Consider the following 288358-nt stretch of genomic DNA (forward strand, 5'->3'; position numbering starts at 1 on the left):
GCGAAGCTGCGGAGGTTCATCGGTAAACCGTGAATCTTCCGTGAATTCTGCCCAGTACATCATCACCGACGTGAGATCGGGCGCGTTTATACTAAAGGCTCGATGAGTTATGACGACTTGCAGCTCACTTTAATTTCACATGTACGCTGTGAATTTTCATTGTTTAGAAAACCATTGCTTTAGAAAACATCTGGCGTCTTTCGTTAAGCAGCTGGCGTCTTTTCGTTTTGCTTTAGAAACATCTGGCGTTCTTTCGTTTTACTTTTAGAAAACATCTGGCGTCTTTCGTTGGTTTATTTCATCCATCAACGGGGTTTTGAACAAAATTTTTATTGTTTAATCACGCACAGGAGAAATCTCACCAGGCACTACCTTGGAGGTAAACAATGGCTGCTAATGGGAATGAGAGACAGAAGAAGTCGGCTTTTAGCTAACACTTACACTTCTACTTCTACTAACGTTTCCTACTGGAACATGCCAATGGCTGCTAATGGGGAATGAGAGACAGAAGAATGCGGCTTTTAGTTAACGCGCACGCTGCGAATTTTTTATTGTTCAACAACGCACAGGAAAAATCTCCCACCGGCACCACCTTGGAGGTCAAGATCTGGTACTAGCGTTACGACTGGTTACGCACTACGACTACGACAACTACGAGGGACGAACGGGTGCCGCCTTAAGGAGCTTCGCCCCTAAAAACGCTGGTGCTACAGGAGGTCAGAAGCGTTCGGCCGTGGCGCTTTTCGTACTTCTGACCTCTTGCCTGGTGACCGAAGTTTCCCAAGTGTTCGGCTGTGTCGGCCGTATGTGCGCGATTTTTGGTGGCAGCTTGACTGTGTTCACGACGCTAGACCTGAACGTCATGTTGCGACGGTTGTGCGACATCCGTACTGCGAGCGCGTTGGTTTTGCGACGGCCTGGCGACTCAAGCGAGCTTGCAGCTGCCTACTACCAAGCAGTATGATGCGCACACTGCGTGTTCGCACAGTCGGGAATACAAACGGTAAGTGGTGCTTCTGTTTTCTTTGTTTGCGCATCCTGTCGTCGTTGAGGGACCTGCATATTTAGTTCTGCAAAATGCGTCACGCGTAAAGTGAAATGAAAAGCAGAAAAGAAACGCAAAAGCATTAAGCGCATTTATGTGTGATGCGTGATGTGCGTTTAAAACGCTTTTGTGAAGGCACCCAAGCTTCGCGAGGCCAGCCTATCGAAGCGCGAATAAGGCACAGTAAAGACAATTTGTGCGACATATAATTTCTTTGATTGCCATAATGCATAAATAGGGAAGCATGCTTTCATAAAAATATACACTTAGCGAAAGCCGCGGCTGTCACGCCGTCATGTGTATGTAGTACATTAATGCCAACTTCGTTTTAATCTGATTCACTTGTCATACTTGTCCGCCTCGCTGCTACTGTGGTTAGCGTACTCGGCTGCTGACTCGAATGTCGTGGCTTCGATCCCGGCCGCGGTGGTTGCATTTAGATGGAGGCGAAATGCCCGAAGCCCGTGTACTCTGCGATGTCAGAGCAAGTTAAAGAACTCCAGATGGGCGACGTTTCCGGAGCCCGCTATTACGGCGTGCCTCATAATCATATCATAGTTTCGCGCGTAATACCCCAGATGTTATTGTTATTATTAGGTATAATACTTTATTTGCTTCTGTGTTTCCTCAGTCACAGTGTCGACTTGTGTGCGTGGTTACCATGTGGCATCACCACGCGCTTTCGTTTTACAGATATTGCGGTAGATACAGCAGTGGACTACCGTGGGCGCCCTTCTTCTGCCGCCTGCATCTGTGGGGATTCATCGAGGCACAGAATATCGGTAAGTGACAACACATTTCTATAACAATTTCTGCATTGCGCACTTTGTCCGTCTCCAGGACAAAAAAAATATGAAACAGCATATCATGGGGCAATAACATCATTAGCTTGTATTTAATAGACTAGAGCAAATAATTTAAGCTGCTGAGCTATAATTATGGCCATATTACATGGCAGTGTTCTTATAAGCGGCAGCATGTTTCGTAAAGCACGTGTATTTTGTGGTTACTTAATTAGGGACATAAGTGAACACTGGAACTTACCAGGATTTCATGTGATTAGTCTTAGCCATGAGAAGATGTGTGAGCTTTGCCAGACTAATTTAGAAGTCGCACCAGTGCAAGTCATTGCAACACCATCCTGACGGCACAGGGGCATTTATAAAAAAAACGTTACTTGCACAAGACATTTATGAAGCCCTGAAGGAGGGTGAAGCAGCCATTAAACATTCTTGAAGTTGAAAAAAAAAACAAAAATATTCAGCGAGAACAGGACATCTTTCATTTGTTATGGTTTGTTTCAGGAAGTCACATGTGAGCTTCATACGTTCATGTAACTTTGTGCATGTAAATATTGGGTTTAGTACCTCATCAGAAGGCATTAGATAATAGCACACAGCTCACGAGATTACTCTATCGCAAATTGGGAAAGGTTGTCCTTCCGTGCACCTACTCCATGCTTTACGGTGCTTTGTTTTGAGCTCTTTCATTAGCATGATACCTGGCAAGCAACTAACTACATAAAAACCTGAAAAGGTGTGTTTTACACAAGATAGTTGGTGTAGAGTGAGCTTGCAACTGCAAGTATTTGTTTTGGACTCACTGGCACAGGCAGTGCACATTTAGTTGGCTGTAGTGTAAAGCTTGTGAATGTTTCTCTAGGTGGCTACTGGTTCACTACTGAACTTGATGTGTATACATCGAAATGCTCCAAGGCTTAAATTGAAGGAAAGAAAGAAAGAAAGAAATGGATGAGAAGACAGGCACGTTAGCCAGTTGTTAAACTGGCTGGCCGGATTGTGCAAAGAAAAGGCATACGATGAATAAAATAGAATAGAAAAGAAACATTACAGAAAAATGAAAAAAAGGAAAGGAGAGTATGACGCCTCTTAAAGTCTGCTTCTAAGGTCACTTTTGCGTGAGAAGTGCAGCAACGCCTTCAATGCTAACATTTAGCGGGAGCAGCAGACAAAAATCTAACAGCTGCGAAAGCTATTTTCCCGTCGTAAAAAATGCGTTATCAAGAATTCCAATTTTTTGTATTATGTACTTAATTAGTTCTCGGTGTTTGAGTGGCTTAGGATAATAAGTGTAAGAGTTTAAAAAATTGGCCATGTATCTGCGTGCTTCGCTGCAAATGTCCTCAAAAGACGATATCTTCTGTCGGCCGTACTACATGAGTCCTCCTCCTCTATGTTGTATGACCGCATCTGGCTGATAGCGTCGCATTTGCGGCGCAGCCCAAAAACACTAGCATATTCAGCGCTGCCTAAGAAACACTAGGGCCTTTAGAATTACGTATCTATGTATTTTCTAGTAAAGGAACACACCTCCTAATACTTTCGTATTGATGTTGCGCCTCAGATATCCGTAATATTTGCTTTTTTATCAATAATGTTCACAAGTATGAACGCCGCTTACCAGTTCAAGATGGCTGGGCGTTCAGCAAACGGGTTAAATTTGGCCGGGTGGCTGAATTGGGTGACAGATAGACAGACAGAAACACCGAAATGTCTGCGTTTAAGTTCCCCAAGAAAGGACATTGTCTTTAAAAGTGGTTTACGCATGGACGTCAAACCGAATTTATGCAAGTTATCTGAATTAGGTACTGATGTGCTTTACAACTGATTAGTGCATCATGAAATACTGAGTCACTACAGAAAAGCACATACAATTTGATTTACCTTGCAGATGCTGCTCAAGATGGCACACGCATCGCTATGGAGCTACGGGCGCAAGCAACTTTCTAATAACTCACGAAGCTCATCTGGGTGCTTCACATAACCTGGATTGGTAGCGACGTTCTCGTTAAGTTAGTATAATCAAATAGAATGCATTTCTGAATTCTGCGATGCATACCAGTTAGTAATGAAGTAAGTCACTGGTACAATGAAAACATTGATAGTACCACTAATTTGAGTCCAGTTTCGTGGTCGCTCTTATCTCAGTCACATTGATACAGTACGCAGAATCTGCACCTGTACTCTATCGCACCTATACCATTTTATTGAATTTACAGTGGAGTGCCTCTATAGCAGACACATCTAGCATTAAATGGATTATATCGTTAAGAATTTACAACGTTCCTCGTTAAATGATCAGTATTGTGATGCGTGACCTTTATAATAAAGTGGCTTGTAGATCGACATAACTTGAAGCTTCCCATCCTATTATTGTTATTATGGCGTTTAAACTTCATTTTTTGCTGCGTAGTTGCAGAACCGTTCACAAATTTGCGACAAAAATGTTAGTCCTGCAGCGACTGCTCGTAATTAGGCTTGAACCCTGGTCTACGAAACTTAGGTGCACGTTTTAATACATGGGGACTAAGACATTCTCGGCTATCGTGCTAATGAAAACCTTGTCCTAAAAAATTAACGTTTTAAACGTAATGCACTGCCTCTATGCTCTCAGTTTTACCTTGAAACTACAACGTTGAACCAGCTTGTGGCAAGTTTCTTACACTTTCAAAAAAGTGTGCTTTACAGAAGTGAACAGTAAAAGGTGGGGCTGCATCCACCTTGTTATTTAAGTTATCTTTGGTAGGAAAATTTTTACATTCGTTTACGCTTGATAGTTACATTAATTGCATGTCTAGTGTGTTTTGGAGAGGGGACATTCAAGTAATATCAAGTAGTAAGCAGCATAGATAATTTTCAGAGCACGTGCATTTCATAGATGGCCAAAGCAGGGCGGTGCAGTGCTTATAAGCCGGTGCTAAATACACCGTTGGTTTAGTCAAGTAGGAGTGCAGTACTAACGACGGTTAAGTAGCGCCTTGGAATTAGCAGAGCTTGAGATTTACTAAACGTACATTAAACAATCAGGGCTCTCCATGTGGCATACCTCTTAAGTATATATCTATATTTTGTCCCATTAAGCCCAATTTTTTAAATAATTTATTTGGCGGAACTTGCAGTAAGTTTTGAGGATGAATGAAATAATTTTCTCGTGCGAATTGCCTCCGCAAAAGTTCCACCAACACGGTACACTAGCCATTGTACCGTGTTCGTTTGATATGTGTATCAAAACATGGTAGAAAGAAATGGGCTAGGAATTGAGCCCTGTATTTCGGTAGCATGTTTTTCTATATATTAGAAAAACAAGTCCGCTGCGCACTCATTGCATATCACACAAGAAAATGCTTGAAGAAGACAAGTCCACTTGTCGAAACGTCGGCTCGAGCACCCACCCCCTGTTTACGGATTTTATCATCGCATGCTTCCATCTTCCACTTCCTGCCGTTTTTAAAAAAATGCTTAGCATGCATCTCAATTTTGTATTTCTGTGTGCGCGTTTTTTTCAAAAAGCCTGCGGTATGATACGTTGAGCTAGCCTTTAGCAAGACATTTATTTGTATCGATGAAGAAAGCCTAATGGACTTCTTTATTCATACTTTTTTAAGGAAAACTGGACACTTCTGGTGAAGCAGCAAGAGCTCCTGCCCATCTCTTTTACTTCAAGGCTGTATATTCTGCGAACATTCTTGTACCGTACAAAACACCATGATGATGATCTTGTACACCTCTCATCATTTCGGATTCTCGGCAATTGGACGGCCGCACTGTTATGCACGATGCTGTGTCCAAACCTTCCCATAACCGTACGCATCTGAAAATTTGTCTATGGCTTAAAAACATTCTAAATGTAAACTTATCTAATTGGCAAGCTTATTTCCCGACTGTTCTTCAGCCTCTGTGCATGCCTGTTCAACTTTTATTCAACCACCAGGCATATCCAACCGTTGCATCTAATGTGCCAAGCCACCACCACTACTGATAGTCAATTTTTAATTCAAAGCATGTTATTGCCTAACTGAAAGGTGACTTTCCAGTTCGGGTAATCGGATTCATTTCCATCTGGTACGTTTGCATGAGCCGTACATTGAGCTATTAAAGATGACGAGGAAGTACTTTTCCGATCGCAAGTGATGAAACTAGCTAGCATGGAAATATTGTAACAATAGGCCTACTACTTATGCATAATAGTACAGGCTAATCATGGTTGTGAAATAATGCCAAGTTCCCAAGCTTAATTTTAGAAATTTTGCATTATTCTATTATTATGTGAACAAAGGCCACCTTGTTAATCGGCAAGAATAGGACTGTTTAACAATTGTAAAGCTACCTTACCTGCGGTGCATTTGCCCAACTAATGGCTGCTAGTCACTTAGGGAAAGCAGTGCGTTCAGTGTAAAACGGCTAATCACTTAGTTGAAAAGCGCAGTTTGATTGCACTATGATGTGTAGACTCAGCTGTCTTTACATACAAAGACGGGAAAACAGCGCTGAATTTTGGACGAACACGAAGACAGACGACGACAGGCGCTGTCTTCCTTTCCAGCGCCTGTCGTAGTCTCTCTTCCTTTGTGTTCGTCCAAAATTCAGCGCCGTTCTCTCTTGAGGAGAGCTATAAGGTGGGCTAGTTGGTTAAATTATATTGTTCGCAGACGATTGTATGCTTTTTTATGAAATTAACTCTGCTGAGGACTACATAACTTTAAGTGATGCTCTGGACTCGGTTTCTAAATAGTGCACTGTGTGGCAAATGACCCTTAACGTTAATAAATCAGCTGCCCTAACAATTATTAGAAAAAGACACGTGTCCGAGTTCCCATATACCGCAAATAACATACGACTAGCTCGAGTTCATGAACACAAATACCTCGGTTTGATTCTTGCACACGCTCTTAGATGGGACTCTCTCATTAACAATATTACCTCAACTGCCTAAAAACATTTCTCCCTTAGAAAACACCTTCTTCTTGCGTCATCCGACATCAAGCTCCTGGCATACAAAACTTTTATCCAAACACTTCTCGAATATACTAACGTTACGTGGTTTCCCTATACTAAACATCACACTGATGAACTAGAAAGGATTCAAAGAAAGGCCATTAGGTCTGCATTTAAGAAATATAAAATTTCAGACTCACCCACCGAATTACTAAGGAGGGTTGGCCTTCTTAGCCTTGAAAATAGAGCCGAAGTAGCGCGATTGAAATTCATGCATCAGCTCCTACACAACGAGCTCAACATTGACACCACTAGACGTATTTCGATAACCACAGCAAGACCTACACGTAACAAACACTCCTTAACGCTCACTGACTATACACGCCAATCTAACTGCTTTAAATACTCTTACTTTCCGACAGCGATGAGAGACTGGAATGAACTTGGCCCATGAACTGCTAACACTAAGTCGCTAGACAAGTTTACTACAATAATCGAGGAAGCTTTACTAACACAGCACGGTTAATTTACGCTGTTACCTTATTTATTTGTTACTATGGCTATTTTATCCACGAGTTTGTTGTGCTTAACTGTTCTGTTTGTATTGAAATATTTTGTATATTGTACAACTTACATTTATATGTATGTGTTTATTGCGGATTGCGGTTCAACCTGCTATAATAGTTTGCTCTTTCTAAGTTGCCCTTCCTGTATAGACCGACACGTCTATTGCAGATGCGTGGCTTCCTCCTAGGGAGTACGAAGTCAGGCTATCCATATAAAGCGGAGGTTGTGCGCGAAAGCTCCGTAGGAGGGCGTGGCTTAGCTACTGCGTATGCGCGGCTTGGCGAGGTTGTGCGATGTCTAGTTGCTAGACGACGCGATGCTTGCTTCCTCTTTCATTCTTTTTTTTACTCTCTTTCGCTGATGTTCTCTATGTCTCTTTTTTTCTGCATTTATTTCTTTTAGTTCACTCTTTCTCATTCTTTGTTTGCTGCGCTTTTCTCTCTCCCCTCCTCCTCACCATCACATCTATCCGCCTCACGCTGAGTCACTTTCCCAACTCCTTGATACACTATACTAAACAAGGCTATGCTATGCCATGCTAGCGTGCCTGGATAACCGATTGGTTAGGACACTCGCCTTCGGGTCGAAGGTACGCTGATTTCAAACCCGCCTCGTGAAGATGTTTTGGGGGCAAGAATTTTTCTCTTTCTCTTTCTTTATATCTTTTTTTCCGTCTCTCTGTTTCTCTTTCTCTCTCTCTATGTCCTCGTTCTCAGGTAGCCACACAGTGGCACATACCCGTTAGATGATGATAGTTTTCTACGATCGACTCACATGAAACAATTTGCTAAACAGCTTTATCACATAATGCTAATTGCACATAATCACATAATGCTAATGTGCTAAATTAGCACATAATGATAATTGCACATAATGACATAATGCTAATTTGCTAAATTAGCACATAATGCTAATTACGAAAAGAGTGTATGGTTTAAAGCTTCCCACCTACAACAATGTGCTTAGTCATAATTCTTCATCGCCATCAGACACATGCAGCATCAAGAATCTGCAAAAATGCCTCACAGTGGGTACCTCGCTTATGTGCAGAAAGACAAAGAGTGACATAGCGAGTGCTACTTCACAAAAATTATGATTTATGGCGCAGCGCAGAGGTCTCAAACACGCGACCCGCCGGTCGCATGCTGCCGCAGCCCGCACATGACTGTCTTCATCTCATGTTTTTTTATCTTGTTTATAAGTGTCATGAACTACACAGACATGACTTGTCTCAAGCATTTTTTGGTGAGGCACCCCATGCTGTCAGTATGTATTGAAACATAACAATGAAACGAAAGCTCTATATTTAAGAATCGGCATCCAGGTTCTTGGCATTCTGGAGGTCGGTGTCGATATTTTGTTAGAATCCTGACGTCAGAGCAGAGCCTCTTCAGAAATCACCCACATATTATTCATTGGGCATGCCGCCTTTCAAATGGCACCGTTGGCTGACATTTTGTACAAACTAAGGCCCCCTCCCCCCCCCTCCCCCCCGCTCTCACCTTCTTCACTGTCCCGGCTCTAGCAGGAACTCTTGTGACTGCGGGGCTACTAGCTGAGGTGAGCTTAAGACCCTTGGCGTAGTGGATACCTTGCATGTGCACTTATATTAGATGCCCAAAGAGAGTTTGTAACGGGCTCTAGAAAGGCCGCACTTCGAGCACTCGTTGTGACCGTGCTGCGCCGTGCGTGCCGGAGCGGCGTTATATATATATATATATATATATATATATATATATATATATATATATATATATATATATATATATATACATATATATATAAGGGCTTGTATATGTTAGACACAATATTAATGAGAAGTAACAGACACTGGACCGAACCTGCGACCTTCGAGTAACGCGTCCGATGCTTTACCACTGATCTACGGAAGCGGTCACCTTCCCGTCCACTTTACGGGGTATATATTGCACTTAAACCTAGGTGTGTTAGCGCCGATCGCAGCCATGGCGGCGAATGTGGAACACTCTTCTTCTGGCTGACGTTCTTCACATTTATATCCTAATTACTAGAAATAGCAACCTCTGTACCTTCAGTGGCATTATTTTCTCTTAGTTTTCCTTAATGTCATATATATATATATATATATATATATATATATATATATATATATATATATATATGTATATATATATATATATATATATATATATATATATATATATATATATATATATATATATATATGTATATATATATATGTGTGTGTGTGTGTGTGTGTGCGCGCGTGCTACACGCTAGTTAACTTACCAACGGGTCCATGGCGTGCGACATGTAGTTCAGCATCGCTTTCACTGCCGTGGCATTCTTAGAGTAGACAAGAAGGTTGCAGTACTGGCCCCGTGACAACACGTTACCGTTGCGATCCCGCACAGCGGTCTCGAGGCACTCGTCGAACGCTCCCATGTCGACGTGGGAGGCCTCCAAGAATCCCGAGGGGTACTTTCCTGTCGCGTCGAGAACTGCGACACACGATTAGCAGAAAGTGATCGCTGAAACATCACATATATGGATTGTCGCGTAACACTGTTGTACGTTATATTCTTCATAAAAATTCCATGTAAACTGCTAACTACGTTGACGATATTCTTGGCTTGTATTCGCACTCAATTCGAACAGAGTTGGCCATTGCGCATAAGCACTCTGAAGTCGCATGTTTAGGGAATAATGCAGCTTCATGAAGGCGCCCTTAACATCTCCCCGAAATAATATTTGTGTCGAATTGTATCGCAAAACACTACGGAGCGTTACCTTTAATTTATGTTGCTGTAATTTAGAACGTTCTTTTGTCTTACCTTCTTACACAGTTGTTTTCCTATTTGTCCAATGTCTCTGTCACACAATCCAGGCCAAATCTAAACCCATTTTACTGCATAAGATTTCCATCTACAGTTTATGTCAGAAATGTCACCTCATGTGTTTCGGAATTTCAAATATAATTCCCGCCAACGGTCTTTTTCGACAAGTCAGGCGTCCGCATCGGCGGTACAGTAGTTCCGGTGCTCGGCTGCGGGCTCGAAGTCGCTTGTTTGATACCGGCCGCCGCGATCACATTCATCATCATCATCATCATCAGCCTGTCTACGCCCACTGCAGGGCAAAGGCCTCTCCCATGTTCCGCCAATCAACCCGGTCCTGTGCTTTCTGTTGCCACGTTATACCTACAAACTTCTTAATCTCATCTACCCACCTAATTTTCTGCCTCCCCCTCACGCGTTTGCCATCTCTTGGAATCCAGTCAGTTACCCTTAATGACCACCGGTTATCCTGCCAACGTGCTACGTGCCCGGCGATCACATTGATGGAGGTCAAATGCTACAGGCCTGACTAACATGCAATGCCAGTGCACGCTATAGAAGCCAGATAGGCTACGTTTCCGCAGCCCTGCTAATAATATCGTCGTTTCGGCACGTAAAAATCCACTATTTATTATGGACGAATAAGCTGACATCGAGGCCCCTGCTGCCTGCATGCTTGCACTTCTATTCGTTTTGTTACTTATTTGTTCAAACAGCTAGAGAATACCAGTGCCTGACGACGCTGTGAACGCTACTAACCCCAGCTAATTCAACGAAACAGTCATCCATCTGTACGGTAATGTTTGTAAATCCACAGATGCAGTCCAGTTCAGCTGCACTGTAAACACAAATTAGCCCATATGGGCGTTTTTAGCTGTCGACATCTCCTTTTAACTCCCAAGCCCAAAGTTAGAACTCCCATGGTTGGGCGCAAAATGGGCTGAAACCGCTATTTTACCCTTATTGTCGAGATGCTCAAAATAAGGGAGTACTAACGTGGCATCACCTGATTTCATTCCGTAGTGAAATGGGCGTATCAAAAGAAGAGACGGCACGCAAGCCACAAAGGGGGTTAAAAATACGCCCTTGCTCGCCTGTGTCATCAAAGAACCCGTATGTTGTCGTTGTCTGTACACATGTGTTGTGCGTATTAGGGGAACCTACTAGGCGAAAAACCGACATAAGGGCTCAGTATCGGACGCTCGTTGCCTGACGTTGTCGGTTTTGTTTCGAATTTGCGGCCGATGCAATAGCGTACCTGAGATGCAGTTATAGGTAGTATAAGTGTTCTGTGGTTATAGCAACAACGCCGAGTGAGAGTGCTCAAGGCTTGAAGTCCACGTTCACGTCGTGTAGTGTTTCCTGTGCTGGCGCCGAATGCGGCCGGTGAATTCGAGCTACAGCCAGCGCATCCCCGAGTCCCCGACCTTGGTCGATCGTCTTTGATTACGCGCCAAGCACGTGCGTTGGAAACACAGCGGCCGTGCCCAAGTTACGACAGTCGCCTCGTCGCTGCTGCCTCGATCGTTCGCCTCGCAACGTTTTTGTTAAAAATATACAAGTTCGTATTGTAGACGTGCCTGTGTTTCTGTTTCCTCGTGAATACGCAAAGTTATCACGCAAACAATGCCCGCGACGTCTACACGGTCAACGCCCGTGAACGCGCGGCCGGCGATCGGTGAGAACTCCGCCTTCAACAAATCAACATGACGGTTCGCCTGCGGAAGTTGAAGAACTTTTTTTTAGCATCGTTGAAGTGTTCAAGCTGATTAGGCCGCCCACTACGAAAATTTTGATGAAGAAGCAAATAGTCCGTGCAGGTGGATCGACAGAAAAGTGCTGGTTATGATGAAATGACCTGACGGCGGATCGCGCAGTGCAGCAGCCTGCTGAGTGAAGTGCATTTACCGTGGCCCAGCAGTGGCCGTGTCAAGCCGCGTGCAAGGATACTTTGTGTGAGTTAAGTGCTCTTCCGTGACAAGTGAACTATTACTGCGAGAGTCGTGGGACTAACTAAACAGCCTGAGTGCGCTATCGTGTCGATACTGGCATTAGCTAATGTGGGCGCGTTTAACCGGGATGTTGTCTGTGACGATGGTTAAAAAAATGACTGGGTGGCATACAATTGAGACCCAGAGACACGTGCGTAACTTTGTTGAACAAATAAACCAACGGCGCGTTGCGAAAATCCGACACAGGCATCTAGGTTATTGCTCTAGTTTGCTTCAGCCAGTGGCGTAGCCAAGAGGGGGGGGGGTGTACACGGGCCCGTGCCCCTCCCCCTGAAACTTTTTTCCCATGGTATACAGAGCTACAGAGCACAAAATGACACCTGACCCCACTTATCCGCCCAGACCCCATGTCGTATCAAGGAGGCGCCCCACCCCCACTCCCCCCCCCAAAAAAAAAAAATTTCTGCCTACGCCACTGGCTTCATCAGTTGCAATCGAAGTACTACATGTATGTAGAGCAAATGCCTGAGAAATGATGGTTTTACTCGGTTATCCTTCGAGACGATATATCTTGCAGCGGCACTTGAGTTTTCGTGCTTGGCCAGTGGTTAAAGCGGTGATCCGCCACGTGATCAGCTGGCCATCAGCGGTGGATGATAATACTCATCGAGCATAGCCCCGAAGCATTGCCACAAAATACTGGCCCAAGTAGGTGCAGACGAGACGCACACAGCCCCCACCCTCACCGCTAAATGACAAGCAATGTAGCGTATACATGTCCTCAATTACATGGAGATCAACTTTTAAAAGCAACTGATATGTTATCATAACATGCATATAAACTATTTGTTTGCTTCACTGAAAGTGGTAAAGGCCCCACATGCTGAAACTAAAAAACAAATATTAGATGATACTTCGAGTGCAAGAAACAAGTACTGAGCATCACTATTCAAGAAATACATTTCCTGCTGTAATTACACATGACCAGAGGTCACAGCTACAAGGGAGGCAAGGGTGTGCTCAAGTAAGCTAATTTAATATAATAATAATTGATGCGGTTTAACGCCTCAAAACCATGATATGATTATGAGAGTAATGGAGGGCTCTGGAAATTTTGTCCACTCCTTAACGTGCACCAATAAGCTAAGGAAGGTGTAAGGGACAGTAATTGTATGTTTAATTGTAGTGTTGTAATTATTACATAAATGGAAAGGAATTAGTGGATAAAAAAGATCAACTTGCTGCAAGCAGGGAGGGTCTCATTTCGGAAGACTTTGTGCCTTAGGTAGTACGCTAGGGTTTGTTGGTCAGCTTCTAGCTTGTAATAAGTTGACATGCTATGTCACGCCAGATGGCAGTGCCTCCAGGATTGCACGAACATAGATACCAAGCACAGGGTATGGGAAAGCGACCACAACTGTAGCTCAATTGATAGAGCATTGAACGCGTTATCCAAAGGCTGTAGGTTCAGTCCTTACCTGTGGCAGGTTGATTTTTCATACACTTTAATTTCTTTCCATTTATGTCATAATTACTATGATATATATATGGTTAAAATATACAGGTAATGTCCTCTATACCTTCCTTAGAGTCAATGTTTATTGATTTCACTAGAATGTGAGACAAAGAGAACAATTAAGGCCAGTGGTGGATCCAGAGGGGGGCGGTAGGGGTGATCCCCCCCCCCCCCCAAGGCCTGTGTAGGCACGCTCCCTGCCCCCTCCTTCACTGCCTGTTGTCGACCTCATCACCAATTACGACAAATGAGCGGGACCACTGTCAGCACAAATTAACAGTATTTATGCTGTGATGGGCTTCTTGTGATGACAGTAACTACTAAAAACAAAAAAGTCAGGACCCCCCCCCTCACCAGTTTTACTTCAAGTGGCCGCCCCCTCTAAAACGAGGGGCTAGATCCACCACTGATTAAGGCTTCACATAAAAATAGTTTTGCATTGCTGCAATGCAACATGCACGGGAGCAGTCACGGGCTGCAGGTAATCACATTTTCACTTTTTTTTTGTAAGTGGGACTGTGTGTAGTAAAAAATGGGCAGCCGTCTTATTTACATGTTCCCTCTTTGTCAGCATTCTTTAACGCTATCCTCCCGAACTTGAAGAATTAGCCAACACCATCCAGCCCAAACCGAAGTTTTTGAAAGTAGATGTTTGTCTGTTATATAGCACTGCGATTTATTCATAATATAAGTTCCTTGCTGGCGAAAAACATGCCTACTAGTTATGAAAAACTTTAACATAATGAATGGTCTCATTTAAATATTACAAACATGCCCTGAAGAATTGCAACTGAAATGATGTGCAATTTTTGTGAAATTCTGTGCAGTTTGTCACACAAGTGACCAATCCACCACTATTTTAAAGGTAACCTAAAGACGTAAATATGATCAACAGTTAGTTGACATTGTCATGCCCATATGCAATGTATGTGTCTTTACAGATAAAGCAACATGTAGTGTCCTTTCGTTTGCTATGTGTGTGTTCCAGATGTTTGTGCAACAGCTGTCAAACAGTTAAAGTTTAAAAAAAAACAGACCCTGTAATTCCTCATCATTGCCTTTTAAAACCAGCTTTTAAGAGCTGACATTTCGCCCCGGCACACAAAGCTGGGAAGCTTTTTATACATCAGTGCAGTTTAGTAGAGAAAAACGTCATCATTTACGACACCTAAATCTGTGTCCAAGAACCCACCAACACGAGCGAGCCTGTAAGTGTTTTGCATGCACTTTAGCGAACAATAAATGCTTTGTTATTCAGTTTTTTGTTTACTCCATGAAGATGACTACCAATATGTTGTCATTTTTTATTTGCATGTCTATTGATTGATTGGATTTAACTCTCCAAAGCAACCCTGGACTATATATATGAGGGATGCTGCAGATGTTTACTGTTGAATTTTAGTTTGGTGTTGCATAGCGTGCCCTTAAATAAAGCGCATGAATGTTTTGCTTTGTGACTCCATAAAAGAAACCTTTGCGTATGCATCATCTAATGCAGCAAGGACGGCAATAAGTAAGCTTTTGCACACTTCAGAAGTACTGGAGAGCTCAAGAAACAAAAATGCACTGTGGTTGTGGCGGCTGCATTTAAGTGCTGTCTGGCTGGCTATTCTTACAGATGACTCCCACGCACTCTGTGGCTCATTCGTGCTATTAAAAGTTTGTAGGCGACTGCTTGTTGCAGAAGTAAAATGTTATTATCCCCCATCACAGTGCTTAAAATATCCCTTGATAGGAGAGAGGGGGGGGACATGCTCTCACAGGCTCATATATACAGTAGTTGTTGCAGGGACAATCGCGGTGTAATCAAGCCAATTGTCTCTAAAAGGGAAGAAATGCTTATGAATTTTGTACAAAGAAATATATTATTCAGAGTGTATTCTGGGCATTTCCAATCAAGCACTAAAAAAATAATGAAGACATTGGCAACAATTTTTGAAAAATAACTTGGGATGTAAAGGGCTAAAGATATGCAAGCTCGAAAGAAATAACTCTAGCTGCAACGCAGAACATTCATTTACTCACTGCACTGACAACCTCAGGTACGACAATGCTATATTTTATTTTTGCATACACTTTCCTATAAAAGACGTGAGAATTGTGCTCCTTCAGTATTACACCAGACTCGCTTTGCACAACTAAAGAAATGAAAATTTACTGGTAACGTAAGGAGACCAAGGTGAGCCTTCATTAATTCACAAGCAGGTAGCCTCACGCTCAGTTGCCTCATAAAACAGTATGCTATGGCATCATAGGCCTGCGCACAGGGGGGGCAGGGGGGGCGGCCGCCCCCCCTAATCACCTAAGAGGGGGGGGCGCAATATCTGCCCCGTACATTGACCCTTCTAGTCGCCCAAGAGGGGGGGGGACACAAAATCTGCCCCATACATTGACTTAGTAGGATGGGGGGGCGCTGCGATGAACCTTTGCCCCCCTTGATGGGGAACCCTCCACACACCTATATATGGCATACAGCTGTTTCAGCACTTCTGCCAAGAAGCTTAGTCGAATAAGGTGGTGACCCATTGTGTGTATCATCTCAAGAAAATGCATGCAGGAGTACAACGATACACGTTTTCCTGTTTTGCTCACACCATACCAACCTAATAATCATAGTTGAATCAATATTCGGAAAACTGATGGTTCAGAATTTCCCTGCACGAGGCTCTACTGCCAAACAAATCAACTCCAACACTTTTCAAATGGGTGCTGTAGTGCTACGGTTGACCTGCCGAGGGCAGGGCGAGACCCCCGTCAAAAATGCAGGGGGAGCCGGCCTCCCAAGCCTACCCTGACTTCAACCCCTTCCATCATAGCTGTGCAAACACCTAGCTGACACCTAATGTGGACTTATTGTAATTCAATACAAGACAAATTAGATTATCATTTTAAAAACTCTGGACATAATTATAATGAAACTAGCATGACGTAATAATACAAAAAAGACAGAAGACACACGAGCACAATCACATTTATTGATCATTACATTTCAAGCATCTACAGTTTATCATGAACAATGATATTTAATACAACAGAAGTTCACTTAGCAGCTCCTCTTTAAATGTAGCTGCCACATGCATGACCATAGCTCAGCAAAAAAGTTGGAGCGCACTCAGACTCACTCAGCAAATATATATTCTGTTCTGAGGGCTCACTCGGACTCAGACTCACCAAAATTTTCCTCAACCGGACTCATTGGACTCAAACTCGTGAGCGTTTTACTCAGCTGGACTCAGACTCAGACTCACGGCTTGACTTTAGCCTGAGTGAGCCTGAGTGAGTCGACTCAGGAGTCCATAAGCGTAAAACTACCTTTTTTTAGATGTTGGTTTCAATGCTATTTAATGCCAATATCTCACATAATCGGTCCTCTACGATACGCCTTTTGATCTTATACCTTCAAATACAAGCTATCATTAATCCAGTAATCCAGTAAGGACATTTTTATGAAATACCCGACTCACATGATATATTTTTATCAAGAACTTTCAGTGAAGAGTTTGCGGGGGGAGGTCATGGCACCCCTCCCAATTCACGTCTCTGACCAATAAATATTGACGTGGCGCATGAACGTGAGTGCGTTGACATATGTTCGAATAGATTTGAGTACAAACGTAAGCCGATATAAGGCTGATAGTAATGCTGAAGATGAGTAGATAGGACCATAGGTCGGCAATAAAAGGTGGAGCTCACTCAGACTCACTCAAGAAATATACTTTGCGCTGAGGGCTCACTCAGACTCAGACTCACCAATATTTTCCTCAACCTGACTCACTCGGACTCAGAATCACCAAAAATTTCCTCAACGGGACCCACACGGACTCAAACTCACCCAAATATTCCTCACCCATACTCACTCAGACTCAGATCACGGGCCGATCTGAGTCTGAGTGAGTCGACTCATGAGTGAGTTTGCCGACCTATGTGCATGACACCAACTGCAATAACACATACCACAGTCAATGGGCACACCTTGGAAAACTCTAGTCATACACAGAGATTAAAATATCATTGGGCTAAGCACTACCACCATGACACGATGTTCTTCCTGTATAAGAAGGAAATATAGTAAACTTCAAACTTCAAGTATTTTTTATACTACTGCCTCAAGTGAACTAGTCATATTTGTACCTACATTTTGTGATTTACCACACAATCAAGGCATTTTAGGTCTGAGACCAAGCTAATTGTTACAATATTCTCATAAAAACATATGAAAGTAAAGGTGGTACAAGCGACTGCTTGTTCAGCTTGAACAAGGAACAGTGAACACTCCTGTTTGCCACATGCTTGTGCTGCCCTTTAGACCATTTATTTTCAAAGTACATGCCTATTTAATTACTCTGTTGTTCTCTTTAGAAGTCACAGCCTGCACTGGTAAAAAAAGCATAGCGAGGAGTGACGTAGTTGTTGCCCCTTACTTTGTACAGGCTTAACAGGTCAAAAACAGATGTCCAAAGTCTTCAACTATGACATTGTGAGTTGTGCTTTCCACAACAAAGGCATGCGGTCATCAAAATAGTTTGTCTCACGGTACGAAGTGAAAACAAAATATTTTTGGTCACAAGCCACAATCAACGTGACCTGGGCAAAGTGTGGAAGGTCATCATCTGCTATAAATACAGGTAGCACACAACCGACACTGATTTTTCTTTCGCACACTGTGATAGATGTCGCCCTGTGCATATTTTTCACAGGCATGTCAAGCTCCTGCAGTCTGTCTTTCCAAAGATCCGGCAATGAGTTTACGTCTATTCTTACTGTGCCTATGGCAGCCACAGATTCTAACGGTTGGGTTAATGAGTATACATAAGCTTCATCTGATGTCGGCGGCTCAGGGTTCCACAAATTCTTAAAGTTACGAGTTTTCCTTGCAATGGACTTGAAAAATTTATGCTTTGCCTCAAAGTGCATACAGGAGAGCCTGCACAAAGGACCGTACAAAAGAAGAAGCCTCGGATAATGAATCATGTAGTGCATTTTTGGTATAACGTTTACATTTGGAAAAGTTTCCCTAAAAGCAGTGTAAAAATAATCGAGTACTTGCAATTGTGCAGCTGCACTACTGCACACATGAGGTGCAAGAACAATGTCAACCAAGGCAGACAGCAAGAGGTACACATTGTATGCATCGTTTCTCTTTGCAACAATATCCCCCACAAATAATGAGAAAAAACGAAAAAAACAATTAATGGCTGATGTGCCAAACACTGATTGATGGGAGGTGGCATTCTTGACTTCCTGTCGCATCCTTGCAAGGGAAATGAACTGAGCCTTTCATTTAGCTGATCGAGAGCAAGTACATGGCTTGATATAATGTGCCGTACAATATGTTTCATGGCAAAAGGAATCACTCCTTCAAACAGGTCATGCATAACATCTGGTGGAAGGCCTTTTTTCACATCAAATGACCTTAGACAGCTTTCACCATTGACCCCATAAACACTGCTGAGGTTTGAATCTGTTTTAATTAGGTTGATATGTTGAGCATGCATTTCCCTTGTTCTGATTATGAAGTCCTCTTCATGCCACTTCTCAACAATATGTTCTGTCTTTGCCAAACAAAAACGGCAGATAGGCCCTGATGAAAAGCATTCACGAAAATCACCTATCTGATGGCTAGACAACTTATCTCCATCACCGATCAAAAAAATCTCCGCACATATAACGAAGGGACCCTTTAACAAACTGTCCATCTATCTCAAGTCCATGAGATTCTAGCTGCTGAAGGTCCTCAAGCAGTGACTGAATAATCTTGTGCAAGGTGAATTTTGCTACAGTGACAGTTTTCACAATAAGAACAAGATATTTGCTGTCAACTTTTGAGCGAAATTGGGGTGGGAATTTAGAGCTGTCAGATAACTAGCCAGGACTTTATGCTTTTCACGTTTGCTTCCAATTGGATTGTAGAGTTCAAACTCACCAAAGTAAAGTTACGATCTAATCGACACATTACGACCTAATCACGTAATCGACCGCTATCGAAGAAAGCCGGCAGCGCGACACCAGTCTTAGAGGCCATGCAAACACTCGCGCGACCGAAATCCAATTTCGATTTCGAAGGCCATGCGTTGTTTTGAATTCCGCATTGGCGTCGTGGTTGCGTGGGGCGCGCATGCGCGTTGTGTGCGTTGTATGGTTTGGCCGTTTGGCGCCTTTTCGTCATATTTTCGTTCCCGCTCTGCCAGCTGTGCCGCTCTGCCTGGCTCAGCGCCTATTTCGAACCCATGCGTGCGCGTTTTGGAAGTTATGGCAGGATGCGTTTGCCTCGTCGTGCTGAAGGATGGCCAGCGGAAAAAAGTTTCACTCCCTAACGGGGCCTACGGCGAACTGATGGATGCTCTCGCTTCCTTAACCAACATACATGACAAGACCTTGGTAAGTTTTAATCAAACTTTCGTTTCTTGCTTAGTTCCGATAAGTCGTGAGATGTACTACATGCATACATAACTGTTCTGGCGCGTACTGCCACTGTGGCGTGCAAAGTGATTCAGGCTCTTTGGTAATCCTTTTTGAACTTTAGAGACTAGCGAAACCGTTATTGTCATTTTATGCTTGGTTCTGTTGAATCACTTGCAACGTGAATATAGCTGAAGGCAAAACGAAGAAAAAGCTCGCTGCTTTATGGAAGGAACGTCACGCCATACATTTTATGACCGTGTTCGTTCTTTAAGAGTGCGTAATTGTACTTTTGAATTAGCTATTTGATTAGGCTCCAACATATTTTCGCTATTTTTCATAGTTAGGCCGTGGTTTAGGCTAATTCAGTGGCAAACTTTTGTATTCGGAATTTTTCGTTTCAAAAAGTCAGAGTAGTGTATGTGTGTGTGCAAATGAGAGCGCGCATGTTCTTTGATCACCCGTACCCCGCATCTTAGATGCGTGATAGCTAGGGCTCTGTGTTTTCGGTGTTTATATTTCTTGAAAGTCGGCGAGTGTTTATTGGAGTTTATATTTTTGGCGGAAATTCGGCGTTTATCGGAGGTTATTTCTCGTAAATCTCCAATTCTCAGAAATTCGGAGTTTTTCATTATTCTCAAAACTCCAAAATTTTAGATCAATTCATATCTAAATACTAAAATATCAAAACTCACGAAGCACATTTTATTTTTTCTAGAAGGTTTGAATGCACAAAAACATATATGCACAAGCGAAATACTTCAACACAAAACACCTGCATTTGTGTGTATAACAACCTTAGCTTAAAGCTTATTGTAAAACACGCAAGCATACTTTGCGAAGTTGCTGTCAGTGATTGAAGCGCGCTCCTTTCGATTGACGACTCTCAGCTTTGAAAGCGCCCTTTCAATGTTAGCGCGAGAAACAGGAAGTGCCAGAAGACGCAGCGCATTGCGAGAAAGCACTGGCCACTGGACATTTGCGAAGTCTCCAAAACGACAGGAATTCAACAATGTTACATATTTCATAGCACTGATAGTTTGCAAAAACACTCAGGAGCTGGCTCATGTCGTCAGTTTCAAGAAGCACCAATTGAAAAATAGGCGCATATGTTTGGAACGCACAGGGCAGCTCATGCTTCACATTTGGATTCACAATTTGAACACAGTACCAAAACGATTCTTTGCTGTACTGGAGTTGATCGCACAGGTTGTTCTTGGATGTCTGTCTCCACTTTTCGGCGACAGCAGCGTAGTATTGCGAATGTTTGCGACAGTCATTAAGCGGTCATTCTCGTCAAGGAGGTTGAACAGACTTGTGACATCTGATGCGAAGACCTCGGTTGGATCACGCCATTGACTGATGAGTGCTTGCAAACGAACCCCCAGTGTGGGATAAACTTGGTGTGCCAGGGTACTCTCAAGTTCCTCTGCCTCCTTCCTCTGCTTCAAGTTCCTTAATGATTGAGAGCACGGCACACGAATTGGTCTTCAGAAACCTCATCTTAACAAGCAAGTCGTGTACAGCTTCAGGCGATGAAATAAGACTCTTGAGCTTCTCACACTTCGTTCCCTTGGCTTTGTCGCTTCCCAATAAAGACAAAATGGCACGCCAGTAGTCCAAAATATCTTCTAGAGCTTCATAAAAAGAGAACCACCTCGACGGACATACGGTTTTAAGCGACTGAAGGACATGCCCATCCATGGCCAAGCACACAAGACCAAACTTAAGGCGCAGCTCCTGCAACGAGTTCAACAGGGCAGGAAAGGGCACAACAAAATCTTGAACTACGTTAAACGAGCTTGTCCTTATTCCATCCTCCAGAGCGCTACTGAGTACGTGGCACAGATCTTTGAAGTGAAGCGCCTTGAATTCAGGGTTGGAGAGTTGCAAGTCCTTGTGAAGCTTCTGCATGTAGGAAGCTGAGTCGGAGCACAATACAGCTACGTTGCCTAATACAAGTATACGCGCGGTAAACTTTAAATTGGTCGAACCAGAATATGTATCAATGAGCGCTTAGAACTCTCCCTATGGATAAAGAACGGACAGTATAATAAAAAGTTGGGCAAGTTGGTGTTGGTCCAGGTCATATTGGCCCTTGAAATCGGAGTTTATCAGATAAATCTGAATTGTCAAAATTTTACCGGCGAATGTTTATCGCATTTATTCGGATACAACCGAAAACACGGAGCCTTAGTGATAGCTTATACATGTTATCAGTATGATATCACGGCGCGGCCCAGTGACACAAACAACAAACCATGTTTGATCTTCCGCTGTGACATGTATTCAACTTATTGAGTTTTTGAAGCTTCAGCCAGTCATTGCATGCTGATTTACGCGTTTTCCTGTAATCTTGCACTGATTTTGCAACGTGGGCTACTGAAGTGCACTCGAAGAAAGTTGCTACATTAACATGTTGATTTAACAGATCCAAATGTATGATGAAGAGCTAGACGACTATGTTGATCTTGAGGAAAGAAGTGACGTCCCAAACAAGGCTAAAATAAAATTGGCGCGGAAACAAGGCCTTCATGTTGATGTGAGTACTGTTGCACGTTGGCAATATCTTATTTGTTTTCTGCAATTCTAAGCAGGGGTTTTATCACAGTGTAATTTACAATGTGGAATGTTACAAAGAATTGGCATACAATATTTAGCGAGAACAGGATCAAACAAGCAAAATAAGATTTAGGAACTGAGTAAATTGTGGCCAGTGTACTTTTACAATATCCAATGCCAAAAAGCAAATGCCATAAATTTAAGGAAAACCAGACACCAACACAGTGGCTTTTGGCATTCGGTAGAATTGTCTGGCTTCATGTGTGTACATGGACTCACAATGTTAAAGCAATCAACAGCTCCTTTGCTGCAGTAGGCATTCACATCTTAACTCTCTTTTTGTCTTCCCAAATGTCTATTAACCTACTTCGCGTTACCTCATGTTTGCTTTTTGAGGAGTTACAACATAAGTTTCCCTTTTGCAGGGTGCCAGCCCTGCGTTGACTTTTGTGCAGAGTGCAGGAGGAGCTGTGGAAATGGCTGAGCAGAGGTATTGTTAGTAGCGAAAGTAAAAATAAAAAAATAAAACTGACAGACATTTAGAGAATCAGTATTTGCTAATTTTAAAGCACTCTGTATGTTATTTTGCAGTGCCGTGACAGAAAACGCACAAAACGTGCAGTCCATCCAGTCGGTGCCACTGGAAAAGGAACGGGATTTTTTACATTTTGTGCTCCCTTCTTTTGGGCACTACGACGAGGTGCTGAGGAGAAAAATACAAATAAATGGCGCTGTGCGCCATGCCATAGTGGACAAGCTCTTTGCCGCATACATCAAGATCGCATGGTAAGCACTCCATGTATGCTTCTTTTCTTTAGCTATAATTTGGTAGTTTAACTATTCAGTGGCTCAACCGTTCATCATGAATGAGCTGTAGGGAACTGAAATTGTATTATAGAAGTTTTAGTGGTTGCCTTTGTTTCTCCTAGTTTGTAACAGCTGTGCACTTGTTGGTTGCAACCCTACTGTTGTCAATTGAGAGCCAAAAAAAAGTCTTGAGCATCGTTTGAGCATAACTTTGAAGTTATGAAATGTTCTTGTCGCTGATCTGGCTGTTAAGCAGCTTTGAGGCTGTATCAAATCTGTGGAAGAACATTCAGAAGTGTGCTTGATTGTCAGCTCGAGCGCGCATGGGACCTTACAAAACTGTGATGCATGCTCTGCACACAGCAACAAGTGCATGGGAATGTCACATCGATTGTTTGGGTATTGCAGCTTGTATATGCTCTTCAGTGACCCCACCATTGTAGTTGTCCAGCAAAAATTGAGGCAATGTAACGAATTGAGACTTCAGACTTTTGATGTTAGTGCTTTGTTACGACTTATTTCAGTGGCCGATGAAGCACCGGGCTTCTGTTATCTGGGGTTAACTGAGTTTAATAAGTATTAGGGTACAGGAATAGGCGAGGCTACATGGAGGTAGGAATGTAGAGAGAAGTGTTCAGAGGCGGAGAAGTGGCCCGCGAGCAAGAGGGCCAGACGAAATTTAATACATCAGCTTGGAGTTCGTAGAGGAGCCCTCAAAGGGGAACTCCAGTGTATTTTCGACCATATTGAGGTGGTGCCGTTTTCAAATAGTAACAGAAGTCCTGTATCAGCTAGGGTGGTTCATTTTGCTGAGAGACTCCTCAATAATTTTAAATAGACAATAAAAGATGAGTCAAAACCGAAACAGGGAGCTGCTCCGTGGTGGGTATGCGATGACGTCACGAAATACGCTGCACGCCACGACTAGCCACGACTGCCACGACTAGCCAGGATGTAAACATAGCACACGTGCTTCTCCTATCGCACGAAAAGCAAGCTGGCAATGTCATCCGACGTGGAATCAAGCTGTGCCAGCCTGTCTGAACTTACCAGTGACAAGTTCAACGATGATCACAGCTACTATCTGAGCATGGAAGCATCGCCTTTTGATTTCGACCCGCCGGCGCATGATGTAGCTGACATCCCCCGCATCGATCTCCTCGTTGCTCAATATTGTGCGTGCTTACTGTAAGACCCGATGTCAGCAACGACTAACATGCTGTGCAGCTGACAAAACCGAACAACTGTGCTCGTGTCGTTGTCGCCACGTAGAAGAAAGCACACACTGCATGTGCTGGACGAGGTGGGGCTGGAAAAGAGTAGGCACGTTACGTTGGCATACACAGGGTAGCCCGCGTTTACAAGTGTGATTCCGGAATTGGCTACCATGTTTTAAAATTTGTTTTCTTGAAAACTAAATTACTCACGGTTGTACAATTTTCCACATATCATCAAGGTACCGAAGAGAACATATTTGAAAGTTTTATTGAAACTGGTAAATATCGAAAAATTGCCGGATTCCTTTTAAGCGTGACTTCTGAGATATGAAGGTGCTGAAGCACATCACAACCAGCATGTTGGCACCTATGTCATAATGACAACCACCATGTGCATGGATTGCCTACTTAAAGGAGTACTGACACAAAATTTTGAAGGCGAGATAACTTGTGGGATAGATGTGTGTCGACACACATGCATCATCTACAAAATATCAATGGATAATACAGCCTAGAACTATTTAAAATCAATTTCAAAGTATGTGTCATGGCACTGCAAGTGAAACGTGCCTCTGGTTTCCTTGTAAACAACCAACCGCCACCTGCGTCACGAGTTTGTGTTGGCTGCTGTTATCCTTGCGAGCGCTGTCTCCTAGCAGACCTTTTCAATGGAAAGAGGGGGCAGGCTTGCACGGGAGTACAAAGGCTGGTGTCCTTGCCTCGGCAGTACATTTTTAGGGGGTCACTTATATTTCGTTGAAGCCTTCGTTGAAAAGAGCTGTCAAGGCGGTGCTCACGTGCACGCGGTTTTTTGTCCTCACGTAGCCAACTTATGTTTACACGAAAACCACTTTAGGTCCCATCTCGCTCCGCACTCCCTGAAACGGAAACTGCGGCTGGGCGGTATAAAACCCTTCCCAATAATTAACCGCGGTGCGCTCGAGCAAACGAGCTTTGCAGCCGTGATAAGTGGATTATTATCTACTTATTGCAACGGAAAAAAGAAGGTGCAAAATTTTTGTGTTGGTGCTCCTTTAAGAACTGTTTTAGGCAGCTAACAAGAAATATACGGTTATCAGCTTTACAGGCTTACCAAGATGGCTTTAGTGGCAAATAATGCTCACTCATAACAAATTTAAAGAAAATGAGATTTTATTGCAGTTGGCCCCTAGTTGCACAGTGCAAGCAAGCTAGACAATCTGGTTGGATCGTTAGAAGACTGCTGCCTTGAGATTTTGCAATGTTGTGGAGAATTTGAACATAAAAGGTTCACAGTAAAGAGTTTCTTACATTCACTAGCAAGCATTTCATAAGATAATGAGAGCATATGGTAGCATGACCTAGGTTTGGCCCATGGTAATTAGTTAATTTTATAAATGGGTACCAAGAATATAGCGAGCCACTCGAGAGCATGCACTAAACCAAGGGAACTTTAGGCTCATGTTCACCAAAGTGGAAAAATTTAACAGCATTGGTTGTCAAGTATTTGAGTATATGTATATATAATACAGTTGAAACTCGACTTATTGAAGTGACGAAGGGGCTCGAATTATTTAATTGAATCAGGAAGTTTATAAAATTGAGGGAGGGATTTTTCAGTCCTTTGAAATCTGAAATTGCAGCGTAGTGTCACCCAAAACCTACTGTGGCATTTTATTTGCCACTAATACACGTTTGCACATGTGAAAAGTCCGCGAGGGCAGTCCGAGCAGAAATTCGTCCGATGTGAGGGCGATACAGCGAGGAAGACGGCCACATGCAGCTACGCAAAGCTGCCGATATTCAAAGACAGGGAGAACAAATGCATTTAATGTGCGAGCAGGCAGAGCAAGAAAGTTTTATAGAGACTATTGGTGCCATCTGCTGCATAAATTATTAAATAACAAACGTAACCACCGTGTTCGTGTGGGAGTATTTCTGAAGACGGCAAACGCTATCTGCCTCGTGCACTTTGATACGTAAAAGCTCTGCTGGCTGCAGCGTGCAGCCTTGTCAAAATAAAACTAGTCTGACTACCATGTTACTGATTTGGTTAATGGTCTAAAGGGGTACTCATACAGTAATTTTCAGTTGTCGTTTTCTTTGTGCCAAATGAAAAGCCAAGCCCTCACGAGCTTAGAAACCCATCCCGAAGAAATAATTATAGTATGTTTTTAAAAGCTAGTTTTGGTTCCTACTGTACCCGTGCGTCAAAACACGGTGTGAGCTTCTCCTCATGCTCTAGCACAAGATATCATGATATTTGCATGACCACTTCACCTCATGTGCTAGCACAAGATATCGTGATATTTTCATAACCACTTCACACCGTGGCTTCGTTGGTGGCGCACGAGTGACAATTTCAGGTGTTTCAGTGACACACAAGTGGCCATTTCGGAAATTTCGGTACCCGACATCATCACAACTAGCCAGACTGCTGCGTGTAGTCACCAAAATTAGTACTGTAGCCTGACGCCAAGCTAATGTCGATGCACCATGGGAAACTTGGAAGACTACCTGAAATTGACTGTTTATCCAAACAGTTGTGTCTTCTGAGGGAATATACGATGCTTTCATCATTTTTCCATATTTTTGTTCAATATCTCCCCTTTAAGCCCCAAACTTAATATTGCTGAAGAAGAAGAAGAACAACTTTATTAATGCGCACAGGTAGTCCTGGTGCAGATGGGTGGAGCCCCTATTCCAGGGCCCCACTGGCTTCTGTGGCTCGCCGGGCCTGGCCGAGGGTTGCCAGCTGGCTTCCCAAGTCCAGATCGGAGAGCCGCGCCTCCCACGACCAGTTTGCTAGTGAGTCTTTCACTAGCGGCGAGACGGCGCCTGCAGGGCGCATCTGGCATTCGCATGTGATGTGGCGGAGTGTTGGTGTGTCTTCACACCAAGGGCATTTATTTTCGTGTCTGTCGGGGTACATCTTGTGTAGTCTTTGCAAGTGAGGAAATGTGTTCGTCTGTAGTCGGCGCCAATCTCTCGCCTGGCCCCTTTTGAGCTTGGGATGGGGAGGAGCCTTGGATCTTCGCCTTGGATGGGGAGGAGCCTTGGAGAAAAGGCATTTTGCCAGTGGTTTAGTATAATGCCATGTCTGTGGGCATTATACTAAATGCGAAAGAGGCAGTGGCCTAGCTTAATAATGCAACATGTATTACACATTGAAGTCTTTACACAAGAAGATCAATCATAAATAATAATATCTGGGGTCAGGCCCGTAGCCAGGAAATTTTTTCGAGAGAGGCCCACTTGCTGAAACCCTTGACTATTTGAGAAAAACGGCTCTTTTCGTGATTTATTTTTGATAAAACACGATGTGTCATCAAAATTTCGGGAGCCCCCCCCCCCCCCCCCCCCTGGCTACGGGCCTGTCTGGGGTCTTACGTTCCAGAACCACAATATGGTTATGAGGGACACTGTAGTGGAGGGCTCCGGAAATTTCGACCACCTGGGGTTCTTTAACGCGCACTGACATCGCTCAGTGCACGGGCCTCTACCATTTCGCCTCCACCGAAAAGCGATTGCCGTGGCCGAGATCAAACCAGCGACCTTCGGGAAGATTGATCATTTAAATGCACACTGAAAATAATTTCTATTGCGTAAAGGCCATATAATGCTTTAATAAAGATACGTACAAGCTGCTCTGACAAACTTGTTTTATAGAAGACTTGTATGAAGCCTTCAATGATTGTTTTTAGCAATAAGCAAAGGGCTTCTGCGCTAATTCTGTTCATCTGAATGTGTCTCTAGTGTTTTTGTTCTTTTACTGTTTTGTTGTCCTTAGTTTGTTAGCATCTGTAATGCTCATTTATAGAGTTGTTTTTCTTCTAAGGCACATTATCTTGGGATTTCTTATGCACAAGAATATAAAGTTTCACATTGATTCAGTTCTCACTGGGGTTATTTCACTGCGTGTACAGGTACCCATCCAGGCAGCTCTATCGGGTAGCTGCTGAGAGATTGGTCACCGCTCATCCACACCTTGCAGATAGGGTCGGTTGCAGCCTGGTAAGAGCATCGGACATCGCACATTTTTTTTTCAATCTTTGCAATGCCACAAAACCTTACCACACTGTGTAGCTGCAGTTACTAGTTGCCATTTTACATTGTGGCTGTAAATTTTTCTGGTCATGTAAGAGCTGAGCATGATGTTGATCTCCGGTTCTTCTAATGAAGCATGTCTATCCCTAGCTGCTATTTTGGTGCAGATCAGTTATAAGGGGCAATCAAAGTTTGCATTAAAGGGACTGTCTACGGTCCTTCATCACTTTTCTGTTTTGTACCGCAATAGAAAGTGTACCATCTGAAGTGTCCGACCTTGCAGCGGTTTCTCTGGAAAGTGAGTAGAAATTTTTAAAACAGAATTTTTCGATCTGCGTTCGGTCTTCTTTCATTGGCGTGAAACATGCCCACAACACTGTTTGGTGGACGCGATGACGATTGTAGTGCCGGTAAAAATTAAAACCGAAAGCACATGTGATTTCTGTAGGATTACTTTATTTTCGCTGAACACTATTGTAATTAATGGTAACAGGCGTTTTCAGTGCGCTAGCGGTAAATGAAGCCTTATTATACGATTACAGAACACTTGTCTTGCTGTAATCACAGTCTATGCGTTTATTTTAGCACAGCTGCTGCAATCCAAGCCAAGTCGATCAATAAATGCGCGCCTTCACAGCGCACCACATGTGAGACCAGAGCACTGCACGGGCCGATTTTTCCTGCCCGGGCCCGGCCCGGCCCGGAAACGCCATGCTCCGGCCCACCCGAGCCCGGCCCGGTGTTCTTAAATGTGGCCCGTACCCGGCCCGGGCCCGAAAGGTTTGGGCCCGGCCCGGCCCGGCCCGGCCCGTTTCAGCTAGTTATGCCTTGAGAATAAAGGAGGCACTGTCCAAGCTTCGGTTATTGTGAAGATACCTGCCGCACACAAGATATTTTTTTCCTAGAGATTGTTTTAGGAATTTCTTTCAGTGCCACGACTTTCACTGGTTAATTACGCCCGTAACACTCTTAAGCAATAATTGGAGGGCAATATAAAATCTAATTGGAGTCATAGCTGGCTGTTTCATGTACGCACGCAGTGCTAACCGCGCAATCTTATTTTTGCATTTCAAAGAACGACTACAAAATATAGTACCTCCATAAAGTGAAAAAAAAAAAACAACATGGCAAACATTTTTAGTTTGAGTCTACATCATTTGCATGCGAGCTAGGGCTGTTGAGTGAAAGTAGCAAGTCTCCTGCAAACTTCATCTATTGCACAATGCAATGAAAAAAAAAAAACGTGCTTGAGCTGCTTCTGGCAGGAATACACCAGGCTGGGCAGCGTTACATAAATTAAAGCTGTCGTGTTGACTCCTCGACAGGCAACTGCACCCAACGTACTCTACGTTTTCATGTTCAAAACAAGAAGGTTCTTTGTCCCACCCTTCTTCCCCGAGTCACCGCCACCGCAGTGCCATAGATCTGTCAAAGTGAGGCACACTCGTTAGCGAGCGAGTACCGGCCTCGCTGTTCCCTGAAGATGGCTGTCTCGTCGTCTTCGTGTGACCGCCTTCGATCTTTGAAAATGTAACGCCTTAAAGCAATACCGGACTAAGGGCTTCCAGAACCACTGTCTATTAGAGCGCCGGAGTGAACCAGCCTGCGGCCTCTTTAGCGCTCCCCGTCGAACGCGACGTGTCGGGTGTCCGCAGCGTGATCCCCCGCAGGGACCGGAATGTTTCCCTAGATACAAACGCGCACATCTTATACACACTAATCTAGGCAGTTTACCGTTGCTTTCCTTGCACGGTACCCAAGAACGTCTTTCACTCACTATAATGATGGAAACTTATATTAGACGTTTCTTGAAATTACGTGTAGCATACAGATGGAGCAAAATTGTAGGCGTCTTGTACTGTGCAATTTCTGTGCACGCCAATGCACTCCCTGCAGGTGGTTTAAGTTACCTGGAGCCCTCAACGACGACGTCTCATATAGCCTGGGTCGCTTCGCGAGGTTGAACCCCACAAAACTGCAAAAACAAAGCCAAACAACGTACACACGCAATTATACAGATGCGTGTGAGACCCGGGCCTAATACGGGCGTGGCTCAGGCCCGAGCCCGAAGATCACGGGCCCGAGCCTGGCCCGGGCCCGATCCAACAACCCCTTACCCGGCCCGGTCCGGCCTGCGGGCCGGGCCGGGCCCGGGCTTTCAGGCCGGCCCGGGCCCGTGCAGTGCTCTATGTGAGACATCCTAACAACAATACAGCAGCACAGTACGATCAGCGCAGAGAGCCGCATGGCCTACCGCATGAGTTTAAGCAGACGAAATCGAAGATGGCGCCGCAAGCAGCGCCACCAGGCGCCTTTTTGGATGCGTGAGAAAAAAAAAAGCAAAAAATTACTCTCTGACGCAACCGAAGGGTGCCTCAAGTGCGTAAAATAGCATTTCAAGTTATACATGTTTGTTTTTAAGCAAAATGAGTCTACCTGCGTGGATTTCTTGTCATACCAGTAGATTGAACCACATTGCCGTTGGGTGACGCTAGCGGTCATTCTTTCACGATTTTCAACATCAAATTAAAAATATAATTCCTCTTTTATGGGGCAAAAGCATCCTCGTGGCTTCCGATGCGACGAATGATATTCTCATTTTCACCACAATCAGAAAATTTTTTCCGAGCGGTAGACAGTCCCTTTAAGAATGAAAAAAAAAAGGCGTGCCTGCTGGGGCAGTTTTGTGGTGAACGTGTACCATTGTTATGAACGAGAATGCAGAACTTGTGTCTTGTCTGTGGTGGGTACATTTCATTAAGGGTTAAAATGCAAAAGCCATGTGCTCAGATTCAACCTTGATAAAGACCAGCAGATAATGAAGCCAAAGAAGGTATAGGGGGTGTTAACTGTACTGCTTTAAGTGCATTGTGGTAACGCAATATAGTAGATGCGAAGAAAGTAAAGTGGACAAAAGGCAACTTGCCGCTGGCAGGGACCGAACCTGTAGCCTTCGTGTAATGCGCCCCGATGCTCTACCAATGTAGACAGACGTTAAAAAACACCAGGGGGTCCAAATTAATCTGGACTCCCCACCATTTGGGTGTGCCACATAATAATATTGTGGTTTGGACGCATCAAACTGCAACATTTAGTTTAATTTTCATAAATTTTAGGTGGGAGTATGCCCTGCATTATGCCAGCCTGCTTTGCTATTTTTGCAACATCTGTCTGCCAGTCTACAAGCAATGAGGCATCCACTCGTGCATAAAGTTTTGCTACGTCATTAAGTGACAGTTGACCAACTAATTCTTTGTCTCAGCTTTTCAAGTACAATGATATAGCCTTCACCATTTCAGGAGTGTCATAAGCTGGAGCGCCACCAGACATTTACCAGTTTGCCACAGACATTCTTGAAACAAGGACCCTTCAAATGGCAGATCAAATTGCTGTTTATGATTTAACCTGTTTTTTTTATAGGTGCTGCCATTTTTTTTGTTTTGATACTTTAGGTGGGATCTACGGTAACATGTAGAGCAAAATTTGTATTTATGTTGATACAGAAGTGACGTGCGCTCTCATTTTGGTGAAAATTGCGTGTGGACATTCCATATTTATGATACGTTTGCCATGAAAATTTCAGAATGCTCGTCATAGCGGTACAGTCATACTCAGTGCAGGAAAATGAAGGACGATAGATGGGCTAGCTAGTTGATATGTGATGAACCCAATGTAGCTCTTAAAGCAATGCTTAACAAAAATAGGTAAAAAATGACAAAATACCACTTGAAAGGCGCTAGTGTTCAGATAAACAGTTTATTTCACATATTTTAAACAGTTGGGTGTAATTTTGGTGGATTAACAGTGCGTGACAGCTGCACGTCAGAGTGAGAGGGGGCACATCGATGGCTGTGAGATTAAATGCCTTCCTGGCGAATGCAGGGTGCATGTTTTCCTGTTCTGCTACCTCCCTTTTTCCGCCTCTCATCTGCATCGCACTCAAGGGCTTTCACAAAGGCACTGAGGTGTGCCACACCCGTTCGGGCCTTTACCCCAACCAAGAGCATTGTTCGCTGTCGGTGCCGATCATACGGGCTCTAGGAACCATAGTGAAAGCAGAGCCAGTTGAGAGATGCAGGCAACGGCTGGCAAAGTTGGCACTCCCATTGCCAGGGGCGTTAAGCATCACCTCCTCTAGTTCACAGCACGGCCGCTGCACAGAGCAGTTTGTGAAAAACTCATTCAATTCATTCTTTTCCATTAGTTTCTGCCTGAAATGAAGGTTGTGGCTACAGAATGCGGCACCCAATCTTTCAGTATGGCTGAAAATCTAGGGGGCAAAAATTTTGTTCAGTGTTTCTTTCAGCAACATAAAACCGTGCATACTGGGCCCTACATGGTGTCTGGTTCATTAGTTCTGTTCAAGTTTGGTGCTATAATGGTGCCGTCAGCTATATCATTTGTGTAGTTAGTTCCGTGTGTACACCTGCAACACTGATGAATTTTTCAATGATTGTCATTAATGTATGTGTTTAAAACATTACAGGAATCATGGGTGATGGCCCTGAGGAACAAGTTCCAACAACACAGGAAGAAAGCTACAAAACTGCTCGGAGGAAATGCTAATTCGAAAGAAATGCTGTCTGCCAAAGCAAATGCAGGCACCATCTGAAGAAGCGGCAAACAACAAATTGTGCAGTCTTTTTGTGAGTTGCTTTGAAAAATATTTCTTACATCTTCTGATGGTATCTTGGTGTAGCAGCTGCCGTACCACTGGTGCTGCGCTATTATTTAGTGCTGTGTGGCAGCAGATTTCTTAAATAACTAAAGTGACAAATGCAGGAAAAATAAATTAGTTACATTGTGCAATAAAAGCTCATCAATTTGGATATCATCAGACCGAAAAAAAATGACCGAATTAACAGAGTGCCATGTTATTGAAAGTATCAAGAAAACAATAAACAAATGCGTTACGTTAATACACTTTCATTTTCTGATAAGTAAGTACATCCTGTATTTCTTTGCATAAGAGCAGTGTAAAAGCCACATTAGTCATCCTGTGACTGCATTCACATTGGCACAAGACTCCAGTGTTTAATTAGCCTGAAGTGTGCTCTACACCCCTCCCTTATAACGTACCGCCGCCACCACCAACACCACCACGTATGTGACGCTACTTTTTTCTCTGATAAAATGTTTGGCAACTGATTGTTTGTTCATCACGACATAGCAATCAAGTTTTATGCCAGCATGAGGACTGCGGCTGAAAGCTCTTGGCATTCAACAGCTTCTGCGTTGTTTGAGTTTTGTGGCTTTGCGCGCGCAATAAAGTCCAAAGCTGCTGAGTGCCGAATTTGCATGCGGAGAATACACTAAAGAATGTTACGTATCATATTCGCAGTGTCACATCGTAGCGTGCGATGTTGTGAATATCACACGTAGCATTCGTAAGGGTATTGCTCCGGGGTCGAGCAATGCGAAATGTGAGTCGCACCGTGGCGTGCGCTTCGTTTCAATAAAACCGAGGTCCTTGCTCTAACATAAGTGCTGACTTTACCTCAGGCCCATTAAACGTCAATGTAGTCAGCCTGCCCAGTAAGAGCACGATTTGCACACAACTACTTTATTTACGAAAACGTGGCAGTCCACCTCGTAATGCTTCACACAAAGCCAAAAAAATGCAGCATAGACAGCTGCTTGCTGTCTGCTTCGCATGAAACAGATTCCCGTGATGCGTGGGACCTGCTGAATTTTTGGATGAGTGATTGTCTGCATTCTTGTAGTTGCACTGCACCATTTCATTTTATTTTTCTTGCATTTCAGGACTGCAGCCATCTTACTACATATGGAGAAACCGTTGAGTCCTTGCAAATTCATAACGAAAGGCTCCAGAATAATGCAGCCTGCCACGATGAAGCAACAGGAAGGCCAAGGTTGCGGGCAATAGCACTGGACAGGCATAAAGAGCTTCGCAGCCTCACCCTGTCGGATGCTCTTTTACTGTTTCCATTTCTTGGAACTGAGGCATTGGTAAGTTCGAGCAAGACCCTTTGCTTTCTTTTTTGTTTGTCTGTTTTAGTGGCTCCTGTGTATCTCAGGCAGTAATTGCAGTGTCATTTTTATCACAGGATAACATGGGTTTAGGCTGCAGTGATGAAATCTGATATGAAGACTGAATGGTACTTCGGGATGAGTACTGGGTCAAACCTTCTCAACAGTGATAAAGGATGTAGACCAGAGCACAACAATCGACTGATACTGCAACGCATTAGTCAAAAACAGAATCATGGTTTAGGAAATAGAGTACCTAGCGTTCATCCAATCACCAAGACGTGCTTCAGTCAGTGCAGCTATGTGGATAAGTCCAAATATTCATACAACTTCATTTGTCTTGTAAATGTGGGATATCTTCAACTCCTTAGAATACTGGCTGATATATTTATTGGCTGTTCATGCAAGGCGAAAACAATGATGCCAAAGAAGCTTTACTGAAATATCCACCGTGTTCAGGTTCTCCAGTTTACTTTATTGCTATCCTCCTGTCAATAATACCAAGGATGAATCCTCATTTGGCATTAATACTGCCAACTTTGAGGATTGAATATATAATAAGCAAGGAGGAGACCAGGAGCTTGAACGTTTATTTGCAACTGTAAAAATGCAGTCAGTGAATCCAAGCGAATCATGGTTACACGATTATGTATGATTGATAGTTAAATACAATAATTAATAGTGAAATGAAAGTATATAAAAAATGCTGATGCATGCGCGACCTGAGCCCAGTTCCTATTATTCACCTGCTTGGCGTGTACTACATGTTTGTGTGGTGGATGCAGCTTCCACTTGCAGCATGTTTTCTTTCTGTGCGCTATTTTAAATGCAACGCATTTCTTCGCGAACCACAGGCACTTTGACTGTTTCATCTGCCTATCTATCTACCTACCCCCCTATGTCGTGGTACTCTTGTGATCATGTCTCCTTGGTAGACACTAAAATTGGCATTGGAAGACATGAGTGTATGAAAAGTACGATTCATCGGTAATGACAAGAATAATGTGAGCTCATGGTTCTATGTAACATTGTCACTCATGTTACAACGTAGATGTCACTTTCATTGCAATGAAGTCCACACCGCGTTGTGATGACTGGCATATTTGAGCAATGCTTGACCGTACCTTGCCGAGTCGCAGGAGTACATATGTAATGGTTACGACGCTGTTTAAAAGTGGATCGCAGGCACTACAACCATAATTAGCATTGCCCTGACATGATGCTTCTGCAGCGTCTTTTTCCAAAAGAGCTTGGAGCACTGGTGTCTCTGGTAGAATACTTAAATGCTGTGCAGAATGCCTGGGTTTGATTCTGGCTCAAGCCTTGAATGCCGGCACATGGTTTCTCTTTAGCACTATCATGTTAACATTTCCAAAGTCTATTCTCACTGTCGCTAGTAAAGACAGTGTATCACCTGTGATACCACAGGCTGTGGTATGCAGGCATGTGCCACATGTTGCTGGTGGGAAGAGTTTAATGAGGTACAGTAAAAGCTCGTTAATTCAAACTTGGTTAATTCGAACTTACTGCTAATTTGAACTGACGCCCTGGTCCCGGCACAGCCCTATGTATTTCTATCGGGGAAAACTCCCGATAATTCGAACGCGTTGGTCTACAACGGTGAATTCAAACTGGGAGCCCTCTGGCTTTCGTTCCTCCTCACAGAAATCGGCCCAAAATGATCAAATTACTCATTACTTTCATCTGTAAAACAAGTCAAGTGTAGTGATTGATTTGCATGTACGATTTTATGGTTGCAAATGTCGTCTGTCTGCTGCTACTGCTGTATGGGTGGCATGGCCCAGTCAGGCAGTGTTTGCCTTTAGCCGTGTCCCCTTGGACAATTTCAATATTGTTCTATAAGTAAACTAAGAAAGGAAGACCTTAAATTTTGATTGTGTTAACTGTGCCATGTAAAGAATGTGTTTTGGAGCACAAATAGCTTCATATATTTTGGCATTAAGGCTCACTGCTCACGTGAATGCAAGTCCCTGCTTGTTTCTGGCATATCACTGACTGATCAATAAATTCTGTTGGTTGTTTGAGCATGAACTTAACTTACGAAATTACCTGCCACAGATGTGTAATATCGCCTAATTTGCGGGAAGGAGTCCAGAGGTGGCTTCTCTGGGTTCTCTCCACACGGTGTGGCACGATATCTGTTCAATCTAGTGCCCGCACGCTAATTCGAACTCCACTTAGTTGGAACAGTTTTATAGTCCCCTTTGAGTTTGAATTAACGTGCTTTTACTGTAGTTGACCAGTCATCACATTATTCGGGACATCAGCTGTGACATCAGAACATTTAACTGGCCAAGTTAGTGCACTTCCATCTTGAACGAATAAACAGTGCGAAAGAACAAGGATGAATGAAAGAAACGACAGACAACGGTGCTAACTCACAACTAAAAGCGTTATTCTGCAATGAACGGAATAAATTAGCAACTGGAGAAGAATTATAAACAATCATCATGCATGCACAAGGTAACAAAAGTAACAAAAGATATCCAAGTGGCTGATTATGCATGAACATGAGGCAAACTATTCCTGAGATATGACACATCTGCCTGTGATAAGGCTAGCAAAGGTTGGCTGATGCACTTGTGACCTTCCAGTGACATGTAAAAGGCTTCCATGATTTCTCGCATGTGCTGATCCCTGTGGCGATGCAAAATTTCTGTCCTATCTAAACATGGATTACAAGCACTTTTGCGACAATGAAGAGCCAAATGAGAACCTGTGCCATTTTTAGCTTCTTTTGTTTGTCCTTGTTCTTTGGTGCTGTTCATTCGCTCAAGACATCAGCTGAGCTGTGAATCGTGTCTGTCATATACTCACGGTTTCATATGCTAATTTCGGTATGTGCCACGGTAAGGAGATGACCACGAGAGCGCCCTGGCATACGCGGCTTAATAGATAGATAAAGAGAAAGAAGCAGTTAAAGTGCATTTGGTTTGCTGAGAAATGCTTTGCATTTAATAGATATTTGCCTGCTTCCTTGGCCCTCACTGGCACAGGATGACATTCCCAGAGTTAATTGAACATATATCCCAAGGAAACTAAAGGATGGCTGCTGCAGTAGATTGTGTGTGTATCTCACCTGTAGCAAGTCCTTTTTTGTGCACATTCATTTTCCTTTCTCTCGCTGCACTGTTTTTGTTCTTATGGTTGTAACAAATAGACCTCAGCCCTTGTTCTGTCTGGCATATCAGCTTCAATAAGTGTCATTAGCTGTGCAATTACTTGGAAATATTTTGGGAACGATCTTTCTTATCTTTTTTGCCAGCTACTTTCAGAGTTTGAACTCTTTTTCCAAAGAAGTGTGGTCCATGAAATGAAGAGTGGCTTCATGATGCTCAGTTACGTTATTCTCAACTTTGGGGAAGCAGATGAAGTGGCAGAAAACTAGAAAGAATTACCCCTCATGCCTCGCTGACCTTATCAGAACAGGCTGTTCTTCTGCATAGTTCTAAGGAATATTTTTTTTGTTTGGTTCAGCATTATCGACACTAAAAGTTACATTACGCTTAACAGCATTCTTTTTTTTTTTCTTCAATCATAGGAACAAGCCCTGCTCACACCTTGCCTTGTGGAGAAAGAAGGACTTACTCTACACATTGACGGGGAGCCCGTTTTGAGTGTGCCATCACTTCTTGCAGGAATGGCGTGCCCGTTTGCATCGTTTTGGGTATTCCACGTGGAATACCCAAAAAAAGGCACACAAAATGCTCGCATTCCTTGAGCACGCGTTCCTACACCTTTCACACATGAAGCCGAGTGTCAAAGCTCTGGAACTTATAAATTTTTTTTAATGAGTAACATTAATTTAGTTTCACAATTGTAGTTTTGTAGTTTTCTTCAAGTACGTTGTGCAAGCTGGCATTTTGGACTTCTGTGCCTTGAGAAGAGGTGAAAAAAGAAAGTATGACAGACAAATGTTAATATTGCATTTTTTTGTGCAAGGTTTTTTTTTTCTTAAACCTTGGCCATGTGTCGCATGTGGAATACGGCGTGCACTTGTACAACCAATGTGTACATTTTTTTATTGCAAACAAGTTCTGTGGTATCCCGCAAGGTGGAGGAAAGATTAAGAAAGGGAAAATAGACAACCACCTCTTTGTAGCATGAAGCCACAAGAAAATTCATGCAGCGTTCTTAGGGAAAAAAATGCTTCTTCGTTGCCGAAAAATTCGTCCTAGTTCAGGGTCCCGGACCAGGACGAATTTTTCGGCAACGAGGAAGCTTTTCTTTCGGCTAAATCCATATGGATTGCCTTGTGGCTTCGTGCTACAAACGGGTGGTTATCTGTTTTCTCTTTCTTAACCTTTCCTCCACCTTGCGGGATTCCACAGAACTCATAGCTTTTTAGTTGCTGAAAAATTTTTCCTGGTCCGGGGTCTGGGACCCCAGAAAAGAACGGATTTTTCGGCAACTAAAAGGCTTTTCTTTCTGAGAAATCCATATGGATTTCCTTGTCGCTTCAGGCTACAAATGGGTGGTTGTCTATTTTCCCTTTCTTAAAATTTTTTTTATTATTAAACCATGCCTGGCAGCATTTATAAAAATAATTTTCATTTTGTGATATCAACAATGTGCCCATGGCCTCGCAGGTTGGCTACTTGCTCTAAAATGTTTTATCCACCATTGCAATTTTTAGATGGGCCACCCAGGTCTTGAGTATTCAGTGAGAAAGCCTAGTCACTTTTGAATGTTGTGACATCATGAGTGATAAAATGGTGACTACAGGTATCTTATTTGCATTTATATTGTTTGTGTATGGTATATGTGGTAGCCATATATTATAGGTTATATTTAAGGTATCCATGTTTACAAGTTTGTCAGTCTTTTTGTCATGAAACAAATGTGATCAGTTGACCTGTCTCAATATATTTTTAAGGTATCCACGATTTAGTATTTCACTGTGCTAAGTCATGGTGAACAGAATAATTGCAGCCGTGAAAATTGCTGTTAAATTTATTTGGCAGCACAGATCTCTAGTCATGTGTGAAAGTGCTTTACACATAGTACTGCGCAATTAGCTGTTTTGAATGTGTGATATCGATATCTGATAGGGCCACCTTCTTTTGCATTTATATAGGCTTATCATTTACTGGCAGTTAAGGCACTGCTATACAATACCTGCATTTTGTATGTTTCTGTCCGCAGAAGTGCTCACTGCCGGAAATTCAACACTAGACTTGTATTATATATGCTATTGGACATTTACCTACAATAAATATTTTTGTCAATGTTTGGTGTGTGTCTTCTCCAACGGCGCAAGCAGGAACCCTTTCGGAAGTTCTGCATCGCCACATCTGCTGAAAAGCCCCCCTCTCCCCATTAATGTCTAAATTGTCGAGATACAGTTTTGCAAGAATGCTAGCATGGCTTCAGTTTTCGCGAGACTGTATTTTGGCAATTTAGAAATGGCATAGAAGCTCTAGAGGGAGTTATGCAGCAAAGGTTATTCCCGTTTACTACCGCAAGCACTCCCCAGAGGAGTAAACTACCCTAAAAGCACCGAATTCACTCCCAAACTTAAGAAAAAACAAAACAAAAACGTGCTCGCTTAATAACAAAAACTCCCATTTCCCCCCCTAGAAACGACTGCATTACGCCTTAAATGCTCCCTAATAAGAACGATAAAACCCCCCATTGTGCCTCGCAAAATATTTTATTGGTGCACAAAGGGAGTAAAACATATGCCCGACGTAAGCCCTATAAATGCCCATCTAAGGGAGTTATATGCCAGCATTATTACACCGAAAAACCTCCCTAATGAGAACGACATAACCCCCTTTGTCTCTCGTGGAAATATTCTATTCAGACACAAAGGGAGTAACATTTATGCCCAACGTACACTCTATACACGCCCTCTTATGGGAGTTATTTTTTTACGCCCTTTCTGAGGGCATAGAAAGATGTACAGATGGGAGTGTTCTAGAGGACAAGCCAAAAACTCCCATCTGGGCGTTTTTCTGTTTAGAGTGTGAGGCACTGGGGCTTAATAACTAACTTAATTAAATAACACAAAACGCTTTATAAATTTTGATTATTGCATCTACAAGTGTGGGGAAAGGAGCTTTCAGACCATCGATGTTTGCCAAGTCAGGAATACCGCATGTTAATTATGCCTATGGCGATGCTTTGGACAGTTTGTCTGGCAATTGAGGCTACGGTTCATCCGCAATCACACCCTCGTGTAGAAAGCGCATTAGCTGAATAGTTTGTACGGCAGAAACAATAATCGCTGTCGCAAATAATACAGGTGGTCGAAATATGAGCATCGAAAACGACCGTGCACTCTTAGTAGGTATAGAAAAGTTAGGCTAGAGAGACCTGTTAATTTTGGACACTAAAACTTGCAATATTCAGTCACCGTGTATATTTTTCTTAGTCTAAGTTTTCATAACGCTCTTTGTGTGATATGACAATTTGCTACGTTGTAGAAACGGTTCTTTGACTTCGGCCTAGTGGTTTTTTTCTCTTTTTTCTCTCTTTTTATTTTGCCGGCACACAGGTACACGAATAGCAGTTGCTGAAACCAAATCGAATTCTGTTGTCATATTGCAATTTAATATGTCTTATAAAACCACAAGTGGAGCACTTCGAGGGAAAACATCTGAGCAGCTCGTTTGCCTTGACACGGCTCGTAAGAGAGTGCCCTGTCCTCGACTGGTGAAATGTCCACCCGGGTGCAATACAGTGCTTAGATGCGTGCCTTCTTACCTAGATAAGCATCTATATTATATATCCTCAGGGTTAAAACTTATTTTGCTTCTGTTCCAGATTTATTTTCGATCGTGTACACTTGACAATTCAAAGTATCTTAGCGAGATAGTACCTAGAAATGTCCGCGCTTACGCTGATTATTCAGAATTCTCTTCGAAGATAGAATCAGATAGTACAATCTATCGAATATTCGGACATGTACAATATTCTAAGAACACAGGCCGGTCACGGTTACATATAAGGACCTTTGCTCGGTCCGTGCTCGCGTAAATTAATCGGCAATGTTACCTGCTCAGGAAAAGAAAAAAATTTAAACCTGTACTCACGTCTTAGTGCCCACGGCTCGAAGTTCTGGAGGGCTCTCATGGTCCGTAACAACGCCGTCCTGCACTCGAGCCGCACCTCGACTGCCAGAAGCTTGCGCACCAAAGGGCGCGGCGCTTTGGAAATGGCTGCAGTCACCATGTCTCGAAGAAATTGCCCATAGTCGATTTCATCTGTTTCTCCAACAGTGTTGTTCGGTCCTGTAGTGGTCGCTGCATCCGACCCACTCTGGCCGGAAGTCATGGACACATTCTGAGCTAGCGAAGCACGAGCTAAGAACGGCAGTAGAATGCACAATGACACAATTGCCCGTAGTGCAACCCTTGACCGGATACCCTCTGTTTCTGTTGACTTTTCTAGAGCCATGATGACATGTATAGCAGCTTTAAGAGCACTACAATGAGTATATAAATTTTATATAGCTTCGGCGCGATCAGCTTATCACACGAAGAGAGAATCCTTGGCTAAATGATAAAAGCACCGGCTCCTTACATAAGAACTAGTGCAAGGACCACCACAAACCTATTTTATGTTTTTCCGTCTCGAAAGCATTTACCTAAAGTACTAGCTATTTCACGTGAAAGCATGCAGAAACTTATCCCGTGCTATCGACGAAGATGTTCTCAAGTTTCTAAATTTAGGTTCGCTGGTAACGGGGTCTCTTATCATCAGCACTGCTGGCAACGGTATACGCCTGCCACTGGTACTAAAGACGAGCATTCACATATGCACTCCATGAACTCTGCTTTAATCCGAATATAAGCAATTGTGGCGCAAATGTCATAGAACCTGAAGCGTTCTGTAATGTCGCGGAAGAATTACGGCAGGAAGCGACATACACTGTTTGAAAAACAAGAACAGCTTAACCTGCGGTATACCACACACTCGCGAATCCGCGTGGCACGGTACCCAATATGCAGCGGAGCTACAACATGCAGTGCGCGTCCACGGGGTGTATGGGCGAAAGCGCCGTGCGTACCGGAGCTTGTGACTCAGATTTATATCCGTGCAACCACCGGGGGCTCCACGCCTAAGTAGAACCGGCCCTGTAACTTATTAATACATGCAACACACGTGTATTGCTATGCGATTACTCTCGCACTGCGGCACTTGAATGACAACAAGTTGCCATTCAAGTGCCGCAATGCGCACTTGAATGACATGAATGACAAGTGCCACAGTACGCACTTGGAAAATAGGTGTGACGCCTATTTTTCTGTATACCTGTTTTGCGTTCCTCGTCTTTGTGAGCAAGCAATGTAGAGATAAACGTAACCAATGCATCTTTTTAAATGTATAAACGGAAGAAGCGGTGTTCAAGCAGTAGAGTAACACGTCATTCAGAGAAGGAGAACGAGTGCGCGAGCGAGATTTGAAACGACCAAGAGGGCGCCTCATAGTCCATGGTAGAATGATGATTGTTTAAGAGATCACCGACGATGGCAGGCACCTTGAAAGCATCTCATACATAAACAGTCCCTCCAAAATTGGGCAGATTATAAATGTATTGCTGCTCGTTTTAAAAGTACGGTCTCCCAAGCTAAAGAAGAGTACGACAGAAGACATTATGAGTTCTTCTCGAAACTTATAAATAAGAAAGCACCGTTTCTGTATATGAGAACTCGGAAAATCCTACCCTCACACTATCGTCGGACGAAATGACAAAAGCTTTAGATTTAATTGGTAAAGGTCCGGAAAGCAGATTTACATCAGCTGTGTCAAACTGGCATATGTCCTCGATAATGACTGAGTTTGGAAAAGTAACACTGTCTGAGGTGTCCAGCGTTATTAAATATATACCCTGTTCAACGCCTGGCTCTGATGGAATCATAGTTCCTATGATTGAAATTTTACTCATGTTATCGCCCTGGGACGTCCTCAATGTTATAAATTATTCTTTAAATAACGCCTGGATACCATATGACTGGAAAATAGCGCAGGTAATTCCCATACTAAAAAAGAAAGGATCCCATTCCTCTAACGTCTAACATGGTCAAACTCGTAGAGAGGGTCCTACATGGCAGAATAAGTAGATGAATGGCCGATAGGTTAATATTAAAACCAAACCAAATTGGTTTTCGTAGTTACTGCTCTATTTGGTGTGCCCATGCTGATTTAGAGGGCCGAACACAGCTTGCTCGGGAAGAAAAAGGCAATATGCTGCGCTAGGATCACTCGACATAGCTAAGGCGCATGATAGTGTCGAACACTCCATTTTACTGAATACTCTAAAAGGCTTAAATTTCCAACGATATATAACTGATTGGGTAGCAGAATTTTTAAAATCAAGGGAATTTTACTGCGTTAAGTATGGTTGTTCCACATCTAAATTCAACGAGAAACGCGGAGTTCCCCAAGGAGCACTCCATCACCTGTATTATTTAGTGTATAATAAGCTCAATTCAAACTGATGAGGCTCCTAATATCTACATTTATGCAGGTGATATCGCATTCTTCACTGCTGGCAGTGACATTCACTCATTACATGAAAAATTGCAAAGATACATTATTATGCTAGAAAAATGGCTGCAGTCGATTTCATTCTTCTTAAACGTAAGTAAAAAGCGCTCTTGGTACTACTGTAGAATATAAACAGAAACCAATTCCACATGTAGATTGTATCAAATATTTGGGCATCATCTACAATGAAAAACTTAACCGGAGTCCACACATAGAGTATACACCAGAGCACGCCTGTCTCGCACCCAGGCTTCTGGCGAGCCGAGCGGATACTCTCGCACCCAGATGCCGGCTGACCGGAGCTGCCAAGGCGCGCGCGGGCTGCACCAAGTAAACAGGGAAGCTGCAGTTCTGAGGCTTTAAAGTGCGAAAAAGTACCCGTTCACGCCGCTTCAGCGTATAAGAGCTCGTCTGGGCACTACTACGTCGTCTTTGGATGCCAAAAGAAGCAGAGCAACAGGAGGATATTAGCGTTGTCTGCGACGATTACGACGCGCAACGGAAATAGTGCCGGTGTGGTGTTTTCAGCTTCGCCACGAGTGGATTACTGCGATTCAAGCAGAAAAACTAGGAGCCGAGTGAAAATGCGCGAGTAAGTACACTAACTGCGTGTATTCTGCAGTGTGATGCCCACCTATTTCATTTTGCGAACCTAACTTGCGTGACACGCAGCTGGGTTGAAAGCAGGCGCGAGCTTTGTGTGGGGGTGCACTTCATACCTTTGAGCGTTTACTTTGACGAAAATCTAGTGCAAGTTAGTGCTTTCAAGCACAAGCAATCAGCTTGCTTTGCCACTTTCAACGTAGTATTAAGCTTTAGTGCTTTTGATGGCATCCACGCCGTAGAGATTTCGTCTTCAAAAGGTAATAAATGGCACGGTGCTCCTCAACAGCTGGCCAGAATTTCGTGCTTTCATTTCACTGTTCGAGGTCCCTAAATTTATTTGGGCACGAGACATCCAGGTGCACATAATACATGTATTGGCACGTAAGTAAACAGTACACGCGCCAGTGTCCTTTACGTCGCAGGCGTAGCTAACCAGCTTAATTAAGAGTAGCACAGTTTCGCTTGTAAAGCACCATCGTTACAAGAATAAAATCGCGCAGGTAGCTTCCAAAAGACATCGCTGAACGATACTGCAGGTTATACTCTCTGATAGACGCATTATTGTAAGAGCGCTCGTGAAACAAATATTACGTTCCGCGAAACTACCCGTAAAGCGTACTCAAATTATTACGCGATGCATGCTGAAATGATGAGCTTTCACAAATCTTTGTGCACAACTTGTAATATGGGGCAACAAAACATCGTTTCACTCTTTCGCGAGCTGCACTGCAATTACGATTCACGCGTACTACAGCGAGAACGTTTTTTTTTTACAAATGTAACAGCGTACGCATCTGACGAGGTTGGTTCCGTAGGCCGCTCAGCACGTACTGTATACCTTGTGGACTTGCATGAGCAAGATGTTCTTGATGTTCCAATAAAATCAGCGAAAATGTCCAGGCTAGAAAAGACGCGAAACACGCTCTCCGACGGGTTGAGTTTCGGGAGTTTCACGTTTGCTCTGTGTAGCGTCTGCTGGCATGGCAGCCCGCGCATGTTGTTTCGTCGCGTGTGCGATAGATGGCGCGACGCGCGATGCAAATATGCGATGCACATGGAATTCGCTGTGTTCTGGTCTATACCTGGTGTTCCAAGTTCATCTTTATGGTTTTGTTACAATTCAGCCATGGGAAGAACGTGAAAACCACCTTTGCAAATAAGTTACGTATCCAGGGGGAAACAAAGTGGGGTAATAATTACCGCTCTCAGCCACCCAATTAACTAAGATTGAATAACTAACTTTTTAATGAGTGCAGCAAGCGGGCATTTTTGTATTGCAAAGTTGGAGGCAGTCGCGTTTCTACACAGTGCGACTTGGAATATTTGTTCTAGCATGTCTGTGCTAGAAGAATTCTTCTAGTACAAACAAAACCAACAAAACCTCTGGTTCTGTTCAAGCGAGAAGCGCTGCGAACGTGTCTGGGAATCCCCAGGTTTGTGGCTATTCATGTAAATTATCAGAAAGCGCGCCCTCCTGCACTACTTTATCGATCCCGCAATCTAACCGCGCAAGCATTTTTAAAATTTTATAGCTTACGGGTAAGACGATCTGAGTACACTTTCACCACTGCCGCAGACTCCTTCTTTCTTGCTCAGTGGCCGCTATTTCATACACCCCAGATACTTTTTGTACAAACAAAACTGGAAAGTACAATTGTGGACATTAGAAAAGTAATTGCAACTAACGGCTTGAACCAAAATATTACGATTGAAAATGTTGATATTCGTCCACCGAAATCTAAATTCAAATCTCTCAGATACGTAAATAACAGGCTACATTAATAATATTTGGGGTTTAACGTCCCAAAACCACGATATGAGGGCTCCGCAAATTTCGACCACCTGGGTTTCTTTAACGTGCACTTAAATCTATGTACACGGGCCTCAAACATTTGGCTCCATCCAAAATACAGCCGCCGCGGCCGGGATTCGATCCCGTGACCTGCGGGAAATTAGTCGAGTGTCATACCCACTAGACCACCGTGGAGGGGCTAACAGGCTACACGATTACCTGGTACATGCAGAAACTAATAACATAACAGCCACAGATGCTTCTGTGAATAATGAAAAAGCAGGCGTAGGAATTGCCTACAATTTGCTTGGCCAGTCATTCTCTGTAAGGCCGCACGATTTTACCCCTGTTTTTGAAGCTGAGCAATCAAAACAGGGTAATCATGATAAGAGACCTTCTTTCGGTGTGTACAGCTCTTACAGCTTCAGAAAACTCATGAAACATAATGACGTTTAGCACACTAGTACCGCCACAGCTAAAGCTAAAATTATTTGGGGTTCCAGGTCAGTGTGGGTTAGAATTAAATGAACTGGCCGATTTCTGAGCACGAGCATCGCTTCATGGCTGAATACTTTCGGTACTTCCAAAAGTAGAATATATAACCGCGACCAGATATAGAAAATTAGCCAGTTTTACAGATACAATGAAAAGAATAACAAAACAAACGGAATATCATCACCTCAAATTTCCACGGAAACATCAATGGAGTTAGTCTAGATAGTTTGAAGTTATGAATTCTAGATATCGATGCCGTGTCCCCCTATTAAATTTATATTTACACAGAGCTGGTCTGGCGATATCGCCCTCTCTCGATTCTGCGAAGAAATAGAAACTATTGAACCTTATTTTTATAATGTCGCAGATATTCTTTACTTTAAAAAAGTCTTTAGTTATTCCGTTGGCGAATGTAGGTTTAGGTTTAACTGCGGAAACTGTGCTAAACTTCGGTGCCTCCGTTTTCGGACGGAGCCCCAGATATGTATTTGATGCGGTTTGTAATTTTATTCAAACCACTAAACGCATACCACATTAAATCTTTACACTAATAAATACTTGTGAAGTACTTTTAAAAATTAGGGGCTCACAAACTGGCTCCTGCCTCTGCCCTTAGGTACTATCTCCAACATCGTCATTACTTCGGAGGTTATTAAATGCGGAGCATTTTTCAGCGAACCTTTGGCACTTTCAGCGTTTCCATCTACGTACCTGTCTATCTAGCTGCCTACGTCTGGATGCTCTCATGATCGCCTCCTTCACTTGGTGTAGACCAAAATCGGCATGGGAGGGTAAGAGGACTTGACGAATATGGCTGTCGGGTCACGACATGAATATGGTGAAAATCCTGTCGCGTACGTCGTCAAGCCCTTTCCTCCTGGCACCTGTGGTACATAAGCGTATACCACGGGCCACGGTATGCGGGTATGCGCCAAAGGTGATTGTCAGTTTATATCAACCCAGGAACGGAGAGGACAGACATTGGTAATATAAATGCGATAGCGTTAAGAAAAACCGACATCGGCAGCGTTGACCCGAAGAATGCAAAGAATAAAAATAAGGATCCCAGCAGGAATCGAACATAAGCATTTTGCGTGACAGAGCCATGCGAGGTCTATAAACTGGTTTAGAAAAACAGCCTGTGGCAGTGTCGGTGCAACGGCAATTGTGATTGGGGTGCTGGCTATCTAATTTTATAAGAAAGCAATAAACACTACATATGCACTCCTACAATACAGGGGTCATGTCAGGTTAACATATGTGCACGCGCACGTGCACGACCTCGAAAAATGCCTTCTGCTCTGAGAAACTGGCGTGTTAGGACTTTATGACACCTGAAGCGATAAACCACTGCGTTGTCCACAGCCCGAAGCTTCATTGCAGGTGCGGAGGCGTGGGCACATATAATAACACGGCGATGCGCAACTTAAACGTAGGCCGCATCCCACTTCGCAGGCCTCCAGACACCGAGCACACACAGACAAGCACCGGAATCGCGAGGTCTGCGTTGTGCACATAAATCAGAATAACAAAGACAATGTTCTCGCCGCCATTTACGTGAAAACCGTCAAGAACCCCTTCATCCCACGTACACGGGTTTGAGATACGTGCGTGCGTTATGCGTCATAACGGACAAGTATAAGCACTACATATCGGCTTACTGCGTCTGGTGTTCGTAATACCTATGTCGCCGTTGGCATCGTTACGCAACTGTAAACAACTGGTTATACAACACACGTGCGACTCTTGAACATATCTGTGTTTATACCAATTGCGCCTATTCTTAGCGACATTTCGTAACGCATTATTCAATGTGAAAAATTACGCCGCAGTCGTCTTCCCGCTACATGCTTCGCATTACATCGATTCCAACGGTGTGTGGGATCTGCCCAATTTTTTAAAGACGATAATCTTTCTTGGGGAACTTAAACGCAGAAATTTTGGTCTGTCTGTCTGTCTGTCTGTCTGTCTGTCTGTCTGTCTGTCTGTCTGTCTGTCTGTCTGTCTGTCTGTCTGTCTGTCTGTCTGTCTGTCTGTCTGTCTGTCTGTCACACGATTCAATTTCAGCCACCCGGCCAAAGTTTAACCATTTGCTGAACGCCCAGCCATCTTGAACTGGTAGCTGCGTTCATACTTGTGAACACTGTCGATCAGAAAGGAAATATTACGCATGTCTGAGGCGCAACATCAATACGTAAGTATGAGGTGGTGTGTTCCCTGACTAGAAAATACATAGACGCACACTTTTATAGACACTGGAGTTTCTTAGGCTGCGCTGAAACGGCGCAGAAGCGGCCGGCAGAAGACTTTTGTCTTTCGACGACGTTTGCAGCGTAGCACGCAGATACGCGGTCAATTTTTTATCTCCTAGAAGACATCCGAAGGTCAGAATACGTGCGCGAAATCTAAGATCAGTTGCATGTACGGACGCTCGAAGGACGCTGCGTCGCAGGGACGCGAGGAAATGCACAAAGCATAAAAAAGGGGCAGCATGATTACAAGTTTCTCGTCCGTGATTAACATGCTGAACGCACATTAAAGCAGTCAGTTTAATATATGGCATACTTGCGCAGATGTCTAACATCCAGTCCTGCTTTTGCTCTCTGCTTGCGACGTAGATTAACTCAAATACTTATGTGTAGGAGTGTGTAGAACGTATGTAGAGTATGTAGGGCGTAATCAAGCACGTACTGCTAGTAAAAAATTAAGAACGGCTGCCTACTATTACCTACAGCCATATTTTAATTCGGACTATTAAATAGTGGCTGAGTACAGACACGTTTCTAGTACTTATGTTCATCCTAAGTAGGTATGACTGTTCTTTAGGTCTAAAGAACGAGGGCAGAAAATCAAAGCTAAGTTTCCTGTGTGTTTATGACGGCGGGGCTGTTTAAGATCGAGGTTGGGCTTCAAAGTGTTGGCGAGAAACTGCGCCCAGCTCTGACGTCACTGCGCGTTGCCCAGGAACCACCTCGCATGTCAGCGCCTGGCTTCGCCCAGCCTCGCCGAGCTGCGCAAACGTAAATAAGAGTAGCGATTGGGGCGAGTTGGTTTACGTCCACGGTGAAGATGAGCAGCGCTAAGCGCAAAAGTGCGGAAGTACTGGCAAGGAAGGACTGAGGAGGTGAAAGAGTGACGAACACGAGTGCCTTTACGCGCCATCAAAAATGGATCATCAAGACCACGATCATCATATCCCTCATATTGTGTACGTGCCAGCAGTAAAAAGGAATAATCAGTATCATCATCAGCATCATGTGCCACGCCCCGGTCGAAGAATCGTATCGCTTTCGTGATGGTATTAAACCACCTCTTACATTTTCGAAGGGCGAAGTTGTCGGCTAGTTGGTTGAACATAATGCAGGGGAGCAGCGATAAAGACGGGGATGGATCAAAGCACACGAACAACGTCACTTAGCGTTGACTTTCAGCTGACCTTTAATGCGGCGAATACCGTAAACAAATACATGGACATACATCAGCACCTCGTCAATAACAACTAGAAAACCGAGGAATGATGTCAAATAAACACCACTACATAAAGCTGTGTGCACAGGATGAAAGCGGTTAGCATGACTGGTCAGCTGAAAGGTAGGCAATTTCGCTGTCCAATAAGAAAGCAGATTGAGTGCTCACGCGTTTATCGCCTAAAAATATGAGATTTTAGCCAATAACAGAAACCCAATGACGCGCGTAATGATGAAGGTCTATAGAATTGATATGTCTAGTGCTTTGTTATGTGATTGCTTTTTTAAGTGAGTTAAGCACTTCTCTCGTCATAAATTTTGTTACGCATGCATCTGATCTAATTGATGCTTCAGTTAAGCAAAGGACCACAATGGCATGGTGCCGCTTGCGTGCTGACATTGGCAGTAATAAAATAACACGCGTATCAAATTGAACAGGAACATTCTTGATTTATTCCATAAAATCTGCGAAGCACACGAGGATGTCCTGATGAGCATATTCTATTTTGTCGTAGGTTGCCTGCTTTTTCTTTCGCTTTCAAATCAGCTCGGATGTAAAAATAGCAAACATGAGGAAAGAAGCGTTCTGTGTCCAAGTTATACAGGCTCCGTGCAAATCGTGTCTGCATGGGACATTGTACTCAACAGGCATTGCAGGAATGCAGCCGACTATATGAACGTTTCCTTTGATTAAAGATTTGATAAGTAATTTTTTTATCTGTCGTGAACCAAATAGCATCCTTTCTTGTTCAGTGGACAGCAATTACTGATTAAAATAAGCTTAAAGCTTAAAAATTATACAGCAAGCTTTCAGCAGTTGACCACTTTGGCAGTGTCTGTAGAAGACATTCACATATTGAGTGCAAGAAGAAGAAGAAGAAATGACCATGCAAGAAGACTGAAACAGAATTTTTAAATTGCACGCCAGATCTGACGCACTAAGACTCTGCCTGCATATATTGACATCATGGAGCCGGAAACACCAAGTGACAGTTCCATGATGCCGGCTTAGCGTAAATCTTCACATGATTGTCGTCCTTTCACGAGGTTCAAAGACAATAGGCTAGGTCTCGTTTTCAAAAATCTTCATACCTTGCGTTGGTACCGACAGTAGTTTGCTTTGTTAGCTGTAGACAAGTTGTTTTGCTGCCATTCAACAATGAGAGTAGTATTTCTGTGCTTTTTAGCCACACTTTCATATTACATGATGTCAGAGCTCACTCCCAATTGTTACTCCAATATGTTTCTTCGGAGCATCAACAGCAGGTCTGATCAGTTTCAACGAATGACCGCAGGCAGAATAAAACATTTCGACATCTTCCTATTCGCTTTGTGAATTTTCTGCTGAATTCGCAGCATGACACCCTGCAAAGCTGTCGGCTGCGTCTTATTGTAAGCAATTAATTTTATGTTGTGAAACTGTACGAAATGAACACGAAAACACACTGAATTTTGTATTTTTAATTGATGCTCGCAAACGACCCTCTATGAAAATGTAAATAGAAATTACTTGACCAAGCTAATTTTACTGTATTCATCACACAGCAGGGCTTGTATGTATTGCAGTAATATTACATTTTCGCCATCGCTTATAGTAAAATAAAAAAAGCGGCCCCTGCTAGAGTCAAAGCCCTATATAACGAAATCCGGTTTTACGAAGTTCCCGATTTAACGACGAAACTTCAGTTCCTCGCCAAATGCTGACACTGTTCACTGTTGTCCTCAACCAGAAATAACGAACTAACTCAGCGACAAACCACGATTTATGAAGTTTTCCCTGAAATAACTGGTTAAAAGACTGGACGATTTCTTCTAGCTTTGACAGATGCGGGATTTCCTTCGAGCGTGTACTTAGGCGCTATCGCGTTAAAAGATCCAGGCGCCATAGTTATGGCCCTAGCTCTAATTTCGCAAGGCTAGAGGCCGCGTCCATCTACGGAACAATTGATTCAGCAGTCGGCAGCGCTGTTACGTACACTGCGAAAACGGTCCTTCAGAAGCACGATTAAAACAGCCGTAAAACGTACAGATGCCGGCCATAATATGGAAATACGGAGTAAAGGGACGTGGATACCACGGACATATTCCTTTCTTTTAAGCGTCAGAGAGAATGACGATTGCCAGGGAAGCACTCTACGGCTATTTACCAGTCTACTTTTTAGATGCGAAGCAGCTTTTGCGCTCGGCTTTGTCCGTAGTTTAATTGGCGACCGTCCGCTTTCTAAAACCTACCATAGCCATCTGTAACATTGAGTGCGCGCTCGCGTAATGAAGTCTTCTCCGTCTTGTTGTTCGACCGCCTTGGTGATGATACGTGCAGAGCGCGCGCTCGCGCCAAGGAGAAGTCTTCTTCGTCTTGTTCTTCGACCGCCTTGATGATGATACGTGCAGAGCTTTTTAGGGGCCCGGGCTGCTGTATGCTGTCTTAGCGTGGCGTAACGCAGACAAAACCAGGTGTGCTGGCATGCGCAAGCGCGTTCGGGCCTGTGTATGGGGCTGGGTAAGACGCTGTGGCCTCTCCCCCTTACACTCTCTCAGCAATCATGTGATGGCTTCGGCGAACGAGATTCTGTAGACGCGCAGTGAACCAACGCGAGGTATCCTAGTCAGAACGCGCTTGCACGCGCTAACGCGTTCAGGCCTGTGTAAGGGGTTGGGTAAGACTAAAGTCCCTGAAACTTCGTAAAGCAGCGACATACGTGCATGAAAGCGCGCCTCCTCTCTTTTCTCCCTCCTATGCCCTCTCCGAGCCTGACGCCGCGTCGGCATTGGCCAACTGCCGTCACGTGGGACCGCACGGAGCGTTCGCTTGTTTACAGTCGCCCGCAACTGCCATCTTTGCTCGCGAAGCGCGGGCAGCGCGGGCTCGCTGTTTCTCAGCGCACGTGTCTTATGGATACGCACTTTCCATTCCGCGTGCGTTGTGCTCTGAGATACCTTGCACACAAAACCGACGCCACGGTTGGTTGCCATGGACTTCTGCTGCGCTTTCGGATGCAGAAACAAATCAAGTGAAGGCAAAAAGCTGTTTATGATACCGTCTGGGAAGCGCAACGAGTTGCGAAGGAAGTAACTTTCGGCCGACGTTTTCGACGCGACTGTGCGATGTAAGTTACTATCCTCTCACTATAAGTACTCGTCGAGGTTCGCGCAAATAGCTGCGTGCTATAACGCCGTAGACAGGTCTCAGTTATTCGTGCAGTATGTCGCTATTGCTCACACGTTTTATTACTGCTTCTGCGGGTCTGTACTAAGTGTTTTTTTTTTTCAAGAATATGTGGTTACGTTTTCTGCTTGACTTGATGCGCCTACTGGTTTGAGTTCGCGGTATTAGTTTGTGCGCCTAGCATGGCACGTCGATTACGGAGGCACGTCGACTGACGATCCGAAAATGGGATTACGAAACTTCAGAGATTCAGCGCAGTTCTTTTCAAGAAACAAAGCTGCAGTGCGAAAGCTCGAATGAGGAGTGGCACTCTCTCTTTGTTTTGTTGCGCGCTCGGTTTTTTTTCCCGGAGCCAATAGCTTTCTCTGGCTCTTTTACGTCGACAGATCCGCCGGTGGACTTGCGATAGAAGGTAGGCAGGCAAAGCGTGCGTGCCCATCCAAGTCGCAGGGTGGGTTCATCGTTTAGAAACCTCACGTGTACGTGTTATTTAGCGCGAAGGTTTACGTGCCATTTCGTGTGGAGGTTTATATCCGCGAGTAGCTTGCCGCCGCGTACCGACCGCGGCGGTCGCATTTCGATGGAGGCGAATAGCTTGAGGCTAGTGTGCCATGCGATGTCAATGCTCGATAAAGAACGTCAGATGGTCAAAATTTCCAGAGCCCTACACTACGGCGTCTCTCATAATTATGTCGTGGTATTCGGACATAAACCCCAGATGATATTATTATCCGCGAGTGGAGCTCTCGCAAAGGAAACGTTTATGGTGACAGGCTAGTTTGCTCGATCGCGTGCTCGTTCATTGAGCAGCGAGTACCGTTCGTATGTCAAGTACGTCTACGAGGCGCACTTGTGCACTATGGTTGGTGAGTCTAATCTCTTAACGAAACAACCAACGCTGTCTAAATGTATCGACTGGAAATTATGTACGCCTTCTGGCGCATTCTTCTTTCAATGAAGCTCCGAGCTGCTGCTTGCACTGACAGTCATTGCTCTCTGCACATATCTTTTTTACATGGCAAATCTTGCCGGGGCTATATCTTGCATTCGCTGTTCGTTCATTCTTAAGTGCTGTTAAGATAAATACTATCATGAGCAGCAATGCATACTGGGTAGTATAACTGAAATTAATCTTTCTAGGACCACTTCTCCGAGGACCAGTTCGAGCCTCTATTTCTGAGCAAGTTCGGAATAAGGAACGGCTACCTCTAGTGCGTACTGGCAGCCTCAGTGCGTCATTGGTATGCGCGGCGAATTCGCCTCGCGAGGACGACGTGTATAGGTTTCGGAAGGCTTCATGTAGAGCGGGACATTAACGTTAAACATCACACGTGTCCTTTACAAACGTGTCCTAACATCTCCTAAACAACATATAATTAAACAAAAAAGCGTACCAAGAGCTAGACGGCTAGTGCGAATGCCTAAAGCGCGCCGCCTGGCAAGCAAGCGCTCACTTTGCGAAGCGTCGTCTGCTACGTGGGAGGAAGGTAGGTGGCGCCGTGCTCGAAAAGAGAGTGCGAAGGAGAGGAGAACGAGGAGGAACGCGAGCGGAGGAGGAAAGTGTCGCTACTTTACGAAGTTTCAGGGACTTTAGGTAAGACGCTGTGGCCTCTCCCCCTTACACTCTCCCAGCAATCATGCGAAGGCGTCGGGGAAGGATATTCCGCAGTCGTGCGATGAACTCGTCCCGAACCAAGAGCTCGGGACGAGTAACAGCAAGAGCAACTACAGTGAATTCATGGTGTGCTCCACATGCAAGGAGTCGTTAACATCGGGCAAGGTGCCCGTGATGAACCGAACTTTAAGTCGACCCATGCGCTGCTTCGCATCCCCACATGGATCCCTTTAGTGGGAGATGGTGAATTTTTTTCTTTAGACGCTATGTGTTGATGAAAAGCCCGGGGAGCGCTGAACTACTATTGCTCTTCATGGTTTATGTTTAATATTTTTATTGCGATAGCAATTATATGGACACTCGATGGGTTTTTTCCGTCGCTGTCATGTTCCGTATAAAGTGCAAATCCATAACGTCCTCCCGCGCATCGTATGTTCCACCCGCGGGTAAAAGTTTGCGAGCGGGGGCGACGAACGCCGCTGAAGCAGAGATGAAACGAGCCATATTAGCTGGAACCGTGATTCATGTGTATTCGGCAATTACTTGTGATGTACACTGCAAACGCAAACTAGCCGAATTGGGCGTTTTAAGGGCTACAATCCTCCTTAATACTACCTTCATCTGGGCAGTACTACCTTAGGGTGTATGAGGTGGGTGTAATAAAGTTCTGCGTCCTCAATTTTACTTCGTTAAGAATTTATGTGGAAGAAAGGAGGTAAATTCACTATCTGACGCCATTCGTCGAATGGAGTTAGAGGAACAAAAAACTCCCATCTCATTTCCTCTGGCATGTTTTCTCTTTTTTTTCCGAAGCTTTCCATAATGCCTTCAGTGCTGCCGGGCATGCATGCAGCTGTGCGGGGGAAATAAGTAAAAGAAAGAGGCGGCATGCTTCAGCGCACTAAAAATCCCTTGCACAGATAGCCCAGAGAAAGAGATACGAGACCCTGCGAACGGACGGAGAGAAAGCGAGGAAGCCCTTTGGCCTTGGCGGCTGCAGCAGCCTACTGCGGCCCGCCCCCGCCAGGTCAGAAGCAAGCCAGGCGAGGCGCTACCGAAGTGAAATGGGATAAAGCTTCGCGCCTCATGCGCGCGCGAAGAAAAAAAACAGAAAAAAAAGAAAGAAACGTGAGGAGGGAGTCGTCCCCGCGGCGGCGCGATCGTCGTAGCCATAGAGTTTCCTCTATGGTCGTAGCTAGGCGGCTAGGCCTTGTGAACGCCACTTCTCAAGTGATCAGCTGTGTCGGTCGTGTGTGCGCGTTTTGTGCCTGCAGCCACTGCAGCCTCACAGTGTTCTCGCCGCTGGATGTGATATGCGTGGTTTGACGACAGTGCGACATGCTGTGCTGCGAGTGCGATAATCGCGACGGCCTGTCGACTCAAGCGAGCGTGCCGCTGTGCATTACCAAGCAGATGATGGGCACCCTGCGTGCTCGGCACAGTCAGGAACAAAAATGGTAAGTAATACTGATGTTCTCTCTCTTTGCGAGCCCTTATCGTCGCTTATGCACCTGTAGATGACCTTCTGCACGTTGCGTCGCTTGAAAAGTGCAATGAAAAGCAAAAAAAAAGAAAAGAAAATCAGCATGTCAAGCTTGCGAAATGCCCGCCAGCGCACCATGAGCGTGGCATGTAACCCATGCCGTACATTACACGCATGTCATTCATTGTTTCCATGTTACCAGCTGTCATTAATGTACGTCATACAGTCACGTCACGCTATGCCAATCTTGGTATGATATCAAGTTAGAGAACCGGACGCGAGTGCACCAGGCTCCATGCCGTAAATGACATACATGTCGTTATTTTCATGTTACTATATGTCATTTATGTTCGTCGCACAATCACGTCACGCTATATCAATTTAGGTGTATGTCAAGCTAGCGAACCGGCCGCGAGCGCACCATGAGCGTGGCGTGTGTACATGACATGCATGTCATTATTTTCATGTTGCCAGCGGTCATTTATGTTGGACGTACAGCCAAACTGCACAATACCAATTTTGGTGTATATGAAGCAGGCGAAACGGCCACTAGCGCCCCCGAGACCATGTTGTCAAAATAACGCCATACATGACAAGCGTGTCATGATTTGCACGTTAGAAACTGTCGTTTATGTGCTTCATACACTCTTGTGACGCCATACCTATTTTGGTAAATATCAAGTTAACGAAACAGTCGCAATAGAACCAAGAGAGTGACGTGTAAATCATGTCGTTAATGAAATGCATATCATGATTTTCAAGTTAAGACCCATCATTCATGTTCTTCATGCAGTCGTGTCATGCCACACGAATTTTGGCATACATCCCATTAACGAAACACCCACACGAGCTATGAGTCGTAGGCGGCTAGATAGATAGGTAGATAGATCCGTTCAAAGTCGTAGAAGTGTTTAACAAATGCTTCGCATTTAAGTCGTTAAACTAAGATAGCAATGATGTGTGATGCATGTTTTGGAACTTCTGTGAATATCACTCATGGTTCATACGACCAGTCAATCGACCCAGGAGTGCGCCCTGATAAAGTTGTTTGCACGATATAATTTTCTTGCCTGCGATAAAGCATGAATGAGGCATGATACTTTCAGGGAATATACATTAGAGCAAAAGGCCACGGTTATCACATTGTCACATGATGGAATGTGCATAAAGGACAACTTTGTTTTCGATTTATTCTTTTCTCCAACTTCATTTGTTTGTTTTAATCCTTCGTCATCGTGTCAATTTGCGCACATTGACATGTGACAAGACCGTGCGCTCTCATTTTGCAGCATCTACCTTGGATGCAGTCAACTACCCTGGACATCTTTCTCCCGCCATGCAACTGTGAGAACCCACCGAAGCACAGATTTTCAGGAAGTCAAAAGACTTTTCGGCAACAATTTTGCATTGCGCACTCTGCCCGTCTCCTGAAATAGTATATTAAGGTACATAAGCACTGTACCTTCATAGATATGCATCAAGGAACAGTGAAATAGCATATCAAGGTACATTAACATCATTAGCTTGGATTCATTTAGCTAGAACGAATAAATCATGTTAAAGCTATACAATGACGGCCATATCATGTGACAGACATCTGCTAAGTGCAGTGTGTATTGTGAAGCACATGCGTTTTATGGTATTGAATGAATGGATAAATGTTTATTCCAGCAAAATACAGGAAATGGGCCTCAAGTGAAAAGCAACAATGGTAGCTTGAGAGGTGCACAAGGCCCAGTAGAGCAAAAAGAGAGACAGAGCAGCAGAAACGTGTGCATGTTCAAAGGCAAAACATATACACATACAAAAAGAAACAGGAAAGACAAAGCAGAATAAACGTGCACATTCAAAGGCAAAACACCTACGCAATCTGCAAAGTGACAAAATCAAAAAGGGTGAACATTTACGCTACTGAAAACAATGAAAATCAGAAAACAGTGAAAACAGAAAAAAAGGAACGGCCATTCAACGGCATAGAAGGAATGCAACTTCATTGGTCACGTATCAACAGTGGAATTTGCCAAGGTTATATGTGCATATTCTTAGCCATTAGGAGATGTGCAAGGCTAATTTAATCGCATTGATATAAGTCAGCTGTTGAGTCTGTTGAACCAGATTGTTGAATCATCTTGTTTATTCCCTCTCGTTAATTTGCTGTTTTGCATTATGTTGCCATAGTTTTCAAGGTCAATACATAGTATCATGACTGTTGACACAATTTGACAAGGTGAAAGCGCTGTTATTGTGCCCAGGCCTTAGTTTATCCTCACTAGAAGTGCGCTGTTTATTTTTGCCATGGTTCAGTGCCAAGTTGCCCAATCTTCACTCCTAAACAGAGTAGGTGCGGTTAATCAAGACCTTGCTAACATTCACAACCCTTTTAAAGTGTACTTATAATGATAACTTTACTGACATCAAAAACTACCCACATAATGGTAAACATGGCAAGAGTACACTTCTGGTGGTGTTTCGCATTTTTTTTACATCCGTTTGTTTTTCGCCCTGTGCACACGAAGTGAAACGCTCACAAGGAAATACTTAGCAGCATCTCAATTTTGTATTTATTTCGTGTTTTGACAAAATGTCTGCAATAAGGATAGTCAAGTGCGAATCTTCGGTAAGACATTCATTTTTATGTATACAGAAATCTTAGTGGACTTCTTTTTTGTGTAATTTTCAGGAATACACTTCTGGCAAAGCAGCAAGTGTTGCTTGCCCACCAGTCTGTGTTCAAGTCAAGTGTATTGTGGGCATGAGTGTCGGCAGGATTTTGTCTTGGGGGTGCAAGGCGGCGTAACGTGTCGGCCTGGTGAGCAGGAGAGCATTGGTGTAGCTTGGGTGGGGTCAAGTGCTGGTGCGTCTTGATGGCGGCAGGTGCCCTTTGTGCAAACCCCTGCCGACACCCATGATTGTGGGAACACCCTGATGTGCCTCACTTTACACTATGTCGAACAGCTCGTACATCTTACCACATTTAGGCCAACACTGGTATTGATGCAGAGTGTTATGCGCGATACTGCGTGCAACCTTTCTGATATCGTGTGCATTTGAAAATGTCGCATTGTTTAAAAAGACGCTGAGTGGGCCCAGTGTTATTCAGCAAACATAACTCTTAACAGGGGCAGTTGGGCGAGTTGGTGTATATTCATAGTTAAAGAGGGTGCAAAAAAAATCACAACACAGAGAAATGAAGGGGACAGGATGACGCGCTACTAGCAACTGAAGTTTAATCGAAACCACAGAAAGATGTAAACACCCAGTACGAAAAAATTACAAGACTAAACAATCACACATCCACAGAGGAATGAAGGGGGCAGACAGGACAATGCGCTACTAGTAACTGAAGTGTAATCAAAACCACAGAAAGATATAAACACACGACTAAAAAAGTCGCACATGTTCAACTTCAGTTGTTAGTAGTGTGTCGTTCCGTCCCCTTTGTTGCTATGTGTTCTGATTTCATTTTCACGTTTTCCTTACCTATGAAATGAACTCCTGGCTGTTTCACAGCCTCTATATATGTGTGGTCAATTTTTATTCATCCTCATGGCATATCAAGTCCTAGGGTCCAATGTGCAAAGCGACCAGTCACTATTTACAAGAATTTTTTTATTTAGTGCCTGTGATTGCCTAATTGCAAGTTGACGTTGCAGCCATGGTGCTTGGATTATTTTCAATGTGGTAATTATGCGTAAGCCATCAAGTGAGGAATTAAGGATGAACTTTTGAGTTACAGATGGCACTAGCTGGCATAAAAACATTGAAGCATGGCTGTACTTGTGATGCATATTAGAAGTATTGGTACATTGCAGTCATGTGATTATGCCGACAAGTTCCCAAGCACACTTCCAGAAATTTACGATGGCTTCCAGGTATCTGTGAGTAAATATGTACAGCAACATATGAAGGCAACCTTGTAATTTTGTGGGCATTGCTGAAATGCTTTTATGCACCTTGGTAAGTGGACGTACAGTCAACACCACAAGTCTATTTTGGGCTTTTCTGTAGGAAACTCAACTCCAAAATCATTTGCGACATGTTTTGATGCCATAGGTTAAACTAATGCAATGAAAAACTGTACAACTGCCTGTCTACACGGTTTCATATTTCCCAAAAGTGATGCTAGCCTTATTGTACTAATTAGTTGCCTTCGTGTGTAGGCTGACACCATGTTCCTTGGGTAGCTTATTTTTTTTTATTATACTTACATACTGGCACGGTGAAGTGCACACGTTAGTGCGCATCATGATGAGATTTTACACCCTACTTTCGTATTGCTTTACCGCTGTGAATTATGTATAGTGCTTAGGCTGTACTGTATATGTTGTTCCACGTGTTCAGTTTTGGGAGTAGGTTCTGTGCACGGCGATGGAAATATATACCTATATCCTTACATTGACACGAGAACTGCTGCTGTTTTGATTCCAATAAAATGTTGCAACCACTGGTTCTTGTATCAATTGAAGTATGACTACTTGTCGTGCATGCAAATTGAAGAAATGAATTTGTGCTTGCCAAAACAAATTGCTGAAACACTGCCTGCTCAATGTAACTGCTTGTGTTTTATTACCAAACACATTGAACAGATGATTCACAGATTATGACACATTGTAGAAGATAGGCAACAGAAAGACAGAAAATCATATCTGTGTTCTAACATAGATTGGGTGATCTTTTATCAATAGTAGCATAATTGAAGGTTGCTGTTGTATAAATAAAGTTTAACGTAGTGTGCAGGTGGACGAGGGAGTGCACATATGATAGTTTTTCCAGTTTTCTGCATATTTGCTACAGTCCTCGTGTTTCTGTGTTACGATTGTGAAATTCTGAATTGCAAACAAGCCAACCTCTCTGCTGCTGTGGTGAAGTAATTCAACAGAACCATATTTTCTCAAGAACAGCTGTTCCATTGAGGAAGAGGGTAATGCTTTTTCTTAATGGGTACTGCATCATCTGTCTGAGGGGAGGGCCAAGTACACATGGACGTTCACAAGAGAGAAGTGCAAGTACATTAACTTTTTTGTTTTGTGGGAGACCTGTCACTGGTAAACTGGGGAGGTTGTCCTTTACCTTGAGGCACGCGTTAGGCATTCGCTTTAACGCGGTGGCGTGATGCTTAACAATAAAAACTAATTAGTAAGAAATGTAGGTAGTATCCGAGTATGAAAGCAAATAAATACTGAATATGAGTTATAGAGAATCACTGAATGCCGTGCTCAAGCGTGCATTGCGAATAAGCGCTAATTGCGGAAATAGATAAGCGTTCAGCTGCTCAGAAGGCGCTGCTCGCGGCTGTACGCGCGCATTCAACGCACTTTATGTAGGCGCGTTACAATGTCCTTGTAACTCTGGAATTTTCTGCGTGTGTAATTTTCATATGCGAACGCAGGCGGTCCGCGCTAAAGGGTGCATTGCGAACAAGCACTAATTGCGGAAACAGAGTTTTGTTCAGCTGCTGAGAGCGCGCTGCTGCCCCTGCGTGCAGCTCCCGGCAGTACGCGCATTAAATGCATTTAATGTAGGCGCGTTACAATGTTCTTCTAAGTCGGGCCTCTGCGTGTGTAACTTTCATATGAGAACGCAGGCGGTCTTCGAACCGCTCATAACACGCTGCCGCATCTGGACGCGCGCAGTTCGCGGCTGCAGAAATAACTAAAATTGCTCCACAGCATACGCTCATGGAATGCACATACGTTCGCTCATCTGAAGATACCTTTGTCACGCTGGTATTCACGAATTTAGCGCGAGCGAAGAGGGCACACGTTTATAATTTTTCTAGCGGCACGACACGGTGTTTACGTCGATCGGCTCGGCCTGCATGACGCCCCACAAATTATGTATTGACCTTCCGCAAGAGCAAACACACGCCGATGGTACAAGAACAGAAGTTCGAAGTTGTGCCGACGGGTTACCAGCCGCTTTGTACATACATTGGTACATATATAAGCCCACGAAAAAAGCAAGCTTGCAAGTGGTGGCGCTGTGGTGTAATGATTATAGTGCTTGCTTTGAGTGCGTGTGGTCGCCAGTTCGATTCCTGTGTCGTGCGTACTTGTATGCAAATGTCATGATTGTGCATAAATACTTTGATGTCCATTTTCTATTATGTCATACTGATGAATAGTAGCGGAAATTGGCCGGTAAACGTGATATAGTGCTTAAAATATGCTTTTCTTTTTTCATTTCGCGACCGCTCTAGGGCCTCGTATAAAAGGAGGCTTTAACAGCTCTCAAAAGAAGCAGAAAAACTCTCAATGCGCTCTGTTCAAGCCCCCAAAATGGCTTACATAAAAACACCAACTTTACCTCCAAAAGGAGGCTTTAAAAGCTCTCAAAAGAACCAGAAAAACTTCCAATGCGCTCCGTTCAAGCCCTCAAAATGAGTTCAATAAAAACACAAATTTACCTCCTTAGTTCCGTCTAATCGCTCCCTTAAAGGATGTAAATAAAACCTCCTTTTGAACCTCCTTTCGAAGGGGGTTTTGCGTAGTACCTTTTGGATGCACGTTATGCGTCGAGCCCGAAACTCCCTAAAAGGCTCAAACCCGTTTGCAGTGTATATATGATACAAATGTGACGTAGCGATCTGCCAGAGATACAGCTTTCTGCTTGAGCATTTAGTGTCATGAACACTCCTGCGCTTGCTAACCGCGTTTAGCCCCGATGGCCCATAAAATGTAACCTCTTATTGCTCTCGAGTATGGCTATACATATCTACAGTGAGGCCACATGTGAGCCAACACGTGAACACACAACCGGTGTTAGTAAAATGTATACCATCTGCAGATGGTATCAATGAATGGCGATAAAAGCATAACTTGTGTTATCTGCGGTGCGAGCGACGTGCACGCTGTCTAACGATTATATCTTGTTTTAATAAATACCAACATCACTCGCTCGCGTAATGTTTAAACCCCAGAGTCTTGCACTTATGCTCGTAAACAGCGTCAGTGGACGTTGGTTCCAAATGAATCCGCGAATAGCAGTGACCACATTGTTTCAGTTATGCCGTAGGCCATACTGCCTCTTCCCCCCACCCGAAAAAATGAAAAAAAGAAAACAACGCTTTAAAAGCCCTCGGCCATGGTCCTACAGTGGTCCACGCGGGAACACTATATGGAAATCGCAAAGACGCCGTCTCAACTATAGGCACAGAAGAAGTTCATGACTGAATTACGCAGTATATGTTACACCTTGTCACATTCACTTGATTTGAGATGTGCTGGCACGGCGCAGACGGAAAGCTAAATCGTGAGGCCCGCGCGCTCGTCGCGGTGACTCCTGCGGCGTCCACACCTTTTCCCGTCCGTGCTTGCGCGCCCTTTGGTGGCACTCGTGTGCTTGAAAAAGGCCTATTCAGCCTTGAGACATTCCCCTTTCCCCTGAAGACGTTAGGCGAATGGAGGGAAACGGGCGCGACTCCCGGGCTTAAGCCGGGGTTGCAAATCGCATCCACAATGCAAGGATTGTAGATGCGAGCCGATGGTGCGGAAGCTGATTGTTCCACCGCAAGCATCAGAACACGAGGGAGATAATGAAAGCTATGCACATTAGGAGAGAAAGGCAGAGGTGCATAAGCCATCCGTCTGTTGCCGTTAGCGAAAAAGAGCTGCAATCTTTAAATTTGATATTGTCATCCTGATTAACGCGGGAAAAAGTTTCTGTGCATCCCTTTTAGGTTTGTTTCTTTGTTTCCTGGACGGACGCGTATAGTCTACGTGTTCTGTCTTTTTGACATCGCTTGGATGACTCTGCTGCACACGTGGAGTCGCTCCGCTGAGGAGTGGTTGACTTTTGTATTGTATTTATTTCTGACGCTCCTTTCAATAAAGTTTAGTTGTGAGTCAGCGCTCGTGTCGTCGCCTTCTTCGTACTTTGCCCTCGTCCTTTTAGCGCTGTGAACTATCAAAAATTGTTAAAAAATGACTTCCGTTGCGTGATTACGGAGCGCGCTCTACACACTCCAACCCTGAGACGGTGCACGAAAGCTCGCGCCTGTTACGGCTTCCGGAAAAATGACGTGCTTCCGACTCCCTCCTCCAATGAAGTGCATTGTCCTCCCCCACTCGTTCCTACCGCGGAAGCAACATAACAATCGACATGTAACACTTTCGTGCCCCCTAAAGAACTCGGCGGAAATCGCCGTTAAGCTAAGCTCCGAAGGCGTTGCACTCGAGGCGTTGCATTCGAGCATATTCCTTTGGAGTTCGGAGCGCGCTAACTTAACGTGTGCCGAAGGCTCAACGCGAAGCGGCAGACATATGCTATTTTACCCATGCATTTACAGAGGACACATTTTTTCCGAAGTTACTGCCGGCAGCCGTGTCACAATGTAGGCATGACATTCTTTTTTTTTTTTTGCTTTCTCCATGCCAACGCATTTAGTAAGTCTTCAAAGAACCTTGTTGCCGGTGCTTTCTACGTAGGTAGCAGGGATAAAAAGAGGTGGGTCCCTTTCTAAGAAGCAACAATGTTACAGGCAGCTTTAAAGTAGCATAAAGGGTGCGGCATTGAATTTGCTGTGTACATTTGACTGCACATTTTTATCACTAACGTTAAGCGACAGGCTTGAGTGATGTGTGGGATTCTTGTCAATGAATTTTATTGATTACATCTTGAGAAGCTTTTTAGCGCAAAAAAAGACAGGGACACAGAGGGAGGGAACAACACCAGCGCTAACTATCAACTGAAGGCTTTATTAGGCCAGAAGAAAACATATATACTCGGACTACGTCACCCTCGGCACATGCGCACGGTCAACGGTGCAAACCAAGGCACTACCTATCGTTAACCCCTTTCCTTTAGGAGCGAAACTTCTTTGTTAGAAATTGTTACTGACGGGTGACTGATGCAAGATGATCCCCTGATGTGTATGTGATAAGCCTCTGCCAGTTCTCGCGTGGTGCGATCACGGTGCTTAAATAAGGTGACCGTGTCAGAGAAGCGTGCTTCGCATCCACACTGCGCAGAATACATTGCTAAGTGCGTGAGCGGCTTTACTTTTAAAGACGATAGGTGCTCCCTTAAACGTATGTTAAGGCAGCGACCCGTCTGCCCCACATACATCCGTCCACAACTTAATGGAATGCAGTATACAAGGTTTGAGGCACATGTAACAAAGCTAACTTTGTGCTTGACGTTGCAAGCACGAGAGGCCCCTCTGTCTCCAGCGTCCAGCTTATTTCCAATCATGGAGCACATCTTGCCTAGTTTATTCTTGGCTGAGAAGACCACATTCAGTCCATACCTATGGGCGGTCTTTTTTATACGGTGCGAAAGAGCATGCGCTAAAAAGCTTCTCAAGATGAATATGTACCAACTAGCTCGACTTTCGGTCTTACTTCAGTTTATTGATTACCTCGGACGAACTATTCTGCTTCCCACAATAATTGGGCACTTTGTGTGCACGTGCTATGCATGCAAGAAATGAAATCAGTGAATGCAGCTGGCAGCATCAAGGAGTAAAATGTCCATAGGCTAGTATGAGGTGCGAAATGTTGCCACTGGTAGAATTTACATCATGTGTGCAGGGTACAGTTGATTGTGTAATTTAGCACTTTCCAGCGGCTCACGCAGTTGGAGCAGATCTCGATCACGTTTGCTGTGGTATGGCACAGCCACCAAGTTCGTGCATGTGCATTCTGCATTCTGCCTGCCAGGAAACCTCACCTGAAGCAACATTTTACTTTGATGGCAGCTAAGTGAGAACAAATGGGTTTGTCTTGTCTGTCCATCTGTCGATGTCATTACACAGGCTTGTTAAGTGCATTCAAGCAGCTTTAGCAACGCGCTTGCAGCTACAGAGCCAGTAGAGGCCGCCAGTTTCAGCATGCATATCCCACTTTCCAAAAGGGCATTGTTTTTTGATACCTCAACGTCAAAACTTGCTCAATAACACATTTCTTGGTGTCTGACATTATAGGAATTATGATAATTCTTATATCTCATGTGAAATTATGCCATTCTTTTTTTTCATATTGTTACTTTGCATACATGCTTTACGACAGCACCCTCCCCAACCAAAGCTTTACTAGTGCTACATTCTTTTATGGGTAAAAACGATTACGTAACTAAGAACCAGGCCAGGGGAAAGCAGTATGATGCCCTGTAATGTAGGAGAATGCTGCTGTCTCAGTGTTATTATAAAGCTGAATTTAATCAGAAAGGCCGGCAATGTAGGTCATCTGTGGATGTTTGCAGACCATAACTGTGTTGTTCTGATTTTGTTATCGCAAGAAGCATCCTCAAAGAGCAGTCCTACAAGGATGTGAGCCGCAGTTTCCCTTCAACGAACGGATCTAATTCATGGAAGCCATGTGACTGCTGCTTCTAGCCTACACAAACATGCAGCCACCATAGTAAATTTCTTGCAAATGTGTGAGACATCCGTATGCTGCATGGATTGAGCATGTTAATTGCTAGTTTTCGTAGCTTGATACACTATGATATATATAGCACACAAGTACACTTGTAGACATAGTGATATGTCTACAAGTGTACTTCCTAGCAATGTATGTTTACACTCTCTTAAGGCGCCAGTCAGCAGGCTCTGACCTTTATTTACACCTCCCAAACAAGATCGGTAATTCGTACAGAGGGCCGCAGCTATCACATTGTGCGAATATTACAGACACTCCACTTCTCAAAACAATAGCCGCGCCTCCTCTTCAGCGCTTGACCAGTCCTCTTTGCTAGCAATGTGGTGTAATGGTGCCTATGAGCAACGTTAAGCAACGCGGACTGCCGAATAGTCCTCTGCAATATGAAACGGCATTTTGGCTCTGCGATGATGCAGCATAGGTTCTGTGGTTGTCAGAAGTGTTGCGAATTTGTTTTTCTCGCCAGTGCTTTGAACTGCGCTTCCTCACCGCACCGCTCTGGCACAGTGGTACATCGAGGACGCCCCTCTTCACGATGGTGAGGCTGAGCGAGAAACTGAAACCAGCTGGAATGTTTCCTTTATCCCCTGTGGCTTCATTTTCACAGCACTTAATAAAAAAATTCTTGTGGCAACATGTTCACCTTGTACAAGACTGCACTTGTCACAAATTTTAGACTGCGGGGTTGTTTAGTGGCCGTTTAGCTTTAAATTATCAATGATAAATTCACACGCAGCGTGGCTTTCTTGCTTTATTTTTTGCAATGGTCATTTGTAAAATCGCATGTCAGCTTCTGTGAGTGGTAATTTATACATTTATCATACAAAGCTTCCTCGTACATTCAATAAGTGCTATTATGGATTTTTCATGGCACCACAGCCACCTTTTTGCCCTGTGGCAGCTACATGGAAATTCGGTGCTATGGTGTTTTGTTTAACTGATATCATTTAAATCCATGCGTTTGACAGTCCAGGTTGTTTGGTGTATTTTCATCTTGGGGTGTTTAATATTATAGAAGTAATTGATTTTTTCTGTCTTCTAGTGTTTGCTTCTCAGCTATTTAGCTGTGGTTTCAGAGCAATATGTAGACAGGAACATCGATTCTGCTAAGCTTTGGTTCGAAAAGAGACACTGAACCGGAGTCCCTTAGGTACATGTCCTGAGCGCCTGCCCTTTGGATTGCAGAAATATTTAAACTGCATAATGTCTGTAGTTCCTTGCTTCATTGCATGTCTTTCTTCAACATACGGCTCTTTCCATAATCTTGAACTTTAACCTACATTACGTAGTGAACATCCCCGCAGTAATCCAGTGGTTATAATGGTCAGTTGCTGATCTGAACGCTGCTGGTTCGGTCCTTGGTGCAGTGGTTGCACTTTCGATAGAGGTGAAAATCCTAGAGGCTCTTGTGCTTTCAAACTGACGCTCACATTAGAACCGCCATGTAATTATTACTTCAGCAAGTGAACAGAGTGGTAATTATAGATTGTATACATATTTAGTATAACAGACAGCTGAGCTAGTTGGTATGTATTCATGATAAAAAGGCAGGGCATGCATACATGGACACACGAGAGAAGTCAAGTTGGACATTGGCACAAAATAAAGTAGACACAAAAACGTATCTGCGCATGCCCAGGCAAGAGGCTATACCTATCAATCTGGCACGCGTCATAGTCTACGTGAGAAATAACTGCTCAAGCATTTGATTTCTTCTTTATGCTAGATAATCGACGGTTGGCTCCCGCATGCACTGCCGTTATCGATATGCCAGGCCTCGACCACTGGACGCGTTTCTTCATTCATGTTCTTGTACAAAATTGTGCATTCATTGAATTTCGGCGTGCATTTACGCTCTCGAGAATGTGAAGGTCGATTAGGTGATGAGCCTCCGGTTAGCGATCTCGGCGTTTTAGGCGTCTTGACTCTCTCTTGTGTCCATGTTTACATGCCCCATCTATTTAACATGTATTCATATAGTGCGTAAAGGAAATAGGTTATCTAGTGAGTTATTTGGAATGTGAGTTTAGGGCGAACACCAAAATAGCAGTGTAAATTAAATTTAAGTGATGAATGCATCGGGCTGGATTAGAAAACGACACAATGGCGAAATATAGCCGCTTGCTGTTTGCTTATGCTCATCTTAGTTTTTTGTCTCATATGCTTTGACAATGACCAGGTGTCATGCTGGATGCTACTAATTGGTTATGAGCTATACATAGACAAAGCAGCGGCTGTTTGGACACTCTCTAAACAGCTATCTCATGGTGCGAGAAAAGTTAGTTTGGGTTACATGAGGCCTGCTAGAAAAAGTGAACTTGTTCCTGATGTTTTTGTTCTGGCAGAGATTCTACACAAACTTGCCCAAAGGCGGAAGGAAGGCACGCACAGATGGACGCACAGAAATCATCGGGCTGCCATAGAAGCTGTGAATGAGCATTCCTGTGGGTATGTGTCTCAAACTTTTTGCTGAAGCCTTTCATTTTGGCTGAACATTGTTATCGATGCTTTGTATTCCCTGATTTGTAGTGCAATATTGTTACACCCTAATGTTACAAACTGTTGTTTTCACAGCTGCATTGCACAGCAGAGCACTTTAAGCACTTTAGTCTGTTACAAGGCCGAAAAAGTTCCACCTAGATAACCAAATCGCGGCAGCCATTGCTTCCGCAATCAATGCATTAGTGTAAAAACCGCAATAGACGGAGCACAAGAAAAAGGAAGACACAAACAGCGCTGTGCTCGTGTGTTCAGTCTTCTGCACTTCTTTGTTTTCGCTATGTCGTACCAATACACCCAAGCATCCACTTTAGCTTATGTAGTAGCTCAGCTTATACACCTCGTAGTGTTCTCCAACGGCAGGATTACTGGATATCTGGCTTGTGAAGCCAATCTAAAGTGCATGCCTATTGGTGTAGACTTGTGTGCATCCACCACTGAGATGGAAATGCAGCTGTGTTTTAATATTTCAGCCAGTATAGCTCGCGAATAGAATTTGGAGGTGAGACAGCAACAATTTTAGAGGGGCGAGTCACTAAATTATTGTCTATTTCTCTCTGTTTTCTTGTTATAAAAACATAACTGGTTAAAATTAGTCCAGACTTTACGCTCTCTCTTAACATATGACCTTCCGTGCTGTTTGAAGGCATCAAACCATATGAAATGCATTGTGCCTTTGTGTGTGTGCCGAACGTTAGAAGTCAAGATACTAGAGATAGATAAATATAGGTCAGAGGTTAAACTAATTTTTTCACAATCAACTTCTTGTGGGCAGTAATTCAGAGCAGGGTTTTCAAGTAATGCAGCAATACAAGCAGATTAGTGCCTCGTTCTAGTGTATCACGGTGCACACTGTTTTAATTTAATACCTATCTTGGTCACTTCATGCCAGTGTACCAGGTCGTTTCTTGACCATTTTCAATATTTTAAAAAACTGGTGCTGTTACGTTTCAATGTGGGAAGTAGTCGTTCAAGCGTTATTTTCGGGGAAATCTTTTCGTGATGCAGCAAAGACCTTTCAAACTTGGCACGCCGAAATGAAGCTGTGTCAGGAGAATTAATTGGCATGATTATTGCTTCGAGCTATTACTACAAAACATTTATTTCTTTAACATAGTCACGAATCTTTCATGATTATGATAGTCGAATTTATTTTCGTTTCAATTATTGCTATTTCCATCGTGAAGAAAAACTGCAAAATGCAGCATTTTTAAGTATATTGTAAAACAGACATTGTTTCATGTGAAATATATTCACAGTATGAGGTATGTGAATTTACTAAGGATTGAAAATGCTGCTGGCAAAAAGAAGCAGAAATGTCTTCAAAATTTATACTTGGAAGAAACAGTGTTTTAACGCATATTGCGGGTTCTCTTTGACAGTGTAGCATTCTAAGCAAAAATATCGCCCACACATCATATTGTGGTTTCCTTTTGGGATAATTTAGACTAAGTTTTTAAGATGTAATATTATATTGAAGCGAAAAATAAATTTTTGAAATTAAAAATAACGGTTGTGTGAAGTTTCTTGGAGCTTGGCCTTCACTGCAGAGCACATGACTGTTCTTGCGGGGTATTTCAGACAGAAGTGTTGCTTAAATCTGCAACCTTTGGACATGCACTATATGAGCACAGGTGCACCCGCGTGAATCCTGTGCCAATGTGCTGTGCAGGAGAGGTCAAGGAACGAGACTCTTCCTGCAGGCTAGGGATTTTTCACTTGAGTAAATATTTTCTTGTTTACAACCAAGCAGTATATTTTTTAATGGAATATAAATTGCCAGCAAAGTATAACACAATAATGTCTCGGCGACTTTTCTGCTTTCAATGCTACATAGCAAAAGTTAAGCTGCATTATGGGTAAAATGCTATTTTTTCTGTCTCTGTTACAGTTTGGGTTCAACGTTTCTGTTTATTTTGTTTTCACAGTAGATTTATGACAAACTGGATATCTATTTACTTATTTATTTATTACTTGAAAATACTGCTGACACCAGTAAGCATACATTCCAAAGTGGGCTACAATGATAAGTTATACATAAAATGATCGCGTTAAGCAAAAGCAGGAGCATAACATATACAAAACACAAGATAAAGCAAGAAGATCTATACAACCGTCTTAAGGAAAATGATAAGGGAACAGCACAAAATACAAAGGCAATGAACTTTAGACAATCAACTGTGCGTATTCCATACGAAAGTATTGGTATTTCTCCTGATAATTGTTAACATTAGAACTTCAGCATTTTGCAATGTTTCCTTATGGCCAAAAAATGTAACTTGAAGTGCAAGTTAGTAAACTATTTTGGCCATGAAACACTGCCACCTTCAGATTAGAGAACCATATACTTTGCATTAAAACGGAAACAAGCAGCGCTGGACACGGGACGAAGAAAGAACAATAGACGAGGGTGCTGTCGCCCTCGTCTAGTTTTTACAGCGAAAGCTGTTATGAGATCATTTCACCGGCCGTTTTTGGTGCCGTAGTTGTCCGCCGCCGCCGCCGCCGCCGCTGCCGCCGCCGCCGCCGGTGTCCGTAACCAGTATCGCTCGAAATAAGAAAAAAACTAAATAAGAAAAAATTCCAGGATGGAACGAGGTTCGAACCTGGGCCCTCTGCGTGGGAGCCCAGTATTCAACCTCTGAGCCATTCCGGTGCTTGAAACTGCTTTGCAAAAAGGTCCTATACAGGCTTCGTGTCGGGAAGGAACCACATTAGCATATGCAATATAGCGTGGTAGAAGAGTAAAATAAGCACCAAGCGTCGCACAACGCGAATTATGTAACCAGGTGTCATACAATGCGAATTGCGCAACGAGTAGGTTGTTGAATGCTTCCAACCCATTACAAAGAGCTCTGCCATAATTCTTCATCGTCATCACGCACATCATCAACGAAGTACGCATAATGCCTTACATGCGTTTAGCAGGTACCACGGCTGTCTGTAAAATGACGAAAAATGGCACAGTGCCTACTGCCCTACTTCTCAAAAATTACAATGATTTATAGCGTAGTGGGTTCCTCGCAAGTGCACTTCTGTTGGTTGCCAAGGAAGCCCATAAAGCTCCCATGATCCATTTCCTCAGGGTCTCAATAAAGTCAATTCTCTCTCTCTCTCGCTCTACGTTTCTCCGGTTAAAGTGTGTTATAAAGCGTGGTGGGACAGTTAAATAACGACCGGGCGTCACACAACATGCGTTACGTAACTAGTGGGTCGTTTAAAGCTTTCAACCCATTACAAAGGGCGCAACCATAATTATTCATCGTCATCAACCGCCGCATCAACAAACTGCACATAATCGCTTACATATGGTACCTCGCTTCTTCGCAGAACAACGAATAATGTCGCACTGGGTGCTTCCAAACTTCCCAAAAATTACGCTTTGTGGCGTAGTGGGTACGTTGCTAATATACCTGTATTAGTAGCCACAGGAGAGTTTATAACGCGCTCTAGAAAAGCCTCTCTTCCAGCTTTCGCTGTGACTGTGCTGCGCTTTCCGCGCAGGCCTGGCGTTTTAGAGCGTTTTTTTTCGTCCCGTGCCCAGTGCTCTTTGTTCCCTTCCTAATCATGTACTAACCAGCCCAGTTAGGTGTTCTCCTGAAATATTTTGCACTAATTGCTCAAAGCAATAACTTTGTATACGTTACCTTGCATGACACTGTTTCACATCTGTAGATGAATGGATTCTATGGGTGTTCCCTTTACAGCGAAGCAGTGACATGCAAGTGGCCAAGCTGAGTTTTTGAATGGGCTTAATGCTTTTCCTACCTGAATTAAATTTCTTTCCTTAAAAAAAGCCTATAAATTGGTAGCTTATCTTTCGGCATTGTACATAAGGACCCTTGTTTTTGTGCAAGTTTGTTTTTGGCTGTTTTCCCTGCTTTTCCACTACCAATCCACCATCTGTCTTTTACTGATTTCTCTTGCGGAGATGTTCATCTTTATGAAGCTTTCTCTAAACCTAGGGCTTCATGAAAGCTAGTGCTAAACACGCACATGGGTGAACATTCTTACATTTAACAAAAGGTGCTCCCTCATTTCCATATCTCTCCCACAAACAGTGCACGTAACGCCTATTTACTGGATCTCACTTTATGACTGCATTTTCTAAGGCAAGATGACCTCAGTTCAAACATAGCACTAGCTTATCATAATATGCTTCCCTCCTTACTTTGTCCTTATCCTTCCGATAGTTACTCAGAGCTATTCTTTTTTGGTATTTGCTATCCATTAAATCTTCTCCACCTCTCTGACATTGCGCTTAATGCTTATCCTGCACGATGTTTAGTGCACGCTCTCAGCACCACGAAATTTCGTCCTGGAAAATATCACTTCACTACAGGTGTGATCGTTTTAGCAGCATAATCTTTTTCAACAGCAAATGAATTAGTTGAAAAACCACCTTTTACACTTAAAATGGGTATGAGGAATTCATACCTTGTTTATTAAAGTTAACCTCTTTCAATTTTCTTATGCTTGTTCTTTGTGTTGTGCTTGCCTCAAGGTTTGTAGTCTTTATAGATCTAGTATGTTATAAGGGTTGAATAGCCGGTGACCTGCTTATCCCACTGCAGCTTAAGTATTGCACCCACTATCATTGCTATACTAGCATTTGGTAGAGCTGAGTTTTGTAATGAATGTAACGAGATGTGCAGCTCATGAAAAAATAGTTGAATAACGAATGTTGTTGGAGCTAATGATTCGACAAGAGGACTCATCTTTGTAGGATCGCATCAACGTTGCTGCCACAATTTAGACAGATCATTTTATTGAAACATTGGTTCCGGCAACACGCTTTGTTCAAAGGTTTGACATTTGACAGCCGCCATCTTCAGCTCAACTTTTGCTGCGTTAAGATGTACAGGATACACAAATGTCATGTTGTGTTTTGACATAATTCAAGAGCTATTGACAGCAAGCCTTGCTTCTCAATTTAATGCTCATCCTTTACGTTTACGCTTGCATCTTTGTCATCTTCAGCCTTATTATATGTCCACTGCAGCAGTAGCCCTTCGCAGTGGTCTACAAATTGCCTCGTCTTGTTCGAGCTGATTCCATTTTATAGATGCGCAATTCTTCATTTCTTCACCCAAGTAACTCTCGGCCTTTTTGGCAGGATTAAGTAGTTACAAAAACTGTAACTGTTAAGACTTTTAACACGAAAGTGTTTTATGCCGGGGTCCACCAAGACTTTCATGACGTATTTCCGTCACGGAAGTACGTCAGCAAAATGAAAGCCATCAGATGGCAAAGAAAAAAGCTGAAGAAAATACCGTTAACGGAAGTCGAACCCATGACCTCTCGGTCCACGACGATGTCTGGCAGGCATTTAGCACACTGAGCTACCGCCACACTTTCTTTTTCTTTCATGGTATTTATTACAAATGTGCATAGTTAACATACATAGGAAACAAAATACTCAAGGTGGCCTCTACCAGCGTGCAAGCGTTACGCAGAAGTCCTAAAAGGGTATTAAAGCTATACATTTCATGAAGAGTGGATACCGGTCCGGCTGAAACTCTAATTGTTGAAATTCGCATAGCATACGTTATCTCGTGCCACCCAAAAGCCATTCTATGCCTGTTGACATGTTATTATTTATGGGTATGCACAGTTTATGGAAAACTCGCATGTTAGACAGGTATGCGAAACCCACGGTCGCGTTTTATTCAAATGGCTCTTCAGCTAAAAGACTTATGAGCTACCGCCACACACATTGCGGAGGCCACATTGCGGAGGTCACACTTTCCTCTCACAGTGCTCTTGGATTGATGGATGGATGCTATGAGCGTCCCCTTTATAACGGGGCGGTGACATCTGTGCCACCAGGCTAAAAACAAAACAAAAAAACGAGCCGTTGCCACGAACGTCCCATTCGGCGCGTTTCCAATACAAGTTTAATTTCGTCAACGCTTCAACACACCGTGAGGTGGCCCAAGCCTCGCTCATAGCATCCATCCATATAGAAAAATTGCTCTCCGACGCTCGCCTTGTTGTGGCACCGCGTTCACCGCTTGCCCTGCGGTATTGTTCTGGCTAGGCTAGAGGGAAGACACGACGCGCGTAGCGTTTCTCTTCGCATTTCACGAGGTTTTGAAGGAGTGCATATCGAATATCAGTGTTTATTATGTGCTTGTTGATGGCATCTTTGCGCGGGATTCATCATATGCAGTGTCCACGTATATGTTAAGAACTTCAGCTACCGTAAGGGTTAAATCATGACCATGAGCATTAGTCGTCGGTATGGAGATGTGCCACTAGGCGTCAATGTGAGTGAGGTGCGTCCACATCACGTGGCGCTATATTTGCCAAACAGTAGGCATTGTACGAGCTCTCGTATACTGATGCACTGTAAACATTAAACTACTGCTGTGATGACACGTTTCACTTTCGTGTTATACCGATTCCTATGACCCAGGGATCAGCCATCATTTTTTTCTGTAACATCATGGCAATATATGAATAGAATTGGTTATGCACGTACATAAATACTCTTGCAGTTAGAATGTAGAGTGTTTAATTCAATTATTGTGTACTCTAGCAATAAGACTTCGTGAAATCATGCTGCTTGTTGTACATAGGATCACAACGAGTCCAGAAATATCTTCAAAGTACCATCTCTTCTTTTTTTTATTTCTGAAGCAATGATGCTAAGTGAAGCCATGTACACAAGCACTATGGCGATGTTTGAATAGGCATAAATTCTGAAAATTGCTGTTGCTTTAGGTGTTTTTTTTTCACTTCCTTTTCAGACGCACAGAAAGGAGCGAAGTGAAGCTGTCCATGGGCCGTGCACACAGTTTCATAAGCGGGCTTGGAACACCTCTGACAATTATGTAACTGAACACATCTGCCAAAGTGGCACTTAAAGAAGCATGTAGTAGCGTTCTTCGTTGTTTATTTCACACAGTGCAGTGCATATACACATGGCATACTACCCCCACGCTATAAGCTCGGGATGTGTAGCTTGATTGTAAAATGTTTACTTTGGCTTAACACAATAATTATTAACAAAATGACATGAAAGTTCTCCCACCTATGCAGTCGACAGTCTAAGTATAGGCTGGCAAAAAATAAGCGCCGTTTGACCGGTCCACTAGTCTCACATTTCCTTGTAAACATCTGGTCGGGAGCCGCTGTTGTTGCAAGCCAATGCGCCGCTACGAATGAACCATGATCCCAGGATTTTTCTTTTGCTCCCACATTTGTACACGAAGCAGCGTCGTCGAATTGATTAGGTCGAAGTTATGCCTTGTCATTCAGCAGCGTTCAATAAGCTCCGTCTTAAAATACGTTGCATGGGTCGTTTTCGCAACATCCTCTTTGTGTTCTTTAACCTTTGATGACCTTCTTCCACCCGTTTCGCCTATGCAAGTCGTGTCGCAATCCCCACATTGTACTTTGTAAGCGACCCCGCTCTAATCTTCGGCGGTTTTTGGGTATACCTTGGGACATGTGTTCACAAAGCTCAAAACCGCACACCTGCGGATGATTAGAGCAGGGTCATCTACAGAGTACGATGCGGGGATCACGACACCACTTACACCGGCGAAACGGGCTGGAAAAGGCCAAAGACGTTCAAAGACCACAAAGGGGGGATGTTGCTATAGCCACCCATGCAGCGCATTTTAATACAGCTTGTTGAATACTGTTAGACGACAGGTTATAGCTTCGACCTAAACAATGCGACGATGCTGGCTCAGGAACGAAGGGGACAGGAAAGAAAACTATTGGAATTATGGTTCATACGTCACGAAGCATCTGCTTGAAAGAACAACCAAAGACCCATCCAGAACGTGCACGAGGGCGTATGTGGCTAGTGGACTGGTCGACCTCCGCTCACTTGTTGTCAGTGTATACTGAGACTGCCACCTGCATAGGTGGAAAAGCTTCTATGGGATTTTGTTCATAAAAACAAAACATTTTCATATTTTGCAAATAGATTTTATGGTGCAGCTGTGGTACAAAACCATTATAATGCAATAAGGGAAATTTGCTGTATTATATTCAACAATACGAGCCGACCGTTCTCCAGTATCTTAACGCAGGAAGTACGTAAGAAGATTTTCTTTCAAGGAAAATGTTTTATTCTGGTCGCTATACCTCCAGCTTTGGCTGTGAACAGGGGCCAAATTTTTTGCAGTGTAGGGAAGCAGCCACTATGCCATTTTTCGTCATTATGCGTACAATCGCGGTACCCGCTTAACACCTCTAAGTCATCTGTCGATGCTGTGCCTGATGACCATGAATAATTATGGCAGAGCCCTTTGTAATGGGTTGGGAGCCAAGCGCACTCATTGCGCAATTCGAATTGTGTGACGCCTGGTTACGGAATTCGCATCCTGTGACGCCTGGTTGTTAGTTCACTCTTCTACCACGCTTTATTACGTATTATAATGTGATTCCTTACCCACGTGAAGCTTGTATAGAGTCTTTTGGCAAAGGAGTTTCAAACACCAGCATGACTCTGTGGAAGATCACTGGGATGCCACGCAGAGTGCCCAAGTTCGAACCCCTTTCTGGATAGTGCTTATCAATTTTTTTATTTCGTGCGATAGCGACCACGGACACCGGCGCCGACGGCGGCTGCGGCGGCGGACAACTATAGACGCCAAAAGCAGCCGCTGTGATCTAATAACAGCTCTGGCTGTAAAACACCAAGCCGGCGGGAAACACGCAGCACAGTCACTGCGAAAGCTGGAAGAGTGGTCTCTGAAGGGACTGTTGTAAACTCTCTTGGGACAGCTAATAAAAATGTTGTTGCAAGGTCCCCACCACCGTAGAGTTTTCCACAATATTTGCTTGAGGGAACTGTGGCGCAGCGATCGTTCAGCCATCATGTGAACGATGGGCAGTACATGGATTAGCCTAGTCTTTGCGCTTGTGGGTTCGAACGCAGTTGTGGCTTTGTTTGTTGTTGTGTTTTTATTTTTCTTTCGTACAAAAGAAGGTCTCGTTGCGAACCCGTTAGCTGATTTGAATTGATAATCCTAGGAAGGCCGAGGGCGTGAAGTGAGACAGCTGAACTTCTGACGAACTTCGTCTTGCGACAAATCGGCTGCGGACAAGGCGGAGCCACACAGAGCCGTGAGAACTACGTCTAGGCAAATCCAAATTCTACCCATCATTCCCATGCTGGCTGAAGTGCCGTGCATAGCAGCGCCCATAGACACTAGCGCCTGTTTTCCCTCTAGCGTACTATGAAGTAACTCTATGCCCACTACGCCATAAATCATTTTAATTTTTGCGAAGCTAGGGAAGCACCCACTATGCCATTATTCTTCATTTTCCGGGGAAGCGAGGTACCCCAATATGTCTGTAAGGCTTCTGCCCTTTGTTGATGCTGTGGCTCATGGCGGTGAAGAATTATGGCTGAGCCCTTTGTAATGGGTTCTCATGAAAACTGCGCAGAAAGCGTGGACGAAGGGAGACAAGAAGCATTAATATAATAGAAAAAACTTTTTATATTATTTTTATTATTATGGTGCTTCTCCTTATTATTATTTTTATGCTAATTCCTATACGGCACAATGATTAAAGTGTCTGATCTGAATGTTTGAAAAACTATTATTGCATAATTTCGTTGATTCGTACGTTTTTTGTATATTTATTATTATTATTATTTATTTAATTATTCTTTTTATTGGCATGAACATTCAATACTTAAAATAATTTTTAAAAAATTTTTGTCATAAGACGACTTCTTGGCCAATCCCCCAGAGTGGGTATGAGCCATGCAGTAGAGCACAATACTACTACTACAGCACACGCGCACACTAAAAACTGAAACTTTTATTGAAAACAAGAAGAATATGAAGGAAGAAAAACACAAGAACCACACGCGCGTGCTGAACACCCGAAAAGTCCTACATTCGCGCTCAAGATAAGCAATCTCTGCTTGGTATAATGCCAATGAGGATTTGGCGACACAACTATCTCCGGCTTTTAAAATAAAATGAGCTTCAACAAGCTCACGAGTCGTACGTTCTTTGTGCCGCGCAATGACTCTGGTTTCTCGGAAATCCGGGCTGCAATACACTCCCGACAATGCAATGAGAAGTTAGTTGACAGTTGTCCTTTCAGAGATAATCGGTGATCATTCAACCTTTCGTTGAGACAACGGCCGGTCTGACCGATAAAGTTGCTCCCACAAGAAAGAGCGACAGAGTATACCACTTCCTTACCACAGTCTGGTAGGACGTTTCTGTGTTTGACTTTACACTCAAAAATGTTCGGCTCGTGTTGCGAGGGATCCCGATAAGAAGGCGCTCGTCAGCATTCCCTACCTGCATGGTGTGTCACACCACCTGTAAAGGTGGGCACGAAGTACGGTATTCACGTGGTATTTTCCGCGAGCAATAAGTTAGGCAGAATATGTGGGGCTGTTGAAAGAAAGATGGAGGGCACTGCACAGTAGTCCTTTGAGTGTTTGAGTCGTTTGAACGGCAAAGCGCTTCTTCGGAAGAAAATTAACTACTCTTTGTCACGTTACGTCATCGGAAATTCCTGTGTCGTACCGCTATTGCAGCACCACATCGCGAACGACCTCGCGTGACCAATCAAATCAGGCAACAAGGCGGAATATTTGACAATGTCCCCATGCCTGTATAACTGAGTGTTGCGCTGCTAAAAGCGTGGATGAAGGCCAGATTCCCGGCATGGAGTAAGGAAAAAATTTGGAGGGACATTGCGATAAATTGAAAGAAAAATAATAGGTCAAGCCAGCGCCTCCTTTATCTTTTTCTGTGCATGGGGAAACGAGAGGAAAGCAATGGGAACCGGCCGTTGACGTTTGTACGGCCTTTAGTCGCCTCGCGCCGTCTCCTCGTCGCTCATGAACACGCAGGCGGTGGCTGCAATCGAAGCCGTTATATGGTTAACTTTTTGGCTTATTCACGCTGTTTGAAATACAGGTTGTCCCACATAACTTGAGCCAAGATTTTGAAAATTAAAGGCACTTCAGAGGCAAATTGAACCAAACGTATACTACTCGCACTAGCCTATAGATACTCAGGCAATTTTTTATTCTCCCCTAAATTAATTAGTTAATTATTTTTAATTGCTTAACATTTAATTATTGGCTGAAAACTAGGGGTGCGCGAATATTCGAAAGTTTCGAATATTCGTCGAATATTACATTCGAAATATTCGTACTCGATTCGAAAATCGTGTATTCGAAAAGTTTCGAATATTCGATAACTTGGAATATTCGAAAAATTCGTATATGCGATTCGTTTATCATGCATAAAATACCTTGTCTTCCACATTTCTGCTGCGTTCGTATAGCTAAAAACGTTGCCGAGAGGAGCGATAAACATCGTAAGTACACGGAGGCACGATATCTGCCTGCGACGAGCGCCCCAATACGTATGATTTATTGCTAGTGCATCTCCGACGTGCAGCGCTGTTGGCTATCATGTAACCTTACATTTTCGATATTATGCGGCCGTAACGTGCTGCACTATCACTCGTTCACTATGCGGGACCACTTCTGAAGAAAGGCAGTGACCCACGGGACTGGTGGCGGACTGTAGGCACCTTCAGATACTCCAGTCTGGCAAAGCTTTGCCCCATGTACCCCCTTATACCAGCCACTTCCGTTCCAAGCCAGCGTGCCTTTTCAGTGGCAGGGGGGGGGGGGGGGGTTGTCTCTGTTAGAAGGGAGCGCCTGCTGCCTGATCATGTGGAGCAACTCATATTTCTTCATGATAACACCTAGCCATTACTTTCATTGTGCAGTGATATTTGCTTGTGTTGTGATCTGCATTGTGCTAGCCTGGACATTGTGTTCTGGAGATAGCAGTGTATGTTCTGTTGCCGGTCAGGCTGTTAATGTTCTTTTTTTTCAAATAGCTATATGTTAAATAAAATATTGTTACTGTGGAAGCATTTTTCCTTTGATATTCGACATTCAATTCGATATTCGAAGGTGGATATTCGTATTCGATTCGTATTCGAAAAATTTGATATTCGCACACTCCTACTGAAAACCCAAAATATAAACACTGAGCTGTAGAGCACTATTAGAAACCACGGACTGAATTGTTTCCTGTACGATACGACTCGCGGTGTTATTTTTTCCGCGCTGTAAAGAAAGCCCGCGAAATTTGAAAAGAGGCCACGTGACGGGCCGCGATCGCACTGCTATAGTGCTGCTCTCAACGTGCAACCGGTGAACGTGGTCGCCCGCGGCTGCCACGGGGAAGCGACAGGGTGCCTTGAAGGTGGCCGATGTTTGGGCGCCAGTCTTTCGTTCAACGACGGTGCAAATGCACACTGCTGGCCGAGCGCTGCCGAGATAAGCGTCCGAGACGGATGAATAAAACATGAAAATAGCTTTATTGTCTCTTTTGAACTTGAGATGCCTAAAAGAAGGCGACGACGTGACGCTAGTCACGGGTGGCGTTGGTAGGCGAACGGCATGAGGAGACTTTTTTTTGTTTTCTGTGATCGGTGCTCGTAAAATTAAGCCGCGATTACAGAACATGTTCAAAGAGGTCGCCATCTGCTGCAATACAACTCTGGCGTCTCTTTATCAGATTTTCCGTGACGTTCTTGACCATGGTTTCGGGAATGGAGTTGCAAAGTTGTCTTATTTTTTCTTTTAGATTACCTGATGTTGTGGTTGGTGCCTGGTATACCTGACTCTTGACGTACCCCCAAAGAAAAAAATCAAGGGGGTTTAAATCTGGAGACCTTGCTGGCCAAGCAATGGGCCCGTGCCGCCCTATCCACTGCTGCGGGAAAACTTCATCCAGCCAATTGCACGCTTTGCTGATTCCGTGCGCAGGAGCTCCATCATGCTGATACCAGATATCTTTAATCCTAGCCAGTGGAACTTCGCACAGAAAATTTTCAAGTGGTCCATCCAAGATATCCTTGACATATCGTTCCCCTGTAAGTGTGCTGTCGAAGAAGACAGGTCGGATTATAGTACCGCCGTAAATGCCACAGCATACATTGAATGACCACTGATATTGGTGACGCGCCTGCCAAACCCAGTGAGGGTTCTTGTCACTCCAATAGTGAACGTTGTGGAGGTTCACTTGAGCACTGCGCGAGAAGTTAGCTTCGTCGGTCCAAAGTACCTTGTTCACGAAGCCTGGGTCTTCTTCGGTCTTGATGAGGATCCAGTTTGCAAAGTCTGTGCGATTCTGGAAGTCGCGAGGCTCCAATGCTTCGTGCAGCTGCACGTGGTAGGGATGAATTTGTCTCTTCTTTAGTATTCTCCACACCGAAGATTTCGAGACCCCAGCTTCGGCACCCACACTATGGACACTTGCCTGGGGGTCTGTAGAAAACTTGGACAGGATATTCCTCTCCACTTCCTTGCCCAAAACTGAAGATTTGTGCCGTTTCGTGGTAAATGTCCCAGTCTCTTTCAGCGTTTCATAAGTACGCACAATGGTCATTGAGCTCGGCCGCGTTCCTGGATGCCAGCGTTGAAACAGCTTGACTGCCTGCCTCCTGTTTCCGCCTGATGCACCTGGGGTCAGAACCATATCCGCTCGTTGCTCATTCGAGTACGGCATGTCAGCTGCTTTGTCACAAACGACAAACGAACGCGTCAACAAAGCGCGCGCGCGGCCACTTTCAAACGGCAGCGCGATAGCACGGCCCCAGCCGCTCACCCAAGAAGCGCGAACGACGAAAAAAACAAGTATTAAAAGACTTCTCTTCACCCACTCGAAGCCGCCGCAGAGCCGCAGACAACCAGATCAAACGCCCGGTAAAGCCTGCGAGCGTTCTATGAGTTGCACCGGATTGGTCGAGGCTCGATTCAAATTAAAATTCAATATGCATTGTTTAACGGTCCAAGACGTGAGAATAGCCTGTAAAAGCCATAGACAGGTCACGTGATAGCCACCTCCTCTCCCATGACGCGACGCCGAGCGACGCCGCGCGAGTAGAACCGGGCAGAGAAATCTCGAATTGCAGCAGCCGTTGAGGCATTTCATCGTTCTGTCGGGTTTCGCCCTTTCTACATCAATCAGAATCAAACTGCTCTTTTTTTTCCCTCGCAGTCGTGACCACTTTATCACAGCGGCAGCGCTCAGCCAGCAGCGTGCATTTGCACCGTCATTCAACGAAAGACGGACGCCCAAACATCGGCCACTTTCAAGGCACCCTATCGCTTCCCCGTAGCAGCCGCGGGCGACCTCGTTCACCGATTGCACGTTTGAGAGCAGCACTATAGCAGTGCGCTCGCGGTCCATCACATGGCCTCTTTTCAAATTTCGCGGGCTTTCTTTACAACGCGGAAAAAATAACACCGCGACTCGTATCGTGCAGGAAACAATGCAGTCCGTGGTTTCTAAAAGTGCCCTACAGCTCAGTGTTCATAGTATGGGTTTTCAGCCAATAATTAAAAAGATAGGGAATTATAAAAATAAATAACTAATTAGTTTAGGGGAAAATAAAAAATAGCCTGAGTATCTATAGGCTAGTGCGAGTGTATACGTTTGGTTCAATTTGCCTCTGAAGTGCCTTTCAATTACAAAGTCTTGGCTCATGTTATGTGGGACAACCTGTATATTGAATACTGTTGTAAACAGGAATCCTGAAGAACTTGTCTCTCTGGGCAAGCAGGCCATTTTAAGGGCACTTGTCATTCGCGGCTATTTGATCGAGGCGCTCGCACGTCGTCTGCTAGGCCGATATGAGAGCGCGTGACAGTGATGCGCGGAAAGTTGTTCTGTCGCCGTCAGGTTCCCTTGCATGAGTCTGTTTCTGACTGTCTGACAGTTCATTTTTGAAAGCAGCGTTTGCCGGTAGCTAGTATACTGAAAGGTCGCGCGCTTAAAGGGACACTAAAGGCAAATAACAATTTATGTCAGAGTGAAAGCTCAATGTATGACAACGTCTAAAACGGCAATATTATCAACAGCAGTGCCCTTCTTACCGAGAAATTAAGCTGAATATATCACACGATGGGCGCCACGAGCGGCGCATTTTGGAAATAATACCGATGACGTGAGAGAGTTCGACTACAATTGATCACTCGTAATCAAACTAGCTGCAATGAAAAAAAGAACCTTCCTTGCATCGAGGGACGTAATAAAATGCTGCTTGTTCGTTTCTGTTTGATTCATGGATTAAAGAACCTCTTTGGCGTTGCCATGAGGAACGGCGCGCGTGGTTCAAAGGTTCCGTTTTCGCCGAACTGCGCTTCGCCCGGCACCTTGCTTCGCTCACGCGGTCGCGTCTCAGTGGTAGTTTCGGTATCGCGTACTGCCGCGTGTGTTTTGCGCGCTCGTGAAAGTCGCTCAGACAGAAAGTTTGACAAGATGCCGCATGCATGTGATGTTGCCGGATGTTCGAATGGCGCACGCCGCCACTGCACGCCGCCGCGCAGTAAAGGCGGGCAACGTTGACCACGGCAGCAGTGACGTGAGAAACACCGCTTTCAGGTGGGTGATTTGAAGTGCGCTAACGCGATGCGGACCATTAAACGTGATTTTATTCAAAATAAGCACTTCCTTGGCACAAAAGTAGCACTACGAGGTTTCTGGACCGTTATTTCAACAATGAACGTCGACTTCATATTTGCCTGTAGCGTCCCTTTGAGTGCCCCGATGCATCCTAACAGGTGCAGCATACTGCACGCAAGACTGGAGTGCATGCGCATAAATAGCGCGAAATGTCACTACACGCTTCACATATACGTGATTACCCGTTTCCTTTTGACAATTGAATTTGTTGCCACCGAGAGGAAGCAGCAGCTGGCGCCAGAATAGGAAGAACTATGCCATGTGACTGTCATTTCAGCGCTTAAAGCCCTTAAGTCATGATGCTACGAAAAACAAAAAAACAGCTGCTTCTGCCGGGCGCTTCTTGTAACACTGGTCGATGTGTGAGAACAGACGATGTTGTTGAAATTTAAAGCCGTAGTGTTGACTCTTAACTTAAGTGAATGTGGTTGGTTGGTTGGTTGAAAAACTTTATTTGGGTCCTGCAAGGCGCGCGTCAGCGCGCAGCGGGCGACTCCCACGTCGGGACCGTCAGACCAAGCCTGCCGGCCGCTCCGCGGGCCTGCTGGACGGCCCAGAGCTGGTCAGCCAGGAGGGAGCTGCGGAGGGCCGCCTCCCACCTGGCCGAAGCAGTATCGGGGTTAGTGTGCGTTGCCTTGCACTCCCAGAGCATATCCGTGAAAAATGCGCCCTGCTGTTAATTTCTTGAGCTCCTGTTTGTATTTGTCTATGGTCTGCTGTAGCCTCAGTACCTGGCTCCTCAGGTCTGTTTCTTTTCTCTTCCATTTGGCCTTTTTGGTAGCGAGCAAAGTAGAGGCCGAATGGCTGTCGACATGGACACTTTTGTCGAATGGGGCAGCCTGCTCAACATTGTGCACGCATTCATTGTGAAACTGTACAGGATGATTCTCGATCGTTTCGCTGGTAGCGCTTGTGATGTCCTTAGGCTCCGATTCTTCAGCTTCAAGACCTAATGTTAGCGCTGCACATTGCGGTGGGTGCGAGGCAGCGTTGCTACTGGTACATGCATTCGTTGACTTCGTTGCATTCGTTTACGTTTAGGGATGCTTGCCATACTTCGTTCAGTTCTTAGCTTGGGCTGCAAACGGGAAGGGTAGCTCATAACGAAGCAGAAAACTGGGCGAGTTGGTATGTATTCATCGTCACAGGATAGCGCGCACTTACAACGGGGACAAAGGGAGAAGATCACGACAACACAAGCGCTAACTTTCAACTAAAGTTTATTCAAGGAAAAACGGAAGAGAATAGAAGAAGTTCACAGGCACCACAGTTTTATTCGGTCACAATGACAAGACTACAAGGGAGATCTGTGAGGCCTTCCAAATCAAAAAAGAAGGACATAGATGTGTAAGCCAGACGTCATTGGCACTAACAAACAAAGAACTGTCTTTTCTTGGCCACACTGATTAGCGCCTTGCAACGGTGAACAGATTGGTTATCAACTACCATGTTGTTAGGCTTTGATATTATGTGTGGCTTATAATTTAGTTATGTTTTTCTGCGCAGTGACGCATGCGCGGTATTTTGTGTTATTTTCTTCTCTTCCGTTTTTCCTTGAATAAACTTTAGTTGAAAGTTAGCGCTTGTGTTGTCGTGATCTTCTCCCTTTGTCCCCGTTGTAAGTGCGCGCTATCCTGTGACGACGAAGGGTAGTATGCAAACACTGACAGTACTGCATCCTTCTTGAGCCGCCACTTCTTTCCTTCTATGACGTCTTCTGGTACTAAACGGCGGGTGTATACTCTAGTGTAACTTGAAGATGTATTACGTGACCAATTATCAGACCTAATTACTGCAAGTCACTTCTGCCGTGCATCAGCGGCAGCAGGAATTTCACGGAACGACAGCCCAACAACAGTGCTTTTTTTTCCGTTCGATTTGAACAGTGGTACACAACAGAACGACATACTGAGGCATGCGGGGCACGTGGCTGCAAAAGCCAGAAATAGAAAATAAAACGCGAATAGCATCAAATTCCAATGCAAGCTTCGTACTAGCAGCGCGCCCAAACAGGCCGCATGCGGAATATGTACCTGTGGAAGCATGCGAAAAGCACGAATGCATTTAAAACACCCATGCAAACAAGAATATGCGAGTTTGTACTGCGCGCGGGCGGTCAGCGCCAGCTTCCCGAGTTCTACTCACACAGCGCCGCCACGCGACAGCTGCGAGCGGCGGCGGGGCAGGCGCTCGAAGGCCTGGGGAGAGCATTCGCTCCGGCACTGGAAAAGTAGAGGCCTGTTCATGAATGCACACGCCAACCTTCGCTTTCCCCTTATTCCCTATAGGTGAAGAACTTCTAATATATATTTTTTCATGCTCCTGTGCTGCTGTCGGAAAGGAAGGGAAGGAAAGGCAGGGAGGTCAACGAGACACGCGTACCGTTTACTATGACACTCTCTGAAAAGGGTATTAAGTGATGAAAGGAAAGTGAGGAAGGACCAATATGGGTGGAACATCAACAATGCATATTGCTGGGCGAGTCGGTCGTACATCATTTAATTAAGTGTGGAACATGTGTGTCTGTTCGTTTTCTTATCACGGGAGAGCAACGACACGGGAATGCTCTTTTTATCAGGTTACACAGTTCATGCTCGGCATCGCTCAACATAAACGCTATTGGAAATTTGGCAAGAAAGAAATACGGTGGTTTAGCAATTCAACAGACCAGGGAGTTATGAGGCCGCTTTAGTGGAAGTTTTCAATGTTCTCATTCAACGTTCTTATGGTAAGAACTGTCACTTAAATAAATAAATAAATAAATAAATAAATAAATAAATAAATAAATAAATAAATAAATAAATAAATAAATGTGTGTGCACCGAAAGGGGCCATAGCGTAACTGAAAACCGAAAAATAGTTATCTGATTTGTAATTATATGTTGCGAATAAAATCTAAATTCTGGTACGTTTGTTTATTGTTAAAAAAACATAGATTGCTTATTATGCCGATAACCAGCCAATGCCAATTTGCATACGCACTGAACAGAGTTTATTGCAACAAAACGTTCGGTATCATTGCTTTTATTTCTTTATAGTTCACTCGACAAGCACATAGCAGCGTCTTACAAGTGCAGTAAATCTAGGCACCAAACGACCATCCTCAAACCGCATCGCTACAAATCATCAAGTTGCACAACTCTGCAGCGTAAGGGAGCTATTTTAAAGCAAGTATGATGTCGATAGTTTGACTTTCTGATCGTTAACTCAAGCAGAAGGTTGTAATATCCTTGCACCATAGAAAACGTAGAAGTCAAATGACAATATTAAAGAATCCATCGGTTCCATTCATAGAGGAGCACCATATTGACGTTCGATATTGCTTGTTTTTATGGATTTCTCTGACTACCCTCAATTTATCACTAGCCCCTGAGTCAGACGAGTGCCGGCGATGAATCTTAAGACATGAACACTAATAGCTCAAAAGAGTTTCGCTAACTGTGGGTTTTACTAATCGTTTTCAAGTAGCATCCGTTTCGTGAGGTGGACGAGTGAGTTTGTGGGAGAAGTCATCTTGACTGGTTCGGATTCATTGATATTAGCATTCTAACGACTCCTGCTTAGCAATCTCAGTGTCGCTTAGCTTGCTAATGAGGTAGAAAGAGCCCAAACATTTCACAGGTGAAAAAGGTAGGCACAGTAAAACCACTTCGCCTGTGTCTGCTTTCTTGCCATCTGAAAAGTAAGCGCTGTTTCAACGCGAAATTGCTAGATTGGCGAAAGGTGCACTCGGCGGGCGTCCGCAATATCCATGTCCGGAAAGAACGTGACCTATCCCACGGACACTGAGGTACGCCCACCTGGCGTCACCGCAGCGACTCTTGGCACTGGCTCCACTGTGCCACCAATACATCCGCTCTCCTCTACTCCCACCTCATACGCCACCGCCTACACCGCCGCCACTGCTCGGAAAGAACTTTCTACTAGCTCCCACTTTGCAGCACTCCTTTGTAACAACTTTGTAAAGTTGTGCCCGAATTTACCACAGTCGGACCCAACTTTAGAAAGCAGTGGCAGTCTCACCTCAAAGGTGAATGCCCACAAGCGTGCACCAATCAACACGTAAAAAATTTTCGCAAAGAAATTTCAGTTAGCGTAAAGACATTTCGTTGTTCTCTCCCCCACGACTCTCATTCTTCAAGTTGCTGTCTTCGAGCAGCTCTTGATGTTCGTGCTTCAGGGAGCTGCCACCTCTGATCAGCCTGCCGAAAACCAGCTTGTCGAGTGCTGCAGTCGGTGCCTCGCACGTGATGAATGCGAAGTACGACAGCACGTAGCACCACAGGAGCACCCCGAAGAAAACTGTGGCCTGCAGAGAATTCCGCGGGGGTGTGATCGCACATATTAGGAGAACGAAAGTGCAAATTGTGGATTACCTGTCTCAGAACGCATGACTTATAAGTAATATAAAGGAAATAGAATGTTACGTTACGGGGTTTACGTGCCAAACCATAACACAATTGTGAGGCACGCCTTAAGGGGGGACTAAGGAGTGATTAAGGCCACCCGCGGTTGTTAAACGTGCACCTTAACCTAAGCAAACAGGTGTTCTTGCGTGTCACCCCCATCGAAATGCGGCAACCGCGGCCGAGAATCGAGCCCGCGTCCTCGAGCTCAGCAGCGCGACACCGTAGCAGCTGAGCTATTACAGTGGCTCAAGGACTCGTACATAGACTACAAGAGGATGCTGGTAATTAGGAAATCTTACCGAGGCAAGAAAAAATGAATTGGGCAGCTCCTAATCCCAGGGTATGTATTGGTCGATTTGTAGGCATTTAATGGGGCGTGCAAAAACTTAGGAAATTAACTTAAGTGTCATAGCGTGTGAAACATTTACTTTTCGGAGGCAGGGGTATATTACACAGCTATTATTTTATTACGCTGTTATAAGAGCAGATAGCTGGAAATAGCTAAATGCAGCGACACACTAGTAATTTAACTATGGCTAACAGTTCGGCATTAATAACCAACGCTAGTATTGTCCAAATAAACATGATAGCCTTCGAACTGGAGATGTTTACAGAAATACTGACGTTCTAGTTTATATTTCGTCTTGATTATAGTTCAGTTTATTTGATGCGGTGGTCTATGGCATGATCTACGATGCCTTTCTCTTCATACTGTCTTGTCAAAGTATTTCTTAAAGGGATACTAAAGAGCAAAACGATTTTTCTCGCATTTGTAAAGTAGTCTGCCACGATACCAAAAACACCACGCTTTCTGCGCTAAGACGCTAAATAAGCGCAAAAACGCGCAAAAACGCGCAAAAAGAAAATACAGGTGACGACGCCACCTTGGAATTCCCGCACCATTTGCCGTGACGTCACATACTTTTGACGGCGTCTGCTTGGGCCTACGTAGTTCCTAATCGGTTAAATCGAAGTACATTGTCCTCTGAGGGGGCCAGAGACTTGACATAACGAGTTTGTGGAAATTTCGTCGAGCCAGTGGCGCCATAACACGTTATATGCTCTTTGACATCTTTTACGTCACGAATTACAAAGTTCGGCGCGAAATTTAAAAATGAAACTTTGAACTTGGTTTTCTCCTCTAATAATAAACCTATGGTGGTGAAATAAAGTACACAAGAGTTCTCCGAGCACACTTTATCAATCTAAATTAATTCATTGTTTCTCTTTAGTGTCCCTTTAAGCTGGTTCTGAAACTTGGTTATTGCTCCTGAAACCTTAGTGTACATTTTGTATAGTGCTTTGCATTATAATTAACATACCTTAACCTAAAATTTCGTTTTTTTTTACCGATCCTAACCTAAACTCACAGAGCGTCCCGAAAAAAATCTATTTGAAATGCCATGATTATTAAAACTGAAAGATCGTTTTTTAAACAGAACATTTTAAAGATTTTTTAAGGTTGTTTATGACCACGTAGTTACTAATTTTCATTAAATAATCTCCCTCTCATGGAGGCTTACTTTACGGTGGTTCACGTACATTATAGTCACGCATTGCAGAATTGAACGCAAAATGACAGCCGTAACATTAAGACATCGGTGACGGAAGAATGGGTCCGACAACAAACAGTGGTAGCTCATTTTATAGTTGGTATTAAGTGGAAAAAACAGACCTCAACAGGCCACGTAATGCGTAGGACAGACAAATAGCGGTCGGGTAGAGCAACAAAATAGCTAGCAAAGCAGCTAAAAAGAAGCCGAGGACTGCAGCGAATTAGACGGAGTGGCCAAATGAGCTTAATGAGATAATTAACTCCATTCAACTGGCTACTCAGCTTGAACGGCAACAGTTTTGATTATGAATAGCCCCACCATCATTCACAATCGCATGCAGTGATTCTCTTTATGAGTAGTCAGATGACTGAGTTCCTTTTCAGAGTCGTGCAAACATTTTTCACGGCACTTCTGTCTTATCTTGAGCGTGGTTGTTATGTTTTGCAGTTGATTACAGTGCGTTATAGTCCGTGTTGAATTATATACATAGCCCTTTTTGTATATTGTCTTTTCTTGAATCCGTAAGAACGTACCTTGGATGTCAGGGGGCCTGGGTCCCACTCAAGCTGCTACTTGCAGCTTTTTTTGCCTCGGCATCTTAGCAACCTTGTTTTTGGTACACAGTAAGTTGCATTAATTTCAATGATACAGTCTCCCGCTATGTCTCGCACGTTCATTTAGAAAAGAATGCCAGTACTGTTCTCATGTTCGAAATTGTCAAACTAAGCCCCACTAATTTAAACCGTAGCTACAACTGAACGCTTCAGGATGTCAAGCAAGAAAGCATCTAAATATTGCTTACTTTTATATGGAACTGCATACAAGAAATCTAATAAAATGATATTCCATCTGCTGAACAGCAACAACGCGGAAGCATCTCGCAGCTAGTATTGTGGCACAACACAGCAGGAATTTCTAAGCAATAGAACTTACCCGGTTAAACTCGGAAAAGTCAACTCGTTCTCTTGATGAGTACAACATCAATTTGAACAATGGCAGGTGGATCTAATACACACCGTACGTGAGCTTGCTTAACGGCACAAATGCATTCCAAGAGAGCAACTTGCTCACAGGACCTATAAAATAAATGCAGTTTGTCTTAGGTACGTTAATTCGTCAAGACGACAAAGAAGAAGAACTTATAACTGTGAACAGGTACTCATCGCACAAGGGCTTTAAGAGAGCTCCCGTTTCCATATTTATTCTGACTCACGTTCGGCGGTTACAGCCTTTGCCTATGGCGGGCCTCCCCGCTTGTTGCTATTACTCTTAAAGGTAGAACCATCACTTCAAACGAGATCATTTGGTTCCCGGCCGATATGGGCTTCATGATCGGCGGCATCACCAACTCCAACAAACAGGCGCGCGCCCGGACATGAGAACTTGCCTTACGCTCGAGGCGGCCTGGCCCTGGGTCGTTGGACCACTCCGCACCGCGGGGGCCAATCCTCTGGATGGGGATGCGGCTGATCTATGGTCGCGGGACGTTTTAGCTATATTCAACGAATTCAATTCGCATTATCGTTTGGGTCGTAGGGTCTTTTATTCACCTCATTCGCATCTTACCAGAGAACAAGAAATTACGCTCAGACTGCTTACCCTTATTCAGCTAACGTTTCGGTTTAATGGATATATCTTCTGACTGCCCGGTCTGTGGGTGTCTGTTTACGTTTGAGCACATGATGTGGGACTTCCCCCACATATCCTAAGAACTCAAGGCGAAAATCATCTGAGCACAAGGCTTTTATCCCGCCATCAGAGGTACGGATCGTCACCGTCAGCTTCGGGAAATCTAAGGGGCCCATGATGCTGCGTCCAGCTGCACCCTGCCTGTTCCAACATGTGAGCGGCTGCAGCGGGCTCTGGGTAAAACCCGGCTCTCCTCTCTCGTCCTTCAATAAAATTATTTATCTATTTATCTACACGCCAGCTTCATAAGAAAAATAACTTGGTTGGAGTACAGTTAAGCTACGCGTGTAATAGTGGAACGTGAAAGCGTTTTGGCTTCCGTTCGCATCGCCTTCTGTTTCGCATGCTAGGTTCGCTTCTCAGTGTATACCTCAAGCGTGCCGTGAAAAGGGGAACGTCTCTACGTGTGGCATTTGGCGTTGTTTACGCTCCTAGGGCGTCTATGGCAAGTGCATTTGCGGATTACCAACTACGCCGTAATCCTTTATTTTGCGAAGCAGCGAAATACCTCGTCTGTAAGGCAATATGTGCGCCTACATTGATGTCGTGGCACGTGATGTTGAAAGTAACTGACTATGAATGAAGGAAAGCAGATGATTTTTCAAGGGCTCGTTTATCTTTGTTAGACACAATATTAATCAGAACAGACAATAACGCCAAAGAAAGTACAGGGGGTGTTATCTGTAGTATTTAGAATATAAATGTGAAGAAAGTAAAGTGGACGAAAAGATGACTTGCCGCCGGCAGGGACCGAACCTGCGACCTTCGAATAACGCGTCCGATGCTCTACCACTGAGCTACGGCGGCGGTCATCCTCCCGTCCACTTTCTGGGGTATATATGTTGATTTAAACCTAGGAGTGTTAGTCAGCGCCAATCGCAGCCATGGCGGCGAGTGTGGAACACTCTTTTTTTGCCTGTTGGCGTCACGTAGCACGTGATCTTTATACGAGTTGGCAGCTGACCAATAATCCCTCGCATACTACCTGAAGGCATTAAGTCTGCCAGGACGAGACCCTAGCTATGAATGAAGGAAAGCAGATGATTTTTCAAGGGCTCGTTTATCTTTGTTAGACACAATATTAATCAGAACAGACAATAACGCCAAAGAAAGTACAGGGGGTGTTATCTGTAGTATTTAGAATATAAATGTGAAGAAAGTAAAGTGGACGAAAAGATGACTTGCCGCCGGCAGGGACCGAACCTGCGACCTTCGAATAACGCGTCCGATGCTCTACCACTGAGCTACGGCGGCGGTCATCCTCCCGTCCACTTTCTGGGGTATATATGTTGATTTAAACCTAGGAGTGTTAGTCAGCGCCAATCGCAGCCATGGCGGCGAGTGTGGAACACTCTTTTTTTGCCTGTTGGCGTCACGTAGCACGTGATCTTTATACGAGTTGGCAGCTGACCAATAATCCCTCGCATACTACCTGAAGGCATTAAGTCTGCCAGGACGAGACCCTAGCTATGAATGAAGGAAAGCAGATGATTTTTCAAGGGCTCGTTTATCTTTGTTAGACACAATATTAATCAGAACAGACAATAACGCCAAAGAAAGTACAGGGGGTGTTATCTGTAGTATTTAGAATATAAATGTGAAGAAAGTAAAGTGGACGAAAAGATGACTTGCCGCCGGCAGGGACCGAACCTGCGACCTTCGAATAACGCGTCCGATGCTCTACCACTGAGCTACGGCGGCGGTCATCCTCCCGTTCACTTTCTGGGGTATATATGTTGATTTAAACCTAGGAGTGTTAGTCAGCGCCAATCGCAGCCATGGCGGCGAGTGTGGAACACTCTTTTTTTGCCTGTTGGCGTCACGTAGCACGTGATCTTTATACGAGTTGGCAGCTGACCAATAATCCCTCGCATACTACCTGAAGGCATTAAGTCTGCCAGGACGAGACCCTAGCTATGAATGAAGGAAAGCAGATGATTTTTCAAGGGCTCGTTTATCTTTGTTAGACACAATATTAATCAGAACAGACAATAACGCCAAAGAAAGTACAGGGGGTGTTATGTGTAGTATTTAGAATATAAATGTGAAGAAAGTAAAGTGGACGAAAAGATGACTTGCCGCCGGCAGGGACCGAACCTGCGACCTTCGAATAACGCGTCCGATGCTCTACCACTGAGCTACGGCGGCGGTCATCCTCCCGTCCACTTTCTGGGGTATATATGTTGATTTAAACCTAGGAGTGTTAGTCAGCGCCAATCGCAGCCATGGCGGCGAGTGCGGAACACTCTTTTTTTGCCTGTTGGCGTCACGTAGCACGTGATCTTTATACGAGTTGGCAGCTGACCAATAATCCCTCGCATACTACCTGAAGGCATTAAGTCTGCCAGGACGAGACCCTAGCTATGAATGAAGGAAAGCAGATGATTTTTCAAGGGCTCGTTTATCTTTGTTAGACACAATATTAATCAGAACAGACAATAACGCCAAAGAAAGTACAGGGGGTGTTATCTGTAGTATTTAGAATATAAATGTGAAGAAGGTAAAGTGGACGAAAAGATGACTTGCCGCCGGCAGGGACCGAACCTGCGACCTTCGAATAACGCGTCCGATGCTCTACCACTGAGCTACGGCGGCGGTCATCCTCCCGTCCACTTTCTGGGGTATATATGTTGATTTAAACCTAGGAGTGTTAGTCAGCGCCAATCGCAGCCATGGCGGCGAGTGTGGAACACTCTTTTTTTGCCTGTTGGCGTCACGTAGCACGTGATCTTTATACGAGTTGGCAGCTGACCAATAATCCCTCGCATACTACCTGAAGGCATTAAGTCTGCCAGGACGAGACCCTAGCTATGAATGAAGGAAAGCAGATGATTTTTCAAGGGCTCGTTTATCCTTGTTAGACACAATATTAATCAGAACAGACAATAACGCCAAAGAAAGTACAGGGGGTGTTATCTGTAGTATTTAGAATATAAATGTGAAGAAAGTAAAGTGGACGAAAAGATGACTTGCCGCCGGCAGGGACCGAACCTGCGACCTTCGAATAACGCGTCCGATGCTCTACCACTGAGCTACGGCGGCGGTCATCTTCCCGTCCACTTTCTGGGGTATATATGTTGATTTAAACCTAGGAGTGTTAGTCAGCGCCAATCGCAGCCATGGCGGCGAGTGTGGAACACTCTTTTTTTGCCTGTTGGCGTCACGTAGCACGTGATCTTTATACGAGTTGGCAGCTGACCAATAATCCCTCGCATACTACCTGAAGGCATTAAGTCTGCCAAGACGAGACCCTAGCTATGAATGAAGGAAAGCAGATGATTTTTCAAGGGCTCGTTTATCTTTGTTAGACACAATATTAATCAGAACAGACAATAACGCCAAAGAAAGTACAGGGGGTGTTATCTGTAGTATTTAGAATATAAATGTGAAGAAAGTAAAGTGGACGAAAAGATGACTTGCCGCCGGCAGGGACCGAACCTGCGACCTTCGAATAACGCGTCCAATGCTCTACCACTGAGCTACGGCGGCGGTCATCCTCCCGTCCACTTTCTGGGGTATATATGTTGATTTAAACCTAGGAGTGTTAGTCAGCGCCAATCGCAGCCATGGCGGCGAGTGTGGAACACTCTTTTTTTGCCTGTTGGCGTCACGTAGCACGTGATCTTTATACAGTTGGCAGCTGACCAATAATCCCTCGCATACTACCTGAAGGCATTAAGTCTGCCAGGACGAGACCCTAGCTATGAATGAAGGAAAGCAGATGATTTTTCAAGGGCTCGTTTATCTTTGTTAGACACAATATTAATCAGAACAGACAATAACGCCAAAGAAAGTACAGGGGGTGTTATCTGTAGTATTTAGAATATAAATGTGAAGAAAGTAAAGTGGACGAAAAGATGACTTGCCGCCGGCAGGGACCGAACCTGCGACCTTCGAATAACGCGTCCGATGCTCTACCACTGAGCTACGGCGGCGGTCATCCTCCCGTCCACTTTCTGGGGTATATATGTTGATTTAAACCTAGGAGTGTTAGTCAGCGCCAATCGCAGCCATGGCGGCGAGTGTGGAACACTCTTTTTTTGCCTGTTGGCGTCACGTAGCACGTGATCTTTATACGAGTTGGCAGCTGACCAATAATCCCTCGCATACTACCTGAAGGCATTAAGTCTGCCAGGACGAGACCCTAGCTATGAATGAAGGAAAGCAGATGATTTTTCAAGGGCTCGTTTATCTTTGTTAGACACAATATTAATCAGAACAGACAATAACGCCAAAGAAAGTACAGGGGGTGTTATCTGTAGTATTTAGAATATAAATGTGAAGAAAGTAAAGTGGACGAAAAGATGACTTGCCGCCGGCAGGGACCGAACCTGCGACCTTCGAATAACGCGTCCGATGCTCTACCACTGAGCTACGGCGGCGGTCATCCTCCCGTCCACTTTCTGGGGTATATATGTTGATTTAAACCTAGGAGTGTTAGTCAGCGCCAATCGCAGCCATGGCGGCGAGTGTGGAACACTCTAGGTTTAAATCAACATATATACCCCAGAAAGTGGACGGGAGGATGACCGCCGCCGTAGCTCAGTGGTAGAGCATCGGACGTGTTATTCGAAGGTCGCAGGTTCGGTCCCTGCCGGCGGCAAGTCATCTTTTCGTCCACTTTACTTTCTTCACATTTATATTCTAAATACTACAGATAACACCCCCTGTACTTTCTTTGGCGTTATTGTCTGTTCTGATTAATATTGTGTCTGACTATGAATGAGCGTTTTATAACGGGTGGGTTATTTTGGACCACTCACTCTTTACACAATTCACATGGTGGGACTACTGCTGCGATGCTATGACTCTGTCACGCAATATTACGTCTTTTGACGCCTCGTTCGACATGACGCCGGTATACGAAGTAAACCAGTTTACACCCTTAATCCAAAAAAACGGCAGGAAGTGGTAGATGGAGGCTTGTCATGAAAAAATCCGTAAACAGGGGGTGGGTGCTCGAGCGGACGTCTCGACAAGTGGATTTGTCTTCTTCAAGGCTGGAACTGTGCGGGTTCTAGCCTTGAAGAAACCAAGTCCACTTGTCGAAACGTCGGCTCACGCGCGCACCCCTGTTTACGGATTTTTACACCCTTAAAGGAGTTATATCGTATATATAACTAACCCCCTTACAGCCAAAACTCCTGTATGATCTGGTATATATAGCTATGGTATCTTGAGCCGCCGTTCATTGCCGGTGGGTATATTCCTGTCCTGCATGATGAAACAATAAACCTTCACAGAATGTTTTCACAGAAATTCCTCCCAATTTATTTGGCACAAAAAAGATATGGTGTGGAAGTTCTTTTTTTCGGTGCCAAATAAATTGGAAGGAATTTCAGACGCGTAAACCGAAAAGCAGAGACGAAAAAGCAAAAAAGAAGGTAGGCTGCGGCGTGAAGCACAGATACCAAGCAATTCACTGTGCCACGCTTGTTGTCTACTGAATTCCTCTGTCATGCGACGCTGCATACATAGGCTTATAGGAAGGTGTGTTAATGTTAGAATAAGAGAACATGATGCAGGTTTACGTAGCGATGGCCTATCGCATATTGTTGCGCATTGCGAGCAGTATGGCTGTGAACCTCATTTCAGCAAAACTAGCATCGCTTCCAGGCATCATAACCAGACAACTCGAGAGATAATCGAGGCTTGCAATGTACATAATCAAAAAGAGCCATGCATCAGCTTGCCATCTATCGCCTTGCGGCACACAGAAATCTTGTACCTGAATGAGTAGAGTTTTCTTTTGTTTCTTGTTGTTATCTGTTTGTAGCCACGTGCGGGTATATATTTCTGTTCCACACATGTGAATAAAAGTTCAGTTGAGAGTTCGGCGCTTGTGTTTTGAGTGCTCCTTCGAGTTTTGTCTTACTTCGTGGCGCCGCATAGTAATCACCAAATCCACCGAAGCTGTTCCGCTCACGTTTGGGTATCCTCTTAAACAGTAGCCTCTAATCCTGTAATAAAGAGCAAATAAAGAAAGCAGGGCATTCTCACCACCTCGACCCGTGCAACATGTCAGCGTGATCCAAGCAAGAAAGATCGACCACAGTATTCTGTCGAAGAAGGCCACGACTATCTCCACGTCGTTTGAGGTGGGATGCTCCTTTAAGTACCATGGAAGCTTCACGAATACAGAGAAGAGGGCGCAACTGACAGATACGCACCAGCCTGCGAGCTGAAGGGTCTGCAATGAACACAAAAAGAGACCTTCTGCTGTACTTTGGAAACGCTTTATAATTGGCAGGGTACAACATGATAAAATATTATCAGACAATATTTCTTCTTGGTAGTCCGGCGCCGTATACTATAAGAGCAAATCTTTATTGCCTGTGAGGGTTGATGTCTGCGGATTGTGTGAAGTGGTATTGCAGCGGATCATCTTGATTTGTGGAAAAGAAAACACGAGACACACTGCTGAGGGCTATTGATACAATTTTCTAGAATCATTTTGGCAGCGTTGTAGCCACAAATTATAAAGCATGCTGATACTATCCTAAATTCTGTGAAACAAATTGCAGACAGAGCGACTGTTAAAACGGAGTGGGAAGAAAATAGGCAGTGCTTTGTCATGTGAAGGAGTCATAGCCCTACAAGACACCTGTCTCTACCTCTTTCCGTTAAGTAACTGCTATTTTTTGGGCAATAATCTGCGCGTTCTCTGATTGGCGTTTGCAGATTTGTTCGCTGAGCGCTTCCACATTGCTTTTTTTTTTCAATGCATGTGCACCATTATCATGTACCTGCTTTTACCATGCGCTTTTTCCAGTATCGTGTGCTCTGCTTTCCAAAAATGCGTTTTTTGTTACAAATAAACCTATGTGGAAATGTGACTCCCGTCCTCTTGTTTTTCTTCGTTGAACTTCCGTTATTTTCGTCGCACATTCCGCCGAAGGGAACGATGTGATCAGCGAAGTGAACTGTTCAGCCCTTAGCTAATCTGTACAAGTTTAAAACATTAATGCAATGATTAACGAACGCTTATTTGGTGCACTTCATTTAAGTCCTGGCCTCCCTCTTCATCTGCTAAGAAACCCGAGTACATGCATTCAAACTGAAATTCAATTCATTGGGGTTCTGTTTATTTTGAGCTACCTCCTCTTTAAAGCATCTCTAACCGACTACGGCATGTGAATGTACGACTAGAATATTCCACGTGGTGTAGCTGCTGCCCGCAGCATCTTATTACCCCACAATTTCCAATGCTGCAGGTTTTCTGCACTCACGAGTCACCCCACACAGATCGGTCTCTGTTGTCCTCCATTTTAGGCAGCCAAGTATGGTCATGTGAAATGAAAACCAGTCCCTGAATTTAGTTACACTTTTCACTGGCGCATTTAGTTACTCAGGTGGTGATTATGCTTTAAGACACACTACTTTCACGCCACATTCGACTCTGTTTGAGGAGGGCAAATATAAACACAGAAGTATGCTTAATAAGAACTTGTTGTGGGGCGAGTTGGTGAATACTTGACGACCACTTGTTTTTAGCGTTAAATCAAGATGGCGTTAGGCACAGTACGTCAACAGTTACATAACGAGATGCCTTGCAGTTTTGTGAACATAAAATTTGCAAACCACGGGGTAATATTTAAATTCAAAAGCGCACCTTGGAAAGCTTGCGCTTTCTGAACTCAGCCACGATGAGGCACGTCATGCAGCCGCTGAAGTAGCACACAGCGTGATAGAAAGGCTTGATGTAATAAGCGTTTACCGTTCTCATCATTCGCCTGTAAGAAAAGAAAGAATGGAAACGTCAAACGGAAGAACAGAACAGTGACAGGTAAATTATTAACGAAATTCGAAGTGTGCAAATCCTCGGGAACAGAGAGAGAACCCAACTTTATTTCCTAGACCAGGCTGTTTACGCTTGGGGAAGTGAGGAAATGTTATGCCTGCGAAAAAAAAGGTCGTCTATGCAAATCTAAATGAGCATCCACTCACAGAAGAAAAAAAAATGTAACTACCGCAGCAGTCAAGATTTTCAAAAAGAACTAACGAGACGACAAGGGCTACCCGGCACCAACTTTGTATGGACCCCTGGCTACGAACACTTGGCAAGAAACAAAGCCGCAGATGCTGTCGCCCGAGAGAATACCATCTAGGATTTCCTGCCGCAACGGCTCCACAAAGCAACGGCGGTGAAGGATATTTTAATCAACTACGCAGCAGTATTGCAGCACTACCCGCTGGAAAGGAGACAATAACCAGTTCCACATCCAAAACTAAGCTAGGAAGGAGCCACAGCCCAGCGGAGACTACAAAAGAACACACATATCCACAGAATTATTATGCACTGAATGAACCACGTAACATTTCGATACCTATGCGAACTTTATGGTGCACCCGACACTCTACAAACCTGGTGTTGGGATGCACAAACCACGAGAAAAAAAAATAAAGACGAAGCTTCAAGACCCCGACAGGCCACCAAAGAAATGTGGAAGCCAATGTTTGCGGTACAGAGCTTGGAAGACCAGATAAGTCTGGTCGACTAGGCACAGGATGCGACATGAGCCAGCCACTTTCTGTACTGAGAAAGCTGCCCAACCAGGAAGAAAGGAGAACATTTTTTTGCTGTTTCTATAAATAAACGTTTGCATCTCCTCCTGGTACACTTGCGTAACATACACAGCGGTATGCTCTTCATACGCAGCGCTGTGCTTTTGTAAATAGGTGGTAGTGCAACTTCGCCGCAACGGTGTTGGTCCCCTGTTCGATTCCCTAAGCAAGCCATATCTTCACAGCAATAACGACTATCCTCAAGGCCCCCGCCGATCGATTTCCATTTAGCACAAACTATTTCATCGTATGAAGTGGCTAAACACCGCACTGTACACGTATAATGAAGCAGTGCATCCTATATAAGGCTCACATGTGCCAGTCACTGCCTTTTTTAGCCATGAAAGGTTGAGCAACAAAACCACTGATACCTAATCCAGCATGCGCTCAGTCCAACGCACATCCTTCTTCGAGAGTTTTTGGCTGGCACGTATCACGCACGCCGATCTCGACGGTGACCGTGCTCATGTCCGAGTATGCGGCGTCACGGCGTGACGTGAGCTCGAAAACATTTTTTCGACCATCGACATGGTGGGTCACGACGAAAGAACAACGCCACTTGCGTTCGTAGGCAGGCCATCTAAGGTGTGCGAGGAGACAAATCTCGATAGGCCACCGACGCTTCTGCTCGGATACAGCGGGCGTATATGAAGACCATGGGCGCTATACGACCGGCGTGAACAAGGCGTCGCCTGTGGAAAGGTGAGGCCGATGCTGCGGCCGTCGCGGAGTCGATGTCCGCCGGGAGCGGAGAGAATTTGGAAGGCCAGTCCCCAGCAGATAACGAAACTGACTGAAGAACAATGACCCTCGTTTGTAGCTTCCTCAAGGGACTTGAGCGTGTTTATCTCCTATAGGGTCACGAAGCTCGAGGAGTATACCAGGTACATCGTTCACTGCGCAACGTTCAGAGGCGCTTCTTGCCACGTGGTGCCAACACGTGCCGGCGCTGCGCTCCATACTCTGCTATCAATACACAGTGAGCCACCCTCACGCAGAGGAACCACAACGTGAGAGCAGCGATCGTGTTTCATCACGCACGCTGAAGGTCATTATGGGGCTGACGTAACGTCTTTCCCACGTGCCATCTCTCACGTTTAGCTTCCAGCGCGCTCGTCGGGACGAGAGAAAAGAGAAATTTTAAGAGTGTGGCGTAAAATGGGACAAAGGCGAATACAACAAGAAGAGACGTAAACAGAGATGTTCTTGTATTCGTTCTTGTCCCGTTTTTCGCCACCGTCTTATATTTTCATTATGCCCCAACTAGCCCAGCAACAAAGTTTATTAGAAAAGAGAAAACGCTTAAGGTCAAGAAAAATCCGTAACTCCGATCGTCCTTGATGGATTCGAGAAATGTTTCCGAAATCGATTCCTGAAGCAATAAAGTGCGTTATTGAGGTCATTGGATGGTTATTTAGAAAAGACGTTCAGAGCCTCTTTAAAGGTACATAAATGGATCAATAAATTTGCCTATAGTTGTTTTTCGTCTTCAGAAAATAAATATCTTTACAAATATACTGCACGGGATCAAGACACCGCAGTCGGGAGCTTATTGCTAAGATAAGAACATAATTTAGGATAGTGCGTTAGTTCTGCATTAGTTCACTTCAGAAAACAAAACTTCCTGATTTAGCCTGCTAAGTGGTTTTAACACTGTACGGAAATGTACTTACGAGATGTCCGCGTATGGCATAATGAGAAATGGGGGTAGATGCAATCTCGCCATGGTCCATGTTGCAATGGCGCAGCCTAGCAGAGAAAGCATGGCTAAAACTGCCAAGGCCATACGCTTTCGTCTGCGCAAAGAGAACGCTTTCGTGACCCTTTAGACACAACACATCGTTAGCGGAATGATTTTATTGCTAGCACTACCGTGGATACCTATGGCGTCATGACGTTTAGCCTAGTGTCAGTGCACACTTCACCGTTTTCGCAGCGTGCACAAGGTTTCACTTCAAATAAGACTTATGCTTAATAAAAAAAACTTGCACCTAAAATTCCACGAATTGCAATCAAAGTGATTCCAACCAGCGGTTGTTTAATAAAAGCGTTTCTACGTCCCTCATCCCCTCTGTCAATTCAAACCAAATCTGCTATGTACTGCAATTGCCTCAATACAATGGGGATATACGCATGAGATGGGCCCATATAGACGAGTATACGCAGCGTCTCCCATCAATTACTATAAATCAGCTGTCATAATAAATATTATTCGAACGAGCACAAGCACGCTGCGCAACTGTTGCTTCAATATCTGAACGTAAGAAAGAAAAAAAATGGGCGGAGGTTTAACCCTTGCACACATAGTTATTACGAGCGAAATTCCTTTCGCTTGGTTTTACAAAAGTTATGCACGCAGGTGGCGACTGCAGTAGCTTTGATTTCGGCACGCTTCTGCGCTTGGTAAGCTTCGCTACAACGTGCAAATCTGGTTCCTTTGCTGCAACGTTTCAGCAGGCAACTTTGCCTTCGCTTTACATTTTGCAGCCCGCCGTCTGTGTACTGCATGACTGGATTCAGCTTTTCGCTTGCGCTGAAGCACACACGCAGACGACTCTGCCGGCGCGCCGTCCATGGCGAGACTGAGTAAACAAGCGCCGGCGAAGCAGCTGTTAACCTTCGCCTACTCAGCTGTCACAGCAGCGGCGAGGCTCTGAGCAAGAGCAAAAGCAGCTACGACCCATCGCCGTAGCGAATAACGTGGCGTGATTTCGAGCCACAGAGACATTGGGAAAAAAGAGCAGCAGCTGCGGCTGTATCGTCTAAGCTGGCCGAGAGCCAAGGGCGTTCTTGTATTCCTGTGACTCACGCCTCGCCACCATGCGGCTCTTCTCTCTTTAAGACCAGCTGGACGCACCTTGCGTTGCGCTCTCGCTCCGGCGACTCAAAGTCATTGAGACGCGATGGATGACCTTGCGATGAGTCCAGTCGGGTTAAAAAACTTTATTGCAAGAGTATTCAGGACCTCCCAGGCCCCCTGGGTTCCCGTGCGACCCCACCACACGCAAACGTTCATGTCAAAGATGTAGAGTGGTAGAGCTGTCGCTCTAAGATGCGAATATGTGAGCTCACCTTTTAAATGTCAGCAACGTCAGAATCGCGAACACGAAGAGCTGGAAGTCCGTGGACAAGAACCAGGGATGGATAAATATGTCCTAAAAAAATAAAAAGTATGAAACGTCCATACTTCTACAATGTCATTTAGTACACTTACATCTGACCGAAGCGATACAGCCTGACGAACACATCTGCAGTAAATGTCGACAATGCCTGTTCTACATATGGTCGTATACGTCAGATAACGTACGCGCATTGTTAATACGGGCCATTTGGACGCTAAGGATAAACGAGCCAACAAGACAGCATGGCCTCAATTAAAATGCACAGTCATTTGTAAGCGACTCTGCCATTGGGTGCAAGGAAACAGGAAGGCCGAATGCAGGGAGGTTAACCAGAAATTTCTCCGGTTGGCTACTCTACGCTGGGAGAATGAGAAAGGAGACTCGAAAAGTAAGAAAAGGAGCAGGGAAAGGAACAACGAAATCGGTCGTTACACGACCACTTTCGGTCGCTCAGCGCAATTTAATTGTGACAAGTATATGGACACTCGAGGCGCATTTCCCGCCATCGTCACCGTCAGCGTTGACGTGGCCGTCATGTTCCGTATGAAGACGCATCGATAACATAGCTCCGCCTTTCGTATGTTCTATATGGGAGTTAAAGCGCACGAGTGCTTCCGAGAAGCACAAATAAAACGCACAGATAAAACGAACCGTCAATCACAATGCGCCGTTTAGATAAAACGAGCCGTCCGTCTCCGTCGCGCAAAAGGCCCAGGGAGGAGTGCCAATGGGGAAGCTGAGTGGCTCCGACATGAAATGCGTACTTTCACCAGCCGGGCATGATCGCCTGTGGTCGCGCCCTGTATCTTTAATGGGGATCAGCCGACAGCTCATACCCTCATACGGGCTCTGTTCTCTTACAAAGATTTTGTTGAAGCCACAGACAGCAACAAAGCAGCCTCGCTCGCTACAGCGGCCACGTTGACTTACTTCAGGTGTTTTGTTTGTGTTACGCAAGATCTCGCGCTAACAAGTGAGCTGCCAGCCTTACTTGGTATACCATTCCAATTTGTTTCTGTCGCGTTCATTACTTCGCCCTTGCGGCGAAACTGTACCTTTTGTTATGAAGAATAATTATAGCATAAGACGTTTAGTGAATGTGCACCCATGTTTGTACGCACTTGCCGAATAACATGCTCTTCTTAAACCAAAGCAATTTCCGTACCCCAGATGAGAGAGAGAATAAACGTTTATTAGCTATTCCTATTAGCAACTAAAGAGGGTGGGACCCTTCGTCCAGTGCTCCACTGGCTATTGCAGCTCACCCGGCCTGGTCCAGGGTTGCGAGTTGGCTTCCCAAGGCCTGATCCGAGAGTCGCGCCTCCCACTACCAGTGTGGTAATGTGTGTGTTTTTATGAGCGCGGAGTTTGCCGCAACAGGACGCGAGGTACAGCTGTATGTAATGTGTGTCAGTGTTGGTATCCCTCCGCACCAGGGGCACTCATCTCAATATTCGGAGGGGTGTATCTTAGAAAGTGTGTGTAGGTTGGGGTATGTGTTCGTCTGCAGTCGGCGCCAGTCTCTCGATTGCTCTCTGATGAGGTAATAACATCAGGTTTCTGTAATTAAATCGCCCTCTTGAAAACTGTAGTTGCTCTATAATAAAGTGTTTGTAATGTACACAGCACATACGCTTGCGAGTGAGGAATTGTTGAAGGCCTTCTCACCAAACACGTACATTCATACATGTTTATCTTTGCGGTACCTCGGCCAGGACATCCCCTTAACCCATACAATTATTTTCACAATATATTACTAAAGCGTTTAGAAATCTTTCTAAATAAAGGCTACCCCTTGGGTGCTTGTCATGAAAGGATATGTAATATATCGATATATTTCCACGTTGAACGTTATTCCTGTGATTGCTAAGCGCATATCGGTCGGAAAGCACACATATAGGAACGCAATTTGTTAAACGCAAAACATTTATGCCTGTATGTTGACTGGTCATCTTCAGCGTCCACAATATTCTCCAGTACGCAGTTAAGAGTTCCGATAAGAGGCTCGGCACTTAGGCACAAAAGAAAGTTGTCGTGCTGTCGCACTCACAAATTACCTTCGAGGCATGTGCGCTCTGGTAATTCCCTATTATGCGAATTTGCACTCGGATGGACCCTGCTCAAGTCTCACCTGTAGAGTGTCATCGAAAAAGTTGTTGATCGGGATCAGGAACATCCACCAGTGTGCGGATATATCGACGTAAAATCTCTGGAAAAAGGTCTCGGTGTCCGGTCCGTTGACGAAACGAGGGAGCAAGTAGAACCACATGATGACGAAGTAAAGGGGAACGTAGAGCCTGCAGTGTATTGCAACAGTCATACCAAGAGACGTTATGTTTCTTAAGCGCACCGGGTTACCAAAGACAAGGCCAACCTTGTGTTATACGTCACGAATTATTGCGCTTCCAATTATTTGTTGTCTGATCAGTGCAGTCTGTTTTTTATGCCCTGCACTGTCATGTAGCACAAGAGGGACATGGGAGATTTGTCAAGCTGCTTTCTAGCAGTTTTTACTTCCATATGCTTCAAACATGTATGTAACCGTGCTTGTTCAAAAAAAATGATTACTACTACTACTACTACTACTACTACTACTACTACTACTACTACTACTACTACTACTACTACTACTACTATATAAGCGGGAGGTATTTGCTATTTTTTCCCGTATTAAATGAAACTAATAGGTTCCTTATCCTATTGAAGTGCATCGTAACACAATGTTTCCCAGAGCAACCACACTACCAGATTTGATTATATTTCTTACAAATAAGAGGAAATGCTAGTTTACGGGGAGTGCAGCAACCGGATAATTTTCTATCCAGGCCTTCGATAAAAAGAACACTGTTGAATGAAAGAATCTTTTCGAGCACCGTCACTATGAAATGATGAAAAAGATATCGCAATATAACGTAAATGCAGCTCAAGAGACACAAGAACGCAGTAATAAAGAACAAACACGGCAAAACGGATGGCAAATATATGATATAACAAGTACCAAATGGGCCATGAACAACCTCTGCAGAACGATATCACAATTATGCAAGGTGCAACTCACAATAAATCTAAATCGGACTAGAATGGTGTGCTATGTACGGAGTCTTCAAATGTTCCATGTGAATAGGCCATTCAGAAAACAGCTGTAAATGTTGTAACACTGAAGCTGCATAGTTGAACATCTACATTATCCGATTTAGAGGATCTTACAGATTCACACTACCGGAATAGTGACAGTTGTTCTTGGAGGGAAGGACAATGCAGGCCCGAAGGTAAATACACTTAGAGCTTCATGACATCGCATGAGTGGGACCTCCTCTCCTGAATGCGAAAGATTCGTTAATACCAGGCGGACGTTATGCAAGTAATCATGCCTACGTTTTACATACATTTGAATAGGAAGTATTGGAGCTGGTACCAACGTAAGCCTCCCTCTAAATGAAGCATTGGCTTAAGGAACTCCTAGTTCAACTGCCAACTACGAAAGTTTGAACTCTTATTTTCGTTGCTGAATAAAGACTTGAGGGTTTTTTTTTTTTGTTGGGCATGGTTCTTTGAATCTACGTCTTGTAAGGAGAGAAAAAATATGTATGTCTTTAGTACTGCTATAACATTCGCTAAACTTACAATTTTGTGTGGAAAATAAGCCGACGTGCTCATTCCGGAAATGTCTTGCGCCTACCACTGGGTGGTTGAACTTCAGTGGAGTTCTAACAGACGCATGATGTGAACGGGCGACTGTTGCCGAACCTTCTGTGGCATTCGGGCTCTCACCATAATGTTCAACGACGTTGTACAACACCCACAGTGTTCTCTGCTCAAGAAAGCTGGGCAAAAACCAACAACGGCTGTATGCACCGACCAACGTTAACTCTATGGACAGCGAATGTCGTCCCCTACCCATCGGGATCTCTTTCCGCGGAGGGGCAGTCTGTTAGGGTTATCCTTGCGCGGCGACGGCAAAACATTGCCGCACATCCCACGCATTCTGGCAATCGAATAATTACGAAGCAGTCAGCGAATAGCTGCCAATGCCGCTTTCTCTTTTTGCTTACAGCCAAGAGTGTCGAGGTGGAGCGACGTCCTTGGGTAGATTGAGTAGTTGTCTAGAAATAGTGCGTTTAATTACCAAGTACGTCCATAACACTGGCATCATTTAAATGCGAAGCATTTCTTAGTGAACCTCAGGCACTTTGGCCATATCTATCTATCTATCTATCTATCTATCTATCTATCTATCTATCTATCTATCTATCTATCTATCTATCTATCTATCTATCTATCTATCTATCTATCTATCTATCTATCTATCTATCTATCTATCTATCTAGCGTCCTACGTCTGGGCGCTCTCCTGGTCGTCTTCACAACTTGTAATATACCAAAAGTGGCGTAGCAGAGAATGACTGTGTGACGAATATCATGACATGAATAACTCAAAACGCCTGTCACGTACGTCATGAACTCCTTTACCTCAGTCACGTGTGGCACGTGAATGAGGTAAAGATGATTCAGTCTCAAACAACACAGTAACCGCGAACATACACATTGAAAGCAAAGCAAGTGAATGAGCTCAAGACAGAACACCCCTGGAAGACTCTCGACTGCCATCCACCCGTCCACGTGCTCTCTGCATTTCTTATGAGAATGGGCGATGGCCTCATGCTGACCGAGGATGGCTTCATATTGATTGAGAGCCGCTTTGACGAAGCACATCACTACCACACACCCTTCAATAGAATTGAAATGGGTGCCCGTGGGACTGCGAACCACCACAACCACTATATACGCCAGAAAAATATGTCGTGTAAGAGGACACAGTTTGCCCTTGATTAAGCAAATGCCATAACTATATATAAGTCAGAAAGGGCCACATACACCCAGGTAGTCTACGGATACGATAATCGCCATCCACCGAAGTTGGACTACGTAGCACTTTCCAGGGCAACAAGCCTCGATGGCCTATACCTTACCAACGCAAAAGGTGACTTTTGCGTTGGTGACTGAAAGGTGACTGAAATGAAGAAAATAAAAAAAAACGGGTGGCAAACACCAATTAAGATTTCTAGACAGGCAAGTAATTGAGAAAGGCTTTAATAAACAGTCCGGATTAACCCAGTGCGAATCACTGTGGCCGCATGTTTCAGTTTTCTGAAGCATCTGTGCAGATTGATTCAGCATTACGTACAACGAGAGAATACTAGGAAATCGGAAAGGCAGCGGCAGCTGCGAGAAGACCCCGAAGCAATGGAATCCTTACGCCAGGGGTTCAAACTAACCTCAGCCAGCCGGCCGTAGTCGCACAATTCAGTCCAGCAAAGGGCCGTGGCAGCGGAGAAGGTAGAAGCGTGGGGGGGGGGGGGAGGTAGCAGAACTTGTCAGATTCCAACTGCATGTCATTACCGATCTCCAAAATGACTGAAATCTGAGACGCTGATTCCGGCATATAGATTTTGTTTCACGGTTGTGTTTCAGCATTTTGTTACCGCAAGGGGTGCCTAACGAAAAGAATGCCTTGGAGCAATCATGCCTGCGTAGCTCGCGAACGTACTTACTAAGAAAATAAAAAAATGCGCGGCGAAGACAGTCACGTGCGGGCCGCGGGCCACAAGCGAGATGCTCGCGGGCCGCGTGTTTGAGACCCCTGCCCTACGCGAACGACGGTGTTCCCATAGATCTTTTGGTGGTGCGAACGCTCGGTTTCAGCGCGAGTTTCTGTATCTGGGGTTTGCTCATCTGAGTCGTGCCTGTGACTGCCTGTGGTTTAACTCGAACCTCTTCGTTCTGAGAAACAAGCTAGAAACAACGTAGCAACACCTAGCTAAAGCCTAGCAACCACCTAGAAGCAACCAGATTAGACTTCAGAACCGTCCCGCTTCGCTATTTCAAGCCTTGCACCACTAATTGCAAGATTCGCCACTTTTTTTCGTAGCGTTAGGATGCAGTTTCACGTGAAATAAAATACGTTGGAGGTTCGGACAATTTTCCATCGCATTCAGTCGTATCATGTACCGAGGATTTGTGCAGAACGCCAATGTACCTGAAGCAAGCAGCCGCAGCAGCAGCGCGAAGGGTACTACAACTAAGATGGCAGCAGTGCCGTTGTCGGAAGCTCACGGATGCGCAGATCATCTGGTTAGATCTGTCTATTGCGGCAGCGGTTAAAATATGACAGCCAACCGACTGCCAGAATCCGCCTCTACAGCTGACCAGACGTTGCCACTCGTGGAACCCATTCGATGCGTATCGTTGTGCTGATATTTCTTTCCAGCTGATTGATGGCACCTGATAACGCCGTCGATCGGGCTACACGACGGATATCGGATATTGCTTCCGTGGAGTCAGGGCGAAGAAGGAGCTTAGAGAAGCGCTCCGCTTCAACAAAACGCATAAATGCGATATGGGCACAGGGTAAGCTCTATACTTCCCATCCATTTCTGACCATGTTAAGGAACCGTTTTCTCAGTAAGGAAGAAGGGTATCCACTTATTACATATATGGTTTTCTTTGAAATCTTTCTGACTTTTAACTGCACCAGAATCCTTAAAATCTGATTTATATTGCCATTTGGGTGAATTTTTACCACTAGGACCTAAATTTTGTGTTAATTTTCTTCTGTACAAACCCCGTAAGGCCAATCGGGTCGGCCGAAGGGATGACGTCGTAAAATAATTCCATGTCCCAAAACACGAACAGTTGAAAACTCGGTATGGCGGCGTTGGTGCGATCAGATAAGAGCGGTGGCCAGTTTTAAAACGTTGATGCACTACACAGCTTGCGCAGAGCGCCTAATGCAAACAATCAATGATCCGAACGACCTGAAATACCGGCGTATCAGGTTTGTAAAAAGCACTCAAGTTTGTTTAACTGCTGCGTTTGAATACAAGTCAATTCACGAATACAAGAGATAAGTATGAAATGCGGGGCTCTCTTTAACACGTCTGCATGCCGTTTTTACCGCTTTTTTTGTGGTCTTACCTATCACTTTTGATACGCCTATTCAAAATCAAACATGGGTCAGCATTCTCACCTGATCATCCTTCTAATGACGGCGACGATGAACACGACAGCCCAATGCCCCTTCTGCTTGCTTATAATGTGACACAGAAAAAATCCACTGGAAAAAAATTGGAAATGCAAGTTGAGGGTGACAAGTTACTTGAGCTTGAGTGTACTAGAACAGGAGAGTGCTCGGAACGGCCACAGCACCCATGCACAGAAAGTAAAGCCCATACAGGGTCAATCCGCTTGTGGAGCTGCGATCGGTAGTCTGCAATGTATCGTCGTTGAAATCGCAGCTGTTGATAGTGGGTTTTTATTCTTAGTGTCACATATAATAGCTGAATGGGTTTTCCTTTGTTTCTTAAAACTAGCTGCAGTTGCTACGTGTTCCCTCAAAATTCGAACCCGGGCCTTTTGAATGGGAAGCGGGCATTCTACCCATGCACCACTTCGGCGGAGCTGCACGCAACTCTTAAACGACGACACATTGCAGACTACCGATCGCAGCGCCACAAGCGGATTGACCATATTTGGGCTTCACTTTCCGAAGTTCGTTACGAGCACTCCCCTGTTCTAGTACACTCTACTAGAGCTCATCACTTCACGTGCCACAGAACTCCAAGCACTCAGTCAATTTTTAGCTTTACCCTTTCACCCCTGGCGGTGTCAGTTGACACCTTCAGACAATATTTCACCTAGCCACTCGTAAACGAAACCAAAACTGCTAATTATTTGGGGAGTATTTCTTGAATGATCCCCGTTGCGGTCTACACCACCACTGTGGCATTTTTGCGGAGCTGGAAGCCATAGAGAAGACGCCTTACGGAAGTCATGGGTGACGCCGAGGCGGATAAGCTGATGCGGGTAAACGCCGTTTTTGTGACGAAGTCCTGAAGTTGTTTCAAGGACTTTCACACTGCTGAATAAAACATTGGTTCAGATTTTGTGTACTCTAGTGAGTAGCAGAATTAAAGATCCCATTTTTATGGTGATAGCAATTATGTGGACAGTCTTGGCTTGTTTTTGCCTGGATGTTACTTCTGTTTGAAAACTGCCTCTAGACGCGCCCTAAAATGTGGCCCATGTCTGTACCCACACGTGATGTGGAACGCCTGGTAAACAATGGGTCGAACGCCACCGCGCGGCAGGAGACGTGGAGGGGCTACTCCACGCGCCGCGCTTTTCAGGAAGACCAAAATATCTAAGACCGTTGAGTTGGAGCGCGCCGCTCAAACACGAAGAGACAGTTGGTAATTCGCTCTCGTCCTGTCTATACCTGTGCGTTCTTTTCGAGCGCCCTTCGTTGTGTTTGAGCAGCGCAGCTAGCTGCAAGTGTCGAGTTGTCTGGTGCTCTTCTTGTGACTTTGTAATTCGTTGCTATCACACTCATTGCTTCGCTTCTGCGGCGAAACTGCGAATTTTCTCATTTCAAAACCACTGAGTCTTGATGACCTAATTTGACACCATGCATGTAGGTCCATAAATAATTACACCACTGGCTCAATTTTTCGTTCGTAGTCTTCTGAGGTCCTACCCATTAAGAAAACGCGCACAAAAATATCATCTGAACAAAATAAAAATTCAGGGTCAAATGGTTTAATATCAAATGTGCTTTTTATGCCGGCGACTACGCACAGCCATTCCGCCACACCGCCGATTGAGTAGCGCCTGTTCCTCTACAACCAATAATAAATAGAGCTTTGAACAAGCAAATGACAGCTCTCTACAACAATTCTCTAGCGGAACTCCCACAAACAAGTTCTGCCGACAGTCATTAGCATCGCTGAAAGCAGCTACCAAAAAGAACGAATCAAGATAACGTTCCAGCAGATACGGTCGCATGTTGATATCAGCGGCAACGAACGAGAAGATGCCCTAGCCAATGAAGCACAGTCGAGACAACCGACAGTCAAAACTCCTTTGACTCGGGAACTACCAAAAGAGGCAATTCGATGCCATTTTCGCTCTTTCTGGAATTCGCCACATCATCGCTGCCTCACAAGAGGACTTAATCGCGCCGAGTCATCCCCTACTTCACGATCAGGCTGCACTCTTGCATGGTTGTTTAAAGTAAGGGGCACTCCCTCGCCATTGTGTACTGAGCATAGGTCGGCAACTTACTGATGAGTCGACTCACTCAGACTCATATCGAGCCGTGAGTCTGATTCAGAGTGAGCCCGAGCGAGCAATATTTTGGTGACTTAGGGTCCGAGTGAGCCCGGATGCGAACAATTTTGGTGAGTCTGAGTCCGAGTGAGTCCTAAAGGCAACACATATTTCATGAGCGAGTCTCAGTGAGTTCCGCATTTTTTCGCCACATATGGTACTGAGTGGAGTGAAATTGGAGGTAGAAACCACTACATCTGGTCCTGTAAGTGCTTTTGACCCGAGAGGGACAGTATGAAGAAAAGAGGGTTTCACCACGGATATGCTGTGAAGAGATTCCTTTCGGAATGGTGTGCGGATGATTCGCAAGGATGTGGCTGGTATTACTTTGCGCTTTTTGTGAGAGGCCGGCTTAAGTGATGCATCGTGAGACATACTTCATGGAAAGAGTCGCTTAGGTGGAGCAACTGCCGGCCCGGTGATGTCGCCTGTGGCAACATCACCACCACCAGGAGCTTCGAACGAAAGAATGTTGAACTATAGTTAACAGGGATTCATTGTGCAAGAACGCAACGCATGCAGGTAGGGAAGCCCACACAAAACAAACGCCTCGGTTTTTTTTCTTCCGAATCCCTTCTGCTGTCTTCGATCTGTGTCTGCACACCTGCACATCTTTCATCATGTACCAATAAAACACTAATATTATATAACATTTCGAACAGATATCGAAATGCAGGGTTAAACTTGTACCGATGTCTGGTATAAGGAAGTGATTCTGAAAAAAACTTTTGGAAAATGCCGGTAGCCTGTAGATGATTTCATAGCAAATATATGTACAGTGCCGGACAGGTACCACTACGACTGTTTATTACTCCGTCCTTCTTGCTTACTGTGACGACACAAATGTCTTCCTGTTGTTTCATGAAATACCAAAGCCGCACTCACATATCCAAACGGGACGCCGAGGATAAAGAAATCATAATTTAAAGCTGTTCGGTGGTTATCTGGCAAAGAACATGTCAGCGTGTCGTCATTTCTGACTTGGGAAAAATGAGGCTTCAGTTCGCGCTCTGAAGGTAGTTTGTCAGCGAACATGTCGTACCAGCTGGTCCTACCAACCAGAATTTTAATCGTTCGCGGCGGGGCAGCCATCATTAGTTCGGGGAGGGGGGGGGGAGACTGGGGCTGAGGTGGAATGGACGACCTAATAGCATCCCGCCTGTGCGCTTATCGCAAGCTGGCAGTCACTTTTCGCTCGCCATATCATTTGTTACGTTGACTGCGTCGACATATGATGGCTGGGGTCAAGATTATGTGTGCCTGCTATAAACGTGGGCACGAGAGTAAAAATCACCTAGTCTATTGGCCAATCTGGCCGATTGGACGATAATATAATGCACGACCTGGATTGATTGACAACAAAACAGTTAAATGGAATGTAGTAAAACGATGCGCTGCGGGAATGCTAAGTATGCGTGGCCTTCCCATAGTATATAACACCTGAAATAAAATCAGTTGCTAGGCGTTATCTTCTCTTACATATGAATGTTTAGTGACGTCACCCTCTGTTTAGTATGCTACAGCTGCCGTTTTCCGGCAAGTGCAGCGTACGCAATCGCAATATTTACCTGCAAACGCATGCGGTGTTCGCGACACAAATCGCATCATGCGACCACGCTTTTTCACCTGTAAATGCGTTTCGACATGTTTCCTGCTTTTCTTCACTGAAAGAAGTACATGGGTGCGTCTTGCATGCGTAATTTCAATACAGATAGGCGCTCTTAACTTGAATTCGTGCAATTTTTTTCTGTCGACAAGTTTGTTGACGGAGGCGGAGGCATCTCGGGATCTGAGTATATAAAGCTGCACTGTAAAACGCATCGCGCACTGTGCTTTCTAGAAGGGTAAACAAAAACTTGAGGAGCATAAATGTAAATCACCCAATATAGAACACGGAAAGTTTTGTATACAACCATGAAATGACACGACGCCTCAACTGCGGTTTCTCCATTGGCTAAGTTCAAGATCACGCAACCGTATTGGCGTTGTTGTGTGCTAGAAACCCGGATCAGTTTTAGGGGCGAAGCTCCTTAAAGGGGCACCCGTTCGTCCCTCGTAGTGCGTAACCAGTCGTAACGCTAGTACCAGATCTTGACCTCCAAGGTGGTGCCGGTGGGAGATGTTTCCTGTGCGTTGTTGAACAATAAAAAATTCGCAGCGTGCGCGTTAACTAAAAGCCGGATTCTTCTGTCTCTCATTCCCCATTAGCAGCCATTGGCATGTTCCAGTAGGAAACGTTAGTAGGAGTAGAAGTGTAAGTGTTAGCTAAAAGCCGACTTCTTCTGTCTCTCATTCCCATTAGCAGCCATTGTTTACCTCCAAGGTAGTGCCTGGTGAGATTTCTCCTGTGCGTGATTAAACAATAAAAATTTTGTTCAGAAAGCCGTTGATTGATTAAATAAACCAACGAAAGACGCCAGATGTTTTCTAAAAGCAAAACGAAAGAACGCCAGATGTTTCTAAAGCAAAACGAAAAGACGTCAGATGTTTTCTAAAGCAATGGCTTTCTAAACAATGAAAATTCACAGCGTACATGTAAAATTAAAGTGAGCTGCAAGTCGTCATAACTCTCATCGAACCTTTAGTATAAACGCGCCCGATCTCACGTCGGTGATGATGTACTGGGCAGAATTCACGGAAGATTCACGGTTTACCGATGAACCTCCGCAGCTTCGCCCACTCATCATCATTCACTCCGTGGATATGCTGTGATTTTTTTCAATCTAGTCTACACATATCAACTGGGGTAGTAAAAAGCTGTCAGAACAATTTTGCAGGCTATTACCTCATACGCAAGCATTTATTTCTGCAGTCTTAATGATTTTCTTAAGGCCATTTCACGAGCTATCAGAAGGTATTCATTTGCTGAAGGTAGGACATCTGTTCAATGCAGGCTAGGATGTTGAATAATTTATGAAGCTACTGGACGCCATCAGCTCTTATTGCATGCTACCAATAAACACAGCAAATTCACGCAGAGGCATAAAAAACTATGCAATACCACCTGTGCCGCATTAGGGAAATTAGCGAGTTGAAAACTGCTGCTTACCTGAGAAAGAAGAAAGTGTCAATGCTGTTGAATGCGGCGGTCATGAGCATGTTCTGCCACTTTGTTGTACTCTCGAGCAAGCTGAGCAATCGCGCTGGAAAAAAATTATTGCGGCTTAATTATAAAGATCAGAGTTAGGGCTTCATTCACATTTTTTTTTCGTGCATTCATGAATTCTAAGAATAAGAGCTGCTGAATAAATGTCATTTTTTTAAACAGTGGGGCTGCTTAAGCCGACCGTTCGTCCATGCAGAGCGAGCAGACGTTATCATCATCCAACCGGCACGCGCTTTCTTCGTCCTCTTCTTTATCGTCGTCGTCTTCATCTTCTGCTTCGCTCCCACAAAACGTGGGCCGATTTCTCGGGCGCGGGATGCAATAACTTTGATTGGCGAGAGAACGAGTATGGAGAGCGAGAAAGAATGAACGAGAAAGAGAGAGAAAAAAGAGAAAGAGGGAAAAAGAGAAAGATAGACAGAGAAAGGGAGAAATTTTTTGGCGAGGCGAGATCCGATTCCGCGGTTCCGCGATCCGAGCACGAGTGGTTTAACAACTCGGCTATCCATGCACGCTAGCAGAGCATAGCATGGCCTTGTACAATATAGTATAGCAAGAGGGTAGAAAAGAGAAGTGAGCGTGAGGACGAGGGAAAGGAGGAGGGCACAACGAGTACGAGAGAGAGAGGTAGAAAGGAAGTCATAGAAAGAGAAAAATATGGAGCAACAAAGGGAATAGAGAGAGAAAAGAATAGACAGACAAAGAAAGAAAGAGAAAAAAAGAAATACAAAGAATGTGAAGAAGGAAGGAAAAAAGATAGAAGGCGGGAGAACGACTACGGAGAGAAAGAGAAAAAAAATAAAGAAAGACGTATAAAGAAAGGGAAAAGGAAAAACAGACAGAACGAAAGGAAAGCAAGAGGGAAAAAGGTAGAAAGAGAGAGAAAGAAATAGACAGACAGAAGTGATAAAAAGAAATACATTTAAAAAAGAGAAGAAAAAAGGGAGCAGGCATAGCTATGTGTAGTATAGAGTAGCAAGGGGTGAGAAAGAGAGAGGTGAGAGGGTAAAGCCCTAGCCAAGCAAGGATCAACTAGGTGCCCCCCAGCACTGCTGAGACCCAGCCTTGCGTGACAGTACAAGCTGCGCTAGGTTTTTTAAAAAGGAACCCCCCCATACTTCATTTCTGAACGACACTCTTAACACTGCCGCTACTTTTGCGTCTGTAACACTTAGAATACACAAAATTCAACCCAATTCGCAGAGGAAACGGTGACGCACTTATATGAAATACTCACTGCAAGTATCTGTTGTCATTACATTGACGTGTCCGACCACAACGTGCATAGCGCTTAAGCATCGAATGCCATGGACGAATTGCAGAGAGTGCAGCTCAACCTGGTCTTTGCTAGCTACACGGAGAAGCAACCGTGTGTTGGATTTCGCCGAGAAGGCCTTGGCAACTTGAAACGCGAGACCTGCGAAAGGAATCGCACGTTTCTGTTATGGTATAAGATATATTAACGCCCCTAATACATACATACATACATACATACATACATACATACATACATACATACATACATACATACATACATACATACATACATACATACATACATACATACATACATACATACATACATACATACATACATGTGTGGGTGCGTGCGTGCGTGCCTGTGTGCCTGCATGCTCACATCGCTGCAAACCTTCTCATATTTGCCTACTCATTCTCCTCCGAAGGAGGCGATAGATCTGCCCAACAATACCTAGGCATCTGTAGTACTTGCATAGTGTAAAAGCTGGCTGACTTATATCGGTAGAAGAAGCGGTAGCTCCAAGGCGATTTTTTTAGTCTTGAGTAAGCTTATTTGTGTCATTTTGTGAAGAGTCAGTGTGCAATTAGCATTTCGAGTAAACAGTGTGTCATTAATGTGGTATGGATTACTGTCAAACTCTAGCGTAGCCAAATTTGCTCGGGGTGGGGGGGGGGGGGGAGGGCTCAACCATACTTTATGTATATTCGTGCGTGCATTTCTGTGTGTCAATGTATACATACACATGGAAAATTCAAATACTTCTTGGGGGAGGGGGTGACCCCCCCCCCCCGGGGGGCTACGCCAGTGCAGTCGAAGAAGGCACAAGAGCACCAGAACGCGTATCGATGTGGGGAAACATGGAGGAAATCGGACCAGCGCCACCACGCGCAATTTCTTACTGTGTATCAAGCAAATTAGGTCTACGTCGAACGTTTCGCGCTATCAAATGTAATTGTGGTGGCATCATCATCCCTCACAATCATCATCATTGTTTTACCACATACGCGCCGCGACTCTCGCGCAGCTCATGCTGGACTCTCGAGGCGCGAGCAGTTAAGAACGAACTGTCGCTCCTGGCGGTCAGGACGCTTGCAGCCACCGTCGCTAGGGTAGTTCGCCTCCCGAATAAAGTGGTGAGATCTCGGCACGGCCACGTCGGCCGCCGTCACGTCTTTACGTCTCTCTCACTCTCGCTACAGTAATAAAGATTTAGACAAGAGATATTCCGGTTTAAACCAGCTTCTTCAAAACACCTTCAGCATAACTGGTAAATTTGTCATATCAGCTGAACTACTAGAATAGGTGTACATTACATGCTTAACTAATCATATCACGCGTGTTGCCAGTCATCACAAAGCCGTAACTCCGTGGTTGCCATAACACTTGTCAATTTTGGGCGCATAATGAATTTGCGGAATCGGGCTATATAAACATATCGGTCATTCCATTCAAGTTTAAAAATTATGTCTGTACAACTTCGTTAAGTAACTCACATCGCACTGTGATTTGTAGAAATTCCGCCGCTTCAGACAACCTGGTTATTTTTCCTGTTATATTTAATTTATATTTCTGTTGGTATATTTAATTTATATTTCCCTTTCTTTCAAGTAATATAGGATCCATGACGAAACAGTATTGTCTTTCATTGACAATACTGATACAAACAACAACTTCCTATAGCAACGGCATCTTGCTTATCAAACCATTCCTCACTAATACGCATTTCGCCACAACTGCTTTCTAACCAGTTCAAGTTACATTAGTAAACTGTATATAATGAGACAGTTCAGTCTATGCATACAGTATTTTCCTTTCTGCTACTCAGTGGCAAAATTTCAAGGATGTCACTGACTAAAATGACTTCACTTGCCATTTCACAGGCGATATCTTGCATTCTTATTAATAAATGTCAAATGAATAATCACTGAAGACACCTACCATGCTTCTTTCTCCACTCGGACTGTTGTCCCACGAAATGGTCCGCCAACGTACTGATAATAATGACAGCCATTAGAACTACTGCAAATATTCTGTAAATTGAAAAGCACGTAGTCTTAGAGCTGGACGCTTCTCATTTCATTAATGTTGAGGGAACCAGTGCACATAATATTTCATTTTTAATAGGTAGCTTTGCAGTATTCACGTAATATCACCCCACTAAGCACTCTATAACATACGTCAAATACCGGTTTTGCGAAATGCTTACCAATCTTTCAAATTTATTTTTCTCATCCGATTGTTTCTTGCATCCTCCACATTGCTAACTGCGGAAAAATTAAATGCTCAATGTTCTTCTGGACTTAATATACTCTGGCACGCTAGGCTGTCCTGTAATTCTTGAGAATTTGGTACGAACTTCTTAGTACAGCGTTTCCAGCTGCTGGTTGATTTTTATTTGAATAATTTACGGACAATTAGTAGGAATGTTGATCACCCAGTCCCAGAGATGCTAGAACGGAAAACAATGATCAACCGTTCAGTTCTGCGCAGGAGAAATATCTCCACACACTTTTCTAGCAAGCGACGGAATAGTGTCGCCTATCGGAAAATAAAACATTCGGTGTCAGTGTATTTAATATTAAGTGTTCTGAGGTAGGCATAGTTTATTACCTTGGTTCAACGTGTGCCCAATAAAAAATGTCGTATGTTATTGTTGCAATTTTCAGGTTTAGGTTCATACAAGCAAAAAAAAACATTTCTTTTGACATTGACTTTATACGTAGACGATCTGCTGTTTGCCTAAATGTCTGCATCTATCTTCAGATTCTAGAAAGTACTTCTTTTAAGAAATCACGAAATATCGGAGTTTCTGTAATGTAACTTGTAGCATTCATGTGCCTGCTTCTGAATTTGCTAAGTTGTTGCGCCATTTTTCTAATAAACTTCTGTCCACTTAATAAACGCGCCATATACTTGGAACTTCAATACGAATTTAAGCGGTACGCTTTCTGAATAACTTACACGATAGCTATTTGTGACTTGCTCCATGGTTTGGGTTCTGCCGTCACGCAGTTTGATACTTCAAGCCTGACGAAGGGAGGGCTGACTGCAAGGAAACAAACACAACGAGAATAATAATTCCAGTACATACGAGTACGTTTACTTTTTTAGTGACACCAATAACCGGCATGAGAGTGATAGAGTAGGGGGGCGTGGAAAGCACTAAATGTACAAAATGAAAAGCACTAATGTTTTGTCGCGGTATATATCTTCAGGTTTAATGTATTTTGAGAACCGACCATTCACACTGTAACTGCACAGTATAAAAACAGCATAAAGTATGGGTAATGACTCATGAATGCCCGAAAACCCATTCGCGTGAAAAATTTCACAACGTTGTTTCTAAACTACAGTAGGAACAGGGCTGCCTTCGCATTTGTGTCATTGTTATTAAACAAAACAAACAGTTGGAACGCAAGAGTATGGAAGCACACTTGTCAAGATGATTGAGAAAACAACGCTCTTGAGATGCTGGCAAGACTTTTCCTTCGCTTTGAAATACCTCCTCAGAGTCAGTAATATTTAGTACATATCGATGACATGAAGCGCAATCAGAAGTTGAATCAAAGGACGTACCTGCGTTAACAATAACTTGCAAGTCGTGTTGGTTGCAATCATCAATATAGCATAATGCCAGACGAGCGAGCGGGTACTCTGGAGTAGCAGCATGTTGGCTGAAAGAGAGTAGCTGGAAGAAAAGGCAATGATGAAAGTTAGGAACCGTCCTTATAATTTGAACGATTCCTGTGTGAGAAAACCCGAAAACATCGAGTATAGGGAAGGAACGAAACAAAGGGGAAATTACAAGCGTTCGCTTTCCTTTGAAAAGCATCCTTCATGAAACCCAACTGACCATGAAGCCAAGGAAGGTATAGGGTACGTTATTTGTAGTCTTTAACTGTATTGTATAGGTATATATAAATGCGAAGGAAAAAATTTCTGCACGTTTATATACAATCACTACAATACTGTTAAAGGACTACAAGTAACCTCCCATATAGGTCCGAATCCCGCTTCGCGAAGAATTTTTTTCCGCAAGAATTTTTCTCTTTCTCTTCGATCTTAAAATTAGAACTCCAGCAGTAAGAGTTAAACAGATTAGCTACTCCTGCAGATCTCATTCTTCTTCTCTACAGACGGGGAAGAGTGAAAGGGCCTGTGCACAACTCCCGCGAAAGAAAATAAAAGAGCAATGCGCCTGTTCCACTCCAGCATCCCGCCGTCAGGGCTTAATTGTTTTACTTTTTTACCACATGAGACCTTGTTTCAAAGGCTGTTTTAGTCTTCCGCCTCTCCGAATTCGAGGATGTGCCCGGCCAGTCTTGTATCTCTGGCTGTCGCCCAGTCGATGAAGTGACGGCGAAACATGCTTCGTGAACTTCTCGAGCTAAAAAAACACCTGACATTCACTAAAAATCCGCGATCGTAGATGCACGTGATTATGTTCACACGCACTCTGTCATTCAGGTATTGGATATAAACGGCCTAGATGAGGCGCGCCGCAACGTACTGAATAAAATCCTGTTTACAGAAAAAATCCGTAAACAGGGGGTGGGTTTTCGAGCCGACTTTTCGACAAGTGGGCTTGTCTTCTTCAAAGCAGGAACTGATTTCCTTAGCTATCATGTGTATATGCTTCTTGCCCTCTCCACCACAAGGGAGAAGGGGAAGGCAACTGCCTGAGAAGGGGGTGGGGGTGGGAGAGGCCGCCTTGACGAACTCGGTGAGTCATGAGGAAGGCGAAAAAAAAAACGAGAACAAAAAGCGGTGGGGGGTTGAGGGGAGGGTATACATTTCGCTGAATGATTGTCAGAGGAAGCACGTGGCATTTTAACAATAGTAGGTTCGAAATTCCTAGAAGAAGGGCGTAACTCTCATTGGTTTTCGTTGTGTACGTACCATACAGAACAGATTCAAGAGCCCCCTTAGAAACGTTAATACCTGCTGGCTGGAGTGTATTGAACTTGTGAATAAGGTATGACTGTATATTTTCTGTCTCTTGGGGACCGGAAGTTTGACTGAAGTACGTAAAATTTGAGATCTTCGAAGTTGTGACCTGCTACATTAAAACGCTGTGCCACTGCTTTGGGTGACTTCTTCGCCGTGTCCACGCGATGCCCGTTTAATCTAACATTAATAGGTTGTCCCGTTTCGCCAATGTACCGTTTTTGACAATATGAACATTGGATCATGTAGATAACGTTTGAACTAGTTCAAACATTATCTTTTGGGGGCAGGAATTTTTCCCTTTCTATTTCTTTATATCTTTCTTCACGTCTCTCTGTTTGTTTCTCTTTCTCTCTCTCTTTCTATCGCCTTGTTCTGAGGTAGCCACACAGTGGCACATACCCGTTAAGATGATGATAGTTTTCTACGACCAACTCACATGAAACGAGTTGCGAAACAGCTTCGCTGCTAAAACCGGGCATCACATAATGCTAATTGCGCAACGAGTGTGTGGTTTAAAGGTTCCCACTCACAACAATGTGCTTAGCCATAATTCTTCATTTTCATCAGCCACATGCGACATCAACAATGTGCACAAATGTCTCACAGATGTATAGCGGGTACCTCGCTCATCCGCAGAAAGACGAAGAGTGACATCGTGAGTGCCTCTCTACTTGACAAAATGTGTGATTTATGGCGTAGTGCAGGTGTCTCAAGCACGCGACCCGCAGCCTGCGCATGACTGTCTTTATCTCATATTTTTAATCTTCTTAATAAGTGTATTCATGAGATACACAGACATGACTTGTCTCAGGAATTTTTTGGTGAGACATCCCATGCGGTCAGTATGTATTGAAACACAACCGTGACACATTAAGATCTCTATATTGAAGAACCGGCGTTCGGGTTTTAGGCATTCTGGAGATCGCTATCGATGTGTTGTTGGAATCCTGACGTCAGAGCCTCTTCAGAAATCACCCACATAATATACAATGAGAATGCCACTCTTTAAATGGCACTTTTCTCACTTTTGTTTAAATGGCATTTTTTAAACGGCACTTTAAATGGCACATTTGTCACAAACTAACCCCCCTCCCGCTCTCACCTTCTTCACTGTCCCGGTCCTAGCAGGACTAACTTTTGTGACTGCGGGCCGCTAGCTGTGGTGAGCTTGAGGCTAGGGGTGCGCGAATATTCTAGTTTCGAATTCTAATTGAATAGTTCCTAATCGATTAATTCGATTCGACTTTCGGATAGCTAGTATTCAAAGCTTCGAATAATTCGACAGGACGAATATCTGAAACGCGACAAAGGCAAATGGTGCGACTTGGTTAGGGCGAGGTGGCTACAACTAACGCTAACGTCGCCGTTCGTTACGTTCGTTAAACTTTCACCGACATCATGGTTCAAAAGCGAGGGCATGTTGATCTTAAAGGATATTATGTCATTTTCGCACGCAGAAAAACACATGAAAAAAACGGCCAGTAGAGCCTAAAGTCGTAGGCGGCTAGATAGATAGATAGATAGATAGATAGATAGATAGATAGATAGATAGATAGATAGATAGATAGATAGATAGATAGATAGATAGATAGATAGATAGATAGATAGATAGATAGATAGATAGATAGATAGATAGATAGATAGATAGATAGATAGATAGATAGATAGATAGATAGATAGATAGATAGATAGATAGATAGATAGATAGATAGATAGATAGATAGATAGATAGATAGATAGATAGATAGATAGATAGATACGCTCAAACTGGACATGACAGGACATGACAGGACATGACAGTTTTAAATGCTTCGCATTTAAATCTGTCATGTCCTTTACAACATCGCTCCAAAAACGAAGGCACGGACTTCTTGCGTAGATCGGTCGCATATGCCTGCAAGCGCCGTAAAACGACCTGACTTTGGCCTGCGAAATCCTCGGCGATTGGCTTCCCATTTAAAAATTTATTCACGCTGGGCAGTCGCCACTGCCGCAACGCACCACTAATTCAGAAAATGTCATCGTTCCGGCGCGCAGTTAGAACGCTGATGTGAACGGGCGCCCGAAGGCTTTTGGGCCCGGACCACACATGGCGATGAAGCGCAACATTACCGTTGTCAGATGAGCCGTATTGCGCGACCATAGGGAAAGAAAACTAGCTACCGTACCCCCCTCTGTTAGGAGGTTTGGAGTGGCGCTGCTGACTGGAATGGCGACTCTTCTATAATCGACATTCCACCTCCCATTTACTGTCAATTAGGTTGATTACTCCTCCTCCTATCAACATGACTACGCGCCCATAAAAGCTGAAACAAAAACCACTCCCAAACAAGTGCGTAATGAAGCTGTCAGCACGCCGTAGCGTCCCTGATTTTTCCTTTGTCTTGCCGTAACTGGCGCTACACATTTCGTGTAAATATACCATTCGATATTCGATATTTTGACCTCTATGCAGCACTATTCGATTAGAATCCAATTCGAGATGAAATTTCACTATTCGCACATCCCTACTTGAGACCCTTGGCGTAGTGTATACCATGGATGTCTACTTGTATTAGATGCCCAAAGAGAGTTTGGAGGCTGCTCTTCGAGTAGCCTTTCTAGAGCCTTTCTAGGATATATATATATCTATATATATATATATATATATATATGTGTGTGTGTGTGTGTGTGTGTGTGTGTGTGTGTGTGTGTGTGTGTGTGTGTGTGTGTGTGTGTGTGTGTGTGTGTGTGCGTGCTTGCGTGCGCGCGCGCACTAGTTAACTTACCATAGGGTCCATGGCGTCCGACATGTAGTTCAGCATCGCTTTCACTGCCGTGACATTCTTAGCGTAGACAAGAAGGTTGCAGTACTGGCCCCGTGACAACACGTTACCGTTGCGATCCCGCACAGCGGTCCCGAGGCACTCGTCGAACGCTCCCATGTCGACGTGGGAGGCCTCCAAGAATCCCGAGGGGTACTTTCCTGTTGCGTCGAGAACTGCGGCACACAGTTAGCAGAAAGTGATCGCTGAAATAAAACATATGAATTGCCGCGTAACACTGTTGTACGTATATTCTTCATCAAAATTCAATGTAAACTCCTAACGGCGTTGACGAAATTCTTGGCTTGCATTCGCACTCAATTCGAACAGAATTGGCCATTGCGCATAAGCACTCTGATGTCACATGTTTAAGGAATAATGCAGCTTCACGAAGGCGCCCTTAACATCTCCCCGAAATAATATTTGTGTCGAATTGTATCGCAAAACACTATGGAGCGTTACCTTTAATTTATGTTGCTGTAATTTAGAACGTTCTTTTGTCTTACATTCTTACAGAATTTTTTCTTATTTGCCCAATGTCTCTGCCACACAATCCTAGCCAAATATAAACCTATTTTACTGCATAAGATTTTCGTGCACTCTTTATGTTAAAAATGTCATCTCACGTCTTTCTAAATTTCAAATATAATTCCCACGAACGGTCTTTTTCAACAATAGACCTTTTTCAAGCAATCCCAGAAACCCCGGGGGTGCGCGAAGCACTATGGGAAAAGTGTGTACGGCGAGCCCGCCGGCTGTTCCGTCGCTCGCTGCTCGTTGGCGCCGTGGAAGCACCAAACGAAAAAAACGCGTCGCCGCTGGTTGACTATTATTAAATCCTAAATACTACACATGTCTGAACGCACTTGCATGTAACTGTACGCATGAAATGCGAAAGGAATGATGCAGTCAGTTTAGGTATTACCGAGCGGATGTATACCGGAAGTAGCAGTTAAGCGGCATGCGAGTTATCACGTGCCGATACATACAGTCAAAATGTGCTATCGTGAGCAATGTGAGCTGGAACACCGAATTCGTATTTATTCAATGATTACTTGTTCACAAGCCGCTATGGCATTTAATGCCATAGCGGCTCGTGATCAGGTTTAACCAAACTGTAGAGAAGTGTTACAGCGTTCAGGTATACAGATGATTGTTTGATTTTAATTGACAAGTAACGCGCTGTACAAAAAAGTGAGCACATTCTAAACGTGTTTAAAGAAAAACGGATGGGACTAGAATTCACTTGCGAGATGTCTTGCTCTGAAGTTTCACTGCGGAGCATGTTTGCGGGCAGTATATCCCGCGTTCAGCGAAATCGGCGCTTAATTTCGCGTCGGCGCATTTGAATATTGTTAAACCAGGAATTGTGATGTCATGATTACGCACGGCGTTGGAAAAAAAAAACTTGCGCACATAAGATGAGCAGTAGTTTCCAGCTGCAATGGGATCAAAGAGGCGGGATATCCTGCGTATTGTTGTATCGGTTTGCGAAGATCTGTTCGCATGGCAAAGAAATGTTACCACGGACGTCCGCCATTCATAAATAATGAAGAAACTAGAAATATTGCAGTTATTCCACATAAGTATAAGAAGTTGCATAGCCTGAAGAACGTAGGGAAGCGACGTGGGGGGGAAGGTTGTGTTTGCCGCCCCAAATAAGCTTATTCGCATTAAGGTCGCAGGGGTTCACGGTGGGCAAAGAAAAATGCGGTCAGAGGCATGCCAATTGTTTTGTAAATTGTGTAGGAGTTAACCGCAAATTTCTATTTCTTGTGTCCACATGTACATCGGCCAGACTCCTCGAAGTATTAACACGCGCCTCAGCAAGCATCGAAATTCATTGAATGGAGCCGTTTCATCTGGCATCGCTATGTCAGTCGTACAAATGTAATCCCATCTTCGAAAGCTTAGTAATGTTGTACCATCAACCTAATCAAACAACGCGAGAAATTTCGGAGGCATATCATGTCACAAATAACTCTACACTTTGTGTCAGTCAACCTTCTCAGTCGTTACAAGACAAGGAATTGAACTTTATTAATCGACTGTAGGCACGCGCCTTCGTTGTTTCACTTTTTGTCAAACACGCGCGACGCACTCCCTTTTTTGTATACATAGCTTTTTTTCGCGCGCGCAATAAACTTGCAGTTGTGTTTGAGCGCCGGTTTGTGATTGCCTTCCTTGTATACTGCTTTCTCCTGTTTTTTTGCTCTAAGTATTATTCCAACCTGTAGTTATAGCACCAACGAAGGTTAGTAGGCACTTATCTTTCGTTGCATATATTTCCCCAAATGCCGACTGCCCTTTCTGGTGTACTCTTTAAATATCAGAACCACACACTGCACTCGTCGACAGTGTCGATGGAAACTGATTCCAAATGCATCCGCGAATCATAGACCGGTCCTGCACTTCATAGGCAACCGAGTTGTAATTTTTTATGCCGTAAGGTGCATTGGCGCCAACAAAATAAATAAATTAAAGGTGACGCTTCTGAGCCGCTCAACTGGTCCAACAGTGGGACATATAAAAATCATCGAGAGGCCGTCGCAGCTAAACACTGAAGTTCGTGACTGAATTGCGCAGTAACAGGTTGCACCTTGCCGAATTCACTGTGTGTAAGAAGTCCTGGCACGGCGCAAGCGGAAAGCTACAGCGCGAGGCCCGCCCGCTCGTCGCGGCGGCTGGTGGGGCGTACACACATTTCCCATGAGCGCTTGCGCACCCGTTGGTGGCGCTTGTGTGCTTGAAAAACGTCTATGAAGCCGTCCGCATCGGCGGTACAGTTGTTAGGGTGCTCGGCTGCCGACTCGAAGTCGTTTCTTTGATACCGGCCACCGCGACCACATTGATGGAGGCGAAATGATAGAGACCCGTGTAACATGCAATATCAGTGCACGTTAAAGAACACCAGATTGGCTACGTTTCCGCAGACCTCTACTAAGGCCTCCGTCCTAATCATGTCGTGGTTTCGGCACGTAAAAAGCCACATACTATTTATAATAGACGAGCAAGCTGACATCGAGGCACCTACTGCCTGCGAGCTTGCACGTCTATTCGTTTTGTTACTTATTTGTTCAAACAGCTAGAGAATGTCAGTGCCTGCCGATGCTGTGAACGCTACGAACCCCAGCCAATACAATGAAACAGTCATCCATCTACGCAGTAGTATTTGTAAATCCACAGATGCAATCCGTTTCAGTGATACACTGGGGAAGAATAACTAACCTAATTACGTAACACACGGCTTTTTATAAATTTTGATTATTGCATCTAGAAGTGTGGGGAATGAACTTTCAGACTCATCGAATGTATGCCAAGTCAGGAATACCGCATGTTAAATATGCCTATGGCAATGCTTTGGAAAGTTTGTCTGGCAATCGAGGCTACGATGCATCCGCAATCGCAACCTCGTGCAGAAAGCATATTAGTTTAACAGTTTGTACGCCAGAAACAATAATCGCTCTCGCAGGTAATAACGGTGGTCAAAATATGAGCATCGAAAACGACCGTGCACTGTTAGTGGGTATAGAAACTTAGGCTAGCCGAGACGTGTTAATTTTGGACACTAAAACTTGCAATAGTCAGTCACCGCGTATATTTTTCTTAGTCTAAGTTTTCATAACGCTTTTTGTGTGATATGATAATTTGCTACATTGGAAGAACGGTTCCGGGAGTTCGGCCTGGTGTTTTCTTTTTCTCTTTTTTCTCTCTTTTTATTTTGCTGGCACACAGGTACACGATTAGCAATTGCTGAAACCAAATCGGATTATGTCGTTATATTGCAAGTTATTGTGTCTTATAAAATTGGGGGACGCTTAGGATTTGCCTTTAAGAGTTGAGCGCGATAGAGATATCCTGCCCCTAGTGCGCACTTCGAACACTACGAGTGTTTAGCAGAAGGCGCGCACTAACGTGTGTGCCTTATGTAACGGGTAGCATGCTTTAATCCAGGAGCAATTATGCGCGAGACATTTTTCGAAGTTGCGATGCACCCACTACGTGGGTTTAAGGGAATACGGGCAGTAATGTGTGTGCCTCTTGTAATGGGTGGCTGTCTTTAAACCACCAAGTCGTTATGATATTGACATGGTGTGACGCCCGATGGCAATCTACGCTTGTACCACGCAATATTACTGCGATATTATATCTCGTACTGTGACACCTGTATACAGTACGCGTATTTTTGGTAAGCATGAATGTTACTTTCAGTGCAGCTCCAAGTAGAGGCGTGGCTGTGTTGTAGAACACCTGCTTGCCGCGCAGACGGCCTGGGTTCGGATCTCACTCCGACCCAACATTTTTATTATTTATTTTATTTGCAGCTTTTTCGATTTTTCGGTCACGGACAAGATGGTGATTTTTCGCTCACAACCAACGGCGCCGACGCCGACACCGACGCCGACGGCGGAATTTCTGCGATACGAGCTCTTTAAAGCTATCACGTTAAAACCACGAGTGGAGCACTTCGAGGGGAAACATCTGAGCAGCTCGTTTGCCTTGACACGGCTCGTAAGGGAGTGCCCTGTCCTCAACTGGTGAAATGTCCACCCGGGTGCAATAGACTGCTTAACCGCGTACCTTTTTACCTAGCTAAACATCTATATTGTATATCATCAGGGATAAAACTTATTTTGCTTCTGTTCCAGTTTTGTTTTCGATCGTGCACACTTCACTATTTAAAGTATCTGAGCGAGACAGTACCTAAAAATATCCGCGCTTACGGTGATTATTCAGAATTCTCTTCGAAGATAGAATCAAATAGTACGATATATCGAATATTCGGACATGTCCAATATTCTAAGAACACAAGCCGGTCACGGTTACATATAAGGACGTTTGCTCGGTCAGTGCTCGCGTAAACTAATCGGCAATGTTACCTACTCAGAACTCAGAAAAAGAAACAAAGCGTGTACTCACGCCTTAGTGCCCACGGCTCGAAGTTCTGGAGGGCTCTCATGGTCCGTAACAACGCCGTTCTGCACTCGAGCCGCACCTCGGCTGCCAGAAGTTTGCGCACCAAAGGGCGCGGCGCTTTGGAAATGGCTGCGGCCACCATGTCTCGGAGAAATTGCCCGTAGTCGATTTCATCTGTTTCTCCGACAGTGTTGTTCGGCCCTGTAGTGGTGATTGCATCCAACCCACTCTGGCCGGAAGTCATGGACACATTCTGAGCTAGCGAAGCACGAGCTAAGAACGGCAGTAGAATGCACAATGAGACAAATGCCCGTATTGCAAACCTTGACCGGAGAGCCTCTGTTTCTGTTGACTTTTCTAGAGCCATAATGACACGTATAGCAGCTTTAAGAGCACAGCAATGAGTATATGAATTATATATAGCTTCGCCGCGATCAGCTTAACACAAAAAGAGAGAATCCTAGGCTAAATGATAAACGCACCGGCTTCTTAAATAAGAACTAGTGCAAGGACCACCACAAACCTATTTTATGCTTTTCCGTCGCGAAAGCATTTACCTAAAGTACTAGTTATTTCACGTGAAAGCATGCAGGAACTTATCCCGTGCTATCGACGAGGATGTCCTATATGTTTCTAAATTTACGTTCGCTCATAACGGGGTTTCTTATCATTGGCATTACTGGCAACGGTGTATGCCTGCCACTGGTGCTAAAGACCAGCACTCCTTGAACTCTGCTTTAATCCGAATACAAGCAATTATTGCGCAAATGTCAAAGAACCAAAGCGTTCTGTAATGTTGCGGAACGATTCCGGCAGGAAGCGAAATATGCTGCTTGAGAAAGAAAATCAGCTTAAACTGCTGTATACCACGCACTCGAGAATTCGCATGGCACGAGACTCAATATGCAGTGGAGCTACTATATACAGTGCGCGCCCACGGGGTGCACACGAGCGCTTGTGACTGAGCTTTATATCCGTGAGAGCAGGACAAGCACCAAGGACTCCACGCTTAAAGTAGAGCCGGCACTGCGACTTATTATTACATGCAACGCACGTGTGTTGCTCTGCGATTACACTCTCGCACCGTGGGATTTGAATGGCAACTTGTTGTCGAAAACAAAGGTTGCCGCCTGTGTTGCATGGCGCCTATTTTTCCTGCATATCTGTTTTGAGTTTACTCTCTTCGTGAAGAGCAATGTAGAGATAAACGTAACCAACGCATCTCTCTAAACGAATAAACGAAAGAAGCGGTATTCAAGCAGTAGAGGAACACGTAATTCAAAGAAGGAGACCGAGTGCGCGAGCGAGATCTGAATCGACTAAGAGAGCGTCCAATAGTCCATGGTTGAATGATGATTGTTCAAGATATCACCGACGATGGCAGGCAGCTTGGAAGCAGCTCATACATAAACAGTCCCCCCAGAATTGGGCAGACTATAATTTTATTGCTGCTGGTTTTAAATGTACGGTCGCCCAAGCCAAAGAAGAGTACGACAGAAGACATTCGTTCCTTTCGAAAACTAAAAATAAGAAACACTGTTTCTATACATGAGAACTCGGAAAATCCTGCCCTCACCAGTAAATGTAAATTATGAAGCACTATCAGTCGGAAGAAACGACAAAAGCTTTAAAGTTAATTGGTAAAGGTCTGGAAAACATTTACATCGTCTGTGTCAAACTGGCACAAGTCTACGATAACGGCTGACTTTGAAAAGTGACACTGTCTGAAGTGTCCAGCGTGATTAATTATGCACCCTCTTCAGCTTCTGGCCCTGATGGAATCACAGTTCCTATGAATAAAATTATATTCAAGTTATAGCCCTGTGACCTCCTCAGCGTTATAAATTATACTTTAAACAACGCACGCCTGGATATCATAAGACGGCAAAATGGCGAAGATAGTTACCATATTAAAAAAGCAAGGATGAGGTTTTAAAATAGAAAATAACAGGCCCATCGCTCTAACGTCTAACATGGTCAAACTCGTAGAGAGGGTCCTACATGGCAGATTAAGTAGATGGATGGCAGATAAGTTAATACTAGAAACAAACCAAATTGGTTTTCGTAGTTATTGCTCTTTTTGGTGTGCCCATGCCGATTTAGAGAGCTGAATACAGCTTTTCGGAAAAGATGATAATTTGCTGCGTTAGTATCACTTTACATAGCTAAGGTGCATGATACTGTCGTGCCCCCATTTTACTGAATACTGTACAGAGCTAGAAATTTTCACAATATATTATTGAGTGGGTAGCGGAATTTTTAAAATGAAGAGATTGTTATTGCGTTAAGGATGGTTGTTTCTCATCTAAATTCAACCAGAAACGGGCAGTTGCCCAAGGAGCACTCCATCTCCAGTATTATTTAACGTATTATTGAGCTCAATTCCAATTCTTTGAAGAGGATGTTAATGTCTACATTTGCGCAGATGATATCGCATTCTTCGCTGCTGACAGTGACATTTACTCATCAAATCAAAAATTGCAAGGGTACGTTATGATGCTAGAAATATGGCTGCAGTTGACTTCATTGTCGTTAAACGTAAGTAAAATAGCGCTCTTGGTATTTCAGCAGACTTGATTTCAATTTCTGTAGTAGGCTATATAAACAGAAACCCATTGCACAAGTAGATTCTATCAAATATTTGGGCATTATCTACAACGAAAAACTTAACTGGAGTCCCCACATACAGTATATAGTGGCAAAGGCACAGAGGGCTTCAGGCTTATTGTGCAGGTTGTGTAACCGAAAATATGGGTTTCGCAGAGACACCATGCTAATGTTGTACAAAATGTACGTGTGCCAAATATTGGAATTTGGGTGCACATTATTCTCAGGCGGCCCTGTTTATAAAAGAAAACGTCTGGTTCTGTTCGAGCGAGAAGCGCGGCGAACGTGTCTGGGACTCCCCAGGTTGGTGGCTATTCATGGACTTCATTGGAAAGCGCGCCAGCCTCCACTACTTTGTCGATCCCGCAGTCTAACCGCGCAAGCATTTTTAAACATTTATAGCTTACCGGTAAGAAGGTCTGAGTATGGCTTTACCAGTGACCCAGACTCCTTCTTTCTTCCTCATCGGCCGCGGTTTCATACACACGAGAAAAGCTTTGTACAAAAGAAACTGGAAAGTATAAATGTGGACATAGAAAGGTAATTGCAGCTAATGGCTTGAACCAAAATATTACGATAGAATATGATGATATTTCCCACATAAATCTAAATTGCAATCTCTCAGATTCTTAAATAACAGGCAACAAGATTACCTGGCACATGCAGCAACTAATAACATAACACCCACGGATGCTTCTGTGAGTAATGAAAAAGCAGGCGTAGAAATTGCCTCCAATTTGCTTGGCTGGCCATTCTCTGTAAGGCCGCCAGATTTTACACCCGCTTTTGAAGCTGAGCTCGTGGCTATTATTTTGGCGCTTCGAAAACTCCCTTCGAATGAAAACAGCGCAATCATTATAAACGATTTTCTTTCGGTGTGTACAGCTCTTACAGCTTCAGTCCTAATGACTTTTAGCACACTAGATTCGCCACAGCTAAAGCTAAAATTATTTTGGGTTCCAGGTCACTCTAGCTTACAGTTAAATGAACTGGCCGATTCCTAAGCACGAGCATCGCTTGATGGCCCAATAATTTCGGTACTTCCAGAAATAGAATATATAACCGCGATCAGATATAGAAAATTAGCTATTTGTACAGATACGATGGAAACAATTACAAAATAAATGGAATATCACTACCTCAAATTTCCATGGAAACCTCAATGGAGTCACTCTAGACAGTTTGAAGTTATGATTACGTGATATCGATGCCCCCCCCCCCCCCATTAAAATTATATTTACACAGAGCTGGTCTCGCGATATCGCCCTCTGACCATTCTGCGAAGAAATAGAAACTATAGAACCCTATTTTTTATCATGTCGCAGATATTCATTGCTTAAAAAAAGAATTTAGTTATTACGTTTTCGAATGTAGGTTTAGGTTAAACTGGGGAAACTGTGCTAAACTTCGGTGCCTCTGTTTCGGACGTAGCCACAGAGTATTTGATGCGGTTTGGAATTTTATTCAAACCGCTAAACGTATCCCACTTTAAATCTCTACACTAATAAGTAATTGTGAAGTACTTTTAAAAATGCGTTAATTAGCGGCTCACAAACTGGCTCGTACCTCTGCCCCCTTAGATACTATCTCCACCATCGTCATTACGTCGGAGGTTTTAAATGCGAAGCATTTCTTAGCGAACCTTTGGCACTTTGAGCGTATCTATCTATCTATCTATCTATCTATCTATCTATCTATCTATCTATCTATCTATCTATCTATCTATCTATCTATCTATCTATCTATCTATCTATCTATCTATCTATCTATCTATCTATCTATCTATCTAGCCGCCTACGTTTCGGTGCTCACATGATCACCTCCTTAACTTGGTGTAGACCAAATGGGCATGGGAGGGCAAGAGGATTCGACGAACAAGTATAAGCACTACATATCGGCTTACCGCGTCTGGGGTTCGTAATACCTATGCTGATGTTTCCATCGTTACGCAACTTTAAACAACTGGTTACACAACACATGTGCGACTCTTCAACATAACTAGGTGTGTATACCACTTGCGCCTAATCTTAGCGCCATTTCGTAACATCTGAGTCAATGTAAAAAAATTACACCACAGTCGCCTTCCCGCCGCATGCTTCTCATTGCATCGATTCCCACGGTACGTGGGATCTGCCCAATTTTTTTTCTTTCCTAGACGACATTAGAAGGTCAGAATACCTGCGCGAAATCAGTTGCTTGTACGGACGCTCGAAGGACGCTGCGTCGCAGGCACTGCAGGAAATACACAAGACATAAAAGAAACAAGCAGTATCATTACAAGTTTCTCGTATGTTATTACCGTGCCGAACGCACATTAAAGCAGCAAGTTTAATATATGGTATATTTGCGCAGACGTCTAAGGTCCAGTCCTGCCTTTGCTCTCTGCTACGTAGATTAACTCAAGTACTTAAGTCTGGCAGTGTGTAGAACGTATGTAGAGTATGCAGAGCGTAACCAAGCACGTACTGTTAGTAAATAATTAAGGAAGGCTGCCTACTATTAACTACAGCCATATTTTAATTCGGACTCTTAAAGAGTTGCTGAGTAGAGACAAGTTTTCAGTAGATATTTTCATCCTAAGTAGGTATGACTGTTGTTTAGGTCTAAAGAACGAGGGCAAAAAATCAAAGCTAAGATTCGTTTGTGTTTCTAACAGCGGAGCTGTTTAAGCTCGAGGTTGGGCTTCAAAGTGCTTCCAAGAAACTGCGCCGAGTTCTGACGTCACTGCGCGTTGCCTAGCAACCACCTCGCTTGTCTGCGCCTGGCTTCACCGAACCTCGCCGAGCTGCGCAAACGTAAGTATGAAGAGCCATCGGGGCGAGTGGGTTTATATCCATGGTGAACATGAGCAGCGCTAAGCGCAGAAGTATGGAAATACTGGCAAGGAAGGACTGAGGAGGCGAAAGAGTGACGAACACGAGCGCCATTACGCGCCATCGTAAATGGATCAGCACGACCATCATCATCATATCCCTCATAGTGGGTGCGTGCCAGCAGTAAAAAGGAATAATCAGTATCAGCATCAGCATCATCTGCCACGCCCCGGCCGGAACATCATATCGCTTCGGCTCTTGTATGAAACCACCTCTTACATTTTTAAAGACGATAGTCTTTCTTGGGATACTTAAACGGAGAACTTTTGGTCTGTCTCTCTCTCTGTCTGTCTTTTTGAAGGGTGAACTTGTCGGCTAGTTGGTTGCACATATTGCAGGGGAGCAGCATGAAAGAAGGGGATGGAAAAAGGCACACGAACAACGACACTAGCGCTGACTGTCAACTGACCTCTAGTGCGGCGAAGAACGTAAACAAATACATACATATGCCTCAGCACCTCGTCAATAACAACAAGAAAACAGAGAAATGATATCAAATGAACACCACTGCATAAAGCTGTGTGCACATGATGAAAGGGGGCTAACATGACTGGTCAGCTGAAAGGTGGGTGACTTCGCTGTCCAATAAGAAAGCAGATGGAGTGCTCACACGTTTATCACTTAAAAATGTGACATACTAGCCAATAACAGAAACCCATTGAAGGGCGTAATCATGGAGGTCTGTAGAATTGCTGTTAAGTGCTTTGTTATGTGATTGCTTTTTATTGCGATAGCAATTATATATGGACAGTCTCGGCTGATTTTTTCCGTCCCCGTCGCCACCGTCATGCACCGTATATGTGTATATATATATATATATATATATATATATATATATATAAGCCACAAAGAAAAATAATTCAGAAAAATTTTCCGACTCGCAGAATCGAACGGGCGACCTCTAGCTTCGCAGCGCGTGGCGTTAGACGGTTAGGCCACAAACAGCACAGTCTTGCAGCCTTCTAAGGGTGAACTATTTATATACACCATTTACTTCTGCATGCTTTCTTAGTCACCACATAGATGGCGCGAAGTGCGCGAGTGGCGCGCTTTAAAGATCGTCGCGCCGCTCCTGCGAACGCCGTTGCTCTTCGCCCTACTGGGCGTGGGTCGCCTTCGTGCGCTTATCTCGAGGAAAAAAGGGGTGGCCGGGGGGAGGGGGGAGGGGGGTGGAGCGGGGGGTTTTATGTCTTGTGCTTTCCCCGCGATGTCCGCGCTGAAGTAACAGAGCGTACGAAGGTCACTTCGCTCGCTGCAGCGGCCGCGTTTGCGAAAGGAGTGCGCTGTTCAAACAGAAATAAGTAACAACTGTGAGAGTTAGTTCGCGCTCCTCCTGTGTGTACCTGTTCGTTCGTTTCGTGCGTCCTGCTTTATGTTTGAATAGTGTGCTTCAAGTGTCGAGCTTTGACACATGATAGTTCGCGCTAGGTTATTTCCTTTCCCTGCTGTCCTCTGCTAGCTTCACTACTAGCTAAGGAGGGAAGGTGTTTGAGGTTCGAATCGGCGCCCTTCGATGACTCGAGTGCACGATGGCAGCGCGAATCAAGAGCCGTCGTCCGGTGAAGAGACGTTTTACTGCCACGTTCAGGCGTCTGCCCGGGTGCAAGACCGAACCACCGCTCCTTCTCACATCCAAAACAGCCTCTTTTCAACCTTCAATTAGACAAAGAGTCCCCCAACAAGCCAATCTCACTTGGGAGTTGGCATCACCACAATCAATGGCACACTTTCATGACAGACACGGCATTGGTCTAACGTACGACACAATCTACAACACGCGGGGGAAAGGTTCACTGCGCAACACGTGTCATCTCACTCTCCCCTACGTTATAGCCTGAGCATGCCCCTGACATCCGCCAGCGCCGAAAGCTCGGCTCGGGCTCAACCTGCCCGCGTACCAACGTCTCTTTCAAGAAGCCGCCACACAAGCAGCCAGAATATTCCCACGCTCGAGCTCAACCCGCCCACGCATCAGCGTATCTTTCAAGAAGCCGCGACAAAGCAGCGCGAGTCTTCCCAGGCCCTGGCCACTGGCGAAATGTGTACGCGATAGTGCGTTGCTCTGCCAGTCTAATGACGCTCGGTCATTACATGTAGCTGGGGGCCGGTTCACCTGAACGCTCCGAGTGCCGTAATTACGACCAGACGGCGATTGTACACAAAAACATCCTTCGGTCGCATCCGGCCAAGCGGTCGCAAAACCAATTCCTCGCGTACCCCTTTGCGGCGCCGACACGTGTTCCTTGTTGGCGGTAAGTTCTCCGAACGGCAGCGCGGGTAAACGCTCAAAAGGGCGCGTGCGGATGCCGAACAATAACTGAAACCAGGCGGCCCTGTGTCGCGTCGTCCCATCGGCGCGACGCTCTTCCCGTTCAGCTATTATCTCCTCCCTTTTGTTGCAGGCAAGGAGGCGGCTTTGGCGGCCCTGCGCTTCAACGGCGTCACCACAGAGTCGCCTTTCTTTCCCAGAGCGGGGCCTTCCGTGTCTCCTCTTTGCGGCGCCGACACGTGTTCCGACGGCAGCGCGGCAACGTGGGAATCGCTCTGCGCTTCGCAGAATTCCTTCACTGAACCACACAACAACACGCCGACTCTGCATGCCTCAGACTCACTGCGCTCGTCCTGTGTGCTGCGTTCTTTTTATGCGTCCTTTGGGCTCGAGCGACACGTTGGAAATTTCGAGCTGCTCTGCGTTCTTCGCGTTACATTCCAATTTATTGCTACCGCATTCATTGCTTCTCTGTTGCGGCGAAACTGCGATTTTTTCAGTGAGTTAAGTACTTGTATCGTGATAAATTTTGTTACGCATGCATCTCATCTAATTGATGTCTCAGTTAAACAAAGGACCACAATGACATCGTGTCGCTTATGGTCCATCGTGTAGCACGCCTTGAAGACGACGGCAGCCGGATAAAAGCAGACGTAACCCGTAACAATGAAGCCCAAACGAAGTGGCATCATCTCTGTCACTATGCTGGAACGTTTAGAGACGTGCCGCATAAAATCTGACACGAGAGACTCTTGTGCTTCAAGAGAAAAAAATGAAGAAAAGGTGGTTACCGTGGGTGACGCCGGAAAGAGTTAAAACTTCGAGTGACCATTACCACTTGCAAAGGTCATTTGATGGGTTTTGCGATTGGTGCAACACCTAGCAAATGAACATTACCTTTAGGAAACCGTGCTCATTTCTCTTTGTAATAGACATTCTTCTGTTTTTCTTTTACTGTTTCAATAACCGCGCTGTCAATAGGTTTTTGAGTACAAGTATCTCGGTGTCATTTTACACACATTATGTCACGGTCTAAGCCCATTGACTATACATGTACAAAGCACTAAAAAACTGCGCTATCTACGTCGCACTCTATCTAACAATTCCAAGGAAGCTAAACTTCTGTTACATAAACCACTAATCCGTCCAGTTGTGCACTCGGCATCCGTCGTTGGGAACCCGCATAAGCAGCACGAGATTAAGAGGCTAGAATCAATCCAGAAGAAAAAACGGTAAGATTCATATGTCGTCATTATGATTACGACTTCTCACCCTCTTCTAATCTTCCTTCATTGAACTTCGCTCTATTTGCGTCTCAGAATTGCATCATTAAAACTACACAGCGTCGTGACGTATTCAGATAAACTGTCAAATGACAGGGGCTACAAAAGACGCTATCGCAGCTTAAATTTGACGCCTTACCTTGCTCGCATTCAAATGTTCAAATTAAGATTTTTCCCCCGTTCCATTGAAGACTGCGATTCGTTGCCTGGCTCTGTTCGTTCACTCCCATCGCCCAGGTTTGTAGCCGACATCCGTGACATGCATTTTAAACACACGCTCGTCTATAAGTCAGTGGTATGAGCTTTTGAGTTTCCTTGTTTGTTTGTTCAGTTTTTATTGAGGGCCACCATATGTTTGTGTACCTTTACCCTTGTATAACCGCACATCTGTATTACTTTTCCTGTTTCGTAATTTTCATTGTTGTTAATTACAATTTTCTTGTATCCTTGCATACCCGCTCCTGCTATAGCGCACATTGCGCTGCAATGTGCATAATTAAATACATAAATCAAGTTACCTCTGCCTGGGAAGGCCCCAAAATTCGGGCCTCTGGCGGCCATCTGATAACGCCGTCTGGAGTCTGGACAGCAAGATTTACCATAAATAATCGCAGTTATCCTGCGAGCTTCGTAATTCTGCAACATTGTTCGAGGCATGTCATACTTGGCATGGACTTCATCACGGCGCCGTCATCGACTTAAGAAACAAGTCGATAACTCTAGTGTCGGACGAAGCGACACTGACGGATGCAAAGCTGTGTCACCGTGCCTTCAAAGTCCTCGAGTGTCAAGCCACCATTCCGCCTCGCTCCAGCGTCATAATTTCCGTCGGCACTAAAAAATCTGAAGACATCTAAGGCGTAATCGAGAGCGATCAGCGTTTCCTGCTGGATCGTGTCCTTTGCGTTGCAAGACGCATTGCTCGGTTGCATGAAGGAAAAGGAAGCGTGATGCTAACGAACTTCTGCCAAGAATACAGACACCTGAGCAGGGGCACGGCGATTGCATACATGGAGGAAATCGTGGCCGTCAGCGGTGCGTTTGCCTTTTCAGATTCTGACGAAGCTATGACGACGACCCCAATACCTCAACCATCCTTCGACGTCAAACCAAGTCTTTACGCTTGCCAACAGCAACAACTTCGATGCCTTCTGCAGCCCAAAAGGACTGTTTCACGTCGTCATCAAGGATTCGACAAACGCCCCTTGCTAAGCACCGTGTCATATTGGAAGAAAATGCTCGACCACTCCGTCAGAGTCTCTACCGGGTTTCGACGCGAGAACGTGAAGCTATAAAGTGTCAAGTCGACTAAGTGCTGAAGGCTACATCATAAATTCATTGAAGATTCCGAGGGCATCGCCGGTAACCTTGATGAAGAAGAAGGATAGAACTTTCGTTTCTGTGTCGAATACCGTCGCCTGAACAGGACCACGAAGAAGTGTGTATATCCACTCCCAGGTATAGACGACGCCTTGGATACACTCTGTGACGCAAAGTACTTTTCATCGATATACCTCAAGACGGCCCTTGGCAAATTGTAGTCGATGAGAGAGACCACCAGAAGGCTGCCTTTATAACACCGGATGGCCGTTTGAGTTCAAGGTCATGTCATTCGGTCTCTGCTCGGCGCCTGCGACGTTCCAGCGCATTATGTACACAGTGCTGGCTGGATTAAAATGGCAGACTTGCCTTGTTTACCTGGATGACGTCGTCGTCTTCGCTCCCAGCTTTGACGAATACCTACGATGTCTTGGAACAGTGCTTCAGGCCCTCAGGTCATCTGGCCTAACACTCAAACCACAAAATACCGATTTGCGTACGAAGAGCTCCTCTTCCTAAGACACGTCATTAGTAACTCTGGTTTCCGCCATGACGTGCAGAAAACGGCCGCATTCGCTACCTTGCCGCCACCCGCCGACAAGAAGGCTGTGCCTCGATTTCTCGGCTTTTGTGCCTATTACAGGCGCTTTGTCGAAAAGTTTGCCCGCATCGCCGAGCCACTTACTCAACTGACCGAGAGCGACGTCGAGTTTAAGTGGGAAACGCCACAGGAAGAAGCGTTCCGAGAACTGAAACGACGCTTGCAGTCGCCAGCAATTCTGGCACACTTCAACGAAAACGCGCATACATAGATATACAACGACGCAAGCTGTGTAGGACTTGGCGCTGTAGTTGTACAACGGACAGAAGGTCGAGAAGGGTCATCGCTTACGTTAGCTGGTCCCTGTCAAAGGCCGAATCAAATTATTCCACGACAGAAAAAGAATGCCTTGCCATATTTTGGGTTACATAAAATTTTCGCCCCTACATATCTGGAAGGCTTTTCAAGATCGTGAGCGGCGACCACACCTTGTGTTGGTTACCAAGCTTGAAGGATTCTTGAGGGCGGCTTGTATGGCGGAGTCTGAGACTTCAATAATTCGAGATTACCGTCGTTTGCAAGTCCTGACGTAAGCACTCTGACGTCTGCTGCTTGTACCGCCCACCAACCGATCCGCCGCCGTCGTATGACTATATGGCGGTGGCTGCCGACGACTTCGCCGAATGGCAGATCCGGAACTGAGAAGACTGACAGTGTACTTGGAAGGCAACACTACCTCTGTACCCCAGTAATTCAGGTGAGTATTGGCCTCATTTTTCTTGTAAGATCGTAAAGATCTCGCTGACTCGAGGCAACTGGCTTGTCGTTGCACCTTCGGTACTGCGACGAGAAGTTCTGCAAGCCCTGCACGACGAGCCAACGGGACGCCATCTCGGTTTTTCTCGCACACTCACGAAGATACAAGAAAGTACCCCTGGGCACGCATTACCCCCGACGTCGCTCGCTAAGTGATGTCATGCCGGGACTGTCAGCTGCGCAAGACACCACCCACAAGGCCAGCGGGATTTCTTCAGTCACTCGATGAGGCAATTTCCGACGTCGACGCCCGGCAACAAGTTGATCGTCGTAGCCACTCACTACCTCAGTCGCTACGCTGACACCAAGGCTCTACCTAAAGTAAGTGCCGCCGAGATGGCGAACTTCTTCGTCGAAAACATCCTACTGCGCCCCAGCGCCCCAGAAGTCCTTATCACCGACAGGGTAAGGCTTTTACGGCAGACCTAACGCAAGCAGTTTGGAAATACAGCCAGAAAAGCCACCACCGGAACACAAACTGCCACCCACAGACCGATGGCCTCACCGAGCATCTAGATAAGACCATCGCCGACATGCTGGCCATGTACGTTGACGTCGAACACAAGACGTGGGATGCCATCTTGCCATACGTGACATTCGCATATGACACGGCCGTACAAGAAACGTCGCAGATGACGCCGCACAAGTTGGTCTACGGAAGGAGATCGGCAGTGACGCTCAACTCCATGCTACCCAACATCACCGATGAAGAAAACCTCGACGTCGATGTCTACCTTGAACGCGATGAAGAAGCCAGACATTTCGCCCGTCTGCGCATCCAGAGCCCGCAAAAGATCGACAAACCTCGTGACAACCTTCGGCGACGCCACGTAGAATACCAAACAGGCGACCGTGTGTGGGTCTACACGCCAATACGCCAACGAGGACTTAACGAGAAGCTCCTTCGATGATACTGCGGACCGTACACGGTGCCACGACGTCTCGGCACTCTTGACTACGAGGTTGTTCCCGACGGCATCAAGGACTCTCAGCGGCGAAGGGCACGCCCCGAGGTCGTGCATGTGGTGCGCCTTGAACCGATCTATGCTCGTTAAAGAACCTGAGGACTTTTATTTTGCTTACGTTATTTTTGTCCTGTCGTAGTGAATGCATTCTTTTTTTGTCTTCCATGTTCTGTTTTAAGCATCGTGGATGCTTTTTCAGAGGGGAGCATTGACACGCGTGTTTAGTGCTTTATTTTGATGTGTTCGAGTAACACCCACAAACACTGTTAACAATGCGCGGCGCAGACCACGCGGCAATGCTTAAGAAGCTTCGCGTTTGTTCAAGGTCATTCCGTTAAGATTGTGTGCAGGACACAAATAGACAAGTTCATTCGAAAGCTTACGCGAACACCAACGATGAGGCTCGAATGTTCGGTGCCGCAGGTATAAATGCCGGCGCACCTCAACGCAGATCAGATTATTCGACAGCCGACGACAGTTCACGCCGCTATCAGTTTACAGTGTGAGTCGCTTGCACCTTGTATTTTCATTTTCCGGGCACAAGCTCGCCCAGATAAAAAGTTTAGTCTTGAACACGCCGACTGCTGCCTTCTCAGCGTGACATCATGTGACAATATGGCAGAATTTGGCAGCGCTCAGAATATCACCCTTGATCCCACTATCACTGCATTCGTAGTCGCATATCGGTAGCCTATCATAGCTTCACGTGACCGTCTGCCTGGCCTGTATCCCCAAGACACGATGGCCCTAGTTTCCGGGTCATACGGGAGGTTCCATGTGCGCTCCAACCTGGGGCCGCCCTTACGGACTTTTTAAACGCGGAGGCGTGGGTTGGCGGCAAAAATAATGGCGTGGTAGCTTTTGTGTACAAATTTACATATCGAAGGACCGCAATATTTTTCTCAGTTTCACAAACTTCCCGATCGAACGAAATAATTTGAGCGTGGTCATGACTTCTTTAAATTCAGTGTCAACTGTATTTGTTACAAGAAAGGCGTGGCAGACAAATATTACGGGCAAATTCCGTTAAAAGCAACAGTTCTTTTCTTAGAGTGTTGATACAGCTCTCCGCTAGTAGGGAGAGAGACAGAGAATAAACTTTTATTATTATTGAATTTACAGAAAATCATCGTTGGGTGGGGCACTCAGTCCAGGGCTCCATTGCCTTGCGCGACCCTGCGAGCCCATTGGACCAGCTGCTGCTGTTCCTGTCGGCGTCAGCTGAGCAGTGCAGGCTCCCGAGAGGAAGGGGTGGGATTGGGGATGGAAGCAATGGGTGGAGCCCTCAGTCCAGGGCTCCACTGCCTTGCGCGACCCTGCGAGCCCGCTGGACCAGCTGCTGCTATTCCTGTCGGGGTCAGCTGAGCAGTCCAGGCTCCCAAGAGGAAGGGGTGGGATTGGGGATGGAAGGAACGCCCAGTGGGCCAGGGCATTCCCACGTGGAGTGGTACACTGTTGATACGAATCCACAGAAGGGGCAGTAGGAGGGATATAGGGTTGGATGAAAGAGATTTAGCATGTAGAGGCAAGGAAATGAGTTAGTCTGCAGTTACCACCAAGCGACCGCATCTGCTCTGTTAGGTGAGGGAAGAGGTGGATATGTGTAACGGCTCTGTTGGTAGTACTCCAGTGTCGCGTTGTAGTTTAGTGGTTCTGTCTGTGCGTCGTCTGCGTTGGACAGCTCTTCCGATGATGCCCGGCCGGTCAGACCTCTGGCAACCGCATGAACGCGTTCGTTACGATGGAGAGAGGCGTGTCCAGGGGTCCAGGCGATGCGCAACAACGAGTGTGTTTCTTATGTTGAAAACAAATTAGTTCCACCTTTCTTACGCACTGATTGCGAACCGCATACATTTTCGACAGAACATTACGCAAGCAGCCTCATTACCTTTGCGGTAATAACTCCAGCGATTATCCTGAAAAATGTCTCTTGGTTTCAGTTATCAATACGCATCACATCTCAGTGCATGGCTCTCCTTTCATAACGCCTTTTTTTCCCTGACTACCTCCATTTTATAGCTATCCCATCTGTAAGATAGGGGTGCTTCCTATGGCTCCTCAAAGACAAACGCTACTCGCGCAATAACTTTCACAAATTATATATTTTCCGAATAACGTAAAGTGGCATCAATTTGAATGAAGGGGTAAGGGTGGATATATGATAAGCGTCAGCTTGGCCTACTTCGGCTTTACTGCTGCTCATAATCTAATGACACGTACGGAGCTAGCTCAGTGATGCTTAGCTTTGTAATAAATCTAAAAACAACGCAAACGTTTCACGGGCCAACACGGTTGATACAGAAGAAGCGCTTGGCTATGTCTATCTTCTTGCCCTTTGAAAATATTGAGCTGTTTTAACCGTACGAGACTGAAGCAACCACCCCAGCAACACATTTATTGAAGCTGCTTAGCCTTGGCGGTCTTACTAGTATATTAGTACATGTCTATATATGCAAGTCCGAGGGCCTCCTATCTGGGTTCGCGTAGTGAATCTGGGTTGCCCTCTTCACCGCAGGTCTTTGTCTTCAAGTCGCCAACATCGATCTCTTCTTGTTGTTGCTGCCTCCGGGAAGTGCCACCTCTCATCAGCCTGCCTATAATGAGTTTGTCGAGCGCTGCTGTCGGCGCCTCGCACGCGATGAAGGCCAAGTACGACAGCACGAAGCTCCACACGAGCACAGCGAACCAAACCGTGACCTGCAGAGAATCATGTGTGCGTGTGATCCCACACATTAGGAGAACGAAACTGCGGATTACCTCTCTCAGAACACACTGTCTAAAGACAATCTATGGAAATTAGAGACCTGAATTCCGGGCTTTTACGCATCAAAACCGCGACACTATTATGCGGCCCACCGTGGCGTGGGACTCCGGGATATTTCATGGCACCTGAGGTTGTTTAATGCGCACTTAACTCTAAGCACATGCATTTTCTTGCGTCTTCGCAGTCATTGAAATTCGGCCACTGTGAACGGTAATCTAACCCGCATTTTTGCACTCAGCAACACGGCACCGAAGCCGCTGAGCGGTCACATTGGTTTAAGCAGTCCCCAAAGTCTACAAAAGCCTGCTGAGAGCTTTACCGAGAAGTAATATTTAGCCGGGTGGCTGCAAAACTGCACGGTACATGTTAGATTGTTTGTAGGTATCCACTTGTGTGAGCTACAAGTTAGCGAGGAATTATTAGCCGTCATCGTACGCGATAGATTTAACTTACGGAGGCAGAGGCAGTAAACAGGTGTTGTTTTATTACATTGTTAAAACAAGATCGCGAATATAACGTTAGTCACAAAACAGTAATTTAGTTATAGCCAAAAGTTCGGCAGATTTTACCAATGTTTGCTTTATGCAAGTAAATTACGTAGGCTTTGCGCACTGTTCTCGTTTTCAACATTAGCAAAGTTGAAGTGTGCATTATGAATGCGAAGCATTTCTTAGCGACACCAAGGTACTCTGATAATTTCTATCTATCTATCTATCTATCTATCTATCTATCTATCTATCTATCTATCTATCTATCTATCTATCTATCTATCTATCTATCTATCTATCTATCTATCTATCTATCTATCTATCTATCTATCTATCTATCTATCTATCTATCTATCTATCTATCTATCTTGTCGCTACGTCTTGGTGCTCTCGTGATCGCCTCCTTAACTTAGTGTAGACCAAAACTGGCATCGGAGAGTAAGTGGGTTTGAAGAATATGACTGTCTGGTCATGGCACGAATTACATGAAAATGCAGTCGTGTACGTCGTCAAATCCTATCCTCTAGGCACTTGTGGCAAATACCCGTATACCACCGGCCGTGGTATACGGGTATGCATCACAGGTCATTTGCTGTTTATATCGACCATGTAACGGCGAGAACAGACATTTGTAACTTGAATGCGACAGCGTTAACAAATAAGACACCGGCAGCGTTGACCCGACGAATGAAAAGAATAAAAAAAGTCACAGTTTCACCTCAAGGGCGAAGCAATGAATGCGATAAAAAGAAATTTACATGCCACAGGAAGCACGGCAAGCAGCTACAAGCTTGCTGCGCGTTGCTCAAGCACAAAGGGCTCAGGAAAAGAAAACAGACGAGGGAAGAGCGAACTAACAATAGTCCCAACTCCACACTTGTAGCACGCTGCTCGAACACAAAGAAGGAGGCATGAAAGGAACGCACAGGTATACATAGGACGAGCGCGAACTGTCAAACTTACTTTGGCTCTTCTAGGTAGCAGATCACTCCTTTCGCAAACGCGGCCGCTGCAGCGAGCAATGTGATATTCGTGTAGTCTATAGCTTCAACGCAAACTTTGCGGTGAAAGCACAAGACGTACAAAACTCCCCCACAAGAGATAATCGCGTGAGCACGGTCAATAACGCCCTGTATATCAACGTACAATTCGAAGGCGCACATCCCAACTCCGGCGAAGGACTAGACAGTTTGAGAATTAGGGACCAAGAAAATTGCTAGCTGCCAGGACGCATGCGCAGAACACAAGCCACTCTCGCACTCTTGCGATCGCGTTGTCCCAAGACCCTGCAGCGTCTTACCTTGGGCGGCGAACAAAACTTGAAAGCACACAACCTAAACAGAACAAAATCAAGACGGTGCTTGGTAGTGGTACGTGAAGCCACGGCTCGCGTTCCCTGCGGGCGTAGATTCTGGTCACTAAGATAAATCTTCATTTGGCTCTAGTTGGTACATATTCCTGAGGCTAAAAGTACAGTGCAAAGGCACTTCTTCGTCCTTCTTACTTCTTCTTTACTTCTTTGTTCCTGCACCCTTCCGAATATAATTTCATGCCTTCGCGTATCTAATGCACTATAATACTCGTTACACGTTTTGGTTTAGAACTATTGTTGTGTGAGCATTTACGGTATGTTTGCCTTGGGCTTATATATGCATTGGCGTATAAAAGAATAAAGCAGTTGCTAGTCGGCGCTTGTGTCGAAGGTTTTTTTTTTTTTTTGTCTTCGTGGGTGTCTTGTGCGTTTGCGCTGTAGTTTTAGCCTAAGGATTCTGGTCGCGGTGTAAGATGTATCTACCAGAGCCAAAGTGTTCCCACTAGCTCGCGCCACCACTAGCCACGGGACGCACTTCTTTTTTTCTGGCCGACTGGCCACGAGTGGCGTGGCGCTACAACCCCAAAATGAAAAACTAGCGTGGGTCAATGCGACGCAAACGCAGCACGGGTAACGATGCAGGATGGCCCGCGTCTCACATAATTTTAATTTTGCCACATGTGGCTTCCCGTGCTTTTGACCCAATGCCGCGTGCGTATGTATTCGCCGTTAGTATCCCGAAGAACGAATCAGGATACCACTCCGGTTGAGATTGTTATTGTTGATAAAATCTTTTAGCTGAAGAGCCATTTGAATGTAATGCAACCGCGATGACACCATGGGTTCCACATGCCTGTCTAACGTGCGAGTTTTCTATAAACTGATAGTTATTTTATACTTCTTTCTGTGTTACGCTTGTCGTACGTTTGTAGAAGCCGCCTTGCATATTTTGTTCGCTATGTATGTTAATGACGCACATTTGTCATAAACACCATGAACTACAAAAAAAGATGAGGCATGACATAATTGTCTAAGGCAGCGACCTGCGGAGTGAAGGGTCGCAGGTTCGAAACCCCGGTCGAGCGTTTCCGAATTTTTTTCCTCTGAATTACTTTAAGTTCTGGCTTTGATTTATATATGCATACATATGCATATCCGGAACATGACGGTGACGGCTACGGCAGAAATCCGCCGAGAGTGTCCATATAATTGCTATCGCAATAATTAGGATCCCAGCAGGAATCGGACCCAAGGATTTTGCGTGGCAGTCAGGTTTTCTATCACAGATCCACGCCACGTCTAGAAAGTGCTTTGAGATAAGACCCTGTGCCCGCGTAATGTCAGTTCAACGTCATTCGTGGTTGTAGTGCTGCCTAGCTAATTTGATAACGCCGCAATAATCACTGCATATGTACACTCCTATGAGAGAAGCATCATGTCGAGTTAACGCCAATTGTGCTTCCGGAGTTCGCTCCGCTTTTATAGCAGTATAATAAACATTACGTTTGTATTCCTATGATTCAACAAGCTATATTCAAGCGCTTCTCGACCCCAGAAGAATACGCTCAAGAAAGTTAAGTATGATATTCACATCATAGCATCGTAACGCGCACTTCGTTTCGATAACTCTTTCGACCTGTGGTACATAATTACATAAATGTACAACACATAAATCTTACCTGATTAAACTCAGAAAAGTATATGCGTTCTCTTGATGAGTACATCATCAGTTGGTAGACAGGCATGTGGATCAAGTAGACGCCATACGAAAGCTTGCTCAAAGGAACGAATGCATTCCAGGACAGGAACTTGTTCACGGAGCCTAAAGGAAAACAAGGGTTGTTTCAGCTTTGGTTAGATCTCTAAATGACGAAGACACAAATCACGGCGCCCCTTTTCATAACGAGAAAAAAAAAGAACATGATGTTCTGCAAGCTGCAATCTTTCGTTAGCACTACCATTATTTCGGGCCAGCGGCAATATACACGCGCCGCGACATGGGTTAAAGGTACGGGTGGCTCCTATGAACTTGATCATAAATCTAATGCAATGTGTAAACAAAGATTCATTGTGCCATAGTTCGGTTTTCTTTGTTTTTCTTTGTATATTTTATATCTGACAGCGCCAATTTCTCACGGTGGAATCAAAACCGTGACGGAGGAACATACGGTTTCATCGCACGTGGCAGAGCCAGAAAAAGCATTTCATCAAAACTCATTTTTGTGAACATTCATACTACCACGTTTGGTACGCGGTTTTTGTAAACAAGTGTTGTATGTTTCAGAATATTTTTATTTATTCGTTTTTACGATATCAGCGTAATATTCAAATATTAGCGTTTTTATCCAAATAATAATGATCATATTTTGTTTCAAAATCTTGAATAGAGGAGGTTGGCACTTTTAGGCTGGCACTGGCTCCCTTTTACCCCTAACAACCCAAGCAAAACGGAACAGAAAAAGCAAGATAATATCATAAAAGATGCTAGAAAGTATGAATCCACGTGCATAACACAATATAAGCAGCTGCAAATGAACACAACATTTTACAAATGAGTTCAGAGGAGCAAAGCGAGCACTTAGATTAATATATAAAACAAATATTTTGAGTGCCGAATACCGCGCAAAGCACAGCACACAGCAAATGTACAGAACATTTTCCAAGGGTATACTTGCAAATAGCATATTTGTTCGTCTTTCCATAATATGCAACATGACCATATAAAACGGCATTATCAATTATATGTTACACGAATGCTCACTAAAATCTTTAAATAGCGGTAAATTCTCTCTACAACAGATCGGAGGGGGCCAGCGTAACCTTGCGCCCCACCCCTCCCCCTTCTTTCAACAACTCACATCTGTGCAGCCGACCATCGAGATGCACTTGTGAAACAGAAACCACGCGTGACTGCGATAGCGAGCCTCTTATGTCTACAGTCGTTTCCGGTGCTTGCCTTGCTCATAACCATGCCCTTCGAAATCGGGTTTTACCCAAGAAAGCAAATTGACAGATAAACGGAGAGGCGTGATTCATCTTTTCGTTGCTCACTGTTGGCGGACTGCTTTAATATCAACTGAGATATTTAAAAAATGTGGTGATTTAATACCATAATAAACGCCCTCAAAGTGTGACAGCTTTCCTTGGCATTTGTTAGATTTAGTGCAAAAAGCACAGTTCCAGCTCCAACATGCCGGCTCCGCTTCCCTCTTAAGCGCTCTCGGCAAGCTAGAATTTCCTCTAAGAAACAGCAAATGAAGACCCGACGGCTTTCTCACCACCTCGGCCGGTAGAACACGCCAGCGTAATCCAAGCAAGAGAAACAGACCACAGTATTCTGTCGAAGAAGGCTACGGTTATCTCTACGTCATTTGTGGTGGGATTCTCCATTAAGTACCATGGTAACTTTACGAATACACAGAAGAGACCGCAACTGACAGATGTGCACCAGCCTGCCAGCTGAAGAGTCTGCAAGGAATAAAAAAAACTATTACGCTGCACTTCGGTAGTTTCCACAAAGAACTGTCGCTATAGACATGCTTCATAATTTACAGGAAATTCTGCTATAAAATTCAGCGACATTCAGGGATAAAATGTAACAACATTCTTAGACAATATTTGCTCTGGGTCGTGCGACGCCGTTCACAAGAGCAAACCTGTGTCACATGTGTGGTTGAAGATCTACCGATTGTTGGCAGTGTTATCACATCCATCGTATGCGCCCGAATTGCAGATATTGGGCTAGTCAGCCTCGACTTAATGACAACGATAGTGCTGGCAGCCATGTAGCCAATTGTTGCAAATAGTTCGGATTATCTGAAGTTTCCTGAAGCACAATTTATAGCCAGCGCGACAGATCAAACGGAGAAGGAAGAAAAATAGTGCAGTGTTATATGAAGTGATCAGGCCTTCTCAATAATGAACGGCTGCTCGTTTCATTCCTTTTATTTATGCGTCGCGCTAATTTCTACTTGGGTTATGAAACGCCAACTCACCCGAGCAGCGGCCCTTCTGAAGCGATCTCTTTACTTTTGGGAAGCCTTGTGCGTTTTCTCTTAGTGACATGCACTGTAGTTCGTGGAACGCTGGCACGTTGTCTTATTTTATTCTTCTTGATGCAAGTCGAGCATTATCACGTGTCTTGACGTTACTTCAGAGAATTTGTTTGCTCGTTAGTAATGAAATTATTCGATAATTTGGATACCGTCCTGTAATATTGATGCATTGTGCTCCTGTGATTTGCGCAGCTAATTTCTTCCATGAAAAGAAAGAGCCATGCAAAATGCGTGCCTTTAGAGGTTCTAAGATGCCAGGTTTCTTTTGCTCTTTTCTCAGTTGAAATGACTCGTCATAAACGCCTCTGGTCAAACTATTAACTCCGAGGAAGTGATTACCTAACACTTGCTTTTTACCCTTAATTGCATTCGCCACCTACATCCTGACCTCTCGAGAAAATGGAATTGAGTTCAATTCAAATTATTCTTCGGCATGAATGCTGCGAGGATGATGAGGCGAAGGAGCTGCAAGTCGCTCCTGGAAGAAAACCTAGCCACCTCATACACAAAGCAGCTTCGTGGTGTTTCAATGTGATATACAAAACATACTGTCGATATAATCCGACGTGAACTATAACGTAATGTACTGTGCTGCAGCACTCAACAATCATAGTCAAAATAATCAACAGGATTACCATGAACAAATATCGCACAGCTTTGAAAAAGACATAGACAAGCATATAAAGCAGGGGCGTAGCCAGAAATTTTTTTCGGGGGGGGTTCAACCATGCTTTATGTATGTTCGTGCGTGCGTTTGTATGTGTACGTCTATATATACGCAAGCAAAATTTAAAAATTTCGGGGGGGGGGGTTTGAACCCCCCCAACCCCCCCCCTTGGCTACGCCCCTGATATAAAGCTAACATGAAGATGTTACGGCCGTAACGATCATCATATAATTATATTACGTACACATTTTTAAAGGCAGAATAGACATCTCAAGGCTATTTGTGCATTATCTGCGTAGTGTAGGCAAGTAAAGCAGTAGCACTTGTTCGCTAACGTTTCAATAATAAATACTAATACTACATCTTTCAATTCTAAATTGTATACAATTTCTTTTTGGTCGTGTTTACACCGTGCTACTTCTTAGAGTTATGTGTATTACACCAGCTCATAAAAAGGCTTTTGCAGAGCGTTTCAAGTGTTGTAGATCCTAGAAGAACCACTTGCTCTAGAGCAAATTGCAGCACAGCACTTTTCATCTGCAGCAAGTGAAGTACAACGTGCACTGCAGTGTAAGCCAGTGGCTGAGTATAGTTACAGTTTTCATTGGCGCGCCAAGATATTCCGATGCCTATCGTGTACCTAGAAAAAGGATATCTATGCATCAATCATGACCGTTTTAAGAGAGCCAATATGAGTACATCGCGTTCTCTGTTGGACGTCGGCATGCCTAGCAGTTTGCCCATGTAACACTCGCTAAACACGAGGTAAATCTGCGTGTTCATTAAATGCAGCAGCACACCTTGGAAATCTTGCGCTCTCTGGAGTGAGCTACGATGAGGGACGTCATGCAGCCACTGAAGTAGCACACGGCATGGTAAAATGGTTTGATATAATAATCGTTCGCCGTGCTGGTCACTCGCCTGGAAGAAAAGAGAATGAAAACACTACAGAGATGAAGCGAAGGAACACTTCTGCAATTTAAACGCTATGATAAACCGACATCTACAGAGTAAATGTCTCAACTTGAAATTTACATGAAAGAAACGCTGTTACATGCACCTGCCAATGAGGGTGAACCCTTATAGGAAAAAATTAGTAACTTTCTGCACTCGCATAACTCACACAATGCTACTCTCTTCGCACGCATCTTCTTGCAGTTGCGTATCGCAGGTAGAGAATCTTCGTCGTAACGGTGTTGTTCTCGTATTACATAGACTAACCCAGCGCAATCTCCACCGAAACAACAGCTCAAGTCAGGATATTTGGCCGATGGGCAAGCGCTTCACGGAAACTGCATCATCGTATGGCGTTGCCCAACACATAACTGCGCACGCATAATGAGTCGGAGTATACGCATAAATATTTCTATGATATACGGCTCAAAGGTTCCTGTCACTGGTTTTGTTGGCTACAAAAGTTTAAGCAGCTAAGCATCAAACACTCCCTAATCCAGAATACCCTAGTGAAACCGATGTCCTTCTTCGAACACTTAGCAGAACTTGTTGCCGGGCTAGTTGGCAGTAGTCAGCCCTTTTCTAGTACCTCTTCTTTCTGCGGGTGGTGCTTAGGAGTCTAGGTGTTTTTTTTTCGAACACGGTGTTCATTGATTAAACCGAAGTGCATTCTAAGACACTGTCCTGCTAGACGCAGCCACACTTTTTGAACATTGTCAGAAAATGATTGCCGATCTCCAGTCAAGGCTCCTGGAGACATGTGTGCCAAATACCTTTTGACTGCATGCAGCAGGGAAATTACAATTACATGTCTAAAAGAGCCAGAAATCGACCGCTCTCCATCGCAATGTTGTTACGGCGTACGCAGAAAGTTGTCCTTATATCATGATCGCGAATCACTCAGTAACATTGTTATTCCTGATATTTAGGTTATAAACGAAACGTTTATATATCTGCAATATGAAAAAGACAGAGAAAGACTGCATGCTTGCTTTTGCATCAGACAGACATGACTACTCTGATGTACTCGTAGTTGCGCTGAGCAGTCGCGAACGACTAACAAAGGTGACGAGACGGGTACGTATGCAAACTGCTAATTGAAATTGTTTCAAAATGCGAAATCTCGATCTGGTTACTATCCGTCACTCAAGATGGCGCCGAACACAGACAGTCCGCGCCATGTATTTACAAAGCTCACTAAGATCGCAGCATTTGAGATCGCGCTTCGATCCTTCCACTGTGTTGTCCTGGTATCGAGCCCGCCGCGGGGGCCGCCACAGGCCAGCGCGACGTAGAGTGACCGTGGCGCCATGCGCGCCTGAACAAGCAGCGGCCACTAAGCTCAAAGCGAAAAAAAAACAAGAGAAAAAAACAAGCATGGAGGTCATGACACGGAATGACGTAACACTTCGCCTTTCGTTGGGAGGAAGGCATTTTGCTTTGTTACAACTGCCGCTGTGGAGTTTCCGGCGTGCTCGTGCCAGTGAAAGAAGACATGAAACGCTCGTCTCATGCAACAGCTACTTGTAGCTCACAGGTTTATTAAGCGGCAGAGGATTCGTGAGGTAGTAAAAATGGTCTGCTGCGAACCTCAAACGAAGTGCGGGTCTGATTGTTCAGCGTGCTTGTTGACACAGCACGTTTAGCCGAGTGGGAAAATCATTTAAACGGCCCCTAAACCACTCTGAGTTAAAAGACGAGAGAGTGATTTCCTCCTCGCCTTCAATATCCCTCCTACCGTCCCTGTCTTGTCAGTGTCACTTATGTCGTCATCCAATACGTAGATAATGTCTATGCTATACAGTACGGCTATCAGGATCTCGCGCTTTTCGGCTACGCACTGTTATATGCACTTCCGCGGTTGAAAACGCAGAGAACGAAAGGAAATCAGCTGACCGCACACGATAGCCACGCGAGACAAGGCAGAACTGGCGTATGTCTGCAACGCACAGCAGAGTAGGAGACAGCTCCCAACTGATCATCGAGAGCTTCTTTCCTCGTGACGTCACATGAACAGACTGCTGGATTCACGAATTGTGCGGGAAAGACGGGTAACGCCAGAAGAGAATAACGCGCTCATTCTGCGTATCTTGATAGGTGGTTGGGGCCCTTTAAATAAAGAAGATGCAAAACTAACTACGGCGGCTGGCGGTTGTGAGAAAGACCAATAATTTGAACACTGACCGTCGTCCGGTGAATGAACAGATCATTAGTAAAATAGGTGTCGCTATGCGAATTAAAAGATCGTCAGTAAATTTACAGTAATTAGCCGCAAATTGGTGTCACTTTCGCATTTGTACACATGTACCGCACATAATAGCTTACCTTGAAAAAAAGCTATACTTCTTTCTCGGGAACCACGTATTTATTTATTGGCAATTTTCGAAGAAGCACCCTGTATCGTGAAGCGTATTAGGCTAATGATATATCTGTGCGTACGATCGTTTGTAAGTGCAACGAAATCATATTCTTTTGATTACGCTTTGCACCTCAACTCAACGCTCCTTAGATTATATTTGAGGGACTATGATTATATCCAAGAGCGTTGCCTCAGCCAACGTTCCGCAGCGCGAAGGGGGCTAGGACGGCCCATCGGCGTCTCTCGCACGCGCGCCCGTGAGTTGGCTAGGGACGCCGCTCGGTATAGCCAATGATGGCGCTGGTGTATAGTACGGTCCCTCCGGCTATCGCCGTCTAGTGGCCGCCGGTGGAAGGCATCATTCTCTGACGCCCGCGGTCGGCACACTTGTAAGTATATTCTAGGCGCTATAGTAGACACGACGCGAGTTGTGTTTTTCTCTGGCCCGGCCGTGCTGTTCAATAACATGCTGCGAGACGGCGACCTTAGCCCAAGTTCTGCGTCCAATCAGCGACGCTCTTCTGCCCTGTCACACCGCTGTCACTGATTACGCCCTCTCCGCTAAGTACTACAGCTACCACAAAGATTTGTTTTATAATAAAAACACTGGGCCGGGAGCGTCCGAACAGGGACAGCAAGAGCTGTACAGGCGCAGGCGTTTCAGCGAACACAGGCTGGGCAGCTCCAGCTTGTGCCTCGTGCAGAGCTGGCGATGTAGCTGCAGCGCTAGGCATCCTCTTCGCTAAGATCGTCCCCCGTCGAAATATGAGTCATCCTGGCGACTCACGGTGAACACAGTACAAGCGGATCGTTGTAGGGCTTTAGTCGTTGTGCGTGGACGGTTTCACGACCACGAAAGCGTTGGTCTGTAGGCGGTGTAACTGGTTCGACGACGTAGTTTACAGGTGACGTCCGCGCAACGACACGGTATGGTCCCTGATGTTTCGAAGCAAGCTTGGAGGAGAGGCCAGTAAGGAGAGCTGGAACCCAAAGCCACACAAGGGATTCTGGAAGAAAGTGAGGATGAGGTTCATCGGCACGACGAGATTTTTGTTTCCATTGGTCTACGGTTGTAAACGAGCGGGCGAGCTGACGGCACTCCTCGGCGCGGCGGGCAACTTGAGAGATGGGCGTAGGTTCGGATGAATCGGGTCGGTATGGCAGAATGGTGTCAAGGGTGGTCGAAGGTTCTCGGCCATATAAGAGGAAAAATGGGGAAAAACCTGTAGTCGCCTGTGGAGCCGTGTTGTAAGCGTATGTCACGAAGGGCAAAATTAGGTCCCAGTCAGAGTGATCGGAGGCAACGTACTTGGAGTTCATGTCGCCTAGGGTGCGGTTGAATCTTTCTGTCAAGCCATTGGTTTGAGGATGGTAGGCGGTAGTAGTGCGATGAACGATATGACATACGGCAAGGATTACGTTTACAACCTCGGAAAGGAACACACGTCGTCTATCGCTCAGAAGTTTGCGGGGTGCGCCGTGATGGAGAATGAAGTTCCACAGGAGTAAAGATGCTATGCGCATGACGGGCTGTGGCAGCAGTCAGAGCGGCTGTTTCTGCGTATCACGTCAAGTGGTCGACGGTGACGACTACCCAGCGGTTTCCGCAAGCCGTGAATGGAAGAGGTCCATACAAGTCAATGCCAATGCGGTCGAAGGGCCTGGCCGGGCATGGTATTGGCTGGAGCACCAGAGACGTGCTGAGTAGGAGCTTTGCGTCGTTGGCACTGTGGGCATGACCGAATGTACTTGCGCACAAAGGTATACATGTCTCGCCAGTAGAACCTCAAGAAAAGTCGGGTGTATGTTTTGAAGACGCCCGCATGTGCATACTGTGGGTCAGCGTGAAAGGCTGAATTTTGGTGATCTTGTTTAAATGCCGATAATCCACGCAGAAACGCCAGGTGTTGTCTTTCTTTTTAACTAAGACTACAGGGGAAGCCCACGGACTCGAAGAAGGCTCAATAATGCCTTTTGTGAGCATCTTATCGACCTCCTGTTGAATAACTTGGCGCCCTGATGGTGAAACTCGGTAAGGACGCCTGTGAATTGGAGCTGCATCACCGGTATCTATGCGGTGCTTGACTTGCGAGGTTTGACCTAAGGGCCTACCGTCAAAGTCAAATATGTCAGAGTAGGTCGTAAGGAGATCACTGAGGTCTCTAACTTGAGAGGGCAAAAGGTCTAAGGCAATCATCTTGGTTATGTTGTTGTGCAGTGTAGAAGAGGGGACTGCGTCGACTCTGTGCGGGTTTGGAGAGACGACAGCGGGCAGTTCGGGTGACACCGATGAGATCTGGCACTCGTAGGACGGTGACAGAGTAGCGAGAGCAATGCCATGTGGTAGGACTTGAGGGCTCAATCCGAAGTTCAGAAGAGGAAGGCACGTCTTGTTCGCTGTAATAGTTACAACTGTGTACGGAGAGGAGACGTTGCGGGCCAGTAGAACACTGGGAGAGGGAGAGACCACGTAATCCCCATCCGGTACACTGGGATATGGTTCAACAGCGACGCAAGTTAGGGCTTGTGGTGGCAGACGAACAGCCTCAGCACACGAAAGTTTCATCTGAACCACCTCCGACACGTCGGCGGACGCAGGCAAATCAAGTTGTACAACACCGGCCGAGCAGTCAATGACAGCAGAGTGGTCAGACAAGAAATCGAGTCCGAGGATGACATCATGAGGACAATGAGCGAGAACATGAAACATAACGGACGTCTGGCGGTCGGAGAATCTCACACGTGCCGTGCACATTCCGAGTACAGCCGGAGTTCCTCCACTAGCGACACGCACAAATAGGGACTCGGGCGGCGTAAGGACCTTATTTAATCGTGCACGGAGGTGAGAGCTCATAATAGAAATATGTGCGCAGGTATCAATGAGGGCAGTCACAGGCACGCTATCCACTTCCACAGCAAGCAGGTTCTGGTCCGTAGTGAGGGTCAGCAGAGGATTTTCAGGTCGGGGGTCGAATGCAGCAATATTTTAGCCCGAAGATGTCGAGGTATCACCAGCAACCACTTGCGGCCGTCGGACATGTAGTTCCTCCGATAGAGGAGGCCATCACAGGTCTCAAAGTGAGTAGCTTGACGACGCAAGGCTCTAGAAGTTGGAGAAAAAGTCTACGGGTTGGAAAGGAATCGGAGGAGAGCGCTGATCCAGGCATCCTTGCGTTGCTCCGACGCCATGTCGCAGTCAGCTGGGAACGAAAGTACTTCGTCCACGGCAGTCAAAAATCTCTGTATTTCTAATAAAGAGCATCTCTCTCTCTCTCTCTCTCTCTCTCTCTCTCTCCACGGCAGATAGGCAGGCAGTGCTGTCGGTTGACACAGGCGAGCGTCATAGGGCGTCGGCATCGGTGTGGCGGCGGCCCAACCTGTACACAACGCGCATGTCAAAATCCCGCAACCGCAAAGCCCAGCTAGCTAATCGGCCGGAGGGGTCCTTCAACGTGGATAGCCAACAAAGCGCATCGTGGTGTGTGACTACGTCGAAGGGGAGGCCATACAGATAAGGTCGAAATTTACCAAGAGCCCAAATTATGGCCAAACATTTCTTCTCTGTAACAGAATAATTGGTCTCTACTATAGTGAGGGTGCGGCTTGCGTATTCGACGACGTACTCTTGGAATCCATATTTGCGCTGTGCAAGCACGGCGCCGAGTCCAACACCGCTGGCGTCGGTGTGGACCTCAGTCGGAGCAGTAGGGTCGAAGTGACGCAGGATTGGCGGTGAGGTGAGCAGATGGCGCAACTCTTGAAGGCATCGTCACAAGTGGGCGTCCAAGCGTAACTTTTCGAATCGTTCCGTAGGAGCTGATTCAAGGGAGCGGTGATGGTCGCAAAATTCCGGATGAAGCGGCGAAAATAGGAACACAGGCCAAGGAAGCTGCGAAGCTCTTTGAGAGATGCAGGTTTAGGAAAGTCAGCAACTGCCCGAAGCTTGGCGGTGTCGGGAAGAATACCGTCTTTGGATACAACATGGCCAAGGATGGTGAGCTGCCTTGCGCCAAAGCGGCATTTCTTCAGGTTGAGCTGAAGGCCAGCGTTAGTTAGGCACTGAAGCACTTCCTCTAGCCTACGGAGGTGCGTAGGAAAATCTGATGAAAATACAACCACGTCATCTAGGTAGTATAGGCATGTTTTCCACTTATGACCTCGCAAAATGTTGTTCATCATGCGCTCGAATGTTGCGGGCGCGTTGCAAAGACCGAACGGCATGACACGGAATTCATAAAGGACATGGGGTGTGATCAAGGCCGTTTTAGGTTGGTCGTCCGGCGCCACGGAAACTTGCCAATAGCCGCTCCGTAAGTCAATAGAAGAGAATAAATCCGCGGCCTGAAGGCAGTCAAGGGCATCGTCAATTCTCGGTAAGGGATAAATGTCTTTTCGAGTGATTTTGTTGAGACGGCGTAATCAACGCAAAAGCCAATCGACCCATCCTTCTTAACGAGGACAACTGGAGATGCCCATAGGCTATTCGAAGGCTGGATGACGCCACGCTTCAGCATGTCAGCTACATGGTCGTCGATTACCTGGCGCTCTGTCGTAGACACATGATACTGTCACGTGGCCGTGACGTCGACGAAGGCAGCAGTCAGCACGTCAGAGATGAAACTCTTTATTTGGCCGAACTTGTGCCGGGAAACTGAAAGTCAAACTACCGCAATACACCAATAGCGGCAAACAGCGTCGACCGTCGATCCACTGATAAGCGGTGAAGCGCGTCGGCATTTATACATGTGCCGTCGAATATTCGAGCGTTATTGCTGGTTGTCGCGTAAGTTCTAGAATAAGCTCGAGTGTTCGCGTCTTCCGCGCATTCTTAACAAAACGATCTACAATAATCGCGAAACATCTCGAACAATGAGGTGCGGTTTGCGCCGAGCGTTGCTGACAGTCTTTGTGGGCGAAAATCGAATACAGCAAAAGTGACAATAAGAAACACACGTGGCAATGCCCCTCTCTGAAAAAGCATCGTCCCCATGCTTAAAACAGAACACGGGAGTGGGGGGGGGGGGTGTAGCCAATGCATGCAACAATACAACAGTAAATAACAAGAATAAAGCAAGAAAGTACAATAAACAATAAGCACAAGCAAGATAGTACAACAAACAATAAGCACAAGCACGAAAGTACAATAATAAAGCAAAATTAGAGTCCTCAGATTCCCTAACGCGCGTAATATGACTTGAGGCGCACGACATGAACGACTTCAGGTCGCGCACGGCGCTGCTGAGAGTCCGTAATGCCGTCACGGACAACCTCGTAGTCAAGTGCGCCGAGGCGCCGAAGTACCCTGTACGGCCCGAAGTATAGTCGAAGAAGCTTCTCACTAAGTCCCCGTCGGCGTATTGGCGTCCATACCCATACACGATCACCGGGTTGGTATTCCATGTGGCGTCGTCGAAGGTTGTAGCGGCGTCTGTCAGTCTGCTGGTTCTTGATCCGTAGGCAGGCGAGCTGTCGTGCTTCTTCGGCTCGCTGTAGGTAGATGGTCACGTCGATGTTTTCCTCGTCGGTCACGTTTGGTAACATGGCATCGAGCGTCGTTGCCGGGCTCCGTCCGTAAACCAACTGGTACGGCATCATCTGCGTCGTTTCTTGTACGGTTGTGTTGTACGCGAAGGTCACGTACGGAAGGATGGCGTCCCACGTCTTGTGTTCGACGTCGACGTACATGGCCAGTATGTCGGCGATGGTCTTGTTTAGACGCTCGGTCAGGCCGTTGGTCTGTAGGTGGTACGTGGTGGTCCGGTGGTGGCTTGTGTGGCTGTATTCTAAGATCGCCTGAGTTAGGTCAGCAGTAAAGGCCGTACATCTATCGGTGATAAGTACATCTGAGGCGCCATGACGAAGGACGATGTCCTCCACGAAAAATTTTGCTACCTCGGCGGCGCTGCCTTTGGGCAGGGCCCTTGTTTCGGCATAGCGTGTGAGGTAGTCAGTAGCTACGATGATCCATTTATTTCCGAAATTCAACGTTGGGAACGGCCCCAGTAGGTCCATCCCGATTTGCTCGAACGGTCGGCGAGGAGGTTCGATTGGCTGATGAAAGCCTGCTGGTCTTGTCGGCAGTGTCTTGCGTCGCTGACAGTCTCGGCATGGCCTTACGTAGAGAGCGACGTCGGCGGCAAGGCCCGGCCAATAATACCTTTCTTGTATTCTTGGGAGCGTGCGGGAAACACCGAGGTGTCCAGCCGTCGGATCGTCGTGTAGGGCCTGGAGGACTTCTGGTCGTAATGCTGAGGGCACCACGAGAAGGTAGTTGGCTCGAAGTGGCGAGAAGTTCTTCTTCAGAAGAACGCCATCTCGCAATAGAAATGACGCCAGTCCTCGCTTGAATACTTTCGGAACAACTGCAGTCCTGCCCTGCAGGTATTCCACAAGACCCCTGAGTTCTGGGTCCGCTCGCTGTCGTTCGGCAAAGTCGTCGGCACTTATGGTTCCCAAAAAACTGTCATCCTCCAGGTCGTCCTGCTGTGGTGGGTCGACGGGGGCGCGACACAGGCAATCTCAGTCGGAGTGTTTTCTTCCGGACTTGTATACGACGGTTATGTCGAAATCTTGAAGTCTTAGGTTCCATCGTGCGAGGTGACCTGAAGGGTCCTTCAAGTTAGCTAGCCAACACAAGGCATAGTGGTCGCTCACAACTCTGAAGGGTCTGCCGTAGATGTAGGGGCGAAACGTGGATGCAGCCCAGATGATGGCAAGGCACTCCTTTTCTGTTGTGTAATAGTTGGCTTCCGCCTTGGACAGCGATCGGCTAGCATAGCGGATAACCCTTTCCAGTCCGTCAGTCCTCTGCACAAGGACGGCGCCGAGTCCTACGCTACTTGCGTCGGTGTGGATTTCCATATCGGCGTATTCGTCGAAATGCGCGAGTATTGGAGGCTTCTGCAGGCGTCGTTTCACTTCTTGAAATGCCTTGACTTGCGCCCTTCCCCACTTGAATTCAACGTCGGTCTTCGTCAGGTGAGTTAGTGGCTCGGCGATCCGTGAAAATTCCTTTACGAAGCGCCTATAATAGGCGCACAAGCCGAGAAATCGGCGTACGGCCTTCTTGTCGATGGGCGGCGGGAAGGCAGTGATGGCAGCTGTTTTCAGCGGGTCTGGGCGAACACTATCCCTGGACGAACACCATCCGTGTCTCGTGCAGAGCTGGCGATGTGGCTGCAGCACTGGGCATTCCTCTTCGCTAGTTTAATCATTGATCGTGTACGTTAGTGGTCGGGATGGAGGTGTGCAAGCTCTCTTATATCAATGCGCAATGAACATTGAATTACTTGCTCAAAGACACGTTTTACTTTCGTGTTATACCGATTCCTATGACGAAGGGATCAGAAACATTTTTTGTTATTTTTTATGAGCAGACACATGAGTGGCGGCCTAAGAATGGTTACGAAATAAAGCAGTTTTCACGTGATAACGTTTGTAGCGTCTGAAGATTTAGATACTGTAGTATGTGGTGGCGCGGCGCGAGATTTCTGCTTAGGAGGCTTCATGCACATATACCTTTGGGGCTAGATGTGTCGGCGTGTGCAGGCTCCCTTCTTATACCAGGGCGGGCGCTTTCAGCAGCTCACGCAATGTAGACTGCTTGTTCATGGGTGAGTTGGCTATTAAGATGAGTATACTGTTATTTTTAGTGGTTCACTCTTGCCTTTGTCGTCGAAACACGCGATCATGAAAAAATGAGATTATGCAGTTTTCTTCCCGTAATTATCGTTTTCCTTTTTTTTGAGAAATGAAATGTTTAGCACTCCTCGATGTTCGATATATCAAGTGTGCCGGCAGTTTTTTTTTTTTTTCAATGTAGCAGTAGATTTTTCTATGCATTGACGTTAAAGGATTCCCGTGTTTTAAGATAGAGCGATATAAAGGATAATTCAATGCACTCGAGTTCGATATAATTGGGTGCGACTGCGTTTTGTCAAAATACTGAACCAGAAGCAAGGTACTGCAGTAACGACTTCTGTGAAGAAAATGTACGATAGCACGTTAGTTTTTCATTTGTTGATTTCAGAAAACAAAACTTAATCATTGCCTTTGTTTGCCGAGTTGTCTTGAAATGTTCTTTATCGAAATCTGCTTACGCTAATTGCGGAGTAGGAATAATGAGGAATGGTAGCAGATGCAATCTGGCCATGGTCCATGTTGCAATGGCGCAGCCTAGTAGGGAAAGCGTGGTCAATGCTGCCAGGGCCAGAGACTTTCGCCTGCGCAAAGAAAACGCGTGGCTGTTTAGACACCGCACAAGAATGATTTTATCACCAGCACTAGCATGCATACCTATGACGTCAATACGTAACCCAATGACAATGCACGCTTCATTGCGTCTCCCACGCTTCTACTTGAGGTTGATCTGTATACTTCATGAAGTAATTAAAAGCTCAAATGCCACAAACGTCTGTCAGATTGAGCTAGCAGTTGTCTGTCAAAGACGTTTCTGCATCTATTTTCCATGCTGTCAATTCTGTTATATACTACACAGTAACTCCAATATAACAAGAACATTTACGCAAGAGGGACCCACATAGAAAACGGCATAGAGTGTCTCAACGGTGATTACATTAATGTCTGCAGGAACTAAATGTTTTTTACAAGAAAACATAGGTACATTACGTCACACTAAATCGAAGCCTTCAACATTAGAATCAACATATAAATATGTGAGCTCACCTTCCAAACGTCAGTAACGTCAGAAGCGAGACCACAAAGAGTTGGAAGTCCGCTGATAGGTACCACGTATGCGATAATATCTACCAAAGAAATGGAAAGACACGCAACGTTTATTTTTGTACAATGTTGTTTAATTACAGTAACAGGTGACGGAAAAGGTCTAGTGTAACCGAAACAAGCCGATAAGCTGCGTTGATTCCAGCTCCGCATGTATACTCATATTCTACGTACATCAGGTTCTTGGAGGCTCACAAGAACCAGAGCAACAAGGGCGCAGGGGCTGAATTCACATACATTTTTAACACGAAAGTATTTTATGTCGGGGTCCACCACGGCTCCAGTGACGTATTTTTATCAGGAATATGACGTTGTAAAATATACAATAACCGATGGCAAAGAAAAAAAGTCACAGTTTCGCCGCAAGGGCGAAGCAATGAATGCGATAGCAGGAAACTAATGCTATACGAAGTGAGGCTCGCCAATGGATACTCTCAGTTTGTACAGCGCTCCTGTTGCAAAGGCGGCCAAAGCAGCGAAGGAAACTAGAGTGCTTCAAGTGTCGAGCTGTGACACTTGATAGTTCGCGCTCATCGTCTGTTTGTTCGTTTAGCGGCGTCCCTTGAGATCGAGTGACTTCCGCACGCTCCGTAACATGAGCGCGGATACCACGGTGAAAGCTTGAAACAACTCTCTTCCCCTCACCACCAGAAAACCACGCGAGCAGACAGCGGAAGGGCAAGGTTCTCCCTGCGGAATAAGAAGAAGCGAGCGAGCTCGCCGACGACTTTTAAATGCGCCCGTCGTTCTCCTAACGCCATCTCGCTGGTAATGAAGAAACGCTTATAAGCGCAGCCGTCTCTGAGTCCTCCAGCAGTAAATGGTGTGTATATAACGCTCGCCGTTACCTACGTGGAGGATCTGCGTTTCGTGGCGTAGTGGCTAGCGCCACTCGCTGCGGCGCAAGAGGTCTTCGGTTCGATTCCGCGCTTCGGGAGCATTTTTCTTAATTATTTTTCTTTGGGGCTTTTATATATATATATACATACTTATACATATACGGTGCATGACGGCGACGGCGACGGCAAAATTCAGCCGAGACTGTCCATATAGTTGCTATCGCAATAAAAAGTTGAAGAAGAAGTTCCGTTGCCGGGAGTCGAACCAACGACCCCTCGCTCCGCAGCGCGCGGCGCGAAACCACTCGGTCACAGAGCGTACGTTCTTCAGCTTACCGTAGGTAGTACTCCGAGCTCGGTGGCTTCAGCGTGTTTTTGTTATCACTAGCGAGATGGCGTGACCCGCGCGTTGCGATGCGAGCGCACATATACAGGGGGTGTCTCTCGTGGGCGCGCGCTTGTCTCGTGATGGCGGTGGTTTGTAGGTCTTGTGCTTTCACCGCAAGATCCCGCTGACGTTACAGAAGGCGCGAAGGTCACTTCGCTCGCTGAAGCGGCAGCGTTTGCGAAAGCACCGCGCTGCTCACACACAAAGAAGTAACTATTGTGAAGGCTGTTAGTTCGCGCTCGTCCTGTGTATGTCCTCTTCGTGCGCCCTTTCTGCTTTAGAACGTGCTGCGAGTTTCGAGCTGCTTGCCATTCTTCGCGTGATATTACCATTTGTTGCTTTAGTGTTCATTACTTCGCCCTTGTGGCAAAAAAATGCACGTAAACGCTTAACTACTCCTGTGAAGACACGTTTCACTTTCGTGTTATACCGATTGGTATGAAAAGGGGATCAGCCATGCTTTTTTTTGTAGGTGACTCCGCCAATGTACGACTGATTTCGTTAATGTATGCCCAGTATTAAGACCGCCTGCAATCGTGTTGCAACGAACAGCTGTCGCGTAAGGAGCTTTCGTGAATACGGAAGCATATTGATACACCCTTGCCGAATAAAAGCACGAGCTTATGTCTCAGCTACTTGCCTTATTCTCTGGTATAATAATAATAGTATTAATAATAATAATAATAATAATAATAATAATATTATTATTATTATTATTATTATTATTATTATTATTATTATTATTATTATTATTATTATTATTATTATTATTAACTGGGGTTTAACGCCCCAAAACCACGGTATGATTATGAGGGACGCTGTAGTGGAGGGCTTCGGAAATTTCGACCACCTGGAGTTCATTAAGGTGCACCTAAATCTAAATACACAGGCGTCAAACGTTTTCGCCCCCATCGAAAATGCAGCCGCCGTGGTGGGGAATTATTCTGGGTTATGTGAATAAACCACCATCTTTAGTATTTTACTTGCACTGCAGTATCTTTCGGGTGCCGGGTTCTGTGTAGAGCGTCGGCGCGCCTCGTCCACCGTCACCGAGAGAGCGAACACAGCAAAATATTAAAGTGAACGAGGGCTACAAAGAGGATCGCGAAATGATGAGGAGGAAAGCAAAGGGCCTCATTAGACTACAAAATGCCACCAGAGTAACGCGAGTTGTCGTGAGGTTTCCCGTGAGTCACGCCCATGCGGCGGCTCCCACGATCTCCATATTAGCGAGGTGGCCTCGCGGCGCATCGCTCCGTTTCTAACGTGCCTCACGAGACAGATTTTCCGCGCCAGCCAAGATACCGCTAGATGAAAACGTTTATAAAGCCGGCACTTATGTTTCGCATTCTGGAGTATCGTACTCGTCGGTAAACTTTTATTTTTCAATGTTCACAGTACATAACGCTTTTTGGTGAAACAATTCTTCCAGACATCCTTACCCAATGCCGTACTTCACTTGCCCATATTTATGTTAGCGGACCATCAGCCAGAATATCACCCTCCCCTTTCCATTTATGTTTACCGAAGTTCATTTATGAAGTTTTCATAATTCTTCGTAAACAAATACTGCCTCAAGGCTACTTGCCATAAAAGATGTATCGATATAACTACGAGATGAACTTTATCTCAAGGGCTGGCCAGAAATGAGCGGTTAAACTTATTTAATTGTATGCAATATGTGAAACGCGAAGCGTTTTTTTCTACATTGTGACTGAATATTAACAGCATCCACAGCATTCTCCTGGACAGAGTTCTGGCTCGGCGCCAGAAATGTTATCTGCGTACTGCTTCTGCCGAACTCGCAAATCATCTTGGAACATGCATACTCCCGTGAGTGTGTTAAGAAAGACTTCACTGCGATCTCGATCGCGTCTAGTGCTCACCGTCTGCTTCACTTCGCAAAAGTTCCTGATCTGGACCAGCATGTGCCACCAGTGTTCGGACACGTCAGCATAAAACCTCTGGAAGCAGGTCTCGGTGTCCGGTCCGTTGACGAAACGAGGGAGCAGGTAGATCCACATGATGACGAAGAAAAGCGGAACGCATATCCTGCAATGCAATGCAGCAGTGATAGTGAGAGACGGTATGCCTCTTACCCCATCGGTATAGTGGCGATTGAACTAAGCTTGTAGTTACGTGACGTGTTAGGAAAGAAGTGACCTTGCACGCTTCATATGTTCACATATATGTTCTACTAAATAAGCGCAGGGTATCAGCAAAGGTTTTAGCATATCAAATGCAACCATTGCACCTAATCCTACGTGGTGACGGGTAAACTGTGTTTGCCGGCGACCACACTATCGAATTTGATTAGGTTTATTAGAGTTACAAGAAAATATTAGTCTACAGTGACTACAAAAAGCAGATTTTTCTGTGAGGCCGTCGACTAAAAAATGTTTCTGAAGTTCACAATCTTTAAAATTGGGCACGTCTGCGATGTTTACACCTCTGTCATTCAGCATTAGAAAAGGTATTGCGATTTTTTGAATTTCACCTGATAATACATCTCAAGCGGACTAGAGTAATATAATATACAGTACTGAAATGCTACCCGCGAGCTGGTTATACGCAAAATACCTGTAAATGTAGAAATGATTTCAGTTAAGCTACGAAGTTGCACACCAATATTGCGCGCTTAGATGATCTTTCAGATTCTGATCACGGAGCTGTGAGGGTTATTCTTGGCAATAGGATGGGGGTACTGGTGCAGGTACTGCGCTATTAGACTTTTCAATATTACCAACTTTCCGCAATGCTAAAAAATTTGTGATAGTAACTGAAAATTTGCAGTTGGGAAGACACTAGAATTGAACCTTCCATCTCAACTGCCAAGTAGCTATCGAAATCATGCAGGGTTGGCTCGCAATAATAGTTACGTGTTGTGCATGCATTTGAATAGGCGTATCGAAGTTATCTACTGATACAAGGCTTGCAGCATTTGTTCTTCTTTCGCTCAGATTCTTGCCACTTGCTAGAATATTAGCACCATGTCCATTGCGCTACATAAATTACTATGATTAAGTGGGCCATAATATCTTTTCGCAATGTTTCAATCAAGTATGAGCTGTATATGTTTTGAAGAACTTCGCACTTGCCTAGGCAAACTTATATTGAGCAAGACTAACACTGTACACAGCTTACGGGTAACAGAGAGTATTGTTCAAATATTCAAAATAAAGCGTAGCCTTCTCACCTGATCAACCTTCTAATCACGGCGATGATAAACACGGCAGCCCTATTCCCCTTTTGCTTGATTATAATGTGGCACAGAAAGAATCCACTGAAAAAATTTTAAGCCTTGTACACTAACACTGAAGAAAAGGTTACTAAAAATACACCATTTCATGTCTCACAATACACCATATCCAGCTTTTGTGGACACATCACAGCCAGCGCCCCTGGCGGCCCCGGCGCGAAGCTAGCGCGTTTTCAATGGAACTGGCGAGTTTTTCCCGAATAATTAAGTGTAGAGGGTGAATGTTGAAAAACGCAGACTACAGAGCGCTTCTGGGAACCTAAACGCACGGGAGGACTGCAGCGATCACGTTGCAGTAAGCTTCAATTTTGTTCCCAGAGCAGTTAAAGATTGTACAATGGGAGTCTATGGAAACGGCGAAAAATGTGGCCTGTTTTTCGAGACAAAAACGGTCACTGTCGTAAAACTAAGCAAGTTATGTTAATGGTCAGGAAATCACATGTAGTCCTGACACTCAGCTTTCGTTTGAAGCCAATCTCAACTTGCCGCAATTGGCATAACATTGTTCCCTAACACGTTTTTTGAAGCGCGGTCGTTCAAATGTTTGTGGTAAATTGATAAACCCTTGCTTACCACAGGCGACAAGGCGCCCACCGTGGCCGAGCGAGCTAATCGCTCAAGTTCAGAGCCCGGCATAACCGCGCCGTCATCGGTTCGATTCCAGGCGACGGATCAGCATTTTTTTTTTTCAGCCCGTGACTTAGTTCCACAGCTTCGCACAGGATGTCGCCGCCGAAACAAAAAAGAGCTTTCGTTTCGGTTTCGGTTCTTGACTGTAATCTAGAGCTGCCGTTTCTTTTTCTCTTTATTATATGATTTCTTTAGTGTATGTTTAAACACTCCACGCGTATCACATCGTTCAGACCTACATTTGTAATTCTCACTTTATTCTTTTATAAACGTCCTAAGGAACAGAACGCCCGATCAAGTTACGGTGAACAAAGCTCTTTCGAACTTTTGTACGCGTATTGTGGTGGAAACTTGTTTCTCCCTTCTCATGATGTCGTTACGATCTTCTCAGGTACCTACAATTCAGCAACGTAAAGGAAGCGAACTAAGCTTAGACAAGCGAGGCATAGTAATTAAATGACAAAGTTAGACGTTTTTGCAGTTGCTTTTTACTTTAGGGCTTACGCAAGTGTCCGTAGTAATCTTAACGAACGAAGGGGAATTTTTCGAGGGGTTCTTTTTTCTTGTTAGACACTACTAATGAAACGAATAGATAATTAAGCCAATGAAAGAATAGGAAAAATTATTTGTTCTTTTTCAAACAGTAGTGCAATGATTTAGCCCTAACTTAAATGAAATCAAAATCGCTATCTCGACAAGCATCAGCGGACGGCTCATATACCCTTCTACATGCTGCGCTCTCAACTCGAAGAGACTGTGCGAAATCCCCTTTCCTACCTGGAGTGGCTGTGTTCTCTTACAGCAGCATTTTGTAGATTTACGCGAGACTGGATCTAGAAGAGTTAGCTGCCAGCTTTACTTCATTTGTTGCTATCGCACTCATTGCATCGTCCTTGCGGTGAAACTGGGATTTTAAATGCGAAGCATTTCTTAGCGAACTTCTGCGACTTTGAGCGTATCTATCTATCTATCTATCTATCTATCTATCTAGCCGCCTACGACTTTGTGCTCTCCTGGCCGTTCCGTTAATCGGATGTGTACCAAAATTGGTGTATCATAACATGGCCTTATCGCGAACATAAATGACAGGTCATATCATGAAAATCATGACACGCATGTCATGAACAGCATGATTTACATTCAACGGCCTTTGGGCTCTTGCGGCCGTCCCGTTAATTTCAGATATACCAAAATTGGTACGGCGTGACAAGAGTTCATGACGAACATAATGACAGGTCCTAACATGCAAATCATGACGCGCATGTCATGTGCAGCTTGATTTACATGACATGGTCTCGGGGCACTCGCGGCCGTTTAAATGAAGGGATACATACGAAAACTGGTATGACGAGACATTTCTGTACGACGAACATAACTGACACGTGGTAACATGAAAATCATGATATGCATGTCATGTATGACATGATTTACATGCCAGGCTCATGGCGCACTCGCGGCCGTTTCGCTAGATTGATATACACCAAAATTGGTACTGTGCGATGTGACTTTATGAACAACATGAATAACAGGTGGTAGCGTGAAAACCATGACATCCATGACATGTATGTCATGATTTACATGCCACGCTCATGGTGCATTCGCGTCCGTTTCGCTTGCGTGATATACACCAAAATTGGTGTTACGCGACACGACAGTATGACGAACGTAAGTGCGAGGTGGTAGCATGAAAATCATGACATGCAAGTCATGTACGACCTGATTTACATGCCACGCTCATGATGCGCTAGCGGCAGTTTCAGTAGATTGATATACACCAAAATTGGTATTGCGCGATGTGACTGTATGAAGAACATGAATGCCAGTTGGTAAGATGAAAACCATGACATGCATGTCATGTATGTCATGATTTAATTGCCACGCTCATGATGCATTCGCGGCCGCTTCGCTAGCTTGATGTACACCAAAATTGGTATTGCGCGAAGCGACTGTATGACGAAGGTAAATGAGACGTGGTAACATGAAAATCATGACATGCACGACATGATTTACATGTCATGCTCATGACGCACTCGTGCCGTTTCGCTTGCTTGACATACACCAAAATTGGTATTGCGCAACGCGGCTGCATGACGAGCGTAAGTGAAAGGTGGTAACATGAAAATCATGACATGCATGAAATGTACGAGATGATTTACATGCCATGCTCATGGCGCAGTCGTGGCCGTTTCGCTAGATTGATATGCACCAAAATTGGTAATGCGCGATGTGACTGTATGAAAAACGTGAATAACAGGTGGTAACATGAAAACTATGACATGCATGCCATGTATGTCATGACTTACATGCCACGCTCATGGTGCATTCGCGGACGTTTCGATAGCTTGATATACACCAAAACTGATATAGCGCGATGAGACTGTATGATGAACATTAGTGACAGGTGGTAACAGGAAAACCATAATATTCACGTCATGTATGGCATGATTTACATACTCTACTCATGGTGAACTCGCGGCCATTTCGCTCCTTTGATATACACCAAAATTGGTATTGCGCGATGTGACTGTATGACGAACATAAATGAGAGGTCTTAACATGCGAATCATGTTATGCATGTCATGTACGGTATGATTTACATGCCACTGTCATGGTGCGCTTCCGGCCGTTTTCTTAACGTGATATATACCAAAATAGGCATGACACGAGTGCGTGATGAACATAAACGACAGGTCATGCATTTATATACCAGAATATGCGTTTCATTGGCATGGTGTACACTAGATTGTGCATGCATGCGTGCATAGCAAACATGTGATATATGGTGGACTAGATTCCATGGCATGAATGATTTCATTTGGCTCAAAGACAAACAAGGCGATGTATGCAGCTCTTTGCTGGCTGCTTCGCATCACATCGATTCCCACAGTGCGTGGGATCTGCCGAATTTTTTATTCATCTCTTGTCATATCTATCGCCCTACGTGAACAGAAAAAACCCAGCATGCCTTCTCTTTTTACATCACAAAGCATTGTGCGCTGCATCGGATAGGTCCGTGTGATATGACGTCATGGGCGTCGGCAGGGGGGTGCAAAAGGGGCGCTTGCCCCCCTCAAGTCACACCAGCACTTTCCCCCACCCAAGCTGCACCAGTACTCTCCCCCTCTCCCCGCCGCCATGCAACACTGCTTTGCACCCCCCAAGACAAAACCCTGCCGACGCTCCTGTATGACGTGTGTAGATGAAAGCTTTCGGGAAGTCCAGGGACTGGTGCTCCCAGTTACAAAACGAAAATCATGTGATTCAGCAGCTTTTCGCACGCACTCGCAGCCCACCTCAACGTACCGCAATAAGATGCCATTTTAAACATCTGTAAATGAAAATGTGCGCAGCATGTACTGGTTGCGCAAGGCTGGAACCGAAAGCGGAGCTAGCGTTCGACCTAGCTTCTTCTAAGGTTTTGCTAATACCAAGCTATTGCTAGAGGTGCAAAGTGTTTGCTAGTATAGTATTATTGGACATGGCTAGGCTTGGATAATCTATTCTTCTCAGGTTTCGGTCGGTTCCCCAGACTACGCACTTGTTGCGTGGTTCTGAAGGGGAAATGTCGCGTCACTAGTAGTTACGTGATGGAATTTTAGTGACGTGAGAGAGAAAGTACATCTTTATTAGTCCAGTGCAGACGCTGAGGTTGCCCCACGCCACCCTGTTGTTCCGAAGTTTTTGGCGCCAACACGTCACGTCAATAGTTACGTGACGTTACGGGATTTTAGTAGCGAGACTAATTACTTGATTTTACGTGAATTTTAGTCACGTGGCTAGTTGTTACGTGATTGTAGTCACAAAGTAGATGTGCGATGTTACGTGATTTTGGTCACGCGACAATTGCAGGCCTGGTGTACAAAAAATTGTAGTCGCAGGAAACAACAACCCATCATCGATATCACATATATTTTACGATCACGAGAAATTCACTTTCGTTGCTCGAAAGAGCAAGCGAAGCTGCACTCGTGCACTTTTTATCACATTTCAAAATTGTTTGGGCTTCTACAATTTTTTCTGGAATTTTTTGTATGCTTCATTTGCTCTATTCTTTTTTCTTTCCTGGTGAAGAGCGCATATATATTGCTGTAAGTTTGAAAATATAGTCAGTTGTAAGTTCAGCTCTGTGTGTGTTTTCCAATGTCGTCCTCGTTCCTTGCGCTGTGAAACATCGAATTATGGTCTACAGCGCATTTTTGCAAACAGAAAGCAGCTGTTTTCACTTTTACATTCCGTTCCTGCTCTTTGGCAGGTGGGGACACTTGCAAGGAGCGTTGCAAGGAGAGTTTGACCGTAGTATCTTTATGATAGCTATCGTATCACAGGCTAGCCGCCGCGCGCTGTGGCTGAATGGGTTGATCATCCGTCCTGGCTGTTTGCGCGCAATCGCTGGGGCCTTGGTTCGAATCCCAATGCGGTTTTTTTCTTCTTTTTTTTTGTCTCTCTCAGAATTGCTTATGTTTGCCGCGGTGGTACAACGGTTACGGTGTTCGGCTGCAGACCCAAAGGGCACAGGTTTGACGGCGGCTCCAGCATTTTTGAACAAGGCGAAAATGCTAGAGGCTCGTGTACTTGGTTTTAGATGCACGTTACGAACTTGAAGTGGTCGAAATTTCCTCAGCCCTCCTCTACGGCATGCCTCGTAAACATATTATGGTTTGGGCACGTAGAACTCCAGCAATTATTATTACTAGTACAACGCTGCTGAAGATTTAGTTGCTTGTTTTTTCGCTGGAGCATTGCAACCAAGATATTTGCTGCAGTTTCGGTTTCGCTTTCGGAAATCGAGCAAGTAAACTTCTGTTTCATTTTTTATTACCACGCAACCCATTACTTAATAACGAAGAAAAGGAACCCAGATTTTAGTTAACCTCAACCATAAGAAGGCAATACAAAACGAAACCAAGGCAAGCATGAGGGCAGCCATTTGTAATATAATGAAGCGTTTTAAAGAAGTACTCTACTATTAGAGACGACGCAGAAACGCAACCAGTAATACTAGAACCAACGCAAAGCTTGTATTGTTTAATCGTCGCCTTTTTTCTGCGGGAGCAGCGTTCTCTGCTTCTGCAAGTAGTGCTGCTCTTTTGCATTACATTTACTTCCCCTCCGAAAAAGAGGTGTCCCTGGCTAATTACGGACAGCTGCACAGTGACAGTGAGGCTTTAGCAAGCCATATGCACAATCTCATGCCCGGACATTGATTACAATAAGTCTCAAGCGACTTGACGGCGTATATGAAGTACGAGGCTTGCTAGACAACACGGTACGGGCCGTGGTACTTCGGAAGAAGTTTCGTAGACCGACCGGGGCCACCTAGGAGTCCAGAGGCCAGGCCCGTAGCTAGGGGGTATGCCCCAAGGGCCCGCCTCCCCTCCCAAAAGTTTGACGGAGGCGGTGTTTTACCGACAAGAATAATGAGAATAGGTGTTTCTCTCAAACTGCCAAGGCCTTCAGCAAGTGCCCCCTCCCTTTACCCAAGCCCTCCCCCCCACCCCCTCACTGACTGGCGGCGGAGACCGGTGTGCACGGAACAGACGGCGAAACGGTAGGCAAGCAGACTCGCAAGCGAGCGCGGCCGCGCGCGCCGTTGCCATAGCAACGACGGAGAGATCTTCAACCGGCTGCTTTGCTGCTGGCTTGCGTTTCCTTTCTTTAATTCTCGGCACTCGCCACTTTGCTATGAAGAATGCTGTCTCACGTGCATGCCATTCGTGACCTGGAAGTGGCGGGCGCGCGGCGATAATGCAGTCGAGAGGCATGCACGATATCAGGACTGTTTTTGTGAGGCGAAACGACACCCTTTCAACACGTTCTTTAGTGTACGCTGCTTTCTTGAAAAGCATAGGTAATTTCATAGGGAATATTAGCCGATTACACACTGCCTTTGTTGCCGCAACGCCACTTCACGCCGTTGAAAGAGTAATAAGAGGGAGTAACTAAGAGGGAAGTCCAGGCATGGACACATGCATGTTGTCTTTACTGATGACTTTCCCTTAACATGTACCCATGTTAGCAGCAATGTACAACAGAGTGAATGAAAACAGCGAGGAAGAAGACTTCAAAACTAACAAGCGCGCTTTTCGCTTTACAGTTCTGCTTACCGATTCAATGAGCCAAGTATTCGACGCTTACTAGATTGCCCTCCGCACTGTGTTCCCGAGCCAAGCCTAATTACGGTCGCCTCAGGTTTATGACTACCGTGTCGGTAATGCACTATATATATATATATATATATATATATATATATATATATATATATATATATATATATATATATATATATATATATATATATATATATATATATACACACACACACATATATATATATATATATATATATGTGTGTGTGTGTATATATATATATATATATATATATATATATATATATATATATATATATATATATGTTTATTTATTTATTTATTTAGTTATTTATACGCAGTAAAACAGACACGCGTACGAAGCGATTTATTGACGTTTCGGCCGCGGGTCCGGCCTTCATCAGAAGACTCATCAGAAATTACCAACGCGCGCATACGCCGTTTCTGATGAAGGCCAGACCCGCGGCCGAAACGTCAATAAATCGCTTCGTACGCGTGTCTGTTTTACTGCGTTCATTTACCTGGACCCAGAAACATCTTTTCTCGATATATATATATATATATATATATATATATATATATGTGTGTGTGTGTGTGTGTGTGTGTGTGTGTGTGTGTGTGTGTGTGTGTGGAGAATGCCTTGCGGGTAGCACTCACTAAAAAAAGAAAAGATGCCTTTACTAACGTTCAGCCGTGACACCGCCTACGTAGTTCAGTGTCTTGCGAAGCCCATGCCACAGCCCAAACGTTATGGAATGCATTTTTTTCCGGTTTTTGATGTGTGCTACCTGGAAGTTCATTCAATGTAGAAAGCGCCGCGCGCATACACCGTTGCTCGGCATGCGTTCACTAGTAGTCGCGAAGGCAGCGCCACCTCTCAACGTCAACTCCTTTTACTCTTTTATAAGCACAGAATAAATCGAGAATGCCTAATAACGCGCGGATTATTTTAAACGCATTTTTTTAGTAAATAGCAGCGGACTGCTTACAGCATTCTGCACATCTCATTCGTGCACTATGAAGGCTTGCCCGTCAGGCAACGCGACATGCCCTTGTGACTTTCAAAGCGCAATTCAACAATACAAATCCTAATCATATGGTGAAAAAAGAAGCTCGTTCATGTCACTGCAATTCACAGCCAGGGTCTTGTGACACATTTCGGTCGGTTGTCAGTCCCTTTAAGAAAGCACATCGCGAATATATATAGTGATAGAGTAAGTATTTACTCTAAAAAGGCGTGACCTCACTCATGCTCACCTCATGTTCCACGATCCCAAATATTTGTCCATAAGTAAATATAGAGAAGGTTATTGTGTATACATATTTGAACTTTCTCACTATCAAGGAGGTAATTTCCGCGTCACTACAAAATCTGCCCTAAATGGTGGATCTGTGCTGTACAGCACACGTGTGCGCTGTACAGCGCAGAGCCACCATTTAGGGCAGATTTAGGGCCTAATCTAAGAAAAAAAAATAACATGTTATCAGATTGACAGGAATTCAATTCTTTGACCTATTTCCACTCAGACAAAGCTGAGAGGGAATACCATGTCCAGAGGATGTTTTCTAATTCACGATAAACGGCAGCGCACACGGGGTTAAGACAGATACACAAAACACGAAAAAAAGGACGTCAGCGCTTGTGTCGCCCTTTCTTTGTGTTTTGTGTATCTGTCTTAACCCGGTGTGCGCTGCCGTTTATCGTGAATATGACCAACCAACTAGCCCACAAGTACGTTTTAAGCATGTTTTCTAAAACGCGTGCATCTATGATAGCACTGTGTTATCGATGCGCATTAACCAGACTTCACACCTGTGTGCAGATATCCCTATTATTAAAGTCGAGGCTACATGCCAGTTATCGTGTCTTCTGAAATATTATTAATTTTTCTTAGTCGCTTTCGCGCCTATTTCTATTGCAACCTTTATGTTGCAGTAAAATTTAATATTGAATTATATATTTCTTACTATCTATTTTACTATGATTTCCTTATCTACAATAGAGACAAAACTACCCGATACAGTAGAAGGGACTTTCAAGGTGGGCCTACACGTTTGAGCCAAAAAAGAATCCCAACCAGGAATGTCTTCGCAGCTTTGACATTCCTATCAAGCCAGAAGATTCCAGGATTCAATACGCGGCTGATGTTTTGCATCATGAAGTACAAAAAAATTACACCATCTCCCGCTAAAGGGGACCATGAGCCGATGCGAAGCCGGAGCACTTGCACGATCGCGTTCCGTTGGCTTTCGTTGGGCATGCTACGACCTCGCGTCGTGGAACGCGAAGAGGGACGCTACGCGCGTCGTATCTTCCATCTAGCCTGGCCGTTAATTCTCACAGGGCGAGCGGGGAACGCGGTTGACAGGCGGGCGAGAGGGGGGCAGCGTAGGAGAGGAGAGAGAAGGGGAGGGGACGCGCATGCGCTCGAGCTCATCGCGGCGTTGCGCAGGAGAGAATTTCGGCATGTCTAGCCCGCGTTTCAGAGGAAGAGTGGAAAGGGAGAGGGGAAGGGGAGAGGGGAAGGCGAGAGGGAAGGGGAGAGGGTGAGTGGAGAGGGTGAGTGGAGAGAGGAAAGGGGAGAGGGGTAGAGGACAGGGGGAGTGGAGAGGAGGTGTGTGGGGAGGGTATGCGCATGCGCAGTAAGGGTGGTCACGCCGCACACCACCACCACCACCGGATTGAGCTCCGCCTTAAGATACTTCGCATCTAAAGAAAGCTCCGGTTTTGAAGACCCTCGAGCGGAGCTGTAATCATTCTATTCGACATGGGTCATTTTCCGTTGGGCTTTCAGAGGAAGAAGACTACTGCTTGAAAAGCAGTAGATATTAAAGGGGTACTGACACAAAATTTCGCGGCCGAGATAGCCTGCTGGATCGATTCCCGTGTACGTGCGTGTACCATCTGCAAAATATCGACAGCGAATAAAGCTTGGACGGTATTTTATGTGAATTTCGAAGTTCGCGAGCGCGACCCAGCATTAGAGGCCGCACCTGGTGCATTTACACCCTTTGAGGTGACCCGAAGTGACCCACCCCTACTTCCCCTACGTAACCGTTGCAGCCGGTACAAGTTATGATGACGTCTAGCCGCCATTTCTGTTTTGAAGCGCTTCCCGACGAATCACTCCTCGCCAGCGGGTCAAACCTGAAGTGATTCGCCACGTCGAAAATTCCTTCCATCCCCGCCGCAAGAAAATCGTCGCCATCAGACGACTATGAGCCCGACGACGACAGACCACGCGGAAATGCGTCACTGTTCGTTGTGCTCACGTGACCGCGCGTTTCACTCGCTAGGTGGTGATAGTTGCACCCGGCGGCTTGTCGTTTTTGGAGCTCTGTCAAACCGAAACTGAGGCTGTGTCGGTAATGAGGAGCTTGTAATTAATTATCTGCCACGCGCTGCAGCAAACGATGTGCCGTGTTATGACTGACAGGCCCCCAGCAACACATTGCAGCAAAAAAACGCGGGGCGAAAATTTTTGTGTCAGGACTCCTTTAAGGGAAAAAGCAGATTTCGCTAGGCTTTATCTGGTTGAAGTCTGGTATTTTTCAGTCATAGCTACGAGCGAAAAACTACTTATCAAAATTCCTGTGCGCATAAACACCATCGTTCTCTTAAGGGAACCTCCTGGAAAGAAAGGTTTAAGATTTCCTTTGGAATGCCTGCACATCTTCGTGGCAACAGAAGGAGCTCCACTCACAACTGAAGAAATTTCCACATGCTGGGTGAACGAAAGGAGGGGGAATTAACGGGTTCGCTTTTCTCTGATATGTGTCTTGTGACCCGTTGTTGAGCAAGTCAAATGCATTTTGTATTCTACATCAGGAGTGATAGAGAATAAAGAAGTGATTTTGAGAGATTGTAGGAATAGTTACTATGTTATGATGCATTAACAATCGTTGTTGTCAGCGCAAAAACGCCAAAATTCGCTCTTCTGAATTTCTTTGCGCTGATCAAAGTGGACGATTGGGCCAGTAGGTGATTCATGATCGACTTTGTGCTTGCTGTAGTGCAAAGTTGAACGAGACTACGCCTACAGAACATGAAAATAGATCTTCAGGAGAACTTCCAGCTCATTAGAGTAACCTATTGGTGTATCTGCGCCAACAGGATTCAAGACAATCACATCCAGCATATGAGTCAGTCGACCGTGAGAAAAAAAGGGAAAAAAAGAAAAAGAAGAAATGCAATTAGGATAGATAAGTGCCTTTTTTAGCTCGATAGACGGCAGATCTAGAGATTATTACACAACACGTCAGTCGTATATGTTCTACTATACCTTCATACCCAACAAAAAAACTAACCAATTTCACATTTTCCGGTGTACAAGATCATCTTTCAACGACTGTATCATTTCTGCACACCCGCTTAGACGGCGCCAAGCTTGCGGTGGCAGCCACATTTCAATAATAACTAAATGAAAACAAATAAAAACAATCTTTAACTTCCTTTTTTTTACTCTCATTCCTAGCGTTCTCAAACTTATCCAGTTCTAATTTGAGGTAACGCAAGGAGCAAACGAGCATCACCCAAGTGGTACACGAAAGGAAATTCGGTTTATTATGCAACCACATTATCCTGTTCGCACCCAAACATAATGGTACCCGCTAGCTGAAAAAAGAAACTCGGAAAGCAGCATGCTGCTCCAATATCCCACCGGTACGGCAGCGCAAGAAACTAAACAAACAAACAAACAAATAAAAACACGATTCTCTTTATGCATCGTGGGCGCGTCTATAACGGCCAGACATTTGGCATGGCACGTCTAGAAAAACTGCCAATTCATTGCCAGTCGTCGCCGTCGAGATAACGCCGACAAACAGCGCTCTCTTTTCTGCGCACCGAGGTGAAGCGAGTCTCGGGGCGTGTGTACTGTTTCTTTTGATTCTATTTTATTTAGTGCCGCGTCACTGCATACGTCCTGGCGGGACTTTTGAATTCTTTAAGGTCGATACGCCACGTGGTGTCGTTCACGCGAACTAGGCCGCTGGTGTCCAGAAAAGCTGCATATGTTGGCACTCAGTAAACTATCAACTCCTAATCAAATGTATTCTCGGTAATCGCGATAACGCACAGCGATTCCGCCACACCAAGGATACAGTAGCGCCTCGTCCTATAAAACTAAGCAGCAATCCTAATATTATATAATATATTGAAAAGATATTGAAGCCCGCTGTTTAACATGCATTTGCAATAACAACGTTTGCATGCGTTTGCAATAACAAGGAAATTATTGAGAATGGCCTGTGAAAAATTATCGCAGCCTGTATAACACATTTCAGTATATATATGTACAATTTTAGTCATATGCGCCACCAGAACTATCTATAATACTAAGTCTATCTTGGTTTCTGTTGCGGCACCAATTTCCTACTGTTATTACGATTTCACGAAATCGCGAACCTGTAATTGGCAATTCAAAGAGGACGCTCAGGAGAGAGAAATATTAATTTGTACGCTTTGTGTGAACATCTAGCGAAACCACATCACCTTGTTGTCAGCTAAGACTGAGGGAAAAAAAGACTTTGGCTCCAATCTACACGCTGGTTGTGTTTGGCCAGCGTATCTACAGTAACACCTTATCCGACATACCAAAGGGACGTAGCCTGAACAATAGAGCAATGTACTATATGAGAGGATCGAAAACAAGAGAATTAAGCGGCGTATACCCTAACGTCGCGCTTGGGTTGTCCTAACAATGCGTGGCCTTTCCACAGCGCAGCCACTACACAAATTCAATCATTTCCTAGGTGCGTTCTTTTTTTAACAGCAGAGCTCTTTAACTGGAGCACCCCGACCATTCAAAGTCATGCCCCGTATGTGGCCATCACTCGTTTTCGTTCAATCACATGCTCTGGCTGTGCCCAGCCTTTAATGCCTCTCCACCCATTACGAAGGAGCAATGGAAGGAACCCCTGAAGAGCAGCAGCCTTTATACTCAACTCCAGGCCATCCAGAGGGCCCACGACATCACGACGGAACTTCGACTTCCGGTCCCATCGTGGGTGGAGTCACCGACTTTATATGGGGGGCCTCCGGCTCCCCTAGATATCAGTTCCTCAGTACTCCAAGGAAGTTCTTCTCAAGCCTTGGTCCCTGTGGTATTGGCTAAAACTTGGCCTAGCTCTGAAGCTAGTGCGCGTTGCCTAGCGACCGCCTGGCACAGGTCCGCCGAGCGTTCAATAGCTTCACGCAGCTGGAAGTGGTGAGGGAAGAGAAGTGAGGTTGTGGAGGAGTGATGTCAGAGTGAAGAGAAAGGAAAGGGGGAGGGGAGATGATAAGGAATTGCGTAGCCTTGTAGGGAAGAGGTTCTTGATGGAAAATGGAAAATAGAAAGGCGGGGGAGTGGTACAGTAACTGTCTCTCAGTCGAGGACACCACAACCGCGTCACTTTAGGGGAAGGAGGGTAAAAGGTAAGGAGGAGATAGATGGTGGGAGGGAAGGGAAGGTCACAACAGGTAGAGGGCTGGGGGCAGAGGAAGGGGGAGATCCGTCGTTGTCGTTGCTGGTCAGGCGCTAAGCACGGCCTAGAGGCGGTCTGCGAGTTGCGCGGCATCAATGTACTCGAGCACCGCGCGTAGGGCACCGCGAACACGGTCCATGGCTCCGGCCGGGTGCAGCACATCGTTCATGATCGCGCAGGGTAACCCTTGTAGAGCATGGTTAAGCAATGGATAGGAAGGGAAAGTAGGGGTGGGGAGGACTGATGACAGGGTACGGAGGAAGAAAATGAGCAGGTGAGAGGGTATACCTTAGCTTATCTGTGTACAGTAAAGCTGGGGCTCCATGTTTTCGGTGTTTATATTTCTTGAAAATCGGTGGGTGTTTATCGGAATTGATATTCTTGGCGGAAATTCGGCGTTTATTTCCGTAAATACCCAGTTCTCCGAAACACGGAGTTTGGAGTATTCTCAAAACCCCAAATTTTTTGGTCAACTCATATCTCATTACTAAAACATCAAAACACATGAAGCACATTTTATTTTTTCTAGAAGGTTTCAACTACTCAACCATGGATCCTATCATCATTTCGCCCTCTGGTATCTCTAAGCTGATTGATTCACTGAAGACATCATCAAGCCCGGGCTCCGACACAGCTACTCCTAAGTTTTTAAAAAGCACCAGTGCCATTTCTTCATTGTTTCTTGCAAAGATTTCTCAGCAATCTATCGATGACGGCGCTTTCCCGCATGACTGGCAGGTCGGGAAGGTGGTTCCGGTACACAAGTCAGGTAGTAAAAGTTCACCCCTAAACTATCGCCCGATATCATTAACCAGTATTCCTTGCAAAATATTAGAGCACATTATTTACACTAACATCGCCTCATTTTTAGAAACACATTCTTTCTTTTCAGTCGCGCAACATGGTTTCCTCAAAAATCTATCTTGCGAAACACAACTGGCATCATTCATTCATCAGCTTCACGTCAATTTAGATCGTCGATCACTAACTGATTGTATTTTTTTCGACTTTTCGAAGGCTTTCGATAAAGTAGGTCATAAATTACTGCTCATAAAGCTCAAAAAACTAAACCTTGATAATAACATCATTAGGTGGATTGAACTTTTCTTACTTAACCGTACGCAGTTTGTAACCGTCAATGGCTGTTATTCATCTCGCGCCGTTCACTCTGGAGTACCGCAGGGTACCGTCTTAGGTCCCCTTTTGTTTCTAATTTACGTTAATGATTTACCTCTTTGTGTTTCTTCTAACATAAAACTGTTTGCGGATGATTTTGTTGTTTTCCGCGAAATTAACAGCCTAAACGACGTCACTACCCTTCAAAATGACATTGACTCCATCTTTAACTGGTGCACGACTTGGCAAATGGAACTAAATACTTCCAAATGTAAGGTATTGCGTGTTTCCCGAATATCATCTTCTGCTACTACTTACTCAATAACATACCACCAGTCACCTCTTACCGTTATCTAGGCGTACACATCACCACTTCTTTAAGGTGGTCACACCACATCCGCACCATTATTAATAATGCAGATCGCATGCTTGGGTACGTTCGCCGCAACTTCTGCTCCGCACCTGTCTCACTTAAACTACTAATGTACAATACGCTAATTCGTAGCAAGCTAGAATACGCCGCTGCGGTATGGGATCCGAGTTCAGCTAATCTAATAAATGCTCTTGAATTAATCCAAAATAATTCTGCTCGTTTCATTCTTCACAACTACAGCCGTCACGCTAGCATTACTGCCTTGAAAAACTCGCTCGAACTGCCGTCCCTTTCCTCTCGTCGAATGCTTTCCCGCCTTTGTCTATTTCGCAAAATTTATCATTATATTCCAACTCTTCGCGACTCACTTATTTTTCCGCCTTCTTACGTATCAACTAGAATTGATCATCCTGATAAAGTTGGTGTTATGTCATGCCTAACCAAAACATGCAGTGATTCATTTATCCCCAGAACATCTGTAGACTGGAACCGCCTTCCCGGATCTGTGGCCATCATGACCGATCATCACTTGTTTCGTTCTGCACTAGCTATCATTGTATAACGGACACACCAACTTACCTGTTCTCTATGTACACAACGTTTATATATTTTAGCTAACAGTGTATGAGTAAATAAAATCATGTTTCACCCCCCTCCATAATGCCTTTGGCCCGGAGGGTATTACGATATAAATAAATAAATAAAATGCACAAAAACATATATGCACCCAAGCGAAATAGCCGAACACAAAACACCTGTATTTGTGCGTATAACAACATTCGCGTTAAGCTTATTGTAAAACACGCAAGCATACTTTGCGAGGTTGCTCTCAGTGATCGAAGCGCGCTCCTTTCGATTGACAATTCTCAGCTTTGAAAATGCCCTTTCAACGTTAGCGCTAGAAACAGGAAGCGCCAGAAGGCGCAGCCCGCAACGAGAAAGCACTGGCCACTGGGCATTGCGAAGTCTACAAAACGACAGGGGTTCAACCATGTTACATATTTCATAGCACTGATAGTTCGCAAAAGAACTCAGGAGCTGGCTAATGTCGTCACTTTCAAGAAGCCCTAATTGAAAAATAGGCGCAAAGGTTTGGAACGCGCAAGGCAGCACATGCTTCACATTTGGATTCACAATTTGAACACAGTACCAAATCGATTATTTTACGTACTGGAGTTGATAGCACAGGTTCCTCTCAGATGTCTGTCTCCACTTTTTGGCGACAGCAGCGTAGTATCTGTGAATGTCTGCGACAGTCGTTAAGTGGTCACTCTCGTCAAGGAGGTCCAACAGACTTGTGACATCTGATGCGAATACCTCAGTTCGATCACGCCATTGACTGATCAGTGCGTGCAAACGAAGCCCCAGTATGGAATAAACTTGGTGTACCAGGGTACTCTCTGACACAAGTTCCTTAATGAGTGAGAGCACGGCACACGAATTGGTATTCGGAAACCTCGTCTTAGCGAGCAAGTCGTGCACAGCTTCAGGCGATGAAATATGACTCTTGAGCTTCTCACACTTCGTTTCCTTCGCTTCGTCGCTTCTGCAGAAAAACAAAATGGCGCGGAAGTAGTCTCAAATATCTTCTGGAGTTTCATAAAAAGAGAACCACCTCGATGGACATACGGTTTTCAGCGACCTCATGCACATGCCCATGGCCAAGCACACGAGACCAAACTTACGGCGCAGCTCCCGCGACGACTTCAACAGGGCAGGAAAGTGCACAACGAAATTGCGAACTACGTTAAACGAGCCCGTCCTGATTCTATCCTCCAGAGCGTTGTTGAGTAGGTGGCACGGATCTTTCAAGTGAAGCGCCTTGAATTCGCGGTTGAACAGTTGCAAGTCCTCGTGAAGATTCTGCATGTAGGAAGCTTAGTCGGAGCACAATACAGCTACGTCGCCTAAAGCAGCTACGCGCGGTAAACTTTCGATCGGTAAAACCAGAAGATGCATCAATGAACGCTTAGAACTCGCCCTTTCGATAAAGGATGGAACCAGATCATATTAGCCCATAAAATCGGAGTTCATCGGATAAACCCGAACTGTCAAAAATTTTACCGGCGAATGCTTATCGAATTTTTTCGGATAAAACCGAAAACACGGAGCCCTAAGTGTGGCGATAGTATTCCAAGGGGTAAAGGGGAGGGGGGTGAAGAGCAGGGAAATGAGGAGGGAGGAGGGTAAAGCGTAGGATGGCCTTGTATGGTATAGTATAGCAATTCGGTGGGAAAGGAAAATGAGGAGAGAAGTGATATGAGGATGAGGAGGAGCGAAAGGAGGAGGGGAAGGCGACCAACTCCGCTGTTTCCTCAGTCTTCACGCCACTAGTGCGCAGCTGCTGCAGTTCTTTTTTACGTGTGAAATGTGAAAGTGTAGTGGAGTCTCTCCGTGTTTTATATGATACAGTTGCTTCTTCATGGCCAACTGCGTCTTATGCAGCCGTGATCACTGCCGGTGTGAGGTGAGGTGGAGGGGAAGTAGGAGGGGATAAAATAAAGAATAACATACACATAAAGGCAACGAGCGAAATAGAGAGAAAGAAATGGCAAGAAAACAGGAATGAAAAAGAAAAAAAATAGAGAAAGAAACGAAAAAGGAAGCGAGAAATAGAGAGACGAAGGTAGAAAGAGCGATAAAGATACAGAAATAGAGAAAGAAATAAAAGTTATGAGAGGCAAGAAAGGGAAAGAAAAAACAGAGTAGTTGGAAAAAGAAAGACAGGTAGAGACAAGGAGAAAAATAAAGAGAAACAGAGAAGGCCGCCCAGCTCCGCACCTCCTTTAGGCTTGGCACCATAAGGGCGAAGCTGCCTTAATCTTCTTTTTTTGTGCTGTCGCCGTCGCCGTGATGCTTTGTGCGAAGTCCCAACTAATTAAATCGCCCCGCTCGTCGTATGTTCTATGTGCTAGCGAAAGCGTGCGAGTGCTGCTGTCGAGTGCGGCTTAAGCAGATAGCAAACGCGCCAGCCGTCTCCGTCACGTGAAAGGCGCAATAAGATACGCCGTAGGGGAAAGGAGAGGACTGCTTGGCGGTGACAGGAACGGGCGAGCTCGCCCGCGGTCACGCGCGCGTACTTTAGAGGAGATCAACACGCGGCTCATACCCTTGTACATGTTGTGGTCTTCTCGCACAGCTTGCATGGAAGCCGTTGCCTTGTACGAAGGTCGCTTTGCTCTCTACAGCGGCCGCGCTTCCTTACGCCAGCGCTTCGCTGAGTTACGCGAGGTATACATGCTAAAGGTGTGAAAAGCTTGACTTACTTCATATAATATTCCAAATTCTTGCTGTGGCATTCATTGCTTCGGCCTGGCGGTGAAACTGACTTTTTTACAGACTTCTACATTTGAGACGCCGGTTCGCATACAGCTTATGAAGTTGAAGAACATACAGACGTGCAGAGAATTTATTGAGCTAAGAACCCCGCGTGAGTGTTTTTGATCTGATTTATAAACATCAACTGGCACAGTTAAATGGCTTCAGGAAAGTTACGAATGTTCTTAGGTCGAACAGATTCTACTGCCTTTCGTGGCAGTAGAATCTGTGCTGCGTCACTACGAGGGAACCATGGTACTCGACCTGCATGCAACGCCACCACGGATAACCGTGACTACAAAAGCACACGCACCGAGCAACGCAGGCTGTGGGCACAGCAGCATTCAAGCGATGCGGACGCTTAATCCTTTCGTCTTCATCGTGAGTTGAGGAGGGAATATGGAATTTGCGTTCGATCGGACAACCGTTTCTTGCTCGTGCTGCCGTGCCCGCAGCAGTTTTGTGGGATTATGTCAACCTGTGTAGACATAGTGAAGAAATTATTGCTCCTTGTGGGTGACATTGATACGAATCCTGGGCCTGAGCTAACCCAAATCGCAAAACAGATAACAGAAATCGCTGCCGACATTAAAGAGGTAAAAGAGAGGCGTTTGACTGACATTGATAAGAAGCTTGACGCAATATCGGAACTCGAAAATAAACTCGAAACCTATCAAGATGAAATACTAGGCATGAAACAGGTAATTGAAACTATGCAAAAGAGAATAGATGACCTTGAAAATCGAAGCCGCCGGTCGAACCTTATCGTGTACTGCTTAGCAGAACAGGAGGGAGAAACAAGTGAACGCCTGGAACAAGCAGTGAACAAAGGTATTATTGAAGGAAAGCTGGAGCTTGAACGAGTTACAGTCGAACGCATACACCGATTGGAAAGGCTCAGCCAAATAAAATCAGGCCAGTTATTTTGAAACTACTCGACTCCAGGCAAAAACCTGCAATACTAAAAAGCGGGTACAAATTGAAAAACTCTGGCTTGTCGATTGGTGAAGACTTCTCGCGTGAAATACGGGAAGTTAGAAAAAGGCTTTGGGAAAGTGCAAAAGAAAACCGACAGAAACACGAGAAGGTGTCACTAGCTTTTGACAAACTCTATAATAATGGTCAAGCCTTCATTTGGAATGATGAAAAAAATAAGAAAGTTATCCTCTATTAAAAAAAGGACGACACGAAGGGGCGGCCTTACACTCGCCAAAACGCGAAGTCAAAGAAATAACTGTACTGAATATAAATGCTAGAAGTATTCTAAACAAAATCGAAGCTCTCGAAAATCTGTTGCTTGAATATGATCCTAATGTCGTGGCTATCACTGAAACATGGCTCGCCCCCGACGTCCACGACTTTGAAATCGCGCCACCAAGTTATTCTGTAATCCGCAACGACCGTCCGACGCGAGGGGGTGGCGTTGCTCTGCTGATAAAGAATTGCTTTTCTTTCCAAGTTCTGCCACACAGTTTGGAAGCTGAAGCTGTCTTTTGTAAACTCGCGTGTAATTCAGGGGCTGTTTTCATTGGGTGTGTTTATCGAAGCCCGTCATCAGGTCATGAAAACATATCCGCTATTCAAGAATTCATGCAATAGAACGTGCGAAATTCGAGAATATTGCTGGTGGGTGATTGCAATCTTGCTGACATAGATCGGGATATTTTGCACCACTCGTCATCAGCTTCTGAACCTCTGTTAGATATTATGCTTGCATTTAACCTTGAGCAAATCGTGAATGAGCCTACACGCACACAAGGTGCCGTAAAAAACATTCTGGATCTTATCCTCCTCAGCCAGCACTTCCCGATCAGTGCTATTAAATCGAGTGTTGTTAAAGGCATTTCAGACCACGATATACTATTATGCACTTTACCAGTTAGCAACACCCTAATAAATCGTAGCGAAGTATCAGTGATAACTGACTTTCAAAAGGCGGATGACAACAGCATATTAACACACCTAGACTACGAGTTTGGCAATTTTTCACAACTCGCGTGTGACGCATCATGTGACATAGATGCTCTCTGGATTACGTTCAAATCAATTGTATGTTCTTGTATCGACAAGTATGTTCCCTGAAAAATTAGGAAACAACAGAGGTCAAACCCATGGATCACGCGAGAAGTTATTCACTCAAAACGTCGCGTGAATCGGCTTCGTAAAACAGCAAAACATAGCCCAAGCCAGTCGATAACATTAAAACTGCAGTACGCTAAATCTGATCTCCGAGATAAGGCTAAAGCGGCAAAGTATCATTACTATAACGTAACTCTACCGAATTTCCTTGCAAATAACCCTTGTTAGTTCTGGAAACATTTCAGTGGAAGAGTGGCAGTGGCACAACTATCTGCAGAAGAAAAACAACAGAAAGCTGATTCCTTTAACGATTTTTTTTTTCAATCAGTATTCACAATTGAAAACAAAAATGTACCCTCGGTCAGTTCGCGCATTACCACAAGCATCGATGACCTAATCATTACAGATGCCGGTATCATGAACCTGCTGTTAAAAATTGATCCCAAGAAATCTGGTGGGCCCGATAACATTCCGAACGAATTTCTTAAAAGGTACGCGGAATGGAGTAGTAAATATCTCGGACTAATTTTTAGGAAGTCTTTCCAGCTCGCTAAATTACCGTCAGACTGGAAATTAGCTAAAATCATACCAATACATAAATCAGGAGATAAAGGTATGGTATCCAATTATAGGCCTATATCTCTCACAAGTACATCGTGTAAACTGCTAGAACACATTATTTTTAAACACATCACACTTTTCCTTGAAGGAGTACACTTTCTTTCTCCCAACCAGCATGGATTTCGAAACGGTTTATCAACTATTACACAACTGACCGAAGCTGTACATGATCTTGCATATAGCCTCAGCAACCGCAGTCAAACAGACATTGTCCTGTTAGATTTTTCAAAAGCATTAGACAGTGTATGTCATAACAAATTAATCGCAAAATTAGAAGCCGTCTTAGGTAACAGTCCATTTACCTGTTGGATTAAGGACTTCTTGCTTAATCGAAAACAGTTTGTAGTCTTTGAACACGCTACATCAAAAACTGTTTCTGTCTCATCAGGCGTACCACAAGGGTCAGTTCTTGGACCGTTGCTATTTTTAATCTATATTAACGACATTGCAATGGATATCAATTCTAACATTAAACTTTTTGCCGACGACTGTGTTATATACCAGGAAATTAATAGTTATACAGACGACCTTGCTCTGAGTGCTTCCCTTAACACAATATCCGAGTGGTGTAAGGTATGGTAGATGTCAATTAACGTAACAAAAATCCGCCGTGATAACGACAACTAAAAGATCCTTCCCACTTCGCTTATGCAGTCGACGGCACCGTACTGACTAGAGTATACGACCATAAATACTTAGGTGTGACGCTTACTGCAGACCTTAATTGGACCCAGCACGTCGATAACATTACCGTAGCAGCACTATTCAAGTTATTTTTTCTTAAAAGATGCCTAAAACTAGCTCCTACCCCGATTAAGCTGCTCGCCTGTAAGATATTTATAAGACCGGTTTTAGAGTACGCCAATGTGGTTTGGTTCCTACATACGAAGACTAACTTAAGAAAACTGGAAGCAGTGCAAAGAAAAGCCATAAGATTTATCCACAACAGGTACAGGCGCACAGACTCGCCAACTAACCTTCGAAACGCATCCAATCTAAAAACGGTGTCAGAAAGAGCGAAAGAAGCCCGCCTAAAGTTTTTGTTTCAGATTCTTAACAACAACTTCAGGATAAACGCGTCCAAATACATTTCGTTTTCCCAATCTCGACTTACGCTTCAAAGGCACGCATATAAACTAACAGAATATTCATATAGTAATGAAACTTTTAAACATTCATTTTTTTTTCACTTGCCATTAGGGAATGGAATCAACTACACCCATCTATCACAAACACCAAATCGTTCTCGGAATTCGCCAACAAAATTGAAGGTACACACAATTAGTATTGTCCCAATCAGATGTCGTACTGCCTACTCCTATCCCCCATGAGCAGTTGTCGGTTGCCTCCCCTTGGCGCAGCTAGGAAAACATGCAGGCTAGTTCCCTCTTTTCATTGTCTAAAAATACTTTTCATGGGATGTGATATTACTGCTTCATTGTACAAATGGTGTTCAGCCTTAACACAGTGTCACTTGAGTGATTTGATAAATGTATGCAAGTTGACCGTATGTATTTATGTAACCACTGTTTGTTGTTGTAATATATTATTGTAACCTCTTTTTTTTTTCCTACGCTCGTTTGCATAGTTTATTATTCTGTGAACATTTCGTATATTGTACTGACTTTCTGCATTGCCCTCTGCTACGCTCTCAGCTGAGAGCAGCAGTATTGAAAATAAAAAAATAAAAAACAGAGGCATTTCTAACTGCAATCTCAACCATTTCTTTAGGGGAAAAAGCAGGCTACAAGAATATATTTACTGAGTATGGGAGAATCCTTTGGTCGAAATAGGGACGTTGAAACATTCATGAGGCAACAGGAAGCCGTCGGTTCCTATTCCATACGTACCCATAAGCACAGTTAAGTAGAGAAAGGCCGCACAAACGAGATCTTCAACATCTTCGCAGAAATGCGGTTATGAGGAAGTAGAAAATGGTTGCTCACCTCAGAAAGAAGAACGTGTCAACGCCGTTGAAAGCAGCGGCTACGATCATGTTCTGCCATTTTGTGGCGCATTTGAGCAAGCCCAGCCCTCGTGCTGCAACAAGACATTATTGCCGCTTCATTTCAACAAGTCGACATTACAGTTATATATGCACATCAAGTGCCAAAGCGAGTATCTGTTCTTGCGACATAATTATTTATTTAGGTTTGCGTTGTTCCCTAACAACCATCAGCACTAGGCGTTCATTTACTATTCCCTCACGTACTGAGGAACGGACTCCGTGTACTATGATTTCTAAGAGTGACAAACTCCGGAGAAAGGATCAGAATTCATTTAGAGGAACCTCGTTCTACATCGTGTCTGAACAATAATTGATCGACGTGGTTACTGTTGTAGTTATAGCAATTAAGATAGACCACATGCAACACGATTTGCAGAGAGAACAGTCAGACAAATTTGTGAGACACTCACTCATGCTATCTGTGGGCGTCACATGAATGTGTCCGCACACAATGTGCATAATGGTTAAGCATCGCATGCCGTGGAGGAATTGCAGAGTGCGCTGGTCAACCTGGTCTTTGCCAGCGACACTGAGTAGCATTTCGGTATTGGATTTCGCAGAGAAGGCCAAGGCAACTTGAAACAAGAGACCTGCGAAGCAATACCAATTTTTTGTTAGACCACTAAGGCATTTGCTTTCTGTGTGAGCTTACCAGAACAATGACGTCAAAAAATGATAGATAGATAGATAGATAGATAGATAGATAGATAGATAGATAGATAGATAGATAGATAGATAGATAGATAGATAGATAGATAGATAGATAGATAGATAGATAGATAGATAGATAGATAGATAGATAGATAGATAGATAGATAGATAGATAGATCTTTGATGAAATTCTCGGAGACGATAGCCTGCTCTATCGCACGGCTTGCTGCTCCAGGTGTCGGGGGTTGAATGATATGTACAGTGATCACATATACACAAAAATATTACGTACGATCTCAAACAGAGATATATATACAAAATAATCGTTCATAAAGTTTCTTTAAGTCCAGTGGTCCTCAAAAACACCAATAGCGCTGCACCAATACCAATATCAAAAACACCAATAGCACATACATACATATATACATACATACATACATACATACATACATACATACATACATACATACGTACATACATACATACATACATACGTACGTACATACATACATACATACATACGTACATACATGCATACATACATACATACATACATACGTACATACATACATACATACATACATACGTACATACATGCATACATACATACATACATACGTACGTACGTACGTACATACATACATACATACATGCATACATACATACATACAAAACATACATACATACATACATACATACATACATACATACATACATACATACATACATACATACATACATACATACATACATACATACGTACGTACGTACGTACGTACGTACGTACACACATACATACATACGTACGTACGTACGTACCTACATACATACGTACGTACGTGCATACATACATACATACATACATACATACATACATACATACATACATACATACATACATACATACATACATACATACATACATACATACATACATACATACATACATACGTGAGTGAGCGCGCGTGTGCGTCTGCATGCTCACAAAACCCAAATATTTTACATACTTCCTGCTCTTTCCACTGACAATGAGTCGGTACATCGATTCATGAAGTGGAGCTGGAACTGGCGGAATAATCCACGTCCATGGTTTGCTTTTTTACATTCAAGCAAACGAAAACAAGTCCACTCGTCGTAACGTTGGCTGCAGCGATGTTTCCGGATGAACAATTTCTCGACACTGATTTTTACCTGTTGTTTTATTTAAAAGACAGCATAATGTTTCCGCAGTGTAATGCAGCTCTTCTGAGCTATGCTTTGTCGCTAAGTATCCACACAATATGACGAGACGCAACAGATTCATTGTAGCGTGAACACTTTTGAATTTTTGATGCGTACCTTTTTTTTTCGTTTGCGAAAAACGCTTGCACTCTGTTCCTGTCCCAACGAAAACTTGCTATCAAAGCACAACGAAAAATTTTGCGCGGTCGTTGCCATATCATGTTTAAGCGTTAGTGTGTATACTTTCCTGATTTTTCGAAAATTCTGTTCGTTTTTGCACTTTTGCAAAGCCCTTCTGTTCATTTTAACAGTAAAACTGTTAAAGCTTGCAGTAAGACGTCCATTAAGAAAAAAATTGGCCGCGTATCTGCGTGCTCCGCTGCCAATGACGTCTAAAAATGATAGAGGAGGCGCTGCGTTATTAGGGACGCCATCTGGCAATACGTCGGGAAACATGAGCTTGTGCAGAGGGTTTCCTTCCTCCGTGGCAGAAGGCATTCGTCGGCGCGCATAGCATGGCATTTTCAGCGCAGCTTAAGAACCTAGCGTCTTTAGAATTACGTATCTATGTATTTTCTATTAAAGGAACACACCATCTAATACTTACCTAGTGATGTTGCGCCTCAGATATGCGTAATATTTACTTTTTGATCGACAGTGTTCACAAGTATGAACAGCCGTACCAGTTCAAGATGGGTGGGCGGTAAGCAAGTGGTTCAACATTGGCCGGGTGGCTGAACCGGGTGACAGACAGTCAAACAGAAAGGCAAGCAGACAGACCAAACTTTCTGCGTTTAAGTTCCCCAAGAAAGACTATCGTCTTTAAAAATCTTGGTTGCGCCAATGCCATAGCAGCTGCCACAGCTGCGGGCCACATGTGCTAAAAATAGCCAAGCCGCAGGGGCGTAGCCAAGGGGGGTGTTTGGAGGGACTGAACCCCCCCCCCCCCCGAAATTTTTCAGTTTTGCTTGCGTATATATACACGCACACATACAAACGCACGCACGAACGTACATAAAGTATGGTTGAGCCCCCCCCCCCCCCCCCCCCCGAAAATTTTCTGGCTACGCCGCTGCCAAGCCGCCGCCGCGCCGTCACCGTAAGAACCACGACAGTTTTTACACTGTGGCTCAGGGACAGCGATTTCAACACATTGAGTGTGAAGCTTTGGGCGTATTCCGGATCCGCCCATCGCCGTCTCTTGGCTGCTGCTTCTTCGGCCAAGCACGCTGGATCCAATCGCCGCCGGCGTTGTGATTCCGCTACTGCAGCACGACAACCTGAGGATCAACCAGCTTCGCTGGGTCATGCTTTGAGCAACTTAGTGCAGACTTCCCGCATTTTTTTCCTCTTCATTCTCTCCGCGATGTAAGCACTTCTACCAGCGTAAAGCTATCTTGTTCAGGGGCGTACCAACTCGTGCGCGAGTGGAGTGGCAACCGTCGCTCACTCTGTCCGCCATATCGTTGCCCCCGTTCTATATCTATGAGAGAGAGAGAGCGAACTACGTTTGCTCTCAGTGTGATGTGAATTTTTTAAATTCATAGAGATGATTTGCTTTACAAAACTATTGTATGATATCAAGGAAGAAGATCCACAAAGAGATTGTGTAGGCTGGTCCACCTATGCCGCGACAACACAGCAGTGTTTAATAACATTACGAAAAAAATTGGCGTCAACTTTAATATGGAAAGTCACATTTAACCTGTTCTTCATCTGAGCGCTCCATCTGCAACCTTCAGTCTCAGTTTGGCGTTCTAAGTTGTCGTTTTTTTTAATTTCGAAAGTTTGCCCAACGGCGTACATATTTAAATATACAGGTAGAGGCCGGCTTCCGCTATATACATCAACAATGCTCTATGGTGGGGCACATAAAGCCACAAATCATAATCCGGTGGTCTTGTCGGATGAAGGCCCACTGTTCTCAGGTAGCGCCGCCGTATCTGATTCAGGACAGGGCATGTCCACAACAGGTGCTTGATTGTAACCGCGGACGCTTCAGTGGTACACAATGGGCAAGTATCCCCAAATGGTCCATGCAGATGTTGTGGCCAGGCATATGTGACCGACGGAGTAAGCGTCGCCCCCACACGAAGTCTCCACAACACCACCTCGTCCTGGCGGGTAAGCCCACTTGGGAGGTTTGAACCACACGGTGAAAATAAATCTCGTGTGGTGCGGCGGAGAATCTCCTTGCTGTGGAGGAACTCACCCCGGGGATCACTCGGGAAAGGCACTTCTAGAGTACGTGGCAGTGGCGTTCTAAGTACGACGAGTATGAAGAACCTGCTATGAATGTAGTACCTTAATTTCTCACTTATTAGACAACAGTCCGCCGCGGTGGTGTAGCGCTTACGGTGCTCGGCTGCTCACCCGAAGGTCGCGGGTTCGATCCCGGTCGTTAATTTCTCACTTATTAGACAACAGTCCGCCGCGGTGGTGTAGCGCTTACTGTGCTCGGCTGCTCACCCGAAGGTCGCGGATTCGATCCCGGTCGCAGCGGTCGCATTTCAAAGGAGGCGAAATGGCAGAGGCCCGTGTTATGTGCGATTTCGGTGCACTTAAAGAACACCAGACGGTCAAAATTACGGGACCATCCTTACGGCGTGCCTCATAATGATATCATGGTTTTAGCACGTAAAACCCCATATATTATTAATAAACAAAATATGTGGCTGGAAAAGCAAGGTACTTCGCAGAAGCCTTAAAAATAAGCCTAGTGAGAATTTTCTTTACCCACTAGCCCTAATATAAAGCCTTTCTAAAGAAGAAAACCAAGTGCACTCGAATATTTTTATGGAAACCACATTGAGCTGGTTGTATATGTAAGATTATGAATGACTACGAATTTATATACCAGTTGTCGTTCGTTGCCCGTCCACTCTTCGCAGCTTGGGCGGGGTGTGGGGTGTGGAGAGAAAAGAGGTCAAGTGGCCCTTTACTCCTTCCCTCCGACTCCTCCAAGTAAACACGCCTACGTAAGCTTAAAATATTTTAGTGTGAGCTATTATAACAGTGAACTACACCGCATTCTTTCATTCCGTCCGTATACGCCGTTAGCTGTTAATGATTGGTTGAAACTTTCTGGGTCATGCTCACAGCACCTGCTCGTAACACGACGCCAAAAATTACGTGTATTTGATCCATCGCGTAATGACCATTTACGCACGACTACAAACAGATAGATAATGAACTTTAATGTGGTCCCGAGGGGCGACTCGGAACGACCCCTTACGGGACAACACATGCTCTGGCGGTGTCCCTCGTTACGGCTGCATGACTACGTGAAAAAAAAAAAAAAACAGAATGAACAATTTTCAATACGCCATATTGCTGGTCATTGGTTCTCCGCTATTTATCAAAAATTTCCGGTGTGCCATAAAATTGCCTCCTTCAAGAATCGAGAAAGTTCATTCCCAACATAATAGATGGGGTCACTTCATGCGAAAAGCAGCGAAATGCAGCTTGAAGGTGCCTGGGGACCCGTACACACGGCGCTGCACACATACATTTCTATGCAACATAAGCGTACATGATGCATAAGGCATATTTAAAATAGTAAAAAAAGGTAAGGACATATTATATTCGTAAACATAAGACGTACAGTCGCGCTCAATATCACTTGCAACACGGGAGTGCGTGGCCTCACGAGTTCAAAGACTGTCCATGGCTTCCACTAGCCCTTATCTACATAACTAAACGCTGTTCTCGCACTCGGGAATGATTTTAAATAAGAAAATATTTAGTTGCTGAAATGAAAACAAGTTGAAGCCATGCGCAATCTTTGAACTCGTGAGGCCACGCGCTCTCGTGTTGCAAGTCATATTGAGCGCGACTGTACATATATGCACTGTATACACGTACATATATAAACGAAAAGATAAGTATACTAAAACGTAATAATGTCGGATCATGATACGTACATTTAAAGAATTAAACTTGCTTTAAACAGGTTGCTATTGATACATTGTTACAGCACAAATATTTAAAAAAATTATTACATTGAACAATGAATGAGTCGTGTAGTGGTAAAAACATATAGCACTGTTTAGTTCAGTTCAGACATAAAAAATACTCGCGCAACTCTTTTCTACAAACATTGTTAAAATGCTTCTGATATTTCTTTAAAAGACACGGTACATTGAAAGCTGTAATTGTTCCCCGTAAGTTGTGCGCCATCGTGGTACTAACCATTTCTCGTGGCCTCTGGTTCTAGGATCGCCTATTTGCTTTTTTTAACGTGCAGTTACTACTTACTTAAAATGTTTTTAGTACTTTTACGTGACGTCAAAAGTCTGCGAAAACTCGTGGCTTTAAATGAAGTGTGCACAATAAACAGCGCAATATTATGCTGAACAGTAACTATCTTTTTTTTTTTTGGAATAGCCAGACAGTGTTTCATTCTGAGCGGAATTCAAGAAGGCTGCCTGCCAATCACATAGACAGCGGTTACTTATCGCAGCTGGCGAAACGGATTCATATGCGTATAATAGATACTAAACTAACAGAGAATAAGGCCAAAAAAGGGGTGTTATTTGTAGCAATTAGCATATAAATTAGAAGAAAGTAAAGTGGACGAAAAGATAACTTGCCGCCGGCAGGGACCGAACCTGCGACCTTCGAATAACGCGTCCGATGCTCTACCACTGAGCTACGGCAGCGGTCATCCTCTCGTTCACGTTATGTGGTATATATGCGCATTTAAACATAGGAGTGTTAGTGTTAAATGTAGGAGTGTTAGTGTGGAACATTTTTTTTTTGCCTGTTGGTGTCACGTAGCAAGTGATCTTTTTACGAGCCGGCAGCTGACCAATAATACCTCGCATACTACCTGAAGGCATCAAGTCTGCGAGAACGAGACCCTCGCTCTGAATGAAGGAAAAAAGATAACTTTTAAGGGCTCGTTTTTTTATGTTAGACACGATATTAATAAGAAATAACCGAGAATAATGCCAAGGAAAGTATAGGGGGTGTTATTTGTAGCAGTTAGGATATAACTGAGAAGAAAGTAAAGTTGGTATTATTGCCTGTTAGTTCTCGTTAATATTTTGTCTAACAAAGAAAAACGAGCCCTTAAAGTCATCGTCTTTTTTTCATAATACATACTGTCAGACGTAGCATAACGATGCTGAGGCTGTTTTTGCGCGTACACAACTCTCTGTGAACTCGTCCTCGCTGAGAGAGAAGTAGAGAGAGAAATAAACATAATTCAGAACAGACGCAATCTTTTGCGGGTGGGCAGTCTTCTTAGTCCAGAAGAAGAAGAAGAAGATGCTTTTAATGAGAAGAAGGAGGAGAGGTCGGCCTGGAAAGCGGGTTCTAGCCTGCTACTCCTCACGGGGGTAAGGGGAAAGGGGAAAGAAAGAGAAAGAGGGAGGTGTGATGATAGGCGACGATGGTATGGCAAATGAGTCACTGTACACACTGTTTTGCACGGGGACAGGGCACGCGCAAAAGTCTTTAGGCCGCACATGCTCTAAAGACGAGCATCTAAACCTGTATCACTTAGAAATCTCAATAGGCACTTTAAACTTCGTTGGGCCTGGTCTGCATGCTCCCAAGCACCCAAAAGCTTCTCCTCCGAAAAACGTCGGGAGTCCAGACGGTCTACGACGCACTGAAGTGATTGTCTTTCGGTTGCGTACTGAGGGCACACGCACAGGATGTGGTGAATAGTCTCAGACGTGTGACACACACTGCAGTTAGGGTTTCGCTCCTGCCCAATCTTGAAAAGGTATCTTCGTGTATACGCAACACCCAGCCGCAATCTATGTAGTAATGTTTCCTGGTCTCTTCTTAACCGGAATGGAATCAGAAAAGCACGACCAGAGTCAAGTCTGTAAAGACGTTCTTGGGGATAATTAGGGTCATTCCATAAGCGTGTCATAGATGTTTTCATAGATTCAGACAGCAAGCCATTGATGTCATATCGGGAAAATTGAATTGATATGACTTCGCCGTTAGTGTGCGCCATTTTTGCTTCTGCGTCAGCTTGCTCGTTCCCAGCTATGCCACAGTGACTGGGAATCCATTGCAATGCAACGGTATGCCCGGATTGAGACGCCTCAAATAACATATTCATTATGTCACACACCAGAGCACTGTATGTGGTTCCTTGCTTCATGTAATTGCTGATAAGTTGAAGTGCCGGCTTGGAGTCACAAAATAATGTCCATTTCGCGGGACTCTGTTGTACAATGTAGCGGGCAGCTTGTCGGACGCCGGTCAGCTCAGCAGCAGTAGATGATGTCCGATGCGCTATCTTGAAGCGTTTCGTGATGCCCATGTGAGGAACCGTGAAAGCTGCTGCTGAGGACGTCTGCGTGACAGACCCATCAGCAAAAATATGCACCGTATATCCGTACATATGGGCCATGTACGATAAAGCAAAATGCTTAAGTCCAGCGGTTGGTATTTTTGACTTCTTTGTTATCCCCGGAATCGAGAGTCGCACGATCGGTTTAGGCATCGTCCGGAGAGGTACTCCGGGAGTCGCTTGTGGTGCATAATTCGAGGGCAGCAGATCTTGCTGCGACATCACAGCTTCCGAGTATGCAGCATTGGGTCGTGTGTTAATAATGTCTCTCAGTGGATGGTCTCTGTGCCTTGTCAATAACCTCAGATGTACTCGCAGTGGCTCGTGTTTAAGATAAACGCGAGCTGGACAAGCGTGTGCTTCTTTAATAGTACCCCATGTAGATGTACATCGAGGTACTCCTGGGCAAATTCTGAGGGCGCGGGCCTGAGCACTCTCGAGTGTACGGACAGCAGATGTGCAAACACGAGAAAGAACAGGAGCACTGTAGCGGAGGTATCCAACAAAAAGTGCCTGGTATAGCTGTAGTAGAGATGACTTCGATGGCCCCCACGATTTTCCAGACATATGGCGAATGACATGGACAAAGCTGTCTAGTTTTTTTCTTAGTGCAGAGATGTGCTTCGACCAAGATAAATCCCGGTCGATGATAACTCCGAGAAACTTGTGGTGAGTTACAGAAGGTGTGACGTTCCCATCTATCACTACAGGGTAGCAAGCCATTGACTTTCTCGAGAATGCCAGGATTGCACTTTTTGTCGGGGAGAGTTGCAGTCCGCGGCTATTAAGATATGTGGACGTTATCGATACCGCAAGTTGTAGCTTCGTCTGTACTTGCAAACGCGTTAGACTCGTGGTCCAAATGCAGATGTCATCTGCGTACACAGATACTGAGATTTTGCCTCCTAACTTTTTAGCGAGGCCAACAAGTACAATATTAAATAATGTTGGGCTCAGGACTCCTCCCTGAGGCACGCCGCGATAGACGGGATGGCTGTTTGTATCACCGTCTACAGTTGTCATAAATACTGCTCTTTGTTCTTAGTCCAGAAAACCGTGGACGATGATCATCTCCCGGGTCAGGCAGATCAAGTTACGCGGCAACCTTGAAAGCGGGGCTACTCAATGTGCTCGAGAAAACTGCCTTATCTATCGCCTTGGTATAAGCCGTCGCGATCGCTGTAGGCTGTCATGTGATAAGCCAAGTGAAGCAGGTTAATCGGAGACTAAAGCAGGAACCTTTTTTAGCTCTTCTGGCTCGGGACAACTAAAACGCTCGACGCTTCTGCACGCTCATCAACTCACAGCAGCTTGCACATGCAGCAGTGTCGATGGTGTTCGTTTGGGACAGGAAGAGCGTTTGATCGGGCTATAAAACGTTTACTGGTTCCCGCCCGTATTTTCGTCACCGATTACGTAAATTTCAGGCCGGGAAGAACAAAATAAAATCATGTCAGGCTGCTCTAATCATATAGAGCCCCGGTTGTGCGGTAGCCTCCTTTGCAATGCTCGAGCTCAAGGCGTTTTGAAAGCGTCGCATAGGCAGCCCGCGCCGCAGAGAGCCTACAGTGCGTAGTCATGAGTCACGGAGGGCAGTCGTCACAGCAGAATCATAGGACAAATTTTATTACATAATACGTCGTTGCTGCGTTCAAGTGAAGCTTTGCCTCCGTTGTTAGTTTCCCAGTCCGCAGCCGAACATGAGCACTGTCGAAAGTGGGGGGCTCTGCCCCTTTAACTTTTCTCACTTGGGGGGCGGGGGGGTGCTACGCCCCCCTTGCCTCTCCGGTAGATACGCCTATAATCTAGTTATAGACTTTTCACAGCAATTTATATTGTTTCTTGTTTTTGATGTTTCTTGGCGTATTTGCCTGGTTAAAGACGTCAACATTGTCAGTGAATGTCCCCTGTCTCGCATGTGACGAAGGCGAACAACCAATACCCACGCATATTTTTTAAAAAAATATACTTTCCAACGAAGGCATCAAGTTCCACAGTATCAAGTGTTGCGTGCGCATACACTCCGCGGTGCCACACTAGTTATAAATTTGTTCTGCCGTTCACAAGGTCTAGGATTCGATTCTAGGCCTTCGCTACTGGAATGTTCTTGGGCCACGGAATGCAGAAATGCTCCTCTTTCGTGTTTCGTGCTTGTGTGTCAAAGATTGCCGAGAGCCAAAGCGCACCCGGAGCCCTGAATAAGGATGCTTGTTTACAGTGCTTGTTTTACAGTGAGGATTGCTCTAGTCAAATGTCGCAGTACAGCCAGTTGTTAATTGCCATTTCCGTAAATGTTTTTTGCGAAGCAGCTCATGCATCGTACGCCTAGAGAAAATATAAAGTGAAGCGGAAACACGGTGCGATCAGCTATCGGCCGATGCATCTGCTTTACCGAAAAGCGCTTTGGCGGTATTCCGCAAGTGCTGACAACGTTAACCTTATCCCTACTTGACCAAACACGCTCGCGCATCCCTATCGCAGCAAAAGCTGGTTGCCGAACGCGGATGTTGTGCCAATCAAGCGGATCAAACGGAATTACGTCTATGCGATAAAACATACCTTTGCGAAACAATGAGTAATTAGCGCTCCGGAATCTAGCAGTTTGCACATACATTTTACTGGCGGTCACCCCTTCGCTCCAGAAAATTAACGTGGCTCGTGCGAACGATTGCATTTACCAAACAGCAAGTCTTTGACGGAAGACTCAAACGGAAATGCGGCTGCTGGGGAAGTGTCAAAGTGCTAGTCGTTGCAGAATTTCTTTTCTAGAAGATTGAACAGAAAAGTGTGGAATATATACAATGCTCTCCTAGCCCACACTTAGCGAGCTTTATGAAAATTGCTTATGTTGCTGAAACAGTATTGACTATATGTGGGCGCGTGTAATGACCGCATTTTTTATTTCGCAAGCTCGACAAGGTGCGGCTTTTGACAATGTTGAGATTATGCGTACCACGCCAGCTGTAGCGCCTGCCATCGGGCTAGCTGATGCACAGCTACAGGAAAGGAATTCTTAGGTGTTCAACATGAAGAAGTATGAAAAGGACACGGCGACTGACCGTGTCTTCCGTGTTCTTGTTTTGTGCTTAAGAATTCCACTCGTAGTGGGCCATTTGGTTTAATATGTCCTACTGCGAACGGAAGCTGCCCATAACTCCACTTGATTTCCAACAACTCCAAAGGCGAACGCCATCCCTCTCATAAAGAATGCATTGATCCATTCATGCAGGTTCGCTGCTCGTCTTCGCTATCGCTTGGTTCGCGAGCACATTCATGCGGGGACCCATCTTCTGTGCCATTTATTGAACTAGATCTGTCTTCCATACTTAAGTTCGAAAGAGATACTTGCAATTAGGCGATTGGAATACGCCGCTACTTCCAGTGCGTCGGATGAAATTGTTCCAGGTTTGAATTATTTTAACAGCAGAGCTATTAAGATGGCCGTAAAAACTTTGCCGTCCGCAGAAAACCACAAGTGGGCACCCGCCACAGACATTGGGCAAGCCCGATTACCGAGTACAGCAGGCGCGAGCATTAAACGAAAACTCTGCTCGGCGAAGTGAAGCGCGCGAAACATGTGAAAAAGAGAGAGATAGAAAGAGAGAGAGAAAGAGAATAAAGATATAAAAAGATAGAAAGACTGACAAAGACACGGAAACACAGAGCAAGAGAAAGAAAGACACACATACGAAAAGGAGATAGAAAAAACAGAGTGCAAGACCGAAAGAGAAAGAAAGAGAGAACTAAAAAGAAACAAAGAAAGAGGAAGAAAAGAAATAGAAATAGAGATAGAAAGAGCGAGAAACAGAAAGAAATAGAGAAATAAAGCAATAGAAAAAAAACACAAATGAACAGATGCAATACACGTACAAGAAACAGGAAGGAAGAGAAAAAAAAGAAGACGGAAAAAAATAAAGGTGAACAAGGAAGGCCAACCAGTTCTGCTCTCCCCTCAGGCTCGGCACCACTAGCGCAAAGCTGCCATAATTTTTTTCCAGAATTTTTAGACTAGTGTATATGGCACATAGAGTTCGCATTTGAGTTGAGAAGGCACCATTAGCTTTTACATTTGTTTAGTAATCACATAGCCACTTCACTAATAGTAAATGTCCTCATGAAACTATGTGGATTAGAAAAACGTAAACAGCCATAAAAAAAGTTCCTGTATATTCATAGCGCAACGAATCGATGGCACACAAGAAAGATACATACAGAAGAAAGCGTTCTGCACTCTAAGACAAAAAAAAGAGTCATTCGACTCCTTTCGGGAAGTCCTGACATGACACCTATATGTCTCTATATAAAGAGGCTCGTCAACTCTCTCTGGAAATTATTATACTCTCTTCAGAGAGTCGTGTGATCCGCAAGTGAGTTAACGAGCCTCTTTAAAGAGAGTCATATACGTGACAATTCAGGACTCTCCGAAAGGAGTCGCACATACTCTTTTTTTTTTTCTTAGAGTGTGTTATGTGTTTATCTTTCTTGTCTCCCAACGATTCCTGACGGCGTAGAATCTGTCGTGATGATATACCAACACGCCCAGTCTTAAACTTTAGCAAACATCTGATTTAGTTTCCATCAAGATAGCATGCTTAGTATTGGTTCCCAGCAGAGAAGCAAACCTCGACAAAGCGCAACCACTCCTAGCGCCCGCTGTAGCGGAAGATGCTGCAGATGTTTTTCAGCACAACAGATTATTTCCATAGACTTTCCGAAACGCGTCAATAGCTATCTGCGCTCTTTCTAGGCAGATTTTGATTGACCCAACGGTCCATTTCGGAAGACGTACAACAAAAGAAACGGGGGTTCCTAGACCACGATAACATCGTAAGCTCTAAATCAGACATTTTATTCTATGTGTTCACGACATCGCTGTCGGCTACTTCGTGGCAGAATTTCACGAATGTCACCGACCTAAGTCAGCGACGTATCTAGTCATTTAATGAAATGGCTTCACTTGTTATCAATGTTCGCTTCTTCAATCACTTGTTCAAAGAAAAATCATTGAAGGCACCTACCATGATTTTTTCTCCACTTAGATTGCTGCCCCACGAAATGGTCGACCAACGTACACATGCTAATGACGAAGAGTAGAGTCGCCGCAAATGTTCTGCAAAGTCAAAAGCGCATGGACTAAGAGGTGAACACAGGTTGATTTCGCCGAGGCTGAGAAAAAGAAGGGTGCTTCATTCCTCTTTTTTTTTAACAGGTAGCGTTGTGGTATTTACATGATGTTGTCATAATGCGCAGTCTTCTTCTATAGTACACGGTTAATACCTGTTTTACAATTACACTATGCTATATTTCAAAACAAATCATTTTTCCTGTCTTATTGGTACTTGTATCCACAACGCTGCTAGTTTTTGGAATATGTGCCTATTTGGTCGTAATATTTCCAGGTGCATATAAATAGGCATGTTATAATGGGAGGAAAATATTACCATTGCTAACTGTTTGTTTGGTCTTGACATATCTAGGTGCATTTAAAAAGCCCCGTTATTCTGGGACAGAAATACTACCATATTCTGAGCGTACTGTTTCCAGGGGCCCGTTGTTTTTTTTTTTTCTTTTTTGTTGTATTAGGCTTAGGCAATTAAGAAAGATCACCACGCACCTGCAGAGTTCATAGAACGAGAGAATTTATCAAACTAGCATTTAAGTATTGTGCAAGCAAGGAATCCCCAAGGACGCTTAAAGAAGCGACCGGATATTTTATCCATAGGATGACGAAAAGTTTACTGTCGGTGCACTCACTAGTGTGCTTAAGTAGACCAAGTTTATAATCTTGGTTCAGCGTATAGCGAGGAATAAGAGTTCCAATTTATCGTCGAAATTCCCAGTTATAAATTCCCCTAGCAAGGAAAACTTTGGACTCAACGTAATATGTAGTCGGAACACTCTTTCCCTATAATGTTCCGATTTCGCTAACATTCTGCAGTGTTGGTAAAATACAACAAACAATAGTTGCGGGTTCGTGAAACGTAAATTGTAGCAGTGGTCTCTCCGCTTGTTATATTTCCTGACTTATTCCCAGTTTGTTGAATAACAAACGTGGTAAAAACCTGGCTGTGATATTACTCGTTACTTTATGCCAATCCTCACTGGAGAATTTTCTTGCTTGCGAAACATCCCCGCTGGGAGTCCTGGAAAGAGTGATGAACATAGAGAGTCGGAAAATTTGCATCAATGTATTACGGCACAATACTAACTCCGCTTTACAGTAATCAGGTCACACTCATTTTAGACAGCGACACCTGGGTGAAACAGCCCTACCAGAAACATCAAAGCAATATTTAGGAGGAGCTGTAAGCTTTTTCGGCAACTTACACGATCGCTATTTGAGCGTTGCTCCACGGTGTGGGTTCTGCCGTCACGCAGTTTGATACTTCAAGCCTGACGAGAGGATTGTTTACTGTAAGAAAACAAGTACAACGGTAATAATATTAACAATGCATATGAGCATGCTTTTAGTGAAATCGATGAATGGTATATCGATGTATAGAGGAGTAGGTTGCTGGAAAGCAAGAAGCGCGCAAAATGAAAGCTGAATTTATATTTTGTGGCAATGAATACCTTCAAGTTCAATTTAATGGGAAAGAACGACCCCAATCACCCGATAATATGGCATTGTAAATGCAGCAGAAGAGGGCCACAGTAGCAGCGAATACGGGTGTACAAAGTACTACTTAATTGTGAACGGAAACGGGCTTGAAAATGTTCCGTTAAGCTTCAATTTCTGGAGCTCCCCCCAAAAATTAGGGGACGCTTATGCTTCTCCTTTAAGAGTTCAACGCAATAGCGAAATCCGGCGCCTAGAGCGCACTTCAACCACTAAGTGCATACTTATTAATTAGTGTTGTTACACACACACGCACGCGCACACAGACATACACGGGCGCGCATGCGCGCTCCACGTGGTCAGGGCAGGAAAGTGGAGGTCAAACGCCAACAACGCCATGAATGCCTTGCTGAGAGCCAGGTAGGCTGTAATGAAGCGTCGTCGCCGTGATATGCCTGGATCCCCAACTACGAGCGCGGGAAGCCGATCACAGGCGTCAACGACGCCAAAATGACGCAGAACTTCGAGCTCGACAAGCGAAGATCAAGCGTCAGCGTCGCCTAGACAACACTGACATGAGAGTGACTACTTAACATGATTGTCCCGCCGGCACTCATAGATGTGCAAACTGTGCAGTGTCGCCACTTCCCTGTGCTTGAACTGCGGAACCATACAGGCTCTGCTGTGGTCGCATAGCCTCCGAGATAACGGGCGCGCGGCTCGGAGGCCATGATAGTCGAGACGTGTTTTTTGTAATGTCTCACAGATGGCAGCACATTTTCTAATGTTTGCTGCTTGTTTCATATGATTTCCGCTAGATGAATATAGTTGTCCATTTTTGGAGCTGCTTGCAAATTGTGTTTTTAGCGGCAATGGGTACATTATACCGGCTTTTTCGAAGCATGGCGTTGCGCAAGAAAACGTAGTTTGATGGCCTCGCCAATGCGCCTACAAATCGCCAGATGGGCTCAGTTTCGTCGGAAACCTGCCGAACAAAATAAAGAATCCTTTAAGGCTGTGCTTAGTTTGCAAGGCGCATGGCAAGAAGTTCGAGAGCCGATGGGAGGGCAGGCGAAGCGGCTCGTAACCCACGAGCCGCTTCGCCCTTCTCAGTATTTTGCCAGCGTCCGTGGTGTGCCCGTGTCACTGGGGCGCACGTAATCCACGAGCCACTTCGCGCTTCTCTGTCTTACAGATACAGATACTGCGTATCTATATCTGCTACAGATGCAGATATAGATACACGGTATCCAAGTCTACGAACGTATATGAATACCCTCTAAACGTGGTCGGGAGGCATTAATTTATTGCTTAGTATCGAAAAAAGCGTGATCGTAGTTTTCCCTATAAGTGTTCTTGGGGAAATTTCGCTGCTTTATCGTCAAGACGTTATACCGCGGGTGGAATCGGCTACGTATTTAGGGTTCATTCATATTGAAAAACTTACTTGGAGTCCGCATATAGAAAATATGGCTACTAAAGGAGCACGTAAGGTAGGGACGCTTCGTAGAGTCGGCAACAAGCGTTCAGGTTTACGTCGTGATGTGCTCATTATGATTTTTTTGTATGTATATTCGCCCGATAATAAAGTTCACCTGCGTCTTGTCTTCTGATGCACCTGCTTACAGACTTCGGCCACTGGCGCTTCTAGACTGTGAATAATAAATTTTATGTCTTGGACTTCCTAATTTTGCTGCAAGTAATATTTTATATAAAGAATTGTACCTGCATTTTCTTCTTACTCGGTTCCACATCCTATCAGTACGAACTTTCCTAAAAATATATGCACAACGACTGAGGAGGTCGCAGCATATTTTTTTTTATTAATCAACCGACGTCATTTTTTAAACATCAGTCATGGTATCCACAACTAATTTAGCACAGAAACTCTTGGAAACATTACAAGAGCACCCCCACGAAGTACTTATACTAAATAGATCTGTACAAACAAATATAAAAGAATTACGCGACATATTCCCCACGAATTGCAAACAGTTCCTAATAGATAGTTAAATGGCAATTTGGAAGACCATTTCTCAAATTTAGAAAGAACCACCCTGATAGCGACTGATGCTTCAGTTTGCGAAGAAAAGGCACAAGTGGTAGGTAATTGCAGCATTTTCTCTTAACTAGGTCTTTTTCAATTCATTTACCCTACTTTAGGTCTATTTTTCAAGCGGTATTACCAGCAATTTTCCTAGCTTTACGCAAATTACCCCTATCTACGTACATCAGAAGTCGTCATCCTGACAGTCTCTTTGTCTGTTCTTCATTAACTGCAGCAAATTTTTCAAATACATTAGAAATATTTTATTATCTTGTCCCAAGATATTTACGCTTTATTCGCTTGTTTTGGGCTCCAGGTCACACAGGTTTAACCCTCAATGAATATGCGGATGCACTCGCAGTAGCATCACGCGATGGTCCCACAATTTCTATATGGCCGACTTTGTCATTTGTCTCTGCGGCGCGATTTGAAAAATTTGCCACGTCGGCTAGCTTCGCTAACTCTCCTTTATCACCATCTTAATTTACTCATTCCAATTATCCTTGGGAAAATCGATGGTGCTCCACTAGAAGGGCTGAAATTTTACCACTGAATTTTTACTTAGACAGGTCTGGTGTGGCGCTGTCAACGTTACGCCTCCTTTGCGATTAGAGTGAATCTCTGTATCATTTCTTTTCAACGGGCTAAATATTTATCATTTAAAGAAAAAGATTTCTAGATGAGCCCTTCCTAAGGATGGGCTTATATTTATCACTTCCGGTGGTTCTTTTCTTTGGTGCTACCGTACTGGATTTTAGCCACAGAAACGTTTCCGATGCCGTATGTGATTTCCTACGCGAAACAAAATGAATTAAACGTTAAGGTTATCTAACTTCAGCCTATTTCTCAACCATATTAGTTTGTTATTATTTCTTGCCTAATTATACCAATCAGTTGATTCGGAAGCTATCAATTTCTGAACATATTTTAGATACATACAATTTCATTCCTAAAACGGGTTACCGTCCGTTTCATGTCTGATTCCCCGCGGTGGGCTGCGCCAGATTACTAAAGAACAACCAGCCAACCAACCTTCTACCTGCCGTTAACAGATCCGCAGAGTTAGTATTAGAGATATTTAGCAAGTTATGGAAATACGGTACGCAAATACGGTACGGTACTACGGTAGCGCTCCTTCTCTCGAGCTCGCTGTGCTTAAAGTGCGTCCCGCGATCGACAGGTGCATTGTTAACAATGCGTAGGCTGACCGGCAACAATAAGGTGTGACACCCCACAGTAATTTTTGAAAAGGCCTTTGTGGTGTTAGGGTGCCTTTACTGGAATTAGGAGCGGCAAGAGCACAACGAGCTAGAAAGGAGCAGCGCTACCGTAGTCCCGCACCGTATTTGCGTTCCGTATTTCCGTAACTTACTAAAAATCTCTATTATCTGAAAATTATACGATAATACGACAAGCAATTGCAACTCGAATCGACTGCCGTACCTGCGTTTACCATGGCTTGTAATTCGTGTTGGTTACAGTCATCAATGTAGCATAATGCCAGTCGAGCAATTGGGTATCCTTGAACAACGCCATGTTTGCTGAAATGTACAAGCTGGAAGAAAAGGAAATTGTGAAGGCTAGCAACATGCATTTTAAAGAACGCTGCGCGTCTACAAAGCGGAAAGCACTAAGTAGAAAGGCCGGATACATGTCAGGTTCACTGGCAGGTGTTGCGGGTGCCCTTGAATTTGAATTTTCATTCACACTTGCCTGAAAATTTGATGACGCTGACGTTAACTACTAAAACGCCCGCTGTGAAGCTGCTCCTATGCGATCTGAACAAGAAATGAAAAGCGACTGTCAGTCTCAATGTTGAAGTGGATTTTCGAAGAAGAAGGCAGTCGACCCATGCGTTTCCTCGAACGTTGCCACGTTGCCGTAGCTATCAGAAAATGAAGCAATGCGACTCGAAAAAAGCCAACTACTTCGGACACGCCAAAAATTAGGAGCCTTCAAAGTGTGGTGAACACTTCCTGTGAATGTCGTTTACATCTGTACTGGGAAAGAATATCTTGGTAATCATGGTCATTGGGTGCTCATTGAATGTGTCAGCGTCGCACATCAGCTTCACCGACAAGTAGGTGTGCGCAGCCCTTCGTGTGTGGCTTCTGGGCGCTACAGTAAAGAGCTTGCGAAGATGCTGGATGAATACCCAACTTTCCGCAGTTGCTGTACGCTGCTGCTTAAGTTCCTGGAACAGCGCGCTTGGTGTCTCTTTACAAAAACGTCACATACGCGAACTCCATAAGAGGCACATTAAACGTCAATATAGACTAGTGCATCTGGTCTTCCAGTTGCTTTTGCCCTGAACGGAGGGCGATCATAGACAACATGAAAAAAGGGGTTAGGGGGGTTTCGCAAGACTGCAGTGAATACGTTGTGCTTCCGAAGGAGTGCGGATAAATAGCAAGGATGTGTGGCAAATCGCTTCTGCGGAATCCCGCAAGGTGGCCGAAGGGTTAAGAAAGGGAAAATAGACAACCACCCGTTTGTCTATTTTCCTTTTCTAAACCCTTCCGCCACCTTGCGGGATTCCGCAGAACTGATTTGCATTGTGTGTCCAGTTGCTTGGAGTAGTCGATGAATTCGCGCTCGCGCTGCTAATTGCTAGTTTCCTGGTTAGCTCAATTGGTAGAGCGACTGCCCCGGAAAGGCGTTGGTCCCGGGTTCGATCCCCGGACCAGGACGAATTTTTCGGCAAAAGAGGCTTTATTTCTGAGAAATCCGTACGGATTTCCTCGTGGCTTCGTGCTACAAACGGGTGGTTGTCTATTTTTCCTTTCTTAGCAAGGATGTGTCTGGCATTCTTATATTTTTTGCGAGAAGCTGGTCTAACACATTGTGACACATACTACACGGAAGGAGTAGCTGAGGCGCAGCAATAGCCGTCGTGTCTACCAGGCTAACCCCGTCTGCAGAAAGGTCGGCATCCCCGCCTCCACCATCCTATAAGCGTTATCAACTCCTTGACTCTCCAACACTCGTACTCTGCGTGTTATGAGCTGTGTTGCAGCCTGCCTTTGTCTGTTTTCGTGGACAAAGCATCGCAAATGAAGAACTATAGGCGATGACGAGCAAGAACGATAATCAGTTATGCCGTTACGCAAGTTTATTTTTAAAGAAGGACAAAACAGCACAGATACGGGACGAAGCGAAGGAAACACACGAGGACGTGCGCTGACTGCCACCTGACGTTTTATTGAAAAGAACCACAGCTTATACATGAAAAAACGAAAAAAGGGCGCCAACAACGATTAGCTACCAACTAGCCCGCCTGTAAAACCCGCTTGTTCAGCAAGATTCTTAGATGCATTGCTGCTTATGCATGCCTACTAAGGGAACCACTCCATAGGCTTGTAAATTCTTGATATGACTAACTTGATATGACTAACTAACAAGCAGCTGTGTCCCACCACAACAGATCGCATACAAGCACTCTTGGATGCAGCCCTCAATACGCCGCCTTCGGGAAGCCTGCTTATTTACCTGCGGACGGCCATACTTGACATATCACAGAAGCTTCACTTGAAGGAAACGAAGATAGATGCAGAACAGCAAAAGAAGTACAGAGGTGCGATGAAGAGAGCTTTTGACAAACGTCATAACACAAATATTGCTGCAATAACCCCAGATGATATGGTTGTGGTGCGAAAAGGTTATGGCGGTCCGAACAAAGAACTTTTGGGGCTGTTTAAAATTGTAAAATTGGCCACAAAAGAAGGAGTACTGAAAACCATCGGCTACACGACGGAAAACGGTGCGATGGAGATAGCAGCCACTGCCAACGTCATCCCCCTTGTTTGGAGCGGAGGGATGAAACAAAGCCCAGGAGAGTGTAGTGGGTCGATGTGAGGATGGACAGATTTGGTGGAAACAGAGAGAGAGAAGAAGAATGAAAAAATCGTGCTTTGTGTCTGTGCACATATATATATATATATATATATATATATATATATATATATATATATATATATATATATATATATATATATATATATATATATATATATATATATACCCACGAAGCATACTACAGAAAGATGCAAATCTCATATTTTTACTTGGACCGCTATATTGTGAAAATGCAGCCGCAATATGGGTGAAAACGCTATGTTTTCCAAATTTGTCATAATATTGTGGCAACGTTTCTTCTTCTTTCGCTCCTGCAGTATTTTTATCACTTAATATAGGAACCTACAAAGCCCTCAATGTGAATATATTACTCGCGAAAAAATCACTGCTCTTTCTAAGAAATGCTACGCATGAAACATCTTGCGACTTTTCGTCAAGGCTTAAAATAATGAAAGTGGAAACAAATATAAATTAACTATCATCGTCATGAGAGAGCAGCGCCTTCAAAGGAGGAAAAAAATTGTTTCATAAGATTGGCTCAAACCAGTGATTTTATATAAATTGTTATGTATGACAGTTTCACTTCCGTGCCCCATGGTCGAAGCGCCCTCTAGGCAACACAAATTTTTTCAAGAAATATAACGCCTCAATAACTACATCTGGCATACACACGTACCGGCCCAATTAATTTCAGCACGATCGGAGATGGTCGAAAATTTACACGGTGCACTTGGTATGGGATGACCCATATATATATATATATATATATATATATATATATATATATATATATATATATATATATATATATATATATATATATGTGTGTGTGTGTGTGTGTGTATATGTGATATGTGCAAATAATGTACCCTCGGGTGCATGGCGTCCGCGATGGTGCTGATCATTGCTTGCATGGCCGTGGCATTGTTAACGTAGACAAGCAGGTTGCAGTACTGGCCTCGGGACAACATGTTCCCGTTCCGGTCCCGCACAACGGTCTCTAGGCACTCGTCGAACGCTCCCATGTTGACGCGGGAGGACTCCAAGAATCCCGTAGGGTACTTTCCCGTAGCGTCGATAACTGCGACATACAATTATCAGAAATTGATCCCTGAAGTGTAGGACATGGATTGTCGAGTGACGCTGTGCAATGTTCTATTGCGTATCACATGTTATCATCTGTTAACTGATAACGAAAATTAATGTCACAGCTGACCGACCTAAGGCGTGTTACAATACCAGGTTACAAAGTGTTTTCCTACACACGTCAAGCGAAAAGGAGTGGGGGAGTAGCAGTTTTTTGATAAAGATAACTTGTTCGTAACAGAGGAAAGTGCTAGCTTCTACTAGGTTGAAGTTATTGCCCTACGACTAAATACGCCCACCTTGTCAATGGCTTTGTTTGCTATTTATCGACCGCCTCATTTCAATGGACGATTGTTCCTAGCCTATATAGATCAAGGCGCTCTCAGCTCAGTCACATGAAGATTGCGTTTGCTTGATAGGCGACTTCAACACAGCTTGTTACCGCGCTTCTCTTGTTTATCTGGCAATCACCCTGTGACTTAAACGCATTTTAGGGGCGAAGCTCCTTAAGGCGGCACCCGTTCGACCCTCGTAGTCGTAGTAGTCGTAGTGCGTAACCAGTCTTACGCTTTGACCTCCAAGGTGGTGCCGGTGGGATATTTTTCCTGTGCGTTGTTGAACAATAAAAAATTCGCAGCGTGCGCGTTAACTAAAAGACGAATTCTTCTGTCTCTCATTCCCCATTAGCAGCCATTGGCATGTTCCAGTAGGAAACGTTAGTAGAAGTAGAAGTGTAAGTGTTAGCTAAAAGCCGACTTCTTCTGTCTCTCATTCCCATTAGCAGCCATTGTTTACCTCCAAGGTAGTGCCTGGTGAGATTTCTCCTGTGCGTGATTAAACAATAAAAATTTTGTTCAAAACGCCGTTGATTGATGAAATAAACCAACGAAAGACGCCAGATGTTTTGTAAAAGCAAAACGAAAGAACGCCAGATGTTTCTAAAGCAAAACGAAAAGACGCCAGCTCCTTAACGCAAGACGCCAGATGTTTTCTAAAGCAATGGTTTTCTAAACAATGAAAATTCACAGCGTGCATGTAAAATTAAAAAGTGAGCTGCAAGTCGTCATAACTCATCGAACCTTTAGTATAAACGCGCCCGATCTCACGTCGGTGATGATGTACTGGGCAGAATTCATGGAAGTTTCACGGTTTACCGATGAACCTCCGCAGCTTCGCCCACTCATCATCATTCACTGCGTGGATATGCTGCGATTTTTTTCTTTGTGCACGAAAAATATTTTTCATTTGAGAGTCAGCGCTCGTGTCGTCCGTTTCTCGTCCTTTGTGCCGCGCTGCACGTTTACCCGAAGATGTTTTACAGCGAAAGATGTTATGAGATCATTTCACCGGCCGTAGTTGTCCGCCGCCGCCGCCGCCGCCGGTGTCCGTAACCAGTATCGCTCGAAATGAGAAAAAAAAACGAAATAAGAAAAAAATTCCAGGATGCAACGAGGTTCGAACCTGGGCCCTCTGCGTGGGAGCCCAGTATTCAACCTCTGAGCCATGCCGGTGCTTGAGACTGCTTTGCAAAAAGGCCCTATACAGGATTCATGTCGGGAAGGAACTACATTAGCATATGCAATATAGCGTGGTAGAAGAGTAAAATAAGGACCAAGCGTCGCACAACGCGAATTCTGTAATCAGGCGTCACACAACGCGAATTGCGCAACGAGTAGGTTGTTGAATGCTTCCAACCCATTACGAAGGGCTATGCCATAATTCTTCATCGTCATCAGGCAGAGCATTAACAAAGTGCGCATAATGCCTTACATGCGTTAAGCAGGTACCAACGCTCTCGAATGACAAAAAATGGCACAGTGACTGCTGCCCTACTTCTAAAAAATTACAATGATTTATAGCGTAGTGGGTTCCTCGCAAGTGCATTTGTATTTGTTGCCAAGGAAGCCCATAAGCGCATGATCCACTTCCTCGGAATCTCAGTAAAATTACAATGATTTATAGCGCAGTGGCTTCCTCGCAGGTGCACTTGTATTGGTTGCGAAGGAAGGCCATAAGCGCATGATCCATTTCCTCGGGGTCTCAGTAAAGTTCTTCGCCCCCCCCCCGTCTCTCTCCCACGTCAACATATGGTATACAGCATGACGGTAGAGGGGAATAGCGACCGGGCGTCACCCAATGCAAATTGCATAACTGGTGGGCCGTTTAAAGATTCCAACCCATTACAAAGGGCTGAGCCATAATTCTTCATCGTCATCAGTCGTCGCGTCAACAAAGTTCACATAATGCCTTACAGGCGTGTAGCTGGTGCCTCGCTTCTCCGCAGAGTGACGAATAATGAATGGCTTAGTAGCTGCTTCCCAACTTCACAAAAATTGTGATTTATGGCGTAGTGGGTACCTTTCTAGTGTACTTGTATTGTAGCCCCAAGAGAGCTTAACGGCCTCTGAAACGCCGCTCTTCCAGCTTTCGCTGTGACTGTGCTGCGGTTTCAGCGCAGGCCTGGCGTCTTTTTCTTCTTAGTCGACGTATTGATTCTCTCATGCCCTCTTCGGAAAGTTTTCTGTACCTAACGTGGTTTCACACTAAATCCAGAATCGGAGGCGTTGCGCGCTTTCTACACCTGACCTGGTTATGCACTGCCTCCATAATGGTTTTGCACTGCCTCCGTGAAGCTTTCTGCACTTAACGTGGTGTTGCACTGAATCCAGGATTGGAAGCGTTGGGCGCTTTCTGCACCTCACATGGTTTTGAACCGCCTCCGTGATCGACCTGCCTGCGACCAGGCGGCGATGCCATGGGATGACGTCACCATGTGGACTCTCGTCATGTGATGTCATAGTGACGTCATGATGGCGTCACATGCTTTGGCGATTTGTGGCGTCGTGATGACATCACATTGCGACGTAATAACGTCACGATTTTTTGTACCATTCGTACTGACACCGGCTCCGCCAACGCCGATGGTCAACTTTCCCGTTTGATGACGCATCTAGGCTTTTTTCTTAAACTGATTTAAATAACATAAACGTTCACTAAATTTGGATAATTTCAACTAGGTGCGTGAAGAAGGGAACGTTGAGCCGGAAATTAGGTGTACTGAGTCTATTACACCGCAAGCTAAAAATGTCTTTGGTCACGCTTTTCAAAGTTAGTGAAGCCACGGCCGCTGGATGAAAAAAACGCATGGTACGGCCTGCCGCGTCGGGTAGCTTTCTATGGGAGAGTGCGTGTCGGCCGTAGTTGCAGTTGCGGGCGCTGCGGCGCGACAGAGCTGGGACGCGTAAAGTCACTGTAACGGGAAAAGTACCGCATTTGTTCTTTCTCGCCACATAAATGGGCCAGCTCGCTCGCCCCGCGTGTCTCCTGGCTGCCGACGCACGGCGCTTTGGAAAGCAATTGTTTCTATAGCCTCACAAAAGCGTGCAAGCACATTACGACATCCCGTATCATTTTGACACTTCATCGCAAGTCTCTAGCGGCATCGAAGAATATCTGGGTGTTGCGCTTTTGGGTGCAGCGACCGGCGAGACCTGGGCAAAGCCCTCTTTACTATTGCCAGCGGGAAAAAAGGATGCCAAGCGACGGGCTGTGTGGCAGCACAGAATACGGCGGGAAAAATTTGTCCCCACGACGGATACCCGCCTTTCTGAGGTAAGCGTTTCATTGAGAATCCGCGAATGTTGTTTCGGGGAATGTTTCCGTCTCTCCTGCACTGGTACAGCTTGTTTCGCGTGGTTGGCACAAAAGGTTCTTGCACAATAACGTTGCCGGGCAGCTCTTATTATGTCTGGCGTAAAATTGACGCCTTTGGGCTCACATATAACGGTCAGCGCGCCATGAAACCTAACTGCTACAGATTGGTATTGCGCGACGTGACTGTATAACGAACATACATAACAGGTGGTAACATGAATATAATGGCACGCACATCACGTAAGGCATGATTTACATGCCATGCTCATGTGCACTCGCGTCCTGTTCGCTGGCTTGATATGCACCAAAATCGGTATTGCATGACGTGACTGTATGACGAACATAAATAACAGGCGGTAACATGAAAATAATAGCACGCACATTATGTAAGGCATGATTCACATGCCATGCTCATGGAGCACTCGCGGCCGGTTCGCTGGCTTGATATGCACCAAAATCGGTATTGGGGGACGTGACTGTATGATGAACATGAATAACAGGTGGTAACGTGAAAATAATGGCACGCATATCATGTAAGGCATGATTTACATGTCATGCTCATGGTGCACTCGCGGCCGGCTCGCTGGCTTCATATGCACCAAAATTGGTATTGCGTGACGTGACTGTATGACAAATATAAATAACAGGTGGCAACATGGATATAATGCCACATGTCAGGCATGATTCAAATGTTACCACCTGTCACTAACATTCATCATACAGAAATATGTACTCATATCAAATTTCGTATATATGCATTTCATTAAACGACCGCGAGCGCTACGGCACCACGTCATGTAAATCATGTTTTACATGGCATGCCTCTCATGATTTGCACGTTATAGCCAGTAACCTATGTTCTTCATACATTCTTGTCACGCCATACCAATTTTGGGGTGTATCAAGCTAGCGAAGCAGCCGCGAGCGCACCATGAGCGTGGCATGTAAATCATGCCGTACATGGCATGCATATCATTATTTTTATGTTATCACCTGTAATTTATATTTGTCATACAGTCATGTTAGGCCATACCAAATTTAGTGCACATTCCATTAACGAAACGGACAGGAGAGCACAAAGTCCTGGTCAGATAGATAGATAGATAGATAGATAGATAGATAGATAGATAGATAGATAGATAGATAGATAGATAGATAGATAGATAGATAGATAGATAGATAGATAGATAGATAGATAGATAGATAGATAGGTTTAATGTCGCAGAAGTTCGCTAAGAAATGCTTCGCGTTTAATAAATGCCGAGAGCGTTAATGTCGCGCAGTTCGCATTTCTTTATCGCGTTCTTACGCGTGCGTGCGCGTGTAGGCAAGTGATAGCTGCTGCTATTTCTTTCCTAATCAGTTAGAGGACAACGGTATGCTTCATTCGGGGCTGCAAAAGCGCACGCATTGCGTAAAACATGCGTTACTCGGCGTGAAATCAACACCGTGCCGCCGCAGCTTCGGCCGCGCTGGACCAAATATGGCGGCGGGCAGGACGGACTTTTCCCGTTCCAGTGACTTTAGGGACGCGGAAACGGGTGCCGGCGGTTCCGTGGGGGCAGCAGCCGCGCACGTTAGTTGGTCGTTGTCCCAACAGTTCCCGTTCAGTTGTTCTCATCGTTTTTTAGATGCGAAGCATCTTATTGGACGCGAGATCGAGCGGAGTCGCCGCCTGGCGGCTACTGGCTGAAGCGCGCCTAGTGTGGATTGCTCCATGCGTCGTCTGCTAGCCGCGTTGTGTTTGCATGTGCGCGTACGTCATGCAGGCCCTCAAAAGGCGGTTTGTTCCGTTGCGTTGGTGCAACTTTAACCGCTAGTACGTATGCCTAACACGATGTAATGAAGCATTTGGCCTTGATCGGCTCTATATGTACTGTAATAATATCAGTGAGTGCACTTGTCGAGAGTGCTGTGCGTGGTCGTCGTACCGTCCGTTCACGAGTCATATCAGTGTAGGTGCCGCTCTGTGGTTCAAGCGCATTAAAAAGTGCACTTGGCGTTGTCCTAAAGATGAGAAGTATTAAATCTCATGTGAATATAGCCTTTTAGCGGCTCGGTGGTTAAAAAAAAAAGGCTCTCATGCACTTGCGCGTTGTGGTCTGACACTTCGGTACTTAAATTGTCCCCTAAACAGAACAGAAAATGGAATGACACGGAAATCGCAATACTGAGTTGCCTTGCGCAATTATAACTTGTGGCGAAATGTATACAAAGACGCCCGTGTACTTGCGAGGTAGCTTATGCCTGTCAAATTTGCGCTTTGGCAAGTTCAGTGTCGGAAGTGCGTCAGGCCTCAATCTCTTCCGCGAAAACCCTTAAAAAAAGAGAGCGAGCGAGAAAAATATGTTCGTCAGGATCAGCAGTGGCGATGAACTCGCTCGCGCATTTTCATCGCTTACGTGGCGAGTGAGGGCTCATAAAACGATACCCTTTACTATGCACCAGATCATGCATACACACTTGCCACGTTTCGGTGCACGTACTTTCCCTGCGGAACACTGAGAACTGTTCTCGCGGCCGTGTAAACACAATGGAACATGCGCGAACTGCAAAAGGGCTCGGGGACTCTCGTTTAAAGAGACTCATAGCCAAGCGCGAACAAACTTTGCATTCACAGCGCAGACGGTACATGAATGACACAGAATAAATTCCATCAATTAATTTTCTTCTTTCTCGATCGATTCTCGCTTAATTTTCCTGCGGAAGTGTAGGAAAATCAAAGCACATGGAAGCTTCCCCGAGCGTTCGCTTAGTACAACCGTCTTAACGCTCGTAGTGCACAGCAGCAACAAGCATATAAATGCACACATTAGCGAAGTTATCGCTGACTACTCACCATCTGTACTCGTTCGCGAACGCTAGAATGCACCGTCATCGAAGTGCTTGCTGCACACCATCGCGTATTTGGAAGGCGTCTTGCCGTTACGAAGCCTAACGAGCCACAGTCGGCGACGTTCCGCGTCGGTGGGATAGAAATGGAAGCTTATCCCTCGCTCTGTGTAGTATGTGCGGCATTGTGGCACCGAACAAAACCTCACCATCGATAACGAAGAGTTTTCTGCGGGTACGGAACACAAAATCACGATGTGAAAAGAGAAGCCCCGTGCACTTCTACACACACCACACGAAACCAGTATCCACACTAGTGGGGTGACGGTGCTGCCACCTATAGGTCGATCTTGCCGCGAATAGCAGCGGCATGTCCCGCGGCGTCGTCGGCGTCCGCATTCACACTGTGCATGCGCAACTCTTCTCCTTTCCTCTCTCCAACCGCTGCGCGTCGCTCTCTCCACTTCTTTCCTACCACCTGATTGCACTTCTCCTGCGTTCTCGCTTCTGCTGTCGCGGCACATGCGCTACTCTCCACCTCTAGTCTCCTCTCCTTCAAGTGTGAATATAAAGTGAGTAGAGCACTACGCGAGTTCAGCGCTTGCTTTTTTCCGGAGCCCTCCACTACGGCGTCTCTCATATTCATATCGTGGTTTTGGGACGTTAAACCTCAGATATTATTATATCAGCGCTTGCTTTGGTTCACTCCGCTTGACTCCGTTGATGCTTCCGATGAAATGTGATGGTCCGATGAAGTGTGATGCGGGCTAGACATGCCGAAATTCTCTCCTGCGCAACGCCGGGATGAGAAATAGCGCATGTGCATCCCCTTCCCCTTTCTCTCCTTTCCTACGCTGCCCCCCTCTCGCGCGCCTGTCGACCGCGTTCCCCGTTCTCCCTGTGAGAATTAACGGCCAGGCTAGAGGGAAGACAAGACGCGCGTAGCGTTCCCCTTCGCGTTCCACGACGCAAGGTCGGTAGCACGCCCAACGAACGTCAACGGAACGCGATCGTGCAAGTGCTCCGGCTTCGCATCGCCTCATCATCCCCTTTAGTGGGATATGGCGCAGTTTTATTGCGATAACAATTATATTTCGTACACCGTCACATACTAAATCCCGAAATTGACTTCCCTCTCAGCTTCAAAACGATTCTTGACAGTGGTTTTACAGCGAAAGCTGTTATGAGATCATTTCACCGGCCGTATTTTGGCGCCGTAGTTGTCCGCCGCCGCCGGTGTCCGTAACCAGTATCGCTCGAAATAAGAAAAAAAACGAAATAGGAAAAAAATTCCAGGATGCAAAGGTTCGAACCTGGGCCCTCTGCGTGGGAGCCCAGTATTCAACCGCTGAGCCATGCCGGTGCTTGAAACTGCTTTGCAAAAAGGCCCTATACAGGCTTCATGTCGGGAAGTAACCACATTAGCATACGCAATATAGCGTGGTAGAAGAGTAAAATAAGCACCAAGCGTCGAACAAAGCGAATTCTGTAACCAGGCGTCACACAATGCGAATTGCGCAACGAGTAGGTTGTTGAATGCTTCCAACCCATTACAAAGGACTCTGCCATAATTCTTCATCGTCATCAGGCACAGCATCAACAAAGTGCGCATAATGCCTTACATGGGTTTAGCAGGTACCAACGCTCTCCGTAGAATGACGAAAAATGGCACAGTGCCTGCTGCCCTACTTCACAAAAATTACAATGATTTATAGCGTAGTGGGTTCCTCGCAAGTGCATTTGTATTTGTTGCCAAGGAAGCTCATAAGCGCATGATCCACTTCCTCGGAATCTCAGTAAAATTACAATGATTTATAGCGCAGTGGCTTCCTCGCAGGTGCACTTGTATTGGTTGCCAAGGAAGGCCATAAGCGCATGATCCATTTCCTCGGGGTCTCAGTAAAGTTCTTCGCCCCCCCCCCCCCCCCGTCTCTCTCCCACGTCAACATATGGTATACAGCATGACGGGAGAGGGGAATAGCGACCGGGCGTCACCCAATGCAAATTACATAACTGGTGGGCCGTTTAAAGATTCCAACCCATTACAAAGGGCTGAGCCATAATTCTTCATCGTCATCAGTTGTCGCGTCAACAAAGTGCACATAATGCCTTACAGACGTGTAGCTGGTGCCTCGCTTCTCCGCAGAATGATGAATAATGGCTTAGTAGGTGCTTCCCAATTTCATAAAAATTGGGATTTATGGGGTAGTGGGTACCTTTCTAGTGTACTTGTATTGTAGCCCCAAGAGAGCTTAACGGGCTCTAGAAACGCCGCTCTTCCAGCTTTCGCTGTGACTGTGCTGCGGTTTCAGCGCAGGCCTGGCGTTTTTTCTTATTTCGTTTTTTTTTTATTTCGAGCGATAGTGGTTACGGACACCAGCGGCGGCGGCGACGGACAACTACGGCGCCAAAAACGGCTGGTGAAATGATCTCATAACAGCTTTCGCTGTAATAAATAATATAAGTTGGCGCATTTCGTCCAGATTTAATGTTCACTGTTGAAGTAAGGGTTGAATTCGTTACACTGTCATGATAACGGCGTGACGGAAAGAGACGAAAATACTGAAAAAACGCAAGAACGCAAGTAGCTGTGTTCGTGCGTTTACAGAGAATTCGAACCAAACTGTCAAAATTGTACTCAAAATGCACTAGCTACCCAAGATCACATCTTGTGGGGATGCGGAGGTTTTCCCCCTCCAAAATCGCTCCTACCAGCTCCCTCAAAATTAACATGGGATGAACTTATCAGAACTCCCGACCGGGAGAAACAGCTGGCCATCGTTTCCTGGGCCGAAAGAGTCGCTTCCCGCGTGGAGCCACCCTGAGGCGTCAGTTGACTCTTAGTCAAATAAAGTTGATACCACCACCACAGCCTTTTCATCATTCTTTCCGTGTCTGCATTTTCATAATAATGAAACCGTAACAGCCCGCCCAAAAGTCACTGAAATTTCAAAGCCGCTGGAATGGACTTCTATAAGATGGTCGCACACTCGCTAAGCATTATTTCATGGCCGCGACATGCGACACTGTAACGTATGTGCACTATAAGCATGTTTGCCAATTTTTAGGTCGCTTTTTTCTAAATGAAATGATTATGTCTGAAGCGATATACTCAGAACCAAAATAAAGCATTTCGATTCATTAGGAAACGTGTAGCGCGTCGATATCGATTAGTTGTGATCTTCTAGGATACCAGCAAAACAAAATTGGGGGACCCTCAAGCTTTGCCTTTAATAGTTGAACGCGATAGCGAAATCCGGCCCTTAGTGCACACTTCAACCACTAAGTGCATACTTATGAATGTGCGGTGTTACACACACACGCACACAGACACACGCACACGCTGCGTGCTATGTATCTATAGTAATGGTACAGGTTTTCGATCTAAAGCACTTCCCTGTGCTAGAGCCGAGACACATTTCTCACAATGCCTCACAGACTGGCAGCACATAATCTAATGTTTGCTGTTTGCTTGATCAACGCCTTCCTCTAGAAAAGAGGCGTTGGCTTAATGTGTTTTTCCTCTAGATGGGCATGGTTGTCCATTTTTGGAGCTCTTTGAAAGTTCGTGTGTATTTCTAGCGGCGATGGCTGCACTATCCCGGCTATTTTCGAAGCATGGCGTCACGCAAAAAACGTAGTTTGATGGCCTCGCCAACGCGCCTACAAATCGCCGAATGGAATCATTTTCGTCGTGACAACTGTCGAACACAATGCGTTAAGGAGATCTCCTTCCGCTACATGGCATTTGTGTAGTGTTTTTTCCCGAGAAAGTTGAAAGTAACATCGTGGCTTTGTGGTAGGACACCGGCTTGCCACTCAAACGGCCTGGTTTCGATCCTCAATGGGACCGAAGATTTTTATTGTTTATTTTATTTGCATCTTTCTCGATTTATCGGTCGCGGACGATTTTTCGCTCACAAGCGACATAGCGACGCCGAAACGACGGCGGCATTTCTGCGAAACGAGCTCTCTAACGCTATCGCGTTAATATGCCCACGATTACTTCCGCGAAAAGCGTTCGCTTCGCGAAGTTGCACCTCGGGCAAGGCAAGACCGAAAATTCCTAAGAGCTGCAGGTATGTACTACAAGGCAAATCGTAATGAACCTATATGTACACGCTATGTGGATTTTAAAAGAACATTTCGGGAATTACGTGAACAGTCACGCGCTCAGACATAGCTGCCGCAAGCGCGCCGCGCATGTGGTCCCGCGGGCGCTCACGGGATCAGATGACCTCTGTTAAGGTTGCGCGCTCTCCTGCTTGCTTGCCGCCCAAACGAGTGCGCTACATCCTCTCTCTTCTCTCTCTCTTCTTTATTGCTATTAATTTTTGCTGCCGAAGGAGGGCACAACTAGTACTTTCTCAGGCAAAATGAAATAGCCTTCGAGTAATAGCTCTACAACGAAGAAACCTTATTTGCTATAACATAAAGAAATGTTCCCGCCATACAGTTCTTGGCCTGGGTATATATAGGAGGTCTGTGTCATTAGATTGCACGTTACGATGTGCTGTTATTTAGGATCGTGCGCGTGTCAGAAGAAGAAAAAAATCTAAGCAGCTTCTTCGCACACCTGGCTCCTAAGAAAAATGTGCATTAATTCCGTGGCTTAACAGCAAATACGCATCTAGGTGCCATAACTGCTCCCTTGCATACCTTGTCGCGTTAAACATCTATATTTATCAGTATAAATAATGTTCATTCCACTTGTGTTCCCAGTATTATGTTCAATCGCGTACATAATCGCTCTGATAAAGAATACTCAAAATTTGACTCGAAAACGGAATAAAACAAGGTCCGTGTATAGAATATTCAAATATAGTCGAGCATTCTACAGCTGTGACATCTTGTCACCTTGCTCACGGATGCGTTTATGGTGGTCTCTCTCCTAATTGTCGCGCGTATACTAGGTAGTCTTTTCAACACTAAACGAAGCAAGGTATGCATGTACTCACGTCTTAGCGCCCACGGCTCAAAGTTCTGGAAGGCTCTCATGGTCCGTAACAGCGCCGTGCTGCATTCAAGCCGCACGTCGGCTGCCAGAAATTTGCGCACCAAAGAGCGCGGCACTTTGGAAAGACCAGCGGCCACCACATCTCGAAGAACCTGCCCGTAGTTGATTTCCTCCGTTTCGCCGATAGTTTGGTTCGGACTTGGAGACATCGCTGTCTCCGATACATTCTGTTACCGAAGTGAGTGACACATTCTGAGCTAGCGAAGCTTGGACTAAGGATGACATTAGAACGCACAGTGACACGAATGCCCGTAGCATGACCCAAGGCTGGGCACCGCCGCTTCTTGTGGGCTTTTCTAGCATCATAATGCTAACTGGTAAGCTTAAGAGCACCATTACACGAAATTGTAATTCATACACCTTTGTCGCGATTAACTTGTCGAAAGAAGAAATACCCTACACTAAAAGACAACAGAACCGGATTCCTGAACGAGAAATAATGCTAAAGGCACACAAACCTTTTTTACGCTTTGTTGTCGCCAGAAGGATACACCTACAGCGCTAACTATTTCTGCCCGTGAACGCCTGCAACGGCCAATTCCTTGTTCTCGTACAGCATGTTTTCCGAGCTTGGCAGTTCACTTTTGCCGGCAATGGGGTTCCTTATAATTGGTACTACCGGCAACGGGTAAGCCGGTCAGTAGTACAAAAGACCGTCACTCACGAATACACTGTATGATTCCTTTCTTTTCTTCTAGAGCCGAATGCAATGGTTGGGCAAAAATGATGGAACCTAAAGATATCTGCAACGTTGCGCAAGAATTTCGGGAGGAACCAGAAGATACCGTTTGATGAAGATCCCTTTAACCTACGATATGCTGTGCTCTCGAGCGAATCAGCACCGTGCGAGGCCCACTATGCAACGGAGCTACTTCATGCAGTATGCACCCGCTTGCCGGGTGTATAGACGAAGCCGTAGCTATGCTTGTGATGCATCTGGATATGCATCAAAGCAGGATAAATACCGATGTCGGGCCGCCTAAGGCAGAACCGGCATTGCAACTTATCGATCCATGCATAATGAAGGGGACTAGAGCTGGGCGAGTACACTCTCACTCGACGCCTATTTTCCGCGGCAACATGTTGACACAAGCATATGTCATTCGCTCGCGTGTGTTTTTGCAACACATGTCGGGTTTACCCCCTCGAAGAGCAAGCAAATCTCAGAGGACATTCGCCTAGCCCGACTCGAAGGCGAAAGCCATGTTCTTTTCCTTCTCAGTCGATGTATTGGCCCTGCTACGAACCCCTCTCAAAGCTTTCTGCACCTAACGTGGTTTTGCAGTGCCTCCAGGATCGGAGGCAATGCAAGCTTTCTGCATTGCACCTGGTTTCGGACTACCTCCGTGACCGGCCCACCTTTGACCAAGCGACGATGTCATATGATGACGTCATTACGTGACGACATGATGGCGTGAAAAATTCTGGCGATATGTGACGTCCTATGATGACGTCATCACGTGACAATGATTTTTGCATCAATCGCGTTGGCACCGACCTCGCGGGACACCGACGGTCAATTTTCGCTTTTGATGAGGCATGTGAGGCTCCTGCCTTAACAAGGACAAAACTCTTATAATCAGTGCGTCTGCGTAGGCGTATAAACAAAACTTAAGGTAATGAGGTCCGAGGAATGCATTATTGAGATAACAGAGTGGTAACAATACAACACGAATAACACAACATCGATAAGACGCGCACTGGACTAGAGAGAACCGGCACCGTGGCGCTGAAGGAAACTGTCCTCTGTTGTTTACGCTGTGCAACTTCGACACGCCGTGTAAACCACGTCCAGTTCGTTCTTCTCCATCTCCGCACAAATGTGAGTGCATCACGATGGATAAGAAGATATAAAACACGCGCCCGACAGACCACGGCTGCGCGAGCGAGATTTCATTCCAGCCACCAAATCAATCACGGAACACACGGAAGTGCCGACATCGGTTGTCCTTCTGGACACTCTCAAGTTTCGCAATAGTTCTCGCATTCGCCCTCTTAGCTCTCATTGTTTTACAGTGCGGCTACGGCTTCTGTGATGGGCTTTTTTAAAAGGCCGCCATTACGAAATCTGACAATATACTAGCTAAAAGCAGTGTCAGACTGGTGTACCGTTTGGCAGATGACTCTAAATACTAAACAATCTGCTGTCCTATCAATAACTCGGAAAAACATTAAGTCGAGCTTTTCGTACGCCGTCAACGGCATCCCGCTAGAGCGCGTTCAAGAACACAAATACCTTGGACTAACAATAACACATGACTTGAGATGGAACTCCGATATCAACAACACAACATCTACTGCATTGAAGCGGCTTTTCTTTCTTGGGAGGCACCTCCGACTAGTTCCATCGATATAAAAATGCTGGCCTATAAAACCTCTGTTACGTCAGTCCTGGAGTATGCAAATGTTATTTGGTCTCCATAGACAAAGGAACTAATTAAGTAGAAGGCGTCCAAAGGAAAGCGCTGAGGAATATATATAATAAGTATAAGCCAACAGACTCCCCCTCCGAACTACTCAAGAGTGCCGGGATTCTAACATTACAAAACCGATCAGTACTAGCCCGCTCTAAGCTTTTGTATCACCTTCTGCATAAGCAATTTAACATTTATGTCTCCAGATACATTTCCACAAGTGAAACACGGCCATCGCGACATAAACACACACACGCACTCAAGGAATATCCATTTCGTACCGACTGTTTTAAAAATTCATTCTTTCCTTTAGCGATAAGAGAGTGAAACGATATCAGCGAGGCCATCACTAGCAGCTGCTCCCTGGATGTATTCACTTGTTCGATGGAAAATAGCCTACTAGCGTTGCAGACTTGACTCTCCTGTACTAAATTGAAGATAATCTTGCTTTTCACTAACATTTTATTTTCACCGCGTCCTTCTGGTGTTCGTTGTTATCGTGTGGATGTGTAACTTATTATTACCGATGTGCACTTGTTACCCTGAAACCTTGTATAACTATACGCATGCATTCCAAGGTCAAGAAGGGTGCCGACAGATGGATACACGGAGTGGGATAGGTTTCAAACAGGAGGAAGTGCCTCAGAGCAGGCTGGCCGACGTTTCGATAGGTGGACCTATCTTTGTCAAAGGCGCCGTATCATCCTTGGCGGGTTAGTTTCAAAGGGTTAGTGTTGACGTCATGTCCAGCGGTGGCGCTTGTCCCTGTTGGTGACTCCAGTCTGGAAAGAGAAAACTCGAGAGAGGAGTGTAGCCCTTGCCACATCATTTCAAGAAAGTTTGCAACGGCACTCAGGGGTCAGGGGAGCTGCAAAGAGGAAAAAGAAAAAAAAGGAAAGAAAAGGGAGAGAGGAAAAAAAGGAGAAAGAAAAAAAAACGAAAAAAAAGGGGGGGGGGGCGGTCTACCAAAGGGAGAGCCGTCAAAAGGCACTACAAAAAAAAAGAGCGGAGAATGAAAGCGACCTGGGAAGGCCGCAGGGCGGTGCGTCTAGGAAAGTAACTTAGGAGGGTGGATGATTGGGCAAGTAGTGGTTCCTTGTGGTTATTTTTGCACTATACCGTCTTATGTCTAGGAAAGAGCGGAATTATGCAAGCTACTGAAATACTGTTTAAACACATCTGCGTACTCTATCTTCAAGCGATTTGTTTCACGTTCTAAACAAGTTATTTGTAACTAGTGACCATATTTTGAACGTCATGCGATGTACAAACTTTTGTAGTTATAGTTTCACCAACACTAATGATATCATATATGAATATATGTGTGTCTGTAATTTGTTTACTCGCTACTTTCATCATTGTTTTTGCCCTTCCTGTTTTAATCCCTCAAGGGATTGACAGTATTTGTAAATAAATAATAATAAATTTATGGTGGATGTCGAGAGTGCCTGGAATAGCGTCCCTTGTCACATTATCTAACCTGTGCGTCACAAGTCACTTGATTAGCGCATCACAATCATCTAATCTCATAGATTGGATACCCTCGATACTCCGTGCGTCTTCGTTCTGTCGGCGGTACACCAAACGCATCAGACAGCTAGCATACCAGTACGAGATATACAAATAATTGCACGTTATGGACGATTGGAGAGCCGCACGCACGCGCAGGAGTGCGCGAAGTGGGAAGCAATAAAACGGTATAATGGCAATTTTTCCTCGATGATTAGCATGCCGAACGCACGTTGAGGCTCTCAGTTTTACATCGACTGTGTTTGCGCCGACTTTCAAGGTCATGCAATGCTTTTGCTGTTAACACGTACGATACCGCAAATGTAAGAGTGGACACCATTCAGGAATTAACTGTTTAAAACTTAACAAAGTACGTACCGTTAGTAAAATAAACACGTCTGCTAAGAGTTGCGTATTGCAGTAGTCAAATTTTAGTTCGGTGCGCGGTAGCATAGAATAGGCCATAAGTCATCGCATCGTGACAGCCCCTTTGTATATGCTCCCGCAGGTAGCAGAAGTTTCTCCGAACTTTTGTGGCGCCTCTTGCACCACTATAACGTGGCACAGAATTACGTCAAATGTTCAACTGCGTCACTGCTAACACAGCAAACTTTACGGGTGCTACGCCTATTCGTCGTTTCCGTCACTGCCACAAACAATGCAATCATCACACCATCCAGAGTGCGTTTCAACTTTTCAACTACTGACACTTCTTTTTCAGTATTACGAAGTGCAGAGTGCCAAGCTGTACAACAAACCACACGGAAGGTGGGAAAACCCTTTCAGCGGTTATGTACGTGCGCCAGCAACTGAAATGGCTCCTCCGTATGGGCCGAGATCAACCGGCCGGCTCTGAAAGCGACCAAGAAATGCGAGGACTTCGACTTGTTTACCCCGAAAACAACATTCACCTGGAGTTACACCCCAGTAAACGCTGAGATGCGTGTGCCTGGCATGAGGGGGGGGCTGTTGGTGGGTATTGTTTTGGCGAATATGCGCGGCGCGGCACAGAAAAGGGACAAATTAAGAACGCACCGCGCGGGACATACACGCCAACAGTGTGAACTTATCAATTCGCCCAATTTGCTACCTTGTGCCACTGTTCTGACTACACGCGTGTGTTCAAAACAGAGTGAGCAGAAGATTGCTGTCCCGAAGGGAATATTGCAATAAAAATGACGTGTTGTTACTCTCACTGGCGGGTTGTCCGAATTAAAATGCGCATCACATTAGGGGCCCGGGCTGTCGTGTCATGTCGCATGTCATCTGCTGTCGCCTCACGTCGCGTCGCTTGGCCATGTATAGCATAGCCATGTATGGTATAGTATAGCAAGGACGCGCGAAAAGGAAGTGAGGGTGAGGAGGAGAAAAGTAGGATGGGAGAGGGTAAAACATAGCATAGGAGTGTATTCGGTATCAAGCAGGCAAAACCATGCAAAGCCATGAAAAGCATAGCCATGTATGGTGCAGTATAGCAAGGGCGCGGGAAAAGAAATTGAGGGTGAGGTGTGTTGGGAGGCTGATGAGTCGGGAATGATAATAGGAGACGGTGAAACATAGTATTGCCATGTAATGTATATCATACTTATGTGTGGTATAGTACAGCGACAGGAGGAAAAGGAGCATGAGTATGAGGAGAAAGAAAAGGAGGATGGTGAGGGCATAGCATATACCATGTATAGTATACTATAGCAAGCAGCGGGAAATGGATGTGAGGGTGTGGTGTAGGAAGCGGAGGAATGGGAGAGTGAATCATAGCATAGCCATGCATACGGTAGTATAACAAAGGGGTGGAAAAAAGAAGTGAGGGCGGGAGGAGTGATGTGAGGGTGAGTATGAGGGAAAGGGGAAGGGGAGAGGGCACCACTCCATCACCAATCAAGGTTTCCCTTCCCACCACGGACGCTGAGCAGCCTGCACGCTTGGAAAGGCAGCGCGAGCAAGCCCATGAACGTGTTTCTGAAGGGCAGGCGAATCACTGCTCCATACTTTCTACATCTTCCACGTTGAGTGCAACGCATACATATTTTCAATTGCTTTGTATCCTGCTCCAGAAGGCTCCAAGAATCATCGCTGTTGACCAGCAGCCGGCAGCTATTGGTCATTCATTTCTTTGCACGATACAAATTTCATACAGAAGCTGCTACGCCTTGAATGTTTTCTTATTTTGAGATTTCCTGCTACAGAGCACATGTATAGTTTCCTTTATGAGTGATTCGCAAAAGCAAGCATTGCAGAAAATGTGCACACTCGGACACTTCAAATGCATTTAAACCTACTTGTCTGTCTGCATCACATATATCAGAGTGGGAAGCTGCTGGGAACGAGTTACTGATAAGTGACACTCCGTTAACGGTCACTTGCGTAACTGTAGGTACAATGCTTGTCTTGGCGACGTTCCTTGATTTCTGTTCGTTTGATAATCCAAAATGCGCTCACCTATTTGTCTATCTCACATAGGTGAAGTTTTACCTAAAAAGAAAATTACACCATCTCCCGCTAAAGGGGACCATGAGCCGATGCGAAGCCGGAGCACTTGCACGATCGCGTTCCGTTGGCGTTCGTTGGGCATGCTACCGGCCTCGCGTCGTGGAAAGCGAAGAGGGACGCTACGCGCGTCGTATCTTCCATCTAGCCTGGCCGTTAATTCTCACAGGGCGAGCGGGGAACGCGGTCGACAGGCGGGCGAGAGGGGGGCAGCGTAGGAGAGGAGAGAGAAGGAGAGGGGACGCGCATGCGCTCGAGCTCATCGCGGCTTTGCGCAGGAGAGAATTTCGGCATGTGTAGCCCGCGTTTCAAAGGAAGAGCGGAAAGGGGAGAGAGGAAGTGGAGAGGGAAATGGGAGAGGGGAAAGGAAGAGGATAAAGGGGAGAGGTTGAGTGGAGAGAGGGAAGGGGAGAATGGTGAGGGGGAGTGGAGAGGAGTGTGAGGGGAGGTATATGCGCCTACGCAGTAAGGGTGGTCACGCCGCACACCACCACCACCACCACCACCACCGGATTGAGCTCCGCCTTAAGATACTTTGCATCTAAAACGCTTTAAAACATTTCTATAAACTTACGGCTCCGGCTAGAAAACTTCGTATGCAATGCATGCTGAAAAAGTCACAGCTTCGTCTCAAGAGCGAAGCAATGAATGCGATAGCAAGAAATTGGAATGTCACAGGAAGAACGGCAAGCAGCTACACACTTGCTGCGCGCTGCTCAAGCACGAAGAACGCAGGAAAAGAAAACGCACAAGGCAAGTGCGATCTAACCACAGTCGCAGCTCGACACTTGTAGCGCGCTGCTCGAACACAAACAAGGATGCACGAAAAGAACGCACAGGTACACATAGGGTGAGCGCGAGCTGTCACAGTTGTTACTTCAACTAAACCGTACTTTGGCTGCTCTAGCTAGCAGATCACTCGTTTCGCAAACGCGGCCGCTGCGGCGAGCAATGTGAAATTCGTGTAGTCTATAGCTTCAACGCAAATTTTGCGGCGAACCCACAAGATGTACAGAACTCCCCCTCAAGAGATAATCACGCGAGCGCGGTCGACTACGCCCTGTATGTCAAAGTACAAGTCGAAGGCGCACATCCTAACTCCGGCGAAACACTAGACAGTTTTAGAATTGGTGACCTAAGAAATGTGCGAGCCGCCAGTCAGTCTCTTGCACTCGCGTTGTCCGAAGACCCTGCAGTGTCTTTGTTTGGGCGGCAAACAAAACCGCAGAGCGCACGATGTCAACAGAAGAAAAAGACTATCCTCTTTAAAAGACGGCGCTTGGCAGTGGCACGTGACGCCACGGCTTGCGTTCCCTGCAGGCGTCGATTGTGGTTGCTAAGATAAATATTCATTTGGCTCTAGTTGGTCCATATTCCTAAGGCTAAAATTACAGCGAAACTCACTTGTTTCTCCTTCTTACTTCTTCTTTACTTCTTGGTCCCTGCACCCATCTGAATATAATTTCATCTCTTCGCGTATCTAATACACTATCATCCTTGTTACACGTTTTGGTTTAGAGCTATTGTTGTGTGCGCAAGTGTGATAAGTTTGCCTTGGTCTTATACAGGGTGTTTAAAATTAGGCTTTATAGTTTTTTTAAATTCAGTACTGGGAAGAACGCGAAAACCACATTTGCAGATAAGTTATGTATCAGGGGGACACGAAGTGAGGCAATAATTATCAATGTCAGCCGCCGAATTAACTAAGATTGAATAATGAACTTTTGTATGAGTGCAGCAAGCGGGCATGTTTCCATTGAAAAGCTGGAGGCAGTCGCGTTTCTACACAGTTCCACTTGGAAGAATTTTTCTAGCATGTCTGTGCCCCGAGATATCCCACTGCGAGGTTGAATTGCGGTGCGATATGGCGTATTTGTGAGCGCAGCAAATCAGCCACCTTTCTTTGTCATCTCGACATATCATCATCATTCGTGCAACTTCCACATCTGTATATATCATCATCATTTTGAACAGCTCGAGCTAGACTCCAATAAAGCGGTTCGTCATAATATATATATATATATATATATATATATATATATATATATATATATATATATATATATATATATATATATATATATATATATATATATATATATATATATATATATACTATGCGTGTCCAAGTTCAGTATTATTGGACCCGATGCTTAATAAGTGATAAGTGCAGGCACCCGCACAAAAACAACAAAAATACATTTATTCGACGTTTCGACCGGTCGACACCGTGCGAATGAGCAAATCTAAGCGGCCCTAAATTATGGCCCCCGGTTATGCGTACGTAAGCAAGATACATCCAAAAAAACTTGCTCCAGTTATTATTCTTCCTGTTCGTCAGCTAGACATCTTCATTCACGGTGATTTCTTCACGAAAACATAGAGAGGCACACTGCAGCGCGACACGCAGCAGAGTGCGGGCAATAGAAACTTACGTGGCTGTCATGAGTTTTGTCATAGTATCTCATAGTATCATGAGCATATCATAGAGTTCATGCATGAGCCGCTTGTGTAGCAAAAGCATGCTAAGTGCCCGTTCGAGGAAGGCTATATTGTCACTACTTACTGAGCAACAGGGTATACAGCGACAACTGTGGAAAGATTCATAAAGCAACTTAAGCTCTTCACTGTAGCGCCCACAAGACACGCAATATGGCCGGGTCCATGTACTCGTCGACGAAGGCGACGTGCAGCGTTAAAATCTCCAATGGGTAACTAACCGTCATGAGTACCCACATATTCTTTCCCAGTGCAAATATAGACAAGAGTCGCAAAAAAAGATTCACTGCATGGTGAAGTCTCCTCATTTTTATAACTGTCCGAAGTAGACAGCTGAATCTTATCGGATCAGATTACTTCGCTTGCTAATCGCTATGGCAATGTGGTAACTTTCAATCAAACACACAGGCCAAATACCTGTCTCTTTCAAAACCCACTTCGACGTTTAAATTGAAATCGCTCTTCATTTGATGTGATATCGCGTAAGAGCAGCTTCAGAGGGTACATTTCAGAGGTTAACGTTAGCCCCATCGATTTAGCAAACCTGTATGAGTGAGAATTCTGGTTGAGAGGCACCCGCATCACCTGCTCGTGAAGGTTACTTTTGTAGGTCCGGCTCTCTACTCAATGCACTCCGCTTGCCTTACGGGTATCATTCTTTACAATGCCAGTTCATAACCGCCACCATTGCCTTTTCTTCCAGCTCGTCTATTTGGCCAAACACGGCGGCCCTCCAGGAGACCCAATGGCTCGAATGACATTATGCTATATTGTCGCGAGAGGAAACGACACACAAGGAACTCGAAGCGACCAGCTGTTTACTTTCGGCCACAACAGCCACCAACTTCCCCGCTCTCTTCTTCTGCCACCACTAGCGCGTGGCATTACCCTCTCCCCAGAAAAAAAAGACATGAAAACACACAAAAAAAGAGACAATAACAGTGAAAGCGTTGCCAAAAAAAGAATGTGTCTGTTGCACAGCACAAGGGCGAGATAAAAGAAATGGGACATAACTGCACAATGGTCCTGAAGGCAGGCTCCGCACCACAAAGTGCGTGACTTGCAGTCAACGGGAATGGTACGGCTTCATCCTGGAGACATGAACAACATCCGAGGAGCGTAATCTACGGGAATGGTGCGATGTGTCTGCTGGGACAACTTCGTAGTTGACTTCACCAAGGCGATGAAGAACTCGGTAGGGTCCAAAGTATCGGCATAACAATTTCTCGGAGCGCCCTCGTTGACGTATGGGGATCCCAACCCAGACTAGGTCGCCAGGTTCGTACGTTACAGTTCTATGATGGGTGTTGTAACGGTGAGCGTCTTGATTTTGCCGCGACAAAATGCGTAAGCGTGCTAGCTTCCGGGCTTCTTCGGTGCGCTGAGCAAATACATCTGTATCCGGGGTAATCGCGTCCGGCGGAGTTGGTTGTAGCATGATGTCAAGCATCGTAGTGACGTCGCGGCCGTAAACCAGACTAAAAGGAGCAAAGCCGGTGGTTTCCTGAAGCGCAGTGTTGTAGGCAATTGTGACATATGGGAGGATTTCGTCCCAGTTCTTGTGATCCTTGGCGACATACATCGAAAGCATATCTGCAATTGTTTTGTTAAGGCGTTCGGTTAACCCGTTGGTCTGCGGGTGGTACGCGGTTGCTGTTCGGTGTGTCGTACCACTCAGCCGCAGGATATCTCGGAGCAATTGTGCCGTAAATGCCGTACCACGATCTGTGATGATAACAGCGGGGGCACCGTGGCGGAGAACGATGTTTTTGACAAAAAAATTAGCCACACCGGAAGCAGTTGCTCGCTGAACGGCTTGGGTTTCGCAATACCTAGTCAAGTAGTCGGTGGCGACGACAATCCAGCGGTTATCAGCTGAAGATTTTGGAGACAGGCCGAGTAGATCCATCCCGACCTGTGCAAAAGGTGCGTGAGGGGTCGTACCGGTTGAAGCAGACCAGCTGGTTTCATCGGTGGATTTTTGCGACGTTGGCGAGCTGTGCAAGTCTTGACGTACTGCCTGACGGTTTTTGTAAGTTTCCGCCAGTAGTATTTCTGCTTGATCCTCGCCAGAGTACGCGCGAAGCCAAGATGTCCGGACGATGGTTCGTCGTGGCATGCTCGCAAAATGTCGTCGTGGAGAACAGCAGGAACGACTAGGAGGTAAACAGTTTTCGTAGGATGAAAGTTGCGCTTGTAGAGGACGTCGTTGCGTAGACAGAAAGATGACATCATCATCATCATCATCAGCCTGTCTACGCCCACTGCAGGGCAAAGGCCTCTCCAAAGTCACGCGCAAACTGACGTGGGGGTTGTGGGCGTCGTCGCTCAAGGTATTCGATGAGTGGTTGCAGTTCTAAGTCGTCGCGTTGCTGCTGAGCCACGTTCAGGGATGTTAGAATACAAAAGCAACTGATATCTTCGTCATTGTCTTCCGCAGCGGCCTCGATGGGTGCGCGGGAAAGACAGTCGGCGTCGGTGTGTTTCTGGCCAGACTTGCAAACTATTGTTATATCGAATTCCCGTAACCGAAGGCTCCATCTTGCGAGACGGCCCGAAGGATCTTTCAGATTCGCCAGCCAGCAGAGAGAGTGGTGGTCACTGACGATTCGGAAGGGGCGTCCGTACAGGTATGGCCTGAATTTCGCAATAGCCCATACGACCGCCAGACATTCTTTTTCAGTCGTTGAGTAGTTTTTCTCAGCAGATGACAACGTGCGGCTAGCGTAGGCAATAACGCGCTCCACGCCATCTTGATATTGCACGAGAATGGCTCCGAGACCAAGGTTGCTAGCATCAGTGCGTACTTCTGTGTCTGCTTCGGTGTCAAAGTGACCAAGGATCGGCGGCATTTGGAGGCGTTGTTGAAGGTCGCGGAAAGCGTCTGATTGTTCGGGACCCCAAACGAACGCGACGTCGTCCTTGGCGAGTTGCTGCAGAGGTTCGGCGATTTTCGAAAAATTTGGCACAAAACGGCGGTAACACGCATAAAGACCCAGAAAGCGGCGTACATCATGCTTTGTCTTCGGGATGGGGAACAAAGCAACTGCTACGGCCTTTTCAGGGTCGGGTCGAACACCGTTACTGCTGACAATGTGGCCAAGGAACTTAAGCTCCTCGTATCCAAAGTGACACTTTTCCGGCTTCAGAGACAGGCCGGCGGTGCGAATGGCCAGGAGAACCGCCTCAAGCCGCTCAATGTGCTGTTCAAACGTCGTGGAAAAAACGACTACGTCGTCTAAATACACTAAACACGAGTGCCACTTGAGGTCACACAAAACTGTGTCAATCATTCGTTGGAATGTGGCTGGAGCGCAGCACAGTCCAAAAGGGAGGACTTTAAATTCGGAGAGACCATCAGGTGTTATAAACGTAGTTTTTTCTCGGTCCCTTTCGTCTACTTGAATCTGACAATACCCACTACGAAGATCCATCGACGAGAAGTAACGGGCGTGACGCAGGCGATCCAAGGAGTCATCGATGCCAGGAAGAGGGTATACGTCTTTTTTCGTGATCTTGTTCAATTTGCGGTAGTCTACACAGAATCGTAGGGAACCATCTTTCTTCTTAACCAACACGACAGGTGACGCCCAAGGACTTGTCGATGGTTGAATTACGTCGTCATCGAGCATTTGTTTGACTTGATGACGAATGGCATCCTGTTCTTTCTGCGACACGCGGTAAGCATGTTGGCGCACAGGTTGGATGTTGGGCTCAGTGATGATTCTGTGCTTCGTTAGAGGTGTCTGCCGGACCTTCGATGCAGTAGCGAAACAGTCACTAAAGGATTACAGTAGACTGAGGAGCCTTGCCCGCTGAGGTTTTTCTAACTGGCGATTGACGTTGAGGTGACTAGTCACGTCGGCATCGCAGCTTTCCTCTGTCGAGATTGTCGTAACCAAAGGGAAGGCGTCCGACTCATCCAATGCCTCTAAGTAAGCTATGGTGGTGCGCTTCGCAAAGTGTTTGTATTCGCCACTGAAGTTCGTCACTAAAAGCGTAGTCTGGCCATTTCGGAGCCGAACGAGACTTCGAGCGATGGCGACTTCCCGATCAAGGAATAACGTGAGGTTACCTTTGGCGATGCCCGTACCTTCAGTGATGCCCGTATTTGGCTTTTCCGGCGGGCACTCAACAAGGACGAAGATACTACTGCGAGGCGGCAACGTGACGCAGTCATCAACCACGCGTAACGCCACGCTACGATGTTCGTTCTCGACATCCGAATCTGGAGAGACACAGTTAGCGAAAGTGACGAACAAATCACGCAGATTAATTATCGCTCCGTATTCTTGAAGAAAATCCATGCCCAAAATAACCGGCCGAGAACATTTGGGCAGTACAAGAAATGACGCTACGAAAGCCGATGCACAAATTTCCAGCCTTGCGGTGCACCTTCCTATGGGTGACATGAGGTGTCCTCCAGCGGTGGTCAGTTGTGGGCCGTCCCGCGTTGTCAGCACCTTGCGTAGATGGGTAGCCAGCGAAGCACACATGACCGAGTAATCAGCGCCCGTATCGACAAGTGCAGTCACTGGATAACAGGCGACGGAAACGGTAATGGCAGCGGAAGCTCTCTTAGCGGTTTCAGAAGAAGGCGCTAGCGGTACGTCGTGAGGGGGTGGCATCGGAGGAGGATATTTGTCGGTTCGCGTGGCAGCGGCCTCACCCCCGGAGGTCGCTGTTCTCAGTTTCCCCGGCGTGGACTTGAGCCACTGACACCAGGGGACTCAAAGGATGGTCGGATGCGGTTTGACGATACGGGCCGACGGGGTGATGGCGACCGTGACTGTCGTCGCTGCGGGGCGGGAGACACATTACTGCTTTCTAAGTATTCCTCAATTTCTTGCGGCCGCTCACCATAGCGTGGACAACGGGCATCCGCGTGAAATCCGCGTAGGCCGATTCGCCGGTAGTAGCAGTCGCGGTAAATGTGTCCTGCTTCGCCACAGTGGTAGCACAAAGGACGATTGTCAGGAGCACGCCAGACGGTGGACTTCCGCGGGCCAGGACGGAGTCGGCCTGCAAAGCCGGGCGGCGGGTTGGACTTGGAAAACGTCGAGGGGCCCCAGCAGGTGGATGAAAAAAACGCGTCGTCGGTGGCCTAGAGACCCGCAAGGCATCCGCGTAGCAGAGCGTGGGAGGTTCGGGTCGCGATGGTGGTGAAGAAGGAACAAACTGCCTGATTTCGTTCCGAATGATGTCGGTAAGAGCGGTGACACTCGGAGTTGCCGCGGCATGAGACTTCTGGAGTTCTTCGCGGACAACCTGCCGGATGAGTTCTGTAAGGGACTCCCTGCCATCACACCCTGGCACAAGCGAGCACGCTGCGGACATGGCGGTCTGGCGCTCATACAGCGACAACCGCTGCTGAAGCATGCGCTCCATAATTGTTGCCTCACGGATGAACTCCGACACCGTTGTTGGAGGGTTGCGCACGAGGCCCGCAAAAAGCTGTTCTTACGCCTCGCATTAACAGGCGTACTTTCTTTGCCTCCGACATGAGGGGGTCAGCCCGTCGAAACAATCGCGACATGTCTTCTACAAACATGGCGACGCTCTCGTTCGGCATTTGAAACCGCGAAGAAAGTGCCTGCTCAGCTCTTTCTTTCCGTTCGGGGTTGCTGAAGGCCTTACGAAGCTGCCGGTGGAACTCCTGCCAACTGGTGAATGAAACTTCGTGGTTCTCGTACCTACACTCTCGCCGCGTCTACGAGGGAGATGTAAACGTTCTTCAACTTACGGCGATTGTCCTAGTTATTGATGGCAGCGACCCGATCGAAATGGTCCAACCAGTCTTCCACATCCTCACTGGCATCGCCGTGGAATGGATTGGGCGTGCGAGGCGTGTTGACGACACAGGGTACGGCAGCGATTCGGTCTTGCTCGGTTTGGGTTGCGGTCGTGGCAGACATTTTTCTCGAGGAACTTGCCAGGGGACCGTACTGTGGTGGTAGACCTTGAAGGCGGCGGCTGCTTCGATGGATATCAGCAGACCCTGGTGCACCGGCGTTGGTTGCTTCTGGTTCAGGACCAGCAGGCATAGGACGTCGCAGTACCCAGCACCTCCACCAGTCTGTCGCGAGAGGAAACGACACACAGGGAACTCGAAGCGACCAGCTATTTACTTTCGGCCACAACAGCCACCAACTTTCTCGCTCTCTTCTTCTGCCATCACTAGCGCGTGGCAATATCGATGATTGTAACCAACACGACTTACAAGCTCTAGTTAACGCAGGTACATCATTCACCTTCAGTTGGGATCGCGTGCCGTGTTATTGTGAACGCGCGAGGTAATGCTGACTCTGCGGATCTGTTAATAGCAAAGGAAAGTTTTGCCACTATCCCAAGAGCTTCGCTCTCTCCCTTGTCCTCAAGAGTTTCCTACATTGCTGTGCTGATTCTCGTCGAGTATCCAGGTTGATGTTAATTTTATAAATTTCTCAAAGGCATTTGATACAGTACTGCATTCTAAACTCCTTGCTAAACTCGGTGTTATATTAAACAATCCTCAATTCGTTGACTGGGTATTGAGCTTTTTGTCATTTCGATCTCAGTTGGTTTCTTACAGGTCAACCAACTCTGCTGCTCTTAATGTAACATCAGCAGTGCACCAAGGGTCCCTTCTTGGATCTCCACTTTTAGATGCGAAGTATCTTATGGCGGAGTTCAATCCGGTGGCGGTGATGGTGGTGGTGTGCGGCGTGACCACCCTTACTGCGCATGCGCATGCCCTCTCCCCTCCCCCTCCCCTACCTCTATCCACTTCCTCTCTCCCCTTCCCCCTCTCCACTTTCCCTTCTCATCTCCCCCTCTCCACTTCCCCTCTCCCCACCCCCTTTCCACTCTTCCTCTGAAACGCGGGCTAGACATGCCGCAATTCTCTCCTGCGCAACGACGCGATGAGCACTAGCGCATGCGCGTCCCCTCCCCCTCTCTCTCCTGTCCTACGCTACCCCCCTCTCGCACGCCTGCCGACTGCGTTCCCCGCTCGCCCTGTGAGAATTAACGGCCAGGCTAGAGGGAAAACGAGACGCGCGTAGCGTTCCTCTTCGCGTTCCACGACGCGAGGACGGCAGCATGCCCACAGAACGCCAACGGAACGCGATCGTGCAAGTGCTCCGGCTTCGCATCGCCTCATGGTCCCCTTTAGCGGGAAATGGTGTAATTTTTTTTATTTACACAAATGAATTGCCTGCTTACGCCTTCTCTCCCATTGGCTTTTATGCCGATGATTGCGTTTTGTATGAAGTGAATAAAACTTCCAGAGACCACTACCACTTGCAGGGGTCATTTGATGGGTTTTGCGATTGATGCAACACCTGGTAAGCGAAGATTAGGTTTAAGAAAACCGTGCCCATGTCTTTTTGTAATAGATCTTCTTCTGTTTTTTTACTGTTCCGATAACTGTGCTGTCAATAGGTTTTCGAGTAGAAGTATCTCAGTGTCATTTTACACACATTATGTCACGGTCCAAGCACATTGACTACGCATGTACAAAGCACTAAAAACTGGCTTGTCTACGTCGCACTCTATCTAACAATCCCAAGGAAGCTAAACTTCTCTTGCATAAATCGCTAATCCATCCAGTTGCGCACTGCGCATCAGTCGTTTGGAACCCGCATAAGCAGTACGAGATTAACAGGCTAGAATCAATCCAGAAGAAAAAAAAACGGTAAGATTCATGTGTCGTCATTATGACTACGACTTCTCACTCTCTTCTAATCTTCCTTCATTGAACTTCGCTCTATTTGCGTCTCTGAATTGAATCATTAGAGCTCGACAGCGTCGTGATATATTTAGTTAAACTGTCGAATGACAAGGACCACATAAGCTTTTAAATAAGCCTTGCACTTCAGTCAATGACGAAACGCCATCGCAGCTTAAACTTCGCGCATTACCATGCTCGCATTAACATGTTCAAATTAACTTTTTTGTCCGTTCCATTAAGGACTGGAATTCGTTGCCTGGCTCTGTTCGTTCACTTCCATCGCCAGGTTTTGAGGCGACATGCATAACATGCATTTCAAGCACACGCTCGTCTATAAGCCAGTTGTATGAGCTTTTGAGTTTCCTTGTTTGTTTGTTCATTTTTTATTGATGGCCATCACATGTTTGTGTACGTTCACCCTTGTATAACCACACGTCTGTATTACTTTACCTGTTTGCGAAATTCTCATTGTTTTTAATTAAACTTTTCTTGTATCCTTGCATACCCATTCGTGCTATAGCGCACATTGCCCTGCAGTGCGCATATAAAATAAATACATAAATAAAGTTACGTCCGCCAGGAAAGGCCCCGAGATTCGGACCAAGAAAAGTGGATGAATTAGAGAACCGTAGTCGACGCCATAACCTGGTCTTTTATGGTGTGACAGATACTGAAGCTAACGAAACAAGTAAAGAATCGGAGAAGCACATTACTCACATATGTAGCTCCAAGTTGGGTATCCATTCTTTAACTATAGAGCGTGCGCACCGACTCGGAAAATTCCAAGTTGGCAGAAATAGACCGTTAATAGGCAAGTTTCGGCATTTTAAGGGAAAGCAGGACGTTCTTCATAACGCTAGTAAACTGAAAAGTTCGACTATTACTGTATCTGAAGGTTTTTCTCAGCAGGTGCGTCAGAAAAGAAAAATACACAGAGAAACAGCAAGTTCTAGCACTGCAATGACCTTGTCAATCCAGAAGTGTGAACCTTTCCTTCTTAGTAATCAACTGCAGAAGCATTGAAAACAAAGTGGATAAATTTTGCGCATTTCTTCAGATGTCCAGGCCATCTGTGGTACTTGGAATTGAATCTTGGGGAAACGATGAAATACGTGATGAAGAGGTGTTTCCTGTAGGCTACACGTGCTACCGTAAAGATAGGAATGGTCATGGTGGTGGTGTATTTATTTTAGTGAAAAGTGACATAGTGTCTTCCAAACATGACGTTGTCGTCGGAACATGTGAAGCTGTCTGGTGTCAACTCGAGCTGGCAAGTAAGAAACTATTAACTGTGTGTAGTTGTTATCGTGCACCTGATTCCTCCACAGACGTGACGTCACAGCTTGAAAGTGCCATGGATGAGATGCATTAGGACTTCATGATTATCGGGGGGGATTTTAACTTGCCAAACGTTCATTGGCATGAGCACTCAACCACGATATGGCCAGCTGGGCCATCTGCTCAAGAGATGAATAATATCGCCAGTGTGCATGCACTACACCAAATGGTACTACAGCACACACGTGGAAATAATATTCTAGATTTAATTTTTACAGACCAACCTAGTTTCGTAACTGCTACTTACGTCCTGCCCGGGATTAGCGATCACGATGCCGTGGTATGTGAAATGAATGTACATTACGTTAAAACATCAGTGTGCGACCAAAGGCGCGTATACAATTATTCTAAAGCTAATGTTGAAAAAATAAACGAATCTCTGTATAATTACTTTGTTCTGTTTGAGACCTTTGCGGAACAGCTGCGCGTCAATGAATTGTGGATTCTTTTGAAAAACAAAATGATTGACTTACAAGATGCGTTCGTTCCATGGTGGCAATTAACGGCTAGGCAAGTGAAAAGTAAGCCGTGGTTCATGAAAGAACTGCGCAGACTTTTGCGAAAACGGTTGAGATGCTACCCGTACGTTTTATGATACCCCGACCCGATCTCAATAAGGCACGACTGAAAAATGTAATACTTGAAGTTAAGACACGCACCTTTAAAGCAAAAAATGATTACACTGAATCTTCGCAATCCCTTCCCAAAGATAAACCAAAAGAGTTCTGGGAACACGTGAAAAGAAACGGTAACGACAATGTGTCGATACCAACGCTTATTTCTGGTGATGACATCTTCCATGGCGACATTGATAAAGCTGAATGCCTCAATCATTATTTCAGTTCTGTTTTTACGCCGCTGCTAGCACACCCGGAGATGGTGATCACCACTTAAAACAAATACGATCCTATAATATGGAGGATATTAACATCAGCACTCACGGCATTCAAGTGTTTTTGCGAAGCTTAGATAGCTCAAAAGGATGCGGTCCAGATGGCCTCACAAACGCGTTTCCTAAGCTTTGTGCGCCAACACTAGCACAGTTCTTAAAGGTACTATTTGATAAATCACTTCTAGATACAAGCCTTCCTTTAGACTGGAAAAATGCAATGATTGTCCCAATACATAAGTCTGGTCCACGGAGTGACGTCTCTAATTACCGACCAATATTGCTGACTAGTGTGGCATGTAAAATTCTTGAACACCTAATATATACCTCCATTGTTGAACACATGGATAAGTATTCGCTATTTACGCCACAGCAACACGGATTTCGAAGGGTGTTTTCTTGTACTACCCAAATGACCGAATTTGCGCACGACATAGCATATGCGTTAGACAAAAGAAAAACAATTGATTGTATTTTCTTAGACTTCAAGAAGGCCTTTGATACTGTCCCACACCGTTTATTTCTTGAGAAAATGAATATGTATGACATTATTTCACAGGTCATTGCATGCGTCTCTGATTATTTGACATTACGCCAGCAGATTGTAATCGTTAATGGTGCCAGTTCGTGCGCATCGCAGGTAACATCAGGCGTCCCCCAAGAGTCGGTATTGGGACCACTTTTATTTCTGATAAATGTCAATGACATAACTGAAGCCATAGAATCCCATATACGGTTATTCGCGGACGACTGTGTTTTGTATAGGGAAATTACGGATTCGCGGGACAAAGTGTTCATTCACACAGACTTGGCCAAAATCAGTGATTGGTGAACACGATGACACATGCAGTAGAACTTGAATAAGACAGATTTACATGAACTTTACTCGTGAGAAATTGCAGTCTCAAACACCGTACACAATTAATAATGTCATTATAAGTAAGTTTAATGAATACAAACACTTAGGAGTGTACTTATCGTCTAACTTAAATTGGCAACGACATGTTGATTATGTAACAGGCAAGGCCGGGAAAGCGCTCGGGTTCCTTCGCCGTAACGCGAAAAACTTTAATATGTCAACTAAACAATTGCTTTATAAAACGTATGTGTGTTCCATTCTTGACTATGCGTGTGTAGTTTGGGACCCCTCAACAATATGCGACACAGAAAAACTTGAAAGGGTGCAGAACTTGGCCACTCGATTTGTTTGCGGACGTTATGACAGAAAGTTCAGTCTACGCGCGCGAAAGAATTATTGCAGTGGGATACACTAGATTGTCGAAGACGCACACTTCTCTTGAAGTTTTTTCACAACATCTTTCATTCAAAAGTTGGCATTGACAGGTGTCGTTACATAAAGGCACCTAACTATTATTCCCATAGGGTTGACCACGAGAATAAGGTTTTGGAATTTCCCTGCAAAACACATTCCTTTCTCAAGTTTTTTTTTTCCTAGTACAATACAGCACTGGAATCAATTAGACAAGTCTGTCGCAACGATATTGTCCAATGACATATTTTTTGCACTGCTAAAATGATTCTTCTTGTATTAGAGTTGCTGTTCACTCATCTTATTGCTAGTGATGACTGCTGTATTCTTGTACTTTTAATTTCCTGTATTCAGCATTCTTGTTCATATAATTATGTTTTTATCACTATAATACACTTCATTGTTAAATTAGTTATATGTATGCCTGGGTACTTGTAATCTTCTTTCTTTATTTTTGTTTGCACAATGATACACTATGGTGCACTTAAGTGTACACTATTGACCTTCCTGTATGTGTATTTACTTATGTTCCCTTGATGCTACTAGGAATTGCACCAACTGTTTACTTTGAATTTTTCTTTGCTTTCCACCCCCCCCCCCCAGTGTAATGTCATGTGGCGCTGTGGGTATGGCACAAATAAATAAATAAAATAAATCTGATAACGCCGTCTGGAGTCTGCATAGCAAGCTTGACCATAAATAATCGGATTTATCCTGCGAGCTTGAAGTTGATGATGCTTATGCCATAATTGACATAAACTTCATCACGGCGCCGTCATCGACTTAACAAAAAAAAGTGGATAACTCTATCGTCGGTCGAAGCGACACTGCCGGACACAAAGGCGTCTCACCGTGCCTTGAAAAACCTCGAGTGTCAAGGCACCATTGCGCCTCGCTCCAGCGTCATAATTTCCGTCGGCACTAAAAAATCTGAAAACATCGAAGGCGTAATCGAGAGCGATCAGCGTTTGCTGCTGGATCGTGACATTTGCGTTGCAAGACACATTGCTCGGTTGCATGAAGGAAAAGGAAGCGTGATGCTAACGAGCTTCAGTCAAGAATACAGACACCTGAGCAAGGGCACGACGATTGCATACATCGAGGAAATCGTGGCCGTCAGCGGTGCGTTCGCTTTTCCAGGTTCTGGCGAAACTATGACGACGACCCCAATACCTGAACAAACCTTGGACGTCAACTCAAGTCTTCACGCTTGCCAACAGCAACAGCTCCAATGCCTTCTGCAGCCAAAGAGGACTGTTTCTCGTCGTCATCAAGGGTTGGACAAACGCCCCTTGCTAAGCATCGTGTCATAACGGAAGAAAATGCGCGACCACTCCATCAGAGTCTCTACCGGGCTTCGACGCAAGAACGTCAAGTTATAAAGTGACAAGTCGACTAAATGCTGAAGGCTGACATCATAAGTTCATTGAAGAGTCCGGGGGCACCACCAGTAATCTTGTTGAAGAAGAAGGATGAAGCTATTTCTGTGTCGATTACCGTCGCCTGAAAAGGACCACGAAGAAAGCCGTACATCCACTCCCAGGTATAGACGATGCCTTGGATCCACTCTGTGACGCAAAGTACTTTTAATCGGTGGACCTCAAGACGGGCCCTTAGCAAATTGAAGTCGATGAGAGAGACCACGAGAAGAATGCCTTTATAACACCGGATGGCCGTTTGAGTTCAAGGTCATGCCATTCGGCCTTTGTTTGGCGCCTGCGACGTTCCAACATATTGCGTAATCAGTGCTGGCTGGATTAAAATGGCAGACTTGCCTTGTCTACATGGATGACGTCGTCGTGTTCGCTCCCAGCTTTCACCAATACCTCCGATGCCTTGTAACTGTGCCTCAGGCACTCAGGTCATCTGGCCTAACACTCTTACACAAAATACCGATTTGCATACGAAGAGCTCCTTTTCCTAAGACACGTCATCAGTAACTCTGGTTTCCGCCATGACGCGCGGAAGACGGCAGACATCGCTACATTCCCGCCACCGGCCGACAAGAAGGCTGTGCGTCGATTTCTCCGGCCTGTGTGCCTATTACAGCGCTTTGTCAAAAACATTGCCCGCATCACCGAGCCACCTACTAAAGTGACCAAGGCCGATGTCGAGTTTAAGTGGGAAACGCCGCAGGAAGAAGCATTCCGAGAACTAAAACGACGCGTGCAGTCGCCATCGGTTCTTGCACTCTTCAACGAAAACGTGCATACAGAAATGCACAACGACGCAAGCTGTGTAGGACTTGGCACCGTACCTGCACTACGGACGGAAGGTCGAGAAAGAGTCGTCGCTTACGTTAGCCGGTCCCTGTCAAACGCCGAATCAAATTATTCCAAGGTAGAAAAAGAATGCCTTGCCGTATTTTGGGTTACATCAATATTTCGCCCCTACATATAGGGCAGGCTGTTAAAGATCGTGAGCGACCGCCACATCTTGTGTTGGTTAGCAAGCTTGAAGGATTCTTCAAGGCGCCTTGTATGGTTGAGTCTGACACTTGAAGAATTCGAGATTACAGCCCTTTGCAAGTGCAGGACGTGAGCACTCTGACGCCTGCTGCTTGTCCCGCCCACCTATCGATCCGCCGCTGTCGTATTACGATATGACGGCGGCTGCCGACGACTTCGTGAAACGGTAGCTCCGGAGCTCAGAAGCCTGACAGAGTACTGGGAAGGCAAGACCACCTATGTACCCAAGTATTGGCTTCATTTTTCTTGCAGAACGACGTCCTCGTAAAGATCTCGCTGGTTCAAGGCAACTGCCTTGTCGTTTTACCTTCGGTACTGCGACCAGAATTCTGCAAGCCCTGCACAACGAGCCAACGGTGCGCCATCTCGGTTTTAGGGTCGAAGGTCCTTAGTGTGTAGGTCGTTCCCTCCTCTGTAGTAGTACCTATGTAGCCAGCTCTAGTTTAATGAATTGCTCACTAGATGGCGTTTCATGTATTTCTTAGAGCTCTAGTTTAATGAATTGCTCACTAGATGGCGTTTCATGTATTTCTTAGAGTTTCTGTTTAAACATGAGAGATGGCACTTCCATAATGCGAATGGCGCATGTCATTGGATGCCTGCGATTGTAAAAGGCGTTCGCTCTTGGCGCGTTTTCTCTTTCGCTCGGAGTCACCGGATGGAGGCAGACAAGGCGCTCGCTCTTGGCGCGCTTTCTCTTTCGCTCGGGAGCGGACACTTTCCCTGCATTTCACCGATCACAAAGCGGTGATCATGAAGGGACCACGTAAACCAACAGTAGAATAAACGTTTGATGTTAAATATATAAACGGTGTTTCACACACTTTATATGATGTACTGGGCGAATTTCACGGAGGAGTTTCACGGTTTAACCGATGATTCCCTCCGGAGCTTCGCCCTACTCATCATCATTCACCCCGTGGATATGCTGTGATTTTTTTTCTCGCACACTCGAGAGGATACAAGAAAAGTACCCCTGGCCACGCCTAACCGCCGACGTCGCTCGCTAAGCGATAACATGCCGGGACTGTCAGCGGCGCAAGACACCGCCGACAAGGTCAGCGGGATTTCTTCAGTCACTTGCTCCACGTCGCAGATTCTTCCAGCAGAGAGGGATGTACTTTCTGAGGCCATTTCCGACGTCGACGTCCGGCAACAAGTGGATAGTCGTAGCCACGGACTACCTCACGCGCTACGCTAAAACCAAGGCTCTACCTAAAGTAAGTGCCGCCGAGGTAGCGAACTTCTTCGTCGAGAGCATCCTACTGCGCCACAGCGCCCCAGAGTTCTTTATCACCGACATGGGTAAGGCTTTTACGGCAGACTTAATGCAAGCAATTTGGAAATAGAGCCACACAAGCCACCGCCGGACCACAAACTACCACCCACAGACCAATGGCCTCAACAAGCATCTAGATAAGACTTTCGTCGACATGCTGGCCATGTGCGTTGACGTCGAACACAAGGCGTTGGATGCCATCCTTCCATACGAGATATTCGCATACGACACGGCCGTACAAGAAACGTCACAGATTACGCCGTACAAGTTGGTCTACGGAAGGAGCCCGGCAACGACACTCAACTCCATGCTACCCAACATCACCGACAAAAAAAACCCTCGACGTCTATGTCTACCTTCAGCGCGATGAAGAAGCCAGACATTTCGCCCGTCTGCGCATCCAGAGCCGGCAAAAGATCGACAACCCTCGTGACAACCTTCGACGACGCCACGTAGAATACCAACCAGGCGACCGTGTGTGGGTCTAGACGGCAATACGCCGACGAGGACTTAGCGAGACGCTCCTTCGATGATACTTCGTACCGTACAGGGTGCTACGACGTCTCGGCACTCTCGACTACGAGGTTGTTGCCGACGGCATCAAGAACTATCAGCAGTGCCGGGCACACCCCGAGGTTGTGAATGTGGTGTGCCTTAAACCGATCAATGCTCGTTAGAGAACCTGAGGACTTTTATTCTGCTTACGTTATTGTTGCCCTTTCGTAGTGAATGCATTCTTTTTTTCTCTTCCATGTCCTGTTTTAAGCATCGTGAATACTTTTTCAGAGGAGGCATTGCCACGTGTGTTTAGTGTTTTATTTTGATGGGTTCGGGTTAGACCCACAAACACTGTTAGCAATGTTCGGCGCAGACCGCGCGGCAATGCCTAAGAAGCTTCGTGTTTGTTCAAGGTCATTCCCTTAAGATTACGTGCAGGGCGCGAATAGACAAGTTCATTCGAGAGCTTACGCGAGCACCAGCGATGAGGCTCGAATGTTCGGTGCCGCAGGTGTAAATGCCGACGCACCTCAACGCAGATTACATTAGTCGACAGCCAACGACTGTTCAGGCCGCTATCAGTTTAGAGTGTGAATCGCTTGCACCTTCTCTTTTCATTTTCCGGGCACAAGTTCGCCCAGATAAAAAGTTCAGTCTTGAACACGCCGTCTGCTGTCTTCGTCAGCGTCACATCACGTGACAATATGGCAGAATTTGGCAGCGCTCAGAATATCACCTTTGATCCCACAATCACTGCATTCGTCTTCGCATGTCGGTAGCCTGTCATAGCTTCACGTGACCGTCTACCTGGCCTGCACCACCAAGACAAGGTGCCCCTAGTGTCCGGGTCACATGGGAGGTTCCATGTGCGCTCCAACCTCGGGCCGCCCTTACAGACTTTTTAAACGTGCAGGCGTGGGTTGGCGGCAAGAACAATGACGTGGTATTAGGAGTGTGGTTTGCTGGGCCAGTTGGTACATGATGAGTAGTGAAGGGTTCCAGCAATATCAAATACGAGCACAAGAAAGGAAACGCGCAGGACAAGGCTGGACTTACAACTGAAGTTTATTAAAATGCGTGGTGGTGTCCTAGGGAATTCCGTTTTAATAAACTTCAGTTGTAAGTCCAGCCTTGTCCATTGCGTTTACTTTCTTGTGCTCGTGATTGAAATTGCTGGAACCTTTCACTACTCATAATGACGAGGTACCTTTGTGTACAAATTTACATATCGAAGGACCGCAATATGTTTCTCAATTTCATGAACTTCCCGATTGAACGGAATAATTTGAGCGTCGTCATGACTTCGTTAAATTCAGTGTCAACTGTATCTGTTACTAGAAAAGCGTGGCAGACAAATATTACGGGTAAAATCCATTAAAAACAATAGTCATTATCTTACAGTGTTGATACAGCCCTCCGCTATAGGGGGAGAGACAGAGAATAAACTTTTATTATTATTGAATTTAGAGAAAACCGTCTTTGGGTGGGGCCCTCAGTCCAGGGCTCCATGCCTTGCGCGACGCTGCGAGCCGCTGGACCAGCTGCTGCTGTTCCTGTCGGCGTAAGCTGAGCAGTCCGGGCTCCCAAGAGGAAAGGGTGGTATTGGGGTTGGAAGGAACGCCCAGTGGGCCAGAACATACACACGTCGAGTGGTACACTGTTGATACGAATCCACAGAAGGGGCGGTAGGAGGCGTATAGAGTTGGATGAAAGATATTTAGCATGTAGAGGCAAGGAAATGAGTTAGTCTGCAGTTGCCACAAAAGCGACAGCATCTGCTCTGTTAAGTGAGAGATGAGGTGGATATGTGTAACGGCTCTCTTGGTAGTACTCCAGCGCCGCGTTGTAGTTTAGTGGTTCTGTCTGTGCATCGTCTGCGTTGGACAGCTCTTCCGATGGTGCCCGGCCGGTCAGACCTCTGGCAGCCGCATGAACGCGTTCATTACCATAAAAGAGGCGTGTCCAGGGGTCCAGGCGGTGCACAACAACGAGAGTTTTTCGTTTGTTGAAAACAAATTAGTTCCACCTTGCTTACGCACTTATTGTGAACCGCATGCATTTTCGACAGAACATTAGGAAAGCAGCTCATCAAGCGCTTATCCTGAAAATGTCTCTTGGTTTCAATTATCAAGGCGCATCACATCTCAGTGCTTAGCTCTCCTTCCATAACGCCTTTTTTTTCTCTGACTACCTCCATTTTATAGCTATCCCATCTGTAAGATAGGGGTGCTTCCTATGGCTCCTCAAAGACAAACGCTACTCGCGCAATAACTTTCACAAATTATATATTTTCCGAATAACGTAAAGTGGCATCAATTTGAATGAAGGGGTAAGTGTGGATATATGATAGGCGTCAGCTTGGCCTACTTCGGCTTTACTGCTGCTCGTAATCTAATGACACGTACGGAGCTAGCTCAATGATGCCTAGCTTTGTAATAAATCTAAAAACAACGCCAACGTTTCACAGGCCAACAAGGTTGACACGGTAGAAGCGCTTGGCTATGTCTATCTCCTTGCCCTCTGGAAATATTGAGCTGTTTTAACCGTACTAGGCTGAAACAACCACCACAGCAACACATTTATTTAAGCTGCTTAGCCTTGGCGGTCTTGCAAGAATATTAGTACATGTCTATATATGCAAGTCCGAGGGCCTCCTAGCTGGGTTCGCGTAGTGAAACCGGGTTGCCGTCTTCACCGCAGGTCTTTGTCTTCAAGTCGCCACCATCGAGCTCTTCTTGTTGTTGCTGCCTCCGGGAACTGCCATCTCTCATGAGCCTGCCTATAATGAGTTTGTCAAGCACTCCTGTCGGCGCCTCGCACGCGATGAAGGCCAAGTACGACAGCACGAAGCTCCACACGAGCACAGCGAACCAAAGCGTGACCTGCAGGGAATCATGTGTGCGTGTGATCCCACACATTAGGAGAACGAAAGTGCTGATTACCTCTCTCAGTACACACTGTCTAAAGACAATCTAGGGAAATTAGAGAGCTGAATTCCGGGATTTTACGTGCCAAAACCCCGACACTATTATGAGGCACGCCGTGGTGTGCGACTCCGGGATATTTCATGGCACCTGAGGTTGTTTAATGCGCACATAACTCTAAGCACATGCATTTTCTTGCGTCTTCGCACTCATTGAAATTCGGCCACTGTGAACGGTATTCTAACTCGCTTACTTGTACTCAGAAACGCGGCACCGAAGGCGCTAAGCGGTCGGATTGGTTTAAGCAGTCCCCAAGGTCTACAAAAGCCTGCTGATAACTATAGTGTTTTACCGAGAAGTAATATTTAGCTGTGTGGCTGCGAAACTGCACGGTACATGTTAGATTGCTTGTCGATATTCACTTGTGTGAGCTAAAAGTTAGGGAGGAATTATTAGGCACGCGATAGATTTAACTGGCGGAGGCAGAGGCAGTGCACAGGTGTTGTTTTATTACATTGTTAAAAGAGCAGATAGCGAATATAACATTAGTCAGAAAACCATAATTTAGTTTTAGCCAAAACTTCGGCAGCATTTACCACTGTTTGCATTATGCAGGTAAATGACGTAGGCTTCACGCAAACTATTCTCGTTTTCAACAATAGCAAAGTTGAAGTGCGCATTTTGAATGCGCAACATTTCTTAGCGAAATCAAGGTACTCTGATTATTTCTATCTATCTATCTATCTATCTATCTATCTATCTATCTATCTATCTATCTATCTATCTATCTATCTATCTATCTATCTATCTATCTATCTATCTATCTATCTATCTATCTATCTATCTATCTATCTATCTTGTCGCTACGTCTGGGTGCTTTCGTGATCGCCTCCTTAACTTAGTGTAGACCAAAACTGGCATCGTAGAGTAAGTCGGTTTCAAGAATATGACTGTCTGGTCATGTTACGAATGACATGAAAATGCTGTCGTATACGTCGTCAAACCCGCTGCTCTAGACACTTGTGGTACATACCCGTATACCACGGGCCGCGGTATACGGGTATGCATCACAGTTGATTGGCTGTTTATATCTACCTAGTAACGGCGAGACCAGACATTTGTAATTTAAATGCGACAGCGTTAAGAAATAAAGACACCGGCAGCGTTGACCCGACGAACGAAAAGAATAAAAAAATTCACAGTTTCGCCTCAAGGGCGAAGCAATGAACGCGATAACAAGAAATTGAAATGTCACAGGAAGAACCGAAAGCAGCTACAAACTTGCTGCGCCTTCCTCAAGCACAAATGACTCCGGAAAAGAAAACACACGAGGCAAGAGCGAACTAACAATAGTCCCAACTCCACACTTGTAGCACGCTGCTCGAACAAAAAGAAGGAGGCACGAAAGGAACGCACAGGTATACATTGTACGAGCGTGAACTGTCAAACTTGTTACTTCAACTAAACCCTACTTCGGCTCTTCTAGGTAGCAGATCACTCCTTTGGCAAACGCGGCCGCTGCAGCGAGCAATGCGACATTCGTGTAGTCTTTAGCTTCAACGCAAACTTTGCGGTGAAAGCACAAGACGTACAAAACTCCCCCTCAAGAGATAACCGCGTGAGCACGGTCGATAACGCCCTGTATGTCTACGTACAAGTCGAAGGCGCACATCCCAACTCCGGCGAAACACTGGACAGTTTCAGAATTAGGGGACAAGAAATTTGCGAGCCGCCAGCACGCATGCGCAGAACGCAAGCCACTCTCGGAATCTTGCGCTCGCGTTCTCCCAAGACCCTGGAGCGCCTTCCCTTGGGCGGCAAACAAAACTGCAAAGCACACGACCTAAAGAGAAGAAAATAAAGACGGCGCTTGGCAGTGGTACTTGAAGCCACGGCTCGCGTTCCCTGCGGGCGTAGATTCTGACCACTAAGATAAATCTTCATTTGGCTCTAGTTGGTACATATTCCTGAGGCGAAAAGTACAGCGCAAAGGCACTTCTTTGTCCTTCTTACTTCTTCTTTCCTTCTTCGTCCCTGCACCCTTCCGAACATAGTTTCATGTCATCGCGTATCTAATGCACTATAATACTTGCTACACGTTTTGGTTTAGAGCTATTGTAGTGTGAGCATTTACGGTGTGTTTACCTTGGGCTTATATATGCATTGGCGTATGTAAGAATAAAGCAGTTGCTAGTCAGCGCTTGTGTCGCAAGTTTTTTTTTTTTTTTTCTTGGTGGGTGCCTTGTGCGTTTGCGCTGTAGTTTTAGCCTAAGGATTCTGGTCGCGGTGTAAGATATATACTGTGATTCTGGATCAGCCATCTCGTTTCTTCCCTCCTGTGGCATAGGTTTACAAGAGCCAAAGCGTTCCCACTAGCTCGCGCCACCATATGCCACGGGACGCACATCTTTTTCCCTGGCCGACTGGCCACGAGTGTTCCACTCGTGGCCAGAACACACGAGTGGAACCCCAAAATGGAACACTAGCATGGGTCGCGAGCAATACGACGCAAACGCAGCGCGGGCAGCGATGCAGGATGGCCCGCGTCTCACATAATTTTAATTTGGCACGTGTAGCGTCTCGTGCGTTTGACCCAATGCCGCGTGCGTTTCTATTCACTGTTAGTATCCCAAAGAACGAATGAGGATACCACTCCGGTTGAAACTGTTACTGTTGATAAAAGTCTTTTAGCTGAAGAGCCATTTGAATGTAATGCAACCGCGATGACACCATGGGTTCCGCATGCCTGTCTAACATGCGAGTTTTCTATAAACTGATAGTTATTTTATACTTCTTTCTGTGTTACGCTTGTTCTACGCTTGTAGAAGCCGCCTTGCGTATTTTGTTCTCTGTATATGTTAATTACGCACATCTGGCATAAATACATGAAAGAGGAAAGAAAGATGAGGCATAGCATAAATGTCTAAGGCAGCGACCTGCGGAGCGAGGGGTCGGAGGATAGAAACCCCGGTCGAGCGTTTCCGAATTTTTTTCTTTTGAATTAACTTATTTCTGGCTTTTATTTATATTGCATAGATATGCATATCCGGGACATGACGGTGACGGCGACAGAAAAAATCCGCCGAGAGTGTCCATATAATTGCTATCGCAATAATTAGGATCCCAGCAGGAATCGGACCCGAGCATTCTGCGTGGCAGTCAGGTTTTCTACGAGAGAGACACGCCAGGTCTAGAAAGTGCTTTGAAATAAGACCCTGTGCCCGCGTAATATCAGTTCAACGTCATTTGTGGCTGTAAAGCTGCCTATCTAATTTTATAACAAAGCAATAAACACTGCATATGTACACTCCTATGATACAGGCGTCATGTCGGGTTAACGTCAATTGTGCTTCCGGAGTTCGCTCCGCTTTTTTAGCAGACTAATAAACATTACGTTTGTATTCCTATGATTCAGCAAGCTATATTCGAGCGTTGCTCGACCCCGGAGGAATACGTTCAAGAAAGTTAAGTATGATATTCACATCATAGCATCGTAACGTGCATTTCATTTCGGTGACTCTTTCGAACCGTGGTACATAATTACATCAATTTACAATACATAAATTTTACCTGATTAAACTCAGAAAAGTATATGCGTTCTCTTGATGAGTACATCATCAGTTGGTAGACAGGCAGATGGATCAAGTAGACGACGTACGAAAGCTTGCTCAAAGGAACGAATGCGTTCCAGGACAGGAACTTGTTCACGGAGCCTAAAGGAAAACAAGGGTTGTTTCAGCTTTGGTTAGATCTATAAATGACGAAGACAAAAAATAGGGCGCCCCTTTTCATATTGAGAAAAAAAAAAGAACATGATGATAAATCTAATGCAAGGTTTAAACAACGATTCATTGTTCCATAGTTCGGATTTCTTTGTTTTTCGTTGTATATATTCTATCTGACAGCGCCAATTTCTCACGGTGGAATCAAGACCGTGACGGAAGAACATACGGTTTCATCGCACGTGGCAAAGCCAAGAAAAAGCATTTCATCAAAACTCATTTTTGTGAACATTCATACTACCACGTTTGGTACGCGGTTGTTGTAAACAAGTGTTGTATGTTTCAGAATATTTTTATTTATTCTTTTTTTACGACGTCAGCGTAATATCCAAATATTAGCGTTTATACCCAAATAATAATGATTATATATTTTTTAGAAATCTTGAATAGAAGAGGTTGGCGCTTTTAGGCTGGCACTGGCTACTTTTACCCCTAGCCACCCAAGCAAAACGGAACAGAAAAAGCAAGATAATATCATAAAAGATGTTAGAAAGTATGAATCTACATGCATAACACAATATAAGGAGCTGCAAATTAACACAACATTTTACGCATGAGTTCAGAGGAGAAAAGCGAGCACCCAGGTTCATATATAAAACAAATATTTTGAGTGCCGAATACCGCGCAAAGCACAGCACACAGCAAATGTACAAAACATTTTCCAAGGGTATACTTGCAAAGAGCATATCTGTTTCGCTTTCCATAATATGCAACATGACCATATAAACACGGCATTATCAATTATATGTTACACGAATGCTCACTAAAATCTTTAAATAGCGGTCAATTCTCTCTACACCAGATCGGAGGGGGCCAGCGTAACCTTGCGGCCCACCCCTCCCTCTTCTTTCAACAACTCACATCTGTGCAGCCGACCACCGAGACGCACATGTGAAACAGAAACCACGCATGACGGCGATGGTCAGCCTCTTATGTCTACAATCGTTTCCAGCGCTTGCCTTGCTGATAACCATGCCCTTCTAAATCGAGTTTTACCCAAGAAAGCAAATTGACAGGTAAACAAAGAGCGTGATTCATGTTTTAATTGCTCACTGTTGGCAGACTGCTTTAATATCAACTAAGATATCTAAAAAATTAATAGAATTTTATTGGCATAATAAACGCCCTGAAAGTGTGACAGCTTTCCTTGGCATTTGTAAGGTTTAGTGCGAAAAGCAGAGTTCCAGCTCCAACATGCCGGCTCCACTTCCCTTTCGAGCGCTCTCGGCATGCTAGAATTTCTTCTAATAAACAGCAAATGAATACCGGACGGCTTTCTCACCACCTCGGCCGGTAGAACAAGCCAGCGTAATCCAAGCAAGAGAGATCGACCATAGTATTCTGTCGAAGAAGGCCACGGTTATCTCTACGTCATTTGTGGTGGGATTTTCCATTAAGTACCATGGAAGTTTTACGAATACACAGAAGAGACCGCAACTGACAGATGCGCACCAGCCTACCAGCTGAAGAGTCTGTAAAGAATAAAGAGATACGTTTACGCTATAGTTGGGTAGTTTCCACACAGAACTGCAACAATAGACACGCATCATATTTTACAGGAAATTCTGCGATATAATTCTGTGACGTTCGGGGATAAAATGTGACAACATTCTTAGACAATATTTGCTCCAGGTGGTGCGACGCCTTTCATGAGAGCAAACCTGTATCGCAGGTGCTGACGAAGGTCTACGGATTGTTGGCAGTGTTATTGCATCCATCGTATCCTCCAGAGCTGTAAATATTGGGCGAGTCAGCCTTGACTTAATGCCAACGATAGTGTTGGCAGCCTTGTAGCCAGTTGTTGCAAAGAGTTCGAATGTTATCTGAAGTTTCCTGAAGCACAAGGTATAGGCAGCGCGACAGATCGAACGGAGAAGGAAGGAACTAGCGCAGTGTTATATGAAGTGATCAGGCCTTCTCCATAATGGACAGCTGCTCGTTTCATTCCTTTTTTAGCACGAAAGTGTTTTATGTTGGGGTCCACCATGACTTCAGTGACGCATTTCCGTCACGGAAATGACGATCAAAAAAAGTTACACGATGCGATGGCAAAGAAGAAAAAGTTCCGTCAACGGCGATCGAACCCACCACCGCTCGGTCCGCAATAACAGATGCCGGGCACGCTATCCACTGCGCCACGCTCTTTTTTTCCCCTTATTGTCCACCGCGCCACGGTCACGGGCTCTAGAGGCGTTACAAACGCGCCTTTTATATCTACCACTCTCCCGGTCGGCGGGGTGGTGTTGCCCTCTGGGAACGGTAAAGTAATTCGTCATTACTGCGGCCTCCGCGATTAACACCTGCAACGCGTTACACGTCCTTCCGATTCGGAGCGTTTTCAATAAAAGTTCAATTTTGTCCATGCCTTAACACACCGCGACGTGGCGATCTTAGCCCAAGCGTCGTAAAAGTCTCGGCCTCGCTCATAGCATCACACTAATCCAAACCAAAAATAGCTCTGCGACGCGCGCCTGCCTCGCCTGGCTGTAACAGTGCGTTCCCCGCTCACGCGCTCGCCCCGAGAAAAATCACGGCCGGGGGGGGGGGGGGGGCGGCACGATGCACTTTGCGTTTCCCTCCTCCTTGGTTTCCCTCTAGTCCGGCCGTAGTGTTCAATCACATTTTAACATGCAACTATATGGCCACGAAGTTCTGCGTCCAATATCCGACGCTCTTCTGGCTATCACACCTCGTTCTCTGATTATGCTTTCACCGTTAACTACTACAGCTACCACAAGGTTTTGTGTAATCATTTAGCATGGACGTTAGTCGTCAGGATGATGTACCAACAGTCATCAAAGTGGGCACATCCACGTTAAACGTGCTGAATTTTGCTGTCGCCGCCGTCATGCACCGTATATGTATACGTATGTATATATATGTAAACGCGCCAAAGAAAAATAATTCAGAAAAATGTTTCCGAAGCGCGGAATCGAACCAGGGACCTCTTGCTCCGCAGCGAGTGGCGCTAACCACTACGCCACGAAAGGCAGATTCTCCACGTAGCTAACGGCGAGCGTTATATACACATCCTTTACCGCTGAACGGACTCAGAGACGGCAGCCGCTTATAAGCGTTTCTTCATTACCAGCGAGATGGCGCTAGGAGCGCGACGGAAGCATTTAAAAGTCGTCGGCGAGCTCGCTCGCTTCTTCTTATATTTACCCAGGGAGAACCTTGCCTTTCCGCTGTCTGCTCGCGCGGTTTGCTCCTGGTGAGGGGAAGACGTATGTTTCAAGCTTTCACCGTGATGTCCGCGCACATGTTACGGAGTGTACAGAAGATGAGCGCGAACTATCAAGTGTCACAGCTCGACACTTGAAGCACGCTAGTTTCCTTCGCTGCTTCGGCCGCCTTCGCAACGGGAGCGCTGTTCGAACTGAGAGTATACGTTCGCGAGCCTCACTTCGTATAGCATTAGTTTCTTGCTATCGCATTCATTGCTTCGCCCTTGCGGCGAAACTGTGACTTTTTTTAATGTGTCGCGCTAACTTCTGCTGTAATTAAGAAACGCCAACTCAGCCGAGCAGCGGCCCTTCTGATCTCTTCAGTTTTGTTCAACCTTCTGCGTTTTGTCTTAGTCACATGCACAGTTGTTCGTGGAACGCTGGCACGTTGTCTTATTTTATTCTTCTTGATGCATGTTGAGCATTATCATGTGTCTTGACGTTACTTCAGGGAATTTGTTTCCGCGTTATAAATGAAATTAGTCCGTAATTTGGAACCCGTCCTGTATTTTGGATTCGTTGTACTCCTGTGATTTGCGCCGCTAATTTCTTCCATGGAAAGAAATAGCCATGCAAGATGCGTGTCTTTGGAAGTTCCAAGTTTGCCAGGTTTCTTTTGTTTTCAAAAATAAGTACTAATATTGAATATTATTCAATTTAAATCATTATACAATTTCTCTTCGGTCGTGTTTACACAGTGCAACTTCTTAGAGTTATGTGTGTTACACTAGCTCAAAAAAAGGCTTTAGTAGAGCGTTTCAAATGTTGTAGATCCTAGAAGAACCACTTGCTCTAAAGCAAATTGCAAAACAGCACTTTTCATCTGCAGCAAGTGAAGTACAACGTGCACTGCAGTGTAAGCCAGTTGGCTGAGTATAGTTACAGTTGTCATTGGCGCGCCAAGATATTCCGATGCCTATCGTGTATCTAGAAAAAAAAGATATCTATGCATCACTCACGACTGTTTTAAGAGAGCAAATATAAGTACATCACGTTCTCTGTTCGACGGCGGCATGCCTAGCAGTTTGTCAATATAACAGTCTCTAAACACGGGGTAAATTTGCGTGCTCTTGAAATGCAACAGCACACCTTGGAAATCTTGCGCTCTCTGGAGTGAGCTACGACGAGGGACGTCATGCAGCCACTGAAGTAGCACACGGCATGGTAAAAAGGTCTGATATAATAATCGTTCGCCGTGCTGGTCACTCGCCTGCAAGAAAAAATAATGAAAACGCTACAGAGATGAAGCGAAAGAACACTTTTGCAATTTAAACGCTATGATAAACCGGCATCTACGGAGTAATTGTCTCGACTTGAAATCTACATGAAAGAAACGCTGTTACATGCACCTGCAAATGAGGGGGAACCCTTATAGGAAAAAATTGGTAACTTTCTGCACTCGCATAACTTACACAATGCTACTCTCTTCGCACGCATCTTCTTGCAGTTGCGTATCGCAGGTAGAGAATCTTCGTCGTAACGGTGTTGTTCTCGTATTACATAGACTAACCCAGCGCAATCTCCGCAGAAACAACAGCTCAAGTCAGGATCTGTGGCCCATCGGCAACCATTTCACGGAAACTACATCACCGTATGGCGTTGCCCAACACATAACTGCGCACGCATAATGAGTAGGCGTATAGGCATAATTATTTCTATGATATACGGCTTAAAGCTTCCTGTCGCTGGCTTTGTTGGCTACAAACGTTTAAGCAGCTAAGCATCAAACACTCCCTAATCCAGAATACCCTTAGTGAATGCGAAATCCTTCTTCGAACACTTAGCAGAACTTGTTGCCGAACTACAGTTGGCATTGGGGGATGGGGGGGGGGGGGGGTGGTTCGGCCCTTTTCTAGCACGTCTTCTTTCTGCGGGTGGTGCTTAGGCGTCTAGGTTTTTCTTCGAACACGGTGTTCATTGATTAAACCGGAGTGCATTCTAAGACACTGTCTTGTTAGGCGCAGTCACACTTTTTGAACATTGTCGGAAAATGATTGCCGATCTGCAGTCAAGGCTCCTGGAGACACGTGTGCCACATAGCTTCTGACTGCATGCAGCAGGGAAATTACAATTTCGTGTCAAAAAGAGCCAGAAATCGACCGCTCTCCATCGCAATGTTGTTACGGCGTACGCAGCAAATGGTCCTTAAATCATTATCGCGAATCACTCCGTAACATTGTTATTCCTGATATTTAGTTTATAAACGAAAAGTAAAGATGTCTGCGATTTCAAAAATACCGAGAAAGATTGCATGCTTGCTTTTGCATCAGACAGACATGACTACTCTGGTGTAGTTGCGCTGAGAAAATGTCGCGAACGACTAACAAAGGGAACGAGACGGGTTGAAATTGCTTCAATTTGAAATTTGCTTTAATTAAAATTGCTTCAAAATGCGAAATCTCCATCTGATTATTATCCGTCACTCAAGCTAGCGCCGAACACAAACAGTCCGCGCCATGTATTTACACAGCTCAGTCAGATCGCAGCATTTGAGATTGCGCTCACGCGCTGCTGTCGCGCTTCGATCCTTCCGCTGTGTTGTCTTAGTATCGAGCCAGCCGCGAGGGCCGCCACATTCCAGCGCGACGTAGAGTGACCGTAGCGCCACGCGCGCCAGGAGAAGTAGTGACCATAAAGCTCAAAGCGAAACAAAAACAAGAGAAAAGCCTGAAGGACATGGCACGGGCCGACGTAACCTTTAGCCTTTCGTTGGGAGAAGGGCGTTTTCCTTTGTTACAACTGCCGCTGTCGAGTTTCCGTCGTGCTCGTGCCAATAAGAGAAGGGATGAAACGCTCGTCTCATGCGACATCTACTTGTAGCTCCGCTTATAGCTCACTGGTTCTAGAGATTTACTATGCGGCAGACGATTCGTGAGGTAGTAAAAATGGTCTGCTGGGAACCATCATTAAAGCGAACGCAAACTGTGAAAGGTTTTGAAGCAGCAACTGCCTACTAGGGAATTGTCACATGCGCAATAATTAAACTGTATCACTCAACAAATATTTGACAACACTATGGGACATACCGTTATTTAACCTGTACTAGCCCGCATGAGCCACCATTACCCAACAACAGCCATCATTTATTCGTCGACAGCGAGCACTAACCAAGCAGCAGCCCTAGCAAACATAATACATTGTCTACTGATAATTAAATAATACTAGCCGTCACCGACGATCACCTGCCAGTGCTAATCACTGATGAAAGTACACGAGTAAATACAATAGACCAGGAATACCATCCCCGTTCACCGCTGTCGACCTTTTTCAGCACCGCGCACTTAGTGGCACGAGCACTGAGCGACACTTGTGTTTCTCTTTCAAGCACTTCCGGTCCAGCGCCTATTTCCGGTTTTTAGAATATTCAGAAATAGTCTTTTAAGTATAATAAAGAGCTGAGACGCAGCCTTGACAAGAGAAACTGTAATATAAGACACTATTTAATAATAGGCCTAACCTGCGATTATATACTTACATTAAATTTGTGTAAGCCATCCGGTGTCATGCATGTAGTTTTTGGCCTATCACCTGTATCCGTAGGTACTTGCCAAGAACCAGAGCGTACATCGAGGAGCCCAGAGCGTCGTCGATCCGCGGCATAGGATAAACATCCTTTCGTGTTATCTTATCTTGGATAGACAACGATAATCTACGCAAAAGCGAATCATGCCTTCCTTTATTTTAACTAAAACAACTGGTGATGACCACGGATTGTATGACGGTTGAACGACGCCGCGCTTTAGCACGCCACGTACTTGTTCATCAGTGACGAGGTGTTGAGTTGACGATACACGGTATAGTCGCTGCGGTAGTGGTGGGTGATTTCCTGTGTCGATCCGGTGGCATACAGTGGATGTTTGGCCTAGAAATGTGCTGTGGATGTCGGAAACTGGGCGAAATTTGTCAAGGAGGCATAAAAGGTCACGGCGTTGCTGCGGGTTTACGCCCTCGTCGATGACATAGTTGAAAATGTCGCCAGCCGATGTACCAGTCAGGGCACCACAGAAGACGGCGTTCATTTCTAATGAACCATCAGCAACGTCCAACGCAGTAGTGATGGTTTCGCAAGGTTTCATGGTGCCGATACATTCACCTCAAAGCAACATAATCGGGAATGGGAATCGATCGCCCACAGATATGTCGGTCGCACCACTTTGAAGGGTTGGGAGCGGTGAGAGGTGGCGATGGACGAAAGCAGCGGAAGGCGTAAAGAGTGTGGTAGCGTCGGAGGCAGCGGGACACGATACAGGTGCCAAGACAAATAGCGTGCGGTGGCATCTGGGTGTCGTCAGTGACAACCATAGGTCGGCAAACTCACTCATGAGTCGACTCACTCAGACTCACTCAGACTCATATCGAGACGTGAGTCTGAGTCTGAGTGAGTCCGGGTGAGTAAAGTTTTTGTGAGTCTGAGTCCGAGTGAGTTCAATTGGGAAAAAATTTGGTGAGTCTGAGCCCGGGTGAGTCCGGTTGAGGAAAATTTTGGTGAGTCTGAGTCCGAGTGAGCCCTAAGGGCAAAATATATTGCATGAGTGAGCCTGAGTGAGCTCCACATTTTTTGCCGACCTATGGTCCTGTCTACTCAACTTCAGCATTACTATCAGCCTTATGTCGGCTCACATTTATACTCACGTGTAGTCCCGCATACGTCAACGCGCTACCGTTCATACGTCAGCTCAATATTTATTGATCAGAGGCGTGAGATGAGGAGGGAGAGGGGGGAGGTGCCTTGACCACCCCCCGCAAACTTCTTTATGGGAAGTTACTGATAAAAATATCTCGTGTGAGTCATCTCTTTCAATAAAACGGTCCTTATTGAACTACAAAGTCAGATAACTCGTATTTGAAGGTACGAGATCAAAAGGTGCTAAGTAGCGCACCGATTATGCGAGATATTGGCGTTAAAGAGCATTGACATTATGGTAGAAAAAGGCTAATTATAGGCTAGCGGACTCATGAGTCGACTCACTCAGACTCACTCAGACTCAGATCGAGCCGTGAGTCTGAGTCTGAGTGAGTTCGAGTGAATTATATTTTGGTGAGTCTGAGTCCGAGTGAGTCCGGTTGAGAAAAATTATAGTGAGTCTGAGTCCGAGTGAGTCCGGATGAGGAAAAGTTTGGTGAGTCTGAGTCCGAGTGAGCTCTAAGGGTAAGATATGTTTCATGAGTGAGTCTGAGTGAGCTCCACATTTTTTGCCGAGCTATGGTGACAACAACCTTCGCGCAGGAAAGGGTACCGTCGGCAGATAAAGCATTGCCAAGTGATGAGAGGACGACTTCTGCAGGGGGGCAATCAATGACGGCTTGGTGACGGGACATGAAATCCCAACCTAAAACAATCTCGTGACAACAGTGCGGAAGTACGACGAACTCGACTGTGTAGGGCACTCCTTGAAATAGTAGCCTGCAGTACATGCCACCGCATGCTGAACGATCTTTGCAGTGCCAGTGTGAAGAAATGGACCAAAGAAGGGGTCGTCACTTTCCATACTGAGCGGCACAGTTTTTCGGCGCTGACTGATATTGCGGTACCAGTATCGATAAAAGCAAGAACAGATACAGCTTCAAGAATGGCGTTAACATATAGCAGCGAAAGACGATGACGCAGTTCTTGCCTTGGGAACTGCGATAGTTAGTTTTCCGTGCCGGTTGCATACGGACGTCGACGCATCGGGGAGAGATTTACGTGTACGTTAAAGAACCCCAGGTGGTCAAAATTTCCGGAGCCCTCCACTGCGGCGTCCCTCATAATCACATCGTGGTTTTGGGACGTTAAATCCCAGAAAAAGAAATCGGGGAGAGTGAACGACGACGGGGAGAAGGAGAACGGCGGTCAGGAGTTGGTCGAAGGCTTGGTCACGGAAGTTGCAACTCGTGGTTTGAAGCGTAGGGGACCGTGTGGCCGTACTCAGATGCGCGTGGTTCGTCACGTAAATGAAGTGGTCGGCGGCGGCACAGGCGTGCTACGTGTCTGCGTAGGCCACACGAAAAACAGATTGACCGGTTGTCGCCTGTGCGTCAGGCATTGGCGACTCAATGGACTGGAGGTCGTGGCGGCGGAGTGACGTAAGCAGGAGTCGACAACAGAGGTAGCGCGCGGAACGTCTTTGGTCGTGGTCGTTCGGGTGCTTCGGCGTACGTCAATTGCGCGGTAACTGGTGGCACCAGCTCTGGTACAACGACGTAAGACATTTGGTCTTGTGTGATGGGTTGTAGTGCGGGACTGAGCGGCGTACTTCGCTCCGGCAGGCTGTGAATGAGCGAGAGCTAGCGAGAAACTTCTTCGCGCACAAAGCTTTGATATGCCAAATAAGGATGGGATCTTGCGAGTGAGTTAAGTCGGACAACGATTCTTTATGTGGAACAGGGCGGCAGGTGACGATTCGTTGTCGGTGGAGCTCGTCATAGCTTTGGTGAAGCGCAATAACTTGGGCGAAGGTACCCGGTGGGCCTGGGTATTGTCGGCAGTACCCGGCAGTACCCGGCTTCTTCGAAGTCAGCGTCTGGAATGCGTCCTCGTCTATGCCCTTCAAAATATGCTTGATTCTGTCCGCATCGGCCATGATCACATCGACGCATTCGCACAGGTCGATGACGTCCTTAATATGACTGGTAAAGTTCTCGCCAGGTTGTTGAGATCACGACTGCAAGCGCTGTTCCGCGCTAAGCTTTTGAACACCAGGACGGTCGAAGACTTTGTTGAATTTTGTCTTGAACGCTGTCCAGGTTGGAACGTCGGTTTTATGGTTCCGAAGCCACAAGTGAGCAATGCCGGTTAGGTAAATACCAACGGTGGCCAGTTTCATGGCGTCGTTCCATTTGTTGAGGACACTCACGAGTTCATAGGTAGAGCGCTAGTCGTCGACGTCGTGGTCATCAGTGCCGCTGAATATTGAAGGGTCCCTCTGGCGGACCGCGCCAAAGCATGAGGCGGCCTGGGGAGCAGGAAGCGGCGGGCTTGTGTTAGATTCGGTGGTCATGGCGGTACGCGGAGTCCAGCTGCGCAACTGCAGGATATTTAGGACACCTAGCGACCTCCACCAAATATAATAAAGAGCTGAGACACGGCCTCTACAAGAGAAACCGTAATAAGAGGCAGTATATAATTGTATCCTAGCCAGCGCGAACAGCAACAACGTTCAGCACTAGTTTATTTTGTTTTTTTTTTGCGTAGCGCTGACGATCCGACTGCGTAGCTCTTCAGGGTGCACTTCTTCATTACATAAAAAAAAGAAAATTGGTACGAAATCAATTGTTCTGACTTAGGGACCGTGCTAACCGAGAGGCGCATCAAGCGCGTGCGTTACACGCGCATCGCTTGCGCTTCGGATGCGCGTTCGTAAGCGCAACGGGTTGCGGTATAGTTGCGGGGCGTTGTTGCTTTCGAGAAAGAAGAGTATGGTGCCTCCGCATGTCATTGCCGGGTTTCTTTCCTGTGCGCGCGGTTCGCACTTGTTTCTGTTCGCGGAACCGCGATGTCGTCGCAGAAACTGCGGTGCAAAGACAGCATCTGTTTTGGCCCATATCGTACGAGACAACCAGTGGATACCGCTCAAACGACGCGCGGGCCTAATTATTCAGCGTGCCTGCTGACACATCAAGTTTAGCAGAGTGGGAAAATCGTTTAAACAGCGCCTAAACCAGTCTGAGTTAAAAGACGAGAGGGTGGTTTCTTCCCCGCCTTCAATATCCCTCCTACAGTCGCTATCTTGTCAGAGTCACTTATTTCGTCATGAAATACGCAGATAATGTCTGTGCTAAGCAGTGAGACTATCAGGATTTCGCGCTTTTCGGCTCCACACTGTTATCTGCACTTGAGCGGTCGAAAACGCAGAGAACGAAGGGAAATCAGCTGATCGCACACGATAGCCACGCGAGACAAGGCAGAACTGGCGTGTGACTGCAACGCACAGCAGAGTAGGAGACAGCTTACAACTGACCATTGAGAGCTTGTTTCCTCGTGACGTCACGTGAACATACTGCTGGATTCACGAATTGTGCCGAAAAGACGGGCAACGCCAGAAGAGAATAACGCGCCCATTCTTTGTTTTTTGAGAGGTTGTTTAGGGGCCCTTTAAAAAAGGGCAGATTGGAAACTAACTCCGGCGGCTGTCAGTTGTGAGAAACACTTCAATAACTTCAACACTGGCCGTCGTCAGGTGATTAAACAGATCATTAGTAAAATAGGTGTCTCTATGTGAATAAACAGATCATTAGTAAATTTATCGTAACCAGCCACAAGATAGTGTCACTTTCGCATTTGTAGACATGTACCGCATATAATAGCTTACTTTGAAAAAAGTTATATTTCTTTCTCGGGAACCACGTATTTATTAATTGTATTTTTTCGAAGAAGCCCCCTGTATCGTGAAGCGTATTAAGGATATATCTGTGCGTACGATCGTTTCTTAGTGCAACAAAATCATATTCTTTTGATTACGCTTTGCACCTCAACTCTACGCTCGTTATATTATATCCAAGAGCGTTGCCCCAACCAATTTTCCGCAGAGCGAAGCGGGCTGGCACTGCCCATCGGCGTCTTTCGCACGCGCGCCTTTGAGTTGGCTAGGGACGCCACTCGGTATAGCCAATGAGGGCGCTGGTGTACAGCACGCCGTCTGGTGGCCGCCGGTGGAAGGCATCATTCTCCGTGCCACCGTGACCCCCGCGGTCGGCACACTAGCAAGTGTATTCTAGGCACTATAGTAGACGTCACGCGAGTCCGGCCGTGCTGTTCAATAACTCTCTGACATGCTGCGGGACGGCGACCTTAGCCCAAGGTCTGCATCCAGTCAGCGACGCTCTTCTGCCTGTCACACCGCTTTCACTGATTACGCTCTCGCCGTTAACTACTACAGCTGCCACAAAGATTTGTTTAATCATTGATCGTGGACGTCAGTCGTCGAGAAGGAGATGTGCAAGCTCTCTTATATCAATGCACAATGGACATTCAACTACTTGTGCAAAGACACGCTTTACTTTCGTGGTATACCGATTCCTATGATGGAGGGATCAGTCACGTTCTTTTTTGTTCAAATACCCGCCAGTTGCATTGCAAACGGCCGGGGGGATGATCAGACACATGAGTGGCAGCCTAAGAATGCGTACGAAATAAAGCAGCTTTCACGGGATAACTTTTGTAGCGTTTGTAGACTTAGATACTGTAGTAGGTGGCGGTGCGGCGTGAGATTTCTGCTTAGGAGGCTTGATACATATATACCTTTAGGTCCTAGATGTGTCGGCGTGTGCAAGCTCGCTTCTTATGCCAGGGCGGGCGCTTTCAGCAGCTCAGGCAAAGTAGACTGTTTGCTCATGGGTGAGTCGGCTATTAAGGTGTGCCCACTGTTATTTTTAGTGGTTCACTCATGCCTTTCTCGTGGCAACACGCGATCATGAAAAAAAGAGATTATGCACTTTCCTTTCCGTTATTATATTTATTCTTCTTTTCAAAAATGGGGCGTTAAGCACTGCCCGATGTTCGATGTATGAAATGTGCCGGCTGTTCTTTTTTTCGATGTAGCATTAGATTTTCCTATGCATTGACGTTAAAGGATTCCCGTGTTTTAAGATAGAGCGATGTAAAGGATAATTCAATTCGCTCGAGTACGATATAGCGGGGTGCGACTGCGTTTTTTTTTAATACAGAACCAGAAACAAAGTACCGCACTAACCACTTTAAAGCTATTCTCTGAAGAAATTGTACGACAGCACGTTATTTTTTCATTGGTTGAATTCAGAAAACAAAACTTAATCATTGGTTTTGTTTCCCGAGTTGTCTTGAAATGTTGTTTATCGAAATCTGCTCACTCGAATTGCGGGGTAGGAATGATGGGGAATGGTAGCAGATGCAATCTGGCCATGGTCCATGTTGCAATGGCGCAGCCTAGCAGGGAAAGAGTGGTTAATGCTGCCAGGGCCAGAGACTTTCGCCTGCGCAAAGAAAACGCGTGGATTCTTAGACATCGCACAAGAATGATTTTATCGCCAGCACTACCATGCATACCTATGACGTCCATGCGTAACCCAATGACAATGCACGCTTCATTGCGTCTTCCACGCTTCTACTTGAGGTTGATCTGTATACTTCATGAAGTAATTAAAAGCTGAAATGCCACAAACTTCTGTCAGATTCAGCTAGCAGTTGTCTGTCAAAGACGTTTCTGCATCTATTTTCCATGCTGTCAATTCTGTTATGTACTACAGTAACTCCAATATAACAGGAACATTTACGCAAGAGGGACCCACATAGAAAACGGCATAGAGTGTCTCAACGGTGATTACATTAAGGTCTGCAGGAACTAAATGTTTTTTACAAGAAAACATAGGTGCATTACGTCACACTAAATCGAAACCTTCAACATTAGAATCAACATATAAATATGTGAGCTCACCTTCCAAACGTCAGCAACGTCAGAAGCGAGACCACAAAGAGTTGGAAGTCCGCTGATAGGTACCACGTATGCGCTAATATCTACCAAAGAAATAAAAATACACACAACGTTTATCTTTGTACAATGTTGTTTAATTACAGTAACAGGTGACGGAAAAGATCCAGTCTAACCGAAACAAACCGAAAGCTGCATTGATACCAGTTCCGCATGTACCCAATTCTACATGTGTCGCGCTTTTGGAGGCTGACAAGCACCAGAGCAACAAGAGAGCGGGGGCTGAATTCACATACATTTTTTTGTAGGTGACCTTGCCAATGTACGACCGATTTCGCTAATCTTTGCCCAGTGTTAACATTGCCTGCAATCGTGTTGTAACGAACAGTTGTCGCGCAAGGACCTTTAGTGAATACGGAAGCATATTGATACACCCTTGCCGAATAAAAGCATGAGCTTATGTCACAGCTCTTTCTTTGGAGCAGTTGCCTTATTCTATGTTATAATATAATAATAATCAATCAATCAATCAATCAATCAATGATTTATTTAACGTGCCCAGGAACAACCGTAAGGTCTTTGTGCTGGCGCACGCAAAAAAAAACAATAAAAATAAACAATACAATACAGACAGTTTTCAGAAATAAAAAGAGCAAAAACACGTAGACAGAGAAATGAACACAAAAGGGGAGGAGTAAAATAAGACAACACGAGAAATATTGACGGGGCATAAAAATTAGATTGCATATATACAACTATGTGGAAAGACTGAGAAGGGAAGACTTTGTACATTGTGCCACACTATGTCAAAACAGTGCAAAGCTCGGATAAAAACAATGATTGTGGGCTATGAAAAACGTCAAGATCAAGAAAATTAACATTATAGAGACTTTGTATTCTGTGAACGGTAGAGTGTTGGAAGAAGCAGGCGGGTACATGAAACGGTCTGTTCTCTCTGGTTAACTTACGCGGAATTCGAAAATTTACACAATTGAGAAGTACAGGGCAGGATATTATACCGTGGACTAGCTTGTAAAGAAATAAGAGATCAGAGCGATTTCGTCGGCAGTGAAGTGATGGCAGTGATAATAACTCAGCAGTACTTGAACGAGGTCCAGAGTCATTTTTAGCAAAGCGATGGTTATATATGCTGAGGAATTTTTTCTGGACTCGTTCAATGGTGTTACCGCTGGATTGAGCAATGCCATTCCATATCACGGACGCATACTCAAGTTGCGGAAGACATATTGCCGTGTACAATTTGTGTAGGGCCATGGGAGACCTGAATTCTCGAGATATTCTACAAACACATCCGAGAGAACGAAGGCCCCGCATAGCAGCACGCTTAACGTGAGAAGAAAAGTTTAACGCGCTGTCAACAACAACACCAAGATCACTGATTTCATAAACCTTGCATAACGGCACAGAATTGACAGAGTATTGAAATGACACGCTAGATGTTTTGCGAGTGATAATAATAATAATAATAATAATAATAATAATAATAATAATAATAATAATAATAATAATAATAATAATACCTGGGGTTTAGCGTCCCAAAACCACGATATGATTATGAGGAACGCCGTAGTGGAGAACTCCGGAAACTTCGACCACCTGGGGTTCTTTAACGTGCACCTAAATCTAGGCACACAGGCCTCAAACATTTTCGCCGCCATTGAAAATGCAGCCTCCGTGGCGGGGAATTATTCTGTGTTATGTAAATAAACCACCATCTTTGAAACTTCACTTGCACTGCACTAACTTTCGGGTGCCGCTTTCTGTGTTGAGCGTCGGCGTGCCTCGTCCATCGTCACCGAGAGAGCGAAGACAGCGAAATATTAATGTGAATGAAGACCGCGAAGAGGATCGCGAAATGGTGAGGAGGAAAGCAAAGGGCCGCACTAGACTACAAAATGCCACCATGGTAAAGTGCGTTGTCGTGAGGTCTCCTGTGAGTCACGCCCATGCGCTGACTCTCACGATCTCCATATTAGCGAGGCGGTCTCGCGGCGCATCGCTCCGTTTCCAACGTGCCTCACGAGACAGATTTTCCGCGCCAGCCAAGATATCGCTGGAAGAAAACGTGTATAAAGCCGGCGCTTAAGTATGACGTTGTGGAGTATCGTACTTGTCGGTGAATTTTTTTTTTTTGTTGCAATGTTCACAGTACATAACGCTTTTCAATGAAAAAATTGCTCAAGGCATTCTTACCCAATGCCGTACTTGCACATATTTATCGTTGCGGTCCATCAGCCAGGATATCACCCTCCCCCATCGATCTAGGTTCACCGAAGTTCATTTATGAAGTTTTCATAATTCTTCGTAAACAAGTACTGTCTCTTGGCTACTTGCCATAAAAGGAGATATGTCGATAGAACTACGAGATCAACTTTATCTCAAGGGTTGGCCAGAAATGAGCGCTTAAACTTAGTTAATGGTACGCAATACGTGAAACGCGTTTATTTCTAAATTGTGACTGAGGATTAACAGCATCCACAACATTCTCGTGGACAGAGTTAAGAGTTCAGATAAGGGGGTCGACAGCTCGGCGCCAGAAATATTATCTGCATGCTGCTTCTGCCGAACTCGCAGATCATCTCCAAGGCATGCATACTCCCGTGCGTGTGTGTTAAAGGGACACTAAAGAGAAACAACAAATCGGTTTAGATTGTGAAATTGTACTTTGAGAACTATCATGCCGTTAATTTCACCATCATAGCTGTATTAATAAAGGAGAAAGTGAAGTTCAAAGTTTCATTTTTAAGTTTCGCGCGAAATTCTCCACGCTTGACGTCACGGATCTCACAGTGTATCTATCGTATTTTGGCGCCATTGGCTCAAAACATTTTTCTCAAACTTGATAGGTTAACTCTATAGCCCCCTCACAGGAGAGTGTACTTCATTTTTACCGTTTAGGAACTACGTAGGCCCTAGTAGGCGGCGTCAAAATATGTGACGTCATGGCGAATGGTGCGGAAACCTCAAGGTGGCGTCGCCACCCGCATTTTCTTTTTACGCGATTTCTCGCTTACTAAGCGTCTTCTCGCAGCAAGCGTAGTGTTTTTGGTGTTGTGAAATAGTAGTTTACTAATAGGCGAAAAATCGCTTTGCTCTTTAGTGTCCCTTTAAGGAAAACTTCACTCAGGTCTCGATCGCATCCAGCGCTCACCGTATGCTTCACTTCGTAAAAGTTCCTGATCTGGACCAGCAAGTGCCACCAGTGTTCGGACACGTCGGCATAAAATCTCTGAAAGCAGGTCTCGGTGTCCGGTCCGTCGACGAAACGAGGGAGCAAGTAGATCCACATGATGACGAAGAAAAGTGGAACGCATATCCTGCAATGCAATGCAGCATTCATAGTGAGAGATGGTATGCATCTTACCTCATCGGTTTAAAGGGACCGACAACTGATTTTTCTCGACCCAGTTTTTTACGGCGCGACAGGAAGCTCACCCTATGTAGCGTTTGTAGCTGCAGTGGTTTATCCGAAAAGCACGTAGTTATTTTATAAGCAGTACTTTTCGATCTGAAAGGCTCCAAACACGCATGGAGGCTTGCTCCAGCAACGCTGAGAATTGATAGCGATGCCGCTAGCCCTTGTGAAAGCTGTCGTTGTTCTGCTTTTGCAGCAGTTACTGTAACTATGCTTAGCCACCTTTATTTTGAGCTTTCCAACCATTTTTGAAAATACCAAGCTGTCACAATGAGATGTGTGGCTTTATACACCTTCCCGGTATTTGTACAGCGTTGTGTGCGTCTGCGCCCAAGGCTGCCTACGCCTGTGTCATGGATGGCTTGTCCCGGCGTCGTTACTCTCTAGATACACGAGCCAAGCAAAGTAATCGAAAACGTAACTGTGCGTATGCACGGCCGCACCGAGTAGGAGCGCGCGTCATTTCTAAGACTAAGTGTAGGCAGCAAAACTATGTCGCTCCAAAATCTTAGCGACCTGGAAACTGCGTGCACGGTTGCATGAGCACGCTGAAAAGTTGCTCAAGACGCGCTGACGAGCATGGGATCATTACGTCACGCGAAGGCAGCGCCACTTTAATGCATACTACTGATGCAGGCCTATATGTACTTTATTATGAAGTATACCTTTTAATATAGAGAAACGAACAATATTTCAATACTAACAAAAAAAAAATCGTCGACCGCGTACAGCAATCAACGGTCACGTGGCCGTCTTCATCGGATCGTCCATGTTTTTGCTGCCAGAGGCGCCACAGGTCATTTTTCGCGATGTTCAATTAAGAAACAAAAATATAAATCCATCTCTCACGAAAAAAACAGGGTTGGTTTGAGTCAGTGCAACGGACAATCTTTACATCAGTGGAGTCAACTCATTTCATATTCTGGGCAGTTGTCGGTCCCTTTAATGGCTATTGAACTAAGCTTGTAGTTACGCGACGTGTTAGGAAAGAAGTGACCTTGCACGCCTCATATGTTCACATATACGTTCTACTAAATAAGCGCAGGGTATGAGCAAAAATTTTCGCATATGACATGCAACCAATGCTCGTAATCCTACGTGGTGACGGGTAAATTGTGTTTGCCGGCGACCACACTATCGAATTTGTTTAGGTGTATTAGAGTTACAAGAAGATATCAGTCTACAGTGACTACAAAAAAGCTGATTTTTCTGTGAGGCCGTCGACTGAAAAATGTTTCTGAAGTTCGCAATTGTTAAAATTGAGCGCGTCTGCGATGTTTACAACTCTGTCACTCGGCATTAGAAAAGCTATTGCAGTTTTGTAAATTTCACCTGACAGTACATCTCAAGCCGACTAGAGTAATGTGTTATACAGCATTGAAATGCTACACGCGAGCTGGTCATACGCAAAATACCTGTAAATGTACAAATGATTTCAGTTAAGCTGCGAAGTTACACACCAATGTTGCGCGCTTAGATGATCTTTTAGACACCGATCACGGAGCTGTGAGGGTTATTCTTGGGAATAGGGTGAGGGTAGCTGGTGCAGCTTCTGCGCTATTAGACTTTCAATCTTACCAACTTTCGGCAATGCTAAAAAATTTGTGGTAGTAACTGAAAATTTGCTTTTGGGAAGACACTAAAATTGAACCTTCTATCTCAACTGCCAAGTTGTTATTGAAATCATGCAGGGTTGTCTCACATTAATAGTTACGTGTTTTGCATGGATGTGAATAGGCGTATCGAAGTTGTCTACCGATCCAAGGCTTGCTGCATTTGTTCTTCTTTCGCTCAGATTCTTGCGCCTTGCTAGGATATTAGCACCATGCCCATTTCGCTACATAAATTTCTATGAGTGAGTGGGCCATAATATCTTTTCGCAATGTTTCAATGAAGTATGAGCTGAATATGTTTTGAAGAACTTCGCACTTGCTTAGGCAAACTTATTTTGAGCAAGCCTAACTGTACACAGCTTAGGGGTAACAGAGAGTACTGTTCAAATATTCAAAATAAAGGGTAGCCTTCTCACCTGATCAACCTTCTAATCACGGCGATGATAAACACGGTAGCCCTATTTCCCTTCTGCTTGCTTATAATGTGGCACAGAAAGAATCCACTGAAAAAAATTCACACCTTTTGCACCAACAGTGACGAAAAGGTTAAAAAAATAACACCATTTCATGTCTCACAATACACTTGGCACTCAGCAAACAATACACGTTTAATCAAATGTGTTCTAGGTAACCGCGACACCGCACAGCGATGCCGCCACACGGAGGATAGAGCCTTAAAGAGCTTTCTTTCTTTCCCTCTCTCTCTCGTGCTATACAAATAAGCAGCAAGGCTTAGATTACATAATATATTGGAAATATACTGAAGCCCGCTGTTAAATATATACATGAGTTTGTAATAGCAAGGAGATTATTGAGAACGGCCTTTCAGAAATTCTCGCAGCCTGTAGAATATATTTCAGTATATGTGTGTACAATGCTACCAGAACTATGTATTATTGCTCCGTTTGTCTTGGTTTCTGGTGCGACACGGATTTCGTACTGTTGTCACGATTTCACGAAATCACGAACCTCAAGTGTGCAATTCAAAGAGGACGCTTGGGAGAGAGAAATATTAATTTGCACGTTTTGCGTGGACATCTATCGAAACCGCTTCAGCTTGTTGTCAGCTAAGACTTTAGCTGACAACAAGCTGACAACAAATGATCCGACATACCGAAGTCACGTAGCCTGAACAATTGAGCAATGTACTATGTGAACTGATTGAAAAAAAAGAGAATTAAGCGACGCACACCCTAACGCCGCGCTTGGGATGTCCTAACAATGCGTGGCCTTTCCACAGCGCAGCCACTACACAAATGCAATCATTTCCTAGGTGCGTTCTTTTTCCATAGCAGAGCTGTTTGAACTGGAGCAGCCCGACCATTCAAAGTCCGGCCCCAAATGTGGCCGTGACTCATGTTCATTTCATCACATGCTCTCGCTGTGCCTAGCCCTTAATGCCTCTCCACCCATCACGAAGGAGCAATGGGAGGAAGCCCTGAAGAGCAGCAGCCTTCATACTCAACTCCAGGCCGTCCACAGGGCCCACGACATCGCGATGGAACTTTGACTTCCGGTCCCATCGTGGGGGGAGTCAGCGACTTTATCTGGGGGGCCTCTGGCTCTCCTAGATATCAGTTCCTCGGTACTCCGATGAAGTTCTCATGTCTTTGTCCCTGCGGTATTGGCAAAAACTTCGCCTAGCTATCAAGCTACTGCCCGTTGCCTATCGACCGCCTGGCACAGCTCCGCCGACCGTTGCGTAGCTTCAAGCAGCTGGAAGGGGTGAGGGAAGAGAAGTGAGGATGTGGAGGAGTGATGTCAGAGTGAAGAGAAAAGGAAAGGGGGAGGGGAGATGGTAAGGCATTGCGTAGCCTTGTATAGTATGGTTAAGCAAGGGATGGGACGGGAAGGGGGGGAGGAGTGAGGAGGATTCATGACATGGTACGGAGGAAGGAAAGGAGGATGTGAGAGGGTATACATTTAGCATATCCATGTACAGTATAGCATAGAATAGTATTCCAAGGGGTGGGAAAGGGAAGTGGAGTTGAAGAGCAGGGAAAGGAGGAGGGGAGAGGGTAAAGCGTAGGATGGCCTTGTATCCTATAGTATTGCAATTCGGTGGGAAGGAAAAATGAGGAGAGAAGTGATGTGAGGTTGAGGAGGAGCGAAGGGTGGAGGGGGAGGCTACCAATTCCGCTGTTCCCTCAGTCTTCGCAGCACTAGTGCGTATGCTCCAGTGCTTTTTTACGTATGAAATGTGAAAGCGTAGTGTAGTCTCTCCCGGTTTCACATGCTACAGGTGCTTCTTCATGGTCAGCTGCGGCTTATGCAGCTGTAATCATTGCCGATTAACGCATGAGCGAATGTCACGTGCTTCGCATTGTTTGAACTCGCGTTATCATCTGTCATCTGGTTTGGAAATTTCTTCTGTGCTTTTCTTCAATAAAACCAATACTATAGGCTACGTCTTGCAAGCGTAACCCTGATGAAGATAGGCACCTTTCGCTTTCCAGGATAAATATAGAAAGAACGATAAAGATAAAGAAATAGAGATAGAAAGAAAGTAATAGCAAAATAACACAGGCAAGAGAGGCATAAAAAATAAAAAGAAACGGAGAAGGCCACCCAGCTCCGCGCCTCCTTCAGGCTTGGCACCACTATTGCGAAGTTGCCTTAATTTTTTTGTTTGCTGTCGCCGTTGCCGTGATGCTTTGTACAAAGTCCCAACTAATAATATCGGCCCGCTCGTCGTATGTTCTATGTGCTTGCGAAAGCGTGCGAGTGCTGCCGTCGAGTGCGGCTTAAGCAGATAGCAAAGGTCACGCGAAAGGCGCAATAAGGTGCGCCGTAGGGGAAAGGAGAGGACTCCTTGGCTGTGGTAGGAACGGGTGAGCTCCACCGCGGTCGCGCGCGCGTACCTTCAGAGGGGATCAACACACGGCTCATACCCTTGTACGTGTGCTCTTCTCGCACAGCATGCATGGAAACCATTGCCTTGTACGAAGGTCGCTTTGCTCTCTACAGCGTCCGCCTTTGCTTACGCCAGCGCTTCGTTGAGTTACGTGAGGTAGGATGCTAAAGGTGCGAGCTGCTTGCCTTACTTCATTTAACATTCCGAATTGTCACTGTGGCACTCATTGCTTCGGCCTGGCGTTGAAACTGACTTTTTTACAAAGTTCTATAATTGAGACGCCGGTTCGCATAGAGCTTATGATGATCAAGAACTTACAGGTGTGCAGAGAATTTATTGAGCTAGCAACCCCGTGTGAGTGCTCTTAATCTGATTTATAAACATCAAATGGCACAGTGAAATGGCTTCAGAAAAGTTATAAATGTTCCTAGGTCGAACAGAGGTATTTCTAACTGCAATTCGAACCATTTCTTTAGTAAAAAAACTAGGCTACAAGAACATATTTACTGAGTATGGGAGAATCCTTGGGTGCACATAGGGACGTTGAAACATTCATGAGGCAACAGGAAGCCGTCGGTTCCTGTTGGGTACGTACCCATAAGCACAATTATGTAGGGAAAGGCCGCACAAACAAGATCTTCAACATTTTCGCAGAAATACGGTTATGAGGGAGCAGAAAACGGTTGATCACCTGAGAAAGAAGAACGTGTCAACGCCGTTGAAAGCTGCGACTATGATCATGTTCTGCCACTTTGTGGCGCTTTTGAGCAAGCCGAGCCCTCGTGCTGCAACAAGACATTATTGTCGATTCATTTTAACAAGTCACCATTGCGATTCGATATGCGCATCAAGTGCCAATGCGAGTCGATGATTCTTGATGAGCGTCTGTTCGCGCGACATACGTCGCCAGCGAAGAGTGACATACTAAATTCTTTAGGTTTGTGTTGTTCTCTAATGACCATCGGCACTAGGCGTTCGTTTACTCTCCCCTCCCGTACTGAGTCACGGGTTCCATGTGCTTTGATTTCTAAGAGTGACTAACTCCGGAGAAAGCATCAGAAGTCATTTGGAGTAACCTCGCTTTATCTCGTGTCTGAACAACACTTGAACGCCGTGGTTACTGTTGCAGTTATGGCAATTAGGATAGAACACATGCAATATGATTTGCAGAGATAACACAGAAAAAATCCGGCAGATCCCACGCACTGTGGGAATCGATGTAATGCGAAGCAGCCAGCAAAGAGCTGCATACATCGCTTTGTTTATTTTTTGAGCCAAATGAAATCATTCATGCCATGGCATCAAGTTCACCATATATCGCATGTTTGCCATGAACGCGTGCATGCACATGTGATATATACCATGCCAATGAAACGTATATTCTGGTGTATACACTGCATGACCGGTCATTTATGTTCATCACGTACTCCTCTCATGCCATACCAATTTCGGTATATATCCAGTTATCTAAACGGCCGGAAGCGCACCATAACAGTGTCATGTAAATCATACCGTACATGACACGCATAACATAATTCGCATGTAAGGACCTGTCATTTATGTTCGTCATACAGTCACATCGCACAATACCAATTTTGGTGTATATCAAACGAGCGAAATGGTCGTGAGTCCACCTGAGCGTGGCATGTAAATCATGCCATACATGACATGCATGTCATGGTTGACATGCATGTCATGTATGGCATGATTTGGTGTCATCTGTCATTTATGTTCGTCATATATTCGCGTCACGCAATGCCAATTTTGGTGTATATAAGGCTAGCGAAACGGCCGCGATCGGAAAATGAGCGTGGCATGTAAATCATGCCGTAAATGATATGCATATCATAATTTTCAAGTTACCACCTGTCATATATGTTTGTCATACAGTCACGTTGCGCAATACCAATTTTGGTGTATATAAAGCGAGCGAAACGGCCGCGAGCGCATCATGAGCGTGGCATGTAAATTATGTCGTGCATGACACGCGTGTCATGATTTTCATGTTACCACCTCTAATTTACCTTTGTCATACAGCAGCGTCGCGCAATACCAATTTTGGTGTATATCAAGCCTGCGAAACGGCCGCGAATGCACCATGAGCGTGGCATGTAAATCTTCACATACATGACATCATGAAAACCATGACATGCATGTCATGGTTTTCATGTTATCACCTCTAATTTACGTTCGTCATACAGTCGCGTCGTGCAATACCAATTTTGGTGTATATCAAGCCCGCGAAACGGCAGCGAATGCATCACGAGCGTGGCATGTAAATCATGACATACATGACATGCATGTCATGACTTTCGTGTTACCGCCTGTTATTCATGTTCTTTACACAGTCACATCGCGCAATACCAATTTTGGTGTATATCAACCTAGCAAGTGCGTCATGAGCGTGGCATGTAAATCATGACGTGCATGACACGCATGTCATGATTTTCATGTTACCACGTGTCAGTTATGTTTGTCATGTCGAAATATCTCGTCATACCAGTTTTCGTATATATCCATTCATTTAAACGGCCGCGAGCGCCCCGAGACCATGTCATGTAAATCATGCCGCACATGACATGCGTGTCATGATTCTTGTCACGTCATGAATTCTTGTCACGTCATACCAGTTTTGGTATATATGAAATTAACGGAATGGCCGCAAGAGCGCCAAGGCCGTGGAATTTAAATTATGCTGTTCATGACATGCATATCATGATTTTCATGTTATGACCTGTCACTTATATTCCTAATACGGTCATGTTATTCCATACCAATTTTGGTATACATCCGATTAACGAAACGGCCAGGAGAGCACAAAATCGTAGGCGGCTAGATAGATAGATACGCTCAAACTCGCAGAAGTTCGCCAAGAAATGCTTCGCATTTAGAAGTTGTGAGACACTTACTCATGGTATCTGTGGGCATCACACGAACATGTAAGAACACAATGTGCATAATGGTTAAGCATCGCACGCCGTGGAGGAATTGCAGAGAGCCCTGGTGAACCTGGTCTTTGCCAGCGACACTGAGTAGCATTTGGGTATTGGATTTCGCAGAGAAGGCCAAGGCAACTTGAAACAATAGACCTGCGAAGTAATATCACGTTTTGGTACACCGCTAAGGCATTCGCTTTTAGTGAGGACTTACCAGAACAACGACGCGAAATAATAGATAGATAGATAGATAGATAGATAGATAGATAGATAGATAGATAGATAGATAGATAGATAGATAGATAGATAGATAGATAGATAGATAGATAGATAGATAGATAGATAGATAGATAGATAGATAGATAGATAGATAGATAGATAGATAGATAGATCTTCATTGAAATTCTCTGAGATAATAGCCTTGTCTATCGCCTGGCTTGCTACTCCAGGTGTCGGGTGGTGACTATGGTATGTATAGTGATCACATATACACAAAAATAATACGTACACCATCAAACACACACATATATACAAAAGAGTCATTAATAAACTTTCTTTACGTCCAGTGGTTCTCAAAAACACCAATAGCGCTTTAGTGTTGCGCATCGCACATACATACATACATACATACATACATACATACATACATACATACATACATACATACATACATACATACATACATACATACATACATACATACATACATACATACATACATACATACATACATACATACATACATACGCGCACACACACATACATACATACATACATACATACATACATACATACATACATACATACATACATACATACATACATACATACATACATACATACATACATACATACATACATACATACATACATACATACATACATACATACATACATACATACATACATACATACATACATACGTGCGTGAGTGCGCTTGTGCGTCTGCATGCTCACGAAACCCCAGTATTTTACATACTGGCCTGCTCTTTCCACTGATAATGACTCGGTACATCGATTCATCAAGTGGAGCTGGAATTGGCGGATTAATGCACCTCTATGTCTTGCTTTTTTACATTCAAACAAATGAAAACAAGTCCACTCGTCGTAACGTTCGCTGCAGCGATGTTTCCTGATGAACAATTTCTCGTCACCGATATTTACCTGTTGTTTGATTCAAAAGACAGCATAATGTTTCCGCAGGGTAATGCACCTCTTTTGCTGAGCTATGCTTTGTTGTTAAGTGTCCACATAATATGACTAGGCCGTTATAAAGGCCCTGTAAATAGTTCGCCGTTAGCATGGCGAAGAACGTGCCGTCTGTGGCCTAATCGTTTCTCGCCGCGCGCTGCGGAGAGAGGGGTCGTAAATTCGGCTCCCTGTGACAGAAATTTGTGTTCTAGTTTTTTTTCTTTGCCATTTGTTAGTCTTTATATTTTACAATGTCATGTCCGTGACAGAAATACGTAATTGGAGCCGTGGTGGACCCCGGCATAAAACGCCTTCGTGTTAAAAGAGTCCTTTGACTCCTTTCGGGGCAGCCCTGACATGTCACGTATATGACTCTATTCAAAGAGACATGTCAGCTCACTTTGGAAATGATGCGACTCTCTTCGGAAAGTCGTGTGACCACAAGTGAGTTAACGAGCCTCTTTAAAGAGAGTCATATACGTGGCAATTCAGAATTCTCTCAAAAGAGTCACACGTACTTTTTGTTTTTCTTAGAATGTGTTATGTGTGTATCTTTCTTGTCTCCCAAGGATTCATAACGCTATAGAATCTACCCTGATGCTATACCAACACGCCCAATCTTCAGCCTTAGCAAACATCTGAGTTAGTTTCCATCAAGACAGCATGCTTATTTTTGATTCCCGACTGAGAAGCGAACCTTGACAAAGCTCACCCACTTGGACCGCACGCACTAGGAAACAGCGCCCTAAGGCAGGTTATTCCCATAGATTTTCCAAATTATTCAGATCATTCCCATAGACTTTCCAAAATGCGTCATTTAATGAAATGGCTTCACTTGCTACCAATGTTCGCTTCTTCAATCACTCGTGCAATGAATAATCACTGAAGGCACCTACCATGATTTTTTCTCCACTTAGATTGCTGCCCCACGAAATGGTCCACCAACGTACACAAGATAATGACGATGAGTAGAGTTGCCGCAATTGTTCTGCAAAGTGAAAAGCGCATCGACTTAAAAATGAACACCTGTTGATTTTGTTGAGGCTGAGAAAAAGAAAAGTGTTTCATTCCTCTATTTTTAGCAGGTAGCCTTGGGGTATTTATATGATGTGGTCATAATGCGCAGTCTTCTTCTATAGTACATTGTCAATAGCGGTTTTACAATTATGCTATGCTATATTTTAAAACTAATCATTTTCGCTTTCTTATTGCTACTTGTATCACGAACGCTGCTAATTTTTGGAAAATGTCCCTATTTGGTCGTAATATTTCCTGGTTCACATAAACAGTCAAGTTAATATGGGAGAAAAATATTACCACTGGTAACTGTTTGTTTGGTCTCGACTTTTCTAGGTGCATTTAAAAAGCCCCTTTATTCTGGGACAAAAATACTACCATATTCGGAGCGCACCATTTTCAGGGGCCCGTTGTTTTTTGTTGTATTAGGTTTAGGCAATTAAGAAAGCTCATCACGCACCTTCAGAATTCACAGAACGAGAGAATTTATCAAGTTAGCATTTAAGTATTATGCATGCAAAGAATACCCAAGGACGGTTAAAGAAGCGACAGGATATTTTCTCCATAGGATAACGAAAAGTTTAGTGTCAGTGCACTCAATAGTGTGCTTAAGTACACCAAGTTTATAATTAGATGCGAAGCAGCTTATGCTCCGGGCTGTGCCCGGCGGCGGCGGTGGCGTCCACGCTCCACTGCGCATGCGCCTACTCTCTCTCTCTCACTCTTCTCCTTTACGCAGGTGTTCGGTCGCCTTCTCGCCTCCCCCGCGCTGCAGCCGCGGCGCAGCCTCTCCTCCCACATGATGCAGCCGCGCCGCAGCAAAATACAGCTGTAACCCACTCTCTCCTCCCCCATTCCATGTGTATATAACCGCGTGCGCTCGGTCGGCTTCCGTCATTCTCGCTTCGCTCCCGTTCAGATGAGTTGTAACGTCAACGTCGGCGCCACTCGTTCACTCGGCGCTAACGGAAAGCAACGCACAAGCACAACGTAATGATAACGCCAACACTAAATACATACTTCACACACTAATGGAAACGCCGAGTGAACGTAACGGAAACTTGGTGTGCGCCCCCAATGCTGCTTCGCATCCCCTCATGGTTCCCTTGCGTGGGAGATGGTGTAATTTTTCTTGGTTCAGCGTATAGCCACGAATAAATGTTCCAATTTATCGTCGAAATTCTCAGTTAAATTCCCCTAGCAAGGAAACCTCTGGACTCAGCGTAATATACGTAATATGTAGTCGGTGCATTCTTTCCCTATAATGTTCCGATTTTGTTAACATTCTGAAGTGTTGGTAAAATACAACTCGCAATAGTTGAGGGTCCGTGAAACTTATATTGTAACAGTGGTCTCTCCGCTTCTTAGAGTTGGTGGCTTATTCCCCGTTTTTTTTTTAAATAACAAACGTGCTAAGCACTTGGCTGTGATATTATTCGTTACTTTATGCCAATCCTCACTGGAGAATTTCCTTGTGTGCGAAACATTAAAACTGACAGTTCTGAAAAGAGTGATGCACATCAGTGTTTGAAGGCAAAATACTAACTCAGCTTTTAAGTAATCAGGTCACAGTCATTTTAGACAGCGACACCTGGGTAAAACAGCCCAACCAAAACATCAAAGCAATATCTATGAGGAGCTGTAAGCTTTTGCGGCAACTTACACTATCGCTATTTGTGGGTTGCTCCACGGTGTGGGTTCTGCCGTCACGCAGTTTGATACTTCAAGCCTGACGAGAGGATTGTTTACTGTAAGAAAACAAGTACAACTAGAATAATATTAACAATGCATATGTGTATGCTTTTAGTGAAATCTACGACTGGTTTATCAATGTATAAAGGTGTAGGTTGCTATAAAGCAAGAAACGCACAAAATAAAAGGTGAACTTATATTTTGTGGCAATGAATACCTTCAAGTTCAATTTAATAGGAAAAAGCTAACCCAATCATTCGATATTACCGCAGTGTAAATGCAGCAGAAGGGGGCCACAGTAGCAGCGAACAAGGGTGTACAAAGGACTACGCACTTGTGAAAGGAGACGGACTTGAAAATGCTCCGTAAACCTTCAATTTCCGGAGCTCCCACAAAAACAGGGCTGCTTTTGCCTCTGTGACGTTCAGCTCTAGCGCAATTGCTATTTCGCGAGACAAATAGGCCGAAGGATTAGTGGAAAATGCTGCCACCGAGTATCGCGACACTTGTGTAAGAGGCATCAGCGATGGCGAAGGACACCTGTGGCGAGGGGGTGAGGGGCACCAAAAATTGTTGTTCTACACGTCGTTTTGCCTGCGGACGCGGCGTCAGCCAGAACCTAGCCGTATGCAGCTTCGCAGTAAGCTAATAGGCAGGGTCGCAATAACATATAAGGACACTAATGAGGACGACGAAGATAATGAAGCTCTTGAGCTGCTGCAACACCCAACGGTCGGTATTGTCACCATTACTATTTATTATGTTACTATGTACTATTCCTATACAACGGGGCGTGCAGGTGTATGTACATACCGACGACATTGCATATTTTGCTACAGATGCAGTTATAGATACGCTGTGTCAAAGTCTACAGACGTACATGAATGCACTATAAACGTGGTTAGAAGGCATTAATTTATTGGTAAGTATCGGAAACAGCGCAGTCGTAGTTTTCCCTCTAAGTGTTCTTGTTCGAATTTCGTTGCTTTATAGACAAGACATTATCCCGCAGGTGGAATCGATTACGTGTTTAGGGGTCCTTTATGCCTGAAAGCTAACTTGGAGTCCGCATATAGACAATACGGCATCTAAAGGAGCACGTGTGGTAGGGATTCTTCGTAGAGTCAGCAAGAAGCGTTCAGGTTTACGTCGTGCTGTGGTCATTATGATTTTTTATGTATATTCGCCCGATATTAAACTTCAGCTGTGTCTTGTTTACTGCTGCACCTGCTTACAGACTTCGACCACTGGTGCTTGTGGAATACGAATCATTATTTTATGTCTCGGACTTCCTATGTTTGTCGCAAGTAATATTTTATATGAAGAATCGTGCCTGCATTCTCTTCTTAGACGGCTCCACATCCTATCAGTACGAACTTTTCTAAAGATATATGCATCACCACTGAGAAGGTCTCAGTATATTTTTTATTAATCATTCGACGGTATTTTTTAAACATCATACATGGTGTCCACAACTCATTTTCGCACAGAAACTCTTTGAAACATTACAAGTGCGCCTCCACGAAGTACTTATACTAAACAGATCTGTACAAAGAATTAGAAACGAATTTAACGATATATTCTTTAAGAATTGCAAAGATTTCCCAATAGATATTTAAATGGCAATTTTGAAGACAATTTGTCAAATTTAGAAACAACCGCCGTGGCAGCGACTGATGCTTCAGTTTGTGAAAAAAGGCAGAAGTGGTAATTGCAGCATTTTCTCTGGATTGGTCTTTTTCAATTTGTTTACCTTACTTTAGGCCTATTTATCAAGCGGGATTACCTCCAATTCCCCTAGCTCTACACAAATTACCCCTATCTACGTATATGAGAAGGCGTCATCCTGACAGACTGTCTCTCTCTGTTCTTCATTAACTGCAGCAAATTTTTCAACTACCTTAGAAGTATGGTATTCTCTTGTCACAAGACATTTACGCTTTATTCGCTTGTTGTGGGTACCAGGACACAGAGGTTTAACCCTCAATGGAAATGCGGATGCACTCGCAGTAGCATCACGCAATGGTCCCATAATTTCTATATAGCAGACGTTGTCATTTGTCTGTGCGCAACGATTTGAAAAATCTGCCACGTCGGATAGCTTCGCTAAGGCTCCTTTGTCAGCATCTGTGTTTCCTCCTCTTAATTATCCTTCGAAAAATCGATGGTGCTCCTCTAGAAGAGTAGAAATATCAATTACAAGACAACGATGCCGTGTCGTCCCGCTGAACTTTTACCTAGACAGGTCTGGTCTGGTGCTCTAAACTTTAAGCCTGCTTTGCGATCAGAGTGAATCGCTGCATCATTTCTTTTTAACATGCAAAATGTTTATCAATTAAAGAAAAAGATTTCTAGATGAATCCCTCCGAAGGATGGACTTCAATTTATCACTTCTGGTGGTTCGTTTTTTGGCGCTACCGTACTGGATTTTAACCACAGAAGCGTTTGCGATGCCGCATGTGATTTACTACGCGAAACAAAACGAATTAAACGTTAAGGTTATCAAAGTTTAGCTTATTTTTCAACCATATTGGTTTGGTATTGTGTTTTTCTTGATTACACCATTGAGTTGATTCGGAAGCTACCAATTTCTGAACATATTTAAAATACATATAGTATCATTCCTAAAACGGTATACCGTCTGTTTCATGGCCGATCCCCCGCGGTGGGTTGCGCCAGATTACTAAAGAACAACCAGACAACCAACTCCCTACCTCACCGTTAACAGATCCGCAGAGTCAGTACTATCTGGAAAGTATACGATGACATGACAAGCAATCGCAACTCAAATCGAATGCCGTACCTGCGTTTACCATAGCTTGTAATTCGTGTTGGTTACATTGATCAATGTAGCATAATGCCAGTCGAGCAATTGGGTATCCTTGAACAACGCCATTTTTGCTGAAATGTACAAGCTAGAAGAAAACAAAAGTATGAAGGTTAGGAAAAATGCCTTTTAAAGAAGGCTGCGCGTCCGCAAAGCGGAAAGCATTGAGTAGAAAGACCGGCATACATGTCAGGTTCACAAGCAGGTGGTGCGGGTGCCCTTGAATTGCAATTTTCAATCTCACATGTCTGTAAATTTGGTGGAGCTAACGTTAACTAAAACGCCCGCTATGGAACTGTTCCAATGCGTTTGAACACGAAATGAAGAGCGATTTTCAATTTAAATCTTGAAGTGGATTTTCGAAGCAGGAGGTAGTCGGCCCATGTGTTGCCTCGAACGTTGCCACGTTGCCTAGCTATCAAAAAATGAAGCAATGCGACTTCGAAAAAACCCAACTGTCTACTTCGGACACCCCTAAAAATTAGGAGCCTTTAAAGTGCGATGAATACTTTTTTTGAATGTCGTTTACATCTACACTGGGAAAGGATGACTGGATAACCATGGTCATGAGGTACTCATTGAATGTGTCAGCGTCGCACCTCGTCTTCACCGACAAGTAGGTGTGCGGAGCCCTTAGTGTGTGGTTCATATATATATATATATATATATATATATATATATATATATATATATATATATATATATATATATATATATATATATATATATATATATATATATATATATATATATATATATATATATATATACACACATATATATATCAGGGGCGTAGCCAGGGGGGGGGCTTATGGGGCTTCAGCCCCCCCCGAAATTTTTCGTGCTCTCATACACCACCAACCAGCGGCGTCACCCGGGTGGTGGGATTTATTGGGCTTCAGCGTGATTATCATTTATTTAATTATTTATCTTTTTATGACCCTCAAAATGTTAGCAGAAGCAAGTTT

General features: G+C 45.1%; 1 protein-coding gene and 2 non-coding genes across 3 annotated transcripts; 2 read left to right on the plus strand and 1 right to left on the minus strand.

The window, feature by feature from the left end:
* Positions 1-6941: 6941 nt before the first annotated feature.
* LOC119391320 (uncharacterized) lies at positions 6942-225293 on the minus strand. Its single transcript, XM_049415242.1, has 3 exons — positions 225086-225293; positions 9616-9827; positions 6942-6947 (listed from the first exon to the last, which is right to left on the minus strand). Exons 1-3 carry the CDS (start codon positions 225291-225293, stop codon positions 6942-6944), a joined length of 426 nt encoding a protein of 141 aa, XP_049271199.1.
* On the plus strand, positions 97328-97399 carry Trnat-ugu (transfer RNA threonine (anticodon UGU)). Its single transcript has one exon. It is a non-coding gene; the product is annotated as a tRNA-Thr (tRNA).
* Trnas-gga (transfer RNA serine (anticodon GGA)) lies at positions 211317-211390 on the plus strand. The gene has a single exon. It is a non-coding gene; the product is annotated as a tRNA-Ser (tRNA).
* Positions 225294-288358: the final 63065 nt, after the last annotated feature.

This window comes from Rhipicephalus sanguineus, chromosome 4 (assembly GCF_013339695.2).
Source record: "Rhipicephalus sanguineus isolate Rsan-2018 chromosome 4, BIME_Rsan_1.4, whole genome shotgun sequence".
NCBI classification, from domain to species: Eukaryota; Metazoa; Arthropoda; class Arachnida; order Ixodida; family Ixodidae; genus Rhipicephalus; species Rhipicephalus sanguineus.

Bases quoted from the DNA above. Each gene is read 5' to 3' on its own strand.
- LOC119391320 (XM_049415242.1), bottom strand. From the start codon at position 225,293: ATGTCTCCAAGTCCGAACCAAACTATCGGCGAAACGGAGGAAATCAAC. The intron at 9,828-225,085 runs GTGAGTACATGC...CGTGTGTCGCAG, and splicing joins TGAGCCGTGGGCGCTAAGAC to TTCTCGACGCGACAGGAAAG.